The sequence below is a fragment of the Oncorhynchus keta genome, chromosome 3 (assembly GCF_023373465.1).
Source record: "Oncorhynchus keta strain PuntledgeMale-10-30-2019 chromosome 3, Oket_V2, whole genome shotgun sequence".
NCBI lineage: Eukaryota > Metazoa > Chordata > Actinopteri > Salmoniformes > Salmonidae > Oncorhynchus > Oncorhynchus keta.
Genome location: NC_068423.1, coordinates 7187294 through 7475651, shown reverse-complemented (window position 1 = coordinate 7475651; position 288358 = coordinate 7187294). Strand labels below are relative to the sequence as shown.

The following is a 288358-nucleotide window of genomic DNA, read 5'->3' as shown; positions in this document are numbered from 1 at the left end:
TGGCGGAGGAGCCCCCCCCCCACTGACGATGCCATTCTGGTAAGTTATGATTTAGCCATCAGACTCTGCGCAGGCGGCTGCGGCTTTAATGCCTCCCTCCAGGATGGTTCTTGGAAAACATCATGAAAGGTAATAACCGTCATAAAGCAGCCGCTGACAGGCTAGAAACAGAACATCTGTCTGTCCGTCTGTCTGTCTGTCTGTCTGTCTGTCTGTCCGTCCGTCCGTCTGTCTGTCTGTCTGTGAGGGTGAGAAGTCTCTTTCTGATGTAGTTAATGAAGATGAGACCGAGAGGTTGAACCCAGGTCCCCCGCATGCCACACAACAGGACTGAAATCAATTGTTTAGGCATTTACTCCAGGAGCAAACGCAACATTCAAGTCACAGTTGCGTACATGTCCGTCATTGGCCATAACAGTTAGGTTTAGGCCTGTGATTAGCGGGCAAAGCTGATCAGTTCGGTGTCACTGCAACCAGTTTGCAACCGTTTTTTGTTTTTACCACCGGGTGGTAGGGAGAGATGATCTTAAATAAGTAAAAGAGGGTAAAAAAAAAAACGTATTCTTAATCTTTGAATCTCTACCTGACTGTTCTGTCACTCTCTCCAGAGATTTGAGCTAAACACACACAACCAGACAAGAATTGAAATTGACAGGCACCAGGCCAAATTATTGCTCACCCAGCTTGGTGGATAAATTGATCAGTCACGGATGAGAAGCAGCATGGACACACATTGATCCACGTCACATGTTCCGTGACTGGGACATTTGCTCATGCATGAATTGGTGAACAACTGGGTTTGGCCAATAAAATAAAACGCATCACAGCGGGCAAAACTGGATACAATCCCGTCAGGCTGACATCTTCTGTGACATCATGGGTCAGATTGTTCACTGGACATTATGAGCCAGAAAATATGTATTTACCTGTAATCTGGTTAAGTCAGTTCAACTAGTTGTGTCAAATTTCCTCAGCCTGAAGTGTCCCCACTTGCACCATCAAATAGCTAGCATTTCGGTGGTGCCGACTGGTTAGACACTTTGGGAGAGTGGTCAAGTGTGCTAGCAAGGCAAAAGTCCTGGGTTAGAGCCATGGTGTGAGCCAAATGAGGAGGAAGCGGAACTTGCTAAGCAAGCAGTGTGACGTCTGTTACACATGCATTCGAACCATTGCTATCCAGAAGAGTGAGACGTATTCTCTGGCTCTGCTTACTCAGGGGTAGTTAGTTTGAGTTCAGTGGCAGCTCCTTGACTTTTTTTTACTCCCGAGCCAACCCTCAAAAAGCCCTGGCGTGAGTTGCAGTCTGCGAGTTGAAATAAATTGCCTTTTGAGAAACACGACTACGTCGTAAAAAAATATCTGCTCTTAAACGCTCAAAAAGACCATGCCAGGAGGCAGAAACGCAGGAGTGCTTTTTGAGCTTTAATAAACGAGTGGGCTTAAAATAAATTCTGTCTATGTGGACAGCAAGTTCAGTTCACTTCCAAACTTAGTGAGTCGATGACCCTTGGTTATTTTTAATGCAGGACTGTAAAAAGTGCTTCATAAAAGATGCAGGTGGACGCTCTGCCGCTGTGCGCGCTTTTTTACGTTGTTCCTGGACTGGTGTTAGTGTACCACTGGGCTCGCTTTTACGCAGTGTTACTGGACTGGGGTTATTGTAGCTCATACTGAAGAGAATGTGAAGATGGATGCCTATCAATGCATGTTTTTCATCATTCAAATACATATAGTAGGCCAGAATCACTCAATACGGCTATGAAACCACATTCAACCAGCAATGCTTGCATTTTATTCCCAAATTTGAACCTAACAATATCTATTCCCCTGTTAATTGTTGTCTTGACTACACATCCAATGAATACAGAGGAGACAGGATAGCATTCTGTTTACTCTCCCTCCCTTATCCTTCCACACAGGTCCATGTCCATTCTTATAGGATACCAGGGATTGCAGATCAAGGTTGGACATGTGTTTGAGGGGTGGTGGAGTGTGACTGGTCCCTTATTTCCATATCCCAGGTAGGTAGCGCCCCCCTTTCCCATTTGCACATGTCATGAAGTTGGCCCGGGGTGTAGGTTTATGACAGTCATAAATACCTCTTCCCCCCTTTTTCCTCTCTCTACCCTACTGATGTGACATTTGAAAACCCCTTGGTTAACATAGAACATCATCAGAAGGTGGGGGTAAATGAACTATATTCTGGTAATCCGACCAATTGAACATATGGGGTGGTACTTAATGAATATGATGTCAGTTCGGTTGTCATCTGAGACATTCTCATCAATGACAGGATGACATAAACTCTACAGTGGAAAGTCTGCACGTTGTAGTTATCAGAGTCACATGGAATTGTTGTTCAATTTAAATGTTTGAATATAAAATTATTGGTGAAGAGATTAAATGTAATTTTAGCTTCCAAATGAGAGATTTGGGTTTTCATAGGGTTAGGGCTCTGCTCAATCAGTGGCCCGCCCCTGTGAAGAGACATGGGTTATAAAACTTTTCAGACACACCCTTCTCGCTCCACTATATAAAGCCTTGACGAAAATGTAGGTCTGCAGCCTCTGCGTGAAAAGGACTAACATGTCAAATACAGAACTAAGCCAACCTCAGCGTGAGCTTTGGTTGCGAATGGTATGAACTTTGAACTCTTATTCACTACAGAAGTGATACCTCCTAGCCGTTGAGTTAGCCACAGCAATTGCAAACGCGGGCTAGGAAAGAACAGACAGAGTATCCCATCTAGAAGAAAAAGAAACACACACCTATTAAGACAAGGTGCTGGCTAGCGGAATAGAAACTTGAAAATAAAAGAGAGCCGCACACTCTAGGAGCTCAGATGTAAACGTAGACTTTGATCTTAAGCCATTCTTGTGATTATTGTAACATTGCCATTGTAATTGTTTGTAAAGTTGTGTAGTCAAATTAATCTATGATCGTATGCTATCCATTTGTTGTTTGTATGCTGTTCGTTGTATGACATTTTAATATTTGATTATTAACCAATGATATTAGGCCACTCTTGGCCATGATTACAGACACCTGTGTCTTTTGACACTAAATAAACAAGTCATCCCGCAGTGTTTGAGAGTATCCCATCTACCACACAACGACGTTGCTACAACGTATCCAATTGACCACCAGAGACATTCTTCAAAGGACAAAGGAATTAATGGAATGGTCTGCCTACCATGGAATGGTCTGCCTACCCATGTGAGAGACGCAGACTCGGTCTCAACCTTTAAGTCTTTACTGATGAATCATCTCTTCAGTGGGTCATATGATTGAGCGTAGTCTGGCCCAGGAGTGTGAAGGTGAACGGAAAGGCTCTGGAGCAAAGACCCGCCCTTGCTGTCTCTGCCTGGCCGGTTCCCCTCTCTCCACTGGGATTCTCTGCCTCTAACACTATTACAGGGGCTGAGTCACTGGCTTACTGGTGCTCTTTCATGTCATCCCTAGGAGGGGTGCGTCACTTGAGTGGGTTGAGACACTGACGTGATCTTCCTGTCTGGGTTGGCGCCCCCCCCTTGGGTTGTGCCGTGGCGGAGATCTTTGTGGGCTATACTCGGCCTTGTCTCAGAATGGTAAGTTGGTGGTTGAAGATATCCCTCTAGTGGTGTGGGGGCTGTGCTTTGGCAAAGTGGGTGGGGTTACATCCTTCCTGTTTGGCCCTGTCCGGGGGTATCATCGGATGGGGCCACAGTGTCTCCTGACCCTTCATGTCTCAGCCTCCAGTATTTATGCTGCAGTAGTTTATGTGTCGGGGGGCTAGGGTCAGTCTGTTATATCTGGAGTACTTCTCCTGTCTTATCCGGTGTCCTGTGTGAATTTAAGTATGCTCTCTCTAATTATCTTGGAGGACCTGAGCCCTAGGACCATGCCTCAGGACTACCTGACATGATCACCTGGCTGTGCTGCTGCTCCAGTTTCAACTGTTCTGCCTGCGGCTATGGAATCCTGACTTGTTCACCGGACGTGCTACCTGTCCCAGACCTGCTGTTTTCAACTCTCTAGAGACAGCAGGAGTGGTAGAGATACTCTTAATGATCGGCTGTGAAAAGCCAACTGACATTTCCACCTGAGGTGCTAACTTGCTGCACCCTCGACAACTACTGTGATTATTATTATTATTACCTTGCTGGTCATTTATGAACATTTGAACATCTTGGCCATGTTCTGTGATAATCTCCACCCGGCACAGCCAGAAGAGGACTAGCCACGCCTCATAGCCTGGTTCCTCTCGAGGTTTCTTCCTAGGTTTTGGCCTTTCTAGGGAATTTTTCCTAGCCACAGTGCTTCTACACCTGCATTGCTTGCTGTTTGGGGTTTTAGGCTGGGTTTCTGTACAGCACTTTGAGATGTCAGCTGATGTACGAAGGGCTATATAAATAAATGTGATATCTGTTCCGCCCGCTAGGGACGTTTTCCTTTATGACGTAATTTGGTATGATTCATTCTTTGTATATGTAATTCTGTGTGATTAGTTAGGTATTTAGTAAATAAATAATTAAACACAATTTTGTATTGCTGATTCAACTTGTTAGCCAGGGTTCGTGAAGATAACCAAGAATTTACAACTTTCAGATGAGACTGAATTAAGGTGACGATTAATATTGACAGCTATTGATGTAAAATATTACTAGGTCTTTAAGAGTTTATTCGGAAGATAACAGCTCTATAAATATTATTTTGTGGTGCCCCGACTCTCGAGTTAATTACATTTACATGATTAGCTCAATCAGGTAATATTAATTACGGAGAAAGGATTTTATAGAACAGCATGTCATATCACTTAATCCGGCATAGCCAAAGACACGACACACACATTGACCCAAGGTAGAGTCAACATACCAATTCTACACTACCCTGCATTCCCCCATGCCAGCTACTTTTTTAAATTGGCTACTTCACATTTTTTTTGAACACCGATTCCCACCATATACCAACAAGCCTTTGACCGACTACCTTGTGGTGTAAACTGGGTGGCCACGTGGAAAGCTGACCACAAACCCAGGATGCTCCACTTTCACTGGTTTCCTGGTCATGTGACGGGTCACCGCACAGTTCAGTCAAATAGAACCCACTCGGTCTTTGACCAGCTGATTGGCTGAGCAATGAATATGAGTATGACACATATAACTCTAATAAATCAATCAATCAAGGAACCATGAGCGGGTGCACTGGTGGACTTACCATCAGGCAGAAGAGACGATTGCCTCAGGCCTCACATTATCCAGGGGCCTCATGAGATAAAACATAGATAGAAGTATGCTCCACTCAAGGCATAATAATAAATCAAAAAAATTCCCCTTCAATATCTGTCTGTTTAAACAAGATAGATGTTTTGTTGTTGTTGCTTGGGCTGCGTCTCTATCCACCGCATCCGCCGATATCACCCTTCCTCATCTGCGGTGGAATGGTGGCATCGCTTCAGCGGTGTTTGTCAGACCAGGAGACATCTCAAAAATGTATCTTTCACAAAAACGTCTGTAGCGTCCAAACAGTTTGGAGAGATGAGACTCTCGTGAACATAATGGTGTTCTCTGTTTTTTTCTCTACGACCCCCACAAGACTCGCCTGAAGATAACCCTGTACCGGAAAGAAATAGGGCATTTCCACATAAAAGGTATACAGGCAATTCCACGTTTCTTTCCAACCTGAGCTTTCTTACACTATTTACAGTGGGGGGGAAAAGTATTTAGTCAGCCACCAATTGTGCAAGTTCTCCCACTTAAAAAGATGAGAGAGGCCTGTAATTTTCATCATAGGTACACTTCAACTATGAGAACAAAATGAGAAAAAAAATCCAGAAAATCACATTGTAGGATTTTTAATGAATTTATTTGCAAATTATGGTGGAGAATAAGTATTTGGTCAATAACAAAAAGTTTATCTCAATACTTTGTTAAATACCCTTTGTTGACAATGACAGAGGTCAACCGTTTTCTGTAAGTCTTCACAAGGTTTTCACACACTGTTGCTGGTATTTTGGCCCATTCCTCCATGCAGATCTCCTCGAGAGCAGTGATGTTTGGGGGCTGTTGCTGGGCAACACGGACTTTCAACTCCCTCCAAAGATTTTCTATGGGGTTGAGATCCAGAGACTGGCTAGGCCACTCCAGGACCTTGAAATGCTTCTTACAAAGCCACTCCTTCGTTGCCCAGGCGGTGTGTTTGGGATCATTGTCATGCTAAAAGACCCAGCCACATTCCATCTTCAATGCCCTTGCTGATGGAAGGAGGTTTTCACTCAAAATCTCACGATACATGGCCCCATTCATTCTTTCCTTTACACGGATCAGTCGTCCTGGTCCCTTTGCAGAAAAACAGCCCCAAAGCATGATGTTTTCACCCCCATGCTTCACAGTAGGTATGGTGTTTTTTGGATGCAACTCAGCATTCTTTGTCCTCCAAACACGACAAGTTGAGTTTTTACCAAAAAGTTATATTTTGGTTTGATCTGACATTGTCCCAATGTTCTTCTGGATCATCCAAATGCTCTCTAGCAAACTTCAGACGGGCCTGGACATGTACTGGCTTAAGCAGGGGGACACGTCTGGCACTGCAGGATTTTAGTCCCTGGCGGCGTAGTGTTACATCAGTTACTGATGGTAGGCTTTGTTACTTTGGTCCCAGCTCTCTGCAGGTCATTCACTCGGTCCCCCCTTGTGGTTCTGGGATTTTTGCTCAGCGTTCTTGTGATCATTTTGACCCCAAGGGGTGAGATCTTGCGTGGAGTTCCAGATCGAGGGAGATGATCAGTGGTCTTGTATGTCTTCCATTTCCTAATAATTGCTCCCACAGTTTATTTCTTCAAACCAAGCTGCTTACCTATTGCAGATTCAGTCTTCTCAGCCTGGTGCAGGTCTACAATTTTGTTTCTAGTGTCCTTTGACAGCTCTTTGGTCTTGGCCATAGTGGAGTTTGGAGTGTGACTGTTTGAGGTTGTGGACAGGTGTCTTTTATACTGATAACAAGCTCAAACATGTGCCATTAATACAGGTAACGAGTGGAGGACAGAGGAGCCTCTTAAAGAAGAAGTTACAGGTCTGTGAGAGCCAGAAATCTTGCTTGTTTGTAGGTGACCAAATACTTATTTTCCACCATAATTTGCAAATAAATTCATTAAAAATCCTACAATGTGATTTTCTGGATTTTTTGTTTCCCATTTTGTCTGTCATAGTTGAAGTGTACCTATGATGAAAATGACAGGCCTCTCTCATCTTTTTAAGTAGGAGAACTTGCACAATTGGTGGCTGACTAAATACTTTTTTGCCCCACTGTACATATACAAAAGTACAGTGCCTTGCGAAAGTATTCGGCCCCCTTGAACTTTGCGACGATTTGCCACATTTCAGGCTTCAAACATAAAGATATAAAACTGTATTTTTTTGTGAAGAATCAACAACAAGTGGGACACAATCATGAAGTGGAACGACATTTATTGGATATTTCAAACTTTTTTAACAAATCAAAAACTGAAAAATTAAATTAGGCGTGCAAAATTAGTCAGCCCCCTTAAGTTAATACTTTGTAGCGCCACCTTTTGCTGCGATTACAGCTGTAAGTTGCTTGGGGTATGTCTCTATCAGTTTTGCACATCGAGAGACTGACATTTTTTCCCATTCCTCCTTGCAAAACAGCTCGATCTCAGTGAGGTTGTATGGAGAGCTTCTTTTCACAGATTCTCGATTGGATTCAGGTCTGGCCTTTGACTTGGCCATTCTAACACCTGGATATGTTTATTTTTGAACCATTCCATTGTAGATTTTGCTTTATGTTTTGGATCATTGTCTTGTTGGAAGACAAATCTCCGTCCCAGTCTCAGGTCTTTTGCAGACTCCATCAGGTTTTCTTCCAGAATGGTCCTGTATTTGGCTCCATCCATCTTCCCATCAATTTTAACCATCTTCCCTGTCCCTGCTGAAGAAAAGCAGGCCCAAACCATGATGCTGCCACCACCATGTTTGACAGTGGGGATGGTGTGTTCAGAGTGATGAGCTGTGTTGGTTTACGCCAAACATAACGTTTTGCATTGTTGCCAAAAAGTTCAATTTTGGTTTCATCTGACCAGAACACCTTCTTCCACATGTTTGGTGTGTCTCCCAGGTGGCTTGTGGCAAACTTTAAACAACACTTTTTATGGATATCTTTAAGAAATGGCTTTCTTCTTGCCACTCTTCCATAAAGGCCAGATTTGTGCAATATACAACTGATTGTTGTCCTATAGACAGAGTCTCCCACCTCAGCTGTAGATCTCTGCAGTTCATCCAGAGTGATCATGGGCCTCTTGGCTGCATCTCTGATCAGTCTTCTCCTTGTATGAACTGAAAGTTTAGAGGGATGGCCAGGTCTTGGTAGATTTGCAGTGGTCTGATACTCCTTCCATTTCAATATTATCGCTTGCACAGTGCTCCAAATCCGGCTTTAAACTTCTTCACAACAGTATCTCGGACCTGCCTGGTGTGTTCCTTGTTCTTCATGATGCTCTCTGCGCTTTTAACGGACCTCTGAGACTATCACAGTGCAGGTGCATTTATACGGAGACTTGATTACACACAGGTGGATTGTATTTATCATCATTAGTCATTTAGGTCAATATTGGATCATTCAGAGATCCTCACTGAACTTCTGGAGAGAGCTTGCTGCACTGAAAGTAAAGGGGCTGAATAATTTTGCACGCCCAATTTTTCAGTTTTTGATTTGTTAAAAAAGTTTGAAATATCCAATAAATGTTGTTCCACTTCATGATTGTGTCCCACTTGTTGTTGATTCTTCACAAAAAAAAAACAGTTTTATATCTTTATGTTTGAAGCCTGAAATGTGGCAAAAGGTCGCAAAGTTCAAGGGGGCCGAATACTTTCGCAAGGCACTGTATGTGAACATCCCTTCAAATTAGTGGAATCGGCTATTTCAGTCACACCCATTGCTGACAGGTCTATAAAACCGAGCACACATTCATGCCATCTCCATACAGAAACATTGGCAGTAGAATGGTCTTACTGAAGAGCTCAATGACTTTCAACGTGACACCTTCATAGGATGCCACCTTTCCAACAAGTCAGTTTGTCAAATTTCTGCCCTGCTAGAGCTTCTCCGGTCAACTGTAAATGCTGTTATTGTGAAGTGGAAACGTCGAGGAGCAACAACAGCTCAGCTGCGAATTGGTAGGCCACACAAGCTCCCTGAAGTGCATAGTCCTCAGTTGCAACACTCACTACTGAGTTCCAAATAGCCAACGGAAGCAACGTCAGCACAAGAACTGTTCGTCGGGAGCTAAGATCACCATGCGCAATACCAAGGGTCGGCTCGAGTGATGTAAAGTTCGCCGCCATTGGACTCTGGAACAGTGGAAATGTATTCTCTGGAGTGATGAATCACACTTCACCATCAGAAAGTCCAACCGACAAATCTGAGTTCGGCATGTGCCAGGAAAACGCAACCTGCCTGAATGCATAGTGCCAACTGTAAAGTTTGGTGTAGGAGGTCCACTGTCTCCCATCGGCAATATTTTTATTGGATGCTACGTTTCAAGAACCCTTCCCCACATGCCTGTTGGTGCTACTTGTTATATTTGTCACTGTTTTCAAACCAAGAAGGACACATTTTGCAGAGTGTGGTTCCTGGAGGAAAATCTTAATTCTGTTTGTCAGAAGTGTGCTCTATACACAAAATCGACATACATCAACATATTTTGATGGGGTTTTAATCAGATATTTCCCAGCCATCCTCACCATAGACTGTAAAAATAATCATCATGCACTGTTGCACCTATGACATAATCTAGTGTGCACAATTTGAGCTCCGCCCAAGCAAGGCATTTGATCGGTTTGACGTGTAGCAAGGCATCACTGATCCCCACACCGATTTAGCTATTTTTCTGTCATGAACTTCCCCACGCTTACTCGTATTAGGGAAGTCTGGTCCTCGGCGAGGCTAGCTTAGTAGAAACAAATCCCCGGGGCAGTTAAGTAAAAAGACAGGTGCTGATGATAATACTGCCATCGTTGCTGAGACAGAGTCAGAGGACATGTATGTGTTGCCCATTTATCTGATGCTGTCTGGACAAAAAGAGTATGGCATGTCATACATTTTTTGGGGCCAGACAGCATCAGATAAATGGGCTACATACACTGAGTGTACAAAACATTAAGAATACCTTCTTAATATTGAGTTGACTCCCGATGCTTCCCACAGTTTTGTCAAGTTGGCTGAATGTCAATCAGGTGGTGGACCATTCTTGATAAGCGAGGGAAAATGTTGAGCGTTAAAAAAAACAGCAACGTTGCATTTATTGACACAAACCGGTGTGCCTGGCACCTAACTACCTTACCCCCCGTTCAAAGTCACTTAAATATTTTGTCTTGCCCATTCACCCTCTTAATGGCACATACATCCATTTCTCAATTGTCTCAAGGCTTAAAAATCCTTCTTTAACCTGTCTCCTCCCCTTCACCTACACCGATTGAAGTGGATTTAACAAGTGACATCAATAAGGCATTATTGCTTTCACCTGGATTCACCTGGTCAGTCCATGTCATGGAAAGAGCAGGTGTTCTTAATGTTTTGTACACTCAGTGTATAGTAAGACAGAGGGGCGCTGTTTCGCTCACTCGGATGCTTTGTTCGGTGAGATATTTTCAGCCAATTGCGAATTAAAGAAAATTTGGCGGGATGCTGGAATTATTTTGGATGAACGTGTGAAGGTAACCTACTTTTTGAAGTGATTTGTTTGGCAATCAGATGAAAACATCTGGACTAGTTGTGTTCATGGCACATTAAAAGGTCATTCATTTTTACAGATAAATTATGTCTTTACTATAAAACCCATGAAAAAATGTGTTTGCATGCGTTTGGGGCCTTCAAACCACTAGGTCTGCCCTCGGGCGGGTGGTTGAGAGAGAAATCGCTAATGAAATGACATGTTGTTGGAACCTGGATCGCGTTCATCAGGGCACACCATAGCAAAAAGTTTTGCAACAGTAAACTAGAACTCCCCATTTCACTCTGCTTCATACTTTATTCTTCAGTTTCCTGCCTTGAGAACATGACCCTTGTGTAGCTGCTAGTTCCTGGCTCCTTTGTGGTTTTTGCTTGCATTGTTCTCCACAATTGTAATAAAGTACACAATACATTTTATCCGTAACTGACTATATACAGGTTGTTCTGGGGCACTCATTCAAACAAGACCACAGTGTTGCCAGGTTCATGATTCTCACGTACAATAGGGATGCTCTTTCTTTGGGCAGCTGGCAGACTATTATTCTTTATGGTGTTTGAAAATACAATTTCAGAAATTGGCGAGTGGAAATAATTAATTGTATGCAGAGCAAGTGTTGGCAACAAAGTAGATTATTATTCCAATAGCTTTAGGGTTACCTTAGGGTAGGTTTAGATGAACAATTAGGGGAGGCTAAGTGTGTATTTTAGAGTTATTCCATCTGTACTGCAATGTCATTTCCCCCTTCTCGTCATTAGACAGTTTATGGGATTGAAATTGCATAGTTTGGCCATTCCCATTCCAATGATATTCAATGACAATGTCTTGGAGAGGAGAAACTTCGGGGTATGTCAGTTTTAATATTGTTAACAACTGATAAAACACAAACATTCTGAGTAATCCCGCAGTGTGGTTTTCGTTTAGCTGCAATCGAGTTGGGGCCTTCCGTCCTCCCCCACCCTTCCGATAGATTATCAGAAGGACATGGCGTCCCCACAGCCCAGTTTGGACGCACCTACTCATTCAAGGGTTTTTCTTTATTGTTACTATTTTCTACATTGTAGAATAATAGTGAAGATGTCAAAACTATGAAATGACACATATGGAAACATGTAGTAACCAAAAAAAGAGCTACGCAAATCAAAATAGATTTTAGATTCTTCAAAGTAGCCACCCATGTTGACAGCTGCTTTTCCTTCATTTTGCGGTCCAACTCATCCCAAAACATCTCAATTGGTTTGAGGTCAGGTGATAATGGAGGCCAGCGGTTGGATCCAAAAATCTCAGACCAAACAACTGATTTTCACCGGTACAATGTCCAGTGCTCGTGTTTCTTGGCCCAAGCAATTCGACCATGAAAGCCTGATTCATGCAGTCTCCTCTGAACAGTTGATGTTGAGATGTGTCTGTTACTTGAACTCTGAGAAGCATTTATTTGGGCTGCAATTTCTGAGGCTGGTACCTCTAATGAACTTATCTTCTGCAGCAGAGGTAACTCTGGGTCTTCCTTTCCTGTGGCGGTCCTCATGAGAGCCAGTTTCATCTTATCGCTTGATGGTTTTTGCAACTGTACTTGAAGAAACTTTCAAAGTTCTTGAAATGTTCCACATTGACTGACCTTCATGTCTTATAGTAATGATGGACTGTTGCCTCTCTTTGCTTATTTGAGCTGTTCTTGCCATAATATGGGCATGGTTTTTTAGCAAATAGAGCCGTCTTCTGTATACCACTCCTACCTTGTCACAACAGGACTGATTGGCTCAAACACCTTAAGAAGGAAATAAATTCCACAAATGAACTTTTAACTAGGCACGCCTGTTAATTGAAATGCATTCCAGGTGACTACCTCATGAAGCTAGTTGAGAAAATGTCAAGAGTGTGAAAATGTGTCATCAAGGCAAAGGGTGGCTACTTTGAAGAATCTCAAATATGAAATATTTGGTTACTACACGATTCCATGTGTTATTTCATAGTTTTGATGTCTTCACTATTATTTTACGTTGTAGATTTTTTTTATTTTAAATGTAAGATAAACCCTGGAATGAGTAGGTGTGTCCAAACTTTTGACTGGTACTGTATATGTCACAGGCATATGTGCATACTGTATACTTTTGATGGTCTCGAAGTACTCGAGAGCACATCATAAATCGATCAACTCCAAGAAATTGGTGTACGATACACTACATGGACAGACTAAATGTGCATGCAGTGCTTTCTGACTGACAACCATACTGTAATTGAACTAATAATCTGCTTGCACACAACTCAGATTCAGTGCAACATTCCAAGGTATGTTGGTAAGGACTGGCTTTAAACCATTGGGAGAGAACGGTAGAATGAAAATGTTGGCGCCACAATGACCACATCCTTTGTCTGGCCTGTTGTAAATGGTAAGAGTACGCTCTCTTGTGTACTAAGCATGTATTGCAATGAAAAGCAAACAACTGAACATGGCCTACAGTCCACAAATAGGTAAAGGGAAAGGAAAAGGGGTTACCTAGTCAGTTGTACAACTGAATGCATTCAACCTAAATGTATCTTCCGCCGCATTTAAAACAACCCGTCTGAATCAGAGATGTGCGGGGGGCTGCCTTAATCCTGAGTGGCGCAGTGGTCTAAGGCACTGCATCTCAGTGCTAGAGGCGTCACTACAGACCCTGGTTCGATCCCGGGTTGTATCACAACCGATCGGGAGTCCCACAGGGCGGCCCACAATTGGCCCAGCGTCATCCGGGTTAGTGGAGGGTTTTGCCGGGGTAGGCTGTCATTGTAAATAAGAATTTGTTCATGACTTGCCTAGTTAAATCAAAATAAAATAGAATGACATCCATGTCTTAGGTGCCCGGGGAACAGTCGGTTAACTGCCTTGCTCAGGAGCAGAACGACAGATTTTTACCTTGTCAGCTCAGGGATTCGATCCAGCAACCTTTTGGTTACTGGCCCAACTCTCCTACCCACCATTTTACAAATAGCTTTAAGAGCATTGTTTTAACCGTCATATAGGCAATATGAAGTCCACAAACCCCAAACAAGCCTCAATCCCGTTTATTGAGTATTGAACTGTAATACAAAAGGGATAAACCAAACAATACACATTGGTTTAATCATCTGGTCTCTGAGATGCTTACCTTTGCAATGCAGAGTACATGCCAACAACTGGAATTGTATGAACACATACCAGGCCAAATATAGAGACACATATGGCCCTGACACAGACATAACTTCATCAGGAAGCAAAAGGTGCTGGTGAGGCCAGGTCAGGACCTAGGCTATAGATAACCAGGTCCTCATCTCACGACAGGATAGGGACCAGCTCACAAGGTGCCTTCGGATGGAGATGGGGACAGGGCCAGAGGGAGAAAGGAGACCTCCTGGGAAGGGAGGGAGGGAGAAGGCCCATCATTGGTTCATATGTCCTATCACATCTAATAACAAATGTTCAGTAATGAGAGCTCTTCTCTTCTACACTGTGATGGTCCAAGACTCCTCGCCTCTCTTTTGAAATCACTTCAGGCGTGGCTGCGAACACGACTACTTCTTCTGTTTGTTTTTTTTAACCATGTAAGATCTTATTTAGCCTAGATTTACAGGCTTCCTCCAGAGACTTGGAAGGATGCCATCGCAAGACTATGTCTTCGTAAATAACCGGTCATTTCTGAATCGTCAAATAAAAGTCTATCCATAAGTACTGGGCTCTGTAGGGCACTCATCCAGGTGCATCCTCAGCAACCCTCGCCTTTGGCGACCCATGAGTTTCTGCTGGCCAGGTTTCGGACGTGTACAGAAGGGCCAGAACCCGTAAAGATACACCTCGGCAAACAGTTCCTGCTCACCTTCAGGCCCTTGGCATCCCAAAATGTTGGCAACCTCTACAGGTATTCCGGGTTTCAGGGACACAGGCCGGACTAGGTCGTGGTTCTCCTGGAGAGTGTAAACGGAAAGCACAGAGATGGCATGTTGCGCTGGTAGGAGAATGCGGGGAGGAGGAGCATCGCCGTACACGTTTAAGAGATTCCACGAAAGGGAGCAGAAGATCCATCAGTGAGGCAAACCTATCAGAATGGTGACCAAGTTTCAGACCACTCAACACAGAGGAACCTACAAGGATGCTGGGATTGGCAGTCACAATGTTCGGTCCTGTTGCCAAAATCTCTCTCATAGCCTTGGTTCAAAGGGGGAGAGAGAGAGTGGGGAGAGAGACTGGGGTGGGGAGAGATGGGGAAGAGATAGAGAGGGTGGGGTAAAGAGAAGAGGGAGAGATGAGGAAGAGAGAGGAGATATTGAAAGAGGGGGGAGAGAGAGAGTGGGCCCACCATGTAATTTCAACATGAACAATTGGGAAATATTTGGTTGAGAGGAAGTCTTCAGACGTGCCCCCAACATCAGTCAAATGGTGGTGAGATCTGATCGTCCAACAGTGCCACGTAGTACTTTTCTAGACAATGTGCCGGACGGCAACTTCACGAACAAACGCACAATGTTCAATCACCTTATTACAGGCAAGGCCATTTACGATTAAGGGCATCATTACATGTTCCACAAAAAAATGTGATATACCTGATCAAGTGTATTTGTGGTCGATGCTATTGTAGGAAAAAATGAAACGAGCTCTGAAAACAAGGACAGCAGAACACAGGAGTAATATCAGGACCCTTGACCAGAGAAACCCTGTGGCTGCGCATTTCATGGAGGCTCGTCACAACATTAGCTCTTTGAGACACATTGGCATTGAACATGTTAAGACTCCTAGGAGGGGCAGAGATACTGATAAACTATTATTGAGAAGAGAATTGTGTTAGATTCACCGTTTGTGTACCATGTCTCATAGAGGTATGAACCAAGAGTTTGACATCAGACCATTTCTTACAGGAATATGTCTCTTTGATTTGTGTTGCCTTCCAGGTCACCTACTTGGTCATTTTAGTTTTAGTTCCTTCCTCCACTGTTCCTTCTCACTTCATTTGACCTGACCTTGGGCCGAATTCCTCGCTCCTCCCTAGTCCATGGCTGTCCTACCTTATCAGTGACTGAAACCAGACTGTTGCCTTTTGCCTAACCTCCTTAAGAGCCATGCTATTTAACAATAACATGTTTGACAGAATGTAACATTTCTGCACTCCCTCTTGTCTCAGTCAGTAATTTTCCGTACACCTCGTTCTTATCCACCCTCCATTGACCCCAACATATACAGTAGCAGTCAAATGTTTGGACACACCTACTCATTCAAGGGTTTTTCTTTAGTTTTACCATTTCTACATTGTAGAATAATAATGAAGACATCAAAACTATGAAATAACACATGGAATCATGAGGTAACCAAAAAAAATCGAAATATTTTTTATATTTGAGATTCTTCAAAGTACCCAATGTGTGCCTTGATGACAGCTCTGCACACTCTTGGCATTCTCTCAACCAGCTTCACCTGTAATGCTTTCCCAACTAGAGGTTGACCGATTAATCGGAATGGCCGTTTAATTAGGGCCGATTTCATGTTTTCATAACATTTTTTTGTTGTAATTATTATTTTAAGATTTTTTATACCTTTATTTAACTAGGCAAGTCAGTTAAGAACACATTCTTATTTTCAATGACGGCCTGGGAACGGTGGGTTAACTGCCTTGTTCAGGAGCAGAACGACAGATTTTCACCTTGTCAGCTCGGGGGATTCAATCTTGCAACCTTACAGTTAACTAGTGCAACGCAATAATGACCTGCCTCTCTCTCGTTGCACTCCACAAGGAGACTGCCTGTTACGCAAATGCAGTAAGCCAAGGTAAGTTGCTAGCTAGCATTAAACTTATCTTATAAAAAACAATCAATCATAATCACTAGTTAACTACACATGGTTGATATTACTAGATATTATCTAGCGTGTCCTGCATTGCATATAATCTGACTGAGCATACAAGCAAGTATCGAAGTATCTGACTGAGCGGTGGTAGGCAGAAGCAGGTGCATAAACATTCATTCAAACAGCACTTTCATGCGTTTTGCCAGCAGCTCTTCGTTGTGCGTCAAGCATTGCGCTGTTTATGACATTCAAGCCTATCAACTCCCGAGATGAGGCTGGTGTAACCGAAGTGAAATGGCTGGCTAGTTAGCGTGTGCTAATAGCGTTTCAAATGTCTCCCATTCTCTGCATGGGTAACGCTGCTTCGATGGTGGCTGTTGTCGTTGTGTTGCTGGTTCGAGCCCAGGGAGGAGCGAGGAGAGGGACGGAGGTTAATGAATAAGAACATCTAATAGTCAAAGGTTAATGAAATACAAATTGTATAGGGGGAAATAGTCCTATAATTCCTTTAATAACTACAACCTAAAACTTCTTACCTGGAAATATTGAAGGCTCATGTTAAAAGGAACCACCAGCTTTCATATGTTCTCATGTTCTGAGCAAGGAACTGAAATGTTAGCTTTCTTACATAGCATTCTAGCACATATTGCACTTTTACTTTCTTCTCCAACACTTTGTTTTTGCATTATTTAAACCAAATTGAACTTATTTATTTACTTGAGGCTAAATTGATTTTATTGATGTATTATATTAAGTTAAAATAACTGTTCATTCAGTATTGTTGTAATTGTCATTATTACAAATACATTTTGTTTTAAATCGGCCGATTAATCGGTATCGGCCTTTTTGGTACTCCAATAATCGGTATCGGCGTTGAAAAATCACAATTGGTCGACCTCTATTCCCAACAGTCTTGAGGGAGTTCCCACATATGCTGAGCACTTGTTGGCTGCTTTTCCTTCACTCTGCGGTCCAACTCATCCCAAACCATCTCAACTGGGTTGAGGTTGGGTGATTGTAGAGTCCAGGTCATGTGATGCAGCACTCCATCACTCGCCTACTTTGTCAAATAGCCCTTACACAGCCTGGAGGTGTGTTTCGGGTCATTGTCCTGTTGAAAAACAAATGATAGTCCCACTAAGCGCAAACCAGATGGGATGGTGTATCGCTGCAGAATGCTGTGGTAGCCATGCTGGTTAAGTATGCCTTGAATTCACAGTGTCACCAGCAAAGCACCCCCACACCATCTATTAATATTCATTATTTGTTTCTAAACCGGTATCTCTTTGTTCTCAATTTTTTTATTTTATTTAACTTGACAAGTCCGTTACAATGCCGGCCAACCAAAAGGCAAAAGGCCTCCTGCGGGGACGGGGATTATTTTTTATTTTATTAAATAAATACAATATAAATATAGGACAAAACACACATCACAACAAGAGAGTCACAACACTACATAAAGAGAGACCTAAGACAACAACATAACAAGGCAGCAACACAGCATGGTAGCAACACAACATGACAACAACATGGTAGCAACACAACAACATGGTACAAAGATTATTGAGCAAAGTCAACAGCACAAAGGTCAAGAAGGTAGAGACAACAATACATCATACAAAGCAGCCACAACTGTCAGTAAGAGTGTCCATGATCGAGTCTTCGAATGAAGAGATTGAGATAAAACTGTCCAGTTTGAGTGTTTGTTGCAGCTCGTTCCAGTCGCTTGCTGCAGCGGACTGAAAAGACGAGCGACCCAGGGATGTGTTTGCTTTGGGGACCTTTAACAGAACGTGACTGGCAGAATGGGTGTTGTATGTGGATGTACGTCATCACTGCGAAACATTTTGCAATGCGTAGCTTCAAAGATGTTGGTTTCTTTTGAGCTCATCTGTTTGAGGGCGCTGTTCACGTCAGTGAATGGGAGAACACTGTGCAGGTGCAGCCCTTTCGGAATCTGACCGCAAAGACATGTACAGCTGTGGGCAATGGAGGGTTTCTAACCAACAGCAGCAGTGATCTGGAAATGTAATTGATATTCTATATTCCCCGTGAGCCACCTGCAGATACAAACCACTTTTACATATTGGACACAAAACACTCTGTAATTATAACTAAGCATGTGCTGACAATTCATAAGCCATGCTAGGCCCTACATTAATTCATTAATTACACGCATAAATCATGTGTACATATGAACACAAATCTCCTTATGATTCATACCAGTTTGTTTATTATCTGGACAAACATGTTGAACAGTTTGGAGGTGAACAGGAGATTTTTCTTGTCGCAGTCATAAGTGACGTTTGACCACAACGAGATGTTGGCTTGGGTCACAACAGCCCTGGAGCGCCCGTGACATGTCTTGGCCAACAGACCTGGGAAGTTAGCCATAACGCACTAATAGTTGCCTAATTGATGTCGTATCAACCGGGGGGTGCATGTGTTAACTCAATTTCCTAAAGTTACTGATGTTTCTATCATGTCTCTCCCAGGGTTTCCCTACCTGCTCCTGGTTACTGTATTTGACGCTTGCAGTTCTTTGTCAGGATATAAGGTCAATGTCCTTTTGGTTCTATTAATCCTTTCACACCTGGGTATAAAGATAAGTCTATCCTTGCATTCGGTACAGTCAATCACTACGGTTCTCGGCCATTAGCTTCGCCCACGGCCGCCTTGTGAACTACAATCCCGACGCAGTGTTTTAACGTTTAGAAAGGTCAATAATCATCGCTCGCGATACAGCTTTCAATACGTATGGCCCTTATCTTGCATCAGCGAGAAAGAATCCTTCAAATAAAAAATATACACTTACTGTAGCAATCTTGCCCATTATCTACACAGCTGTGGGTGCCTCCATCCAACGTGTGCTTTCACACAGGTATTTGGAGCATTCTAGACAGATAATCAATTTAACAGTTTTTACAATTATTATTATTGTTTCTCACTGATATGACAGATAAGAGCATTATGCTTCCAAAATCGTACAGCAAGCGATGCATGTTAATGTTCGGTCTGAGGGTTGGTAATCTTAACAAAACTCCCCCCTTCGGAAAGTATTCAGACCCCTTGACTTTTTCCACATTTTGTTAGGTTACAGCCTTATTCTAAAATTGGTTGAATTGTTTTCCCCCTCATCAATCTACACACAATACCCAATAACGACAAAGCAATACGTTTTTATTTTTTTGCTAATTTATCAAATAAAATAAATAGGAAATCACATTTACATAAGTATTCAGACCCTTTAATCAGTACTTTGTTGAAGCACCTTTGGCAGCGATTACAGCCTCGATTCTTCTTGGGTATGACCCTACAAGCTTAGCACACCTGTTTTGGGGGAGTTTCTCTCATTCTTCTCTGCAGATACTCTTATGCTCTGTCAAGTTGAATGGGGGAGCGTTGCTGCACAGCTATTTTCAGGTCTCTCCAGAGATGTTCGATCGGGTTCAAGCCCAGTCATGGGAAAGCCATAGATTAGGGCCTAATGAATTGATTTCAATTGACTGATTTCCTGATGTGAACTGTAACTCAGTAAAATTGTTGCATGTTTTATATTTTTGTTCTGCTATGACAGCAATTACAGCTGAGTCTTTCTGGATAAGTCTTAAAGAGCTTTGCACACCTGAATTGTACAATATTTGCACATTATTCTATTTAAAATTCTTCAAGCTCTGTCAAGTTAATTGATCATTGCTAGACAGACATTTTCTAGTCTTGCCATAGAATGTCAAGCCGATTTAAGTCAAAGCTGTATCTAATCCACTCAATAACATTCAATGCTGTCTTGGTTAGCAACTCCAGTGTATATTTGGCCTTGTGTTTTGGGTTATTGTCCTGCTGAACAATTACAAGCATTCCCATAACAATGCAGCCACCAGGATCCTTGGAAATATGGAGTTGTACTCAGTAATATGTTGTATTGCCCATTTTGCGAGGCATTGGAAAACCTCCCAGGTCTTTGTGGTTGAATCGGTGTTTGAAATTCATAGTTTGACTGAGAGACCTTACAGATAATCGTATGTGTGCGGTACAAAGATGAGGTAGTCATTCAAAAATCATGTTAAACACTATCATTGTAAAGTGAGTCCATGCAACTTACGTGACTTAATTTATCTAACTTATTCAGGCTTGCCATAACAAAGGGGTTGAGCACTTAAACGAAAAGCTGAAACATCAGTCTATCAATGTACAAATTCCTAAAAACAGTCTCTGGCCTACACAAAATACCACAGTAGAACTATCTCAATGTAATAAATGTTTATTTAATTCAACCTGTAAGACAACAAAAGGTGGGAAAAGTAAAGGGTTGTGAGAATACATTCTGAAGGCACTGAACAAGTTGTGGTATTTTTTCAATTGGTATTGGTGGCAATAGCAAAAAACTTCAGAACACAGTATAACGTCACAGACGGAGACTGAACCTTGACCGTTTTGGGTCCATTTAAAAAAAAAAAAACATTGAAAAGGGGGAAGGGGGTGGATGGGCGACTCATTTCTTGGTCGTCTCCTCCTCCTTTGACAAAGTCTTGATGAACTCTTCCTTCTTGGCCGCTATGCGCTCCTCTCTGCGCTTGCGGGCCTCCTTGGTCTTCGAGCGACGAGCCTCGGCCTGGTCACTGGTGTGCAAGAAACAGATGAGAGGTTACAGAACGCAAATGAATTACAGCCCAGGTTCTAAAGGACTCCTATTCAATTAATACGGGGCTAGGTTTAAATTTGGGTTAGTTAGTGAAGAACTAAACATTTGATTTCATTGATAAACCTCATCTGAAGAGAAAATTAACCATAGTCCAGGAATTATGAGAGCCATATTATCATTTGTTTTGGCTAGGTAACAAGCAGAGGTTGATGGGAGTTGTAGTGTCGACTTACGACAGGAGCTTCTTGCGAGCCTTGTCTGCCTTCAGCTTGTGAATGTGTTCCATTAGGATGCGCTTGTTCTTGAAGACATTGCCCTTCACCTTCAAGTAGAGACTGTGGTACCTGGAGAGGAAAAAGTGTACTGGGAGTTGCGGACAAGCCAATGTTCCCACTCAAATCACAAACATTCCAGACACATTCTGTGCATAATACAAAATCAGTATGTCCTATTGAGATGGTTCATTAGACGTTCAACACTTCACCAGGGTTACACAATGTTCCCAAGGACAAAACTACAGTTCACCGATTACAAGTATCATTCTCAAGAACAGATAATGGACTTCACTACAATCTTGACTTTAAGATACTTTTGTGGTTTGAATACTAATTTCAGGGTCATTGTTGTATTTTGCACCACATTTCATTACAAAGCGATACATTTGTTGAAAAACTATAACATTTCCCAGTCTTTTCCAGGATAACATTCTTCCTCAATTGCAACCAGATGACTCAGACATCTAAGTGTAGACTAACATGTGCCTGTCAATTTTCTTGGACTCCCTATAACGCCGCAGTAGGCGCCGCAGGATCCTCATGCGTCGCATCCACGAGAGCTTCTCTGGCATACGGGCGTTGGCTGTACCCTTCCTCTTACCTGGGCAGGGGGAGAATCATCATCATATAGTAACACAGCCCAGCAATGGGTCAACACCCTGAACAGGTCATTTGTTAATTAAAACCTTGTCATCGTTGGATTTATAGATTTCTGATTCCCTCCCCCTTTTTTTAGCACTGGTGATATATGAAAATAATATACAAAGAGGTCTACAGGACCCAGACATTTTCTATCAACTGTCCAGATATTTCAATAAGTACATTTGTTTTAGCTAGCCCGGTGCACCAATTGGGTAGAGATTGAACATTACAACCAATGGAATGATCTTGAATGTGCAAACTCACCCCCCTGGCGAGCTAAAACAAATGCACCTTCTCAATTCAAATGAGGGAGAGAAGGGGACAGGGAGCCACTTTGAACAATGTTATCACGGCCATGATGTTGGCTATATGATGGGATGACCGTGTTGAGAACCTCTCTGTACCCACCTATGCCCGTGTGGCGTCCCTTGCGGCGTGCCAGCGTGTTCTTGCGGCAGCGGGCACGGGAATGCACCGTCACAGGCTTCCTGATGATCAGACCATCCTTCACCAGCTTGCGAATTTGCTGGCCTGCAGAGGTAGACAAGTTGATTAACTTGTATGTGGTCATCCTTGTCCCATGGTCTATTTCAGTATATGCATCTTACAAAAACACAACTATTGGTACCTTGGAACATTTCCCTGCTGCACAACACATGAACTTTCCAGAATGTCAAAGACAGACACAGGCAGTTTTTTTGAGAGCCCCAATGCTTGTTTTATATGTTAACATGCATCGCTTGCCGTACGGTTTTGGAAACATAAGGAACTAATCTTTCATATCAGCGAGAAATCATTTTCTGAAAACAAAAGGTTGAATTACTACACACTTGTGTGGCTAGGGTTCTGTGAGGGTTAAACATATGCTTGGTCTATCATGAGGGTATCTGTGTGAGTTAAAAGTAACATAAGCGGAAAATGGCTAACCTTGGGTGTAGGCAGTTATAATGAGTTGCGGGGGACACATACAGAACGTAGTGTAGAGGACAAACGGTATTTTGTTAGATAACTGGAGCCAGGTGTGTGATAACTGTATTGAGAGTATGAGCGCATAGATATTCTACACAGCTACAACACCTGACCGCTGAAGCGCCTAGGGGCTGGGACCAGTTAGTGCGCCAACAATCAACGATAGGCTGAGTGAGTTTAAACCACACCCAGTCTCTACTCTGACAAGCCGGCTCGGAAGCAGGAACTACTTCTGTCAGAGTATATTATAATAACTTTGTCAGGAACAAGTCAGTTCTCTGTACTGCCCTGTGTGGTATTACAGCGGACCCATATATACGAAAATTGCATTTATCACTTATTGCTTAGCTAATAAAAAGTACATTGTATACAATCGGTGGCTCAGTGTCATACTTGTTCTGATACCAGATTCGAATTGACGCAACCCTTAACAGTTCCCACACGGCCATATTTCCATGTTACAGCACTTGTTTTAGAGAAAAATGACTGAAGACAGAGTCGACTGTCTGTGCTAACTAGCTACTTAACCTCTGAACAACTGTGTGTAAACGGAAGATGGACGGCAGAAATGTGTTGTCACTGAAAAATACTATTGGCTGCAACTGTGTTAAAACAGTGTAAAGTAAGTGTATATTTTGCATTTGTGAAATAATTTAGATGTGATATGAAAGTAGAGGGTTTTATGTTTCTAGAGCAGTGCGTCAAACGCGATTAGATTATATATTTTTGCTGCAAGGTCCAATTCACCTCTAAACAGGCTTCTTTGGTACATTATTGGGCTAGTCTCCCTAGCATGGAGGTGTAAAGAGGAGTGTCTTACGGGAGTTAGCGTTGGCAATCTCATTGGTTTCATTGGGGTCCAGCCATACCTTCTTCTTGCCACAGCGCAAGACGCTGGACGCCAATCGCTTCTGAAGCCTGAGCATGCTGGGTAAAGCAAAAAAAACTTGATTACCATCCAAATGAATAGCCTTCAATTGCAGCAGACATAAATAAGCGTTACAATACTAACTAATAGCAATGGGTAGTTTGCATCACAGCAAGGCTTCATACCCTGATGTATTTGCTAGTCTTACAGTATAATAACAACAAACTGATTCAGAGTGGTTGGGTTAAATCGGGAATACCCATTTTGGTTGAACGCATTTAATTGTGCAACTCCCTTTCCTTAACCAGCTAGCTGGCTTTGTAGTCTGGTCTCATAGACCTGTTGTAACATAGTAAATGTAAACCCGGGAAACTCAAATGAATATGATGTTATGTTTGGCATGGTTACATAAGACAGAATATTACTTAATTTAATGCAAAAACCAATCGAGGCTGGTTGATCAGGTGGATGGTTGGACATATATGACGAACTTATAGTATGTTCGAATCTCATCATGGACAACTTTAGAATTTGAGAAACTACTTTTTAACTACTTACAAAGTTAGCAAACCCTAGCCTAGCTAACATTAGCTATCACAAATTGTAATTCGTAACATATCGCATGCATTGTAATTCTTAAAATAACATACTAATTGTAATTATTAATATATCACACAGAATGGATGGACATCCACAAATATTTAATGGCATACCACATGAAAACATTTAACAAATTAGTATTTTGGCTTTACATACAGAATACAAAATGCTCTGAGACCAGGTTGGGCTTTGTACAACCATAAGATCACACTCTGCTTCTCTTTTAATGTGACTACTGACATGGTGGAGAGTGCAGGGAGCTATTGCTAATGTCAGTTAGCTAGTTAGCCAACCACAAGTATAAGAGCCACAAATGAAGCATGCTGATCGCTACCTAGAGATAAAGTTAGTAACCGGCTGGCTATCAAGTTAATAGTAGTTAACACTACTATTGCATTAGCTACCAACTTTGCATAGCTAGGTTCGAGTACGAGACATGTCTCGACATGTTATCTTAGATTACATTTCCGACCGTGTACAAGCCAGCGTACAGCAACATCAACTGTTTTAGCTAGCTATCATGTGATTAGTTCAATGCATTTGTGCCACATTCATTGCCTTCATGTTACCCCAAAACAGAAATACACAGGTAATTTAAACGAGTAAAGTCATGACATATGTCAAGACCCTTACCTCATGACTGCGACCCTTCGAGAGAAAGGAATGACGTGTGAAGTATGGGGGCCCTACCATTATAACAGAGATAAGATTGTTATCCATTATCGAGATGTGCACGGGGCTTAAACTTAATTCGTGTTAATTAAGCAAATAATATGCGTCTGGTAGAATTTAAAGGAGTGTTTCAACATGGTTAAACATTTTAAATCCTGTGTTACGATTATACAATAATATGATTAAGTACAGTCTCACTATCCTTTGTCACAGTGGTACATTCCAAATAATACAAATTGCATTATGGGATAATCGTACTAGAGGGATCACACCACCAGATGGCACTGTTTATCTAATGATTGGTTGAGCGTCAACATTCCAATATCTCTTGTGCCATTCATTCTCTTTTATGTACTATCTCAGTTACAAACTGTACGTTTTCCAGTAAATTCAACTAATTAAATAAACCCTTAGATTTTAAAGAATGTGACACAAGCACAAAAAGTTGTTATTTTGGATGATAATGATGGTCGAGTTTGTTTTGCATGGTCCTGTGCCCCAGGTGGGTTGAAATTTCACTTGCTAATGTAATGGTCTAAAATTAGCATACTTCGACCATCTCGTCGCCATGGAAAATTATACAATGGGTGGGTTAAAATCGCATTCCAGCCGGTGTCTTATTGCACAAGTTCCACCGGCTAAATCTATGACATTAAAATTACTATCATGACATTAACTGTGGAAGATACAACATTCAGACAAACAGTAAGAAATAGCTAATATTAACCTAATCATAAACACATGACAAACTACCAGCATTGATACTGTATGTTCAATTCTTGGAATGCTACGATCAGTGTATAATAAAAAGTAGAGTTTCATGTTGACAAACTGTCATACATACTTTCATCTTTATACTTAAGAACATCATTTTTTACACATTCTACAGCAACTCACCTGGGTATTCTTAACAATTGGAAACGTCAGAAAATAAAAAGTAATAGGACAAACACTAACTAAATAATTTGGTAAAAATTCTAAGCATTTGCAATCACCATATCAACAATGTAGCATGGAGTAAACAATTAACAAGTCAATAACACAGTAGAAAAAAAAGAGAGTCTATATACATTGTGTGCAAAAGGCATGAAGAGGTAGGCGAATAATTACAATTTTGCAGATTAACACTGGAGTGATAAATGATCAGATGGTCATGTACAGGTAGAGATACTGGTGTGCAAAAGAGCAGAAAAGTAAATAAATATAAACAGTATGGGAATGAGGTAGGTAAATTGGGTGGGCTATTTACCGATAGACTATGTACAGCTGCAGCGATCAGTTAGCTGCTCAGATAGCAGATGTTTGAAGTTGGTGAGGGGGATAAAAGTCTAGGTGAGGGGGATAAAAGCGAGGGCCAGCCAACTAGAGCATACAGGTCGCAGTGGTGGGTGGTATAAAGTGCTTTAGTAACAAAACGGATGGCACTGTGATAAACTGCATCCAGTTTGCTGAGTAGAGTATTGGAAGCTATTTTGTAGATGACATCGCCGAAGTCGAGGATCGGTAGGATAGTCAGTTTTACTAGGGTAAGTTTGGCGGCGTGAGTGAAGGAGGCTTTGTTGCGGAATATAAAGCCGACTCTAGATTTGATTTTGGATTGGAGATGTTTGATATGAGTCTGGAAGGAGAGTTTACAGTCTAGCCAGACACCTAGGTACTTATAGATGTCCACATATTCTAGGTCGGAACCATCCAGGGTGGTGATGCTAGTCGGGCGTGCGGGTGCAGGCAGCGAACGGTTGAAAAGCATGCATTTGGTTTTACTAGCGTTTAAGAGCAGTTGGAGGCCACGGAAGGAGTGTTGTATGGCATTGAAGCTCGTTTGGAGGTTAGATAGCACAGTGTCCAAGGAAGGGCCGGAAGTATACAGAATGGTGTCGTCTGCGTAGAGGTGGATCAGGGAATCGCCCGCAGCAAGAGCAACATCATTGATATATACAGAGAAAAGAGTCGGCCCGAGAATTGAACCCTGTGGCACCCCCATAGAGACTGCCAGAGGACCGGACAACATGCCCTCCGATTTGAAACACTGAACTCTGTCTGCAAAGTAGTTGGTGAAGCAGGCAAGGCAGTCATTAGAAAAACCGAGGCTACTGAGTAGATCTCCAGCTGCCCCATAGTAAGGAACGGGATGAGACAGACAAGCAGGCAGTGTTTCTCAGCCAGACGAAACCATGAATCAGTTGGCATCATTTTTATGGATATATACAAAGAAATGCCAATTGAAAAAAGGTCAAACGAAATTAAGTGCAAATAGTTTACAGTCTTTCCAGCTTCAGTTTGAAGTGATTGTGTTGGTTGTGTTGTTGGCTACCTCCTCTGAACCACATTGTCCTGGCAAGAGAGCACATTTTCTATGCCAGGAGCAATCGTGCCTAATTGGATCATTGTTATGGATGTAGCCAATAAATGTCACTAGAAAGCAGCTTAAACAAATGCAAATGCTGCTACTTTGCTGTTATTCTGGCTGCACGTTTTTGACGTGACTGTAAGTTAGCCATAGTTGGCTAGCTAGCAAGCAAGGGAAAAGAACGTTGCCAGCCAGTATGGCAATGGAACATTTAGAACAAATGATTGGGTCACGTCAATAGATACAGAACAAAAAGACTTAACAACTGGTTCGCGTCTCTAACAACCAGCCGGCTCGGGTAGCAACCCTAGATTTGAGTTGGGACTAATATCTTGTGGATGGATGAAATAGTTAGAATAAATTAATAAAAATAACGTTTTTATTGAAAATATGTCAATCATTATTTGAATATGTTGGTAACCTGTTGTATAAAAGAGATAATGCCCTCAAAGCCGGTGTTTGGGGATATATTGGCACAGTTTGCCGGCCCTCGACTTCGTATCGGGCCTAACAACACCTGCGCCAATAAATCCTCCAAACACCGGCTTCGAGGGCATTATCACTTAACTAACTTATCCAATGATGCTGTAGACGGGTTGGCCAACAACATCACGAAAAGTATGCACATCGATGAAGCAGAAGGCCTTGTTGTGTTATGATTTTGAACGGTCAGATTGCTAACAAGAATAGCAATAATTTGCCATGTGGGCAATCGTAGGTTTTATTGTATATTGTTATTGACACCATGTCTTGTTTTGAGGTGTTTCACTCCTGTCATGTCTATGCTAATTTAGCAAAAATAAATATTAACAAGCTAACCTACAACTGTAAAGATGTATTTGAGAGAGAAGTGCTCACTGTGCAAACGTATTTATGTTTTCAATAAACATTTGGATACAATATATAATTTACATGTTGTCAACAATCTAAGGCAACCCCATCTTCTTTGCCCCTTAGTTGTGCACACGTCGGTTTTGTTCAGTGTTGGAAAAAGTACACAACATTCATCCTTGAGTAAAAGTGAAGATATGAATAGAAAATGATTCAAGTGAAAGTCATCCAGTAAGATATTACTTGAGTAAAAGTCTAAAAGCACTTGGTTTTAAATATACAGTTGAAGTCTGAAGTTTACATACACTTAGGTTGGAGTCATTAAAACTCATTTTTCAACCACTCCACAAATTGCTTGTTAACAAACTATAGTTTTGGCAAGTCGGTTAGGACATATACCTTGTGCATGACACAAGTAATTTTCCCAACAATTGTTCACAGACAGATTATTTCACTTATAATTCGCTGTATCACAATTCCAGTGGGTCAGAAGTTTACATACACTAAGTTGACTGTGCCTTTAAACAGCTTGGAAAATTCAAAAAAAATGATGTCATGGCTTTAGAAGCTTCTGATAGGCTAATTAACATAAATTGAGTCCATTGGAGGTGTACCTGTGGATTTATTTTAAGGCCTACCTTCAAACTCAGTGCCTCTTTGCTTAATGTCATGGGAAAATCTAAAGAAATCACCCAAGACCTCAAAAACTAATGTGTAGACCTCCACAAGTCTGGTTCATCCTTGGGAGCAATTTCCAAACGCCTGAAGGTACCACGTTCAACTGTACAAACAATAGTACGCAAGTATAAACACCATGGGACCACGCAGCCGTCATACCGCTCAGGAAGGAGACGCGTTCTGTCTCCTAGAGATGAATGCACTTTGGTGCGAAAAGTCCAACTCAATCCCAGAACAGCACAGACCGTGTGAAGATGCTGGAGGAAACAGGTACAAAAGTATCTATATCCACAGTAAAACGAGTCCTATATCGACATAACCTGAAAGGCCGCTCAGCAAGGAAGAAGCCACTGCTCCAAAACAGCCATAAAAAAGACTACGGTTTGCAACTGAACGTGGGACAAAGATCGTACTTTTTGGAGAAATGTCCACTGGTCTGATGAAACAAAAAAATAACTGTTTGGCCATAATGACCATTGTTATGTTTGGAGGAAAAAGGGGAACGCTTGCAAGCCAAAGAACACCATCCCAACCGTGAAGCACGGGGGTGGCAGCATCATGATGTGGGGTGCTTTGCTGCAGGAGCGATTGGTGCACTTTACAAAATAGATGGCATCATGAGGTAGGAAAATTACGTGGATATATTAAAGCAACATCTCAAGACATCAGTCAGGAAGTTAAAGCTTGGTCACAAATTGGTCTTCCAAATGGACAATGATGAGCAAGGAGGCCTACAAACCTTACTCAGTTACATCAGCTCTGTCAGGAGGACTGGGCCAAAATTCACCCAACTTTTTGTGGGAAGCTTATGGAAGGCTACCAGACAGGTTTGTCCCAAGTTAAATCATTTAAAGGCAATGCTACCAAATACTAATTGAGTGTATGTAAACTTCTGACCCACTGGGAATGTGATGAAAGAAATCAAATATTAAATAAATCATTCTCTCTACCATTATTCTGACATTTCACATTCTTAAAATAAAGTGGTGATCCTAACTCACCTAACGCAGTGAATTTTTACTAGGATTAAATGTCAGGAATTGTGAAAAACTGTGTTTAAATGTATTTGGCTAAGGTGTATGTAAACTTCTGACTTCAACTGTACATAAGTATCAAAAGTACATGTAATTGCTAAAATATACTCAAGTATCAAAAGTAAAAATATAAATAATTTCACATTCCTTATATTAAGCCATCTGTATTTTTGTTACGGATAGCAAGCAGCACACTCCAACACTCAGACATAATTTACAAACATTTGTGTTTAGTGAGTCCTCCAGATCAAAAGCAGCAGGGATGACCAGGAACGTTCTCTTGATAAGTCTGTGAATTGGACCATTTTCCTGTCCTGCTAAAATTCCTGCGAAATGTAAAGAGTACTTTTGGGTGTCAGGGAAAAATGCATGGAGTAAAAAGTACATTATTTTCTTTAGGAATGTATTGGGGTAAAAGTTGTCAAAAATATAAATAAAGTAGAGCTACTTTAAATTATTTTTACTTAGGGACTTTATAGCACTGGTTTTGTTGCTAAACAACCAACCTGTCTATGCTATCACATCCGCAGCATCATACACATGGCATGCTGCTGCTACCTCTCTCACTCCGACTGTACCATGACCAAATTCATAATTGACCATGACTCATGACAGTCTACTCAGGTGCTGTTCTGGTCAATGATGTATACAAACACTAGATCGGTTATGCTACTGTATGTATTGACCAATGTGAGGCTTTGAAACCACTGTCCGCCATATTGGTACGACTCACACGGAGCAGTCCTGCATACGAATTAATGACATTCTGCAGTATTTCAATGTAATGTTTCAAGCACAAAATGACATGTATTTAAATATTACTTCTACTTCTGTTAAAGTTCTACTTTAAGGAGCATTTTCATATATATATATTTTTATATATGTATATCTTTTGTTTTGTTCACATAATGTAGGTTAGTTTAAAAGTATACTTTAAGGTGTTTGTAATAGAATATACTTGACAAAAATGAATGAAGACATTAACAAATCCATTTCTAAAACTTTCAAAACCTTATTTACGAATGCCAAGAGTGTGCAAAGCTGTCATCATTGGAAAGGGTGGACACTTTGATTTGTTTAACACTTTTTTGGGTTACTATATGATTCAAAATGTGTTATTTCATAGTTTTGATGTCTTCAGTATTATTCTACAATGTAGAAAATAGAAAAAAAATAAAGAAAAACCCTTGAATGAGTAGGTGTGTCCAAACTTTTGACAGGTGCTGTAAGTCATGTCAAAATGGGTACAATTAGGAAAAAATAGTCAGCTAGAGTCACCAGGAGTGGTATGGTGATGATTTATTGTGTCAGAAGAACAAAAGGAACGTGTATTGTGGCTCGGAAAAGGATGGGAGCATCAAGTGAAAAGCTTTGAGCAGGGCAGCGGTAAAAGGTGTCATCTTTTGGCGTCTCGTGGAAATTGAGGCTCAATGTCTTATACACCACATACGAGGAGTAGTAGAGGCACTTCGCCTGAACCGTATGGTGGAAGGAGGAGGAAGGAAAGCTTATCAGTTGTATTACTTTCTGATGAAGAGTTTCTCCCACACATGAATAGCTGGGACATATGAGATACGCGGTGAGAGCTTTTCTGAACAGGCCGTTGCGATGTCCGAATTGTAAGTATGTTTGGCCGTGCGTCAGACTGAAATAAATAAGGCATATTGCTGGATGCACAGTGCCGCAATTGTGGTGGGAGCCACATTCCCGAGTTCAATTAGTGCCGTGTAAGAGTGAAGGAGGTCGAAGTATGAAGAATCTAGGCTGTCCAGCAGGTCTCCTATGCAAAGGCATTGGAAATTGCTGAAGGAGCAAGTTGAAATGAGGAATGTCAATAGATGTTTTGCTGCCTGCGGAGAATTTTGTTTCTCAATTGAGGGATCCTGAAACTCTGATAGTAAAAAAAAGGTGGATTTTGTTGTGTTAATTATGCAGCCGATAAATTGCACAGGAAAAACCAACAAGAAATCAAAGTAGTTAGACATCATTGTGAATGCGACAAAAAGGTTTTGGGATCTACAGGACATTGCAGGTAATACTGTCTGAAGATGTTCCCACCTTGCAGGCCCCAGAGCTTGTGTAGACATTTGAATCTGACTGAAGGAGAAAGGCGAGCAGTTTTTATTCAATTTGTTTTAACAGTTTTCAGTTTTTGCCCCGCCTAGTTTTTAGCGGCAACGCACCTTTTTGATTGTAGTACGCCATAAAACCTAAGAGAAGAAGAAGAAAGGCGAGCATTTTTGCGAGCTTGGAAGCCAAACATTGTGCCAGGAAAGAAAGAGAGCAGAACTGAATATTCTGTTCAAAACTGATGGCACATCAAGTGGAGATGCGAGTGAGAAGAAATGGATTACAGTAGCGAACAAAAATGAGACGAGAAGTAAAGACTAGTAAATCTAGTTCTGACTTTTTTTGTTGGAGTGAGGGTTTTGGAACAATGGAGTTACCTGGGAGATTAGTTTTGAGTCATATTTTGGGGTTATGTGATATAGCCTGTAAGACTTTGTGCCCAAACCTATGCAGTCTGACAAATGCAGAATATTTGGACATGTGTCAAGTGTATATAGACGGGAGGAGTATCGTATTCCAGCTGAGGTTAAATGCTGCAATTGTGGTGGTGAAACATGTGCCCGAAGTCCTGAACTGCCCTGTTAGGGTGAAGGAGACAAAGGTGGCAAGAATAAGGCCTGTCCAGTGCGTCTCCTATCTGGAGGAGTTGAGAAGAGGGAAAAGAAGGAAGTGACGTTGAAAAAACAGTGGTAGTTGGATTTGACAGACAGGAAGGATCCTGACATGTTGCATGTTAAAAATGTGTACTTTGTAACATTTATTGCAATGGTTATAAACTGCACAGCGCAAAGAGAGAGAAAATATGCAGTTAGTTGGGCCAACAGGATTGAGGGTATTTCATGTAATTTTGTATTATCAGGGAACAATCTTCTCAAACTAAGGCAATTTGATATGTTATTAATTTCATAATAAATCAAATCAAACTTTATTTGTCACATGCACCAAATACAAAAAGTGTAGACTTTGCCGTGAAATGCTTACTTACAATCCTTTAACCAATAGTGCAATTGAAGAAGAAAATTTTACAACACATACTAAGGTTTGCAAAAATAGGAATGGGAATGTCTATGGGGTTCAAAGGTCATACATGTATGCATTTTGGGTTATATTGAGCCAGAATGGACAGTATTGGGATGTGTTCTATTATCACATGGTACCCTAGTTTAGTGTTTCCAAAACTGTTGGGCACGAGGGAAGTCCAGATCAAATGTTCAGATCAACTTTCCCATGTCAGCTAACAATTTTTAGCTAAGTTTTTTAGCCCATAGATTTTGTTGTAATGTTTGAGTCACTCAAATATCACAAGAATAAACATTAGACATGGCAAAATGCATAGAATTGCAAGAAAATTTGCATTAAAACTGCAGAATTCTGTGAATTCCTGCCCTAGATGATGACTACACCAAATTTCACACAGAACAAGGAGACCCATTGGGGAAGTTCTTAATAAGTAATAATAGATTGTCAATAATCAGTATCATAAGCCTACCTTTTTTCAAAATGTATGTCATTCATTTCAATGGGGAGGAACTGCATTGATTTTGCATGGCCCAAACTGAATTTATATTTGGTGTAAAATACCAATAATGTCTTAAAATGTGTTACAATGAAGATAAACCAAAATGATGACCAAAGTATGTCAGAATGTATTCACACCTATTGTAACAGCTTTCTTCCTGGGAAGGAGAGGAGGACCAAAATGCAGCGTGGTTAAAGTTCATGGTTCTTTAATAAGAGAAACTAAACATGAACCGAATACAAAACAATAAACATGGCAAAACCAAAACAGCCCTAACTGGTGCAGAAAACACAAAGACAGGAAACAACCACCCACAAATCCAACACAAAACAGGCTACCTAAATATGGTTCCCAATCAGAGACTAACACCTGCCTCTGATTGAGAACCATATCAGGCCAAACATAGAAATAGACAAACTAGACACACAACATAGAATGCCCACCCAGCTCACGTCCTGACCAACACTAAAACAAGGAAAACACACAATAACTATGGTCAGGACGTGACACCTATTGATTTTTCTATTGTGTTACAAGGTGGGATTAAAATGGATTTAATTGTAATAAATTATCTCAAACACAACCAAAACAAATTGAAAATGCATCCAACTAATTTGTAGAGTTACAACGCTGATGTCGTCATTGCGTGCCTTGAATAGGGGACCAAATACTTAACTTTTGACTACTTTAATACACATACGACACCATTCTGTATACTTCTGGCCCTTCTTTGGACACTGTGTTAACTAACCTCCAGATGAGTTTCAATGCCATACAACTCTCCTTCCGTGGCCTCCAACTGCTCTTAAATGCAAGTAAAACTAAATGCATGCTCTTCAACCGATCACTGCCCGCACCTGCCTGCCCGTCCAGCATCACTACTCTGGACGGTTCTGACTTAGAATACGTGGACAACTACAAATACCTAGGTGTCTGGCTAGACTGTAAACTCTCCTTCCAGACTCACATTAAGCATCTCCAATCCAAAATTAAATCGAGAATCGACTTCTTATTTCGCAAAAAAGCATCCTTCACTCATGCTGCCAAACATACCCTCGTAAAACTGACCATCCTACCGATCCACGACTTCGGCAATGTCATTTATAAAATAGCCTCCAACACTCTACTCAACAAATTGGATGCAGTCTATCACAGTGCCATCCGTTTTGTCACCAAAGCCCCATACACTACCCACCACTGCGACCTGTAAGCTCTTGTTGGCTGGCCCTTGCTTCATACTCGTCGCCAAACCCACTGGCTCCAGGTCATCTACAAGTCTCTGCTAGGTAAAGCCCCACCTTATCTCAGCTCACTGGTCACCATAGCAACACCCACTCGTAGCACGCGCTCCAGCAGGTATATCTCACTGGTCATCCCCAAAGCCAATTCCTCCTTTGGCCGCCTTTCTTTCCAGTTCTCTGCTGCCAATGACTGGAACGAACTACAAAAACCACTGAAGCTGGAGACTCATATCTCCCTCGCTAGCTTTAAGCACCAGCTGTCAGAGCAGCTCACAGATCACTGCACCTGTACATAGCCCATCTGTAAACAGCCCATCCAACTACCTCATCCCCATACTGCATTTATTTATTTATCTTGCTCCTTTGCACCCCAGTATCTCTACTTGCACATTCATCTTCTGCACATCAACCATTCCAGTGTTTAATTGTTATATTGTAATTTACTTCGCCACCATGGCATATTTATTGCCTTACCTCCCTTATCTTACCTCATTTGCACTCGCTGTATATAGACTTTTTGTTTTCTGTATTATTTACTGTATGTTTTGTTTATTCCATGTGTAACTCTGTGTTGTTGTATGTGTCGAACTGCTATGCTTTATATTGGCCAGGTCGCAGTTGTAAATGAGAACTTGTTCTCAACTAGCCTACCTGGTTAAATAAAGGTGAAATTAAAAAATTAAAAAATATATATATAAGTGAATTTGTCCCAATACTTTTGGTCCCCTAAAATGGGGGGACGATGTACAAAAAGTGCTGTAGATTTCTAAACGGTTCACCAGATATGGATGAAAATACTCTCAAATGAAAGCTGAAATTCAACACTTTAACCGCATAGTCATTGTATCATTTCAAATCCAAATTGTTGAAGTACAGAGCCAAAACAACAACAAAATTATCACTGTCCCAATACTTTTGGGGCTCACTGTAACATGTAAGGTTAAAGAGCATAATATTAAGATCATGATGGTCAGGGGCATAATAGATTACAATCACCAATGTTCCTTTTTAGAGATCATTTGTGTTTACCTACATTTTTCTGGGGAGAACTCAACAAATGACAAGAGCACACCTTTCATTTTAGCATGATGAGTATTGCTATACAACAGACTATTACAGGTGGCAACTACTTTAGAAAACCAAGATACTACTGTATTTGCATCTTATGGACTATTATTTGCCAGTATGACCAATTTCCATAAAACAAATATATAGTTCTGTTATTTGTAACACTGTTGTTTCAATGATGAGTCAGTCTAGGTAAATCATTAGATCTGATGGCAAACATTTACCAAATCCCATGGTTTTGAAGACGAGATCCACTCAATAGAATGTTCCATTGTTGTTTGATACAATCATTTTAAATGAGGATGTGAACGTGCCAACTTTTCTCCTTTATCCACAGAGATCCTAATAAATTACTATTAAGTATAGAAAGCTTCCGCTATCATATATCAATTTGATCAGGGGTTTGTTTGTAGGGAACAATTTAGCACCGTTAATAAACCACACCAAAGGGAACATTTTCAAACTCTCGCGGGAGCCATCTTTCCTGCAATGGATTGCTTTTTCTTGTTGTTCACCCGGTACAGTAGGTGGCGGCAATACACCAGGATGAAATGGATTTCTAAACTAACCTCCTTTGTTCAATAGATTGTAGCACAGAAAGAACAATGAGCTAGATATTTCACCGGATGTAAAAATGTGAAGCAACCGGTTCCCGTTTCCACTCACTACCAAATATGGTGATGAACGGAAGCCCAGTGGCCAGCAGTGGGAGAAGATGGGGCGAGACGGATTTTGTCTGCCATTCTGCATATTCTCTCATATATTAAACATTTGATCTCCTTACAGTTTTCTGATTCCGAAACTAGAATTTGTAACAGACCGAGTGGACTGAGTTTGGAAGACTTTGCCAAAGTAAAAAAAAAGGCGTTTAGAAGGAGTGCATGGGCGAATTGAATGGTTGCTTTGCACACGCTCACTTTACATAGTAGGCGTTTCCTAATGAAATATGCAAATACATGCTAGAACGCGCCAATAGGATCTCACCACTCGTGTTTGTCACTGCCCACCTCTTTGCTTGATCGGCCAACTAGGATTAATTTGCTCCCATTGGAAACGACAGGCTCTGGTCTATCTTTAAAAAAATCTTTGGTGATAGTCTGCCATTAACTCTCGAAGAAGAACATTGCGCCAACGGGGGTATATTCACAAGACATGGTGGTGCAGCTAGAGGTCGTATACAAGGTAAGGCTGAGAATGTTTTAAAATGTAATATTAACGCTAGCTAACATTGTGTTGATTTGTCCCACGACGTTGGTGAAACGGGTCGGTGCGATTGCCTGCGGGTTTCTGTATAGTCGTACTAGCCTTTATGCTAGCTAACTAAACTAACGGTAGCTAGCTAGCCTGAGTGAATGGTGTGAATTAGGTTGACCATTGAATGAAATAGCGTCATAGTACTAGCTTATGTTAGCTTAGCGTCAACTGGTTTTGTCTAGAATGGATACAGATTTGGTCAAAATTGACTTTAATAACCGGTTTAGGAGGATTTCCATGCACAATCGGCTGCCTAGGCAACTTCTATTTTACGCAGCAGGTTATAATAATTAACGTATTATGTTAGGATAATTAGGATAACAAGGTCAGGAAAAAGGTTAGGGTTAGCTCAAATGCAAAAACTATTTTCGGCGTAATTTGACAAAAGCTCTATCCCATCTAAACAACCGATCCAACTGTGATTTGATGATCAGGCAACAATATGAGCTAGCCTGTGCTGTGTAGCTAAACACTGCACCTGTCCTTGCCTATGCAGTTTACTCAGCCATGAAGCTACTTCACACGTCACCTTTATGTTCACTACAATGACAAATTGCGAAATTATTTTCGTTAAGATTTCATTATCATCATCCCCCACAATGGCATCTGTCTTGTCCGGCTTAATTTGACCCGTTTTTAATGAAGATTAACAGGCAGTTTGTGAGTCGGATTAACCTAGCTAGTAGCCACCCACGCGTGGATAAGATGTTTTGGCATGCAAACGACCTACTCAGCGTTTCATTTCTAGGAAGAAAACATCAATGTATGTATAACTGCTAATGAGTCCAATAAGCGATGTGTGCAGTAGCTATACCTTTCATATGTATGCCTAGCTTGCAAGATGTGTGAAAGGTCAATGTACCACATCTATCGTTTTACCTTTTTATTTAACTTGGCAAGTCAGTTAAGAACCAATTCTTATTTTCAATGACGGCCTGGGAACAGTGGGTTAACTGCTTTGTTCAGTGGCAGAACGACAGATTTTTACCTTGTCAGCTCGGGGATTTGATCTTGCAACCTTTCGGGTTACTAGTCCAACGCTAGGCTACCTGCCGCCCCATATGTCCGTTCAATTGAAGCATTCTTAATAGGACTAATGATAATAGCTCTCTTAGATTGTTTTGTAAATATTGATGGCCACAGGCAATTCATATGCCTGTACCAGGATCAGTGAAGCGTCCATACGTGTTAAGATTTCTATGAGCTAAGTCCCAAACCCCTATTTGCCTTGCTTTTTTGGGGCAGAAGTAGTGAAGCCAGTATTATAAAATAATAATAATTATAATACCTTCAAAAATGTTATGAAGCCGGTGTTTGGTGTTATGATGGTAGTCCTACCATCAATAATTTCCTCACTACCCCTGTTTGAACACGGCAGGTCATTGACCTTTGCAAATCCAGCAGAATTCTAGTCACACTTCTGTCATCAATGTGCGGGTCACCTACTACAAGAACACAAAGGGACAATGCAGCAAAGCTCAGTATGTCATTCATTGCTTGCTTGAGCTGGGCAGGAGCAGTTTGGCTTAGTTTATGTCCTATTCAGTGATTAGCCACACACACATATATTTATACATACATACTCACACACTTAAACATGCACCCTTGTTGGTGTAGCTATCCATTTATAAAGAGATTCTCTCAGCGTCTGATGGTGACCTAGTTCTAAACTGGAAGGCACTACCCATGGCGTGATTTTCCGATTAATTACATTAGGAATTTCTCCCCAAGCTATCTGTCCACAAATTAAGTTGTGTGTGTGTATACTCGTTTTCCTGTTTGTCAATGCACAGTGATTAGCATAAGCCTACCACAGTGAATGTTGAGCTATTATATTGGCCATGGATTTATACTGTAGCCAGATTAATTTTAGTAATAGGTTTGATGAACTGTAGTAGGCTTTCTGCTTCGGTATCATAAACGTATTTCAAGCCAATGAATCAGCCTCATTGAAACTGTTTTTATATTGACTTGGGCATGAACTGCCAAACATAAGAAATGGAATGATCAGAAGAATAGTCTACATGTCACTCAGCCCGACTGAGACTTGCCATTGACCTACATCAAAAACAGGGGGACAAAGGGAGCGACGGAGTGAAAGGAAAAGCGAAGGAAGGAGAGGGGGAAAAGAAAGGTTCACTTGACTTCAATTCCACCCGGTCCCATAGCTTTGTGCCAGACCTACGTTTCTGAGTAACGATAAATCATTGTAAATAGGTTGGTAGCCACGAACCTAATGCTTGTTATACCTAATGCTTGTCTTCCAGAAAGTTAAGCTTCCGGCTTACGTACAGCAATAAGGGCTTTTGTGAGGACAAACACTGTTCCGTTGATGACTCCAGCTAAAAGTCCTGACGATGGGCTTTTATGATACTGCATCTCATGTCACCCCAAGGTTGGCTTGCTGCTATGTTACAGTGAGTGGGTTCATTTGACTGCAGGACTACAGGGAAAGGCAATAGTACAGAATATGTTGCTCTTTGTTTAGTGGAAAGTTTCTCTTTCCAGGCTGCCTGGGCAATGTGATAACAAGAACTTTGGGTACAGACGCGTATAAGATTGGAGGAGACTGTATTCTCATTGTGCGCTATTGTATTTTCGCTGAGCTCACTTGGAATAGGCAAACTCCCTTTTTTGCTCAATTTTAGAGGAAAAGACGAGCTAGATTTTCTGTCCATATTTTCTTTTAAACAAAGAGCCATTTTTGAACGTAAACACAACAGGGTTCCCGGGGTTTGGGTTAAGTAAATAACATTTTCTGTGCAGCAAGAAAACAACACATTTATTGCAACGCAGCTGCAAGACCAATTGTGTTTTGGGGTTAACCAAAACACAGGGTTAGGCGATTCCATATCGAAGCAATCGCCTGTTCTCACCCATTTATGACCTTGGATCAGATGAGACATCCCACTGAATTTGAACTCAAAGCAGAGTGAAATTTAAATAAATAAAAAATCTCATGTTTACCCGGTAGAGAAATGGTTAGAATGTGATTTCTGGACCTGCCATGTGTATTTATTGATTAGATAATGTCATGTCGAGTCATAGGGAAGACCTTGCCTAACAGCTGTAGACTGCCAAGTCATCATCCCAGTATTGTAGAGATTTGGAAGGGGATATTTCAAGGGTCAACAAAGGATATTCTCATTATGGCTAGTAGGGCATGGAATTGCCAGGGACCTCATGATACTTAGGTGCTGGTACAGTGCATTTGAAAAGTATAATATACAGACCCCTTTACTTTTTCCATGTTTTGTTACAGCCGTAGTCTAAAATTGATAAGGGAAAAATAAATGTTATCAATCTACACACAATACCCCATAATGGCAAAGCAAAAGCAGGTTTTTAGAAATGTTTGCAAATATATTGAAAATACAAAACAGAACTAGAACTACCTTATTTAGTTGCGAATGCTCTCGCTGTGTGTCTGTAAAAGTTTGAGGATTTTAGGGAGAGGTCGACCGATTAATCGGAATGGCCGATTTCAAGTTTTCATAACAATCGGAAACTGGTAATTTTGGACGCAGATTTTGCCGAAATATATATATATTTTTTTAAAGATTTTTTTTTTAATCCTTTCTTTAACAAGGCAAGTCAGTTAAGAACACATTCTTATTTTCAATGACGGCCTAGGAACGGTGGGTTAACTGCCTTGTTCAGGGGCAGAACGACAGATTTTTACCTTGTCAGCTCAGGGATTCAACCTTACAAGTCCAATGCTCGAACCACCTGCCTCACGAGGAGCCCGCCTGTTACGCGAATGCAGTAAGAATGCAGTAAGAAGCCAAGGTAAGTTGCTAGCTAGCATTAAACTTAATCACTAGTTATAACTACACATGGTTGATGGTATTACTAGTTTATCTAGCGTGTCCTGCGTTGCATATAATCGATGCAGTGCGCATTTGCGAAAAAGGACTGCCGTTGCTCCAACGTTTACCTAACCATAAACACCAATGCCTTTCTTAAAATCAATACACAGAAGTATACATTTTTAAACCTGCATATTTAGCTAAAAGAAATCCAGGTTAGCAGGCAATATTAACCAGGTGAAATTGTGTCACTTCTCTTGCGTTCATTGCACGCAAATTCAGGGTATATGCAACAGTTTGGGCCGCCTGGCTCATTGCGAACTAATTTGCCAGAATATTACGTAATTATGACATAACATTGAAGGTTGTGCAATATAACAGGAATATTTAGACTGATGGATGCCACCCCTTAGATTAAATACGTAACGGTTCTGTATTTCATTGAAAGAATAAACATCTTGTTTTTTCGACATTATATTTTCCGGATTCGACCATATTAATGACCTAAGGCTCGTATTTCTGTGTGTTATGTTATAACTAAGTCTATGATTTGATAGAGCAGTCTGAGCGACGGTAGGCAGCAGCAGGCTCGTAAGCATTCATTCAAACAGCACTTTAGTGCGTTTTGCCAGCAGCTCTGCTGTTTATGACTTCAAGCCTATCAACTCCTGAGATTAGGCTGGTGTAACAATGTGAAATGGCTAGCTAGTTAGCGGGGTGCGCGCTAATAGCGTTTCAAACGTCACTCGCTCTGAGACTTGGAGTAGTTGTTCCCCTTGCTCTGCATGGGTAATGCTGCTTCGAGGGTGGCTGTTGTCATTGTGTTCCTGGTTCGAGCCCAGGGAGGAGCGAGGAGAGGGACGAAAGCTATACTGTTACACTGGCAATACTAAAGTGCCTATAAGAACATCCAATAGTCAATGGTATATGAAATACAAATGGTATAGAGAGAAATAGTCCTAAAATTCCTATAACTACAACCTAAAACTTCTTACCTGGGAATATTGAAGACTCATGTTAAAAGGAACCACCAGCTTTCATATGTTCTCATGTTCTGAGCAAGGAACTTAGACGTTAGCTTTCTTACATGGCACATATTGCACTTCTCCAACACTTTGTTTTTGCATTATTTAAACCAAATTGAACTTGTTTCATTATTTACTTGAGGCTAAATTAATTTTATTGATGTATTATATTAAGTTAAAATAAGTGTTCATTCAGTATTGTTGTAATTGTCATTATTACAAATAAATTTAAAAAATTGTCCGATTTTAATCGGTATCGGCCCTTTCTGTCCTCCAATAATCGGTATCGGCGTTGAAAAATCATAATCGGTCGACCTCTAATTTTAGGTGCCATGCTAAATATCTTCAGCCTCCTGAGGTTGTTAGTGACTTGTACGCGAAATAACTTTAAGCTTTCCACCTTCTCCACTGCAGTCCTGTCAATGTGGATAGGGGGTTTCCTGAAGTCCACGATCATCTCCTTTTGCTGACGTTGAGTGTGAGGTTCTTTTCCTGGCACCACACTTCTAGTCCTCACCTCCCTGTAGGCTGTCTCATTGTTGGTAATCAAGCATACTACTGTTGTCGTCTGCAGACTTGATGATTGAGTTGGAAGCGTGCATGGCCACGCAGTCATGGGTGAACAGGGAGTACAGGAGGGGGCTGAGCACTCACCCTTGTGGGACACTTAAAGGTCTTACTCACGCTAGCCACAGAGAAGGCCCTTCTCTGGTGGCACTACTATCCTCAAAGCGGGTGAAGAAGGTATTTAGAAGCCAGACGTATGTGGCTAGCGTGATGTGGCAGGGTCTACAGACAATTACGGACGTCTCATGTCTGATCCGTTGAATTGAAACTTCTTTGTCTCTGTACTGCCGTTTTGCCTGTTTGATTGCCTTTGGAAGGGAATAACAACACTGTTTGTATTCGGCCATAATCCCAGTCACCTTACCATGGCAAATGCAGTGGTTCGTGCTTTCAGTTTTGTGTGAATGCTACCATCTATCCATGGTTTCTGGTTATGGTAGGTTGTAATAGTCAGTTGGTACAACATCTCCTATACACTCCCTGGTAAACCATTTCAGTGTAATCGTCAGTATTATTCTTTGAAGCTACCCGGAACATATCCTAGTCTGCGTGATCAAAACAATCTTGAAGCTTGAATTCTGATTGGTCAGACCAGCATCGAATGGTCCTTAGCATGGGTAATTCCTGTTTAAGTTTCTTCCTGTTTTGAGTTTCTGCATCTAGGTAGGGAGGAGCAAAATGTAGGGCGTGGGAGGGCCTTGTAGGCATCTTGCCAGTTGGAGTAGCAGTGGTTGAGTGTACTACAGTCTAGAGATTGACCGATTTTAATCGGAACGCCCAATTTTAATTAGGGCTGATTTCAAGTTTCATTAAACAATCGTTAATCAGAATTTTTGGACACCGATTATGGCTGATTACATTGCACTCCACGAGGAGACTGCGTGCCAGGCTGACTACCTGTTATGCGAGTGCAGCAAGGAGCCAAGGTGAGGTGCTAGCTAGCATTAAACTTATCTTATAAAGACAAATAATGTTAACTACACATGGTTGACGATATTACTAGTTTATCTTGCTTGTCCTGCGTTGCATATAATTGATTTGGTGCCTGTTAATTTATCATTGAATCACAGCCTACTTCGCCAAATGGGTGACTTTTAACAAGCGCATTTGCAAAAAAAGTATTGTCATTGCACCAATGTGTACTTAACCATAAACATCAATGCCTTTCTTAAAATCAATACACAAGTATATATTTTTAAACCTGCATATTTAGCTAATATTGCCTGCTAACATGAATTTCATTTTAACTAGGGGAAATGGTTTAATCTCTTGCATTCTGTGCAGCAGTTTGTATCTGCAGCAGTTTGGGCCACCTGGCTCGTTCAGAGCTGTGTGAAGACCATTTCATCCTAACAAAGACCGTCATTAATTTGCCAGAATTGTACATAAATATGACATAACATTGAAGGTTGTGCAATGTAACAGCAATATTTCTAACAGGTTTGCCACCTGTTAGATAAAATATGGAACGGTTCCGCATTTCACTGAAAGAATAAACATTTTGTTTTCGAAATGATAGTTTCCGGATTTGACCATATTAATGACCTAAGGCTCGTATTTCTGTGTTATAGTTAAGTCTGATTTGATAGAGCAGTCTGAGTGGTGGTAGGCAGCAACATGCTCGTAAGCATTCATTCAAACGGCACTTTCCTGCATTTGCCAGCAGCTCTTCGCTGTGCTTCAAGCATTGCGCTGTTTATGACTTCAAGCCTATCAACTCCCGAGATTAGGTTGTCAATACTAAAGTACCTATTAGAACATCCAATAGTCAAAGGTATATGAAATACAAATGGTATAGAGCGAAATAGTCCTATAATAACTATAACCTAAAACATTTTACCTGGGATTATTGAAGATTCATGTTAAAAGGAACCACCAGCTTTCATATGTTCTGAGCAAGGAACATGAGCTTTTTTTACATGGCACATATTGCACTTTTACTTCTCCAACACTTTTGTATGTATGTAATTAATTGGTATCAGCTTTTTTTGGTCCTCCAATCGGTATCGGCATTGAGATATCATAATCGGTCGACCTCTACTACAGTCTGTTGACAGAACTTCAGCAGAGTTTTTCCTCGCATTTGCTTTGTTAAAATCCCTAGCTAAAATAAATCCACCTCAAGACATGTGATTTCCAGTTTGTGTGATTTAAAAAAAAAAAATATTTAAAAAAAAAAATATTTTTTTTTTTGCAAATCAATACTTGGAGTCAAAGTATTGATAAATGTAACTGTTTTATTTTTTAATCACTAATGGCAAGGCTATATTCAGCGATAAGACATGCAGGGGTGTGGTACATGGCCAATATACCAAGGCTAAGGGCTGTTACTATGTACTTCGCAATGCAGAGTGCCTGGTTACAGCCCTTAATCGTGATATATTGGCCATATATCACAAACCCCTGAGGTGCCTTTATTGATATTATAATCTCGTTAACAACATAATTAGAACAGTGAAAATAAATGTTTTGTCATACCTGTGGTATATGGTCTGATACCACGGCTTTCAGCTAATCCGCATTCAGGGCTTGAACATTATAATAAAACTTGATGGGCCTAGCCTAGATAGGCCATCTCTGTCAGTGTTGTTCAAAAACACAGAGCAGCAGCGCCACATGCGTGCACACAAGCAAAACACACACACAGCCCTGTGGGTTTGGTGGACCCTGCCTCTGCCATGCCCCTCCATAAATCTGGAGTGTCGGGACCCCTCTTCCCGTTAGTTGAACAATCAGGCGCAGGTGCTACTTTATACACACACACACACACACACACACACACACACACACACACACACAGAGGCTCTGGCCCCCGTCGCTGCTTCTCCATTCCTGTTCTCTCACACCCCATGGTGATTGGAGGTCTTTGTCTGGTGTGAGACATGGTCTGTTCTGTTGTATTTTCATCAGATCAAAACTGAATCAATGTCTGCTTGCATTTTTTCTCTCGTGGCCCAAACTCAGCAGCTCATGCCATAAGGGCAAATATATGCTTTGATTGAAACAAAACATGGTGGTTGGTAATTGGCGTGCAGATGCTTTATGAACGTTTCACCGGTAAAACGTGTTAAGCTATCCAGGGATTGGCATTAGTCTGAAAGGCACTTGCCCATCAGACAAGTCAGCAGTATTTTTGGGGGGGCTGCGTGAAGATAAGTCACTTGCCTGAAAATGTGAGAAAGGGTTCTTCAGTTTTAAGACTCTTATTCATTTAAATGAAACCTGGGCGTGAGCATGCCGGCCCCACGAGAAGCCTGCGCTGCTGTAGCGTAAAATTACCTTCAGGTTTTTGTTTTCAACAAACAGTTCATCCCCGAGATCAAAAGGATGTACAGTGCACTCGGAAAGTATTCAGACCCTTTGACTTTTTCCACATTTTGTTACGTTAAAGCCTTATTCTAAAATGGATGGGGTGAAAAAATCCCCCTCAATCTGCACACAATAGCCCATAATAACGAAGCAAAAACAGTTTTTAATACATTTAAAAAAAAATCTCTCTTTACATAAATATTCAGACCCTTTACTCAGTACTTTGAAGAGGCTGTAATTGCTGAAAAAATTGTGAGTCTTTTTGGGTATGATACTACAAGCTTGGCGCACCTGTATTTGGGGAGTTTCTTCCATTCTAATCTGCACGTCCTCTCAAGCTCTGTCGGGTTGGATGGGGAGCGCTGCACAGCTATTTTCAGGTCTCTCCAGAGATGTTCGATTGGGTTCAAGTCTGGACTCTGGCTGGGCCACTCAAGGACATTCAGAGACTTGTCCCGAAGCCATTCCTTCTCTGTCTTGGCTGTGTGCTTAGGGTTGTTGTTGTTTTGGAATGTGAATCTTTGTCCAAGTCAGGTCCTGGGCACTCTGGAGCAGGTTTTCATCAAGGATTTACTCCGTTCATCTTTCCCTCAATCCTGACTAGTCTCCCAATCCCTGCCACTGAAAAACATCCCCACAGAAAGACGCTGCCACCACCATGCTCCACCGTAAGGATGGTGCCTCTAGATGTGACGCTTGGCATTCAGGCCAAAGATTTAAATCTTGGTTTCACAAGACCAGAAAATCTTGTTTCTCATGGTCTGAGTGTCCTTTAGGTGCATTTTGGCAAACTCCAAGTGTGATGTTGTGCCTTTTTACTGAGGATTGGCTTCAGTCTGGCCACTCTATCATATAGATGGTTGTCCTTCTAGATGGTTCTCCAGTCTCCACACAAACTCTGGAGCTCTGTCAGGCTGACCATCGAGTTCTTGGGCATCTCCCTGACCAAGGCCCTTCTCCCTGATTGCTCAGGTTGGCTGGGTGGCCAGCTTTAGGAAGAGTCTTGGTGGTTCCAAACTTCTTCCATTTAAGAATGGAGGCCACTGTCTTCTTGGGGACCATCAATGCTGCAGAAATGTTTTGGTACCCTTCCCCAGATGTGCTTCAACACAATCCTGTCTCGGAGCTCTATGGACAATTCCTTCAATCTCATGGCTTGGTTTTTGCTCTGACATGCACTGTCAAGTGTGGGACCTGTTTTATATAGACAGGTGTGTGCCTTTCCAAATCATGTCCAATCAATTGAATTTGTACAACTTGTAGTCTACCTGTGGTTAAATTCAATTTCTAGTCCTATAGCGAAGGGTCTGAATATTTATGTAAAAGTATTTCTGTTTTAATTGAAAACATTTGCAAACACTTCTTAACCTGTGTTTGCTTTGTATTTATGGGGTATTGTCTGTAGCTTGAGGATTCTTCTTTTTTAAATCTTTTTTAGAATAAGGCTGTAACATAGCAGGATGGAAAAAGTAAAGGTGTCTGAATACTTATCGAATGCCTAGGCCTGGTCAGAGCACTGCTCACACTGACAAGTTATGCTTCAGTGTAGCAGGTAAAATAAAACATTTGTAGCACCTATGTAAGGCTGCTAGGTGTTTTTTGTTGTTGTTGAACACCTTAACTGGTCAACCACAGAGCAGGCTCAACCTGCCCGGCTACCATAAATGCCATACATTTTCCATCTTTCACTTAAACTTTAGGGATGGGCCAGGTGTACTGGAATTCTTTGCAGTTTTGTTGATTTTATTTTTAAATTTGAGGTGTCTTTGGTGGACGGGGTGGGTTCGGTCTGATCGCACACTTCTGCCTCATATCCCTCTGAGATGGTGTGTGTGAATACTCCAAATGCCCTGTTTTCCCTTCGACTCTGAAACAGCCAGCTCGGTTGTGCTTACTAGGGCTGGGACGATACCAGTATCACTTTCTTTCTTTTTTTCCATGGCAAAAAAATAACAAAGCAAACCCAAACTATTTGGTCCTTTTTAAAATTCTGCTGTATGTCAAATATTGTATGCTATAGCATAGGAAAATTTGACTCGAAGGCAACATGTGTGATTATGTGAATGTATGAATCTATATAGAGGTTAACTTATTAGTATACATGGGTTTATCTGCGTGTATTTTTACGTGTGTGTGTGTATTTGTGTCTGTCATTTGGGGTGGGTGGGTGTGGGTAGCCTATAACCTGACACCGAAGGGGAAAAAGGCTCTCGCCCACAGGTCAGCAAATTGGTTTCTGGTGGTAATACATACGTAGGTCATGAAGGACGTGAAGGAAAGAACTCGGGCTGGGAAAAAAATATCTCCACTCATTTTGCCACGTGCCAGTGGTGATGCCCCATGATCTATTTTGAGTAGCTGGAGAGGTCACTCACACCCCCAATTCTGTCATTCCCAGTCCCAACTCTAGGGCCCTATAAAACCTGCGCCGCAGACGTAATCGCAGAAATCTGACAATAAAACAGAATTCACCAATTTTATTTAAAAAACTTAGCAGGAAATCAATTAAATGTATTCAACTTATTAGAACATTTATTTGCCCAAGTTTATCATAAGACATGAACAGAATGCATCGGTGACTTGTATTTCCTGCAACTTTCTGAAGAGGCAATGCCACAGGAGCGCCCGTCTATGTGTGCGGTGCGCGATGATAATGGTAGGATGTAAAGGCGGGTCCCAAAAACCTCCTCAATTTAATGTTAACTTATGCCTCCCCTGGCAGAATTATATCATGACAGTTTGTCTCAATCCAGTGGGGATTTGTTTCAAACTCTGCCATGATCATGTGTGGTCCAGAAAACCGTCTCCTGCTAGCTGTGCAATTGAATTAAAAAAATAACTACACTCTGAAATGGACATTTTTAATTTGACACAACCCCAATTCTATCATCTGTCACCCCAGTCCAAACCCCCTCAATTGTTTGGCCTGCTCTGTTAGGTATGTAAGCGCCATATGGCTTGGAGCTCGGTCATGGCTATGGGGACGTCTTGATGGCATTTGTGTTGATCTGTGATTGTGAGTGTCTCTCGATCCCGCAGATTCCTAGCTGGTGTGTGATCTAAAGGGAGGAGATGGAAGTGGCCGTCACGATTGGGCCAGACAGCCTGCTCCAGGTCAATGGAGCTGACCAGGGAGGCAGCCGCTGGAAGCAGCCTAACGATGACTCAGTAAGATGGAATTGAACGATGAAGTGGTGATGTGGTTCTCCGTGTTTTTTGTTTTTTTTAGTTGCTGGGATTTTTATTTTAGGTGGGTTGGCGCTAATTTAGGGAGGACTGTCTTGCTCAGTAATGGTAGAGGAAACGCTAAGAAAGACTTGACCACCGATAGCGATGAGAATTGCTGTTGGTTGAGAATTTGTGTGGGTGTGAAAGACCAACACGGTGCAAAAATCTATCTATTTCCTATATGGGATTCTTTTGTTGTTTTGAACAATGGCGCAAACTGAAGTGTCTGTGTCCAGGACCGCAGTTCCAGTCCGTCTGTCCTGCGCTGTGTGACCAGCACGTGGAAGGAGGGCCTGCTGAACAGAAAGAGGCCATTCGTGGGCCGCTGCTGCCATTCTTGCACGCCGCAAAGTCAGGTGAGCCGAGCCGTGGTCTAGTTTACTCTAGCCGTGGACTTACTCAAACCCCAGCCTGGTGATCCCGAGTATTGCTTGGTTGTGTTCATTAGAGCTTTGATTAATCAATCAAGTATTTTGTTAATGAAATAGCAATGTTCTCTACCTATATAGTACTCTTAATGCCCCCAATTCATGTTAAGTTCAAAAGAATACACAATATAAATTGCTGACACCAGGTTTTCTTCTGTTTGGTGTACAGAATATGTAGGCACCAAACATAAGAAAAAGACAAACCGGAAGGGACTAATTAATTCCACCTGGAGGATGGAAAAAGTATTCCACTGAATAGATTCTATGGCTGATTCTCCCCGATCTGCCCCATCCTCCATTTTAGGTAGAGCCAAACCGCTGTTGGTGATATTCGATTTCGTAGAACCCCAGCGCATTAACTTATGCATACGTTTCTGTGTCCCAGCTTGCAATAGATTTACCTGACAGAGCTCCTCTTTTTTTTCTTCCAGGCGAGACTCTTCAACTCGAGCATTCCTTCTCTAGGACTGCGCAACGTGATTTACATCAATGAGACCCACACCAGGTAAGCCCACCACAGCACTTTAAGTCATTGGTCGTTCGTTTCTCTTTTAATAGACCTTTTTCATGTGGCGGCGTATTCAAACGCTGTGCCAACATGTTGTGCCGACATTCAACGTTTATTTCAAGCACGCAGGTTTGACACCTGGTACAGTGTAGTAGATATGCTGTACTTCAAACGACATGTACTCGCCACTTGTCTTATGAAGCTCAGGGTGTCCCTGTGAAACAGTGGGAAACTTAAGGATGAATAATTGACTGTCAACGGACACCAGCCACTCCTATCCGGTGACTGACCTCAGTGGTCCCAAAGTTTGCGATTGGCTACCTTGTGCCTTACAAAACAACATGACAAATGCATATGTGTTCATGTCAACAAAACACTAACTTGTATATTTGACAAAAGGAGTCTTATGACAGGTGGATTTTGGTGGTGGTAGTGTTGTGAAATTGCTTTTTTAAAATTGTAAATAATGACAAGTATTTCACTGTAACCATATTACTGTACAAGATAATGTAAACATTTAAATTCCACCCAAGTTGATCCTGCGCTTTGGTGGACTACAGCTGTTAAAATGTAATCATTTTGTTTAAATTTGTTTCTGTAAGGCTACGGTAACTATCTTAATAGTATATACTTGTGATTGGGTGCACTCTGATTGTTGTGGTTACTGTGTATGCAGAGTATGTGACAAGTGTTCCCTGTGGTCTTGCAGACATCGTGGCTGGCTGGCCCGCAGGCTCAGCTATGTGCTGTTTGTTCTGGAGAGGGACGTCCAGAAGGACATGTTCGCTCGCAACGTGGTGGACAATGTACTCAACAACAGCAGGTATCAGAGCGACACAGGGGGAGGGATGGAGAGGGGAGGATGAGGGGGGGAGGGAACCAGCAGGGATTTGGAAGAAGAGATGATGTACCATGATTATTCAGTCAATTACTTCCTCATCTCCTTTTGAACTGACTTCATAGACTTGAAGACAAACCAGCCCTTGGTTTCATCTCTAATGTATTTATATCAGAGGTCGTGACGGAAAGGAGATCATGTATTGGTGCACAGCCAAAGAGACAAAGCAGACAACTCTCATGAGTTTAACAGTGCGTTTTATAACAGTAATTTCCCATGAGCGGTACCCTTGAAACTCATATCCTGAGCATAGCTCCCTTGAAACTCATATCCTGAGCATAGCTCCCTTGAAACTCATATCCTGAGCATAGCTCCCTTGAAACTCATATCCTGAGCATAGCTCCTTGAAACATAGCTCCCTTGAAACTCATATCCTGAGCATAGCTCCCTTGAAACTCATATCCTAGCTCCCTTGAAACATAGCTAGCCCTTGAAACTCATATCCTGAGCATAGCTCCCTTGAAACTCATATCCTGAGCATAGCTCCCTTGAAACTCATATCCTGAGCATAGCTCCCTTAACTCTTGAGTATAATGCCTTTCAAACCTCCATTAGCTTTTTGATTTTCCAGAAGAATGCTAGTCTCTGACGGTACTTGTCTGTCCCAGGGTGGAGAGTGCAATTGTGGAGGTGGCCACTGAGTTGGATCCTGCGGCCACCGAGGCTGGGGTGGAACATAAAGCGGTCAGCAAGGTGAGGCGGAAAGCCAGAGGGTTCCTGCAAGAGATGGTGGCCAACATCTCACCAGCCTTCATCAGGTACAGCACCTTTCAGCGAGTCCTCTACTCTCAAAGCACTTAATGTAATGTTCTTTAGCGCTGGCAGGGTTCCCACCGGGCTTTGGAAAAAATTGAAAATGGGCGATGTCGTGGTTTAGAAATCACAATGTCCTTGAAGTCTGAAAATGTGTGGTTATTTTCAAACAAATGTTTTGTTTTGTCTATGGATATTGCTGCCAATCAGATAACAACACAGATTTGTATCGATCCTCAAATGCTAGTTCTAATCATTGTAAGCAGTGCTCAAATGAAGAATGCCGTTTTGTCCCTGTTACAACGAAAGTTGCTAAAATAAATAAATAAAACACCACTTTGGCAAGTGACAATGCCACTGAAGGAGCCATACTTGTACATTTTTGTCTTTCAGGCTGACGGGATGGGCTCTTCTCAAGCTCTTCAATGGCTTCTTCTGGAGCATCCAGATCCACAAAGGCCAGCTGGAGATGGTGAAGAAAGCTGCTACGGAGGTTAGAATCACCGCTAACACTTTATACTGCTGGCATGATACTGTTGCGCCAGCGTCAAGAATGTCTTCCATGTTTTAGAATATGTAAATAACTTTTTGATTAACATTTTATGCATGATCTGTAACATTTGTCATTAAAGGTACACTATGGAATTTTGAGTCGTTTTACCTTAAATGTTAGTGTGTGTTGACTGTATGTTTCATGGAATTTATATAAATGTATTGCTTCACTAAACCATTCAAACCTTAGTCCTGGTCAATCATGGGACCCTTTCTGTCTACCCCGGGGACAGAGCTTCCGCAATGTTACCTTGACCGTTTTTTTGTGTGTGTGGATAAAGCTACGTCAGTCTTATGTCAAGACAGCTAAACCTAAGGTGACGTTTAGATGACCATTACCACCTTGAACCATCATTGATTGCCCCTATCACTTCCATTGATTGTTAGCTATTGATGGCTAGAGTTAGCTGAGGTTTGTTGTGGCTGTTTTAAAGAACCAAACCATGGATTATAATTTCTCCTGGCCAATACTGTTGACTACTTCCAGGGTTAGGAAATGTCTAACATCCTGAACTTATCCTTTTTTATAGGGCGTTCACTCACTGCTCTAACATGTAGTGAAATCTGGGTAAATTCAAGAGGGTGCTACTAAATTAATGTCTAAACCTAGTTTTCTTTAGCCTTTGTCAATATGAATCACATACAAATAATCAATAGATTGTTCTCTACAATAGTACAACCGTTAATGTGCTTGTATTTAATAGTGTTGTTTAAATAATAACTTCAGTTTGTTGTGACCGTTTAGATCGCCCTACTCTTGGTTGTATTTCTTCCATGTTTCAGCATTGGGAGGTGGTAACATTAGGCGTTTCCACGCTTTGGGTCAATCAACGTCATCTAGACACCCTCGTCATTTTAATCTCCAGATCTGCGGCGTTCTATTCCTCTAACCCAGTTCAATCAATGTTGAGGGGCTGTTTCTATGGCAATTTTAAATGGGGAGGCTCACAAAATTCACAATGCAAGCTGGAACAGATTTATTTTATTTTTTTTCAATCAGGGAGGGTAGATATGGAAATTTAGTCTGTTCGCTTTACACTGAACAAAAATATAAACCCAACAATTTAAAAGATTTTGCTGAGTTCATATAAGGAAATCTGCCAATTTTAAATAAATTCATGAAGGCCCAAATCCATGGATTTCACATGACTGGGCATAGGCCCAGGCCCACCCACTTGGGAGCCAGGACCAGTCAATCATAATGAGTTTTGCCCCACAAAAGAGCTTTTATTACAGACATTAATACTACTCAGCACCCTCCCCTCCCCTCAGATGATCCCACAGGTGAAGAAACCGCATGTGGAGGTCCTGGGCTGGCGTGGTCACACGCCAGACGGAAGCGGCACAACTTGAGACGTGGCATTTGTTTGTAATAAAACTGCACATTTTAGTGGACTTTTAATGTCCTCAGCACAAGGCGCACCTGTGTAATGATAATGCTGTTTTTTTCAACATCTTGATAATCCATCCACCTGACAGGTGTGGCATATCTTGACAAATGCTAAAATCCTCACAAATGGGGATCTAAACAAATTTTTGCACAAAATTTGAGAAAGAAGTTAACTTTGCAGATGGAAAATGTAGAATATTTTATTTCAGCTCATGAACCATGGGACCAACACTTTACATGTTGAGTTTATTTGTGTGTACACTGCATAAGGAAAGTATTCAAACCGCTTGACTTTTTCCACATTTTGTTACATCACAGCCATTCTAAAATTGATTAAATTTTTTATTTCCCCTTGTGAATCTACTCTCAATACCCCATAATGACAAAGCAAAAACAGGTTTTTAGAAATGTTTGCAAATTTATGAAATTACAAAAACAGTTATCACGTTTTCAGACCCTTTACTCAGTACTTTGTTGAAGCGTCTTTGGCAGCGATTACAGCCTTGAGTCTTCTTGGGTATGATGCTAAAATCTTGGCACACCTGTATTTGGGGAGTTTCTCCCTTCTCTGCAGATCCTCTCAAGCGCTCAGTTTGGCTGGAGAGCATCGCTGCACAGCTATTTTCAGGTCTCTAAAGAGATGTTAGATCTGGCTCAAGTCTGGGCTCTGGCTGGGCCACGAGGACGTTGAGACTTGTCCCGAAGCCACTCCTGCGCTGTCTTGGCTGTGTGTTTAGAGTTGTGGTCCTGTTGGAAGGTGAACCTTTGCCCAAGTCTGAGGTTCTGACTGCTCTGTAGCAGATATTCATCAAGGATCGTTCTGTACTTTGCTCCATCCATCTTTCCATCGATCCTGGCTAGTCTCCCAGTTCCTGTCGCTGAAAAACATCCCCACAGCAAGATGCTGTCACCACCATGCTTCACTGTAGGGATAGTGCCAGGTTTCCTCCAGGCATGACTCTTGGTTTCATCAGACCAAAGAATTTTGTTTCTCATGGTCTGAGAGTCTACAGGTGCCTGTTGGCATACTCCAGTGACAGGCACGACAGCCCGCTTGATGGGTGGCTTCCATCTGGCCACTCTACCATCAAGACCTTCTGGGAGGTTCTCCTGTCTCCACAGAGGAACTCTGTCAGTGACCCATAGGTTCTTGGTCACCACCCTGACCAAAGCCCTTCTCCCCCGATGGCTCAGTTTGGCTGGGCGGTCAGCTCTAGGAACTCTTGGTGGTTCCAAACTTCTTCCATTTAAGAATTATGGAGGCCACTGTGTTCTTGGACCTTCAATGCTGTATAAATGTTTTGATACCCTTCCCCAGATCTCTGCCTCGACACAATCCTGTCTATGAGCTCTATGGACAATTCCTTCGACATGGCTTGGTATTTGCTCTGACATGCACTGTCAACTGTGGGACCTTTATATAGACGGGTGTGTGCCCCTTTCCAAATCATGTCCAATCAATTGAATTGACCACAGGTGGACTCCAATCAGGTAGAAACATCTCAAGGATGATCAATGGAAACAGGATGTGCCTGAGCTCAATGTCTAGTCTCATAGTAAAGGGTCTGAAGACCTTTGTAAATGAGTTATTTCTGTTTTTTGTTTTTAATAAATTAGCCAACATTTCTATAAACTTTTGTTTTGTCATTATAGGGTATTGTGTGTAGATTGAGAAATGTATTTAATCAATTTTAGAATAAGGCTGTAACATAACAAAATGTGGGGAACAGGGAAGGATTCTGAGTACACTGTATATATGGTCGAGACCCAGGGTCTGGACTATTGTTTTGCCAATGCAGTTCTCTATTGAATAAAATAATCCATATAAGGGTGAACCCCATGCCCTTTTAACCATGGCCTAAATTGTTGTTGGTTTTTTTTTGTCTGTGTTTTGCAGTACAACGCTCCCCTTGTCTTCCTGCCTGTGCACAAGTCTCACATCGACTACCTGCTCATCACCTTTATCCTCTTCTGCCACAACATCAAGGCCCCCCACATCGCCGCCGGAAATAACCTCAACATCCCCATATTCAGGTGAGCCTTCAACTGGAAGAAGACCCATCTAGATGCTGATCTAGATCAGTTTTGCTGATCTTGGTCTGCCCTTCGCCTAATGATTTTGGAAAGGTAAGTTGGTCCTAAATCTGTGCCTAACTGCCTAGCACTACCTGGTCGATGCTGATCTCAGGTCTGATAAAGGATGAGGTTAGAATCAAGGTAGAAGAAACTGAACCTAGATCTGCACTTGGAAGAAAATGCATTTCAAATCACCTGTGCAATGTGGAAGTTATTGAGCTAGCCTAGCCATTAAAGTTGTTTGAAATATGTCATCCAGATGCAGGATTTGTTTAGTTTTCTTATTGGACTGTATCATTTCAGTGAATGACTGGGCTTGCTTATTTTTTTTCAGCACATTGATACGTAAACTGGGAGGATTCTTCATTCGGCGAAAACTCGACGAGACGCCAGACGGAAAGAAGGATGTCTTGTACAGATCTCTATTATATGTAGTAAGTCTACAGAGGATAATGGTATCCCCTTTACGGTACTTATTAGCCTGACAGAGCACTATGTGTATCTGTCCATGAGAGAAAAGGAATGTGTGCGTGTGTCCATCTGCCTTAGACTAAAGCCCAGAGGCACTTTACACTATTACACCATGTTTGGTGACATGTGGATATGCTCGTGTAACAGTATAGCTTCCGTCCCTCTCCTCACCCCAACCTGGGCTCGAACCAGGGACCCTCTGCACACATCAACCACAGTCACTCACGAAGCATCGTTACCCATCGCTCCACAAAATCCGCGGCTCTTGCAGAACAACTTCTTCTAGGTCACAGAGCGAGTGACGTCACTGACTGAAACACTATTAGCGCACACCACCGCTAACTAGCTAGCCATTTCACACCGGCCACACTGGCTAAACTGGCACTAGCTGTGTGTCCCTTGTGACATTGAGGTATTTATTTTAACAAACCTAACGCAATCGTAGCGCAGCCGTACAGCGCTGTCAAGTGGGTGTGTCGGAAATATTTCTGCTTTTATCACAGCGGGAATCATGTGCGCAAAAGCTGGCAGTGACGCGAAAGGTCTGTGTTTTGATGCATTAATAAATAAATTGTAGGTGTGAAGGGCTTGACCACTCACTGGCCAATAAATATTCTCAGAGGCTAAATACTGCATGTGATTTTTGTCTCAAGTTTGTGTAGGTTATTGGGGGTCTTTGTTATCATCAACTCTAATTTGGCTGGAGAGCAAGGAATGTTCTCGACCTAGGACATTGTGGTTTGATACTGTTTATTAAATGGCATACGGTGAAAAGCATCCAGATTTGCTTAATATGGTTGGCGTGTTTGCAGTCCACAATGTTCTAGTTGGCTTCAACATGTAGTAGGGCTGGACCATATGGCCTAAAAATCATCTCCATTTACAGTATGTATCGTTTAAAGAAAAAAAAAGCATTGTTTCACAATTTAAAGATCAATACACTGCATTTCAAACATCCAGGAATAATACAATAAATTGTAAAAGTATACCTAGGCTAATGATAAGCCTTCCACAACCTTAAGACCCACTAATTATTTGATTATTTTATGAAAGTAGTTTAGCTTTTTTGCAATAGTCACTGATTTTTGCTTTCAAGTCTATGAAAATGCTGTTTTTGTTACAAATTTAACCAGAACAATGCACCTCCACTAACAATGACAAACTTCTTGTAGCAGGTATTATAGAAAATGAACACGGGTCTCCCAACCACAAGCCCCACATGCTAGTGAGTAGCCAGCTAAGTCCCTCCAACTTGGATTTATTTGCTTTGCTAACAAGGTAGAACAGTTGAACTGTTAGGAATACACCCTCCTGTCTGTCTCCAACTGTTGGACAACCCTGCCTGTTATACTTATTTCAATATTGTAATCAAGTGGCCTCCCAGGATAAGGAGATACATATTTCTCAGAATGATAATGATTTACCAAATTCTTATGAATGTGTATTTTTTTTTAGTGCTTATTTCACATTTTTTGTAAACCAGACGAGACGGCTAGCACAAGTCTGTGGCAAAAATCTGGATTTTTGCGATAAGGGCATTTGGAACATCGAGCTAAAATATACATTCAAATGTATCAAATTAATTCAATACATCGCCTAGCCCTAACATGTAAGCTTAAATAGCTTTTACGTATCACATTGACACTTCTCCAGAGCTTTTATTTATTTATTTTTAATATTAGGCTCCTATAAATTGTATGTGCGAGTCATACATTGCCGTTGATATGGCTATATAGGACTGAATAATTGTAAATATCCTGGCGGATCTTGTCTTTGGTCATTGGAAGAGACATGCTCTTTAAAAATGGGGATGGATACATGAACACGTGAAACGAAGTATGGAGGTACTGTACCAGTTAAGTTTGGACACATAATCATTCCAGGGTTTTTCTTTATTTTTTACTATTTTCTACATTGTAGAATAATAGTGAAAACAAACTATGAAATAACACATGGAATCATGTAGCAACCAAAAGTGTTTAAAAAAAAAAAAATATATATATATATATATATGAGAATATTCTAAGTAGCCACCCTTTGCCTTAATGACAGCTTTGCACACTCTTGGCATTCTCTCAGGTGTGCCTCAAGTTAATTTGTGTAATTTCTTTCCTTAATGCGTTAGAGCCAATCAGTTGTGTTGTGACAAGGTAGGGGTGGTATACAGAAGATGGCCCTATTTGATAAAAGACCAAGTCCATAATATGGCAACAGCTCAACTAAGCAAAGAGAAATGACAGTCCATTACTTTGACTGACCTTCATGTCTTAATGTGGAAAATGTCAAGAACGTTTAAAGTTTCTACAAGTGAAGTTTCAAAAACCATCAAGGGCTATAATGAAACTAACTCTCAAGAGGACCGCCACAGGAAAGGAAGACCCAGAGTTACCTCTGATGCAGAGGTTCATTAGAGTTGCCAGCCTCAGAAATTGCAGCTCAAATAAATGTTTCACGGAGTTCAAGTAACAGACACATCTCAACATCAACTGTTCAGAGGAGACTGTGTGAATCAGGCCTTTGCTGAAAAGAATTGCTCGAATTGTTGGAAAGAAACCACTAAACAGTATACCAATAAGAAGAAGAGACTTGCTTGGGCCAAAGAAGGACGATCAATGGACATTATTAGACCAGTGGAAATCTGTCCTTTGGTCTGATGAATCCAAATTTGCGATTTTTGGTTCCAAACGCCGTGTCTTTGAGACACAGATTGGGTGAATGGATGATCTCTGCATGTGTGGTTCTCACCGTGAAGCATGGAGGAGATGCTGTGATGGTGTGGGGCTGCTTTGCTGGTGACAGTGATTTATTTAGAATTTAAGGCCCACTTAACCAGCATGGCTACCACAGCATTCTACAGCGATACGCTATCCCATCTGGTTTGCGCTTAGTGGGGATACAATTCGTTTTTTCAACAGGACAATGACCCGAAACACACCTCAAGGCTGTGTAAGGGCTATTTGACCAAGAAGGAGAGTGATGGAGCGCTGCATAAGATGACCTGGCCTCTACAATCACCTGACCTCAACCCAATTGAGATGGTTTGGGATGAGTTGGACTGCAGAGCGAAGGAAAAGCAGCCAACAACTGCTCAGCATGTGTGGGAACTCCTTCATGAAAAAGCATTCCTCATGAAAAAGCATTCCTCATGAAGCTGGTTGAGTGTGCAAAGCTGTCAGGGCAAAGGGTGGCTACTTTGAAGAATCTCAATAAAACATTCATTTGTATTTGTTTAAACTTTTGGGGGGTTATTATATGATTCCAAATGTGTTATTTCATAGTTTTGTCTTCACTATTGTTCTACAATATATTTAAAAAATAAAAACCCTTGAATGAGCAGGCGTGTCCAAACTTATGACTGGTACTGTATGTGAGTTATGCAAAAGCATGAGGGCAAAAGCCTCCATAGGCTACTTGGCTAAATCATAATTTTTAAAAGACACACCAACACATTGCTGTTGAATCAGACTTTGTTACAGTAGGGTAGTTTGAGGGCTTGGTTGTTTATCTAATGACCCGGGAGGAAGCAATTGTGCAGGGAAAATAACTGACTAAATACAAGGGCCACTGGCATCATTGCATCTCTTGTTTCGTGATGGGGTCTATTTCCCAGCTCTGTCAAATGTCACGGGACTATTTAAAGCCAAAGCATCGATTCCCCTAAAGCCTTTACACTGTCCCGAAGCTGTAGACCAGTTGGAACACACTGCATTTATTACAGAATGGGGACAAAAGCTCACGTACACCATAACTGTGGTCGGTTAACTGCAGCAGGGGGCTGTTGCATCTCTTGCTTTTTTTTGCCTGTTGTGTTATAGGGACCACCTGCTGGGTGCCGACGAGTGCTGGCTACTTGCACCAATTCAACACACAGAATCGTCAGAATTAACAAATGTCAGCTGGTATTCTGGTCAGATGCACTAGGTTGCACTTGGCTGTCCATTGTTCTGGTGTGTGTTGTGCACCCGGGAGTAGAAATTGGCAATTTAGTTCTAGATGAGTAGATGAAACCCATGTAAGCATGTCTCCAAAAACAGCTCATTTATCATATTGCTAATCTATCCCCCCCTAGTACACAGAGGAGTTGCTGAGGCAGCAGCAGTTCCTGGAGGTCTTCCTGGAGGGCACGCGCTCTCGCAGCGGCAAGCCCTCCCCGGCACGCGCCGGCATGCTCTCCATCGTCGTGGACGCCCTGTGCAACGGCGTCATCCCCGAAGTGATGGTGGTGCCCGTGGGCATCTCCTATGACCGCATCCTCGAGGGCAACTACAACAGTGAGCAGCTGGTACGGACGTGTGTTTGCGGGCGGGGCAGGCAAAGGAGTATGTGTGTGTGATGGGTTCTGTGTGTTGGATTTGTGTTGGTGTGTGTTTTGTAGTTGGGGGAATATCTCTGAATACCTCCCTAAATGTGTATGTATTTGCTATAAGTATATAACCATAGAGCTATGTGTGAATTATATTTCTGTCTACACCCCTCAGGGGAAGCCGAAGAAGAATGAGAGTCTGTGGGGTGTCGCGTGCGGAGTGTTACGGATGCTGCGGAAGAACTACGGCTGTGTGAGAGTGGACTTCACCCAGCCGTTCTCTCTGAAAGTGAGGACTGAGAGCGAGACCTTAACATAGGAGCTTCACGGAGGGGGCTTGTGTTAACTAGCCTACTCCCTCTTTTAACCTACCAAGAGTCAACTAACTCCCATTGTAAAGTACACCAGAGTCGTGTTAAGGGCACGATATAGAAAACGATAATTAGCGTTTGTTAGTGGATAAGTCCAGGTAGTCCCTACCTGTTTCAGTCCGTCTTTCGTGGGGTGCCTAATAACGTCCCAGTCTTATGCGCTCACAGAGGAGATGAAATTCGTTTTAAATACTTCCTAAAGAAAGTTATTGTGTAAGTGGGGTAGATTTGTGGAAAGGTTGTTGAAACACTGTGGGTGAAATTTGTCACAAGTACTAGACCCGGTTTCCTAAAGCATCTTAAGGCTAAATTCATTGTTAGAACCTTCATAGGAGCATTTTATAAATCTCCAAGCTGTTGCTCAAAACCATTGCTACTTAAGTTGCGCTGGAAACCGCTTATTCACCTACTTCCTCAGACCACTCGTAGAACAGCTAAGTACAGCATTAGATGCTCCCCCCCCACTTTCCATTGCACTTTTAACAGAAGATCTCCACTAAACATGGAATCAAGATGTTTATCTGTCTCTGAACGCTGATAACTTCAGAATGAAATTGACTACAAATAAAGTAACCAATGCTTTTGCAATTGTTTCAAACGAGGGAAGGCTTGAAAGATGCTTCAAGTGCAAACCGAGATGACTGCATTTAATAAATACAAGTATTGGCTATTTAGACCTAATATATTTAAATCATATTGAAATAATACAGTTCATGTTCTACACGGTGTACAAAACATTAGGAACAACTGCTATTTCCATGATCGCTTGTTAAGACAGACATCGATGGACTGGGACATGGATGGTTTGTGTCATTCAGAGGGTGAATGGGCAAAACAAAAGATTAAAGTGCCTTTGAACTGGGTAATGTAGTAGGTGCCAGGCGCACAGGTTTGACTGTGTCAAGAACCGCAATGCTGGTGGGATTTTCACGCTCAACATTTTCCTGTGTATCAAGAATTGGCCACCACCCATTCTTGATACAGAATGATACTGTAAGTGTATTTTGCTTATTGTAGGCTACGGTGTAATTTTTCCTTCAATACATTTGTGTGCAATGATGTGCCACATCTGTGATTTTTAGTGCATTATTATAACCAAGGGTTAGTGTTAGAATTACCTGCCCTAATATCCGCAGCCATATACAGTGCCTTCAGAATGTATTCATACTGCTTAATTTATTCCACATTTTGTTAGTTTGATTTTCCCTCACCCATCTACATATAATTCCCCATAATGACAGTGCAATTTTTTGGGGGACATGTCCAGGACGCTGGCCTAGAAGGGGACAAGTACATTCATGTCTAGTTCTTAACTGTTGACGTTGAGACGGGTGTTTTGCGGGTACTATTTAATGAAGTTGCCAGTTGAGGACTTATAAGGTGTCTGGTTCTCAAACTTGTCCTCTTGCTCAGTTGTGCACCGGGGGCTCCCACTCTTTCTATTTTGGTTAGGGCCAGTTTGTGCTGTTCTCTGAAGGGAGTAGGACACAGTATTGTCCCAGATCTTCAGTTTGTTGGCAATTTCTCACATGGAATAGCCATAATTTATTAACAAGAATAGACTGACGAGTTTCAGAAGAAAGTTCTTTGTTTCGGGCCATTTTGAGCCTGTAATTGAACCCACAAATGCTGACGCTCCAGATACTCAACTAGTCTAAACCAAGCCTTTTTTATTGCTTCTTTAATCAGGACAACAGTTTTCAGCTGTGCTAACATAATTGCAAAAGGGTTTTCTAATGATCAATTAGCCTTTTAAAATGATAAACTTGGATTAGCTAACACAACATGCTATTGGAACACAGGAGTGATGGTTGCTGATAATGGGCCTCTGTACGCCTATGTAGATATTTCATTAAAAAATCTGCCGTTTCCAGCTGCAATAGTCATTTACAACATTAACAATGTCTACACTCTTTCTGTTCAATTTGAGGTTATTTTAATGGACAAAAGCAACAGACAAAAAATCTTTCAAAAACCAGGACATTTCTAAGTGACCCCAAACTTTTGTATGTAAATGAAAAACAGAAATGTCTCATTTTCAATAAATGTGCGAACAATTGTAAAAACATGTTTTCACTGTCATTATGGGGTATTGTGTGTAGATGGCTGAACGGGGAAAAGTATCTCCTTTTGAATTCATGCTGTAACAAAACAAGATGGATTAAGTCGAGGGGTATGAATAGGTTCTGAAGGCACTGTAGGTAATTTCTCTCCCGTCAGTATTGTGAAGTAACGACGCAGTTCGGGAACGTTCTCTCCGTGGGCTTTTGGGAAATGCACGTTACATCTTCAACCGTTGTAGGAATGACGCATCGTCCAAACACTCGTTAGCCTAAGTTCCATTGCTATCGGGAAACCCAGCCCCCATCGGTGCAAAGAAATTCTGTCAATATCCTGCATGATTTCATAGGGAATTTTATCATCGGAAATGTTAATGTGTGTTACTGACAGGTGAATATTTAACAAGGAGTTGTTAAATAGTCGACTGTTGTTAAATAGTCGACTGTTGTTAAATAGTCGGCGTGACGCCATGCCTTCACCTTTTCTCAATCGATTTGAAATCTGTTTATTTTGCTCACTGCCAATTACTCATGCGAGATGTCGCCCTATCTTTTTGTGTGTCCTTAAGGAGTACCTGGACACGCAAAGAAGTCGGCATATTCCTCCCACCCTCTCCCTGGAACAGACCTTGGTGCCCACCATCATCGATGCACAGTATGTACACATACATACTGTCTTTTGGACCAGGCCTATGTGATTCCATTGGATTGAAATTAACTTTATTCCCAAGTGGGAAGTAAATATGCTCACGGCTCACATACCACCACATCATAAAACATTTAACATGCACATTATGGACATAGTGCTGATGCCATGTATTTTTACCAAGTCTTATTCTGTTTTCAAGTGAAACACAATACCTTGCTCTTGTTGAAGCTTTAAGAATTGATTTGTGTGTGTGTGTGTGTGCTGATTTTTTTTATTTTTTTATTTATTTTTTCCCCACCCCCTCCCTTTGTGTTGGTTCAGGCCGGATCAGGCCCAGTTTGAGGGCGAGCAGGAGGAGCAGCCCAACTCCAGGGACCTGTCGGACGAACCCTGGAGAAGACAGGTCATCGCCAACCTGGCCAAGCACGTACTCTTCAGTAAGTAACGATAACACCCCCTCTCATAGGCCTTAGTCCTATGTTGGTCTTGTGTGGCTCAGTCGGTAAGAGCAAGGTGCTAGCAACACCACGGTGGCAGTTTCAATTCCTGGAGGGATCACAAACGCATAAAATATATATATATATATACTTTATTATAGTCCAAACGGAGTCATTTTTTTTAAACCACTCTCCACATGCACCGTCAGTGGGGCCACCAACGAAAAGTGTAAGCAGATGATGGTTCAAATGCATCCCATGACATTTTCAGATACAGATAATTGGTTTAGAGTAGCACACCCTTCAGCCCACGACTTTGTCTAGCGTAAGGGCATTTTCTTCATCCAATTTATTTTATTTTATTAACCTAACACATGTTCCTATGTACCTGTAAATGTGTGCATTTGTAGAAAGTATATTTCCTGTGTTATTCATATAATATCCACTTATCTAGTCCCCCTCACATTTGTTCTCTTGTTATCTGCTTACTGCACTTTGACTTTCCTTATCACTCCTCTCACCAAGAGCACCCCCTTTTTTTACTAAACAAATCCTATACTGAAGGATATGACCTTAGAACTTCATTTTTCATGATCCCCGACAACAATCTGCTTTGTGCTGTGGTCTGAAAACAAACAGGTTCTCCCTAGCGTCATTCAGGGGCATTCTCCTCAGCTAGTCCTATTCGTGTCAGCCAATCAGCTGCTACGGAGCCATATGGCATGTTGTTCTCAGCCAATCCCAGCGAGGGGAGTATAGAGGATCTGGTCAGGGGTGGAATTGCAGTATCAGTGGCTGCAGTTGTAAATGTTTTACACCCAGGCTGACATTAAACCCAAGATTAGGCACTGAAGACACCCTCTCTGTGGTCAGATTGTACTGTATTGTATTATTTAAATGATGCCTTTTGTAAACCCACACACTCTCTTGCTCTTTCTCTCTTGCGTCTAGTTCTCTCCCTCACGTCTTATCTTTCGCTCTCTCTCTCTCCCTCTTTATCATGTTCAGCCTATTCCCAGTCTCATCTTGCACCCCTTTTTTTGTCCCTTTTTGTTAGAACAATATAGAAATCACAAACCCTAGGCAAATTCTAACACATTTTCCACCTTTTTATAGAGCTCCATCTCACTTCAAGAAGTGACATCTCGTCTGCTTAGTTGAGTTCAAAAGGACGAATTTCACAAGGGCCCGTAATTCAGTGTCTCAGAGTAGGAGTACTGTTCTAAGGTCAGGTCCCCCATGTCCATGAAATTGTGTTCATTATGATCTAAAAGGCCAGGCTTGATCCTAGATTAACACCCCTACTCTGAGACGCTGTAGGAATACAGGCCCTGACCTGTCTTAGCTCCAGCTGACACTCATGTTATTTAGAGACAGTCGCTCACTGTTTACTGTCCTTTCTCTCGGTCATCCATCTGGGCTTCCTGACTGTGACCCTAGTCGGATAACATGTCATCTGTTTCCCCTCCCACAGCGGCTAACAAGTCCTCAGCGGTCATGTCCACCCACATTGTAGCCTGTCTGCTCCTTTACAGACACAGACAGGTAAGCAGCCCTACTTTTCACAGGAATAAGATCCAACGGTCACGTTTTGGTTCAAGGCCTTGCATTAAAGTGATTGATCCCCATTCACGGTTTGATGCGCTTAACGCTAAACTCCCTGCTAACCGACGTCAACAACAATAATTTGAATCTGCCTTGACTGCTGTTTATTGGCTCTTCCCAATTTGAGGCCCTTGAGTCATAACCCACATCGAGATGAGCCAATCATTGCAGGTTTTAATTTAGTCTTTGTTGATTTATGTAAAAAAGGAATTACTCCTAGCTGGGTATGATAATGTCATAATGTGGATTTTACCCTTTTTAAATTGTCAATACAATTGCACATTGCTACTCAAAGTATACTTGGTATTAGTGCTTAATTATCCTCAGTTTGAATGAACATTTGGAAGTATTTTATGAATAAACATTGTGGAAGTATTATTTTTCACCAGGCCTCTGTGTGTCTCCCCTTTTGCTCCAGGGGGTTGCGCTGTCTAAGCTGGTGGAGGACTTCTTCAACATGAAGGAGGAGATCCTGTCACGGGACTTTGACCTGGGCTTCTCCGGCAACTCCGAGGACGTGGTCATGCACGCTCTCCACCTCCTGGACAACTGTGTGCACGTGACCAGCACCAACCGCAACACGGAGTTCACCATCGCCCCGAGCAAAACGGTGCCGGCGCTGTTCGAGCTCAACTTCTACAGCAACGGCCTCTTCCATGTCTTTATCTCGGACGCCATCATAGGTACTGACACCGCCGCTGTGTTTTGACATGGGGAAACCTATTGAGTGAAATAAAGTACACCAATTCATCTGTTTTTCCCAATTGTGTGTTGCAGCCAAGTCCCTATTGGATTCTGTTCAGATTTCTTTTCTCTTTTTTTTATTTTATTTTTATTTTTAGAATTTTTTGCATACATGACTTTAATATATTGAATTTCCTCCACTAATGTACATTTATTTTCATCAAGGTCTCAACTTCGGTTTAATTTTGTCATCTCACCATCCGTTCTGTCTACCCTTTTTTGTTGTAATTAAAAAAATAAAATTGTTGCCCTCTCAGCATGCAGTGCTCTGGCATTGCTACGGGAACAGGCGGCATCTGAGGTGGAGGGGGAGCAGGGCGGGCCCAGCATCCTCCTCAGTCAGGAGAGACTGATCCGGAAGGCCGCTGGCCTCTCCCACTTCCTCACCAATGAAGTGGCGGTTGCACCGGTCAGTCACTTCTTCCACCCCCCCCCAGTACACCTATCCTGTGCATTTAACAACCTTGTAACATTCTTGCGCATGTTACTTTACGCACAACCTCTTGAACAGCCACTCTGTTTTAGTTATTCTTTCAAAATGTGTACATAAGAAAATTACACCCCAAAACTATTTTGGTATTTGTTTCATTAGTCCACTGTTGATATAGTCACAATGTTTTGAATTTCAGCGATCCAACTTTTCAAGAAATATAACTTGTATGTCTTAACTTGATTGCTGACAGGAAAAATATTTTGGGACTATATCAACAATGGACTAACAAAACAAATTCAACGTTTTCCTTTAAGTGCTAAATGGAACAGATGAGACTGCTTGTGCAGTATTTCTGTTCTGCCAAACCAGTGTTTTCTACCATTTTGATATAACTATGATACAACTGCACCATCTAGCGGGGAAGATAAAGCACTGTTTCCTTGATTCAGGAGTAGGCTTTGGTGGTATATCTGGGTATTTGGAAATGGCCACAGGATGGTTTTTCAATACCATCAAAAAAAAGTATTTTTAAATATTTTTTCAAATAAAATGTGAAATATTTGTAGCTACTTTAAGTTAATACCTGTAGTCAACTTGTGTAATACCTTAGGAGATAAAGCAGATTGCATTCTTCATTTCACCTGTCACATTAGTTTACATTATGAAGCTTAACGTAGTTACCCAGGACAGTTGAGCCAGTCAAGTGTTTGTTTGTAAATGGCACAATGGGATAAAGAGGGAGCTGGTATTTGGTTTAACTTGCTTGTAAGCTAAGTAAGTGGCTGAATTAATAAGGAGACGGCACATCCTATAGTGTTAGCTTTCTGCTGTGTTTGAGAAGTCAAAGCTCTTTGCACGAGTTATCTGTACAGCTGCCACTTATTTTGATTTCCTTGCGTTTTCTCTCTCATCTCTGTTCTCGGCCCTTCTCCAAGCAGAGCAGGTTGGCCCATTGCCCTAGCGATTCAGTCTCTGCACAGACAGCGTGAACACATGCTGGTGCTGTTTTTCTGTCAGACAAGCATATGTCAACTTTGTTAATTTGCACAATGTCTCTCGTTCACGTTCGCTTGTAAAAGTCCAAACTCAACAAAAATGTGTCCCTGTGCCCAAGAACGCCAATGTAACCTGTCTATATGACTATTGCTCGGTTAGCACTCACATCTGTAACCATGAAATGTTTTGAAAGACTCCCCCTCGGGAGGCTGAAGATATCCTGCATGGGGCCACAGATCCTCAAAGTTCTAGAGCTGCACCATTGAGAGCATCTTGACTGACTGCATCACCGCTTGGTATGGCAACTGTTTGGCTTCCGGCCACAAGGCGCTACAGAGGCTAGTGCATACAGCTCAGTACATCACTGGGGCTGAGCTCCGTGCCTTCCAGGACCTCTATACCAGGCGGTGTCAGAGGAAGGATTAAAAAAACTCCAGCCACACAAGTCATACTGTTCTCTCTGATTTTGTTTTATACTGTTCAATCAAACTTCAACCAAAAATAAGGGCTGCACATATGGGCAAAACATCTTAGCCTTATTTTTAACAAAATATTGCACTTGCAATTTAGATCAACACTTGGGTGAGCTGTTGAAGTCATGGAAATAGAATGATAGTGGGCACTTAGAATATAGTTTTTGAGAACAAATAAAAAAGCCAGAGGAGTTATTGTGACAGGGTAGGGACCAAAGTGTTGGGCAGTGTTTCCTAGGGGACCCTATAATCTTTGGCTACATTAAGTGTTTTCTCTGAGTTACTTTATGTATCTAACATAGTCCATGCTTCATATTTTCCTCTTTGATTCAGATGATTGTGTTGCACAAACATGCTGATTTAGGCCTAAACCATCTCTGGTATCAGGCTGTATTGGCTAGCTATGTTTACTCAGACTCAGTACATTTACTACCTAGCCAGCAAACTAGCAATTAGCATTAGCAGCTAAAACAATTTATTTTAGCCACAACTTGCTAAGAACTTACTGTTTGCGGACTGTAAGATACACAAACTAATAGTGTCATTGTAGAACGCTTGTGGATTTATATTAAGACGCAGTGGAAATCCGCATCGTTATCATCAACATCTTGATGCATGTGCTGCATTGACCATGCAGACTGAACGCAAGTGGTCTCGTGGTTGAGCAACAACTGTGCTCCTTGAGTGGCGGGGTGGGGCTTGGTCTGTGTGGAAAGTGGCAATGCGGGAGAGGAGAGGGATGACTCGAGTACCGGAGTAAACTAATTCAAATGGATGCTACACACAACAGAGTAGCGTATCACATTTAACAAACCAAACATTGAAATACTGGTATAGAAGGTAAAGTAAAAACCCAAACTGGTCCATGCATCAATACCGGTGTATATAGTATACTCTACTACTACCTACAGGGACATCAGAAAGTATTCACACCCTTTTACTTTTTCCCAATGTCGGCACTAAAGTAATACTGCAAAACATGGCAAAGCTTAACTTTTTATCCTGAATACAAAGTTTTATGTTTGGGTAAATCCAATAGAACACATTACTGAGTACCACTCTCCATATTTTCAAACCTAGTGGTGGCTGCGTCACGTTATGGTATGCTTGTAATCGAAAAGGTCTGGGGAGTTTTTCAGGACAAAAATGGAGCAAAGCACAGGCAAAATCCTGGAGGAAAACCTGGTTGTCTGCTTTCCACCAGGCACTGGGAGATGAATTTGCCTTTCAGCAGGATAACAACCTAAAACAAGGCCGAATCTACACTATGGTTACTTAACCAAGAAGACAGTGAATGTTGCTGAGTTACTTTTGACTTCAATCTACTTAAATTGATGGCAAGACCTAAAAAATGGTTGTCTAGCAATGATCAACAACCAATTTGACAGCGCTTGAAGAATTTTGAAAATAATGATTGGCAAATGTGGCACAATCCAGGTGTGAAAAGCGCATGATTACTTAGCCAGAAAGACTCACAGCTGTAATTGCTGCCAAAGCTAGTAATACGTGTTGACTCAGGGGTGCGGTTACTTATGTAAATTAGATTTCTGTATTTCATGTTCAATACATTTGCAAAAAATGTCTAAAAACATGTTTTAAATTTGTCATTATAGGGTTTTGTGTGTAGTTTGGTGAGGGGAATAAGCATGTCTTAAATCAATTTTGAAAATGGTCTGTAAACCACAAATAAGTCGAGGGGTATGAATACTTGTGTAACTTTGAGCTGAATTGCCTGTCTTTGCCATTATCTTCATTTTTGCTCATTAGCATATTTAGCTAGCAGTCTCTGGAAATTCTCTAAAATGGGTTCAATGGGCTTTTCTTTTTTTTCATTTCTAGCTCCCCTTGTGTACTAAGACGGTAATACTGTAAATCCCGGAATGAGGACGATATGAAAATCTGGATACACCCTCGTCACTAGAGCAGAAAGGGGAAAATGTTACTTAACGGTCCCTAATATAGCATGTTCATCCAGGGTGAAAGCTGTATCAATGTGGGGTCTACACTTTATTTACCGCAATATCTGTATTGTGTGTCTCTCTCTCGATAGTGACCTTTTGTCTCCTCTCCAGCCCTGTCAGACCATCTATCAGGTGTTCCACGATGCTGTCAGCCGTTTGATCCAGTATGGAGTTCTGTATGTGGCAGAGGTGAGTTTTACATGACAAGGAATGCTTTTCCGGCTGCAAAAATGCCAAAAACAAGGTCTTCAGGCTGAAATGAAATCTTGATTTGAAAATGCTTATATTTAACTGAATTTTCTAGCAAATGTTCTGAACCGTGTGTGCAAGCACGTTTGTGTTATTGTGTGTGTCCGTGTATTCATCCAGGAGGACCAGGAGGAGCTGACCCCCAGCCCCACCGAGGAGCCATGGCCTAAGAAGTTCCCTGAGCCCCTGTCGTGGAGGAGTGATGAGGAGGACGAGGACAGCGACTTTGCAGAGGAGCAGAGGGACCGCTACCTCAAAGTAAGCCAGCCACACTGACCTTTGTTTTCCAATCACCACAGACAGTTAGCTTGGATGTCCAAAATGACACTTTTTTCCCCCTCTTTCCCCTCCCCCTATCATATGGAGTTCAATCAAAGGTAGTACAATAGATAAATGGGTAACTGACTAAATAAAGGATATACCAATATAAGTTTCTTATTAGGGTGTTGGACCACCATAAACTGCCAGAACAGCTTCAGTGCACCTTGGCATACATTCTACAAGTATCTGGAACTCTATTGGATGGATGCAACTCCTTCATTCTTCCAAGATAAAGTCCATAATTTGGTGTATTCTTGATGGTGGTAGAAAACGTTGTCTCATGCACCGTTCCAAGATCTCACGTCTTCAATTGGGTCGAGATCTGGTGACTGAGACACACATAATAAAAATAATCTGTCCTTGTTTGCAACACTCGCTACGGAGTTCCAAATTGTTTATGGGAGCAACATTGGAACAAGAACTGTTTGCCGGGAGCTTCATGAAATGGGTTTCCTTGGCTGAGCACCCGCACACATAAGATCACCATGTGCAATGCCAAGCGTCGGCTGGAGTTGTGTAAAGCTCGCCGTCATTGGCCTCTGGAGCAGTAGAAACGCGTTCGCTAATATTTGTTTGGCGAATACCAGGAGAACACTACCTGCCCCGATGCATAGTACCCAACATCAGTGCCCAACCTCACTAATGCTCTTGTGACTGAATGGATGCAATGTTCCAACATCTAGTAGAAAGCCTTCCCAGAAGAATGGAGGCTGTTATAGCAGCAAAGTCGGACCAACTTCGTATTAATGATTTTGGAATAAGACGTTTGATGAGCAGGTGTCCACATACTTATGTCCATGTGGTGTATGTGTTGCATTTTATATTTTTGATATAGCATATTTTATTTTTTACTGAGTTACAGTTCATATGAGGAAATTATTCTACGAAAGAGATTCTTTACATTTTAGTCATTTAGCAGACGCTCTTATCTAGAGCGACATACAGTAGTGAGTACATACACAATACTTTTTTGGTATTGGTCCCCCGTGGGAATCTAACCACCAACCCTGCCGCTGCAAGCGCCATGCTCTACCAACTGAGCTACACAGGATCACTAGGCTTTAATATATGGATTTTACATGACTGGAAATGGATATGCATCTGTTGGTCACGGATACCTTAAAGAAAAATGTCCCTCAGGATCTCGTCACGGTATTTTTGCGTGTTCAAATTAATATGGATAAAATGCAATTGTGTTCGTTGTCCGTAGTTTATACCTGCCCATACCATAATCCCACTGCCACCATTGGTGCACTCTGTTCACAACACTGACATAGGCAAACCGCTCGTCCACACGACACCATACACGTGGACAATTGTACATTAATCTGCTGCCGACAAAGTATCTGCCCAGTAGCTGCCGCAGTGCTAATATTTGATTTATTATTATGATTATATTTTTGTATTTTTACATGCAAAAATGTATGACTTTTCAGCCAGAAGTGATAAACAAATCTCAAGTTCAGTTCAATCAAAGCTACCGAAGAGAAGTTGTGCATTTTATCTGTGGCCAATGACCTTGAGGCTTCTTGGGTGGGGCAGTACTTATGTAACTCTATGGCAGCACCCAAGAGGGCTAAAGCTGCCAGGACCTCCCAGTATGTGCTGCAGTCGCACACTGTCCTTCACTCACCCGCCTGAAGCCCTTGAGCATGCTCCAACTCCGCGCATTCTATCACGCACAACTTGAGAAAATTGAGGGCTAGCCCCTCTGTAACAACACCAAAAGAGACCGAAATAGCTGAATACAGGAGTTGCCTTACTCAAAGAAAATGTAGCAAAACGTCAATACAACTGGGAAGCGGCCACTTGCCCTGAATGACGGGTCGGCGCAGAGCTGTCGGCTCTCACTCTATCTAGCTAATGTGTTTTTAGTTCCTACTTCTTCAGGTGGTAAATAGCCTAGGCCAATGTGCACAAAAAAAGATGCAGGCAAATTCATCTCTAAAGAGCCAAAAAGAAATCGGATCCTTCTGGATCCTATTTTGACATGTTACACATCAGTCATGCTTTCCCTGATCATGTTAGCTCAAATATCCAACTTCTTTCTTGTCTTACTACTAAATGGCACTGGAAAAAGTTAGTCTAGAGCCCTGACGATAATAGGAAGTAACTGCTGTATCGTTATCGAGCAAAATGTGTCAATTTATTGTGATATTACTTTTTATCCATATCGAATAGGATGCAGCCCTTTTCTTATTCTGCAATTATACCTAGACTTATACACCCGTACATTACAAACTCATACTACATACACCCTTACACACGCTGATATTGCCTACACCTTTATGTACCAGGTCCAGTGTTTGTGCTGCTGTTTTGTCCACAACAATCCTGAGCTGTGTCAAACTTTTTAAAAAGACATCTCTGACCAGTTGCTGTGTGTGTGTGTGTCTGTGTCCACAGGTGAGCCTGTCCCCCGAGCACCAGGAGTTCTTTGTTTTCCTGCAGCGTCTCCTCAGCCCTGTACTGGAGGCCTACAGCGGGGCGGCCATCTTTGTCCACAGCCTGAGCCAGCCCATGGCCGAGCCCGAGTACACGCAGCAGCTCTTCCGATACCTGCTCACACGCACTGAGAAGGGAGTGGCCGCCTACGGTACGAACCGTTGTTAGACATTTTTTATTTTCTGTACTGCGGCTTTTACTAGGTAAAGACTTCGAGGAGCTCTGCAAATCGTAAACTGTAATGCTGCCTAATATCACCTTTTTTATTCTAATGTTCTGACCTGGGGCCATTAGTATGAAGCTTCTCAGAGTAGGAGTGCTGATCTAGGGTCAGCTCCCAAAGTCCATGTACTCTAATTCATTTTCATCTAAAAGTCTAAACTGATCCCAAAATTGGCACTACTACGTACAGCCCCTGAGGTTGATCATCTTAGTCAGGACAAACAACCCGAAATAAGATTCTCTCTCCTCTTCTGTTCTCTTCTCTTAGGTGAAAGTGCGACACACTACCTCGTGAAGAACACCGTGAGAACGTTTAAGGAACTTGGGGTGAGAGACCGCTAAATTCTAGCATGTAGCATCCATCCTCTCTCTCTGTTTTGATAGTTCTGAAGACGGTCTTCTGTTAGTCAACTTCTGAAAAGATCTATGCACAACTCAGTGGTGGCTCACTGCAGAACGAACTGCTGATATTCTAATCTAAATTCCAAAAAGCTTTTCAAATGTATTTTTTTTGTAAAAGTCCATCTCTGGTGTTCTCTAATTTAAATGGCTGCAGGTCCTGAAGGAGAGGCGGGAGAACCGTGTGTCATTGGTGGAGCTGAGCAGCACCTTCCTACCTCAGGCGAATCGGAACAAGCTCCTGCATTACATCCTGGGCTTCACCCTCCTGTGACCTACAACCTTCCCACCGAGCTCCACCCACCCTGTCTCCCCTCCACAAGGGCTTTTACTGGCTAGTTCTAACCAATCAGAGGTGCTACTCTATGGAAAGCTTTACCAGGAAGTGCCTTTCGTGAAACCACTATTAGCCAGAAGAGACTTGAAATCAGTCTTCCTCCTCCAGTTGAGACCCTTCCACCTGTAGAACTGTGCAGCTAGATTGAAAGGGAAAAAAAAAATAATGTCCCTCATCTGACTCTATAATCGTTCTTCAGTGAAAGTCCGTTTTTAATTGGATTGGTCTTTTAACTATAGGAATACGGATTCATTAACTGTAGGATATATATATACTCATCTTCGTTGGACTAATCATATTGTTTTTCTCTCAGTCCTGTAAATGAATGTCATCTTTACAAACACAAAAAACAATGCCTTTGGTGTAAAAAAAAAAAAATAATTAGAGGTTATGGGCATTTTTTGGCACCAGAATGCATGTAGAAAATTTGCTCATTGCTAGGCCCCTATCCATACGTTAGAAACTGAAACCACATATTAGAAACGGACATAATGAAGACTATTTAAAAAATAATAATAATAATAAAGCATGCAAGTCGAACTCACTATGTACAAGTGTTACTCATCTCAAGTTTAGTCCATGGGCATATCTACAGTGAGCAGGCAGCCCATGGTTCTGTAGACCTCTAAAGACATTAACCTCATGTGTTGTTCTTTTTCTATGTTGTATGAACGAAAGGGCATTCTGGTGCAACCCACCACATGAAACTTGCCCTTTGTGCTACCTTGTACATGGGCCACTCGCTTTGATGTCTTGACTATCGGCAGACTCGTCGCGCTACCTTTTTTTTCCTGACTGAATTGGCAACTGTGGCTCAGATTCCAAGGCACTTGCCGCTGTTAAAACATGAATTCCTGGTGTTAAAACCTAGTTGTATGATTTCCATAGCCATTTGGAACAGCAATGTAGCTAGATGTAAAACGTTTTGTTAGGGTTTTACATCTGCCGAAACGGAATTATAATTTCTCAATGTGTAACTAAAGCAGAGAGCTGATATGAACAAACATTAATTGCTGCACAATATTTAAAAAAAAAAAACATTTAAAAATACTCTTCCCGAGAGTCATGAAGCATTACGATACCTTGCAAAATCCAGCACTTCCTCTTCATGCACGAGAGTATGTAGTATAGTTTAGGTATTAAAACTGTAGTCCCGCAGAGGTTACAGTACAGCCAAGTAGGACATTGCAGTGCTGGCACCCTTTTTACAAAATGATTCAAATGTAATAACTGATTATAGTGTTGCTAAAGCAACACGCGTTTGTATATTACTAAATGTACTTGGAAGCCTTAAATACCATACAAGGCTCTTGCAATGTATACTTTGACTTTGTCGTGAATCATTTTTGGGTACGGGGGGTCCGATTTGTGCGTTTACCCAACATCTACATGAATGTTCAGCATCAGAACATAAACTTCCTCAAACCTGGCATACAAGTTACAGAAGGCATAAAATCAGCATAGCAAGCCTCTTATGTTCCATGAACTTATCTATGGTCTCCCGCTTTATCTTCCTTTTAGTGGGTGGGATGGGAAACTACTCTGTCAATTGTATGTGTTCTTACTCGTAAAGAACGTACTGTAGATTAACTTTACTTAGGGCAACTTGGTTACTCACATGGTTGCCTCCACGCAGAACTTCCAGACACGGTTCTGTCGTTAGCATAGTCACAGGAGGACCTTTTTGGTTATGAACAGTAAATACCTGACGAATGTGTAATTCGGTTCATCAAACAAGCTAACTGGTCCTCCTGAAGATAGCAAGTTAGATGGGAGGTATTGACTTAGGTGTGTGTGCCCTATAGCTAGCTTTGCACGCTGGAATAGGTTATTTTTAGTCACATAAAGGAAAATATGTCTCCCTTTTTTTGTGCTTTTTAGCCTCACGTAAAGCCGCAAAGCTTTAGCTAGTTAGGATAGAGGGACTATTGATGTACCGACGCCATTTCTCCTGGTTGACTTTGGTATGGAGCGTGACCCTAATAATCCATCAGCTGCACGGCTTGTCCTTTTTACAAGTATGTGTTGACCCTTCTCGTTGTGGACTAGCCTCTCTGGCTGGGTAATAGGGCCCTGTTCTTAAGACTTTTAGAAATGCATCCCTCCTGTCTTTAACATCTCTGATCTGTGAAAGGTTTCTACTGTACTGTTACTGTCTGATCCATCCTTGCCAAGGAAGGAAAGAAGGAATGATTTATGTTCTAGATGTATATGAACAGGGCCCAACTCCCTGTCTGGTAATATTGGGTCTCTGAGGTGTTGGGGTCGTTCATGCCGATGTGCAGCACAAGCTAGTTTGAAAATGAAGGTTTGAGGTAATGGGTGCAGAGGGAAAGCAATGGGAGCAGAGGGAAAGCCAATGAAAGTGCAAGGGATGGCTATGACCACACAAACGTTGAAAAAGATGAACTAGAGGGATAACAAAACAGAACGTCTCAAGACCAGTCTCGTTTACACTTGCTACTAATTTTTGATTTGAAGAAATATACTAATTTGGTGTTGTAGGGTGTTAAGGTGGCGAAATATGGGTTTGTGTATAATCCCTATTGTGGTATTATTTATTAATTTGGCAATCATGGTCTGCAAAGGCACGTTGATATGTAACGCATCAAAATGAGTTTCAATGTATTAAGCTTAGCTTGAGTCAATGTCAAATTGTAGTAGATTCCATTTCCCTGTATTTATAGTGTAAAACTGTTTAGATTAAACACTGGAACTCTGCGCTGGTGTCGGTTGTTTAAAAATGTTGGCGCTGAATCTGAATGCAACTCTGCATTATGATATGGACTGTCATTTTCCATTTGAATTGCACGTCTTTAGTATTCATTAGGACAGAGTTGACACATTGAATAGCAGAGGCTCGCAAGGGGAGTTGAATGAGCACCGAGTATCAAATCCTCATTTTGAAATTTGGTGTTGCCAGGGCCTGGATGTTTCTTTTGGGAACCACACATGGGGAAATACACTTTTGTAGCAACTTGTTTGCTAGGTGCCACACGGTACCTATTGTATGTGTATTGAATGGGGACACCGGTGTGCAGTGCACACTATGAACATAATCACAGCTAACGATCTACTCTCTTGGTACAGACTGTCGCTCCGAGAGCCCAGTATTTAAAGCAATAATAAACCCAGATTCTGTAAGTTACTCAAACTCACCCCTGTGGCACGCCCAAGTCGAGACGAGGCTTTGTGCTTGTATCCGCTGGTCGCCATCAAATTCATAGGTACCTAAATGTGAACTCTATACTTAACCTGAGAAATGTAGACTAGTGTGTGTGCATACTTTATTTGAAGAGAATGATAGTAGTTTGAGTAGGAAACCAAGTTGGGTTTGTTACCTCTGTATCTTACCCCCCCCAAATAGTTGATGTGTTAATTGTAAGACTATCGATCGATCAGCGCACAAACATGTTTAGTTTTGGCACGTCTGGATGGTGGTTGAATGTGGGCAACATGTTGATGCCAAAAGGATGCATACAAGCGACGTTAACCTGTTGTAGACAATAAACCTTAACTGTATTCTTTGAGCATGATGCCTTTTAATACACTGTAGAGTTTGTTTAGTTTTTTTTTGGTGTATGTTGTGCATGTTAGCTGAGGCCCATGTAGCATGGCCACTAAAAGAACTCACCGTAAGAGTAGTAACTCATTAAAAAAAATAAAGTCATTATTTTCTTACACGAACACAAGTTTACCATAGTCACCAGCTACTAAAAAACAAATGTCACTCTTTATGTTCCTGCTTCCATAGAACAAAAACAATATTCAAGCACAGTTGTCAGCACATTTTGTTTTGTTTTTAAATAAATTAATGATTAACAATGCAGCTTTGTCTTGTCATTTTTTAAAGGAATGATGATCAATCACAAAAATTGTGGTGATACATTCATGCCTCTGCGTTTTGAAAATAGAAATTGCCTTTTGTCCATGACATTTGTAATCAGTTTATATTACTGTGTGGGAAAAGTCCCTTAATGAGATCCTTTTATGTGAGATGAAGACAATACTCAGACGTGCCAGACCTGTATTTTTATGAGGGGAAGTTGCTTAAATGACAATGTAACATTTGGAAAACCAATTTTTCCATAAACGTATCCTGATCAGAACCTCTCACTTCTGGATTTGTTCTATCACTCCTGGACTGTAATGCAGTACTCTTTGGACTCCGACTGCACTAGAAAGAATACAATAGTTTCTAAACTCAGCAAGGTTCCTCCTGACACGATCTCTAGAGGTTAGACCATGGAAACCATACACTTAGACAACTTCAACTTTTGTATCTGTCCTATTAGGGCGTCTGAGAGCACAGGCCGCATCATTCAAGCCATCTCCATCTCCGGTTGGTTGTTTGGCAACAAAACCGACACAGGGTTGGCTTACATCAGGGATGGCCAACGCCCAGTCCTCGGGGCACCTCACCTTGAGAGAAACATTTTAAGTTATTCTACACATTTTGCCATGGGGTGTAGAGAAATGTGTGCTTTTTTTATGCTATCTGAATGAGTGAATCATTGGGGTCCCCACAGTTGGTATTTTGACCATGATTACTAGTTTGGTAAATCTAATCTAAAAAATATATTTTTAAAGGGCTTGCAGACATTGGGTAATTGACTGACTGACATACAAAGTTTTTAAACTGCTGATGTGCAACCACATTTTGAAATTGCACCTTTGTACTCTACTTTTCAAACTCTCAACAGTAAATTATGACTAGACTCTGTTCCAAAATAGGAAATTAATCTGGACCTTCAGTACGGGAATCTTGAACCAACTATTGTATCATTTGTGGTCACTAGATGGTGATATAGTTTAACCTAAATGTTCCAGTCTGATTGAAACCAGCTGTGAATTACTGAGTCTCTGGGATAACTATCCATTGTCCTTTCATGAGAAGGTCTCCATGACAGTGGAAGTCGCGTTGGTGCACCCAATAGGGCTTCAGCAGCTGAGGCAGTTCCTCCTAACTGGGCCATCCCTTTTTGCACTGCTGCACTATCTGTTGGCAGATGGGTTCTCGTTGTTGCTGCTCTGCAATCTGCTGCAGTTTGGTCTGAGATGCAGGTAGGCTGTCCCTTATTGCATTAATGGACACCTGTACCTCACCCTCTAGACATTGCTCCTCCTCTGATAATGGATGTTTAATTGGGGCCCTGGAGAGTGCATCTGCTGTGATCAGTGCCTTCCCTGGCACATACACCATCTTGTAGGTGAACCTCAGTAATCTGAGGAGGAAGCGCAGAACTCTGGGAGGCAAGTCATCCAGTGCTTTTGTCCCTAACAGAGCCAACAGTGGTTTGTGGTCTGCTGTAAACTGCAGGCCAATAAGGTATTGGCTGAGCCTTTCACATGATAGCCAACACCTCCTTCTCCACTTGAGCATACTTTTGCTCTGTGTCGGATACGTTTCGGGAGATGTATGCTATTGGACGCCACTCCATGTTGTCCTGCATCTGTGTGAAGACCGCCCCTAGCCCAAAGGATGATGCATCTGTGCGAGGACCGCCCCTAGCCCAAAGGATGATGCATCTGTTGATACCTTTGACTTAGCTTGGGGACGGTACTGGGCCAGCACTCTGTGAGTCCAGGTCTCCTTTGATTTTGTCAAACGCCACCTGTTGCATGTGACCCCATGACCAGTCATTCTCTTTGGCTAGTAAGTATCTCGGGGGGTTGGTTGTATCTGAAAACTGTGGGAGGAACTTACCCACATATGTGGCCATGCCTAAGAAGGTCCTGACTTCAGCCACATTCTGGGGACTGGGGATATCTGTGATGGAGCTGATCTTCTCCGGGTCTGGCTCTATTCCAGCTGCACTGATTTTGCGTCCCAAGAACAATACCTCTGACTGTGCAAAAGTGCTTTTTTTATATTGAGTGTCAGGCTAGTCTCCTGGCTGGTCAGAACTGCTGTGAGCCTTACATCATGTTCTGCTCTGTCCCTTCCGCACACGAGCACATCGTCCGCGTGGACTATGACGCCACTCAGCCCATCCAACTGCTGGGACAGAAATGTGCCTCATTTCCAAATGGCAAAACATAAAACGGTCAAACTGTGTTTTAAACGTTGTGAGCCCCTTCTGACAGCTTTCTGCCAGAAACCTGGATCCAGCTTTGTGAAGACTTTGTCCTGCTCCACTGATGGTAAGATTTGTCTCTCTCTGCAGAGTGCCTCATTCAAGTTAGTCATGTCCCCATTGGCTTTTGGGACCACTAGCTTTGTCCTGCACTCATTTGAGGTCATTTCTACACTGCCATGTAGGGCTGCACAATATGGGAAAACAATCTAGGCCTAATCTTATTGTTGAGATTTGATGTGATTTAGAGCAAAACATTTGGGTGAACTGCTGGAAATAGAATGATTTTTATTATTATAATTCTATAGTATATAATAGGGGGCACTTTGGAATCGTGTTTGGCATGACAATAAATTAAAATGCCAGGGAGGAGTTATTGCCACAGTTGAATCAAAGTGTTGATATGTGTTTCCTAGGGACCCTGTAATATTATGCTACATTCAATGTTTTCTTTTCACTACCTCATGTAGCTAACATTCATGCTTCACATATTCCTCTTTGATTTAGAAGATACTGTAGCACAAAAAAACATGCAGATGTAGGTTTACACCATCACTGGTATTATCAGGTTGTATTGCTAGTTACGTTTGCTCAGACTCGGTACATTTATTAGCTAGATAACGATTAGCACCTAACAATATTTAGGCCCAATTTACAACAAAAAAAGACTAACTGTTTGAAGGTGTAAAACACAATAATAATTAAAATTATAGAATGCTATTGGATTTATATTAATTAAGAAGCAAAGTGAAAATAGCATCGTTATCAACATTGTTGCATGTGATGCATTGACCATACACACACTCAACGCAAGTGTCTGCATTATTGACGGGGGCGGGGCGGGGCTCGGTCTGTGTGGAAAGCAGTGCGGAGTGAGATGACTCAGGTAGCGAAGTAAACAATAAAAATAGACATTCCACACGGCGTATCACATTTAACAAACCAAACATTCAAAAAAAATGTTCTTAACTGACTTGCCTAGTTAAATAAAGCTTACATTTTAAAAAATGAAATAAAGATGGGGATGAATGACACTGGTAGCTAGACAGTGTCCTTTGCCCACGCTGAACACTGCTTTCCTGCAGTTCTACGTCTGTGTCCCAAGGATCCCGGATAGCAAGGACATCACATATTACGTCGCTTCCTCACAGCTTCAAAAGCCTAGGTAAATCTGTTACATCTGCTATCCAACGCACCAACAGATTACACATACATTTTGAGCTAAACAATTGCACATTCATTTTACTACAGTAACCACGTTTCCATCCAGTTTTTATTCGAAGTCTTACCGTACACAAACAACCACGACAGCTGTGATGGAAAAAGGACGTTCCAGTAAATGTGTATAAATGCGACAGACTTTGTTTGTTCAACATGGAGGTATCTTTTTATGCCTGTAAAATTAGTTATGCAAAGATGGATACAATGACCATCGTAAAGTAAACTTGGGAGTCACTCGATGATATCGTGTGTGTCAAGAGATCTTGATACTCCTTTCCTATACATTTTGAGGGTCTGATTCTGGTGACATGATGATGATCCATGCTTGACTGCCGTTTGATAAATAAAAATAATCTTATGTAGACTAGCCTACCCGCACAGCCTACGGCGCGGTATCTGCGAGCTGTTAGCTCGAACGCACGTGCCAAGACTAGAATTAGGCACGTTTCCAGATTCAGGAATGGCCACATGCAGGAACGCCCCCCGAATTGCGGGCCTCAATCAGACACTATTGGACTTCACTACAGCCAGATTTGGAAAACTGTCATACTTGAGTAAAAGTAAAGATATTTTAACAGAAAATGACTCAAGTAAAAGTCACCCAGTAAAATTATACTTGAGTAAAAGTCTGAAGGTATTTAGTTTAAAATATACTTAAGTATCAAAAGTAAAAGTATTTTAAGTTTCAAATTCCTTATATTAAGCAAACCAGGTGGCACCAATTTCTTTTATTTTACGGAAAGCCCCGGGTACACTCCAACATTCAGACATAATTTACAAACGAAGCATGTGTGTTTTTAGTCCGCCAGATCAGAGGCAGTAGGGATGACCGGGGATGTTGATTCTGTCACGCCTTGGTCTTAGTATTTTGTGTTTTCTTTATTTGTTCAGGCCAGGGTGTGACCTGGGGTTATTGTATTGTCATATTGGGGTTTTTGTAGGCATTGGGATTGTGGTTGATTAGGGGTGTGTCTAGTATCGGCTTGGCTGCCTGAGGCGGTTCTCAATCAGAGTCAGGTGATTCTTGTTGTCTCTGATGGGGAACCGTATTTAGGTAGCCTGGGTTTCACTTTGTATTTCGTGGGTGATTGTTCCTGTCTCTGTGTAGTGTTCACCAGACAGGCTGTAATTAGGTTTCACGTTCCGTTTGTTGTTTTTGTATAAGTTATGTTCATGTATCTCGATCCTTCATTAAAAGACATGAGTAACCACCACGCTGCATTTCGGTCCGACTCTCTTTTGACAAACGAAGAACGCCGTTACAGATTCGTGTGTGAATTGGACTGTTTTCCTGTCCTGCTAAGTATTACAAATGTAACAAGTACTTTTGGGTGTCAAGGAAAATGTATGGGGTAAAAAGTACAATATTTTCCTAAGGAATGTAGTGGAGTAAAAGTTAAAATTGTCAAATGTAAAGTACAGATACCTAAAAAAATAAAAACTTACTTTAAAGTATTTTTACTTAAGTACTTAACAACCCTGACTGCAGCCTCTATAAACCCATCTTTCTCGTGTGTGTAGTGCACCGACCGAGATTATATACCTGGAGATATATCATTCCAAATGGGATTTAGAGAACTGTTAGACTGCTACCCCACTCTGTCCGATCCCTGCGTTTAACATCATCAACAACCTCATTTAAGCACCCCACATAGATCATCTAATGTCCAGATTCGATCAGCACAAAAACTGGAAATGGGTCGGTAGGAATTATTTGATTTATTAAGTACAATTTATTTATTCAGTATGATAGTTATTTGACCAAGATCATTAGCTAGCTGGCTATCTTAAATTTATTATTTATTCACCTGACTAGTTTGTTAGATACTTAGCATCTCATCTGTGTATCCTTGTCTCCCAGACACATTTCTGTGATATTGCCTTGACTGAATGGCATTTCGTACCCTGTACATGTTGTGATTTTCATAATGTACATGTATAATAAATGTATGACATGATGTAGTGTATCTGACATATCTAACTCATTTTATTTAGACCCTGAGAGAGTACCAACGAGCTGAAGTAGATGTGCCTGTACCAGTTGAGAATGAGTTGGTTGTGCCTGTATCAGCGTCAGCAGTTGTGGATGAGTTGGTTGTGCCTGTATCGGCGTCAGCAGTTGTGGATGAGTTGGTTGTGCCTGTATCGGCGTCAGCATTTGTGGATGAGTTGGTTGTGCCTGTATCGGCGTCAGCAGTTGTGGATGAGTTGGTTGTGCCTGTATCGGCGTCAGCAGTTGTGGATGAGTTGGTTGTGCCTGTATCGGCGTCAGCAGTTGTGGATGAGTTGGTTGTGCCTGTATCGGCGTCAGCAGTTGTGGATGAGTTGGTTGTGCCTGTATCGGCGTCAGCATGTTGTTGGCCTGTATCGGCGTGAGTTGTGGATTTGGTTGCCTGTATCGGCGTCAGCAGTTGTGGATGAGTTGGTTGTGCCTGTATCGGCGTCAGCAGTTGTGGATGAGTTGGTTTGTGCCTGTATCGGCGTCAGCAGTTGTGGATGAGTTGGTTGTGCCTGTATCGGCGTCAGCAATTGTGGATGAGTTGGTTGTGCCTGTATCGAGTTGTTGTGCAGCAGTTGTGGATGAGTTGGTTGTGCCTGTATCGGCGTTGTGGATGAGTTGGTTGTGCCTCAGCCTGTTGTGGGATGAGTTGGTTGTGCCTGTATCGGCGTTGTGGATGAGTTGGTTGTGCAGCAGTTGTGGATGAGTTGGTTGTGCCTGTATCGGCAGTTGTGGATGAGTTGGTTGTGCCTGTAGCAGTTGTGGATGAGTTGGTTGTGCCTGTATCGGCAGCCTGTATCAGCAGTTGTGGATGAGTTGGTTGTGCCTGTATCGGCGTTGTGGATGAGTTGGTTGTGCCTGTATCGGCGTCAGCAGTTGTGGATGAGTTGGTTGTGCCTGTATCGGCGTCAGCAGTTGTGGATGAGTTGGTTGTGCCTGTATCGGCGTCAGCAGTTGTGGATGAGTTGGTTGTGCCTGTGTCGGCGTCAGCAGTTGAGGATGAGTTGGTTGCAGATTCATCACCACCATCAACAACGCTGAAGAACCGTGGAACACAGTGTAAATGGAACCTACACCGCTCAAAAGGTAGGCTATTTCATAATGTGATTATGGTCAATAAAACAGTATTGTATCTCTGTTTATTAATGCAAGACATTGTTTTAAACCCAAGCTGTAAATTCAACATTTTACCATAGCATTTACAAGTGAAGATACCAAATGCAGTGATATTGGCATCCACAAATAATCACGTTTGCGCTTTCACATTCACGGCCAAGTTGTCTCATTGAATATAATCCTCCTTTCTGTTATACAGTGGGGCAAAAAAGTATTTAGTCAGCCACCAATTGTGCAAGTACTCCCACTTAAAAACTTAAAAAGATGAGAGAGGCCTGTAATTTTCATCATAGGTACACTTCAACTATGACAGAGAAAATGAGAAAAAATCCAGAAAATCACATTGTAGGATTTTTTATGAATTTATTTGCAAATTATGGTGGAAAATAAGTATTTGGTCAATAACAAAAGTTTATCTCAATACTTTGTTATATACCCTTTGTTGGCAATGACAGAGGTCAAACGTTTTCTCTAAGTCTTCACAAGGTTTTCCCACATTGTTGCTGGTATTTTGGCCCATTCCTCCATGCAGAGCTCCTCTAGAGCAGTGATGTTTTGGGGCTGTTGCTGGACAACACAGACTTTCAACTCCCTCCAAAGATTTTCTATGGGGTTGAGATCCGGAGACTGGCTAGGCCACTCCAGGACCTTGAAATACTTCTTACGAAGCCACTCCTTCGTTGCCCAGGCGGTGTGTTTGGGATCATTGTCATGCTGAAAGACCCAGCCACGTTTCATCTTCAATGCCCTTGCTGATGGAAGGAGGTTTTCACTCAAAATCTCACGATACATGGCCCCATTCATTCTTTCCTTTACACGGATCAGTCGTCCTGGTCCCTTTGCAGAAAAACAGCCCCAAAGCATGATGTTTCCACCCCCAGGCTTCACAGTAGGTATGGTGTTCTTTGGATGCAACTCAGCATTCTTTGTCCTCCAAACACGACGAGTTGAGTTTTTACCAAAAAGTTATATTTTGGTTTCATCTGACCATATGACATTCTCCCAATCTTCTTCTGGATCATCCAAATGCTCTCTAGCAAACTTCAGACGGGCCTGGACATGTACTGGCTTAAGCAGGGGGACACGTCTGGCACTGCAGGATTTGAGTCCCTGGCAGCGTGGTGTGTTACTGATGGTAGGCTTTGTTACTTTGGTCCCAGCTCTCTGCAGGTCATTCACTAGGTCCCCCCGTGTGGTTCTGGGATTTTTGCTTACCGTTCTTGTGATCATTTTGACCCCACGGGGTGAGATCTTGCGTGGAGCCCCAGATCGAGGGAGATTATCAGTGGTCTTGTATGTCTTCCATTTCCTAATAATTGCTCCCGCAGTTGATTTCTTCAAACCAAGCTGCTTACCTACTGCAGATTCAGTCTTCTCAGCCTGGTGCAGGTCTACAATTTTGTTTCTGGTGTCCTTTGACAGCTCTTTGGTCTTGGCCATAGTGGAGTTTGTAGTGTGACTGTTTGAGGTTGTGGACAGGTGTCTTTTATACTGATAACAAGTTCAAACAGGTGCCATTTATACAGGTAACGAGTGGAGGACAGAGGAGCCTCTTAAAGAAGTTACAGGTCTGTGAGAGCCAGACATCTTGCTTGTTTGTAGGTGACCAAATACTTATTTTCCACCATAATTTGCAAATTAATTAATTAAAAATCCTACAATGTGATTTTCTGGGGGGAAAAAATCTATTTTTTTTCTGTCAAAGTTGAAGTGTACCTATGATGAAAATTACAGGCCTCTCATCTTTTTAAGTGGGAGAACTTGCACAATTGGTGGCTGACTAAATACTTTTTTTGCCCCACTGTAGCTGTCCAGGAATGTTCTATGATGATGTATGCTGGGACACAGGCGGATGCTATCCCGTCTGTACATTCAACTTCCTCATCAAGATCATTGGCGAGCAGGAAGGCTTCAAATGTCCAAATTCGACCAGTACCAACAAAACTGGGAAGTAGTAATGTTGGTTGCTTTATTTATCCAGTCCAATTACAAAGCCAAACTACTAAGACAAACTACCTTATTTATTCAATCTGGTAGTTAGGCCTAGGTTGTTATCTCGCAAGCTTAATCACCTGAGCTTGAATTGGCACGGCCTCCTCTGTATTGGGTTGTTTCACAGCTAATATGAACATTTGGCAACGTTTTCTGTAAGCAAGCCACTATGATGGGGCGGCAGGGTAGCCTAGTGGTTAGAGCGTTGGACTAGTAACCGGGAGGTTGCAAGTTCAAACCCCCGAGCTGACAAGGTACAAATCTGTCGTTCTGCCCCTGAACAGGCAGTTAACCCACTGTTCCTAGGCCGTCATTGAAAATAATAATTTGTTCTTAACTGACTTGCCTGGGTTAAACAAAAAATGATATTGCATTGACCGAATGGTATTTCATACCCTGTAAGTCAGATGTTATGGTTTTCTATATGTGCCTCAAGATCAATATTTTGCCTCCTTTTTTATCCTGAGCAACTGTCAAGAACCAGAAACGGACGTGCCCGTACCAGCACCATTAGTTTGTTGCAGATGGATCATTGACACTGAAGAACCACAGAACACAGTGTAACCTGAGGCTATTTCACAATGAGCTTTGGTTCTATTTGAAATAATTTGACATGCGGCTTACACCTGGGAACACGACATAACGTGTAGCAGCTGAAAACTGACTAACCCTGCTTTTTCTATTGCAGGTATCCAGGCATGTCCTCGAATGGTTTGTGTTGGAACACACAGATTATACCCTACATCGCCATGCCAAGATCTGTTATGGAACCCTCAAGAGGAAATAATAGAGGATGTGCTATGTGATGAAGATTACAAAAGTCACTACATGTACCAGTATACTGTATGTAGCCACACCTGAGGATGTTGTATTTTTTTGCTGTATCGTTATGTAGAGGTTGAGTAGAGCAAAGGTTGGAGAAGTTGATTTTGAGCAGTTCTAGGTTTGGGGATTCTATATTATGACATTACATTTTCAACAATTTGTTGACTGGGGTGTCTGGATACCCTTCACACCATATCTCACATTCTTCCTGTCTATGCCTCCTGCCTGTGTATTATTGCTGCTGCCACCCACCACCAGTAGGAAGTGTCACCTGCGTGGTGTGTTTTGTTACACTGCACATAATCAAACTAGTTTTTATTCAAACTTGACATTGAGTGTTTTGCCGTTGTTTTTCATTTGTGAGTTGTCTGCTTATAGTCAGACTATCTACAGTACCGGTCAAAAGTTTGGACACACCTACTGTTATGAGAATTATGTTCTCAATGTTCATAACCCAATTCAATTATACTACTCAGTCTGCGACCTAAAATTTGTAAGATACTGGTCGAATGAAACAGACGGAGGCCCAGCTAAAATAGTCAAAAAGGTTTATTCACAGGAACGTTCTGGCGCACACAGTACAAAGACCTTCATTTTATAGCGACACACATACTTCCACACAAAACATTAGGTATCCGACGCCCACACTGTCCTGCTACCCAGCCGACAGAGATTAGGGGAGTCTGTGAGAATTACTTCTTCCCGCCCTCCCCCAAGATAAGGGGAGACCCTGGGAAGTTCTCAGTGCCCCAGCCAAGGTCGGCCCCGACTCTTGCTCAGACAGTCTGTTAATCAAGATGCTAGACGTATTGTCACCAAAACATTCATTCTGACTAAGAACTACACTCCCAGATATATAATTCTACTGACTACAACCACACATAGCATTAAAAGAATCTAATGATTCTAATCTATTTCATACAATCATATGGTTTTAGAGTGTAATATTCTAATCATTTAGTAAAACATATCCCATTAACACCTACTCATTCAAGGGTTTTTGTAAAAAAATATATATTTTCTACATTGTAGAATAATATTGAAGACATCAAAACTATGAAATAACACATATGGAATCATGTAGTAACCAAAAATAAAGTGTTAAACAAAACTAAATATATTTTAGATTATTCAAAGTAGCCACCCATTGCCTTGGACAGCTTTGCACACAATTGGCTTTCTCTCAACCAGCATCACCTGGAATGCTTTTCCAACAATCTTGAAGGAGTTCCCACATATGCTAAGCACTTGGCTGCTTTTCCTTCACTCTGCGGTCCAACTAATCCCAAACCATCTCAATTAGGTTGAGGTCGGATGATTGTGCAGGCCAGGTCATGTGATGCAGCACTCTATCAGCCTCCTTCTTGGTCAAATAGCCCTTACACAGCCTGGAGGTTTGATGGGTCACTGTCCTGCTGAAAACAAATAATAGTCCCACTAAGCACAAGGGGGCTTAGTCCCACTAAGCACATGGGATGGCGTATCGCTGCAGAATGCTGTGGTAGCAATGCTGGTTAAGTGCGCCTTGAATTCAAAATAAATCACAGACAATGTCACCAGCAAAGCACCATCACACCTCCTCCTCGTCCATGCATCACGGTGGGAACCACACATGTGGAGATCTTCCGTTCACCTACTCTGTGTCTCACTAAGACACCACGGGTGGAACCAAGAATCTTAAATGTGGGCTCATCAGACCAAAGAACAGATTTCCACCGGTTTAATGTCCTTTGCTTGTGTTTCTTGACCCAAGCAAGTCTCTTCTTCTAATTGGTGTCCTTTAGTAGTGGTTTCTTTGCAGCAATTCCACCATGAAGGCAGCGGATTCATGCAGTCTCCTCTGAGTTAATGTTGCGATGTCTGTTACTTGAACTCTGAAGCATTGATTTGGGCTGCAATTTCTCAGGCTGGAAACTCTAATGAACTTATCCTCTGCAGCAGGGGTAACTCTGGCCCTCATGAGAGCCAGTTTTATCATAGCGCTTGATGGTTTTTGTGACTGCACTTGAAAAAACATTAAAAGTTCTTAATTTTCCTGATTGACTGAGCTTCATGTCTTAAAGTAATGATTGACTGTCATTTCTCTCCTTACTTGAGCTGCTCTTGCAATAATATGGACTTAGCCTTTTACCAAATAGGGCTAACGTCTGTATAACCACCCATACTTTGTCACTACACAACTGATTGGCTCAAATGCATTAATTTGTGGAATGTCTTTCCTTCGTAACTTTTAACAAGGCACACCTGTTAATTGAAATGCATTCCAGGTGACTACCTCATGAAGCTGGTTGAGAGAGTGCAACACTGTCATCAAGGCAAAGGGTGGCTCCTTTGAAGAATCTCAAATATAAAATATATTTTGATTTGATTAACAGTTGTTTTGGGTTTCTACATGATTCCATATGTGTTATTTCATAGTTTTGATTTCTTCACTATTATTCTACAATGTTGAAAATAGTAAAAATAAAGAAAAACCCTTGAATGAGTAGTTGTGTCCAAACTTTTGACTGGTACTGTATATACTGACAAGATACTGGACTGACAATGGAAATAAATGTTCGCAGAGGGCAGGTGGGGCCATTCTAGCCAACAAGAGGGCAGATACGCTTGTGAACGACAGGCACAACTCCGATATAAAATATTTGTTCTCGAAGTTGCTGGAATGCCACGTGCATCCACTAATACTGTATCAATACATTGGAAACAACCTAAACATTCCAAAATGTTTCACCAAGCACGCAAGTTATTCATTATTCTGTCCTAGATGTGTCACAGTTTTTGTTTCTTCATTGATACTCACTTTTCCATCCTTCTCTCTAGCCCCCCATCAGCTGCACTGTGAGCAGAAGGGGAGTGCAAATATGAAGCAGGAGGACCCAGAGCCCACACCGTTTAGAGAGGAACAGGTCTCTGAAACCTCAGTGTTCTTATTCACGCCTTCTAGCCTTCTAGCGTGAATCTGATAATGATCAGGACCCATCTTATGCTTCACATCTTTACCAAACCCAAAGTGAAGAAAACCCAGAGAGTGACGTCTACCCAACAACACAAGTGCAGAGATCAAAACAGAAGTTGATGGAGAGGACTACAGAGTATAGGAACCAACCGGTGACTCTCAGCAGTAAACCCAAACTGTTCTGCAGTAAAGAGTGAAAACGGGGATTGTGTTGATGGGGAGGCAAGTGAAGGACTTATCTCAAAACTAAAGCCACTCGAATCAACTCGGGCAAAGAAAGAACAAAGCTTCTAAATGTCTACCAATGGCAGGAAAACCAGTGAGCTGACAGTGCCATTAGGATCTAACACACGGGAGTGACCCTTCGTGTTATGTTTGCCAAAAAGGCTTTTGGACAGCATACACTTTACAAGCAAATGGAATTATTCACACAGAGGAGAAATCGTTTCAATGCGAAGACTGTGGGAAATGTTTCAGCAGTAAGGGAAAACTGAAGAAACATGTGAAGATTCACACTGGGGAGGTGAGATACAAATCGGAGAAAAAAATATACCTGTCCTGTATGCAGAAAAGGCATAAGCACAGCATTCGGGTTTAAAAATACATCAGAGAATTCACACAAGGGACAAATCATTTCAGTGCCTGTTGTGTGGAAATGTTACCCATCAGCAAATGATCTTTTAAAAAACACCAGCGCACTCGAACATTGAGAGAAGACATTTCGGTGCAATGATTGCAGCAAGCACGACTGCTGCAAAAGCGCCCTGAACATGCATTTAAGGATACACACGGGACAAAAATGTTATTGCGCAGAATGTGGCAAATAAAGTGCATTCAAAAAGTATTCAGACCCTTTGACTTTTTCCACATTTTGTTACGTTTCAGCCTTATTCTAAAAATGTATTGTTTTTTTTCTTCATCAATCTACACACAATAACCCATAATGACAAAGCAATAACACTTTTACGGAAGTATTCAGGCCCTTTACTCAGAACATTGTTGAAGCACCTTTGGCAACGATTACAGCCTCGATTCTTCTTTGGTGAATCTTTCCCCAATCTGAGGTCCTGAATGCTCTGGAGTAGATTTTCATCAAGGATCTCTCTACTTTGCTCGGTTCATCTTCCCTCGATCCTGACCAGTCCCTGCCACTAAAAAACATCCCCAAAGCATAATGCTGCCTCCACCATGCTTCACCGTAGGGATGGTGCCAGGTTTCCTCCAGATCATCAGGTTCTTGGTCACCTTCCTGGCCAATGCCCTTTTCTCCAATTGCTCACTTTGGCCAGGTGGCCAGCTCTAGGAAGAGTCTTGGTGGTTCCAAACTTCTTCCATTTAGGAATGATGAAGGCCACTGTGTTCTTGGAGACCTTCAGTGTTGCAGACATTTTTTGGTACCATTCCCCAGATCTGTACCTCGAAACAATCCTGTCTTTGAGCTCTACGGACATTACCTTCGACCTCATGGCTTGGTTTTTGCTCTGACATGCACTGTCAACTGTGGGACCTTATATAGACAGGTCTGTCACTTTCCAAATAATGTCCAATCAATTAAATTTACCACAGGTGGACTCCAATCAATATGTAGAAACATCTCAAGGATGATCAATGGAAACAGGATGCACCTGAGCTTAATTTCGGGTCTCATAGGTCTGAATACTTATGTAAATAAGGTATTTCTGTTTTTATAAATGTGCAAACATTTATAAACTTGTTTTTCACTTTGTCATTATGGAGTTTTATGTGTAGAATATTGAGTATTTATTTTTATTAAATCTATTTTAGAATAAGGAGTAACGTAACAAAATGTAGAAAAAGTCAAGGGGTCTGAATACTTTCTGAATGCACTGTACTTTGGTAGGAAGGCAAGGCTCATAGACCATTTGACAATTCACACAGGGTAGAAATCACACGCGTACAATATGTGGCCCATGCTTTAATGTAAAGTCAGCACTTAGAAATAATGTGAGGGTGCACACAGGAGAAATCACATAAATGCACTTGGTGTGAAAAATGATTTAAAACAGCACCTGCTCTAAAACAACACAGACAAACCACACTTGTGACTTTTGTGTGAAAAGCACTTTAGAATGACCAGTGATCTCAAATGCCACCAGAGGCGAACTCATTGAGAGAAACAATTTCCATGCCCTGGATGTGGAAAGTGCTCATGACCTCGACTAAACTTAGCGGTCATCAGGTAATTCACACTGGAGAAGAACTGTGGCAAATGCTTTAGTCAACAGGAGCACCTGGCAGGGCAAGGACTCATACAGTAAAGAAAAATACTATTTAAAGATCCTGTGCAATAGAAATCTTAATAATATAACAACAAATCATTGCCTCAGTTTTTATTGGTCTATAACAACATTAATGGTATTACTTTACAATGTGTCCCTATGACACATGCATTTAGATGGTAGTAACAGTTGCGGTCAAATATATTGGCACCTTTGCATGATTCACTATTTCTTCTAAAATAAATTGAAATTTAAAGAACGTTTGGTGTTCACACTTGTATTTGCTTGATTGACAACTTCACAGGACCAAGAAAAATGTATTGGGTTGGCAGAAAGTGATTCTTGTCAACTGTGTAACTTATCTAACCTGTGGTAAATTGCAGATGGCTACGGGGTAAAAAAAAAATAGCCATTCAATCTGTTCTGTTACACTTGGTTTGATTTACAACTCTGTACATGCAAATGAAGCAAATATTTCCTTAACTTACCTCATTTGCACTCACTTTTTGTTTTCTTTTGTTCTACTGTATTATTGACTGTATGTTTTGTTTATTCCATTTGTAACTCTGTGTTGTTGTGTCGAATTGCTAAGCTTTATCTTGGCCAGGTCACAGTTGTAAATGAGAACTTGTTCTCAACTAGCCTACCTGGTTAAATAAAGGTGAAATAAATTAAATAAAAATATATCACACAGTACTCAATGACATCAGCAATCTCAAATCAATCTTTGTCCTAAATCAGCAGTAAACCAGTAAAGTTTACAATAATACATGGATACCAGCAGACTCACAGCTTTATCAATGTAAAGCTGTCAGTATCTTCACAGATCCTTTATAGGCATGATATAAACCAGGATAGAGTGGCTGAGTGAATGTGGTCTGGACTCTGTGGAGGAGGTTTATTGTGCCAGTTACGATGTAGAACAGTGGTCGATCACGAAAAGCCAACGAATGATGAAGGCTTGTGCTCCTTTTTAAAAACCGTGTTGAGCTGCTGCGGGTAGATGCACTTGATTCAAAAGTCCTGTGCACCGGGTAAGCAAAGTGTTCCCATGAGACAAACGTCGCCTATTCGGCAGACTGGCCAATCTGTGACTGAAATCGAGTGCACCTATTGGGCTGCCCAATCGGTTAGCTCAAATCACCGTGGCTACAGAGCTTCCATGTAAGATTTAATAACTTTTAAAACCATGACCACGGAGAGACTGTCAATGAATACAGCAAAAAGCTGCGGTTTTTATGAGTGAGTTCGTGTTTAAGGTTATATTCAGCACTGCCACTATTAAACACTATCACAAAACGCGCTTCTCCGTACTTCCGCTCGGGCTGCAGCTGCAATGAACGAGTAGCCAAGTATCGATAGCACTGCTTTTTATTATTATTAGCAGCTCGTCGTGTAGATTTTAATATTAAGGAATATTTAACTTTCTCTGGTCATTGGAACAACATTAATTTGTGCATGAGGCAGATGCGTTGCGACTCGAGTTTCGCCATCAGGTGGAAGACGGTGTCCCCTCTCTCTCGTCAGTCTCCCCGGAGGAAAGGAAGGAGAGAGCGGGGACCGTGAGAGGCGATTGGGAAAAATTGTTTTGAACTATCATCCAACTCGGAATTCCAAGTTCGAAAACTCGGGCATCTTTCCAGAGCTCCGACTTTTCGACCTGAAGATCACTGACGTCGTGATTTGACCTCGTTGACCAGTAAAATAAAAAAAACAAATCATTTCAATTCATGCTCCACAGTGCCTCAACAAGTGCTAAACTACCGGATCTATTGTTATCAAAGCTCGAGTTTAGAAATATAATATGGTCTGATTAACAATATTGGCAGCCAATCATATTGCCAATATGCTGGGATAGTGTATTGGGCCTAGTGCACAAACCTAATTCCCACAAAACTGTTTGTGTGAGGTTAATGTAAGCAGTAGTTTTCAGCTTGCTTTTCGACTGCGAAAGTGATCTTGACTCAGAAAAGGTTGGTGACCACTGATGTAGAAGATGTAACATGCGTTTACCAAAACAAAAAAAACCACGCAGAGAAGATTCGCTAAGATCATCGTTGAGGCATGTGTCGATACTGATATGATAGAAAGTCAGCGCTGCAGTCTGATCCGCTTCCTCCATTCAAACTTAACAGAGTTATGCCACAATACTGACGACGGGTCAGCTCCTAGAGAGAGATTCTAATGCTTACCCTATAATAATGCACTAAATCAAGATTTGGCAAATAAATGCGCACGTTAGGCTAAACATCAGGAAATATATTGAGGCAAAACATTTCACAGTAGCCAAATGGCAAGATAAAACAACTGAATGAACATGAAATTGATTAACATATCATCGAACTATATAGGCCTATACTGTAGGTAGGCTATTTATCTTTTAATGCAGTCATCTCGGTTTTCATTTGAAGTGTGTTTTTATCCTTTGCTTGTTTGTAACAATTACAAAGACATTGGCAGCTTTATTTGTAGTCAACTTTGGTGTGAAGTAATCAGTGTGTAACGCCCGGAGTGTTGTGGAGGAAGAAGTCAGGCGCGGGAAGCAGAGCGTTCAGGGTAGCGCTACTTTTAATACACCACAACCGTGAAACGACGCCAACCCAAACCAACGCCCCAAACACGGGGAATTTAACAGTCCAGCAAAATACACGGACAACCGTAACCTACAGCCGTGTACACACATCCACTGAAAATAATCCCGCACAACCAGCAAGCGGGCCGGCTGGTAAATAACGCCCAACCATTTATCCTAAACTAAACACAGGTGCAACTAATAAACAGAAAAGGGGGAAAAGGGATCAGTGGCAGCTAGTAGGCAGGTGACGACGACCGCCGAGCGCCACCCGAACAGGAAGGGGAGCCACCTTCGGTAGGAGTCATGACACAGTGGTCATGGAGAGAAGGATAAACACTGTGATTCTATGTTTAGCGGAAATCTTCTGTGTATAAAGTGACGTGGCAGGGCACACTCCTTTTCCTTATATAACTTAGACCATCCCATAATACCCTCAGGATTTCATCCAGCTTCAACCACAAGTTTCCCCCCCTGATATGTTGTGCTGTTCGGCCTGGCTATCAGTCGACGTTCCAATTCATCCCAAAGGTGTTAGTGGGGTTGAGTTCAGGGTTCTGCAGGCCAGTCAAGTTCTTCCACACCAATCAACAAACCATTTCAGTGTGGACCTCGCTTTATGCACGGGGGCATTGTCATGCTGAAACAGGAAAGGGCCTTCCCCAGATTTCCCTCCACTGGAACGAAAGGGTCTAGCCCGAACCATGAAAAACAGCCCCAGATCATTTTTTATCATCCACCAAACTTTACAGTTGGCACTATGCATTGGAGCAGGTAGCGTTATCCTGGCATTGGCCAAACCCATATTTGTCCATCGGACTGCAAGATGATGAAGCGTGATTCACCACTCTAGAGAACACATTTCCACTGCTCCAGAGTCCAATGGCGCCGAGCTTTACACCACTCCAGCCAAAGCTTGGTATTGCGCATGGTAATCTTAGGCTTCTGTGCGGCTAGTCAAGCATGGAAATCCATTTCATAAAGCTCCCGGCAAACAGTTATTGTGCTGACGTTGCTTCCAGAGGCACTTTGGAACTCGGTAGTGAGTGTTGCAACCCGAGGACAGACCATTTTTACGCGCTTCACTCGGCGGTTCCATTCTGTGAGATTATGTGGCCTACCACTTCGCTGCTGAGCCGTTGTTGCTCATAGACCTTTCCACTTCACAATAACAGAACTTACATTTGACCGGGGCAACTCGAGCAGGGCAGAACTTTGACTAATTTACTTTTTGGAAAGGTGGCATCCTATGATGGTGCCACATTGAAAGTCACTGAGCTGTTCAGGAAGGACATTCTACTGCCAATGTTGTGAAGAAGCAGGATGTGGAGGTGCTGGGCTGGCATGGTTACACGCAGAGGTGTAAAGTATTTAAGTAAAAATAATTGAAAGTTATACTTTAGTCGTTTTTGGGGGTTACTATTACTATTTATATTTTTTGACAACTTTCACTTCTCTACTTTTCTGAAGAAAATTATGTACTTTTTACTTACATTTTTCCTGACACCCAAAAGTACTTGTTACATTTTGAATGCTTAGCAGGACAGGAAAAGTGTAATTCACACACTTATCAAGAAGACATTCCTGGTCATCCCTACTTCCTCTGATCTGGCAGACTCACTAAACACATGCTTAATTTGTAAATTATATGTGAGTGTTGGAGTGTCCCCCTGGCTATCCGTAAATTTAAAAAACAAGAAAATAGTGCCGTCTGGAATTTATATTTCAGCAATTACATTTTATTTTTAATACTTAACTATATTTAAAACCAAATCCTTTTAGTCAAGTACGATTTTACTGGGTGACTTTCACTTTTACTTGAGTCATTTTCTATTAAGGTATCTTTACTTTTACTGAAGTATGACAAATGGGTACTTTTCAAATCAAATCAAATGCGGCTGTGTTAAATGCGAGGCCTTGGTTGTTCCGACAATGCAGTGATAACCAACAAGTAATCTGCCAAAAAACTTCTCTAAAACGACGTTAAAGAAATTAACATTAAATTCTCTGCCAACAGCTCCGGTGGACATTCTTGCAGACATCATGCCAATTGCACGCTCCCTCAACTTGAGACATCTGTGGCATTGTGTTGTATGACAAAATGCTCATTTTAAAGTGGCCTTTTATTATCCCCAGCACAAGGTCATCTTAAGGGCATTGAGCCAGTAACTGAAAATTCACTGGTTCGAATCCCAGAGCCAGCAAGGTGGAAAATCTGCCATCTGTCGTTATGTCCTTGAGTAAGGCAGTTAAGCCCCAACAGCAACTGTTCCCCGGGCACCAATGACGTGGACATTAAGGCAGCCCCCCACCACACCTCCCTGGTTCAGCGAGGTTGGGTTAAATGCTGAGGACACATTTCAGTTGAATGCATTCAGTTGTGCAACGGACTCTTTCCCTTCCTGATCTGAGCAGCCCTAAATACAGCCCAGTAGGTATACAAAAGGTATGTCAGTTGGTATTCGCATGATATTATGCAGATCACATTTACCATCCTCCTCCCTTACCTCTTCAATTAATATCCCATAGGCCTCTACATTATGGACAAGTTATGTGTATGAAAACTATTATCAAAGCAGTTTTTTTCATTCACATTTACCACAAAAACCAAGGCATGAATACTGTTGTATATTTTGTTAATCTGTATAATTCAAATGTTTTGGGGATTCAGACTTCACCCTCCCTACACCTCTATGAATATAACAGGAAACCTGTTCGATCACCATGACTGCAAAATCATTCTGGCTATGGATACGGAGAGCATCAACACGTTAGCATGAAAACTCCAGAGGACATACCCATTGGACTTGGGGCTCTGCTGGGAGTTTACCTCATATTTGGATTTTTTTTCAATTCTGCTTTGTCAACAAAATCATAATAAACACTGAGAACTAAAATAAATATTATGTTGGTATTATTAATAATACCTATAACAAAAACAATAACGGGGGTGTAGCCCAAAAGGTTATTCAAAAGGTTCTTCGAGGATCCATTTTAGGGGTCACCGCACAGTTTCAATTGGAATAACCCCTAAAGGATACTCCAGGAACCTTCTCTTTTTAGAGTGGATCTGACATCTGAGCCAGGAAGCCACCGTCGACGGAATACAAGCCAGTCCTACTCCTCAGAAAACGACATTTACTGTATCTCTGGCTCTCACGCTACATTTGTTAGTGTGTGCATCAAAATGGCAGAGGCCATGGATTTGATCAGTTGCTCGATCTGTCTGGAGCTACTGAAGGATCTAGTGACAATTCACTGTGAAAACAGGTCCTTGTCTGTATACCTGCAGACACAGATGCTAAAGTGAGCAGTCATCTGCACCCAATACAGCTAGCCTTCAACATATTCTCATAGCCGACACATTCTTACCTCTTCATTGCTTGATATCCATTGACTTGTGTCCATTCTCTGTTTTCAAAAGATTTGCACAAATATGAAAAGATACATGGTATCATTATGAAACAATATCGATGTACAAGGGACAAACCTTACCTTAAGTTGAGGAGATATTTACATTTTTCAGTTAAGTGCCTCTCCCTTGCTGTCCTTTCAAATTCTAATCCAAATGTTTCAGTTGGGCAGTTAGTTTCCTGCAAGAAACCCCACCAACTAAGGATGTTCCTCGATGAACCCCACCTCCTATGGGGTTCTTGGAAGAACGTTTTTGGGTGCCATTTTCAGTGCCAAGAACCCTAAGTTTCTTCTGAGAACTTTGAGGATCTTAGAAGAACCCTTGTTGAACCCCTAATTTTTAGAGTATGGCAGGTCTGTCCAGCAGAGGGCATGAGTGGTCTGTCACAGCCAGAGAGAGTGAACATTCTCACAGTGGTCTATGATGTTCAAGATCAATAGCTCCGGATCATCATTTCTCCCTATTCCGTAACAGCCACTGAATGCAGAGAGGGAATACAGGTGAAACAAATAGAGCACTCCCAATCTTCACTATAACTTTCTCTGTTTAATGGGACCGTGGCAGGGCCTTCGATGGGTTACAATGACCTGAGCAAGGTAAGATGGAGGTCCAGTTTTTTTTTTTATCATAGAAAACACAATTGCTTGTTCTGAACTTAAATTATACTAATGACGACATGAACCATCATCATCAATAACTTTAGTTACAATGTCTAGAAACCTATGGAGGACTCTGTCCATAACCTACACAGCCACTTTACTGCTGACGGGGGTGTAGTTTATACACACCTCCCCTCAGGTTACAGGCTCACTGAAGGGATTCAATTAAGCTGCCAGGGTTTTTAAAATTGAACTAGGCAAGTCAGTTAAGAACAAATTCTTATTTACAATGACGGCCTACCCTGGCCAAACCTGGACAATGCTGGGCCAATTGTGCGCCGCCCAATGGGACTCCCAATCACAGCCAGATGTGATGCAGCCTGGATTTGAACCAGGGACTACAGTGACGCCTCTTGTACTGAGATGCAGTGGGAAAGTTAATTTAGCATGGCCTGGTGTCCTCGGATTGGGGGAGCTTGTACATTTTAGTCCATTCCATTGGTCATTAAGTGAAATCTCCACCCACTCACGGCACCGGACCATGCAAAACTAACTTGCCCATTCATTTTATGCTGTATTCATAGCCAAGTGTTTCAAGCTGACCACCATTGTCCCAGTTTCCCAAGAAATCCAAGGTAACCTGCCTATATGATTATCACCCTGTAGCACTCCGATATGTAATTATGAAGTGCTTTGAAAGGCTGGTCATAACACACATCATCATCCCAGACATCCTGGACCCACTTCAATTCGCATTCCATTTGCAACAGATCCATAAGATACTGCCCTCTCCCACCTGGACAAGAGGGGAAATAACTATGTGAGAATGCTGTTCATAGACTTCAGCTCAGAGTTCAACGTCATAGTCCCCTCCAGGCTCATCACCAAGCTCGGGACCCTGAGACTGAACACCTCCTTCTGCAACTGCATCCTAGACTTTCTGACGGGCTAGCCCCAAGTGGGGAGGGTAGGCAACATCACCTCTGCCACACTTACTCTCAACACGAGGGCCCTTCAGAGGTGCGTGTTTCATCCCCTCCTACACTCCCTGTTTACCCACGACTGCGTGGCCAAACACGACTCCAACACCATCATAAAGTTTGCTGATGGGAACTGGCGGTAGGCCTGTTGACCGATGGCGAGGAGGTCAGAGGCTTGGCAGTGTGGTGCCAGGACAGCAACCTCTCCCTCAACATCAATAAGACCAAGGAGCTGATCATGAACTACAGGAGAAAGAGGGGAGAGCACGCCTCATTTACATCAACAGGGCTGTAGTGGAGCAGGTTCCTTGGCATCCACATCACTAAGGACCTAACATGGTCCACACACACCTGCACAGTCGTGAAGAGGGCATGACTTCGCCTCTTCCCCCTCAGGAGGCTGAAAAGATTTGGTATGGGCCCTCGGCTCCTCAAAAGGTTCTACAGTTGCACCATCGAGAGCATCTTGACTGGCTGCATTATCACTTCGAATGGCAAATGCGCCACCCCGGACCGCAAAGCACTACAGAGGATGGTGCGGATGGCCCAGTACATCACAGGGGCTGTACTCCCTGCAGGACTTCTATATCAGGCGGTATCAGAGGAAGTCCCGAATAATTTACAAAGACTTCAGCCTTCCAAGACATACAGTGGGGAGAACAAGTATTTGATACACTGCCGATTTTGCAGGTTTTCCTACTTACAAAGCATGTAGAGGTCTGTCATTTTTTATCATAGGTACACTTCAACTGTGAGAGACGGAATCTAAAACAAAAATCCAGAAAATCACATTGTATGATTAATTAATTAATTAATTTGCAGTTCAATCCCTGGCTGAGTCATAACCAAAGTCTGTAGAAATGGGACCCAATGCGTCTCTGCTTGGTACTCAGCATTAAGGAGTTAGATTGGGGGTAAGGCCCATGGGTTGTACACAGCTACTTCTTATAGTGAATAGAACCACAACACCTTCAGTGGCTTAATGTAGTGGTGGAAAAAGTATGCAATTGCCATACTTGAGTAAAAGTAAAGATACCTTAATAGAAAATGACTCAAGTAAAAGTTAGTCACCCAGTAAAATACTACTTGAGTAAAAGTCTAAAAGTATTTGGTTTTAATGAAACATAAGTATCAAAAGTAAATGTAATTGCTAAAATATACTTGAGTATCAAAAGTATACATAATGTCAAATTCTTTATATTAAGCAAAGCAGATGGCATAATTGTATTTTTATTTATTTGTGGCTAGCGAACACACAATATTTGACAAACCAAGCATTTGTGTTTAGTGAGTCTGCCAGATCAGAGGCAGTAGGGTTGACAAGGGATGTTCTCTTGTTAAGTGTCTGATTGGACCAAATGTAACAAGTACTTTTGGGTGTCAGGGAAAATCTATGGGGTAAAAGGTGCATTATTTTCTTTAGTAATGTAGTGAAGTAAAAGTAGTAAATAGTAAAGTACAGATACCCCAAAAAACGACTGAAGTAGCATTTTAAAGTATTTTATCTTAAGTATTTTAAAGTTTTACACCACTGTCCCCATGTGAGGGGGAACTGTAAACGAAGCCAAGTGAAGAGTCTGGAGGCTATTCGAGTACCTTCCCGCGAAATAGTGATGAGCAGACCGAGTCGTATCAGTGAGCCGGCTCATTTGGCTACCAAACGGCTCTTCGTTCAAAATGCTTAAAAATCGACCTTGAACAAAAAAAATGAAATGCGAAACTACGTTTTTTTTTCACGCACTGCAAACATCCGCGTGAACCAGATTGATGCGCTCTCCCCACTATGTATTGCTTCTGTAGTGAGGATTCATCCTCTGTAGATAATTATTGTCTCTTATCTGCAGAAAAACTTTGCCTTGAGCTCATAAAGCAGTAGTAGTAGGATGCAAATCAGGGAGCCAACTGAATGGCCTTCACCGATGCGATTCGCTCCCCGAAAAAAGATCCGTTCATTCGCGAACGACTCATTATTACCACGTAGGAGAAACCAGAGCTGCGTCTTTAGGATATGCTTCTGATGAAGCTGGACCAATAATAACAACAGAACAAAGAATTGTCTGAGTTTTATTAGACTAGAGCGGAAATACATTACAATATGCCCCCACCCGTACCAATGTATTTAGGGTCTACATTGTAGTTGGTGTTACACTTGCATGGCTTTGTGTTAACAAGCTTATATAAATAACGTTAGCATATTTTAGCTAGCTATAACCAAAACGAGAATTCTCCCCGGAAGTGGGTGGTGCATGCAAATAGTTTTATGCTAACGTTAGTTAGTTAGCTATATAGTAGCAGCAACAGCTGGTTGCTAGTTGATTTTCTTGCCAAGCAAATTGAAAACTGGCCATTACGATACCGGTAATGGTTCGATATGACAAACCGCAACATTCTGGGTAACATTAAACACAAAACGTTTTGAAGGGCTTAGTTTTGGTGTTTCCTGTGCCCTATGATCTAAATCAGAATTGCTGTCTGGATATAGGTAAGCGACTGATTGCACTCATGTTTTTCTTTACATTTCGAAATATTTGTAAACTAACTTGACTGACGTTAGCTAGCCTGCAACCTAATGCACGATTTGCATTTTATTTCTAAGGTCCTAACTAACTATCTAGTTGGTTAAATGTGTCGTCCAACTAACGTAATCAGATAGCTAGCGTTAGTTAGCTACAGTAGCTGCTATCAACACGCATGTTTTCACTGGCAAACAGGCTAGGTAACGTTAGCTAGTTCATCTATGTACTTTAACAATACTCACTTAGCTAAATAGTTAGCTGGCTAACTGAGTTAGTTAGCTACCTAGCTTCGAATCAAATACAAATATCACACATGTGCCGGATACAACGCATGTAGACTTAACCGTGAAACGCTTGCCTTGAGCATTCCCTAACGGTGCTAGCAGTAAAGTTAGTTAAAGCAAAGACACTAGTTACAGTAGGCAACTAAGTTAGTTGGCCAGATCACAAACTATATTGTGCCTAGTTATAGCTAGCTAAACTGTTTATCACAACAGAAGTATAACTGTCAATCAGCTGGCTAAACCCGAAAGCGAAATCAAATGCTCGCAAAATGGACATTCCATGATGTGGTGCTATGAAGCTACATGTCCAACGCTGTCTCACACACATTCGTATTATATTATACATCAGTGTCAGTACATTGTAAACATGGCAAACACGCCATTCATACAGCTACCTATCCATACAAGTAATAGTTTTTGGACAGCTAATGATTATACATGGAACGGTTTTTAGACTGGCCAAAAACCCTTACTTGTGTTGATGGCTAGCTTCATGAATTGCGTGTTAAAATCAAATTGTATTGATCACATGCAGATGTTATTGCGGGTGTAGCGAAATGCTTGTGGATGAATGTGCTGTTTGATTTTTATGAGACAACATGCAAACAATATTTTTCTGCTAAAGGGTTTGAAGAATTCTTGTTGGGCTCAAAGCATACTACTAACTAGTCTCTCAAGCTTTTGCATTCATGTCAGCAGTTTAAGGCAAATTACTGGACCGAGAATAGTGTTCCTTGATCATACATTTGAGTATGCCAATATGGTTTTGCAAACTTTGAGGAATGGCAGCATCCATATCCCAGTTGACACTGCAAACCTGGAAAAAGATGTGTGTATCTTCTATCCATGCAAAAGACTGGGCTGCATCGCTAGAGCCTACTCTGGGTTAAGACTACTAGCTAAATTGTCATTCCACTCCTAACCCAGTGCTGGCACCAGATTTGGAAAGGAGTTTTAGGAATGGGTTTAGGCTCAGTCAATGGCACACGTCCCATCACCTGTTAAACCAATGCTTTGGCAATGGCTTGGCTGGAGTAAGGTTTTTGCATGTCCAGATTTAATGAGGTTGTTGGTCAACAACATCCTGAGTCTGTCAGCTGCTGGTCCTTCTCATTCTGCCGGTGACAGCCCGGAGCATAGAGTTTCTCCAGGATAGGACACACAGCCTATTTATTTTATTGTCACCCCACACACAATTTAAACTTTTCCCGTCTGTCTCCCCGTTACTCTTTACTTTTCCTTCATGCATCTCGGACACTATCCTTTCCTCTACTCTCCATCCTCACTTGTTTCCTCTGCTCTCCCTCATTTATTTGTCCCATCTTTTCTTCTCCTCTACCCACTCACACCCTACTTCCTCCTCTCCCCTTTCCTTCACTCACCATTTCCTTCACTCACCCTATCTCTTCTGCTCTTGCTCTGCTCTACCAACTCTAACATTCTCTCATCCCTCTGCCTCTGCCTCTCCCCTCCACTCTCCCTCTTTTCTCCACTTCACTGCATCTACCCCTTTCTCTCACCTCCTTCCTGTGTCTTTGTGTGCTCGGGGCAAGGGGCTGAAGGAGGATGGCGGTGTGGATCCAGGCCCAGCAGTTGCAGGGGGATGCGCTGCACCAGATGCAGTCTCTCTACGGACAGCACTTCCCCATAGAGGTGCGTCACTACCTGGCCCAGTGGATCGAGGGGCAGCTCTGGTGAGTTTACACCACTTTTCTCATGGCTTTTATCCATTTTCCCCTCTTTTATTTATCCAGGTTAGTCTTATTGATCATATTGATGGCTGCAGTCCTAATGCATGTCTTAATATAGGCTTCAGTTTATTTATATTTATACAAATCATGCACACACTCAAATAGGTGCTTAAATGTCCCACACACAGGTATTTTACTTGAGACTTGAATTTGCATTGGCCTTGCTTTAACAAGGGCATGATATGCACTGCTCATGCAGAGTATCATTTTTCATTTGACAAGCTTCAACTGAATGACGCTTTGACTTAGCCACAAAACAGTTGTTGCAAAGTGCACTGACTGAGAAAAGGGTGAAATATGTATTGCATGCGGGTGTGTGCACAAGAGCGGTAGCAATGGCATTTGTTAGTTATTTTTCCGCTTATTCTCTGTAGTCTTGAGTGGGTCTTGACAGTTTTAGTTCACTTCCAAACAGTGGAGAATTTAAGGTTAAACATTAGTGTGTGTGTGTGACTGTACAAGAAAAGGAGTCTGTCTTGTTTGCACATCTGATTGTTGATCATGTAAAAAAAATTAGGGTCTCTTAGGGACCTGGAAACCCAGAGAATTTTAGGCTAAGTGTGTGCGTGTGTGTTTCTAAGGAATTGAGTCTAATTTGACAGGGACAGTAGCACATTTTAAGATTTCACATCAATGTGTATGTGCTGGAAATGGCTATGGAGCTAGTCTACATCTGTAGTACTTGTGTGCACGTGAGAAAACAATGTTGTGCGAAATGCACAGAAGGTTACACAGGACAAAAGAGAGCCTGTGTGTGCTACATTTAGAGAGCTGGAGATGAAGGCATGGATAATGAGTATATAAACCCATGTCACGCAACTTAGTACTTCTGATGTTGTCTGTTTGACCCCTGATTCCAGGGATTCTGTGGAGCTGGAGAACCCCCAGGATGAGCTGAAGGCCAAGCGTCTGCTGGACAGCCTGGTGCAGGAGCTGCAGAGGAAGGCCGAGCACCAAGTGGGGGAGGACGGCTTCCTGCTCAAGATCAAACTGGGACACTACGCCAGCCAGCTCAAGGTTAGAGACCAAAGGGGCTAGAGTGTGCACCCCAAGTAGTAGCGGATGTCTGGTGTAACGCAGCTTGAATTACATGTCTTCTGGTTCTCCAGCACAGGAGACTATGCCTACCCCCAAAAAAAAAAGACTTGTAGCATCTCGAAGCGAACCTAACGTCTCTGTTTTAGGTTGATGCACCATTGAGCAGGTTCCATAGAAATGCCTGTCTGTAGTTATAACACTACCTTTATGGGAGAGACACCTACACTAGTTTGTGTTCATTAACCTCTCTGGGATATTTGGGACGGTAGCGTCCCACCCCACCAACAGCCAGTGAAAGTGCAGGGTGCCAAATTCAAAACAACAAAAATCTCATAATTAAAATTCCTCAACCATAGAAGTATTTTACACCATTTTAAAGATACAATTCTCATTATTCCAACCACAGTGCCTGATTTAAGAGAGGCTTTACAGTGAAAGCACCACAAACGATTGTTCGGTCACCACCAAGTCACAGAAAAACACAGCCACTTTTACAGCCAAAGAGGAGTCACAAAAAGCAGAAATATAGATAACATTAATCACTAACCTTTGATCTTCATCAGATGACTCTAATGACTTCATGTTACACAATACATGTTTTGTTCGATAAAGTGCATATTTATATCAAAAAATCTCATTTTACATTGGCGTGTTATGTTCAGTAGTTCCAAAACATGCGCTGATTTTGCAGAGAGCCACATCAATTCACAGAAATACTCATAATAAACATTGATAAAAGATACAACTATTATACATGGAACTTTACATTAACTTCTCCTTAATGCAACCGCTGTCAGATTTTTTATTTTTTTTTACTTACGGAAAAAGCACACCATGCAATAATCTATGAGTACGGCGCTCAAAGCCCAAACCAGCCAAAGAGATATCCGCCATGTTAAGTAGTCAACATTAGGCAGAAATAGCATTATAAATATTCACTTACCTTTGATGATCTTCATCAGAATGCACTCCCATGAATCCCAGTTCCACAATAAATGTTTGATTAAGTTCATAATTTATGTCCAAATACCTTCCTTTGTTAGGGCGTTTGGTGAGCAAATCCAAACGCGTGCAAGTCCAGACGAAAGGTCGGACGAAAAGTCCAAAAAGTTCTGTTACAGTCCGTAGAAACATGTCAAACTAAGTATAGAATCAATCTTTAGGATGTTTTTAACAAATCTTTAATAATATTTCAACCGGAGAATTCCTTTGTCTGTAGAAAAGCAATGGAACGCGAGCTAACTCTCACATGACCGCGTGTCATGAGCTCAAAGCATTCTGCCAGACCTCTGACTCATTCCCCTCTCATTCGGACCCACTTCACAGTAGAAGCCTCAAAGTTCTAAAGACTTGACATCTAGTGGAAGCCTTAGGAAGTGCAACATGACCAATATCCCACTGTATCTTCAATAGGGAATGAGATGGAAAAACAACCAACATCAGATTTCCCACTTCCCGGCTGGATTTTTTTCTCAGTTTTTCGCCTGCCAAATGAGTTCTGTTATACTCGGACATCATTCAAACAGTTTTAGAAACTTCAGTGTTTTCTATCCAAATATGCATATTCTAGCTTTTATGGCTGAGTAGCAGGCAGTTTACTCTGGGCACTGTATTCATCCAAGCTACTCAATTACGCCCCCCCAGTCACCAAGAAGTTAAGGGACGCAGCGTTTCTGCACTGAAAGATGAAAACAAGCTTCTCTAAATGGTCAGGTCTGGGTTTTCTTCCGTTTGGTGCCTAATTATGGCCCAGCTCTGTTACAGCAGGAGGTGGCTAATCCGGCGTTGGCTCACACTGAATTTTTGGCACCTTGAAATGAAGCAGAGGATTAGGAAAATTCCAAAGGCGTTTCTCTGTAGCACTCACTAACTTCACAACGTGGTATGAAATTGTCACTGCTTCGAGGGTCAAGTGGTAGTGTTACAAATGCCTGGCGTCAATACTGATGTTAGCCCACAAAACCCATTTCAGTTGATTGATCTGAGTGAGTTACCTCCTTTAGCGAAGGGTACTGAAGTGCATCCTCGGCGTGTCCTCTGTGGAAGAGTATTGAAATCTTGTGGCTGTGCGCCTTTTTGGTTTTGTGTCTGCAGCTGTTTCTGTGTGTACACTTGTGTGTGTGTTTGTATGACAAATGCATCCTTTCCTTTCTCAGAGCACTTATGACCGCTGTCCTCTTGAGCTGGTGCGCTGCATCAAGCACATCCTTCACTCGGAGCAGAGGCTGGTGCAGGAGGCCAACAACGTGAGACTTACGCACACAGAGTTTATTGAGCTGGAATGACTCCCTATTCTACAAGACAGCAAATCATATCAATTGTACAAAATTCTTTGTTCTATGATGTCGCTCTCTGTTGAACGGGCCCCTGGCGGCCTTGACTATACTTCATCCTGCTGGAGCTCTGTCATCCAATTGGACTGCTCTCTCACGGCCTCTCTCCCCATTGGCAGGCCGTCGGGAGTGGCGGTGGGGGTGGGACCATGGACAGCCTGTCCCAGAGGCACCAGCAGATCAACCAGACGTTTGAGGAGCTGCGCGTGTCCACGCAGGAGACTGAGAACGAGCTGCGCAAGCTGCAGCACAACCAGGAGTATTTCATCATCCAGTACCAGGAGAACCTGCGCATCCAGGGTGAGACGCTGACTGCCTATATTACAGCAGCGCTTCTCAATGCATTCCTGGAGCGATTAACCCACTTGGGCACACTGTAGCAAAACGTTTCGCAACCAAAACAAGCATTTCTTGTTGGACAAGTTCAGGTAGTTCCTCTCCATTTCACGCTGTTTTCTTCCATGTTGTGCCTAATGAATACGACCCAGATTCAACTAATCGACCGTGCCTCAGGGCCTTGATGAGCTGAATCATGTTAGCGGATCAACCCTGTTAGTGGTTAGAGTAAAAGCCTGCATACTCTGTATAGTAGCTCTCCGGGTGGGTGTATGTAACGGGGAAATTAGATGTATTTACCCATGCCACCACCTCCCCTTCTCCTTCAACCTCCCTCCTCTCATCTTCTTCTTCCATTCATCACCCCCCCTCTCCTTCTCCTCCTCCTTCCCCCCTTTCCCTCCACTCTGTAGCCCAGTTGAGCAGTCTGTCAGCCGTGCCGGCAGAAGAGCGAACCCAGAGGGAGACCAGCCTGCAGGCCAAGAGAGCCACTGTGGAGGCTTGGCTCACCAGGGAGGCCAACACACTACAGAAATACAGACTGGTACGCTACTAAACACACACACACACACACACACTGCAGAAACAGACTGGCAGATATACAGTGCATACACAAGCAAGACATTCAATACTACGAGATTGGATTGGCTTTACTTGGCTCATCGCGCTCTAGCTATTCCTTGTGGCGGGCTTGACGCCTGCAGACTGACCTCGGTCCTCAGTTGAACGGTTTTTCCTCCGACAGATTGGTGCGACTGGCTCCCATGTTAAGTGGGGTTCGGCGGGGGATGTTTCGGAGGACGTATTGATCAAAATTGGGGAGAAAAGGGTGGTAAAATACAAAAAATAAGTTCTACACAGGGTGGTGGAAGTGCATGGTTATGAGCTTGATGCTCCTTTCCAATAAATATGCAGGGTCTTATTCTGGTGACATGATGATCGATGCCGTTAGACAAGTAAACTCTTCTTTCTCTTATCCATAATAATGTCATCATGTAGACTAGCCTACCCACACTGTATCTGCCAGCTGTTGGCTAGAGTGCACATGCCAAGACCAGAGTAGGCACATTTGCTATTTAACGCAACAGTTTTTGTGACAGAACTATCGGTAGATTTGAAAATGTGCCGGAAACATGTTGAACTTCAGATTTTTATTCGGTACATGAAAACTTAAGCAATAAAGTACTTTTTGTGTGTACTTGAGCTGACTGTTTTTTTTATTTTATCCACAAAAAAAACATGCCACTGGTGGGAACATGCACATATTTTCTTTAAGCATATTCTAGAATATTCGCATGAAAATCTGTCGCCAATTGGATGGAAACCTAGCTTGCGTGTGTGTCTCTCCATTTGTGTGCGTTTGCAATTTTAAAAAGTAACATTTTATTTTAAATTATTATTTTTATTTATTTTGTGTGTGTGTAGGACCTGGCGGAGAAGCACCAGAAGACTCTGGGCCAGCTGAGGAAGCAGCAGACACTGATCCTGGATGAGGAGCTGATCCAGTGGAAAAGACGTCAGCAGCTGGCCGGCAACGGGGGACCCACTGAGGGGGGACTGGATGTCTTGCAGTCCTGGTGAGTCCCACCACACACACTCCCAGCTGTCCATTGCAGTCGATGCTGGCGACCCTCCTCTTGGGTTGCGGGGTGGGGTGCTTTAGCGCTCCTGGCGCTGGTGTGCCACTTAGTCTCTCTCTCTAGCCACTCTCCTTTACAAATTGAACACAAACCGCTTTCCCATCCCTCACTCTGATTCTGTTTTTGTGTGTGTGTGTGTGCGCATCTCTGCTTATGTGTGTGTTTTCTTGGGGGCTTGTTCTTGTTTCCCTCTCCAGGTGTGAAAAGCTAGCGGACCTGATCTGGCAGAACCGGCAGCAGATCCGGCGGGCCGAACACCTGACCCAGCAGCTACCTCTGCCTGGCCCAATGGAGGAGCTGCTCACCAAGCTCAACTCTGACATCACCGACATCATCTCCGCTCTCGTCACCAGGTAGGGGTGGGTGTGTGGGGGAGGCATGTGGTGTTTGTTTTCCAGGTTATCCACAATAATGCAAAGAGTACAGGTTTGTTAATGTGCTGATCATGATGTGAGTGTGTATGTGCTTCTGTACTAGTTTGCAGAACTGCATGCTCAGGGCAGTATAGCCTGATAGTTCTGTGTGTTTGTATTTGTAATCATTTGCCTCCAATTCCAGTCTAATGGAACTCATTTTTGATTATTTAAGAAAATACAAAGTGTTGGTCCAGATTCTATATATACTGAACAAAAATATAAACGCAACATGCAGATATTCTCAAAGATTTTACTGAGTTACAGTCCATATAAGGAAATCAGTCGATCGGGATAAATACATTCATTTCAAATCTATGACGGGGAATATAGATATGAATTTGTTGGTCACATATACCTTTAAAAAAAAAGGTGTGGACGTGGATAGGGTTGCAAAGGGTCGGGAGCTTTCCATGGGAAGTTAAGCCTTTGAATTTGGGAGATTTTGCTTAAAAATATTAGCTTATAACAGTGAACCTTTTTTGTGGGATACAAATTAGGCAATTCTAGGTTTTGTGGCATATTACGGTTAAACTATCCCCAATGGAATTGCAACCCTCTGCATGCACAGTGCATTCTTCCATCACATGTACAGCTGTTTCTCAAGTTCTTGCACACTAATGATATGCTATTGAGCCCACACTACTAAACTGTCTGAGCCAAGGACTACATGCTTTCTGGTAAGTTTTGATTACAATACTGGGTGGGGTGAATATATTTTATGACATTATTTTTTGTTAATTAGTAAATAGTAGCATACAGCAAAGTGTTTAAAGTAATTTCTAACTTAACCATTTCTGCTAGTTAGTTTTTTTGTGATCATGTGGGTTTTATCTTGCTTGAGCCTGCTGAGGAGTGTTAATTCACCTTTTTCCATACATTTTTCATTTTACAACATTTATCTTACAAAGGAGTTGTTTAATCTAACTGCCTAACTTTATCTACATGGAATATTATTATAATTTTTTTTTTTTTTTTACAATTGTTTTTCTAATCTTTACAGGATAATGCCACTGGCACTATCTGATGGGTGGAGACATTTCACCGTAGCTCATGTAGAAGGAAAAGCTGTGTACATTTGCAAATACTGTGCCAAATCATATGTGAAGAATGCAACAAAGATGCAGAATCATCTGGCCAAGTGCATTCAGTTCCCTCAGCGCTCACAACAAGCAACCTCTGACAAAAGTCCCTCTACTTCTATTCGAGGTGAAAATGATTAATCGGACACCTTATCGATAGCAACAGCTCATGGTCCTCCTGGAATCAGAAGTTATTTTTGACTCAATGGAGGAATGTAGTCAGATGCATACATAGCTCGAGCAAGACATTCAACTGGTTCACCGCTGCTCACAGGCAATGTGTATTGGAAGAGATTTCTGAATGTTCTTCGCTCAGCATACACCCCTCCAACCAGAAATGCTTGATCTACTAATTTGCTGGATGCGGAGTTCAACAGAGTTTAGTGAAGGTCAAGCAAATCATAGAGAAATCAATCATCTCTGATGGGTGGTCGAATGTTCGTGGGCAAGGAATAATTAACTACATCATCTCCACCCCTCTACCAGTATTCTACAAGAGCACAGACACAAGGGACAACAGACACAAGGGACAACAGACACCGGTCTCTACATTGCAGATGAGCTGAAGGCAGTCATCAATGACCTTGAACCACAGAAGGTATTTGCACTGGTGACAGACAATGCTGCTAACATGAAGGCTGCTGTGCTACTCATGCATTGAATCCGCTCCTCAAGGATATCATGGCACTGAAAACAATGGATACACTCTACAGGAGAGCCATGGAAATGGTTAGGTATGTAAAGCGTCTTCAAGTTATAGCAGCAATCTACCTCACAAAGCAAAGTGAGAAGAATAAGAGCACCACATGGAAGCTGCCCAGCAACACTCATTGGGGTGGAGTTGTCATCATGTTTGACAGTCTCCTGGAGGGGAAGGAGTCTCCAAGAATTGGCCCTATCAGTCTGCCGATATGGACAGCCGCATCAAGAGGATCCTCCTGGATGATGTTTTTTGGGAGAGAGTGGTAAGCAGCCTGAAAATCTTGAAACTTATAGCAGTAGCCATTGCACAGATTGAGGGAGACAATGCCATTCTGTTTGATGTTCAGACTCTGCTTGCAGATGTAAGACAAGAAATCCGTACCACCCTGCCCACTTCAATGCCCTGCGAACTCCAAGCAGAGGAAACTGCAGTTCTGAATTGCATCAAAAAGCGTGAAGACTTCTGCCTGCAGCCCATACACACCGCAGCGTATATTTTAGACCCCAAGTATGCTGGCAAGAGTATCCTGTCTGGTGCAGAGATCAACAAGGCCTATAGTGTCATCACTACCTTATCTCACCACCATGGCCTGGATGAGGGCAAGGTTCTTGGAGGTCTGGTAAAGTACGCTTCCAAGCAAGGGCTTTGGGATGGAGATGCAATATGGCAGTTGTGCCAACATGTCTCATCTGGTGGAAGGGACTTTGTGGATCTGAGGCTCTTTCCCCTGTTGCCTCCACCGTCTTCCAAATCCCACCAACATCAGCCGCTTCAGAGGGCAACTGGTCCTTGTTTGGGAACACACACACCAAAGCACGCAACAGGCTAACCAATACAAGGGTTGAAAATTTGGTCCAGGGAAATTTGAGTCTTTTTGCGCCCGACAACGAGCTATCTTCAACAAGGTAGGAAAGTAACTGTGAAGATGAGGCCTCAGAGTCTGATGTTCAAAAATTGGACATTGAGGAGGTCCAGGGAGAAGACATGGAAGCCTGAGAGGAAGACAACCAAAGCTTTAGTTTCTAGACTATCATCTTACAGATGTATGTTGAAAATGTTATTGGGAGATGCGATGGGTCAATCAATATTCCCTTTTGTCCAATGAAATCATCCCATGTGACTCATTTGAAGTTCAATTCGTAACTAAATGTTTTTATTTTTATTGGAAGGATTTAATAATTTCCAATTATGTCTACTTATGATAAGGTAAACTATTTGTTTCTGTATGGTAAATATATCCAATGCAAAAAACATCTACATTTAATTGGTATTAACCTTGTTGAGGATGGCTATTCAGTCTGTCTACAAACAGGCTCTCAAAGTGCTTGATAGGAAGCTCAATAGCCATCATCACTGTTACATCCTCAGAAAGCATGAGCTCCTGAGTTTGGAAAATCTTGTGCAATACACCGCCACATGTCTTGTATTCACGATCCTAAATGGCCTGGCTCCCCCTCCACTCAGTATTGTTGTTAAACAGAAAACCCAAACATGTGGATCTGCTGCCATAAGGTCTGCGATGAGAGTTGACTATAGTTCCCTTAAGGAAAAGCACCTTTAGTAAATACGCTTTCTCTGTGAGAGCTTCCCATGTCTGGAATACACTGCCATCAGACACACACACACACACACACACACACACAACTGCACCACCTATCACACTTTAACAAAATGTATGAATACATGGCTAAAGGTCAATCAGATTTGTGATCATAATCCCTAGCGGTGTATTGCCGCTTTCCATGTCTGTAGCATGTGAGGTGTGGAAACACTTTGTTGCTTTTATGAATTTTATCTGGCTGCTTTTTGTTCTGTCTGTATACTACGTCTTGCTTGTCCTATGTTGCGCTGCGTGTGCTCACTGCTCAATGATTGTCTATATTGGAATTGTTTTTAATAACCTGCCCAGGGACTGCGGTTGAAAAGTAGCTGGCTGGCTAAAACCGGCACTTTTACTGAAACGTTGATTAATGTGCACTGTCCCTGTAAAAATAAACTCAATATTAATTTGCTTTATATTCCCACGGAAAGTTTCCACCTCACAATTATCCCCAAAATGTGTATCAGAAAACCAGTCAGTATCAGGTGTAACCACCATTTGCCTCGCACTTCTCCTTTGTAATGAGTTGATCTGACTGTTGATTGTGGAATGTTGTCCCACTCCTCTTCAATGGCTGTGCGAAGTTGCTGGATATTGGTGCAAACTGGAACATGCTGTCTTACTGAGCATCCCAAACATGCTCAATGGGTGACATGGCTGAGTATGCAGGCCACTGGGACATTTTCATCTATCCGGAATTGTGTACAGGTCCTTTCAACATGTTTCATCTGCCTGGTACAGTTGAAACTGGGATTCATCCATGAAGAGCACACTTCTCCAGTGTGTTAGTTGCCATCGAAGTTGAGCATTTGCCCAATGAAGTTGGCTATGATGCCGAACTGCAGTCAGGTCAAGACCATGGGAAGGACGACGAGCACGGAGATGCGCTTCCCCGAGACGCTTTCTGACCGTTTGTGCAGACATTCTTTGGTTGTGCAAACCCAGTTTCCTTAGCTGTGCCAATGGCTGGTGTCAGACGATCCCGCAGGGGAAGAAGCCGGATGTGGAGTTCCTGGGCTGGTATGGTTACACGTGTTCTGCTGTTGTCAGGCTGGTTGGACATACAGCCAAATTCTCTGGTACAGAAATGAACATTCAGTTCTCTGGCAACCGCTCTGGTGGACATTCCTGCAGTCGGCATGCAAATTGCATACAACTTCAATCTTGAGACATCTGTGGACATTGCGTTGTGTAACAAACCGCTCATTTTTAAAGTGGTCTGTGTAATGATCATGTGTGGTGATCATGCTGTTTAATTAGCTTCTTGATAAGCCACACCTGTCAGGTGGAAGGAGAAATGCTCACTAACATGGATGTAAACTCATTTCTGGGGTCTTTTATTTCAGGTCATGAAACATTGGACCAACACTTTACATGTTTTATATTTTTATTCAGTATATGATCATAAGTCATGTAATGCCTGATAAGAGCACAATCAGGAAAACCAACACTTTGTAGTTTCTTAAATTAACACAAAAATAAAGTACAATATTGGTTTGAAATCAATATGTAAACATGGCTGACATTGCGTAGACCTATGCTATAAGGTTCTCTTACAAAGAGAGAAATGCACTTGTGTGACTCATAAAGGTGGCGTGTCTGTAGCACGTACTTCTCATTTCACCCTCCGGGGTAATGTGATGGGCTGTCACTGTTAAGAAGCCCTGGAGGTCCATCCACCTGTAATGAGCACAACACCGGGTGCATTGGCCAATTCACTGACGACTTCTGCTTCAGCTTGCTTGTAGAGCGGGTACTGCTTGTTTGCTGAAGTCAGTGCGAGAGAGCCAAGTTCGTAACGTGGCAAAAGCACTTTCACAAGGTCCTGAAACCCCCTATTCTTCTCAACCACCGAGAATGGGTGCATATCAGTGGCTATAAACATACCTATTTCTCTCTTGATTTTCTTAGGCCCGATCAGAATCTGCTGCGAAGGGCTGCTTGAATGCAGAGGGGAGGTGTAGTTATTTGTTTTGCTATGGTGCACGGAATACTGGGGTGATGGGCTCTAGTTGCTTTAACGGAATAGTCAGATGAGAGATTCTGCTCCGATTTTCCTCGAGGCGTACAACAGTGTAGGCAGCCTGTAGGCCTAGTGTGTTAGATCTATTATGTATTCATTCAGCTTCAAACTGAGATCCCAAAACGGTTTGGTGTGAATCCGTGTACCGTTACACCCCTACAATCTGTAGGTCATGTCATTTTATCTTGTACGCAGCCTCTAATCTTTTTAAATGCAGTATTTACCCACTTTCTCTCACTTTCTTTTTCTACCCAACCATCTTTCCTCCCTTGCTACATCCATCCCCCCCTCCCCCCTCCACCTCCCTCAATCCCTCACCTATCAGTACGTTTATCATCGAGAAGCAGCCCCCCCAGGTGCTGAAGACCCAGACTAAGTTTGCGGCGACTGTGCGCCTACTGGTGGGCGGGAAGCTCAACGTGCACATGAACCCCCCGCAGGTCAAGGCAGTCATCGTCAGCGAGCAGCAGGCCAAGGCCCTTCTCAAGAATGAGAGCACCCGCAAGTGAGAAGCCACACATACACACCCTCTGACAGGCATACACACTTACAGACACACACACGGCCATAGCCAGGGTCTGTGTTTTGGTGAGGTCCGGATGGGGGTGGGGAGAAATGTTTGCCGTTTTAAAGCTTATTTCCTGCAATTTTACACTTCCATGACTTATGCCATGTTAATATATCAGAGTGATGGAAAAAAGTGCCCTGCATGCCCGGTCTATAATTCAGCCATGATTATTACAGGTGTAGATAGTCTAGGTCGTCAAGCTAATTTACCAATTACATTTTGTTTGTCTTTTACAGACGGGCTAATTCAGTGACTGTCAGTGATTTTGTTTAGAATCGCGCTGCAATGGATAACTGCCGTTTTACGGTCTCCTGACCAATTATTTTTTTTTTGTTGCACAGATCTTAACTTTTTTGTACATAATGTTTCCGCCATTGTTTCCTATGACCGAAAAAAACTTCTGGACATCAACATCGATCACTAACCTCGATTTGCATCACAGGAGGTTGGATTATAATTGGTCACATGGACAGAGAGAAACAGATTACACAGTGTACAAAATATTAGGAACACCTGCTTGTTCCTGTACACACTGACTAGGTGAATCCAGGTGAAAGCTGTCATACCTTTGTGGATGTCGCCTGTTAAAAACCACTTCAGTCAGTGTAGACCGGTTAAAGAAGGATTTTCAAGCCTTGAGACATTGTTTATGTGCCATTCAGAGGGTGAATGGGCAAGACAAAATATTTAAGTGCCTTTGAACGTTGTATGGTAGTAGGTGTCAGGTGCACCAGTTTTAGTGTGTTAAGAACTCAAACGCTGCTGGGTTTTTCACACTCAATGAACCTGATTGTGGAAAATTTATGCTCAGTTAGTTGTGTACCGTATTGCGTTACCGCTAGCAACATTTTAGCAACAGACTTATGGGCTAGCTGTCTCGTCTGTGTTTTATAAATGTGCAATGAGCATAAAATAGATGCATAAGGAATTGGCAAATTGTTCTCATTTTGAGAAATTAGCATATTGTTCTCATTTTGAGAAATTAGCATCTTATCCAGGTAGGCCATTTGATTTCAACATCTAAACAAAGTGAACGGCCTATCGTTCAAACGGTTGGAGACAGACAAGGGTGTATTCATAACAGTTCAACTGTTCTACCTTGTTAGCAAAGCAAATAGATCCAAGTTGGCTGCACTTTAAATATAAAGATTAGCTGGCTACTCACTAGCACTGGGCTTGTGCTTGAGAGATTGTTTGAGACCTGTGTTAACTTTCTATAATGCCCGCTACCAGAGTTGGTCATTATTGCTGGATGTGCATTGTACATGGATGGTTCTGGTTAGTTTTTTTTAAACAAATGGGGCATATTTATAGACATGAAAGCCAGATCTGTGAATATAACTATTTTGTTTAAATGATTAACTTATTTGTGGGTCTTATGGTTGAAGGATCATATTTACTCTAGGTTTAATTTTTACAAGGCCTGAATTCATGAATCATTCCTGGATGTTTGAAATGCAGTGTTGACTTTTTATTAATTTTTAAAAAATTGTCCAACAAAAACAGCTGGTCTCTATTTACCACCACTAACCGATGCTGGCACTAAGACCAACCTCAATGAGCTGTATAGGGCCAGAAGCGAACAGGAAAATGCTCTTTCTAGCATGTCACCTGTGCAACTAGAGGATACAAAAGTCCATCGCCTTTATTCATTAGTCAGTGTGGAGCTGCTGGACGAATGGCAAGTCATTTTGTTTGGCTTGTCAGTTAGCCAGCTAGCTAACTAGCCAAACAAAATGCTATGCGATCATTTGAATGATACATCAATTCAGCACTCCCCCATCCCCCCCACCTGCCCTGGTTGGATGAGCTATGTGGACTGCGGTGTGAGGGGTTGAGAGATGCCCGCCTCCATAGGGGACTATTACTGACTACTGCCGAGGTGTTGTGGTCTTTCTGGCGCTTATAGCTACCAAAGCATCGCCTAGATGGGTGCTACACTTTAGTAGTGGACTATCCAGCCTAGTAGTGGACTATCCAGGAGGAGTCAACAAACAAGGTGCGTGATGAAGAGCTACAACCCTGTCTAAGTAACTGATTGATGCTGCTCCCTTTCTGTGCCATCAAAGCTCCTTTAGCTTAAGCTACTGCCAAGCCTTTTTGAATTGCCTTGCTGAACAACAACTTATCATCGGAAGTTGTGGAAGACCATCGCTCAAGACCTGCCAGATCTCTACATTTGTTTTTTGTTTTTACAGCGTCTTTGAGATTCTCTTTAATGAAAATCACTACATAAAATAAATGTATTATTACTCCACACACAGAATCAGATACAAAGTTCTCCCTCGCCCTCCATTTGGCAAATCTGACCATAACACTCTATCCTGATTCCTGCTTACAAGCAAAAACTCAAACAGGAAGTACGGAAGTTGTCCGATTTTAAGCAGATGCTAAGCTACACGACTGTTTTGCTAGCACAGACTTTAACATGTTCTGGGATTCATCCGATGGAATTGGCATCATTAAGTAAGTGCATCGATGCCGTCGTCCCCAGAGTGACCGTACGCACATATCCCACCCAGAAGCCAGGGATTACAGGCAACAGCCGCACTGAGCTAAAGGCTAGAGCTGCTCCTTTCAAGGAGCGGGATACTAATCTGGACATAAATCCTGCTACGACCTCCAAGCCATCAAACAGGCAAAGCATCACAACAGGACTAAGATCAAACCCTACTACGCCGGCTCTGATGCTCGTCGGATGTAGCAGGGCTTGCAAACTGTCATGGATTACAAAGGGAAACGCAGCCACGAGCTGACCTGTGATGCGAGCCTACCAGACGAGCTAAATGCTTTCAAAGCTCGCTTCGATGCAAGCAACACTGAACCATGCATGAGAGTGCCAGCTGTTCCAAATGGCTGATCACGCTCTCCGTAGCTGATGTAAGACTTTTTTAAACAGGTTAACATTTACAAGGTCACAGGGCCAAGCCGGTAATCAGGATGCATGCTCTGGAAAGTGTCTTCACTGACATTTTACAAAATTTCTCTGACCCGGTCTGTATTACCTACATGTTTCAAGCAGACCACCATTGTCCCTATGCCCAACAATGCCATGGTAACCTGTCTACATGACTATCGCCCCGTAGCACTCACATCTGTAGCCATGCAATGCTTTGAAGGCTGGTCATGGCTCACATCAAGGCCATCATCCCAGACACCCTGGACCCACTCCAATTTGCTTACTTCCTCCACAGATGACACAATCTCTATTTCACTCCACACTGCCCACTCCCATCCTGACAAGAGGTACACCTATGTGAAAATACTCATTGACTACAGCTCAATGTTTAACATCTTAGTGCCCTCAACTCATCACTACGCAAAGGACCCTGGGACTGAACACCTGACGGGCTGCCCCCAGGTGGTGAGGGTAGGCAACAACGCAACACATACAGCTGCACCGCACCATTGAAAGTATCTTGACTGGCTTCATCACCGCTTGGTATGGCAACTGCTTGGCATCCGACCGCAAGGCGCTACAGAGGGTACACCAGGTGGTGTCAGAGAAACGCCCTAGAAATGGTCAGACTCCAGCCACCCAAGTCAAGCTCTTCTCTCTGCTACCGCACGGCAAGCGGTACCAATGCACCAAGTCTGGAACCAACAGGACCCTGGTCAGTTTCTATCCCAAAGCCATAAGACTACTAAATAGTTGGTCCGGGTAGCTATTTGCTTAGTTAAATAGTTATCTGCATTGACTGTTTTAGAGGTAACGTTTTTGACTCTTCACATATGCTGCTGCTACGGTTTTATCTATCAAATCCAATTTGTCACGTGCTGAATACTACAGGTGTAGACCTTACCGTGAAATGCATACTTACAAGACCTTAACCACTGTATTCGTAGTAATATGTACATGCAGTTTAAGTCGGAAGTTTACATACACCTTAGCCAAATACATTTAAACTCAGTTTTTCACAATTCCTGACATTTAATCCTAGTAAGAATTCCCTGTCTTAGGTCAGTTAGGTTCACCACTTTATTTTAAGAATGTGAAATGTCAGAATAATAGTAGATATAATGATTTATTTCAGCTTTTATTTCATTAATCACATTATCAGTGGGTCAGAAGTTTACATACACTCAATTAGTATTTGGTAGCGTTTGCCTCTAAATTGTTTAACTTGGGTCAAACATTTTGGGTAGCCTTCCACAAGCTTCCCACAATAAGTTGGGTGAATTTTGGCCCATTTCCTCCTGACAGAGCTGGTGTAACTGAGTCAGGTTTTTAGGCCTCCTTGCTTGTGCACGCTTTCTCTGTTCTTCCCACACATTTTCTATAGGATTGAGTTCAGGGCTTTGTGATGGCCACTCCAATACCTTGACTTTGTTGTCCTGAAGCCATTTTGCCACAACTTTGGAAGTATGCTTGGACTCATTGTTCATTTGGAAGACCCATTTGCGACCAAGCTTTAACTTCCCGACTGATGTCTTGAGATGTTGCTTCAATATATCCATAGAATTTTCCTCCCTCATGATGCCATCTATTTTGTGAAGTGCACCAGTCCCTCCTGCAGCAAAGCACCCCCACAACAATATGCTGCCACCCCGTGCTTCACGGTTGGGATGGTGTTCTTCGGCTTGCAAGCATCCCCCTTTTTCCTCCAAACATAACAATGGTTATTTTGGCCAAACATAACGATGGTAATTTTGGCCAAACAGTTATACTTTTGTTTCATCAGACCAGAGGATATTTCTCCAGAAAGTACGATCTTTTACCCCATGTGCAGTTGCAAACCGTAGCCTGGATTTTTTTAATGGCGGTTTTGGAGCAGTGGCTTCCTCCTTGCTGAGCGGCCTTTCAGGTTATGTCGATTATAGGACTCGTTTTACTGTGGAAATGGATACTTTTGTACCTGTTTCCTCCAGAATCTTCATCAAGGTCCTTTGCTGTTGTTCTGGGATTGATTTTCACACCAAAGTGCATTCATCTCTAGGAGACACAACGTGTGTCCTTCCTGAGTGGTATGATGGCTGCGTGGTCCCATGGTGTTTATACTTGCGTACTATTGTTTGTACAGATGAACGTGGTACCTTCAGGCGTTTGGAAATCGCTCCCAAGGATGAACCAGACTTGTGGTCTACAATTTAAAAAAATAATAAAAAATAAAAAAAATCCTGAGGTCTTGGCTGATTTATTTTGATTTTCCCATGATGTCAAGTAAAGAGGCACTGAGTTTGAAGGTAGGCCTTGAAATGCATCCTAACTGACTTGTCAAAACTATAGTTTGTTAACAAGAAATGTGTGGAGAGGTTAAAAAAGGAGTTTTAATGACTCCAACCTAAGTGTATGTAAACTTCCGACTTCAACTGTATCTGCCTCAGGTACCTTGTACCTCTGCACATCAACTCGGTACTGGTACCCGTGTGTATATAGCCACGTTCTACTTTGTGTATTAATTATTACTTTTGTTATTGTGTTATTACATTACTATTATTTCTCTATTTTCTTTCTTTCTGCATGGTCAGGAAGGGCCTGGCGGTAACAGGTACAAAAGTATCTAAGCATTTCACTGTTAGTCTACACCTGTTGTTTACGAATGTGACGTAGAAGATTTGATATATAATGAGGAAAACTGCTAATGCGCAACTAAGTTTCGAAATTGCACCTTGTGTATTCAAACTTTCAGCAGTAAGTTAAAGCCCTGATTGAGTTCCAAAAAAAAAAAGTTTTTTTTTTAAAACTGAGGTCCGGACCACTTGTCTTTGTTGGCTACGGCCCTAAACACACACACACACACAAAATGTGAAACTTCTACTCCGTCCAATTCTAGGGCCACTACTGTCACCCGCAACCAAAAGTTGACAAATATACACATTTGTACATGTACGCACACAACAGTTTGACGGATTTATGTCTCTTGTCTGTGTTGCAGTGACAGCAGTGGAGAAATTCTCAACAACAACTGTGTGATGGAATACCACCGGACCACAGGAACCCTGAGTGCTCACTTCAGGAACATGGTGAGTGAGGATAAATAAGCAACCAACGCGCAGTTATTTTTTATGTCAAACATGTACAGGTGTATTAACCCTTTACACCGTTGGGAATTGGCCAGAAGAAATATGAAAAGCACATGCATAAGCTTGGTAGCAATTGAAAGGGAACAATTTGGAGATTACGGGAGCATTATTAGACCAAAGTTGAGGATACAACGGTTCACCTGACACAAGACTGAATCCAAACATTACAGAGTTGATCTTATGTGCATTTTACATTTACTGTACTTTTTGCTGCATTTGTTGATAACAACATCTGAAAATACATTCAGTAACATGATAAGAATATTCCTGCAAAATGTGGGGTAGGTGCAACATAAGTCAAAAGAAAAATGACGACAAGAGCTCCTCTATGTGCTGTTGAGGAACTAGAGCAAGCACACTTGTAGTTTTGTTTGGAACACAGCCCCGCATCACACAATTACTGTTTACGGTGTATCCAAAAAACGGGTCATTTTATAAATCGCGATCTAAGGTGGGCATCATTTGAAAGCTTGTTTTTATTGCCAACATGACCAGCTAAATTTCTAAAATATGATCTTAGTGTTTGGGCTTTCACAGGGCAATTCAGGTAGAAATGAGTCATGTGAGCGTTTAGTCGTGTGTCCCGCAGCTCATTTTATGGACAAACCGGTTCATTCTGTTCAGAACATCACAGGGTTGTGATGCCATGTCATCTTGTGACTGTACATCAGACGTGGTGATCATAAACGTTGAAACTATGTTATGGAAAGGTGAAGTACACATTTTGGTGTTTAATGTAATCCTCAATGTCTAATCTTTCACAATACATAGGCCTCTTAATTTACATTGTTTCCATCTCTGACAACAAATGTGCAAAGGTTGTCCAATTTAGCGGGAGGGGTTTGGGGTAATTTCTTGTTGCGAGCGGTGCTCAAGTTCAGAACGGCTGTCAGTCAAAACCCATAAAGTGCTTTGAAGCTCAGAGCCTAAGTTTAACTGTACAGCCAGCTTGTTCCAATTTAGGGGCTTATCAGTGCTCAAATCTGCCATTTTCAACCTATATACGGGTACGAGTGTAAAGGGTTGATACGCATGTGTGAATTGGAAATGTGTTTTTTGCATATCCCAACTCCCCCTGAGACACCCTCGGAGAGTGGGGTCACGGCCTTATCAACGCCGACCCTGGAGCTATTAGGTTTAAGTGCTTTGTTCAAGGGCACGTCGGCAGATTTTTCACCTTGTCAGCTCGGGGATTCGTTACTGGCCAAACACTCTAACCGCTAGGTTAGAATGGGTTATATTTATAAATACAATTACATTACTGATTTATTTTAATTGGCGTTTTACTCAAACCTTTTGTGGTTTTGCCAAATTGTGATACATGTATGTACATGTGGTCAAAATGTTGCAGTATTTTTGTAGTTGTGGTCGATAAGCAGAGATTGTGTTGTGGTCTCTCCTGTGCTGTGTAGTCCCTGAAGCGGATCAAGCGGTCGGACCGTCGCGGGGCAGAGTCGGTCACAGAGGAGAAGTTCACTGTCATGTTTGAGTCTCAGTTCAGCGTGGGGGGCAACGAGCTGGTCTTCCACGTCAAGGTAACAGGAAAATCCACTTCTAGAAACACCAGAGACCAGTTTGTCTAAACTTTTAATCCAGATCGAAATAATCCTGTGTTCAATTCTGTGTAGTCTGTGGGCCCTCTTTTAAAAAAAAAAAAAATTTAATGCAGTTAAGGCAAAGAGAAGCAAATCTCTAACATACCTCATCATAATGCTATTACAAAGATCATGTTCTATGATACCATGATATTTGGTTTAAATATTGTCCGCATCCTTAAATGAAAGGGGAATTGAATGGGGCAACAAGATTGAGACAATACAGGATCATTTTGATCAGATTGGATGTCTTTCATTTCATTGACATCCATTCTTTAGTGAACTTTGAGTAGGATGACTTAAATTAGTCTATTTAATCACTTAATGCAGTCAGTGTAACTTTTATTTTGTATTCCCCCCCAGACATTATCTCTCCCCGTCGTGGTGATAGTTCACGGTAGTCAAGACAATAACGCCACGGCAACGGTCCTGTGGGACAACGCTTTTGCAGAGCCGGTGAGTTTATTGGCCTTTACTGGAAGACACTTTGCATACACCCCTGTCTCTTATCTGCCACTGTAGTTTATCTAAGCGTTGGAAAGGTTCGGAACAACTCCTGTATATATCTTTCTTATCTCTTCCCCTGATTTCCCTTTTTTTTTTGCTGTTCCAACCCTCTTTTCCTCTCCCTCATACACACACACACACTCTGCTTTCCTCCTCCATCCCCCCTCCCCCAGGGCAGGGTGCCATTCGTCGTTCCTGACAAGGTGCTGTGGCCCCAGCTGTGTGAAGCCCTAGACATGAAATACAAGGCAGAGATGCACAGTGCCCGCGGCCTCTGCGACGACAACCTGGTCTTCCTGGCCCAGAAGGCATTCAGCAGCGCCAGCATAAACCCAGAAGACTACCGCAACATGACCATGTCCTGGGCCCAGTTCAACCGGGTACATCCGTTTTTGATTAAGACTTTCAGATTGCTTTACCACAGCAGTGACTATTATTACCGCCACATGATCATGTCTTGGCCCCAGTACAAACAAGTTCTAACCGTTTCACCACTGACTACTACTGCGACATGACCATTAAACCACTGGAATAGGGATTGTTACCTCACAGATTTAAAGCTGGAATCCACGATGACGAAACGGCCACGTCCGTTTGCGGTATTACAACAAAAAAGTAATTTTACTGCAAACAACAGTATTTTTTTCTGTCCCTTGGACTTAATTTCACACACAATGAAAGAGCACTATGTATTGTAATTTAGTTGACCATTCTCAACAACGCTCCTCAGCTCGGCAACAATAACAATGGTGGTGGGGAGGCCAGTGGCACTGTTTGACCCTACTGCAGATTGCATCTTTAAGACTTTAACAGCAATGCCAGTGTCAAAGTATTTGCAATAGAAAGAAAACCAATGGTATTGTGAACCAGGTTTGATTATCTATGCTATCCACAGGAGAGCTTGCCAGGGAGGAACTTCACTTTCTGGCAGTGGTTTGACGGAGTCATGGAGCTCATGAAGAAACACCTGAAGCCCCACTGGAATGACGGGTAAGAGAGGAGTGCTTCAATTCAGAGCTTTTCCATTAGTGGATGTGTGGCCAAATTTTCTGGACGCTTCTTCCCTATATCTTAACAACCGTACCTTTTGCGCTCGTGCGGGATTATCTACTTTACACAACAGCAAAAAGTACGTGCCTGCTGCTCGCTCTGCTTCCGCTTCCGCCTCCTTCCTGTTCTCTCACACCCCCACACGTGATCGGCCGTCTTTGTCTGGTGTTCAAACTTTGACAAACTGCAACTGTAAAGTGTCTTCCTCTGTTGTAAGCTGTCTGTAAAAACGACAATCGAATTTACTGCTCGCACACATTGTAACATCTGTGGGGCGGGGCGGTTCATTTCGCTCCTGTCGCCTCAGCCCTTCCATTAACCCTGTTATTAGACAATTTTTGATGAAAGGAATGAGTTGAATAAGCAGCCTTTTGACCATGCTCTTATTGTGAAAATATGTCTTTAGAATTGTGCAATGAAATAGGGCAACGTGTGTGTGTGCTCGTTTATTTATTTTTTTATTTTTTTTACATATTGTGTGTGAATTTGTGAGTGCTTGCGAGACGTTAAATTCCATACTGTGTGTGTGTGTACTGCATACGCATGTGTGTGTTTACGTACTGCGTATTCGTGTTACGCAGGGCGATCTTGGGCTTTGTGAATAAACAGCAGGCCCAGGACATGCTGATGTCCAAGCCCAACGGGACCTTCCTGCTTCGCTTCAGTGACTCTGAGATTGGGGGCATCACCATCGCCTGGGTGGCAGAGAACCCTAACAAAGCGGGTACTGTACTTTACTACCCACCTAGGAGTAAGCAGAGTGTTTTCGGGCCAATACATGAGCCTATGCATGGTTCTCCACATCGTGTGATGGGAGTGTAGGTAATTGAGGCAGGAAAAACGTTGTTGCCGATTTATTCAGTTTGTTGACAAACGGCTAACATAACGTCGATACATATGATCTTAATATGTGACTTGTACACAAAGCTACTTAATGGACCTTTTTAGATGTTCTCTGTCGCCTTAGTCCAGGTCTCTTCCTCAACAAAAATGTGATGTCAATGAGCCTAATCTGGCTAAATTGAGGTTGAAAGGATATTTTTCTATGATATTGTTCTCCAGGGGAGAGGCTGGTGTGGAACCTCATGCCGTACACCACCAAAGACTTTTCCATCCGCTCACTAGCCGACCGCATCAGTGACCTCAACCACCTTATGTTCCTCTATCCCGACCGGCCCAAGGACGAGGTGTTCTCCAAGTACTACACCCCTCCCCTCTGTACGTACCCTTCTCCTCATCCTTGACTTTATTTTTGTTTCTTAAATAAGTTAAGGTGTTCTCAAATTTGTCTGTTCTCATTTTCTCTCAGCAAAAGCAGTGGATGGCTACGTCAAACCACAGATCAAGCAGGTTGTGCCAGAGTACGTATACTGTCATGCATATAACAATTTTTTACTATTTCTAAACCCACATACTGAACCAATAATACCCCATTCCAAATCTGCCGCTAGCCTCTACCCTATCATATGGCGATTTGTAATTGGGCAATTGTGTGTAAATTACTTTTTGTTTTTCTTTTGGTTTATGATAGACTCATGAAGCATTTCTAAGTTATATTCTTCAATAATCAATGGGTAAATACCCAAAATGTAAACAGTTTCCCAAATCCCAGACTGTAGCTTTAATGTGATTGTGCTTCCTGTCCTCCCTGTAGATTCACTACTCCCAACCCTGAGCCGTCCAGTGGGAACCCCACCTACATGGACCAGGCACCCTCCCCGTCAGTGGCTCACCCCATCAACTTTGCAATTTTCCCTCCCATGTAAGTACACTACAGATGGGGAAAGTATCAATGTACAGCAGTGACTAGTCATTAGATGACATGCAGTTCCCTCTAAGCTGCGTGCTTGCCCGGCTACCCACCTCCCCCCACGACTGCGGCGCAGAAGAAATACCAGCTCATGCAGAGATGCACAAGTATACTCCGTTAGTTTACACTATATATTTATATCAGTGTTTCCCTCTAATATATGGGACTTGTGATTGAATCAACATATCACCAACCCTTTGAAAGCATCAAAACTAGCATTGCAAGATTGAGTCAGGGATTTTGTTGTAGGTAGAGCGCACTAGAGGAGAATTCTGACAGGTAACCTACGAGCGGTATTTTTCTTTATCCCACCATCGCGAGTGGGTGCGCTTATCAGATCAAAGTGCAGATTCGCGTGTGCACAGTTGTTGATATTTACAAGTTATTAGCACATAATCTATATATGTGTGTGTGTGTATATATCTGTAGATACATATATATATATATATATATGTGTGTGTGTATATATCTGTAGATATATTTATATATATATATGTGTGTGTGTATATATCTGTAGATATATTTATATATATATATGTGTGTGTATATATCTGTAGATATATTTATATATATATGTGTGTGTGTATATATCTGTCGATATATTTATATGTATGTGTGTGTAGATATATTTATATATATATGTGTGTATATATCTGTAGATATATTTATATATATCTGTCGATATATTTATATGTATGCATGTATGTGTGTGTATATATCTGTCGATATATTTATATGTATGTGTGTGTGTGTAGATATATTTATATATATATGTGTGTATATATCTGTAGATATATTTATATATATATATGTGTGTATATATCTGTAGATATATTTATATATATATATGTGTGTATATATCTGTAGATATATTTATATATATATATATATATGTGTGTATATATCTGTAGATATATTTATATATATATATATGTGTGTATATATCTGTAGATATATTTATATATATATATATATGTGTGTATATATCTGTAGATATATTTATATATATATATATATGTGTGTATATATCTGTAGATATATTTATATATATATATATATATATGTGTGTATATATCTGTAGATATATTTATATATATATATATATATATGTGTGTATATATCTGTAGATATATTTATATATATATATATATGTGTGTATATATCTGTAGATATATTTATATATATATATATATGTGTGTATATATCTGTAGATATATTTATATATATATATATATATGTGTGTATATATCTGTAGATATATTTATATATATATATATATATGTGTGTATATATCTGTAGATATATTTATATATATATATATGTGTGTATATATCTGTAGATATATTTATATATATATATGTGTGTATATATCTGTAGATATATTTATATATATATATATGTGTGTATATATCTGTAGATATATTTATATATATATATGTGTGTATATATAATATAATAATAATATATGCCATTTATCTGTAGATATATTTATTTATCCAATATGTGTGTATTACAGTCATATTTATACATTCTACGTATGTGTGTATATATCTGGTATATTTATATATATATATATATGTGTGTATATATCTGTAGATATATTTACTACCCTGGCATTACAAGCGCCATGCTCTACCAACTGAGCTACAGAAGGACCTATCTGTAGATATATTTATATATATATATGTGTGTATATATCTGTAGATATATGTGTGTGTATATATCTGTAGATATATTTATATATATATATATATGTGTGTATATATCTGTAGATATATTTATATATATATGTGTGTATATATCTGTAGATATATTTATATATATATATGTGTGTGTATATATCTGTAGATATATTTATATATATATATGTGTGTGTATATATCTGTAGATATTTATATATATATATATGTGTGTGTATATATCTGTAGATATATTTATATATATATGTGTGTGTGTATATATCTGTAGATATTTATATATATGTGTGTGTGTGTGTGTGTGTGTGTGTGTGTGTGTGTATATTTATATATATGTGTGTATATATATTTGTATATATATATATGTGTGTGTATATATATTTATATATGTGTGTGTGTGTATATATATGTGTGTGTGTGTATATATATGTGTGTGTATATATTTATATATATGTGTGTATATATATTTATATATATATATATGTGTGTGTATATATATTTATATATGTGTGTGTGTATATATCTGTAGATATATTTATGTGTATGTATAATTAAAAACTACAAATTGTGTTTTATATAGGAATTGGTTTGAATCTGAAGAATAAAATTAATTCACATGAGCACCCAATATGCGTATTTCACTCATGCGCTATTTTACTTCCAACAATGTGTAGGCAGGTTGCTTAGGATTCAAACATTCTCAAACAGCCTAATTCATACTCTTCAGCGGCATAATGGACTTTACAGTGACCTGCTATTAAAATAATGTTTATCATTAGGCTATAGTAGGCCAAAGCTGTGTGCTACAAAACCTGGGTAGCGCATGGGTGAAGTACGCATGTGGATTTTGCTACACGTTTGAATCATCAAAAACAAGAAAGCAACATTTGTCCGGTGAAGTCCACAAAACATTTCATGTAACAATCAGATACTTGACTTACAACATGGTCAAGCAAGTTAATTTAACAACCTCTACAGGATCGGTGTCCCTCACGCGTTACGGTTGAGCTAACGTAGGCTAATGTGATTAGCATGAGGTTGTAAGTAACAAGAACATTTCCCAGGACATAGACATATCTGATATGGGCAGAAGTCTTAAATTCTTGTTGATCTAACTGCACTGTCCAATTTACAGTAGCTATTATAGTGATAGAATACCTTGCTATTGTTTGAGGAGTGCACTGAAATTGTATTAATAAACCAATTAGGCACATTTGGGCAGTCTTGTATAACAGTTTGAACAGAAATGCAATGGTTAATTGAATCCGTCTAATACTTTGCCTAAAAAATCTAAATTGCACCTGGGCTGGAATAATACATCTTGGCCTTTCTCTTGTATTTCAAAACGTTTTTTTTTTTTTTTTTTTTTTTTTGTGTGTTCTATTACCAGATCTGTAAAATGTTTTATATTTTCCTACATTCATTTCACATTTCCACAAACTTCAAAGTGTTTCCTTTCAAATGGTCGCAAGAATATGCATATCCTTGCTTCAGGTTCTGAGCTGCAGGCAGTTAGATTTGGGTATATAATTTTAGGCAAAAAAAAATTCAGATTACCTAACAGCTGTTGATTTAAAATCAGAGTTACCGCAAGTTGCAAAGAAAACAGGAGCTGCCTCCACTATTCCAGCACCATTTCAACACCAAATCACCTATGCTTAGTCTAATACAGTGACAACTTAAAAATACCAAAAGTTTTTGTCCAATCAACTGTAAGCTAAATATGTTGTGGCTGTACATGGCACTGATTTGTGTGTGTCGACTCACTCTACTTGTAGAGGAACGCCAATGTCATCCTCTTTCATGTTGCTGAAACGGTCTATGACTCCATCATATAGTACACACTTATTCGATTTTTTGTTGTCCTCGGCTACCTGGCTAAATTGCTTGCTCGCTAGCCTAACTTATTTCATGGGCAACTATGAGCCAGCATGTTAACATTTAGCCTACTACATATTGAACTTCAATCATCTAAGGCCAGGTGTACAATGTATGAGTTTATGGCTAGATCAGAATTGCCATTATAATCATTAGCCGGTACGGAGATTTAAGTAAAACCACAAGTCCAAATCCCGATCTTCATCCATGGCTAATTTGGGAAATGGACGATTTTAGCCACTGGAGGACAATGACACTTTCTGTCAATTACATTTTACTTTTATTGTTATTGGTGTGAAGCCAAATCCAAGCTGGCTTCCCTTGACACTTCTTTTTTTTCTATTTTCTTTCTACTCCAGGACCATTCAAAGTTGAGCTCACTCAGTTTAGCTCAACCCTGATTTACTATTATTTTCTTACCAAAGGAGGCCAAATGCTCGCCGGCTTTCCTTACTATTCAATTCAATGCTATTGGGGGGAGGTCCTAAGCTGACATTTGGAATTGTCTGATGGTGACAGTAAGCTTTTATTGCACAGTGTTTTGTTGTTCATTCACTCTGTACTGATTTTAAAGATTTATTTCTCTGGCTTGGTTAAAAAAAAACGTCTAAAACAGTTGCTGTATTGAAACCGGTAACATAGCTAACCAAGTTGGCAAGCGCAATGTTTTATACAGTACATTTTAGTACGTTACAGCCTTATTCTAAAATGTGTTAAATAAAAATACAAAATCCTCATCAATCTACACACAATACCCCATAATGACAAAGCAAAAACAGGTTTTTAGAAATGTTTGCAAATGTATTTATAAAAATACAAAAAATGAACGGTGACTTCCCAAGTGGTGCAGCATTCTAAGGCACTGATCAGTGCTAGATACGTCACTACAGATCCTGGTTTGATCCTGGGCTGTGTCGGAACTGCCCGCGAACAATTGGCCAAGCGTCGTCCGGGCTAAGGGAGGGTTTGGCCAGTTGGGATGTCCCATCGTGCTCTAGCTACTCCTCCTGGCGGCCGGGCTCATGCATGCTGGCTTCAGTTGCCAGCTGTATGGTGTTTCCTTCCACACATTGGTACGACTGGCTTCCGGGTTAAGCGAGAAGTGTGTCTTGAAGCAGTGCGGCTTGGCGGGGTCTTGTTTCAGAGGACACATTTCTCTCGACCTTCACCTCTCCCGAGTCCGCATGGGAGTTGCAGCGATGGGACAAGACTGTAACTACCAATTTGAATATCACAAAAAGGGGATAAAAAGTACATTAAATATATATTAAACATAATTTACATAGGTATTCAGACCCTTTGCTAAGAGACTCAATGTAGCTCCTGTTTCCATTGATCATCCTTGATGTTTGGAGTCTACCTGTGGTAAATTCAATTGATTGGACAGGATTTGGTAAGGCACACACCTGTCTATATAAGGTCCCACAGTTGACAGTGCATGGCAGAACAAAAACCAAGCCATGTGGTCAAAGGACTTGTCCGTAGAGCTCCGAGACAAGATTGTGTCGAGGTACAGATCTGGGGAAGGGTACCAAAACATTGCTGCAGAATTGAATGTCCCTAAGAACACACTGGCTTCCATCATTCTTAAATGGAAGAAATTTGGAAAAACCAATAGACTTCGTAGAGCTGGCCGCTGAGCCAAACTGAGCAATCGGGGAGAAAGTGCATTGGTCAGGAAGGTGACCAAGAACCCGATGCTCACTCTGATAGAGCTCCAGTGTTCCTCTGTGGAGATGGTTGTCCTCCTGGAACATTCTCCCATCTCCACAGCACTCCACCTATCAGGCCTTTATGGTAGTGGCCAGACAGAAGCCACCCCTCAGTAAAAGGCATATTACAGCCCGCTTGGAGTTTGCCAAAAAGCATCTAAAGGACTCTCAGACCATGAGAAACAAGATTATCTGGTTTGATGAAACCAAGATTGAAGTCTTTGACCTGAATGCCAAGCGTCACATCTGGAGGAAACCAGGCACCATCCCTACGGTGAAGCATGGTGGCGGCAGCATCATGCTGTGAGGTTGTTTTTCAGCTCCAGGGACTTGTAGACTAGGACAACAGGACAACGACCCGAAGCACACAGCCAAGACAACGCAGGAGTGGCTTCAGGACAAGTCTCAATGTCCTTCAGTGGCCCAGCCAGCGCCCGGACTAGAACCCGGTAGAATATCTCTGGAGAGACCTGAAAATAGCTGTGCAGAGACGCTCCCCATTCAACCTGACAGAGCTCGAGAGGAACTGCAGAGAAGAATGGGAGAAACTCCCCAAATACAGGTGTGCCAAGCTTGTAGCGTCATACTCAAGAAGACTCAAGGCTGTAATTGACGCCAAAGGTGCTTCAACAAAGTACTGAGTAAGGGGCTTGAATACTTATGTAAATGTGATATTTCAGTTTTTGCTTTGTCATTATGGGGTATTGTGTGTAGATTGAAGGTTAAAAACAATTGAATCCATTTTAGAATCAGGCTGTAATGTGGAAAAAGTCTATGTTTTTGAATACTTTCCGTAAATGGCTATTTCCATGTGCAAATGTTATGGAATGCATTTGGTTTTACTGGTAGACCACTCTGATAGGCTACTGTGGCTATTTGAGCATAATGTAGGCCTATTTGGCCACTGTATAAAACTAACCTCTGTGTTTATGGTGGACACACGCTGGAAGTTTCTGCTCACAAGACCTGAAATTGACTTCGAGCTGATTATTGTTAATGTATTTAATGTTTTGGATGATTTTATACCTATATTTGGCTCCAAGTATCGATTTATTTTTTCTAATAATACAATTTTTATCTACACACACACACACACACACACACACACACACACTTACTTATATCTATCTAAAGGTTTGGACACCTACTCACTCAAGGGTTTTTCTTTATTTGTACCATTTTTTACACTGTAGAATAATAGTGAAGACCTCAACTATGAAATAACACATGGAATAATGTAGTAACCAAAAAAGTGTTAAACAAACCAACATATATTCTAGATTCTTCAAAGTAGCCACCCTTTGCCTTTGACAGCTTTGCACACTATTTGCTTTCTCTCAACCAGCTTCACCTGGAATGCTTTTCCAACAGTCTTGAAGGAGTTCCCACATATGCTGAGCACTTATTGGCTGCTTTTCCTTCACTTTGTGGTCCAACTCATCCCAAACCATCTCAGTTGGGTTGAGGTCAGGTGATTGTGGAGGCCAGGTCATCTGAAGCTGGTTAAGAGAATTCCAAGAGTGTGCAAAGCTGTCAAGGGAAAAGGTGGCTACTTTGAAGCATCACACAGAAACGGCAATATAAATCGTTATTATTCTCTCTTGATATCGGAAAAGGTCCGATTGGAATCAAAATCCCTACCCTTGGCTTTCAAGGCTAGCACACTACAAACTGTACCAGAAGCCCAGTCAAGGCTTGCTTAGTCAAGGGTTTCCTAATATGGTAGCTTTCGGAAGGTTGCAACATACAAAGCATTGCGGATTGAAATGCCCTTAAAAGAGCTGACGTGATTTCTAGGGCTGGGAATTGCCAGGGACAATAAAATATTATCACTGTACTTCTGTGCCGATACCATATGTTTTAGAGATTCTATATGTATTTTGATTCGATACTGCAATTTTTGTGAGTCAATGTTCCAAACATTGCTCACTATACATCTGCTGCAGAGGGACAATTAGAGAGCCATGACGAAACCAAGTTTTGATCAGTTGTGGAGATAAGGTAATGGGTTATACTTGTTGGCTCACCTTTTAAAAAAAAAGAAGAGAACGAGATAAAATGATGAGAAATACTGCCTAGCAAATCAATACTTGGAGTCATAGTATCTATATAAAACCGGAAAACAATTTATATTGCGACACAATACTACCCTCAAATTCAACTCTGGACTTCAAATTGCATTTTTTCATTGTTCCTCTCTAATCAGGGACTGATTTAGATGTGGGACACCAGGTGGGTGCAATTAATTATCAGGGAGAACAGAAAACCATCAGGCTTCGGACCTCGTAGGGTAAGAGTTCAATACCCCTGCCCTACTATATAGATTCTTTCCCCCATCACTAATGATTCCTTTTCTCTACATGTCCGGCTTTTGGTACAGATATTCTATCAGATATCACACAACGTTATGCCTTACTGATTGCGGTCTGTATGTCTCCCTTCCCACCCCAGCAGAAGTGACCCCATGATGGACGCAGATGGAGAGTTTGACCTGGAAGACACCATGGATGTGGCCCGACACGTGGAGGAGCTTCTGCGGCGGCCCATGGCCAACCAGTGGGACGGCCAACAGTCCTGAACTTTCACCTTTGACCCCTGACCCTGCACCCAACAAGAGCAAGCACCCAGAAAACATCCAATGGTTTTGTTGGTCCCATTGGTTTATATTGTCTATTTTTTTTGGCAATTCTCAAAGGTGAAATGTAATATTTGACAGTTCTTGGATTCTTTTCTGATCTTCTTGACGTGGCAATTGATTATTTAAAAGAAATAACTAATTGTACCTGAAGAAAAAGCACAGTTGAAAAGGTTTGTTTGGAAGTAAGTACTAAGAAAAATGTAGAAATGTGTGTTACTACAATATACAGCAATATTTTTACAAAAATATTTAGCTATGCTGCTTATGGCCATCCTCTGAAAATGTTTAAAGAGCAGGAAGGCCTGCACACTGTTTTTATGCTCCCAATTCACAGCTTTATTGACAAGGTTTCGATCCGAACCGGATCTTTGTCAGGTCAAACAAATGGAGTGCTCACATCCGAAAATGTACACGTTTCACCTCACTTGACACATGGTGGGTGTGGAAACAATTCAATTAACTTTCTCAGTTTATCCGAGGTACATGTGGTCCTAAAGGATTATAGTCATACAAATAGGGCTGAGTTAACCTCGGCAACTTCATTTTTTTAAAGGCCATAGATATAATTACAGTGTTCCTTTTCAAAAACCAACTTGTGTACCTCTAATAATTTAGATATCAATGAGATGGGCACGTGTAGTAGTCTTTGGATATATAATATGTACAAAATGACCAAGTGGAGACCTAGCCGTCAAGACAAATCAACGTAACATATTTATGTAAAAAATAGTCTATCAAATTCTTTGTTCATAGCTTTAGGAGACATGGTGGACAAACGAGGAATCCAATGAGATTCTCTTCTCAGTAATAGATTAACAGTACCCCCCCCACCCCCCTCAAGTAGCCTTAACACGTTCAATACCCGTGTATCTCAGAGAGCTGTTGTGACGAGCCTCTGTAATGTGCAGCCACAGTTTCTCTGATCAAGAGTCCTGATATTTCTCTTGTGTTCTCTGTTTTCACAGCTCGTTTCGTTTTTCCTTCATGGCATAGACCACAAATGCACTTGATCAGGTATACCATTTTATTTTTTTTTTGTATAACACGTGATACACTTAATCATAATGGCCTTGCCTGTGAGATGGGTTGATTTGAACGTTGTGCATTTGTTCTTAAAGTCACACTGGGTACATCGGCCACATCTGTAATTACTGTCCGGCACGTTATCTAGGAAGGTGCTACGTGGCATCGGTGGGAAGGGATGGTTTGGGAGTGAGGCTAGGTCATGTTTTTCTAACGGTCCCGTGCGTCATACAACCAATCCTCTGGTAACGGTAACGGCAGGAAGCCTAGTGGTTAGAGCGTTGAGCCAGTTACCAAAAGGTTGTTAGATCGAATCTCCCCGCCGGCAAGGTAAAAATCTGTCGTTCTACCACTGAGAAAGGCAGTTAACCCACTGTTCCCCGAGTTCCGAAGACCTGGATGTTGATTAAAGTGATTTTTAAATGCGGGAGACTCATTTCAGTTGAAGGCATTCAGTTGTACAACTGACTAGGGATCCCCTTTCCATGTTTGAAGCGTTCATCCAGACAGTGCACTTGATTGTACTACAGATCCTGCTTATACAACTGTATTGGGTGATAGGGAGGCTCTTTTTCAGGGAAACGGTACTTTTACTCTTCAGGTTGGTATCGTCAAAGAGAGGCGCTATAGTCAAAGTACACCGCATTTCTTTAAATGCTCAGTGCTCTATTTGTTTCCAAAGGTTTGGAATGTAACTATTAAATTATTTGAATCTTGCGTCTCTACACCGTTTAAATTCAAAATCAACATAACAAAATTGCCATTCAGAATGAATTCTGTTTGAAGTAGATTCCACCGTTGAGTATTTGAAATACGATAGTACAGTATTTTGACCCTTTGCATCCTCAAAATGGGGCCCTTGGTTTGAAACGCCATGTGCTGTGTACATTCTGACTCACATTACATGAGTAATAATACATGTACAGTATCTTCTGCCTTTGAATGTCAAGTTTAATAGCCTTAATTCAAACTCCTCTTGCTTCTTATTACACTGAACTAGTTTCACTTAGTGTATCAGTTTATTTTTCTAAACAAATTAACTGTTAACTAGTAACTAAACTATTGAATTGCTACTCAAATTAATCAGACTACATTGTAAACTCAGCGATAACCAATGACCCGCTCTCTTTTTGCTTGATTTAATTTAGTATGAATTAAAAACAAAACAAAAAATTGACCTTTTGCCCAGATCATACCTTGTTGTTTAAGATGTTAAGTGTTACCCATTCACTGAAAATATCAATTTTGAATGGGCTGTGTGATCATGTATTGATATTTCTTTTGACTGTATGCAAACATGTTTTTTGTTACCTATATTTGCAGGCACGCCACCCCTGTTCCTGACACTTAGCTACCCACTCTTTTTATCTCAAGTACCGCATACAGCTACTACCTTATTTGCCTATTCAGAAGTACTTGCGCAGTATCGTACCTTCTCTCCTTCTCTTTCTGTGCCTTAAGACACTGACCACGATTGTGAAGTGGCAACATCAATGTCCAGGCAAGAGATTGTATAAACACCTACCTTTAGTATGCTCTCCCTTGCTTTTACAGCACTGCGTTCAGCAGGGCATGGGCAATGTTGTGGAGTGTAGATTAAAAAAAAAATATATATATATATATATATACAGTGCCTTGCAAAAGTAGACATCCCCCTTGGCGTTATGCCTATTTTGTTGCATTACAACCTGTATTTTAAATGGGTATTTATTTGAATTTCATGTAATGGACGTACACAAAATAGTCTAAATTGGTGAATTTAGGCCCCTAAATAAAATCTGATGCAACCAATTACCTTCAGAAGTCACATAATTAAATGTATATATATATATACACACACCTTTTCTGAAAGACCCCAGAGTCTGCAACACCACTAAGCAAGCGGCACCATGAAAACCTCAATCCAAACCGGTCAAGAACAAAGTTGTGAAGTACAGATCAGGGTTCAGTTATAATTTAAAAAAAATCTAACTTTGAACATCCCACGGAGCACCATTTAAATCCATTATTAAAATATGGAAATAATATAGCACTATAACAAACCTGCCAAGAGCGGTCCACCCACAAACTCACAGACCAGGCAAGGAGGGCATTAATCAGAGGCAACAAAGAGCACAAAGATAACCCTGAAGGAGCTGCAAATCTACACAACGGAGATTGGAGTATCTGTCCATAGGACCACTTTAAGCCGTACACTCTACAGAGCTGTTCTTTACGGGAGAGTGGCCAGAAAAATAAGCAAACATGTTTGATGTTCGCCAAAAGGCATGTGGGAGACTCCCCAAACATATGGAAGAAGGTACTCTGGTCAGATGAGACTCAAATTTAGCTTTTTGGCCATCAAGAGAAACGCTGTCTGGCGCAAACCCAACACCCGTCATCACCCCGAGAACACCATCCCCACAGTGAAGCATGGTGGTTGCAGCATCATGCTGTGGGGATGCTTTTCACCGGCAGGGACTGGGAAACTGGTCATAATTGAAGGAATAATGGATGATGCTAAATACAGGGAAATTCTTGAGAGAAACCTGTTTAAGTCTTCCAGAGATTTGAGACTGGGACAGATCTCCACCTTCCAGCAGGACCCTGAGCATACGCTAAAGCAACACTCAAGTGGTTTAAGGGGAAACATTTAAATGTCTTTGAATGGCCTAGTCAAAGCCCAGACATCAATCCAATTGGGAATCTGTGGTATGACTTAATGATTGCTGTACACCAGCGGAACCCATCAAACTTGAAGGAGCTGAAGCAGTTTTGCGTAGAAAATTGGGCAAAAATCCCAGTGGCTACATGTGCCAAGCTTATTGAGACATACCAGAAGAGACTTCCAGCTGTAGTTGCTACAAAAGGTGGCTCTTGACTGGGGGGTGAATAGTTGTCGTCTTTTTCTTATTTCTTGTTTGTTTCACAATAAAAACACATTTTGCATTTTTAAGGTGGTAGGCATGTTGTGGAAATCAAATGATACAAACTGCCCAAAAATCTGTTTTAATTCCAGGTTCTAAGGCAAAAAATATGAAAAATGCCAAGGGGGTGAATACTTTTGCAAACCACTATGTTATGAAGAACACCCAAGCCTCTGACATGGTAGAATTACGTAATAAGGCCCGGGGGTGTATTGCCAATATACCACAGCTAAGTGCTATTCTTGTGTACGACGCAATGCAGAGTGCCTGGATACAGCCCTTAGCCTTGGCATATTGGCCATATACCACAAACCCCTGAGGTGCCTTATTGCTTTTATAAACGGGTTACCAATGTGATTAGAGAACTAAAAAATGTTTTTCCATACCCGTGGTATACGGTCTAATATACCACGGCTGTCTGCTATCAGCATTCAGGGCTCGAACCACCCAGGTTATAATAATTAATCACGTGAACTCTGACATTTCTGTCTGTGACGTACCACGTTTGCCTACTGAACGTAGCCCAGGTTTAACCCCTTATTACCCTCCCCATTGATCATAGTAGTGAATTATGTTGCTTGTCTCAGGAAAAGATACTTTGATGTAGGGTTCATCCCAGAGAATTCGAGGTGACCACACCTTAGGAAGAAATTAAATAGTGCCTACCTGTCTAAATTTACTGCATGTATTCAGAGCTAGCTATTTTCTTGTGCTATTTTACCACCATAATGCTATTTTACTACCAATATGTGGCATGCAAATTTGTATGTGAATTAAAGTTAACTAACAAATGTCAAATGGGCAAAGTGGATATGAGCTTTTCCACTCACGACACCATTTGTTTTGTTGCTTTGCTTAAGTCTATTTTCTCAGCATTTGTTTTTTTTCTTGTTCAAGTCCAGACGTATATGGGAAAGTACTGTACAAATTGTCCTTTTTATTTGTAATTCACCTGTATTTCTTAACTGTGTGGGTTTTAGTCTTGAATATCTGGGTTGTATTACACAAAGCAGAACCAAGAAATCAGAAGGCTAATAACTTTTCTTGTTAAGGTAAATTTCACTATGGGTTCTTGAAAATCATTGCCGTTATACCATACCTTTTTGAAGAGAAAATATTTGTGCAACCGGAGATTAAATGCTTTCAATGGAGAAGCATTATTTTTAAGTCTATGCTTAATCTGTTTCTGGGAAACCGGGCCATAGAGTATTTCCAGGTGCATGGAATAAACTGTATACAGTATAAAATGAAAAACTCAAGCACATAAATTTTGAATACTCCACAAACAAGATATACCTTCAAGTTCAGTTGATGAACATTGATCCTGCTTTGTGAAATGGATTTTAAACTGTCCTGTGTTTTTATCTTCCTGTGTTTTGCTTAAAAATATAGTATAGTGCCCTGAGTTTTCCCCATGTAACAAGACCAGGAAGAATTCTGGGCCCTGCATTGAAGTTGGGCGGGGGGAGCTGGAAATAAAAGTTTTATAAATAATTTAAAATCAAGTTTGAGTGACAATTTTGTGTGTGAATGTAATAATTTTTAAAATAAGGGACGCAGCTAACTAAACTCAACAAAGACTGGATCTCGGTTACATTAAGTTATCAAACTTATTTCAGCACCCAAAGAATAGCCATTAATTACACAGAACAGTGTTGTGTGTAATTGCAGGCTATTCTTTGGGTGCTGAAATCGGTCTCTTTTTTTTTCTATAAAAATGGAGCTCTAGTCGCCGCTCAACTTTTGTAAATCATGGAGTTGAATCAGCTATAAGGCACGATGCAAATCAACCAGATCAACTTGTATAACCCTTTTCATAAGTGCAAGTGCAACTATGATTCTGAACTGAGCAGGCCTGCGGGGCACTGTTCTGTAAACTACATTGTGTATGTATTTATGTCATGTGTTTGTTGTGAGAGCAAAATTGCAAGATTGGAGTACTTTTATTGTATCAAATGGTGGTTTTATGCAACAGAATAAGGGGTTGTTAGAGCGCTCCTCTGTGTGTGTTCTACTGAGGATGGGCCTCTGTGAGATTTACGATGTCTTTGGGTGATAACTCATACTCTGGAATGCAGTCATTTTTGTTTTCTATAGGGTACTAGGGAGAGATTACCCCAGGGCTAGACCTTGGTCTCTAAGAGAACTGTTTGTACAGCAGATACTGTCTTCTCTGAGTTATAAGTATCTTTCATACAAATCTTAACCTTGTGACCCATTCCATACATTTGTTCATCATGTTGACTGAAAGGAGTGTATCTTGGCTATAAAAGACCTTTGTACTTTAGTCTTGGGGCTCTCAAAGAAACATCTGAGGGTGATTCGTCGACCAGCCATCATTATCGTAGAGCACTCAATCGATTAACTTTATATGTGTGTGTTGTATTGACCTGCTCCCTTATTAATAAGTAAATAAAGATTTAGTTTAAGTAGATTCCGTCTTCCCAGCCTGGTGCAGGTCTACAATTTTGTTTCTGGTGTCCTTTGACAGCTCTTTGGTCTTGGCCATAGTGGAGTTTGGAGTGTGACTGTTTGAGGTTGTGGACAGGTGTCTTTTATACTGATAACAAGTTTAAACAGGTGCCATTAATACATGTAACAAGTAGAGGACAGAGGAGCCTCTTAAAGAAGAAGTTACAGGTCTGTGAGAGCCAGAAATCTTATTTTTGTTGGTAGGTGACTAAATACTTATTTTCCACCATAATTTGCAAATAAATTCATTAAAAATCCTACAATGTGATTTTCTGGATTTTTTTCTTTCTCATTTTGTCTGTCATAGTTGTAGTGTACCTATGATGAAAATTACAGGCCTCATCTTTTTAAGTGGGAGAACTTGCACAATTGGTGGCTGACTAAATACTTTTCTGCCCCACTGTAGGTTTCATGACGCTTGTATCTAAACCAAAGAAGATTGTTTTATACATCAGTTGGTGTCTATAAGCTACGACGTGACTATATCCTACACCTAGCATAAAAGTGTATCCTTGTAGTTGTGTGGGCAAATATAGCCCAAAGTTTGCCATTAGAGTAAGTTGAGGCAATGGCCACCATACCCCAAATGTATGTTTTATGCATTTGCAATGTATCATGCATATGAACTCACAGGCCCACCCTCTTGGGAGCCAAGCACACCCACTGGGAAGCCAGGCCCAGCCAATCAGAATTATTTATTTTTTCCCCCACAAAAGGATTTTATTACAGATAGGAATACTCCTCTGTTTCATCAGCAGTCTGGGTGGCTGGTCTCAGATGATCCCGCAGGTGAAAAGCCGGATGTGGAGGTCCTGGGCTAGCGTGGTTACACGTGGTCTGTGGTTGTGAGGCCAGTTGGACGTACTGCCAAATTCTCTAAAATGACGGAGGCGGCTTATGGTAGAGAAATGAACCATTTCTATGGCAACAGCTCTGGTTGACATTCCTTCAGTCAGCATCCCAATCGCACACTCCTTTAAAACTTGTCATCGTGTTGTGTGACACAACCGCACATTTTAAAGTGGTCTTCTATTGTCCCCAGCACAGGGTACACCTGTGTAATCATGTTTTTTTTTTATCAGCTTCTTGATATGCCACACCTGTCAGGTGGATGAATTATCTTGACAAAGGAGAAATGCTCACTAACAGGGATTTAAACAAATGTGTGTACAACATTTGAGAGAAATAAGCTTTTTGTGTGTGTGGATAATTTCTGGGATTTTTTATTTCAGCTCATGAAAAATGGAACCAACACTACATGTTGCTTTTATCATCACCAAATGTGAACTTTTAGGCCTATAGGCTTACATTTGTGCACAGGTCAGGTAGGCAACTTCTATGTTTACTCAGGCAAAATATATATATAAAAATAAACCTGAACAAAAAGGGTAGGCCTAAACAACTAACACAATTAAATAATGAATGCGCATGAATTTGCTGGAGAGATAAGAACAGGAGAATGTAATCAAGCATACTATATACAGGGTCGATCAGTTACAGTACCATATTAAGTAAAAATCAATCAAATGTTTTTATGAAGCCCTTTTTACATCAGCAGATGTCACAAAGTGCTATACAGAAACCCAGCCTAAAACGCCAAACGGCAAGCAATGTAGATGTAGAAGCACGGTGCCTAGGAAAAACTCCCAGAAAGGCTGGAACCGAGGAAGAAACCTAGAGATGAACCAGGCTCTGATGGGGAACCAGTCCTCTTCTGGCTGTGCCGGGTGGAGATTATAAGAGTACGTGGTCATTTAAGGCCAGATTGTTCTTCAAGATGTTCAAACGTTCAGAGATGACCACCAGGTTCAAATAATAATCAGTGATTGTAGAGGGTGCAACAGGTCAGTAACTCAGGAGTAAATGTCAGTTGGCTTTTCATAGCCAAGCATTCAGCGGTTGAGACAGCAGGTGTGGTAGAAAGAGAGAGTCGATAACAGCAGGTCCGGAACAAGGTAGCAAGCACGTCTGGTGAACAGTTCAGGATTCCCTAGCCACAGGCAGAACAGTTGAAACTGGAGCAGCAGCACGACCAGGTGGACTGGGGACAGCCAGGAGTCGTCAGCCCAGGTTGTTCTGAAGCATGATCCTAGGACGCAGGTCCTCCAGGAGGGGAGGGGAGAGAGAGAATTAGAGGGAGAATACTTAAATTCACAAAGGACACCAGATAAGACAGGAGAATTACACCAGATATAACAGACTGACCCTAGACTCCCGGCACATAGACTATTGCAGCATAGATACTGCAGCCTGAGATGGGTGGGTCGTGGGACACTGTGGCACTGTGCACCCCTCCTAGGGACGGCATGGAAGAGCACTAGTAAGCCAGTGACTCAGCACCCGTAATAGGGTCAGAGGCAGAGAATCCCAGTGGAGAGGGTAGCCGTCCAGGCAAGGACAGCAAGGGCGGTTCGTTGCTCCAATGCCTTGCCGTTCACCTTCGCCTTGCAGTTCACCTTCACCTTGCCGTTCACCTTCAAGGCACCTGTTTTGAGCCCCACCTGTTAAACCTGTTTTCAGGCAAGCTAGACAAGCAGTTATCATCATGAATCACATCTACAATCTACTGGCAAATCCTTTTTATTCCTTGTCATATGAAGATAAATTATAGAAAAAACCTACTGCTGCTCATCGGCAATTGGACATAAACATTACACAACAAGTCGAGAAATCGCAAATTCAACAATAAGTGGTTTGGAAGGAATGAGTGCCTAACTGCAAGTGTTGCAAAGCAATCACTATTTTGCTTCCCTGTGCCTGCTATTCGGTGGAGAGGGTGTGTGGTCCAAGTCTGGGTTTAAGGATTTAAAATATCTGTCTGAAAAAGTATATTTTCCAAGCTTAAAAGGATAAACATTCAGCACCAACACCATAGGCCAGAAAAGTTTAAATACATTGCCCAAGCTGTTAATCCAGCATGACTTCTGCTGCATTCAAAAAACAGGAAACTCAGAAACTGGGAAATCTAGGAATTCAGTGAGTTCAAGACAATTGGGAACTCCGACTGAAAATACGAGCTCCGACTGGGAAAATAGGTTTTGAAAAGTCGGGAACTTGTGCGTCTTTCTAGAGCTCCAACCTGAAGATCACTGACATCATGATTCAACCTTGTTTTTTTCCGAGTTCCCAGTTGTCTAGAAAGCACTATAAATCCAGAGAATGCCAGATTTTGATGACAACATTTGCCCACAAGACGGACCACCGCGCCATCTTCCTGTTCAAGGGAGGACAGCACAACAACGGTGAGTCCAAAAATGTATTGTATGCTGCTGCATAAATTATGTAATATGCCAGGGAGATATGTATACTGTAGCTAAGAAAGTTATACAAAGTGTATGTTATGTAGTAAACTGTTAGAAGCCCATGTGCCTCACCCTAATAATTTGATCCCCAGAACTTAGCCTACTGTTCTGACTTGGTGGTGCACATTTAGCCTATAGCCTGTTTTAGAGAAATGTCATCATCGAATATTGTAAGAGCTTTCTGTGTCTGCTTACATGCCCCATTTTTTATCCTAAGGTTCTGACTTGGTTTACAGGGAGAATACTGTAAGAACGGCCCATGTTCTGAATTATGTCATTAAATTTTAAAAGTGCTGAACAAATAGTTATATTGACCATGTCCATCTTAGCTTGCTCGTTAATGTCTTCATCGCAATTACGGATTGCCTCTTATCTGCTCATCGTTCCCTTATGCTTGTACATCTCAATTGTTATATTATTATATTGCTCAATTGCTTATATAGGTCTATCTTATTAGTATCTTATTCATCATTTTAGGCAATGTTGGAATTTATTTATTGTTTTGCTTACTTTGTGTACTATAATTAGCTCATGTGCTTTTCTTGACAAGGAGGAGATACTATATAATGTTGTTGAGTCGGGAACCATGTTTGCCATTGACAGTCTATTCCCGTTCAAATATATATATATTTTTTTAAAGTTCAGTAATAAACCCATGTAATTTCAGTTGATATTGCAAGGGTTGTTGTGTTTGTACTATCTGTGCCTTGGTATATTGTACATAAAAGTGGATCCTCATGATTGTATTTTCCTTCCTTTTTAGACCACATAGGCCTAATAAAATACTTCAAATGGTAGGCTAACCGAGTCTCTCTCTCTCTTACTCTTTCTCTCGCTCTCTCTGTGGTGACTTAATTAAAGAAGAGTAAAGTTAAGGCCTCAACATCTTGCTGAATTTATCCAAACTACATCTATCTGAATTTCTGTCGGTGTCCATTTTGAAAGTGCTGAACGAATAGGCCTATCTCGTCACAGCTCATTTGCTTATACTTGCTTTTACTTAGCGCTAAGTGTTAATGATATAAGAATAAACATTATGAATTTACTGAACATAAATGTAATAATGTTTGTGTATGGTTCAAAAGTCCAAACTAATTTTGGTGTTCGTTATTATTGAAGAGACAGAAGTTCTTATCCACAAGGAGTCAGGAGTAACCACATTTGTTGAAGCAAGTCAGCCATGTCAGCTATGGTTTTAAAAAAAGCAGGAAATGTGGCTGAATTAACTGTTTTGCTGCCATACTAAGCTCCGCTGATAGCCAGGTGTAGAAGTGGTAAGGATTCACCCCATGGTGCTGAAAGGAAAGCTCTGCTATTGGCACAGCTTTATGTAGGCCCTAACAGTTTGTGGGCACTATTATAGTGCAATTAATGCAGGCATGCATGTAAAAAATATATATATGTTGATTGCCCCACCAAGATTTACATGCTAAAATTGCCACTGGGATCTGGTATACCTCAGATCTAAATCGGATCGGTATTGATTTTGGGGTGAAATTACTGGTTGCTGTCAGTCTCGGATGGGAATTTTACCACTACTTGAAGGTCTCAGAGCAAGTGACGTCACCGATCGAAACGCTATTTAGCGCGCACCACCGCTAACTAGCTAGCTATTTCACATCCGTTACATTCGGATCTCAATTTTGGGATACGAAAAGACCTCTACCTCCAATTCCTATGATATCGTACGACCACTAATCCAGTTGTAATGTAATATAACGTAACATATCATACTAAATGGGGGGGGTCAAGTTTACATCTCAAATCCCTGAGGCCAGGTTTCCTGCTGACACGACGGAGGAGGTGAATGTCAGGAACCCAGAAGTTCCTGCTGTGACTGCTGGGCTTGGGGTCCGATGTCTCTCCAGGTGCCTTTGTCTCGTCATTTAACCTTCAAACAGCCATGTTCTTGCTACTTAGAATCCAACCAACAAGAACACTGCAAGCACTGGTTGAAAAGCAGCCATAAGTAGTAAGACAGAGTAAGTGGAGAGACATTTGCTGCCGTTCAGATGTAGATTGGATTGGACTGTGACTGAAGGAGTGGGATGTGTCTATGTTTGTATTTGCATGAGGTTTTCTCCGCCTTTTACCAGCAATGGATTGTTTTATTTTTTCGTTCACTACCCAGTACAGTAGGTGGCGGCAAAACAGTTTATATGTTGTAGTCTGCCAATAAACTTCAAAGAAGAAGAAGAAGAATCAGCAGAGAGGAAGAGGCGAAGCGAGAGGGGCATGAAGTGAGGATTTTTTTTATGGAGGTCAACAAAAAATGTCATTACTAATTTGCTATGTGAGGCTTATTTTATCTAATTTAAGTGTCGTAAATGTTAGGTTGTTACGAATGCACTGATATACGTGGACGACCGTGGCATTTCGGCAACTTAAAAAAACGACTATATTGCAGTTGTGCATGACATGCGTATCTGCCCTCTCATTGGCTAGAATCACAGATCGTTTAGATATCTTTGCTAGAATGGTCCCATCTGATCTCGCCTCCCTTCTATCTTTGACGAAATGTATATCCATTGTTAGTGGCCACTCGACCATCTTGTCTATATAATATAACATCTTTGGTGACCGGTCGAAACAAGGAAGTGAAATTCTTGCTTTAAAACATCTTGCAAAGTGAAGAATCCTCATGTTTTAAACTTAGTTAACGGACTGGACAATGCTTTTCGTTAAAGTTAACAAATTGACAGCTTTAACGTGAACGAAAACCTTTTTTATCTTATTTTGAAATTATTTATGAGTTGATCAGTTCGATGGCTATATTAGGGCGCTCGAAATGTATTCGTTGTGCATTAGTCATTACAATTCTCTCCATTATTATAGCCACTGGACAAAGTCTTGGTAAGCTACATTATGAATATTTGAAGTGAACCATTGCTTTGACTACTGAACTGATAGCCTAGCGGTGATGTATGTGCGCTTCCATGGTTAATAGCCCATTTTAAAGATTTGTTCATTAAACTTCCCGTTCTTGGTGGGAAAATAACTTCTTAGTTTATGTTCAAAAACAACTTAATGGAATACGAACAGCCTATTGCTATTTCTGATGTATGTAGATTGATCATGTTTATCGACTGGTTGTTATGGATGTGTGTAGACCAACAGCGCTCTCGCGTGACCGATTCTGTGCTTTCCACCTTGTGTAACAGAGCTACTCGGGATGCTGCGTCCTTTGCCCAGTGTGCTTGGAGTCCTGTCTCTGGGTGGAATGGCGCTGCTTTGGAAGGACATAAGCTCGAAAGTGAAAGGAGAGAACCGGACTTTGAGCAGTCTGCTAAGCCAGTATTTTGCCGTGAAGGTTGTGGGTTGGCTGGGTAAGCGGCAAAGAGGGAAACTGGAAGCCGATACGCTGAATATACGTCAAGTTCAAGAGGAAACTCTTCTAAAGCGCCTGCGCAAGAACGCTGACACATGTTATGGAAAGCAGTATGATTTTAGCTCAATCAAAGGTAATCATTCCACGTTATTATAAGACACTTGTATAATAATGCACGTTTGTTCACTTGCACAATATACCACCAATGACCGTGCACGTTCTGCTCTCAGCATATTCGACCTCAGCAAAAGCTTGTGATGTAAGGTCATTGTGCCAGTGATGTAACTTTTTGCTAAGTGATTGACTGCCTCTACGTTCTGATGACATGCTTGCGATAACTCACATCACGTTTCCTCAAATTGCAATAAAGTGTATGATGTAGGCTAACCCAAGAATTTAGTCTTTTAAAAGTAGTTTAGATGAGCCTAACATTACTAAAGCCTTTTCAGACAGTAAATCGGATTCAGTCTTTTACGATTACGTCTTGATGTTACCAGATAGTACGATTTGCGTCAGTTCTGCCATCTGGCCAGGTTGGTTGACGGCAGAACTGACGCAAATCGTACTAGCAACCAACCTGGCCAGGTAGTATGATTTGTGTCAGTTCTGCAGTCACATTCTGCGATTGGTTTGCGAGACTGGTCAGCCGATATAGGCTACGTCAACTGAAGCAGTGTATTTGATTTGTGCATGTGCCAGCAGCTCAGAAAAGGGTACATTTGCACCGCAATTCTGGGCATTCCTGCATCTGCCCTCTTTTATACTTCTAAATGGTCCATTTTTAACTTGGGACAGGCGTGAGACAGGGGCGCTCAAGTACAGTAGGTGGCGTTAATGCACAACGTTGGTTGCCAGCTGCGGATGAGCCCCTCAGATGAAGGGGTGGGGCAACGGATACTGTCCATCGGTGTATGGCTAGCTAGCTGCCACAGCCCCTTCTTCAATGATGTTCATCTGTGGCATCCAACGTTACATTATTGTGCATTAACGCCACCTACTGTACGGGAGCATCCCAGCCTCCTGCTTTGCCCTAATTTAAAAATATACCCCGTCTGTCGGCACTGTTTTCCCGCAGTTCTGTTAACAACGGCGAGAGAAGGTGTTTGGCAGGCTTGTAGCAAACGTCACTGTGTATTAGCTTTGTCAGCTAGTCCTAAAGAGGACTCCAGTTCACAGCAGGCAGGTGGCGGGATTGACTCTGTTTGTTAGCTAGCTAACTATCAAGCTAGTTAGCACACAGTGTTGCACCAGCCTCCCGCCTGCTGTGCTAGCGGGAGGTGGGGGTGACCGGTAGGCTTGCACATTTTGGGAAATACTCAGAGTTGGAAATCTTCCGTGGGAATTATTGGAAATAAATGCAAATGAATATTAATACCATTTAAATGTAGATGTTTTTTGCATTGGATATATTTACCATTTCATATGGAGACAGAAACATTTTACCTTATCATAAGTAGACATAATTGGAAATGATTAAATCCTTCCAATAGAAATAAAAACATTTAGTTACAAATTGAACTTTAATTAAATGAGGTGACTCTTCACATGGGATGATTTCACTGAACAACAAAAGAACGGGAATATTGAATGATCCCCCATTATCCATCGCATCTCCCAATAACGTTTTCAACATACATCTGTGAAATGATGTCTAGAAACTAAAGCTTTGGTTGTCTTCCTCTCAGGCTTCCATGTCTTCTCCCTTGACTTCCTCAATGTCCAATTTTTGAACATCAGACTCTGAGGCCTCATCTTCACAGTTACTTTCCTACCTTGTTGAGGATAGCTCGTTGTCAGGCGCAAAAAGACTCAAATTTGCCTGGATGGCCACCAATTTTTCATCCGTAAGGGGTGTGATGCTGCTGGGGGTGGTAGGGGGATGGCAGCTCGCTTGTCCTCCAGGGCGGACGCAAGGTTTTTAAGGACTTGGTTGTGACGCCAAGTGTAGCGTCCCTGTGTGAAGCTTGTTTTACACCCTGTGAGAATGTGCCTGAGGTTGGCTGGCATGGAACAGAGGGCACAGTCCGGATCTTCACCATACCATTGGTGAAGATTAACTGGTGTTGGAAGGATGTCATATGTTGCTCTGATGGAAAAGCTCAACCGCCTCGCTTCCATGGCCCACAGATCCTTCCAGCTGATCTTCCTCTTCTCCACACTGTCCCATCGAGTCCACTGTCCCTGTTTGGCAAGAGAGACTGCCTTGGCCCACCTTGCAGCCTCCTCCTGATGGCGTACTTCCTGCACTGCCATCTTCTGCCGCTCTGGTGCAGTGGCCATACTCCAAGCAGCATGGCTAGTTAGCCCAAGGCCTCCTCTCCCTTGCTGAACATGACCCACAATGACAGCATGTCTGAGGGCTGCTGTTGCCTCCTGGACTGCTTTTCCTGGCCTCCATTTGCGCCCAGTTGCCAAGATCAGCGTGTTGTTGCTCACCACTGGGTCTCGAGATTCATTCAGTGTCATCTGGAGCCTGGTTTTTGCACACTTGAATTCCTCTGTTAGACTGGTGAAGGGCAGCTTGAGGACACCATCTCCATAGAGGCCTATAGTGGTAAGGCATCGTGGGACTCCGAGCCACTTCTTTAAGTAGCTTGTGACTCCTATTTCCATCTTCTCCACTGTTGTGATTGGAACCTCATACACTGCTAGGGGCCACAACACCCGGGGTAGGAGACCAAACTGCATTAATATGGTCGAAACTATCATTTCGAAAACAAACCGTTTATTCTTTTAGTCAAATACGGAACCGTTCGGTATTTTATCTAACGGGTGGCATCCCTAAGTCTAAATATTCTTGTTACATTGCACAACCTTCAATGTTATGTCATAATTACGTAAAATTCTGGTAAATTAGTTCGCAATGAGCCAGGCTGCCCAAACCGTTGCATATACCCTGACTCTGCGTGCAATGAACACAAGAGAAGTGACACAATTTCACCTGGTTAATATTGCCTGCTAACCTGGATTTATTTTAGCTAAATATGCAGGTTTAAAAATATATACTTCTGTGTATTGATTTTAAGAAAGGCATTGGTGTTTATGGTTAGGTACAGTCGTCCAACTATTGTGCTTTTTTCGCAAATGCGCTTTTGTTAAATCATCCCCCAGCGTTGCATCGATTATATGCAACTCAGGACACGCTAGATAAACTAGTAATATCATCAACCATGTGTAGTTATAACTAGTCATTATGATTGATTGATTTTTATAAGATAAGTTTAATTCTAGCTAGCAACTTACCTTGGCTTGTACTGCATTCGCGTAACAGGCAGGCTACTCGTGGAGTGCAATGAGAGGCAGGTGGTTAGAGCGTTGGACTAGTTAACTGTAAGGTTGCAAGATTGGGTCCCCGGAGCTGACAAGGTGATAATCTGTCATTCTGTCCCTGAACAAGGCAGTTAACCCACCGTTCCTAGGCCGTCATTGAAAATAAGAATGTGTTCTTAACTGACTTGCCTAGTTAAATAAAGGTTTAACAAATGGTGTGGCCCTAGCCCCTGCCTGTCAGGCACAGTTTTCGCCCTAGCCCCCACCTTCCACCTGCTGTGTACCGTACTAGCTGGCTAAGCTAGCACACATGTTCCTTTGCTCCCGCATGCCGAACACCTGCCCTCGCTGTCGTTAACAGAAAACAGTGCCTGAGAGGCGGAGGCGAAGGACACTGTCTACCGGTGTATGGCTAGCTAGCTACCATTGTCGCCCCGCCCATTCTTCTGTGGAATTCATCAGCAGCTGGCCCCTATCGTTATTGTGGATTAACACCACCTACTCTACTGGAGTGGCAATGGCTTCTTCCTGTCCTAGCATAAAAATCGACCAATCGAAGTATAAAGAGAGGTTCCTGCAAGAATGCCCACATGCAGGAGTGCCCTGAATTGCAAGCCGCAATTTCACCCTTCTCGGATCGACTCGCAACACCAACACCATTACACAACAAAGGAATAAAGGTTCTGACACTTTGTCGGAGCCTACGACCGCATGTACCGGTACTTAATTTGCAGACTTCGACCATATCACAGTGAACGAGCCAAGACGTCTGACAATTGTTTACAACCTAAGAATTTGTCTACGACGTGTAAATTTGGTCGGGGAAGGCAAAATCGCGGCATAAGTAGGCTAAAATCGTACAGCCTGCAAAGGCATTTGTTTTTCCAGAGGTAGACTTCTTTTGGCTGCCAGAGCCATTCAAATACTCCATCTAAACGTTAATGGATTCTCGATTGCTATACGATTCTAGAAATAAAGCCCCTTTTATATCACATCAAAATGAAATAATTTCACAAATGCAAAACATACTCTTAGTGTAGACTGTTTTAACCCGCTTTCAAGTGACAGTATTTTTCAGTTACAATATATTTTGGGCGGCCTCCTTCTGTTACACACAGGTGTTCGGAGCATGCTAGATGGTAATGCTAGATAGTTAATTAGCATAAGTGGTCGGCTCGGTCTTCCCTTTGTCTTCCATAAACACGTGCTGCAACATGGAGCTAACCCTAAAGGCAAAGACTGCTAAAGGTGTGTAGTAATTTAACCTTTTATTATTAATTCTCGTTGATATGGAAGATACCTTCATCAATAGGCATTAAAGGTACACAACCGTTTAAGTTTGGGGTCACTTAGAAATGTCCTTGTTTTTGAAAGAAATGCAATTTTTTTCTGTCCATTTTTTAAAATAACCTCAAATTGATCGGAAATACAGTATACACATTGTTAATGTTGTAAATGACTATTGTAGCTGGAAACAGCAGATTTTTTATGGAATATCTACATAGGCGTACAGAGGCCCATAATCAGCAACCATCACTCCTGTGTTCCAATGGCACATTGTGTTAGCCAATCCAAGTTTATAATTTTAAAAGGCTAATTGATCATTAGAAAACCCTTTTGCAATTATGTTAGCACAGCTGAAAACTGTTGTCTTGATTAAAGAAGCAATACAACTGGCTTTCTTTAGACCTAGTTGAGTATCTGGAGCATCAGCATTTGTGGATTCAATTACAGGCTCAAAATGGCCAGAAACAAATAACCTTCTTCTGAAACGTGTCAGTCTATCCTTGTTCTGAGAAATGAAGGCTATTCCATGCGAGAAGTTGCCAAAAAACTGAATATCTCGTACAACACTGTACTACTCCCTTCACAGAACAGCGCAAACTGGCCCTAACCAGAATAGAAAGAGTGGGAGGCCCCGGTGCACAACTGAGCAATAGGACAAGTACATTAGTGTCTAGTTTGAGAAACAGATGCCTCACAAGTCCTCAACTGGAAGTTTCATTAAATAGTAACCGCAAAACACCAGTCTCAACATCAACAGTGAAGATACAACTCTGGGATGCTGGCCTTCTAGGTAGAGTTGCAAAGAAAAAGCCATATCTCTGTCTGTGTCTGTGTTCTTCTTCCCATCTTAATATTTTATTTTTATTGGCCAGTCTGAGATATGGCTTTTTTTTGTGTTGTATTACTCGAGACCAAGCGGTATTGGGTGTCATATTGGGAGTCTTGGTCTTGTCTCTGTGTTGGATACATTTGTACTCTTATCTTTCGCGGACAGTGAGGACTCATAGTTTCTTGCCCAGAACATCTAGAGTTTAAAAAAACGTATAATTCTCAGCTTCCATTCAGTCAGCGCATAAAACCGATTCGCCAGGCCAAATATATAAACTCCTTTCTTGAAACATTAATATTGTTAGCAGTTGTTACTCTTCAATAACACAGACCCCAAAGCAAATCAGGGGGAAGAAAATAGGTTTATTCAAAGAGGACAAATCATAGATGTTATGCTGAGAGGTAGATGTTCATTCTCCCCTGTCCTTAGTGATTCTCTCCACAGAACTAAGGCACGGGATGTAGTTTTATAACCCAGCCCTAGCCTGTGGTTGATCAATTACAATTCCTTGCAATACAACTGGGCCTATGGCCAAATAACAAGTATCCTATTTCAGGCTCAATGTATAAACAATTTGGACGAATGAGAACTTGCAATGTAGCTATGAGTCCCTGAGTGAAACTCCTCCCATGTCTCTGACCCATTGAACATTAACCCCCATTACAGAAAAAACACTATTTCCATGGATCATTAGTACTCTATTGACTTTTAGTCCTCTTGACCTTTAGTACTCTATTGAACTCTCGTCCTGTGTGTTGTGTATTATCTTCTCTTTTTATAAAACACAAAGGGCCAGTGGTGTAGTGGCCATTTTTTTTCCCCCAGTGGGCATTGCTTATACTCACTTCTTAATCCCTACTGATGCGTATCAAAGTAGTGTAGTGGATGTATATGACTTATCAATTATGTAGTACAATAGAGAAATCATGCACAAAGTACCCTACACAGTCGTAAAGCACGTGAAATATATTCACATGGGCACCGCACACACAGCCTAGTTTCAGCAGAATATCATCTGCAGGCAGCAAGCGTGTGCAGCGCTCAACTGGTTTTGGGATGGAGCAGCTCACAGAAGAATGACATCGGTCATTCGGCTTGCTCCAGTCTTGGTCTTGAATCGGTCTCGATTGAAGTGGTCTCGAACATAACACGGGGTTATAGTATGGTCAGGCGTACGGTACGGACGACGAACACCAATTGCATTTTATCGATGGCAATTTGAATGCACCGAGATACTGCGACGAAATCCTGAAGCCCATTCTGGTGCCATCACCTCATGTTTCATGATAATGCGCGGCATAAATGTATTCCCAGTCGTGAAATCCATAGATTAGCGCCTAATGAATTTATTTACATTTACTGATTTCCTTATATGAACTAACTGAACTGTAAAATCTTTTAAATTGTTGCTTTTTTATATTTTTTGTTCAGTGTACAATTCAGACAATGTTCTGTGTCCTCAGACTGTGAGGCCTTTCGTACACGTCACCCGGTGACGACGTATGAGCACTATCGTGAGCTGGTGACGAGAGTGGCGGCTGGAGAAGAGAAGGTCCTCATAGCTGAGAAACCCCTTATCTTAGCCATGACATCGGGTACATCTGGGGCCAGCGCCATGCTGCTGAGCACCAAGGACACCAACACAGAGTTCTTCCTACAGGTCAGTCAGTGGAAATGCTCCCTATTAGCCCCAATGACAATTTTCCTTAGGTACCATTACTTGTTGGCATATCTAGTGGTGAAATCAAAGCATTCACCTATCCAATTGTAAATACTGTGCTTATAGGAAGAGAGGATGACCATTTTATTTTGGTCATGACTATGTTTGTGTGTTCTTGACACTCTCACTGTGTGTGTGTGTGTGTGTGTTCCTCCACCCCAGGGCGTGGCTGTGTGTCTGGATGCCATGCGGCGTGCGTTCCCGGCCAGCGACAGCCTCCAGCGCACCACCAAGCTCTTCTACTCGCCCACCTTTCGCCAGTCTGAGGCAGGCATCCCCATTGGGCCTAACTCCTCCACCCCGGCTTCATCCCGCCACATGCTCAACCTATACACCACACCCGCACCCGCCTTCCAGGTAGGGTTGGCACCAGGGTTGTGTTCATAAGGGCACGCTGCAGCAAAACGTTTTGCAATGGAAAGGGAAACTCTTTCGTTATCGGAGTTCATGTTGTGTGTATTTTCCGTTTTCTTCCGTTTCATTTCTAATAAACAAGAGGTCCGTGCCTTGCTCAAGGGCATAACGGGGGAAGAAACAGAATGCTGTTGTCACTGAACATGTTTTTCAAATTGTAAAGTGTAAATATGCTACTACGATTAACAGGGAAACAAAAGTTATCATTGTGTCTTTTTGAACTTGAACACACTTCTATATTACTGTAATTATGGTGCCAACCTTCCTTCCAGGTGCCCAGTGAGAGAGACACCCTCTACCTGCACCTCCTCTTTGCCCTCAAAGACCCCAGCGTGGGCACCCTGGAGTCCAACTTCGCCTCCACTGTCTTTTATGCCTTCAGTGCCCTCCAGGTACTGTAGCTAGAGATGAACACACATACCAGGATTGGGAAAGCTGGTTTACTGTATTGTGTAAATACTGTATAGTTATACTCTTATGTAAAGAGCACATAGGATAACCCTCCATTGCAGCACTCTTATTACTGTGTAATTATTTATATTTGATAATGCCATCTTCTGTCCGCCCCCCTCCCCCAGGAGCGTTGGCAGGAGCTGGTGGAGGACATCAAGCTGGGTCGAGTCAGCCCTGCTCTGACCCTGGAGCCAGCGGTGAGGGCCAGCCTGGAGGGCCAGATGAAGCCAGACCCGGAGCGCGCCACCCAGCTCCGGACCCACTTCCAGCAGGGCTTTGTGGGCATCGTGCGGCGCCTCTGGCCCCAGCTCAACCTGGTGCTGGCTGTGGACTCTGGATCTAATCAGATCTATGGGGAGATGCTGCGGGAGCGCTACTGCCAGGGGATTCCCTTCTACTCACCCTTCTACGCCGCCACCGAGGGTGAGTGCACAGGAGACTCATCACCTTGTGACATCAAGAGTATACAGGCTTCATCTATTGAGAATGACAATGTAACAGTGGCCCTGTCTGTGTGTCTGCCTCTTCCATGTGCATGTGTATTCATGCGAGTGTGGTAGTTGGTTGAAGCCAAAATTATAGCAAAGACCGCAAGATAATCAGTGCTTGATTTAGACTAAAATAGGTGCCGGTACTCATTTTGGATGCCGGTACTGTTTTATAGTATTCTCTTGTGTATGCAATCTGGTTTCCACTCAGGTTATGGATGTTTCACTGCAACCTTAAAGGTAATCAATGATGTCACCATTACCCATGATTCTAAGCAATATTGTGCTGCTATTTTTATTGACGTGGCCAAAGCTTTTGATATCGGTAGACCATTCTGTTCTTGTGGGCCAGCTAAGGAGTATTGGTGTCTCTGAGGGGTTTTCCGCCTGGTTTGCTAACTACCTCTCTCAAAAAGTGCAGTGTATAAAGTCAGATAATCTGCTATCTCGGCCACTGCCTGTCACCAAGTGAGTACCCCAAGGCTCGATCCTAGGCACCACGCTCTTCTCAATTTACATCAACAACATATCTCAGGCCGTAGGAAGCTCTGCCATCCATTTATATGCAGATGATACAGTCTTAATAAACTCAGCTGGCCCCTCCCCGGATTTTGTGTTAAATTGCTCTACAACAAAACTTTCTTAGTGTCCAACAAGCTTTCTCTACCCTTAACCTTGTTTTGAACAACTCCAAAACAAAGGTCACGTGGTTTGGTAAGAAGAATGCCCCTCTCCCCACAGGTGTGAGTACTATCTCTGAGGGTTTAGAGCTTGAGGTAGTCATCTCATACAAGTACATGGGAGTATGGCTAGACGGTACACTCCTTCTCTGAGCACATATCAAAGCTGCAGGCTAAAGTTAAATCTAGACTCTTTCAGCCCAGCTGCCAAACTAACCCTAATTCAGATGACCATCCTACCCATGCTAAATTACGGAGACATAATTTATAGATTGGCAGGTAAGGGTGCTCTCGAGCAGATAGATGTTCTTTACCATTCGGCCATTAGATTTGCTCCTTATAGGACACATCACTGCACTCTATACTCCTCTGTAAACTGGTCACCTCTGTATACCCGTCGCAAGACTGGTTGATTACCAGCATGGTGCCGACAGAGATGGTTGCCTCGCTTCGAGTTCTTAAAAAACTATGCAGTATTTTTTTTTTTTATGTATTTCTTCTTACATAGTTACCCCAGGAAATCGTAAGTCTTATTACATACAGATGGGAAGATCTATTGGATATAAGAGCAACGTCAATTTACCAACATTACGACCAAGAATACGATTTTCCCAAAGCGGTTCCTCTGTTCGGACCACCACCCAGGACAATGGAGCGAAGTCCAGTAGGCGATCCAAAACAATGATGCCGCAAACAAAGCAGCCACCTGGCCAGGCTCCATAGACATACACATCGCACACCGCTCCCGAGTATATATCCAATGTCCAGTCTCTTGACAACAAGGTAGATGAAATTTGAGCATGGGTTGCCTTCCAGAGACATCAGAGATTGTAACATTCTCTGTTTCACGAAAACATGGCTCTCGGGATATGTTGTTAGAATCGGTTCAGCTACCGGGCTTCTCCATGCATCGCACTGACAGAGATAAACACCTCTCTGGGAAAAGGAAGGGTGGGGGTATATGCTTTATGATTAACGGCTCATGGTGTAATCATAACAACATACAGGAACTCAAAGTCCTTCTGCTCACCTGATCTAGAATTCCTTAAAATCAAGTGCCAGCCATTTTATCTACCAAGAGAATTCTCGTCAGTTATAGCCACAGCTGTGTACATACCCCTCAAGCGGACACCAAGACGGCCATTAAGGAACTTCACTGGACTATATGCAAACTGGAAACCATACATCCTGAGGATGCATTTATTGTAGCTGGGGATTTTAACGAAGCAAATTTGAGAACAAGTCTACCTAAATTCTACCAGCATATTGATTGCGCTACATGCATGCGTAATACCCTCGACCACTGCTACTCTAACTTCCGCGATGCATACAAAGCCCTCCCTCGCCATCCCTTTTACACATTCGATCATGACGCCATTTTGCTCTTTCTGTCTTATAGGCAGAAACTCAAACAGGATCTATCAGTGACAAGAACCATTCAACACTGGTCTGACCAATTGGAAGCCACGCTTCAAGATTGTTTTGATCACGTGGACTGGAATATGTTCCGGTCAGCCTCAGAGAATAACATTAACTTATACGCTGACTCGGTGAGTGCGTTTTATAAAGTGCATTGGAGATGTTGTGACTGTTTAAACCTACCCTAACCAGAAACCTTGGATGGATGGCGGCATTCGCGCAAAACTGAAAGTGCGGTCCACCACATTTAACCATGGAAAGAGGTCTGGGAATATGTCTCAATATAGCTATTCCCTCCGCAAGGCAATCAAACAAGTGAAATGCCAGTACAGGGACAAGGTGGAGTCGCAAATTCAATGACTCAGGCTCGAGACATATGTGGCAGGGTCTACAGGAAATCATGGACTACATAAAGAAATCCAGCCACGTCACGGACACCGACATCACGCTTCCAGACAAACTAAAGCCAGTGCCACCGTCGCGGCCCGCTAACAAGTACTGCCCCCCCCCCGGGCTGCTTGCCCAGACTAGCTGCATCCTCAAAGCATGCGCAGACCAGCTGGCTGGTGTGTTTACAGACATATTCAATTGCTCCCTATCCCAGTCTGTTGTCCCCACATGCTCCAAGATGGCTACCATTGTTCCTGTACCCAAGAAGTCAAAGATAACTGAACTAAATGACTACCGCCCCGTAGCAGTCACTTCTGTCATCATGAAGTGCTTTGAGAGGCTAGTTAAGAATCTTATCACCTCCACCTTTCCGGCCATCCTAGACCCACTTCAGTTTGCACAACGCCCCAACACGTCCACAGACGACGCAATTGCCATCACACTGCACACTGCCCTATCCCATCTGGACATAAGGAATACCTATGTAAGAATGCTGTTCATTGACTACAGCTCAGCATTCAACACCATAGTACCCTCCAAGCTCATCAACAAGCTGGAGGCCCTGGGTCTCAACCCGCCGTGTACAATTGGATCCTGGACTTCCTGACGGGCCGACCTAGTTGGTGAACGTAGGAAACATCTCCACTTCGCTGATCCTCAACACTGGGGCCCCTCAAGGGTGTGTGCTCAGCCCCCCTGTACTCCCTGTTCACCCACGACTGTGTGGCCATGCACGCCTCCACCTCAATCATCAAGTTTGCAGACAACACAACAGTCGTGGGCTTGATTACCAACAATGACGAGACAGCCTACAGGGAGGAGGTGAGGGCACTCGGAGTGTGTTGTCAGGAAAACAACCTCTCGCTCAACCTCAACAAAACAGAGGTGGGATCGTGGACTTCAGGAAAAAGCAGAGGGAGCACTCCCCTATCCACATCGAAGGGACAGCAGTGGAGAAGGTGGAAAGTTCCTCAGCATGCACATCGCAGACAACAAACTGAAATGGTCCACTCACACAGACAGTGTGGTGAAGAAAGTTTGTCATCCAAAACCCTGACAAACTTTCACAGATGCACAATCGAGAGCATCCTGTCGGGCTGTATCACAGCCTGGTACGGCAACTGCACCGCCATCAACCACAAGGCTCTCCAGAGGGTGGTGGTCTGCACAATGCATCACCAGGGGCAAACTACCTGCCCTCCATGACACCTACAGCACACAATGTCACAGGAAGGCCATAAAGATAATCAAGGACATCAACCACCCGAGCCACTGCCTGTTCACACCGCTACCATCCAGAAGGTGAGGTCAGTACAGGTGCATCAAAGCTGGGACCGAGAGACTGAAAAAGCTTCTATCTCAAGGCCATCAGACTGCTAAACAGCAATCACTAACTCTGAGCGCCTGCTGCCTACATTGAGACCCAATCACTGGCCAGTTTTAATAAATTGATCACGAGTCACTTTATACAATGCACTATAAAAAAAGGCACTTTAATAATTTTACATATCTTACATGACTCATATCACATGCATATACTGTATTTTATACCATCTACTGCACCTTGCCTATGCCGCTTGGCCATTGCTCATCCATATACTTACATGTACATATTCTCATTCACCCTTCTAGATTTGTGTGTATTAGGTAGTTGTTGGGGAATTGTTAGATTACTTGTTAGTGCAGTAATACCTATCAGAACTAGAAGCACAAGCATTTTGCTACACTCGCATTAACATCTGCTAACCATGTGTATGTGACAAATAAAATTCAATTTGATTTTATGCTTATTTATAAAACCCTCTCACTCCCCCCTACCTGGGCCTCACTCCCCCCTATCTGAGATATCTACTGCAGCCCTCATCCGCCACATACAACACCCGTTCAGCCAGTCACATTCCAAAAGCACACATATCCCTGAGTCGCTCCTCTTTTCAGTCCGCTGCAGCTAGCGACTGGAACGAGCTGCAACAAACACTCAAACTGGACAGTTTTATCTCAATCTCTTCATTCGAAGACTCGATCACGGACACTCTTACTGACAGTTGTGGCTGCTTTGTATGATGTATTGTTGTCTCTACCTTCTTGACCTTTGTGCTGTTGACTGTGCCCAATAATGTTTGTACCATGTGTTGTATTGCTACCATGTTGTTTTTTATGTTGTGTTGCTGCCCTGCTGTGTTGTTGTCTTAAGTCTCTCTTTATGTAGTGTTGTCTCTGTTGTAGTGATTTGTGTTTTGTCATATATATTTTATTTCTATTTTTTTTTTATCTCAGAACCCGTCCCCGCACGAGGCCTTTTGGTAGGCCGGCATTGTAAATAAGAATTTGTTCTTAACTGACTTGCCTTGTTAAATGGATAAAATAATATATTTAGTTGCAGGAATTCCACAATACTTTTGAGCTAATCGGCTAAAGAGGTGCAGGGGCTCAAGCAGTAGTGAATCTGAGGTGCCAGTGCTCGGCTCCCGTGAGCACCAAGTCAAGTACTGAACATAATTTAGATGTTACTACATGTGTGTATCTGTGTCTCTTTTATATGTCTCTGTGTTCCTGCACTCTTACGCTACGTCTCTGTGTTAACATTCCTGTGCCCATGCAGGTCTGATTGGGGTGAACCTGTGGCCTGAGGAGGAGCGGAGGAGGTACTTGCTGTGTCCTCGCTCCATGTTCTGTGAGTTCCTCCCAGAGGCCAGTTTGGACCAGGAGGCGCCTGAGAAACACACACTTCTCATGGAGGAAGTGCAGGAGGGACACAGCTATGAGCTGGTCGTCACCAACGCATCCGGACTCTTCAGGTAAAACATCATTGTACTTTAAAACATGCTAATATCAGGTATTTTGACTTCCATTGGTTTTTGGTTGGGAAAATCATTACGTTTTATGAAGAATCAGACTTTAATGTAACTTCAAACCAAGTTACTGAGCAAAGTCACAATCCCTTTCAGAGACCTTTAAAACTTGTCATTATTCGGTACATTGACTTCCATTGGTTTTTGGTTTGAAAAATACTAAAACATGGCAGTGGCTAAGTGTAAAAAAACAACGTGTGGATTCCACTCTGTCCTTGTCCATAGACTGTTTACAAGGTAGGGAAACAAATATAACATTTTGTAATTTGAGTGAACTATCCCTTTAACTGAAGCTCCTCCTGTTGTTTTCCAAGCACTGCATTTGTGTTGACTGATATGTGATTTGACAGGGATATCTCTTTTGTCTCATAGATATCGTATGGGAGATATAGTAAAAGTGGTTGGCTTCCACAATCAGTGTCCAGTTGTCGAATTTCAATACAGGTACAGTACTGCATCCGGTGTGTACCTCATCTGTACGTACTTGGGTTGGTGAGAATACCTGTGTTCTGATGGGGATAGATGCTGAGGGGATGGTTTTTTGTGCCTGTGTGTGGGACTGTTCTAAAGTACTCGTGTGTGTTGTTGTGTGTGTTCGTTTATGTGCATGACCTGTGTGTGTAGGCGGGGTCAGATGCTGAGCGTGCGGGGGGAGAAGGTGTCTGAGGTGATGTTTCTGGGGGCTCTGAAGCGAGCCATCAGCCAGTGGCCCGGGGCTCAGCTAGTTGACTACTGCTGCGCAGAGAGCGCCATAATGGGTAAGACGGTTCTCTACTTGCTTTTGTAGTAGTGCCAATTGGTGTAGGGTGAAGTTGTTCCTAGACACTGATCTTAGGTCAGTATTGCTTTTCCCCCCTCTAATGGTTAAAGTTAGGATTGGGGGAGGGAATTCTGATCCTAGATCTGTACCTAGGGGAAACTTCACCCCAGAGTGATGCTGGGGTGAAGTTTTACTGGAAGCATATGATTGGATGTTCACTCATAGGGGGATTAGACCATTGAAGATATGGCATATTGTATGTTGGCTCCAGCTTGATTTGTGCAGTGGTTGATCATCATGTATCTGTTGCAGGAGAGTCTTGTGGAGGTTCTGATCCTCACTATCAAGTGTTTGTGGAGCTAAAGGGGGTGAGGAACCTGACAGAGGAGCAACGCTACAAGGTAGGGAAACATTTTGTGTTCAGTTTCACTTGTTTCATTTCAGTACCTGTCAACATGAGTTCGCGTACATTTCTTTCTGTTTTATGCCAATTCCTGGAGAACGTATTCCATAACTTGTTTCGGTTGTGTGCTTACGATGGAAAATAATATATTGCTCCTGAAATATCTTCTATTTTGCCCCTCTTCTCTTTCTCAATCTCTAACTCCCTCTCTTTCACACACTCTAAAATACCCTCTCGCTTGCTCGCACACACATACAAACAAAAATATACACACACCCCACCTGCACCTGTTCACCAGTTGGACCAGTGTGTCCAGGAGGACTCGGCTGTCTACAAGTCGTTCCGGTTCAAAGGCAGCATCGGACCAATGAGAGTGCAGATGGTGGCAGAGGGTGCATTCAAGGAACTGCGTAAACAAATGATGGCCTTCTCCAACACCTCGCCCAACACGTTCAAAATGCACCGCGTACTACGCAGAAAGGAGTACGCTGACTTCTTGTTAGGGAAGACCATCTGAATGGCATTATGGGACGTGAACTCAACCGGAAAGTGGAGACGTGTGTGTTGTGCACTGCAACCGTGGAGAGGAATATTATTCTCTATGAAAGTGAATGTAATTTGTTGGCATAGTCATTTTAGGAGACAGGCAATCTGTGAAAATGACAAATGACAACTATCGTTTGGTAACCCACTGAACAGCTACAGCGACAAGGGTATTTAAAATCATATAAGGACTTCTGCTTTTTTATAATGGACATCTATGTGTTAGAAACGAAGTTCAACTGGTTGTCTTGTCAACATTCTCTACCCCTGACATGGTGGAAATCAGTATCTTTCCCTCCAGACTTAGACAAAAAATCACTCAAGTCTTTTGACAATAATGGAACAACTGATTGTAAATCCACAGGCATCTAATGCCCACTCCTTCAGTGAAGACGATTTTCTTACTCTTTTGGACAGTTTTAAACCTGTGCTGGATAAACTTTACACACAATGTTTATGGACATTATAATATGTTACATTTTGTTTGCCCCTATCTTGTCCAACTTCATGGACTGACTTTGCCCTTTGAACCTTGACATTCACAGACAAAATTCAGTCTTGTACAACAATGATTTTTATTTGCAAATAAAAGTGGTAATAGTGTATTCTGTTCTTACTCTGTCTTACACCTCCACAACGAGGGCAAAGAGTAGTGAGAGTGGAGCTGCCCCTTGGCCATCTTGCTAGAGGCCAGGGGTGTCTCAATTCCTGAAGGGCTGTTTGTCTGCTGGTTTTTGGTAATTTCCTTTCAATTTGTGTCTAATTAAGACCTAGACATAGGAACTCCCCTCTAACTAATGAATGACCTTAATTGACCAATCAAGCAGCAGGAAAAGTGAAAACCTGCATACACTCAACGCTCCAGGACTGGGGTTTGACATATGCTCCAGACCAGGGCCCAGTTTCCCAAAAGCATCTTAAGGCTCACTTCATCATTGGAACCTCCGTAGGAGCAGTGTTTAATCTCCAAACTGTTTACCAAAACCATTGTTCGTAAAGTTGCACTTGAAAACGCTGGTTATTTGCCGACTGCTTCAGACCACTGGTGGAACAGCTCAACCTGTTCTAGTAGCATTTCGCATGATTCTGTACGTAAATCAGAGACACTCCACTTAGTAGGATATTACTAAGTTACCTTACGTATGAGATGTATTCATTTGTGGATGTCCATCACCCATTTTGTATGATGTTACAAATTACAATTTGCTAAATGTACAATATGTTAAGAATTTGCTGAACTTATATGTTATGAGTTCTAGCTAGCTGGCTAATGTCAGCTAGGCTAGGGTTAAGGTTAGGTGAAGGGTTAGCTAAAAGGATTAGGTTTAGAGGAGGGGTTAGCTAAAAGCATTAGGTTTAGAGGAGGGGTTAGCTAAAAGAATTAGGTTTAGAGGAGGGGTTAGCTAAAAGCATTAGGGGAAAGGTTAGCTAACATGCTAAGTAGTTGCAAAGTAGCTAATAAGTAGTAAGTAGATGAAAGTTGCTAAAATGCTGAAGCCGTCTGTGATTCGAAACCTTTGGGTTGCTAGACGTTTGCGTTATACCACCCTTCTTCTGTTTTTTTCTTCTTCAAGTAACCACCTGGCTTATGTAACAAAATAACTGATTTAATTTTACTATGTTATGCCCAGTCTATGAGACCAGGCTCAACAGCTAAGTGCTTTGTTAGATTTTTTTTTTTTGCCCTTACTCATCACATTATACACAGAAGAGCTCCACTAAAGATATAATCAAGCTTTTTATCGGTCTCTCTGTGACCCTCGTTAACTTGGGAAAGAAGTTGACTACAAATACAGTTGCCAAGTCTTTGCAATTGAACAAGCGAATGATAAACAGATGCTTAAAATGAAAACCAAGATGACTGCATTAAAAAAGTAATATAGTAGGCCTATACTCTACCTAGGCCTATACAGTATTTAAATCATATTGAAATAAATGTCATGTTTGGTCAATTGAGTTCTATTTGTATGTTATATATATATAAATATACTGCCAGTCAAAAGTTTGGACACACCTACTCATTTAAGGGTTGAGCACATGTTGGCTGCTTTTCCTTCACTCTGCGGTCCAACTCATCCCATACCATCCCAATTGGGTTAAGGTCAGGTGATTGTGGAGGCCAGGTCATCTGATGCAGCACTCCATCACTCTCCTTCTTGTTCAAATAGGCTGTGTAAGGTCCTGGAGGTGTGTTTTGGATCATTGTCCTGTTGAAAAACAAATGATAGTCCCACTAAGCACAAACCAGATGGGATGGAGTATTGCTGCAGAATGCTGTGGTATGCATGCTGGTTAAATGTGCCTTGAATTGTAAATATATCAGTGACCCCAGCAATACAGCCACCCACCATCACACCTCCTCCTCCATGCTTCACGGTGGGAACCACACATGCGGAGATCATCCGTTCACCTACTCTGCGTCTCACAAAGACATGGTGGTTGGATCCAAGAATCTCAAATTTGGACTCATCAGCCCAAAGGACAGATTTTCATCGGTCTAATGTTCATTGCTCGTGTTTCTTGGCCCAAGCAAGTCTTTTTTTCTTATTGGTGTTCTTTTAGTAGTGGTTTCTTTGCAGCAATTTGACTTTGGAGGCCTGATTCACGCAGTCTCCTCTGAACAGTTGATGTTGAGATGTGTCTGTTACTTGAACTCTGTGAAGTATGTATTTGGGTTGCAATCTGAGGTGCAGTTAACTCTAATGAACTTATCCTCTGCAGCAGAGGTAACTCTGGGTCTTCCTTTCCTGTGGAGGTCCTCATGAGAGCCAGTTTCATCATAGCTCTTGATGGTTTTTGCGACTGCACTTGAAGGAACTTTAAAAGTTATTGACATGTTCTACATTGACTGACCTTCATGTCTTAAAGTAATGATGGACCGTCGTTTCTCTTTGCTTATTTGAGCTGTTCTTTCCATAATATGTACTTGGTCTTTTATCAAATTGGGCTATATTCTGTATACCCCCCTACCTTGTCACAACACAATGGATTGTCTCAAATTCATTAAGAAGGAAAGAAATTCCACAAATGAACGTTTAACAAGGCACACCTGTTAATTGAAATGCATTCCAGGTGACTACCTCATGAAGCTGGTTGAGAGAATGCCAAGAGCATGCAAAGCTGTGATCAAGGCAAAGGGTGGCTATTTGAAGAATCTCAAATCTCCTCAAATATATTTTGGATTCATTTAACACTTTTTTTGGTTACTACATGATTCCATATGTGTTATTTCATAGTTTTGTTGTCTTCACTATTATTCTACAATGTAGAAAGAAGAAGAAGAAAAAAACTTAAATGAGTAAGTGTTCTAAAACGTTTGACTGGTAGTGTGTACATATTATATATAATTTATGCCTCAATATCGAGATGTGTAACATGCGCAATGACGTGCCAAATTGATCTGAGTGCATTGCTATAGGGTAAGCATTAGAATAATACACCTCAATATTTACAGCCATATCTATATAATAATATAATAATAATAATATATAATATATCTCTCTAGGATCTGATCCTCATCAGTATTGTGTAATAATTATAATGATAAGGTAAGATTTGAATGGAGAAAGCTTATCAGAGCGCAATGCTGCCTTTCTTTCAATCCGATCAGTATTGACACATGCTCCAACGATGCACTTAGCTAACATTCTTTCTGCCTGGTGTTTTGGGAAATGCATGTTACATCTTAGGCCATTGTAGGAAAGATGTATCATTACAACACTCGTAAGCCTAATATCCTTCGTTATAAGGAAACCAGGCCAGGGGCTGTTCAATTAAATTCTCTCACCGGTGGCCGAGAACAGGGTTTCCCAAACTCGGTCCTGGGGCCCACCCTGGGTACACGTTTTGTTTTGCCCTAGTGCTGCACAGCTGGTTCAAATAATCAAAGCTTGATGAGTTGGTTATTTGAATCAGCTGTGTAGTGCTATGGCAAAAACCAAAACGTGCACCCGGGGGTCCCCAGGACCGAGTTTGGGAAACCCTGCCCTAGAGTCTAGAGCAGGGCTGTTCAATGTCAGTCCCGGAAGGCCAAACCACTTATGTTTTTTGTTTCTGCCTGTTAGTTAATTGCACTCACCTGGTGTCTCAGGTCTAAATTAGTCCATTATTAGAAGGAAAGGATGAAAAACAGAAGCGTTTTCACTCCAGGTCAACATTGAACATCCCTTCTCTAGACTCTAGAGGGCACTAGTGCCCATTGTGAGAATGGCGAGTGGAATTGAACAACCCTGGGCCGGTTTCCCGATAACAATGGAACTTGAAAGCTCTGCAATGTATTGGGTTCTGAATGAAGAGTATGTTGTTAATTTTGTTCTCATGCCCTGCATGTCCTCTGTGCTGAAAGTGGGCTAGTATTTTTAGAAACGTCCCAATTTGCCAGAGATTTGACACTGCTCTCAATCTGGTCAGGCTTCTTTCTGTGATTAGACAAACCAAGAGAAAATGACGTGAGCTAAATTTACCTCATCAAGACCTCATCACTCCTACCCTTCCAAGTTGGCGATCTGAAAGTGTCCAAAAATCTTTTCTGAAGCATAAGGGGGAGGGAGAGTACGAAGCGAGAGTCTCATCTTGTTAGCTTTTTTAAAAAATCATAATTTGGTTTTGTTGTTAAAATCCATATCATGTCCATGTGATGGTTGTTCCCTTTTCCTTTTTCATTGGCCAAAACTCTTCATTATGCTCTCTTTTGTCATTTAGCCACTTGGGGGTAAATCACATTTTCACATAGTCATGTATTGACCTCAATGGGATATTACAGTAACTGAAATTTGGCTTCAGTGGAGATTTGCCCTTTGTTATGATTACCGGCGGTGACCTCAGTGAAAGTTAGCTCACCAGCTTGACGGCGTGGCATCTTTTAATTAAAAAAATATACAGCACTGCAATGGCATATTTTTAGATTAGGTCTTTAGATTAGGTTCAAACACCACTACAGTAGGATGTAGGATCGTTGCCTTAGACGGCTTCAAGAAAGCATAAATACGCCAGTGTTTATCACATAGAGTATAAGAATATCAGCCATAGCGGATCAAGATATTCAACCCCTGCTTAACTTTCTAACACGTTTAATCTGATAGCGGCTGCTGGTATAAAATGTGTGTGTGTGTGTGTGCGTGTGTGTGTGTGTGCGTGTGTGCGTGCGTGTGTGTGTGTCTATAGAGCCCTCACATGCCCAGAGGATTCAAACACAGCTCAGCTCACCACATCTGCTCAGATTACTGGGTTATTCAACATGAACAACCGCGGGTAGTTTTACGAATGGTGGCCTGAAAGATTTCTCAATGGCTTATGTAGAGACCACAGGATCCAGTAGGGATGACTCGATGTGTAGGAAGCATGCGTGCTATGATTTATGTAGTAGCAGCTATACAACTGAAAGACCTAGCCACAGCTGAGATCCTAACTGAAACAGACCTATAGGTGAGCCTGGGACCAAAGAGCAACAGCATACAGTTAACTCCACGTTTACCTGAGTTAACCCATCCCCCCTCCTGCTACAGGGCTATAGGAGTAGGGCACTACAGCTCCAGTGTCGTGGAAAGGGAAACTGCATGGGCAATCGTTATAGTCTCACCTCCGGCTCTATTCTACCCCGCTGCGTTAGCCTTTGTGGGTAGGAAGGAACAGATAGGTGTGGGGTGGTGGTGGTGGGGCATCTATAATGGATTGGTCTCTTTATTTGTGACAAGAGGAGATGGATGCACTACAAGGAGGCAGGACAATGAAGCCCCATTAAAAATGGATTACAGCGAATAGCTCGGAGGGGGTTGTTATTTTCCTACTTATCCGAGCTGTATTTATATATCTACAACTAGTACAGTACAGCTGTTTCTCTCTGGATTAGTCCCTCATCGTGCTCTCACGCTCTCTTTCTTTCTTTCCCCACTCATCTCTTTCTCTCTCTCTGTATTTTCTGTCTTTCGCTTTCCGTTCCTGCTGTCTCGTTCCAGCGCGCTGACTTCTTACCACGAGGATGAACACTTCTATCCATCATCACCCTGCCAGCACTGTGCCCTTTCTCTCTCTCTCTGCTCTCTCCAGTCTCTCCCCTTTCTCTCTCCGGTCTCTCCCCATGCCCCTACTGCTCAGCCCATCTGTCTGACATGAGTTAGTGCTGTGCCCTGCGCTTCCAGGCTCCCGTGTCTGTCCGTCTTTGTCTTCCTCGACCAGCCCGGCTCTGAACATGGTGCCACAGAGAAATACTGTAGAGCTGAGGAGGAGGAGGAGCATATTGGGGTGTATTCAAACGGATATTGATTTCCATATGATGCTCAGAGGCTGAGCAACACAGATATGAAGGCAATTTGACCATGACCTTTGCACTAGAGATATGGCTCTCTGTGCAGTAAAGATCCACGATGATCACAGGGAAATAAGTATGTTTTCCCTGTGATGTTCAGAGGCCTAGGGACAGTGGTCTGAAGTTTGGCTAAAAATGTCATAATTAGATGTACGACTTTGGTACAGTAATCAAACATTTGGCTCTAAATGTTGAAGAGTTGGGTCTATCATCTCAGGGAGGAGAGCATATGAAAGAGGACATTCTCAGCTACTGGAAAAAAATACATGTTTGGATATTAAAATAATATATTTATGATCTTGATATTCTTTGTGTACGGGTGAACATAAACGGTGTTCGAATTGAACATAAAGGGTTCATGTAAATTCATTTAACTGTATAAAGCAGTACACACCTGTAAACCAGTGTTTTTTGTCGTTGTGCCTCACAAGATGAAAATGGTAAAGTGTTGGTCCCATGTTTCATGAGCTGAAGTAAAAGGTCCCCAAAATGTTCCATACACACATCCCTTTTAGTGAGCGTTTATCCTTTGCCAAGATGATCCACCTGACAGGTGGCATATCAAGAGGTTGATTAAACAGTGTGATCATTACACAGGTGCACCTTGTGCTGGGGACAATAAAAGCACACTCTAAAATGTGCAGTTTTATCAAACAACACAATGCCACAGATGTCTCAAGTTTTAAGGGAGCATGCAGTTGGCATGCTAACGGCAGGAATGTTCACCAGAGGTATTGCAAGAGAATGTAATGTTCACTTCTCTACCACAAGACGATTTTAGAGAATTTGGCAGTACGTCCAACCAGCCTCACAACCGCAGACCAAGTGTAACCACGCTAGCCCGGGACCTCCACATCCGACTTCTTCACCTGCGGTGTCGTCTGAGACCAGACACCCGGACAGCTGATGGAGGAGGAGTATTTCTGAGGAGTATTTTTGTTTGTAGAAAAAAAACTCATTCTGATTGGCTGGGCCTGGCTCCCCAGTGGGTGGGCCTTTGCCCTCCCAGGCCCACCCATGGCTGTGCACATCCCAGTCATGTGAAATCCATAGATTAGAGCCTAATGGATTTATTTCAATTGACTGATTCCCTTATATGAACTGTAACTCAGTAAAATCATTGAAATTGTTACATGTTGCGTATCTATTTTTGTACAGTATACTTTTCCATTTCCCTTCATTCATATGAGATGCCATAATAACACCCCTAGACTCTAGTTTAATACAACAACAAAAATGATGCTACAGGGAAAAATATCCGTTTTGGTATTCTTTTCAGAATGCATCCTCTTCAGAAGCTATTATACTTTCTAGCGGGAATTCTGTTTGACCAATGAGTCAGAGTGAATTAAGATCTGCGGTTAGGTATGTGCTTAGCTTCAAGTCTTCATTATAAAACATCTCCCGGTTTATCCTTTTAATACCTTTCCAGCGGCTTTCCTTCCGGTAATTTCCTTGGAAGGACAGGGTGGGTGCAAGAGAGAACAGATGAGATTATCATACAAGTGATGATGAGGCATACAAGGAACAGGTATTCTAGGAATGGCATTCTGAACTGCACTCACTGATGATACACTAATAAATTGAGGAACCATGGTTACGGTTAAATAAAGTTTTTTTTTCCGAAAAGCCCCCTCCAAAACGATTTACTTGTTTACGCTGCCTCATAAAAGATGCAATATAATACAGTAATTCCCATAACTGCACTTCGCATATTCATAAAATCTTGAAAGGCATAAAAATGATTTTTTTTCATCGATTCCAAAATGTGTCGAAGAGCAGCCTCTCATCACTATAGGAGAATATAGGAGAATAGTCCAATAAAATATGGTGAAATAGAATACAATAGCCTTTTATTGATCTCCCAGCAGGTAATCTATCTTTCCCCAGGCGTCAGACACGTAGACAACACCTGAGGGTTGATAGAAGAAGTACAGGCTGGAATTGTCCTGTCAACACCCACTCCTAGAGGAGTCCCCACCCCCCTCTTCATCCCCCCCAAACGAGCCCAGGTTTCTATAGAGAATGCCAGCCGTGTGAAACCTAAGAATATCATTGGCTGAGCCACCACAGGAGTGGATGAAAGAGGGAGTGCAGAGAGAAAGAGAGTGTCGGGGGGGGGGGCAGAGTGAGAAGGCTTACGAAGATGTAACTGCTCTGCCTGCCACAGCAACTCGGCAGAACAGAGAGAGAGGGGGGGAACAAGGGAGGGACACACAAAGAAAGAGAGAGGTAGAAAGATGCCTTGCCGTGTTGTGGATTCTCTCTCCCGTGGTAAAACAGAAGCCCCATTGGATTGAACAGGAAGACTTAGGCTACAACTTCTGGACTGGTGCTTGGGAGAGGGCGAGCAGCAGCACCTGGAGAGACGCACCGGAGCAAGTACAGCAGATCTCTTTTGGATCTCGACAACACCTGAACATCCAACTGGATCCCTTTTCTGATCTACCGTTCTACGTACCTTCGCTGCTCACTAAAAGCGCCAGGACCCGGCTGAACTTCTACACTGATTCTGATCACCGACTCCACCCTAAGACCAGAGTGGAGCGACCCAACTGGGACTCTGCGTGGATGGACTCCACCACGGTGGCCTCTTTTAGATGTGCTTCTCTCCCCTTGCTATACTGCCGGACTGGCCCCGCACCCACCTGTGCTCCCTGAGAGGCCTCAGCGGACCCCCCCCCTCCCACCACCACCCTGGTGCCTCTGGGATGGTGTGATCATTGCGGGACCCATCGCTGACCTTAGATCAGGGCCAACATGCCGGTGATGAAGGGCCTCCTGGCCCCCCAGAATACCTTTCTGGACACCATCGCCACCCGCTTCGATGGCACCCGTGAGTACACCCTAATATACCGTAGTATGTCCTAGTATACCATAGTACTGTAGTGTAATGAAACATACCGTAGTGTACTCTAGTACTGTAGCGCTACTGAAAACATACCTGTCCACTTTTGGAAGACAATCATAAGTGACAATAATGATAATAACAATAGATGTTTTGGCATAGTGCTTTTTATTACATGGTGTCTCTCAAAGTGCTTTACTGTGGCTCTGCAAACAAGTTCAAACACAAGCAAGTTGCTGCAACAATCAATGCAAAAATCATAGATTCACAAGTGAATATTTATTCAGTCCAAAACAAAAATGATGCAAACACACCACGTTTTGATCTTGGAGGGCCGAAACAATGTGTATGACGAGTTTCTCTCTCTGTCTTATAAAATACGTTTTGGGATCTTCCATGTGTAATATTTTGAATTTGTTTTTTTTCAAAGCACAGTGTATAAACACGAATGGATGAACTGTTTCGCTGTGCTTCCACTGCCGCCCATATAACCTGTGTAGACCTCTGTGCCTAAATGATGCTTTAAACACCATGTCGCATGGAAGAAAAACATTGTAGGTGTAGTATTGTCACACTTTATTTAAAGTCATCATGTGCTTAGAGTATTCACACCCCTTGACTTTTTCCACATGTTGTTGTGTTACAACCTACATTTTAAATGGATTAAATATACCCCATAAAGTTAAAGTGGAATTATGTTTTTTTGCTACTTTTACAAATTAATTAAAAATGAAAAGCTGAAATGTCTTGAGTCAATAAGTATTCAAACTCTTTTCCATGGCAAACCTAAACACGTTCAGCAGTAAAAATGTGCTTAACAAGTCACATAATAAGTTGCATGGACTCATTCTGTGTGCGAAAAGAGTGTTAAAGATGATTTTTGAATGACTACCCCATCTCTGTACCCCACACATACAATTATCTGTAAGGTCCCTCAGTCGAGTAGTGAATTTCAAACACCGATTCAACCACAAAGACCAGGGAGGTTTTCCAAAGGTTTGCAAAGAAGTGCACCTATTGGTAGATGGGTAAAAAAAAGCAGACATTGAATATCCCTTTGAGCATGGGGAAATTATTAATTACACTTTGGATGGTGTAGCAATCCAGTCACTACAAATATACAGGCATCTTTCCTAATTCAGTTGCTGGAGAGGAAGGAAACCACTCAGGGATTTCTCCATGAATCCTATGGTTACAGATTATAACAGCTGTGATAGGAGATATACAAAGTGTTATGTTTGGGGAAAATCCAATACAACACATTACTGAGTACCACTCTCCACATTTTCAAGCATAGTGGTGGCTGCATCATGTTGTGTTTATGCTTGTAATTGTTAAGGACTGGGGAGTTTTTCAGGATAACAAAATAAATGGAATAGAGTGAAGCACAGCGTCCAGAAAATAGTATCTTTCAAACTAGAGATTTCATGACTAATTGAGGTAAGACAGTAATTCTGCTCATAGATTATGCATGTATGAATTGCACATTGACACATCCAGCCCCCAAAAAAGGAGGTTTAAAAAATACAGTCGTGGCCAAAAGTTTTAAGAATGACACAAATATAAATGTTGACAAAGTCTGCTGCCTCAGTTTGTATGATGGCAATTTGCATATACTCCAGAAAGTTATGAAGAATGATCAGATGAATTGCAATTAATTGCAAAGTCCCTCTTTGCCATGCAAATTAACTGAATCCCGCAAAACATTTCCACTGCATTTCAGCCATGCCATAAAAGCTGACAGCATGTCAGTGATTCTCTCATTAACACAGGTGTGAGTGTTGACGAGGACAGGGCTGGAGATCAGTCTGTCATGCTGATTGAGTTCGAATAACAGACTGGAAGCTTCAAAAGGAGGGTGGTGCTTGGAATCATTGTTCTTCCTCTGTCAATCATGGTTACCTGCAAGGAAACACGTGCCGTCATCGTTGCTTTGCACAAAAAGGGCTTTACAGTCAACACAATCAACCATTTATCAGATCATCAAGAACTTCAAGGAGAGCGGTTCAATTGTTGTGAAGAAGGTTTCAGGGCGCCCAAGAAAGTCCAGCAACCGCCAGGACCGTCTCCTAAAGTTTATTCAGCTGCGGGATTGGGGAACCACCAGTACAGAGCTTGCTCAGGAATGGCAGTAGGCAGGTGTGAGTGCATCTGCACGCACAGTGAGGCGAAGACCTTTGCAGGATGGCCTGGTGTCAAGAAGGGCAGCAAAGAAGCCACTTCTGTCCAGGAAAAACATCAGGGACAGACTGATATTATGCAAAAGGTACAGGGATTGGACTGCTGAGGACTGGGGTAAAGTCATTTTCTCTGATGAATCCCCTTTCCGATTGTTTGGGGCATCTGGAAAAAAGCTTGTCCGGAGAAGACAAGATGAGCGCTACCATCAGTCCTGTGCCATGCCAACAGTAAAGCATCCTGAGACCATTCATGTGTGGGGTTGCTTCTCAGCCAAGAGAGTGGGCTCACTCAAGAACAGAACCATGAATAAAGAATGGTACCAACACATCATCCAAGAGCAACTTCTCCCAAACATCCAGGAACAGTTTTGTGACGAACAATGCCTTTTCCAGCATGATGGAGCACCTTGCCAATAGGCAAAGGTGATAACTAAGTGGCTCAGGGAACAAAACATCGATATTTTAGGCCCATGGCCAGGAAACTCCCCAGACCTTAATCCCATTGAGAACTTGTCGTCAATCTTCAAGAGGCGGGTGGACCAACAAAAACCCACATATTCTGACAAACTCCAAGCATTGATTATTCAAGAATGGGCTGCCATCAGTCAGGAGGTGGCCCAGAAGTTCATTGACAGCATGCCAGGGCGGATTGCAGAGGTCTTGAAAAAAAGGGTTAACACTGCAAATATTGACTCTTTGCATCAACTTCATGTAATTGTCAATAAAAGCCTTTGACACTTATGAAATGCTTGTAATTATACTTCAGTATTCCATAGTAACATTTGACAAAAATATCTAAAGACACTGAGGCAGCAGACTTTGTGAAAATGAATATTTGTGTCATTCTCAAAACTTTTGGCCACGACTGTACTTAGTAGTCTCCAAAGTTCCAGTGCATGTCATTAAATATCTGCTCCGAAATAAGATTAAAAGATGTCTGCAGAAAGAATGGGGTATCAGCTATGACTTGACAGCTTGACCTTGAAAAAAATCTATCTTGGTTATTGAACTACAGTAAGTGAAGTGGATTTACACCTGGTAACGGAATTACATCATAGGTCCCTGATCTGTACTATACAGAAATGCATAATTATGGATATGAATATCACTCTCTTCATGGTGATATAGCCTGAATAGGTACACAAAGGTTGAAATATGCAATATCCTTTGCATGTTTGGGTATTATTCTAATCTACACACTTGTTATTGTTTTAATGAGCTCCACCCCTAAACAAGACCAAATTTGGTTGGACCGGTCCAAATCTGAACCAATCACATCTGTTTCACAAGTTTGTAGAGTACAGTACAGCACAAAACAGTACAGTAGAGTTCAGTACACTAGAGTACAGTAAGGTATAGTTCAGTACATTATACTGTCCTCAACTCTAGTATGCTCTACCGTATTAAACTATATTCTACTGTACAGTGCAGCACAGGACTGTACTGAACAATACTCTACTCAATTTGATTTAACTTTAATTTACTTTACTGTACTCTACTGTGGTCTAATGTACTGCACTGTGCTCTCCAAACTGTGAAGCATAGACGGCTATGATTGGTTAAAATTTGGTACGGTCTGGACTGGACCAAATCTGAAACAATCATCCATGTCTATGTTTGTGAACTAAAACCAGTCCGGACCATGTCAAAAGGTCCGGACCATATCAAAAAACAACGCCTGTGGATGTTGAAATCAAGGCCGGGGGGATCTGACCAAATTTAAACTACTTCTCAATTTCCATGGACATCCAGTGTCGGTCGGTGCTCAGTGGGTAAGGATGCTGGTTACAGTACATGGAAAGAGAAGGGGCTTATGGGTAGGTGTCAGTAAAAGCTGGGAGAGGTGACATTAAATAGAGAGAGAGAGAGGCAGAGGGAGAGAGGGAGGGGTTGTTTTCACACTTGCTTTGACCACCAGATGACAGAATAAGAAAGGAAACAGTTATGAGCTGAACATAGTAGTATGCAAGTGGAAGGGGGGTCTGTAACAGGTGACACAACTGTGGTTTTTGACCACGATAAATTCCCATTGTAGCAGTAATTGCAATTGCAGTAATTCTGTTACTGGTTTTTGGGAAATATCGGGCAATGTTTCTTAAACTTACAGTGCATTTGGAAAGTTTTCAGACCTTTTTCCACGTTTTGTTACGTTACAGCCTTATTCTAAAATTGGTTATATATATTTTTTACCTCATCAATCTACACACAATACCCCATAATGACAAAGCGAAAATAGATTTTTAGACATTTTTGCAAAAAAAAAATATATACAAAAAACAGAAATATCTTATTTACTTAAGCATTCAAACACTCTGCTATGAGACTTGAAATTGGGCTCAGGTGCATCCTGTTAACATTGATCATCCTTGTGCTGTTTCTACAACTTGATTGGAGTGCACCTGTGGTAAATTCAATTGATTGGACATGATTTGGAAAGGCACACACCTGTCTATGTAAGGTCCCACAGTTGACAGTGCATATCAGAGCAAAAACCAAGCCATGCGGTCAAAGGAATTATCCAGGATTGTGTCAAGGAATAGGTCTGGGGAAGGGTACCAAAACATTTCTGCAGCATTGAAGGTCCCCAAGAACACAGTGGTCACAGCATTGAAGGTCCCCAAGCACATGACAGCCTGCTTGGAGTATGCCAAAAGGCAACTATAAAGGCCTCTCAGACCTTGAGAAACAAGATTCTTTGTTCTGATAAAACCAAGATTGAACTCTTTGGTCTGAATGCCAAGCGTCTCAACTGGAGGAAACCTGGCACCATCCCTACTGGGAAGCATGGTGGTGGCAGCATCATGCTGTGGAGAGGTGTTTCAGTGGCAGGGACTGGGAGACTTGTTAGGATCGAGGAAAAGATGAACGGAGCAAAGTACAGAGCAATCATTGATGAAAACCCGTTCTAGAAAACTCAGGATCACCTTCCATCGGGACAACAACTCTAACCACACAGCCCAGAGCTTGAGAGGATCTGCAGAGAAGAATGGGAGAAACTCCCCACATACAGGTGTGCCAAGCTTGTAGCGTCATACTCAAGGCTGTAATCACTGCCAAAGGTGCTTCAACAAAGCACTGAGTAAATGGTCTGAATACTTATATAAATGTGATATTTAAGTTTCTTCTTTTTATAAATGTGCTAATTTTTTAAAAACCGTTTTGCTTTGTCATTATGGGGTATTGTGTGTAGAATAAGGTCGTAACGTAACAAAATGTGGAAAAAGTCAAGTGGTCGGAATACTTTCTAAATGCACTGTACACAAGGCAAATAATTTCTACAAAACACAATATGTGTTGATATTGGGTTGCAGGGGTCTTTACTCCAATATTATTGTGTTTTGATGTATTTCTAAAACCCTTTAAGACTTTTTCTGGTAGATGTTTTCTAAGACCCTCTTTTCATATGTTTGCCTTAAATATGCCCCAAAAATATATTCAAATGGACTCTTAGCTTTCATTTGACACCCAATTCTGCTCCTATGCTCCTATGAACTCCACATGTTGGTGCTCACATGAGTCCTTTTACCTGGAAATGCCCATATATTAATTTGACACATATACTGAACAAAAATATAAACACAACATGTAAAGTGTTGGTCTTATGTTTCATGAGCTGAAATTAAAGATCCCAGATTTTTTTCATTTTTCATTTCATTTTTTTTTCAAAAAGCTTTTCTCTCAACTTTTGTGCACAATTTTGTTAACGTCCCTGTAAGTGAATATTTCACCTTTGCCAAGATAATCCATCCACCTGACAGGTGTGGCATATCGAGATGCTGATTAAACAGCATGATCATTACACAGTGCACCAATAAAATGCCACTCTAAAATGTGCAGTTTTGTCACACTACACAATGCCACAGATGTCTCACGTTTTGAGGGAGAGTGCAATTGGCACGCTGACTGCAGGAATGTCCACCAGAGCGGTTGCCAGATAATTTAATGTTCATTTCTCTACCATAAGCCGCCTCCGACTTTGTTTTAGAGAATTTGGCAGTATGTCCACGTGTAACCACGCCAGCCCAGGACCGCCACATCCAGCTTCTTTGCCTGTGAGATCGTCTGAGACCAGCCACCCGGACAGCTGATGAAACTGATTATTTCTGTCTGTATTAAAACCCTTTGTGGGGAAAAACTGATTCTGATTTGCTGGGCCTGGCTCCCCAGTGGGTGGGCTTGGCTCCCAAGGGCAGCGCCCCTGCCCAGTCATGTGAAATCCATGGATTAGGGCCTGATGTGAAAAGGGCCTGATTTGACTGATTTCCTTATATGAACTGTAACTCAGTAAAATCGTTGAAATTGTTGCATGTTGCATTTAGAATTTTGTTCTTTATATTTTATTTGGGTTAAGAGAGCTTTCTGTTTGTCTGAAGAGGCTTAGAAATATATTTTCCTTTTACTACTTTGTGCTTGCCTTGATGATAGATGCAATAAGCCAGTAAATATTAAATGAATTATTATGTTACCATAAATAAGCTTGATCGTCGGACTTGACAAACACTCTTCCCAGGCAGTTGCAACATCTCAGTGGAGCTGTATACTGTAACAGTTCTTGTGCTCTGAGCTGCTATGCCACACAGTGTAATTTCTGCATGGGCTGTCTTCCTTGTTTTGTACCTAGTGGAGAGACTCCAGGGACAGGGAGGCTGTGTCTCATTGTAAACTAATACCAAGGGGACAGGAGTGTTGCTGCTTGTTGTCGATTCATCCCATCTTCCCCCAGTCACCCTTTGTAACACTGAACTGTTGTGGTGCCTGACAACGCCTCTGTTCTACATACTGTATCAGAGGGACGGTATATAACTGGAAACTTTTTGTTTACCAGTAAACTACCCGAATTTTGGATTTTATTATTTTATCATGAGACATCTAGTGGCCATTTTGGGTACTACAGATTATCACAGGTGACTGTAATTATCTTTGACTTTATGTTCTAAATATAAATAAAATAATAAAATATGATTATTTTAAAATAACAAATGTAACGAAAATGCTGAAAAACAAAATCCTATACATAAACCATCAACTTAGTGAATAGCATTGGTATAATATATGAGGATTTCAGCATGAAATACTGTATTCTTTTATATTCATTTTTTTTTACTATGTCATTATGTCTTTGTTGTTTTGGTGCCAAATTGGTGGCAGTTGTGAAAAAACACAATAGTTCGAAGAGTTGCAGAGTTAATTGAAAATAATGCCATTGTTGATTAGATGCTTTTTTCATTAATTAGGCTATTTTCTCATTCATTAATTAGGCTATCAACTAGAAACTATATGAACAATATGGACACAGATATATATATATAAAAATCATACTATATATGAATACATGTTTAAAAAGTTATTCAAGTGAGGTGGTAGGTAGCCTAGTGGTTAGAGTGTTGGACTAGTAACCGGAAGGTTACAAGATTGAATCCCTGAGCTGACAAGGTAAAACTCTATCATTCTACCCCAGAGCAAGGCACTGTTCCTAGACTGTCATTGAAAATAAGAATTGACTTAAATAAAAAATGAATTGCCAAAGTTACCACAGATTACCTGTTAAATACAAAAATGACCCAAGATTCGGGTACCATTGGAAAATGACTGATAACCCTAATCAGACCATTGACTACAAATAAGTTGGAGCTTTAATATTTCTAAAATAATTCATGGTGAGATGAATGTAATTGTAGTACGAGAGAGTTGATGTTAATGTGTGTAATTGGCATAGTTGTTAAATAGAAGGACATAATTGTATTTTTCTCAGCAGTGAGTCAACCACTATAATGAAGGCTCAGAAGCTGTCTTCTGAGCATGGAGCACAAATCCAATAACGTTGATTAGGGATTGTGATTGTGAGCCTTGGATAATGAAACAGTATATTGTAAATACTTAATTGACAGGAAGAAAATGTCTTAACCCATTAATATGATCATTTCATGATGATTACATATCTTCTGTTATTTTCATTACAATCTGGGACGAGCCCCCAAGTCCCCACCCCCCAAAAAACGTTGACCGAGCACATGAACAATTGATGCAAAAGCAGCCTTGCATTGGAGAGGTTGTAAAATCAACCCAAGGAAGAAGTTACCACAGTAAATACACGTGTTCGTTATCTTATCAAATATTAGGTGTGTCCACATTTACCATTTTCAAGCTTCCTTCCCCTCTCGAATGAATGACATAAATGTATGATAGAATTATCTCTATTCATTGAAGGGAACAAGTCCCGTGACGGAGCCCTATATTCCACAAGCAATGTAGGTGGATGAGTAGTCTAAAGTAAGAAGGCTGATGTCTCTGGAGACGCCCTAAGCTTTGATTGATGGTTCTATTGCCTGTCCGCTACTGTATTACAACTGGAAGTGACTGGAAGGAGATACCAGATGCTCTATGTCATTTATTTCAAGTTCAGATGAAGCCGTAACACTAAAGGTTATCATAAAAGCACTGTACTCCTTTCCTTCGCTTTCATTTTCTTATCTTGTAGCTTTGATGTGCGATTCCTGTCCAGTCGTGAATACGCTTATGATGTCTATCTCCAAACGACAGTATCAGCGTGTTAGGCTGCCTGGAGCAGGGGAGGCCCTCACTTCCTCTCTATGCTCCAAAGGGTCAAGGCATGAACCTCAAAGCCACTTCCAGAGGGGCCAAACAAACACACAAGCCAAACTTTCTTCATTCCCAACCACAACACAGAGGGCAACTGAGTTCATTTCTCAATGCCTTTTTGGTATTTAGAATACATTTTTATGAGTGAGTCACTTGTTCACATGATCCAGATTGTCTGTATAGTTCAGAATTTGTGTAGGCCTGTTGCAATACCCTCACTGTAAAAGTTGTTCATTTTTGTTGTTGTCAGAGATGGCTTTTAATTTCTTCCTTTGAGTGGTCTTCCCTTAGAATTTTGTTTGCTTCATTATGGGCAGAAGCACAATAAAATAGATGAGTAGGCTACCGCAGGCAATCGATGTTGGAAGCGCTTGCCACCGGACGCCAGAGCTTTCAAAGGCTCCGCGAACTGCTACTTGACAGAAACCCTCTGGGTGGCACAGTGCCCACGGCTGAAAGTGTCTGCGTATCTGCAGCTGTGAGTGTGTATTTCAATATGTGGGTGTGTGTATATGTTTGTGTGTGTTTATTTGTTCATGTGTGTATTTCCACAGTGTCAACTCTCCAGTCTGACCTCCCCAGTAGCTTTAGGCAGGGAGGCAGCAGTCACCCTGTGGGTAGCATGGTTATGGGGCAGCTGTGAGCTGAGATAAGAGCTTGGTTCATTTCTCCCCGCACACTTTTCCTTGAAAGGCGGTAGGCAGATAAACCAAGAGGGGACAAGGCGAGCGGCGTCAGTAGATTGAACCAGGTGGCGTCATTGTTAACTGGGTGATGAATGGGGTCTGAGGGCCAGCACTAAGGGTTGAATAGAAGAGCTGCCTATGACAGCTAGTGGACAGTTGAAGTGATTGGGTTAGCTACTTCTGTCTCTTTCTGTGTGTGTGTGTGTGTGTGTGTGTGTGTGTGTGTGTGTGTGTGTGTGTGTGTGTGTGCGTGCGTGCGTGCGTGCGTGCGTGCGTGCGTGCGTGCGTGTGTCTTTGAAGCTGAGGAATGGGATAATAGATACACACACCATCCTCTGTGGCTTTCTGCTTTAAGGATGAAGAATGTGTTGTAATACCAGGTTAGCTCCAGAGCAGACAGTCTGTTTTAGATGAAATACATTTAGCTAGATATGGTCATTTTGATTGGTTAATTGATTTTACATTGAATGATCAATTGATCCTGGCATTGAGTTAACTCTGTGTTGGCCAATTGTGCTGGTCATTGCTTGCGGTGCAAATATGTTCATTCTGAACGAGACAATAACATTAACATCAGCTAATGACAAGGGAGAATGCTACATACCCAGCTAAGCAGCGTAATTACGTGCATCACAATGCTGCTCTGAGCCTGCTCATTTTTTACTAAGGGTTGAAATTAGCTTTTGTGACATGGCCCTCGATCTGTGTGCTTTGAGTATCACATTCACATTGGCTGACTCTACATAGTCTAGCATCTCGTATGTATAAGGTGAATAGCAGTCTCTTGCTCTAAGCATAGCTCCAGCCTGTTGTTAGCTTAGCTACAGTCTGTTGTTGTTAGCATTAGCATCTAGCTCCAGTCTGTTGCTGTTAGCATTAGCACCATGCTCCAGTTTGTTAATATAATAATAATAACAACATATGACAATTATCAAACACTTTAATCCAAAGCGACTTTCAGTCATGCCTGCATGCAATTTTGTATGGGTGGCTCCAGCAGTAATCAAACCCATGATCCTGGCACTGAAAGTGCCGTGCTCTACCAACTGAGTTACACAGGACATGTTGCTAGCATTAGCAGCTAGCTCCAGTCTGTTGCTGTAACCATTAGAATCTAGCTCCAATCTACAGTTCTGTGCCTTATAGATGTGTAATTAAATTATATAGAGGCAAGATCCTTGGAAGGAAGATCTTTAAAGCTGCAATATGTAACTTTTTGGGTAACCCTGACCAAATTCACATAGAAATGTGTGTTATAGATATGTCATTCTCGTTGAAAGCAAGTCTAACAAGCAGCAGATCACTTCTATGTACATTATTTATATTTTTCCCAATCTTACACTTAATTTTTTCATCTTTTATTTTCGGTTTTGTACACCAGCTTCAAACAGCTGAAAATATTTTATTTTCGTACATGGAAAAATATTTCACTACGGTTTAGATGGTATAATGATTCTCTACACTATACTTGCTTGTTGTGTTACATAAACTATTAAAAGTTTAGCAACCAGGAAATTGAGGAGTGATTTCTGCATAGTGTATCTTTAAGAGGATTATGGCCAAGGACTGAGGCACTGCAGAACACACACAAAAACACTCACCCACACAGTCACGCTCTCTCACACACACACACACACACACACACACACACACACACACACACACACACACACACACACACACACACACACACATTCCACCTTACACTCAATAACTGGTTGTGCCAAATTTAGCTACGATGACTCCAACCAAACGCTTCCTGTAGTTGTTGATCAGTCTCTCATGTCGCTGCGGACAAATTTTGTCCCACTCTGGCTTGCAGAACTGCTTTAGCACAGCGACATTTGTGGGTTTTCAAGCATGAACTGGTCCTCTCAGTTGGGATTAAGTCTGGACTTTGACCAGGCCATTCCAAAGTTTTGACTCGTATGTCCATAGAACATTCTTCCAAGAGTCTTGTTGATGATCCAGGTGCTTCCAGGTTGCTTTTTGGCAAACTTTAGTTAACTTTCTGGATGAGATGGGTCCCATTATGTCTGGCGAAATCCAAACACTGCATTCCACAGTAAGAACCTCATACCAACGGTCAGGCATGGTGGTGATAGTGTGATGGTTTGGGGATGCTTTGCTGCTTCAGGACCTGGACGACTTGCCTTAATAGAAGGAACCATGAATTCTGCTCTGTATCAGAGAATTCTACAGGAGAATGTCAGGCCATCTGTCTGTAAGCTGAAGCTGAAGCGTTGCTGGGTCATGCAGCAAGACAATGATCCAAAACACATAATCAAGTATACATGAAAATGGTTAAAAAGCAACAAACTTGTTTTGGAACGACCTAGTCAAAGTTCAGGCCTAATCCCTATTGAGATGTTGTGGCAGGACTTGAAACGAACAGTTCATGCTTGAAAACCCACAAATGTTGCTGAGTTTAAGTTCTGCGTGGAAGACTGGGCCAAAATTCCTCCACAGTGATGTGAGAGACTGATCAACAACTACAGGAATCATTTGGTTGCAGTCCTTGCAGCTAAAGGTGGCACAAACAGTTATTTAGTGTAATGGGGCAACTACTTTTTCACACAATGGAATTGGGTGTTGCATAACTTTGTTAATTAAAAAAATGAAGTAAGTGTATATATTTGTGTGTTATTTGTAAACACAGGTTCCCTTTACTTAACATTAGGTTTTGGTTGAAGATCTGATTTAAGTATAAAGAATATGCAAAAATTGAGAGAACCAGAAATGGGGCAAATACTTTTTCACAACACTGTATAAACACAAACACGCTCACCCTTACACACACACACATGTTTTTGACAGTTGATGATGCACATTGTGCACTTACAGTTGAAGTCGAAAGTTTACATACACTTAGGTTGGAGTCATTAAAACTCGATTTTCAACCACCCCACACATTTCTTGTTAACAAACTATAGTTTTGGCAAGTCGGTTAGGACATCTACTTTGTGCATGACAAGTCATTTTTCCAACCATTGTTTACAGACAGATTATTTCACATATAATTCACTGTGTCACAATTCCAGTGGGTCAGACGTTTACATATGCTAAGTTGACTGTGCCTTTAAACAGCTTGGAAAATTCCAGAAAATGATGTCATGGCTTTAGAAGCTTCTGATGGGCTAATTGACATCATTTGAGTCAATTGGAGGTGTACCTGTGGATGTATTTCAAGGGCTACCTTCAAACTCAATGCCTCTTTGCTTGACATCATGGGAAAATCAAAAGAAATCAGCCAAGACCTCAGAAAATAACTTGTTGACCTCCACAAGTCTGGTTCATCCTTGGGAGCAATTTCCAAACGCCTAAAGGTACCACGTTCATCTGTACAAACAATAGTACGCAAGTATAAACACAATGGAACCACGCAGCCATCATATCGCTCAGGAAGGAGACGCTTTCTGTCTCCTAGTGTAAGGGTTTTCCTGTGGTGAAGTAGAGGCAGACCAAAACGCAGCGTGGTTATATTGATTCATGTTTAATAAAAACAGATAAACATGAACACTACAAAACAATAAACGTGGAAAACCAAAAACAGCCCTATCTGGTGCAAAACACAGAGACAGGAACAATCACCCACAAACACACAGTGAAACCCAAGCTACCTAAGTATGATTCTCAATCAGAGACAACTAATGACACCTGCCTCTGATTGAGAACCATACTAGGCCGAAACATAGAAATACCCCAAAACATAGAAAAACAAACATAGACTGCCCACCCAACTCACGCCCTGACCATACTAAATAAATACAAAACAAAGGAAATAAAGGTCAGAACGTGACACCTAGAGATGGTGCGAGAAGTGCAAATCAATCCCAGAACAACAGCAAAGGACCTTGTGAAGATGCTGGAGAAAACAGGTACAAAAGTATCTATATCCACAGTAAAACGAGTCCTATATCGACATAACCTGAAAGGCCGCTCAGCAAGGACTACGGTTTGCAACTGCACATGGGGACAAAGATCGTTCTTTTTGTAGAAATGTCCTCTGGTCTGATGAAACAGTGGTCCTTCTGTAGCACAGTTGGTAGAGCATGGCGCTTGTAATGCCAGGGTAGTGGGTTCGATTCCCGGGACCACCCATACGTAGAATGTATGCACACATGACTGTAAGTCGCTTTGGATAAAAGTGTCTGCTAAATGGCATATATTATTATATTATTATTATTATTATTATTATTATATTATATTAAACAAAAATAGAACTGTTCGGCCATAATGACCATTGCTATATTTGGAGGAAAAAGGGGGAGGCTTGTAAGCCGGTAAACACCATCCCAACCGTGAAGCACAGGGGTGGCAGCATCATGTTGTGGGGGTGCTTTGCTGCAGGAGGGACTGGTGCACTTCACAAAATAGATGGCATCATGAGGGAGGAAAATGATGTGGACATATTGAAGCAACATCTCAAGACATCAGTCAGGAAGTTAAAGCTTGGTCGCAAATGGGTCTTCCGACTGGACAATGACCCCAAGCATACTTCCAAAGTTGTGGCTTAAGGACAACAAATTCAAGGTATTGGAGTGGCCATCACAAAGCCCTGACCTCAGTCCCATAGAAAAGTTGTGGACAGAACTGAAAAAGCGTGTGCGAGCAAGGAGGCCGACAAACCTGACTCCGTTACATCAGCTCTGTCAGGAGGAATGGGCCAAAATTCACCCAATTTATTGTGGGAAGCTTGTGGAAGGCTACCCAAAATGTTTGACCCAAGTTAAACAATTTAAAGGCAATGCTACCAAATACTGATTGAGTGTATGTAAACGTCTGTCCCACTGGGAATGTGATGAAAGTAATAAAAGCTTAAATAAATCACTCTCTACTATTATTCTGACATTTCACATTCTTAAAATAAAGTGGTGATCCTAACTGACTAAAGACAGGGAATTTTTACTAGGATTAAATGTCAGGAATTGTGAAAAACGGAGTTTAAATGTATTTGGCTAAGGTGTATGTAAACTTCTGACTTCGACTGAATGCTGTACTCCACTATGTTTTGGGTGCTTTGTCAGTGTGCTTCTATCAGACTTCTATGGCCCCTCTCTGTTGTGAGGCAACTACTGCCTCTTTTCCTAGAGTTGGCAGTGATCTTTATATTTTCAGACATGAGACACTGTCATACACTGTCATACACTGTCAGGCTTAACACATTTTAAGCTTGAGACACAAAGCCTTTATTGACAACAATTGACCCTATGCCTTACTGTTGCAAACTCTGAAAATATTTTTCCGGGCAGCCTAATTCCTCATTCAAACCACTGAAGAAAACCCCTTAAAATGATCTCAAACTTGTTTTTAATACATAATTAAATTAAACACATACTACACCTTGCTGATAATGAGACTCGGGTATGTTGTGGTGGACTGTCAATAAAATTGCTTCACAGGAAACTGGTAAAATAGTTTTTGTAGTGTGGCTCGCCACTGGATGGCTCTACATGCACTGTCAGCATGCAGTCAAAGCTACAAACTACCTTTGGAGCTAACAAGTGCTCTCAAATCTGATGTCGACAGCAGATTAGTTATATTCATAATATAACTTAACTAGCTAACATACATTTGGAGAAAAACAGTTATATTAACTAGCTAGCTAGCTTTAGCAACATTGGTAGTCAATGAGAGCCAGCTAGCAAACAATACAACAAAAATGATTCTGAAAATACTCCAACAGGCTCAATTCAATCTATCACAGCTAAAGGGCAACCACAATGCGGGTTCACTCAATCTTTATTCCGTGCTGTGATTTTAAGGATAGGTGTGTTCAGGTCAATATCTGTGTCAATACCCAATGACAACATCCACAAGAGGAACTTGTGGTGTGTGTTGGTTTTAACAGCATTGACATTCGGAGTGAAGCAGCGGTGTGGTTTTCCTGTATTTACAGTTGATTCAATTGGGGCAGTTGCATCAATGAAGAAAGTTGCAAATCCGACACTAAAGATGACAGCGCACGTGAGCATGGTTAGTCAGTATCAGAGAATGAAAAATACATTCAAGTACAGAATAGCTCAACATTTTGGTGCCAAGATATTCTTACACTGTGATTTATGGGGTACCCTTGACCCACTTGGGAGACAATATAGAGATACTGCTGACTAGAGTTAGTGAATGTATTCTTAGACCATATTGCATAAGCTGAAGATGTAAAGGGTTGAGTTTAGCAAAAACAAACTAGCAAAACAAACTGTAGTCTATAGGCCTACTCTGCTACATGTATATAGTGTTTGATGGTTAGGACTACAAGGTAGCATGTAAAGAGTACATGGAGGCCTATAGTATTTGCTACGTTGTCAGTGTTTCTCTCTAGACCTCAGGAGTTATTGGCATTGCTTCAGTAGATGCTCATTGTTTGACACTCTTTGAACTTGTTTGGTGAGGTGCAGTTTTCTGACATTTTGTAGCTACAAAACGATAAAACATTGACAGTCAGCGTGTCCTCATAATGAACCACTTTAATCCACCAATTCAGACTCTTTCACAAAGGGCCATAAATAGCCAATCAAGTCTCAGGTTCTCAAGACACAGCTTGCCAGGAACCGTTCACCACGAAACTTCCATTGACTGCCGGTGTCGAGGCGGTGGATCCGGTGGTTGCTGCCTGCTTCTCTTTATGTAATTCCTCTGTGGCGGGTTTGTTGTCACTCGCTGCACGCCCGTGAAGGCTGTCACCACTTTGAAAAATCCCCAGCGGATGGCTTCCTGACTGTCGAGAACGGGCAATTAAAGCGCTAGTTTGTCTAAAGCGTGTCGTCAGCTGCTTAGCTCTCCTTGGTCGTGCTCTTGCACTCCTCCTCCGAGTGTAGCCTACTCCCTCTGGAATTTTGAGTTGCTGGTGGTGTGTGTCAAGCTTGCCTTGATTCAGTCTTTGACTGGAATGTTTTTACATTGGAAACATTGTCGCCTTCCTCCTCAAGGAACCTAGGTTACATACCTAATGGACATGTAGACCTAAAGTGTAAATCCAAATCCCGGCCCTTACTTCAACACCGAGATGTTTAAATGATGTAACTGCCAGTTATGCCAGACACAGTCAGGTGTACTTGACTGTTGCTTTTCGGCGCCACAAACTGCTTATGGTGCACAGTTATTTTATTCTGTGGAATATGGGAGGAGAGCATGTCTGTTGCCACTGGGCATATGTGAACATATTGTTATGTGATCCCTACATGTACAGGAATGGGTTGATCCCCTGGGTAGAGGTATTGGTGTTTGGTAATCTGTGGTGGTAGAGCCTGCAGGCATAGCTAAATTAATAGAGGTTGTGATCCCAATAAATCTCTACTTTCTCCCAAAATGTGCACTTGCTCACTTCCCTGAATGGATTTTAAGACTGGTCCCTCTTGCCCATACATACAACAATCGAAAGCGTTTGCAGTGAACAAGAGATTATTGGAATTTTGCCATAATGTGTGAATACAGCACCAATGCTCTGCGAGACTACTATTGTACTGTTTAGGCTGACACTGTCCATGGTGCTGATGAGATGGAGAGAAAAAAAGGGGAAAAGAAAGGAGGTAGATGGAGCCCGAGGTGTGGATATGTAACAGTATAATTTTAAACCGTCCCCTCGCCCATACCCGGGCGCGAACCAGGGACCTTCTGCACACATCAACAACAGTCACCCACGAAGCATCGTTACCCATCGCTCCACAAAAGCCGCGGTCCTTGCAGAGCAAGGGGAACTATTACTTCAAGGTCTCAGAGCAAGTGACGTAACCTATTGAAACGCTATTTAGCGCACACCGCTAACTAAGCTAGCCGTTTCACATCCGTTACACTCACCCCCCTTTTGACCTTCCTCCTTTTTCCGCAGCAACCAGTAATCCGGGTCACGGCACCAATGTAACAGTATAATTTTAAACCGTCCCCTCGCCCATACCCGGGCGCGAACCAGGGACCAGGGACCTTCTGCACACATCAACAACAGTCACCCATCACTCCACAAAAGCCGCGGCCCTTGCAGAGCAAGGGGAACTACTACTTCAAGGTCTCAGAGCAAGTGACGTAACCGATTGAAACGCTATTTAGCGCACACCGCTAACTAAGCTAGCCGTTTCACATCCGTTACAGATAGAATGAAAGGGCAAGAAGAGCATTGTTTTATGTCAGGCGGGCTGGTGCTTGGTGGTCTGCCAGGAATTGCTACCTATTAGCCAGGCATAGGCCTACCTATTACTGTAAGTCTACATAGCCCATGCAAGAACCAAACAGTTCTTTCCAAACACTCCTGATTGACAAACATTCTCGTTCTCTTCCTCGACCCCACAGACAGCAACTTCCTGCTGGGCAACGCGCAGGGCCACCGCGGCTACCCAATCGTCTACTGCTCGGACGGCTTCTGCGAGCTGACGGGCTTTGCGCGCACCGAGGTGATGCAGAAGAAGTGCAGCTGCCGCTTCCTGTACGGCCACGACACCAGCGAGCACGTGGCCCAGCAGATGGAGAAGGCCCTGGAGGGACGAGAGGAGTTCCAGACTGAGGTCCACTTCTACAAGAAGAACGGTGAGAGTGAGACCTTAGAAATAGAATTATATTCTATTTAATGGGGATGTCTGTTCTAGAGATTCTATTGTGATGATTGAGTGTGCCCCACGAGCATAGACGCAGACCTGGCTTCAGCTACTATTTGAAATCTTTCAAATACTTTGAGCATTTGCTTGGAGCGTTTGCCTGGAGTGCCATATGGGTGGGGTTTGCAGTTTGGGACTACTCTATTAGTCCATTAAACCAGGCACACTCATTCAAGCACCGATAAAGTATTTGAAATCAGCACCATACTACAACATGTACCATGCTATTGTTCAATCTGAGCAGTTTGACCCGAGTGAAGAGTTTGGACATGGTCTGGTCTGAATTTGGAGAGCTCAAGCTGTGACAGAGGTGAGCCTGTAACCCATGAGCGATGGAAGGAGCTATTAGCAAGCAGAGACGGAAATATGGACGAGAATCTATGCAGTAGGTTTAACAGGGCTGCCGTGTTTAACTCAAGGAATTAGTGTGTGTGTGTGTCCATGTGTGAACATACACTCGCCTCTGAATGACTGAATTTTAAGTAGGATTCTAAACTAATTGCCAGTATTGTCCTGTGGCCCACAATAAGATGTAACGCTTGCATACAGAACACAGCGCTAAGAGCTTCTCCCACCTCCGAAACAGGCTTACTATAAGCTTTGTTCCCTCAACAGAGACCCAAACCGTACACAGGAAATTATGTGAACCACTGTGTTTGTTGATAGTCTGGGTGTCTACAGATCTAAATAAAGCAAGAGACCCTGAATTGCTACTGAATTGCTGCTGAATTGCTACTTTGGCTAAACTCAGCCTTAACATTATACATCTATTGCATGGTCCAAGGAGACCAAGAGAGCTTAGCTAGCCAACGTGAGCAATCGGTTGCAAGAGTTTTTTTCTTCTCTTATCTGCTTTATCACTGTTATTAATGAGATGCCAGCAGTACCATTTTAAATCTGAGCAACGTCATTTTTTTTTGCGGTATCATTTTCCATTCATTTATTTATTCATTACATGTAATGATGCAAGGAAGCTCATGGATCATGTCCTACATTGCTTCTTTTTGTTCTCAAAAAAATCTTTGTTTGTTTGCTTTGTTCAGGGACCTCTTTCTGGTGCCTACTGGACGTTGTGCCCATAAAGAACGAGAAGGGGGAGATGGTCCTATTCCTCTTCTCGTTCAAGGACATCACTGACACACATGGCAAAGTGCATCACAAGAAAGAAGGTAGGCCACACTTCAAAATCGCTCTCACCAAAAACTATTTTCCTTTGGTTTGGATGTGGTTTATGATGTACCACCTTTTTTTCCCCTCCGCAATGTTCTCCTGTTTTGTCATTATTATTATCTATTTATTATGCCGTTGGGCAGCCATTTGTGTTAACTTCAAAGATATTATTTGAGTAGTTAACTCATATAGACACCGAGCTGTAGACCTGTATTGTCTTGTGACATGAAACAAGCATGTTAAAAAACAGATGGAAGTCGTCATGGAGGTGACTGTGTGATTGAACGTTTCAGAGGACAAGAGGCGGAGCAGGAAGAGTGGCAGCTCTCACTTCAGCGAAGCCAGGAAGCGGGGGCGGACCATGATCTACCATCTGACCAGCCAGTTCTCCAGAGGCGGCAAGAGAGAGGTCAACCTGGGCAGTGTGAGTACTGGTACCCCCTCTATTATAATTATTCTCTTGGTACATTGGGTTGATTAGCTGATTCCTGATTGGTTAATTGGTTTACATATGTGCGTTATGCTTTCAACTGTTAAACTGTTTGGATAATTATTGAGCAAGGAACAACAATCATTCAAACTTGAACCAAATTCATAATGGTCATCTTTAAGTTCATACACTCAAACTTATCCCAAAGATAAATGGGTATTTCAAATACCCAATAAAACTAATATGGGTGAAGTTCAAAGCCTCTTAATAACTGTTTGGGCTTGTCAATAAATAACTAACAAAAGACAGGTTCTACATCATACAGTTCCACTGGTGTGGTCTAACATCCATTTCCACTGGTGTGGTCTAACATCCATTTCCACTGGTGTGGTCTAACATCCATTTCCACTGGTGTGGTCTAACATCCATTTCCACTGGTGTGGTCTAACATCCATTTCCACTGGTGTGGTCTAACATCCATTTCCACTGGTGTGGTCTAACATCCATTTCCACTGGTGTGGTCTAACATCCATTTCCACTGGTGTGGTCTAACATCCATTTCCACTGGTGTGGTCTAACATCCATTTCCACTGGTGTGGTTTAACATCCATTTCCACTGGTGTGGTTTAACATCCATTTCCACTGGTGTGGTCTAACATGAAACTCCATTTCTCCCTCCTCTGCAGGTTGAAACTAGAGTCACAGCATTAAAATGGCAAAATCTTAGCATCCCAGCCATGGTTTCCGGGAGACTCAAGGCAGTTTCTAAGGAATAGAGTCACTGGCATTGTGGATTAGGGGTCAGAGTGGAAACTGATTACATTATCCCCCTGGGTGTTGCTGGGTTTCAACTAGACAGCCACAAAGTCAGATTCTACAGCCACAAAGTCAAAATTGGCTATACCAATTAGCTGTTTGGGCTTAATTTAAGGCTAGGCATAAGGTTAGTAGTGTGGTTAAGGTTAGTGTTAGGTTTTCAAATCAGATTATATGAAGATACATTTTAGAAATAGGCGGGGTTTATCCATAATTCTACCTTTGTGGCTTTATTAACGAGTGATAACCGTGTTACTGTGGCTGTCTTGAGCATGGCAATGCTGCACTAGCAGCAGCTGCATTATATAGGTCATCATATATGTCCCTGATGGTTTCTTACTCCCCTGGGTGTTGGGATGTCTATAGGTCCTCCAGAGAGATTTTTCATACTGAAAATTAGGGGCTGAGGGGGTGTTTTTCAGGCCCTCCTCTCCCCTTCTTGGGCATCTGTGTGGTACGACCTCCCCCTCGTCTGCCAGAGGCCTGGTGCCACGCTTCCGATCCCACCTACTCGCAGATGGCACTGTTTACGCCGCCATACAGGCTCACTCACACCTGCTCGGAATGAATCACACTCGGACACACAGGCGCATAGCTCACGTACCTACACACTGGCACACACAGCAGTACCCATGTACACTCCGCTTCCCACAAAATGCTACACACGCATGCACATGCCAGGTCATTTTCAATGTCAGACTCATCTCTTGGGGGGCTGCTGAAAAATCCCTAATTAGAGGGTTAGTAGCAAACCTACAACTCTGTTATTTTTTTTATTACCGGTTAAGTTGACTGAGAACACATTCTCATTTACAATAACCACCTGGGGAATAGTTACAGGGGAGTGGAGATGAATGATCCAATCGGGAGCAGGGGATGATTAGGTGGCAAATGATGGTATGACGGCCAGATTGAGAATGTAGCCAGGACACCGGGGTTAATGCCCCGACTCTTACGATAAGTGCCATGGGATCTTTAGTGACCACAGAGAGTCAGGACAGGTTTCCCATCCGAAAGACAGCACCCAAACACAGGGTGTCCTTGGACCAAAGGAAAGAGTGCCTCCTACTGGCCCTCCAACAGCATCTGGTCTCCCATCAGGGCCAACCCTGATTAGCTTCAGAGGCAAGCCAGCGGTGGCATGCAGGGTGGTATGCTGCTGGCATGTCAATATATGGCATTAAAGCTGGAATCCATACTTGGAGAAACTGCCGCGTCAGTTTGCAATATTACAAAAACAAAGACGTTTCTTCAAACTGCGAACACTGTTTTGTTCCCTCTGACATCATTGGATATCATTGCACATCGATGCATGCGCGATAAAACAGCAGAGTATACTGCAAGAAATGTTTTCATGGTGCTGGATGCTCCTCTCCTCCATTTCAACAAAAACAATAACACATTTTTTAAAATATTTTTTACATTTTTTATTTAACCTTTATTTAACCAGGTAGGCTAGTTGAGAACAAGTTCTCAGTTGCAACTGCGACCTGGCCAAGATAAAACATAGCAGTGTGAACAGACAACACAGAGTTACACATGGAGTAAACAATAAACAATAAACAAGTCAATAACATAGTAGAAAAAAAAGAATCTATATACATTGTGTGGAAAAGGCATGAGGAGGTAGGCAATAAATAGGCCATAGGAGTGAATAATTACAATTTAGCAGATTAACACTGGAGTGATAAATGATCAGATGAACATGTGGAGGTAGAGATACTGGTGTGCAAAGGAGCAGAAAAGTTAATAAAATAAAAACAATCTGGGGTTGAGGTAGGTAAATTGGATGAGCTATATACCGATGGACTATGTACAGCTGCAGGGATCGGTTAGCTGCTCAGATAGCAGATCTTTAAAGTTGGTGAGGGAGGTAAAAGTCTCCAACTTCAGAGATTTTTGCAATTCGTTCCAGTCGCAGGCAGCAGAGAACTGGAAGGAAAGGCGGCCAAATGAGGTGTTGGCTTTTGGGATGGTCAGTGAGATACACCTGCTGGAGCGCGTGCTACAGGTGGGTGTTGCCATCGTGACCAGTGAACTGAGATAAGGCGGAGCTTTACCTAGCATAGACTTGTAGATGACCTGGAGCCAGTGGGTCTGGCGACGAACATGTAGCGAGGGCCAGCCGACTAGTGCATACAGGTCGCAGTGGTGGGTGGTATAAAGTGCTTTAGTAACAAAACGGATGGCACTGTGATAAACTGCATCCAGTTTGCTGAGTAGAGTATTGGAAGCTATTTTGTAGATGACATCGCCGATGTCGAGGATCGGTAGGATAGTCAGTTTTACGAGGGTAAGTTTTGCAGCGTGAGTGAAGGAGGCTTTGTTGCGAAATAGAAAGCCGACTCTAGATTTGATTTTGGATTGGAGATGTTTGATATGAGTCTGGAAGGAGAGTTTGCAGTCTAGCCAGACACCTAGGTACTTATAGATGTCCACATAATCTAGGTCGGAACCATCCAGGGTGGTGATGCTAGTCGGGCGTGCGGGTGCAGGCAGTGAACGGTTGAAAAGCATGGATTTGGTTTTACTAGCGTTTAAGAGCAGTTGGAGGCCATGGAAGGAGTGTTGTATGGCATTGAAACTCGTTTGGAGGTAAGATAGCACAGTGCGCTGGGGCGGACAGTGGCGCTGTTTCAAATGATGCGCATTTCATCTTTAAGATTATGTTTACCTGCTATAGATAAAATATATTAAAAGATAGATTGTCCCTTACACACTGCAGGTTGATACATCTAAATTATATTATTATAACATAATTATAACACAATGTCATTAACATATTATTATGAACATCTATTATTACAGTATATTTTGGGAACATGCCAGTATATTGTAACATATATTGCAGTACCATAGGGATATGGTAATTGTAGCCGTTTCTCTTGGCATTTTCATCTACCTAGAGACCCAGAACGAGGATCATGTTTCCTCTCCAAGTGTGAGTGTGCGACAGAGGGGGAAGCCAACTATAAATCCAACACAGAGGGAGGTGGAGAGATGACACTCACTCTGTCATGTGTGTACGCTCGTGTGTGTGCGTGTGCACGTGTGTAGAGAGAGTGTGTGGGTATGGTCAAAAGGCTTGTGGTGTGTGTGTGTATGGTCATGTATGCGCACAAGTATGAGTTTACTCTTCTCTCTATATTACACACACATTGGGATTTCTATAATCGTTGCTGCCTAAGTTACATGACTTATTCATTTACATTCTAGGAATGCTCATGGGATCACAGAGAATCTCTCTCTCTATCTCTCTCTCTCTCTCTCTCTCTCTCTCTCTCTCTCTCTCTCTCTCTCTCTCTCTCTCTCTCTCTCTCTCTCTCTCTCTCTCTCTCTCTCTCTCTCTCTCTCTCTCTCTCTCTCTCTCTCTCTCTCTCTCTCTCTCCAGTTAACAGCGCATTCGGAAAGTATCCAAACCCATTCCCCTTTTCCACATTTTGTTACGTTACAGCCTTATTCTAAATTGGATTAAATCCATCAATCTACACCCAATACCCCAATAGAAAAAATAAATACATTATTTACATAAGTATTCAGACCCTTTGCTATGAGACTCTAAAATTGAGCTCAGTTGTATCCTGTTTCCAATGATTAAATGGTAAATTCAATTGGCCATGACGTCAAAGGAATTGTCCCGTAGAGCTCCGAGACAGGATTGTGTCGAGGCACAGATCAGCGGAAGGGTACTCCAAAATTTCTGCAGCATTGAAGGTCCTCAAGAACACAGTGGCCTCCATAATTCTTAAATTGATGAAGTTTGAAACCACCAAGACTCTTCATAGAGCTGGCCGCCCGACCAACCTGAGCAATCGGGGGTGAAGGACGTTGGTCAGGGAGGTGACCAAGAACCCAATGGTCACTCTGACAGAGCTCAAGAGGTCCTCTGTAGAGATGAGAGAAACTTCCAGAAGGACAACCATCTCTGCAGCACTCCACCAATTAGGCCTTGATGGTAGAGTAGCCATACGGAAGCCACTCCTCAGTAAAAGGCACACGACAGCCCTCTTGGAGTTTGCCAAAAGGCATCTAAAGGACTCTCAGACTTTGAGAAACAAGATTCTCTGGTCTGATGAATCCAAGACTGGCAAAGGGAAAGGTGAAACCTAGTCAGTTGTACAACTTAATGCATTCAACTCTGAATGCCAATCGTCACGTCTTGAGGAAACTTGGCACCATCCCTACGGTGAAACATCATGCTGTTGGGATGTTTTTCAGTGGCAGGGACTGGGAGACTAGTCAGGATTGAGGGAAAGATGAACGGAGCAAAGTACGGAGACATCCTTGATGAAAACCTGCTCCAGAGCGCTCAGGACCTCAGACTGGGGCGAAGGTTCACCTTCCAACAGGACAATGACCCTAAGCACACAGCCAAGACAACGCAGGAGTGGCTTGTGGACAAGTCTCTGAATGTCCTTGAGTGGCCCAGCCAGAGCCTGGACATGAACCTGATTGAAAAATTGCTGTGCAGCGACCCTCCCCATCCACTCCCCATACACTTAAGTTGGAGTCATTAAAACTTATTTTTCAACCACTCCACAAATTTCTTGTTAACAAACTATAGTTTTGGCAAGTCAGTTAAGACATCTACTTTGTGCATGACACAAGTCGTTTTTCCAACCATTGTTTACAGACAGATTATTTCACTTATAATTCACTGTATCACAACTCCAGTGGTTCAGAAGTTTACATACACTAAGTTGACTGTGCCTTTAAACAGCTTGGAAAAGCTGTTTAAAGTCATGGCTTTAGAAGCTTCTGATAGGCTAATTGACATAATTTGAGTCAATTGGAGGTGTACCTGTGGATGTATTTCAAGGCCTACCTTCAAACTCAGTGCCTCTTTGCTTGACATCATGGGAAAATCAAAAGAAATCAGCCAAGACCTCAGAAAATAATTGTAGACACAAACAAGTCACAAACAAGATTCACCCTTGGGAGCAATTTCCAAACGCCTGAAGGTACCACGTTCATCTGTACAAACAATAGTGCGCAAGTATAAACACCATGGGACCACGCAGCCGTCATACCGCTCAGGAAGGAGACGCTTTCTGTCTCCTAGAGATGAATGCACTTTGGTGCCAAAAGTGCAAATCAATCCCAGAACAACAGCAAAGGACCTTGTGAAGATGCTGGAGGAAACCAAAGTGTCTATATCCACAGTAAAAACGAGTCCTATATCGACATAACCTGAAAGGCCGCTCAGCAAGGAAGAAGCCACTGCTCCAAAACCGCCATCGTTATGTGACCATTGTTATGTTAGGAGGGAAAAGGGGGAGGCTTGCAAGCCGAAGAACACCATCCCAACCGTGAAGCACGGGGTTGGCAGCATCATGTTGTGGGGGTGCTTTGCTGCAGGAGGGACTGGTGCACTTCACAAATTAGATGGCGTCATGAGGTAGGAAAATTACGTGGATATATTGAAGCAACATCACAAGAAAACAGTCAGGAAGTTAAAGTACTAGTCTCTACTATTATTCTGACATTTCACATTCTTAAAACAAAGTGGTGATCCTAACTGACCTAAGACAGGGAATTTTTACTAGGATTAAATGTCAGGAATTGTGAAAAACTGAGTTTAAATGTATTTGGCAAAGGTGTATGTAAACTTCCGACTTCAACTGTACATGCATACTGGTGGACCATTCTTGATACACACGGGAAACTGCTGAGCGTGAAAAACACAGCAGTGTTGCAGTTCTTCACACAAACTCCTACTACCAGGGGCGCAACTTTGGTTTTAGAAGTGGGCGGGGGACATAACCTGGTGGGGGGTCTGGGTATTTTAAGCTAACTTCCTGCATTTCTACACAATCTAATATGACCCATGGCCCGTCGAACCGTCTCTATTTAGAACAACATAAAGTACACATAAATGCCCAGTCAACAAGTAAGAGATCATTTAAAAATATGTTTTAGCGATTGATAAGACTGAACTAGATCAATGATAATTCAATAATATTTTGTTGCACCTTCAACCAATAGCCTAACAAATGAACAACTCTTACAAATGTCTTACAAAGACTTTTGATTGTCTTTGTCTTTATCAAATCTTAACCAGACTAAATATTCATTATTGGTTTCATGTGTGTTAGGCAAAGGCCAGAGTTACAACGACAGTACGGCAGACCCCCAGGGCCAGGACTGAGCAGCCCAGGAGCTAGGGATTTCCTAAATAGGAACTGTATCTCCCCTGGTGTGGGCATGTTTTCAATACAGACTCCTTTTGCTGTACTGTATTCCATATAAGACATCACAACCTTATGAAAGGTGCACAGTATACCCTTAATCTTATAGTAAATCAAATCTAGTGACACATACCTTGACATTTCTTCCATCTATTGTGGAAGGATTAGAAGAAATTGTAATGCATTTCTTTACCACTTTACCTATCAGAATAAACTGTAACCTAATAAGTCTCCACTATCAACTTTTCCAAGCAAACAAAAACAGGGAGAAGGAAGAATCTGCAGACATGCTAAGATAGAAGAACATACTCTTTGTTAGAATTCAGCTCGCCTTCACAAGACCATAGCATATGCAAATATGTCCCTGTTTATGTTTTACACCTCCAGCAGAAGAATAACATTTCTGTGTGCATGATATTCAGTTTCACTGGCATATAGTATGTTCTATGGATGGTCTTAAACTGCAGAAATTTATGTCTGAGATTATATGAACATGAATGGGCATTCTAACATATCTGTATCCATTCATCATCGTCAATAGCGTCTCCTAGGTTTTGTGTCGGGCAAAGCCTCTATCAACCCTTGATACAGTTTGGAAATCGACTTTAGAGGTTTATCAGACTTCCTTTAAAAAGTTTCAATCTTTAAAGCTTCTTGCTTGTCCTATAAATGTCAGAATATCAGTCTTCAATCGTTTGGTCGCTGATTTCATCGTTTCATTCAGGTCTAGTGTGATTGAGGCAAAAATAATAGCTACATTTAGGGAGCTAGCTAGAATTAGCCAACATTTGGATAGCTCTACTTTCTAATGATACAATGGTGCATCATCAAATTGACTGAAACAGGACAAAACAAAGGCAATAAAACATTTCCAACAGCTGTTAGATACTGTAACATAGACGCTGGGAGATGAGAAGAAGGTAGTAAGTTTAATATAACATGGAATGGTACAACATAAGAGTAGGGTCTAGACATGAAAACAGAAACAATACTGCATGGGGAAAGAACCTAAAGGAGTGCCAGATAAAGGGGAGGTAATGAGTGAGGTAATGGAGTCCAGGTGTGCTTAATGATGAAGCACAGGTTCACGTAATGATGAAAGCCAGGTGTACGTAATGATGATTCCCAGGACCAGTGGTCAGTAAACCCGCGACGTCAAACACCGGAGGGGAGGAGCAGGAGTAGACGTGACAGATGCTGCTACCTGACAGATAGCTAGAGGCTAGCTAGAGCTGAACTGGCTGTGGTAGCTGCTAGCTAGCTAACTAGCTGCTAGGTGTTCATTCACTTCAGTCGAGAGGGGATGAAACATTAGCTAACATAGAATGTCAGTTACACTACTAGCTCAGCACTGGGAATAAACATTTATTTTTCTGTCAAAAAACAGTTATCTTGCCAGCTAGATCAGTCAACTAAGGAGAAGCCAGCTTCTGCTCTCCTTGCTTTTACAACTCTGAGAAAAATAACAACACAGACAGCAGCTGCCTCGGTTCATCTCTCCCATGCTGGTCCAATACGCCAGCCTTTCAGAAGCTTTGGCTTCACACAGCCTGTCCGCACGCTGTGGTGGTGTCTGTGAGGTCCTAAAATCCAGCCGGTTGAAACTGGAAAACAGCCTACCCGATCGCTCTGAGGCTTCTACGCGGTCTTAAAGTACACCCAGAGCTGCGTTTTGCATCAGAGTGCAATGATACAACTGGGCGGGACAAAAATGCACAATCAATACACAATACACAATCAATGTCTCAATTATTTAACCTGTCTCTTCCACTTCATCTACACTGATTGAAGTGGATTTAACAAGTGGCATAAATAAGGTATCATAGCTTTCACCTGGATTCACCTGGTCAGTCTATGTCATGGAAAGAGCATGTGTTCTTAACGTTTTGTGTACTCTACATGACCAAAAGTATGGGCACACATGCTTGTCGAACATCTCATTCCAAAATCATGGGCATTAATATGGAGTTGGTTCCCCCCTTTGCTGCTATACTACTCTTCTGGGAATGCTTTCCAGTACATGTTGGAACACTGGAAGAAAGTCCCTCGCAATCAGTGTTCGAACTCAGCCCAAAGGTGTTTGATGGGGTTGCGGTCAGCGCTCTTTGCAGGCCAGTCAAGTTCATCCACACAGATCTCGACAAACCATTTATGTATGGACCTCGCTTTGTGCACAGGGGTATTGTCATGCTGAAACAGGAAAGGACCTTTCCCAAACCGTTGCCACAAAGTTGGAAGCACAGAATCATCTAGAATGTCTTGTATGCTGTAGCGTTATTTGCCTTCACTGGAACTAAGGGCCCTAGCCCAAACCATTAAAAAAACAGCCCCAGACCATTATTATGGAATCATGTAGTAACCAAAGAAGTGTGAAACAAATCTAAATATATTTAATATTTGAGATTCTTCAAAGTAGCCACCCTTGATGACAGCTTTGCACACTCTTGGCATTCTCTCAACCAGCTTCACCTGGAATGCTTCTCCAACAGTCTTGAAGGAGTTCCCACATATGTTGAGAACTTGTTGGCTGCTTTTCCTTCACTCTGCGGTCCAACTCATCCCAAACCACCTCAATTGGGCTGATGTCGGGTGATTATGGAGGCCAGGTCATCTGATACAGCACTCCATCACTCTCCTTCTTGGTCAAATAGTCATTACACAGCCTGTATGTGTGTTTTGGATCATTGTCCTGTTGAAAAACAAATGATAGTCCCACCAAACCCAAATCAGATGGGATGTCGTTGCAGAATGCTGTGGTAGCCATGCTTGTTTAGTGTGCCTTGAATTCTAAATAAATCACTGACAGTGTTACCAGCAAAGCACCCCCACACCATCACACCTCTATGCTTCAAGGTGGGAACCACATATGCGGAGATCATCTGTTCACCTACTCTGTGTCTCACAAAGACAGCGGTTGGTAGCAGAAATCTCAAATTTGGACTCATCAGACCAAAGGACAGATTTCCACCGGTCTAATATCCATTGATCATGTTTCTTGGCCCAAGCAAGTCTCTTCTTCTTATTGATGTCCTTTAGTAGTGGTTTCTTTGCAGCAATTCGACCACGAAGGCCTGATTCACACAGTCTCCTCTGAACAGTTGATGCTGAGATGTCTGTTACTTGAAATCTGAAGCATTTATTTGCTCTGCAATTTCTGAGTCTGGTAACTCTAATGAACTTTTTCTCCCCAGCAGGTGTAACGCTTGGTCTTCCTTTCCTGTATCTGTCCTCATGAGAGCAAGTTTCATCATAGCGCTTGATGGTTTTTGCGACTGTACTTGAAGAAACTTTAAAAGTTCTTGAAATGTTCCGTATTGACTGACCTTCATGTCTTAATTAAAGTAATGATGGACAGTTTTTTCTCTTTGCTTATTTGAGCTGTTCTGGCCATCATATGGACTTCGTATTTTACCAAATAGGCTATCGTCTGTATACCAACCCTACCTTGTCACAGCACAACTGATTGGCTCAAAAGCATTAAGGAGGTAAGAAATTCCACAAATTTACTTTTAACAAGGTACACCTGTTAATTGAAATGCATTCCAGGTGACTACCTCATGAAGCTGGTTGAGAGAATGCCAAGAGTGTGCAAGCTGTCCTCAAGGCAAAGGGTGGCTACTTTGAAGAATCTCAAATATAAAAAATGTTTTTGTTACTACATGATTCCGTATGTATTATATCATAGTTTTGATGTCTCCACTACTATTCCACAATGTAGAAAATAGTAAAAACAAAGAAACCCCTGGAATGAGTAGGTGTGTCCAAGACTGGTACTGTATATACAGTGCCTTCGGAAAGTATTCAGATCCCTTGACTTTTCCCACATTTTGTTATGCTATTGCCTTATTCTAAAATGGATTAAATAAATAAAAATCCTCAGCAATCTACACACAATACCCCGTAATGACAAAGGGAAAAGAGGTCGGTTGAGATGGTTGCAAATGTATTAAAAACAAAAAACCTTATTAACATAAGTATTCAGACTCTTTGCTATGAGACACGAAATTGAGCAAGGTGCATCCTGTTTCCATTGATCATCCTTGGGATGTTTTTGCAATTTGATTGGAGTCCCCCTGTGGTAAATTAAATTGATTGGACATGATTTGGAAACACACACCCATCTATATAAGGTTCCACAGTTGACAGTGCATGTCAGAGCAAAAACCATGCCATGAGGTTGAAGGAATTGTCCGTAGAGCTCCAAGACAGGATCGTGTCAAGGCATTGAAGGTCCCCAAAGAACACATTGGTCTCAAGTTTGAAACCACCAAGACTCCTCCTAGAGCTAGCCTAGCCGCCTGGCCAAAATGAGACACCGGGGAGAAGGGCCTTGGTCAGGGAGGTGACCAAGAACCCATGGTCACTCTAACAGAGCTCTAGAGTTGATGGACAACCATCTCTGCAGCACTCCACCAATCTGGCCTTTATGGTAGAGTGGCCAGACGGAAGCCACTCCTCAGTAAAAAGCACATAACAGCCTGCTTGGGGTTTGCCAAAAGGAACCTAAAGCCGCTCATGAGTAACAAGATTCTCTGGTCTGATGAAACCAAGATTGAACTTTGAATGCCAAGCGTCACGACTGAAGGAAACCTGGCACTGTCTATACGGTGAAGCATGCTGGAGGCAACATCATTCTGTGGGGATGTTTTTCAGTGACAGAGACTGAGAGACAAGTCAGGATCGAGGCAAAGTACGGAGAGATCCTTGATTAAAACCTGCTCCAGAGCGCTCAGGACCTCTGACTGGGGGGCGAAGGTTCACCTTCCAACAGGACAACAACCTTAAGCACACAGACAAGACAACACAGGAGCTCAGCTTAGCTCAGTTGGTAGAGCATGGCGCTTGTAATGCCAGGGTAGTGGGTTCGATTCCCGGGACCACCCATACGTAGAATGTATGCACACATGACTGTAAGTCGCTTTGGATAAAAGCGTCTGCTAAATGGCATATATATTATTATATATATTAGGAGTGGCTTTGGGACAAGTGGCTCAGCCAAAGCCCGGACTTGAACCCAAATGAACATCTATGGAAAGACCTGAATTAGCTGTGCAGCAACGCTCCCCATCCAACTTGAGAGGATCTGCAGAGAAGAATGGGAGGAACTCCCCAAATACAGGTGTGCTAAACTTGTAGCATCATACCTAACAAGACTCGAGGCTGTAATAGCTGCCAAAGATGCTTCAACAAAGTACTGAGTGAAGGGTCTGAATGCTTATGTGAATGTGATACAGTGGGGCAAAAAAAGTATTTAGTCAGCCACAAATTGTGCAAGTTCTCCCACTTAAAAAAGACGAGGCCTGTAATTTCCATCATAGGTACACTTCAACTATGACAGACAAAATGAGAAGAAAAAAATCCAGAAAATCACATTGTAGGATTTTTAATGAATTTATTTGCAAATTATTGTGGAAAATAAGTATTTGGTCAATAACAAAAGTTTATCTCAATACTGTGTTATATACCCTTTGTTGGCAATGACAGAGGTGAAACATTTTCTGTAAGTCTTCACAAGGTTTTCACACACTGTTGCTGGTATTTTGGCCCATTCCTCCATGCAGATCTCCTCTAGAGCAGTGATGTTTTGGGGCTGTTGCTGGGCAACACGGACTTTCAACTCCCTCCAAAGATTTTCTATGGGGTTGAGATCTGGAGACTGGCTAGGCCACTCAACTATTTTTTTTATATCACCTTTATTTAACCAGGTAAGCTAGTTGAGAACAAGTTCTCATTTGCAACTGCGACCTAGCCAAGATAAAGAGTAGCAATTCGACACATACAACAACACAGAGTTACACATGGAATAAACAAAACATACAGTCAATAATACAGTAGAACAAAAGAAAACAAAAAGTCTATATACAGTGAGTGCAAATTAGGTAAGTTAAGGAAATAAATAGGCCATGGTGGTGAAGTAATTACAATATAGCAATTAAACACTGGAATGGTAGATCGACTGAAGATGAATGTGCAGGTAGAGATACTGGGGTGCAAAGGAGCAAAATAAATAAATACCAGTATGGGGATGAGGTAGGTAGATAGATGGGCTGTTTACAGATAGGCTAAGTACAGGTGCAGTGATCTGTAAACTGCTCTGACAGCTGGTGCTTAAAGCTCGTGAGGGAGATGTGAGTCTCCAGCTTCAGAGATTTTTGCAATTCGTTCCAGTAATGGGCAGCAGAGAACTGGAAGGAAAGACGACCAAAGGAGGAATTGGCTTTGGGGGTGACCAGTGAGATATACCTGCTGGAGCGCGTGCTACGAGTGGGTGCTGCTATGGTGACCAGTGAGCTGAGATGAGGCGGGGCTTTACCTAGCAGAGACTTGTAGATAGATAACCTGTAGCCAGTGGGTTTGGCGACGAGTAATAAATTAGTCTAAAGAAGGACAGTTTTATTGCTTCTTTAATCAGAATAACACTTTTCAGCTGTGCTAACATAATTGCAAAAGGGTTTACTAATGATCAATTAGCCTTTTAAAATTATAAACTTGGATTAACTAACACAGCGTGCCATTGGAATACATGAGTGATGGTTGCTGATAATGGGCCTCAGTACACCTATGTAGATATCCCATAACAAAATCCACCGTTTCCAGCTACAATAGTCATTTACAACATTAACAAAGGCTACACTGTATTTCTGATCAACTTGATGTTATTTTAATGGACAAAAAAAGTGCTTTTCTTTCAAAAACAAGGACATTTCTAAGTGACCCCAAACTTTTGAACGGTAGTGTATATCAGTACCCCCCCCCCTCCACCCTTTCATTTCTTCCCTGTTAGCAGTTGGTCGTGCTGTGAATAGCTCACTATTTGTAGCACCAGTCCAGGAAGGCAGGAACACCTATGTGTGAGAGAAGAGAGAACAGGCTGTTGAAGGATTGACGCTGTAACTTCAGAGAAAAGTGTGGGATAACTGCAAAGCATCTCAGTGCCCTAAAATACACAATGATTACCCCCAATTCCTATATTTAGGCTGTTTGTTCAGGGGAGTTGGGAATAACTATCTATCTCAATTCGTCTTTCTGTGGGTTTTAAGGAGGCAAGGAATCGATTGTGTCAGGGTTGGCTAACCCTCCTCCTGGAGAGTTACTGGGTGTTCAGGGTTTTGTTCCAGAACTACTCTATAAAACACCTGATTCAGCTAAGTATTTCTCATTTCTGTCCTCTCGTTGCCTCTTCCACTCTCTTTTTCTATCTCCCTATGGGGTTGGGAGTGTGTAATTCTAGTCCCCCCTGGTTTATATAATCTACTGTAACCCAGTTTCCAATGAGTCCACCAGTCTTGACCTGCTTTTTATATGTGAGCAGGTTGTTGTGGAATGTTCAAGAGGGAGATGATGAAGCAACAATGTGGAGTTGGTCGTTGTACGTCCGTCTACTGTGGTCAAATCTAACAGTAACCATGCTGTTATTTCAGCAATTTCAGCTGGTTGGACCTTTACTCTGTGCTGTATTCTGCTCGAGAGAAAGTCTGTCTTTCTGTGTTACAAGCGAGATATAACGAGAGAAACAAACGGGCTGACACTGATTTTGAAGTCACAGACAGGGCTACCTGATCAAGAAAAGATGGGAGACCATGATCTGTCTGTGTCATGGTTTGTTTTTCTCAGCTCAAAGCATGCTGGGGGATATACGCGTTAAGGTTGCCTGGGTGAAGCTTGATGAAGTACAAAGATCAGCTGTTGCTGCAGGGAGATTTAGCAACACTTGGTGCCCGCAGCGGGCTTTGTCGCCTCTCATCAACACGAGGACGTGCTCTGTTGGCTGTCGGAAGGATGGATTGACCCGACCTCGGTGATGTAATGTGAGCCAAATTAAAAAAGAAGTCCCAGCGTTCGCTGACGTCCCTGACTCATTCGCTAAAAAAAAAACATTAAATCAGCTTGGCTTTTCTTTGGATTTGCCTCAGTGCCATTCAGCTTCTTAATTGAAGTGGGGGAAACATCCCAGCAGTCGAAACAAGTGGGAAATAACACATGGTCATTGTAACTGTACAGTGTCCCCTTTTTCTTCTTCCCTTTATATTGCACATTTTCACAATCGAGAGGAGCCTGTCATTATGGGTCAAGAGGTGATGGTTTGGGGACAATTACGACATTTACAACGCACGCACTCACCAGGGTTGGGGTCAATTCTGAATGGACTTGCGAAGTGTCCTTTAATTTCAATTGAATTCTTGAATTTGAATTGACTACACCTCACAGGAAACAGAATTTTAATTAAAGAATTTTAATTTTAATTAACTTCTATTCAATGAAAATGAAATGGGTAATGGCTATTCAAATGGCTATTATGTACTGTATGTAGACACATCCCTATACAAATGTAGATGTTGACATTTACATTACATTTAAGTCATTTAGCAGACGCTCTTATCCAGAGCGACTTACATCATGTATAACCATGTATATGTATAACATATGGTTGAAATATTACATTTTTTTAAACTCATTTGCCTAAAATTATAAATATTATTGTATAATTTTGTAGGTTGTCTATAATAATTCAAATTTCACTTACATATTAGAAAAAATACATTTCCCAGAATGCATTAGATCAAATCAAAGACTCCAGAATGGAAGAGAACAATCTAACATCTCATCACAAAAAAATGTTTGACAGCTGAGTTATAATCAAGTTCATATTTGAAATGGTATCTGTATATTTTTTTGAATTATGTGACATACGTTTTTTGTAAAATATATGTCAAAGGAATGACTTTATTTCACATCTGTTGAATTTCTTTGAATTGCTGTGAATGAAATTATATACAAATTCTGCTGCCTCTGAGGTGTGTCCAATGCAAATTTAAATTCTTGGGTTGAATTGAATTTAGATGAAGAAATTCCTAATTGATCCCAATTTTGGCACACACACACACACACACACACACACACACACACACACACACGGTTTTGTATAACGAACCTTGTGGGGACACACAATTCAGTCCCATTCACAATCCTATTTTACCTAACCCTAAAACTAACCTTAGCTCCTAACCCTAACCTAATTATAACCCTAACACTAGTTCTAAGCTTAACCCTAAACCCCCTAGAAATAGCATTTGACCTTGTGGGGACTAGCAAAATGTTTGTTTCGTTTACTATTCCCCACACACATACAAAATTGAGAATGTTATAATTACACCTCTCTCCTCCTCTCCCTCCTTTTTTTGTGTGACCACAATTCCCTCACTCCCCCAATTATTTCCCCACGTAAGGGCTATCCATCCCGAGGAGCCTCATTAAGAAGATTACACAGCAGCACAACGGTGCTCGCCGCCTCCCGGACACATACTAGGGAAATTACATCTCATACTTAATTACCCAGGCTGACACCCCCCCCCCCCCAAAAAAAAAACAATACGCACATATTCCAGAAAGTAACAAATAAATGAAATTATACGAAATATCTGAACAAGCAATGAAGTCATTGAACACTGGTCACTATAATAATGTATACATACTGTTTTACCCACTTTATAGGTATACACTGTTCTAGTCATGTTTCATCCTATATAACTACTGCTGTACACACATTTTCCATTTATATACTGACCATACTGTCTACACACACGCTATATATATAAATATTATACTGTATGAATTGAATATATATAGTGTGTGTAGACAGTATGGACAGTATATAAATGGAAAAGGTGTGTACACACACTATATATATATTATACTGTATATACTGAATACATTATTATAGTGACCAGTGTTCAATGACTTTATGTACATAGGGCAAGAGGTCTCTAGGGTATAGGGGTATAGGGTATAGTAGGCCAGCTAGTGATGACGGTTTAACAGTCGGATGGCCTGGAGATAGAAGCATTTCTCGGTCCCAGCTTGGATGCACCTGTACTGTCTCCGCCTTCTAGATGATAGTGAGGTGAACAGGCTGTGGGTTGGGTGGTTGGAGTCCTTGATCCATTTAGCCTTTTCTGTTTCCCTTCACCCCTCTTTCATTTCTGTCCAAAGTAATAGCTTTACTTAATGTCTCCTCAACATTGTTATGGCTATAACGTCCAATAGTCAGATCTGCGCTGTCATTATGCCAACCCCGGATGGACACTCTGATTCGCTATGGTATTATAATATATCTCACCCATGATTAGCTTTCTCAATCAAAAATTCTAACGAGGGGGGAATGAATAAGTGCTATTTCAAATTTTTATGGCGAAGTTCAGTCGAATCGGCACTTCTCTCATTTGTCTTTAATGAGACGAGATGAGAAAAGTTGAGAAATACACTTGGGCGAGAAATAGCTGATGACTTTTGGATGGGGGGGATGTTGAAGGAAGAGTTGAAATCATGCATGTCATTCTGATGCTGTGTGGCGTAGTTGGTCGTTTCCCCTTCATCGTCGCCTCACTTCCTCCCTCACAGGAAGTCATCTTGATCGGAGGACCTCGTTTTTTGATAGGGCACTGATGGACAAATGTGATACTTTTTGCATTCATGATGTGTAGCAGAAACAATGAGAAACGGAGGAACTTGAGAAACTGGCCCAAGTGGGTGACTGTTTTGGTCAAGAACTTATTCAGCACCTCCCTTCACACACAATCCCATTCATCCTTTAATCATTCTACCAACACATCTCTCTCTCCCGCTCTCTCGCTCTCTCTCTCCCCCTCAGAACATGTTTGAGAAGCCCTCGTCCCTCCCGGAGTATAAGGTAGCGGCGGTGCAGAAGTCCCGCTTCATCCTGCTTCACTACAGCATATCCAAGGCATTATGGGACTGGATGATCCTCCTGGCCACCTTCTATGTGGCGGTCACCGTGCCCTACAACGTCTGCTTCACGCCTTACGACGAGCTGGACACGGCCGCCCGCGCCACCATCGTCAGCGACATCGCCGTGGAGATGCTCTTCATCCTGGGTGAGGAGATGGGCGGAGTAAGGGAATAGGAGGTAGGAGGTAGGAGGTAGGTTGAAGGATGTAGGAAGTAAGGAATATGAAATGGGACGTGCCATCGCTGTTAACGACATTGTTGAGGAAATGCTCTTCCATCCTGGATGGGAGAGTAAGGAAGAAAACGAAAGGAAAGGTATAGGAGATGGAAAGGTTGTAGGAGATAAGGAATAGGACGTTGGATGCTTCTCCATCAAAAACCACACAGTCATTGAGATGTTCTTATGAAATAAGGGGATAAGATCAAAGGATAGGAGGAGATAGGAGGTTTAGTTGTAGGAGATAAGGGATAGGAAATAGGAGCTGAAAGCAGCCACCTGCTCCACCAACATCAACGACATCACCATGGAGATACTCTATAGGCTGTAGGATATCTGGGATCTAGGGAATAGGAGGCAAGAGATTGGAAATAATCACGTCAGGATTTGGCTTAATTATGGTTTGCTGTTCTCTTAGTCTTAACTGTATTAACTGTTATGTCCAGTATATTCATCTGATCCAGTGTTTCTCCTGTAGTAGATACATTTCCAAGATAGATAGTATGTGTCCTGGTCAGACTAAGACCTTGGTTCAAATACATTCTTATTTAAGTATTTGTATTTTAAATACGTATTTTCTCTGTATTTAATTATTTTCAAATTATTTGGCTGGATTACTTCTATTTTAATTTTTTTAAAGTATTTTCAAATGATTTCCTATAAATAATATTTTAAACTATTTTCAACAATTGTTTCCAAGTATATTTCAAATACCATAGGACCAAACAGACCTGGGTTCAAATGCATGGAATATTGAAATATGCGTATTTGGAAATACCCTTGTCTCTGTATTTTAGTATTTTCAAATACATACAAATACTTTCCAAGTGTATTTCCAATATTCAACTATTTTTAAGAAAAATATCCAAATACTTACTTTGAAATGAATGTGAAATGAATTGAAATACTTGAGTAGTATTTGAACCCAGGTCGGATGCTGGTCCTGAAAAACTTGGGTGTGCAGTCTTTTGCTCCAGCCAGAAACGACAACACCTCTTGGTGAGATATACGTTGAATTAGGTGCTGTCGTGCAGGACTGGAGCAAAAGCATGCACAGGGTTTTCCCCAAGGGTTGGGTGACCACTATGCTACCATGACTGAAACATTTCTGTGACCACTAAGCAAACATTTAGCTATCTTGGAACCTCATCACTTATTTCATACCCACTCCATTCACAGACATCATCCTGAACTTCCGAACATCCTTTGTGAGCACGTCGGGTCAGGTGGTGTACGAGGCACGCTCCATTTGCATCCACTACGCCACCACCTGGTTCTTTGTTGATCTGGTGGCTGCACTGCCCTTTGACCTGCTCTATGCCTTCAACATCACCGTGGTGGGTATATGAGGTCGTATATTCACGTACACTATACTGTACCTATACACATACAAATTCACTTCAAATAATAAAATAAAATGGCCTGGATAAATTCTAATTAATTTGGTTGGAGGCAAGTGAATTTCAGCAAGTGTAATTTATAATACCTTTGGTAAGTTGAAGGTGCCTACAGGGCAGTGGCGATTTTAGCATGTAAATCTTGGTGGGGTAAACTCCCCCCAATTTTTTTAGATGCATGCCAGCAAAGACACTACACAACACTAAACAATACATTAATTGCACTATTACGGCGACAAGTGGTGCCCACAAACCGTGCCCCCATACTGGCCTACATAAAGCGGTCTCAACAGCAGAGCTTTCTTTCCAGCACAATGGAGTGAATCCTTACCACTGCTACACCTGGCTATCAGCGGAGCCTTGTCTGGCAGCGAAACAGTTCATTCAGCCTCGTATACTGCCTTTTTCAAAAACATAGCTGATATGGCTTAAACAAATGTGGTTGCTACTGATAATTGAGATGTACAAACTATGGCATAAGGGAACGATGAGCAGAGAAGAGGCATTCCGTAATTTCGATGAAGACATTAATGAACGAGCGTGGAGTAAGACGGACGTAGTCAATATAACAGTGTTCAGCACTTTTGAAATGTACAGCAACAGAATGCAGAACATGGTCTGCTCTTACAGTATTTTCCCTGTACACTAAGTCAGAACCCGTAGGATAAATAAAGGGGGCATATAAGCAGACAATGAAACCTCTTACAACATTAGATTATGAGATTTCTCATAAACAGGTTATAGGCTACATATGCAGCACCACCGAGTCAGAACAGTAACGTTAGGTGAAATTAAGAGGTGAAAATAGACCAAATCATTAGGCTTTCTTAGCTACAGTATACATATCTCCCTGGCATATTACATCATTTATGCAGCAGCATACAATACATTTTTGGATTCACCTTGTGATGTGCTCACTGAAGTTGGCGCAGCAGTCCTTTGTGGGCAATTTTTTAAATCAAACTTTGTCATCAAAGTCTGGCATTCTCTGGATTTATAGTGGGAACTCAGGGAAAAAAATACACAGCCACTCCATTGAATAGCAGGCTACTGGTTGCTTTGCAATGCTTGCAGTTAGCCACTGATTCCTTCCAAACTACTCATTGTTGAGTTTGCGATTTTCAACTTGTTGTGTAATCTTTATGTTCAATGGCCGATGAGCACCGATAGTATATACACAGCTATTCTGAGTGATCACCTTCAACCTATGGTGGATAATTTTCTACCTTAATGGGAGTGGTCTCCTCCAAGACGACAATGTCCCCATCCACAGGGCATGAGTGGTCACTCAATGGTTTGATGAGCATGAAAACGATGTGAACCATATGCCATGGCCATCTCAGTCACCAGATATCAACCCAATTGAACACTTATGGGAGATTCTGGAGAGGCGTCTGAGACGGCGTTTTCCATCAACAAAACACCAAATTATGGAATTTCCCATGGAAGAATGGTGTCGCATCCCTCAAATAGAGTTCCAGACACTTGTAGAAGCTATTCCAAGGCTCATTGGAGCTGTTCTGGCAGCTCGTTTTCATAGTTTCCACATTTTGTTGTCATGAATGTTGCCTTAAATGTAAAAAATACATTTAATTTGGATTTCATTTCAATTATCTTCAACCTACTCCACACCAAGTGAATGTGGAAAACAATTCTAATTAAAACAATTTAAATTACTTTTTCATTTCAATGATCTACACAACCTACTCCACTCTCTCAAAATTAATCCCCCCCCCAAAAAAGAAGAAAAATCTGTTCTTATCTTTGTCCTCTCTTTCCTCTTGGTCCCAGACCTCCCTGGTCCACCTGCTGAAGACGGTTCGTTTGCTGCGGCTGTTGAGGCTTCTCCAGAAGCTGGACCGTTACTCCCAGTACAGTGCCATGGTGCTCACCCTGCTCATGTCCATGTTCGCCCTGCTGGCCCACTGGATGGCCTGCATCTGGTACATCATCGGACGCAAGGAGATGGAGAACAACGACCCTGACACCTGGGACATAGGTGAGTCTGGCTGGCTGAGTGAGGAAGGTGAGGGCCGAGTGGGTGGGTGGGTGAGATGGGTGACACACACAAATACCAGGGCCTGGGATGTACAGACATATTCACTTGTGTGCATGCACGCAATGCGCACCCACACATTGATCATACTCATCGATAGATGCACCAAATTTAAGTCTCCAACCCCATATGCGTGTGTGTGCGTGTAGGCATGCGTAAGTGTGTGTCCACGTGTGTGAACAAGTGTGTGTCAAAGGAAAGCAATACTGGGCCTTATTTATCCCTGGAGGACACAACCTCATTCCACCAGCTCCCTTAAGTCCATGCCAGCTTCCTGACTCTTAGTGTGCCCTGGCAGGGGTGGCAACCAGCGAGTGCCTTGCCAACGCCCCCATCACTCTAAGTCTTTGATGACAGACCACCTGAACAGTGACATAGGCAGTGTACCGCAACAGAAGATGTTCACGCTTGCTCTGTAATACGATACAAACAGCATTTATTTTACATTATTAGAGTAGAAGTGTCTCCTCTTGCGCATCCAGAACATCGCTCTTAAAGGCATGATCCATCCCCAAGAAATAAAAATCATGAAACTCCTATCAATTTCTTGTAAACCTATGTTCAGTGGTTAAAATAAAAATGCTCCCTGTGATTTAACTTCTAAGTGGTCCGTATGTGAAATCCGGAACTTGTGTCGGAAAGGGTACATGGTTCTCGTCACTGGCGATAGGGGATAACACACTATCACATTACATAACGCTTTTATAACAATTACCTGCACTCCCGATTGCCAAATCAGCCAATAGATGGTATGGGCATACTTCTCTAGAACACATCCATCCGTTTATATCGTCATGACAAAGTAGATATTTCACTTAGATGTGCTCAATTTAAAACATTGTACCAAATTATTCAACTCAGCTTCTCCCTCAAGTACAATCTCACAATGTGCTGTGTGTCTTTGGGAAATGTGGGAAAGGGCCATTGTTGCATACTCTGCACTCGCTCTGACAAGTTGAACTCAGTGAGATATACCCTGAAATTGATAGTGCAGTTTGTTTAGGCAATTTTACAGCTTGCTAGATACTCCACATGCTGATTTTAACTTTAGTATTATTGTGTGTAGCTAAGTTTGCTAGCTAACTAGCTAGCTAGCCAGCCAAGAGAGAGAGCATTGCATTGTGGGTTTTGTAGTCGACCTGAGCTGCAACAGATTTCCACAACAATTTGTTTTATTATGTCGACAAAATGAAATATTTGTTCACAAAAAATAAAGTTTTCTTTCTCCCCAGCCCAGTTTTCTTCCAGCACGACTTGTCTGAATTCTCAATGTTGATTCATATTTTATTTTAACCCTAAATTATACAAGTAAGCGTGGCTTGGAGTTATATGAATGCTGACCTTCAGACCTGGTCTCACCCCTACACCCCCTACCCTCCAGGTTGGCTCCATGAGCTGGGCAAGCGTTTGGAGACTCCATACGCCAACAGCACACTGGGTGGACCCTCAGTACGCAGCTCCTATATCGCTGCCCTCTACTTCACCCTCAGTAGCCTCACCAGCGTGGGCTTCGGCAATGTGTGTGCCAACACTGACGCTGAGAAGATCTTCTCTATCTGCACTATGCTCATAGGGGGTGAGTGTGGCACCCTGGTTTGGCGCTGCCACCCGGGCAAGCGGGCATGCCAGGTCCAGGCCCAAAGTTTGGATGCAGTTTGGCGTCTTTTCATGTGTAAGTCGCACTGTGGTTATGGGGATTTAAAATGTGTGCCTTGTTCCTCTGCATCTCCTCTCCTTTCCTCTCCTCTTCTCTTCTGTTCTCTCCCCCCAGCCCTGATGCATGCGGTGGTATTTGGTAACGTGACGGCCATTATCCAGCGGATGTACTCGCGGCGCTCCCTCTACCACACGCGCATGAAGGACTTGAAGGACTTCATCAGGGTTCACCGTCTTCCCCAGCAGCTCAAACAGCGAATGCTGGAGTACTTCCAGACCACCTGGTCTGTTAACAATGGCATCGATGCCAACGAGGTAAGGTCATACGACCATAATGCAACCACAATACAACAACAGAACGATGCATAAAACACACTGATCCAGCTCAGAATTATGCTATCTTATTGCATTGTGTATTTATTATGGATCCCCATTAGCTCATGCCAAGGCAGCAGCTACACTTCCTGGGGTGCAGCAAAAATTAAGACAGTAATATACATTATAATATGATTTTTTTTTAACATTAAAATACATTTTACAACTTTAAGTGAGTGTCCTCCAGCCACTACTCTATTACAACACACTATATGGTAGCCACATTGATAAGTTGACATGGTCCTTTTTACATTGGTCAAGTGCTCTCTCTCTCTTTTTCTCTCTTTCTTGCTGGCTTTCCCTCTCTCTCCCTCACCGCTCCCTCTCTCTATATCTCTCTCTTCCTCTTTCTCTCCGTTCCAGCTCTTGCACGACTTCCCAGACGAGCTGCGGGCCGACATCGCCATGCACCTGAACAAGGACATCCTGCAGCTGCCCGTGTTCGAGGGGGCCAGTCGTGGCTGTCTGCGCTCGCTCTCCCTCCACATCAAGACCTCGTTCTGCGCCCCTGGCGAGTACTTGATCCGGCAGGGCGACGCGCTCCACGCTAACTACTTTGTCTGCTCGGGTTCCCTGGAGGTGCTCAAGGACAGCATGGTGCTGGCCATCCTAGGTTAGTATAGGGGTCAAAGGTCATTGTCATCTGTAGGTCATATGTGGGACCGAAGAGAGAGGGTGAAGTTCCCCTTAGGTACAGATCTAGGATCAGCTTCCCTTCCCCCAATTCAAACCTTAACCATTAGTGGGGAAAATGCTAAACTGACCAAAGATCAGTGTCTAGGGGCAACTTCACCCTACTCTGAAGAGAGACTAGCGGGGATGGAATATGATAAACATTTGATGGGCTTGATAGGACTTTCACCACCTTGCTTATACCAGAGTTCCCTTAACCTCTCCTCGAGTACCCAGATCCACTCAATTGATCTATTATTCTTTTAGCACAGCTGATTTGACTGTTTAACTGCTCATCAAGTCCTTTATTAGTTGAATAACGTGTGCTAGTACTGGATTTGTTCAAAAGAGTAGAACTGGCTGGGGGTACTAGAACTGGCTGGAGGAACTAGAACTGGCTGGGGGTACTAGATCTGGCTGGGGGTGCTAGAACTTGTTGGGGGTACTAGAACTGGCTGGAGGAACTAGAACTGTCTGGAGGAACTAGAACTGGCTGGGGGTACTAGAACTGGCTGGAGGAACTAGAACTGGCTGGGGGTACTAGAACTGGCTGGAGGAACTAGAACTGGCTGGGGGTACTAGAACTGGCTGGAGGAACTAGAACTGGCTGGAGGAACTAGAACTGGCTGGAGGAACTAGAACTGTCTGGAGGAACTAGAACTGTCTGGAGGAACTAGAACTGGCTGGGGGTACTAGAACTGGCTGGAGGAACTAGAACTGGCTGGGGGTACTAGAACTGGCTGGGGGTGCTAGAACTTGTTGGGGGTACTAGAACTGGCTGGAGGAACTAGAACTGTCTGGAGGAACTAGAACTGGCTGGGGGTACTAGAACTGGCTGGAGGAACTAGAACTGGCTGGGGGTACTAGAACTGGCTGGAGGAACTAGAACTAGCTGGAGGAACTAGAACTGGCTGGGGGTACTAGAACTGGCTGGAGGAACTAGAACTAGCTGGAGGAACTAGAACTAGCTGGAGGAACTAGAACTGGCTGGGGGTACTAGAACTGGCTGGGGGTACTAGAACTGGCTGGGGGTACTAGAACTGGCTGGAGGAACTAGAACTGGCTGGAGGTACTAGAACTGGCTGGAGGAACTAGAACTGGCTGGGGGTACTAGAACTGGCAGGGGGTACTAGAACTGGCTGGGGGTACTAGAACTGGCAGGGGGTACTAGAACTGGCAGGGGGTACTAGAACTGGCTGGAGGAACTAGAACTAGCTGGGGTACTAGAACTGGCTGGGGGTACTAGAACTGGCTGGGGGTACTAGAACTGGCTGGAGGAACTAGAACTGGCTGGAGGAACTAGAACTGGCTGGAGGAACTAGAACTGTCTGGGGGTACTAGAACTGTCTGGAGGAACTAGAACTGGCTGGGGGTACTAGAACTGGCTGGAGGAACTAGAACTGGCTGGGGGTACTAGAACTGGCTGGAGGAACTAGAACTAGCTGGAGGAACTAGAACTGGCTGGGGGTACTAGAACTGGCTGGAGGAACTAGAACTAGCTGGAGGAACTAGAACTAGCTGGAGGAACTAGAACTGGCTGGGGGTACTAGAACTGGCTGGAGGAACTAGAACTGGCTGGAGGAACTAGAACTGGCTGGGGGTACTAGAACTGGCTGGAGGAACTAGAACTGGCTGGAGGAACTAGAACTGGCTGGGGGTACTAGAACTGGCTGGGGGTACTAGAACTGGCAGGGGGTACTAGAACTGGCAGGGGGTACTAGAACTGGCAGGGGGTACTAGAACTGGCTGGGGGTACTAGAACTGGCTGGAGGAACTAGAACTAGCTGGGTGTACTAGAACTGGCAGGGGGTACTTGAACTGGCTGGGGGTACTAGAACTGGCTGGGGGTACTAGAACTGGCTGGAGGAACTAGAACTGTCTGGGGGTACCTATGGGGTAGAGGCTAGGGGGTTTCTGGACAGGGCCAATGATTCCTCAGCAGCACCAACATGTGCCGTACTATATGTTGCTGACTGGTTGGTTACAGGGAAGGGAGATCTGATTGGCTCCGACCTGCCGGGGACGGATCACGTGATCAAGACGAATGCGGACGTGAAGGCGCTGACCTACTGCGACCTGCAGTACATCAGTGTGCGGGCTCTAAGGGAGGTGCTGGAGTTCTACCCGGAGTACGCCAGCCTGTTCACTGCAGATATCCTCCACAACCTCACATACAACCTGAGAGAAGGCAGCGAGGCAGAGGTGAGATATACACACCTCCACTGCAACCTCTACCAAAACTCTAAAAACATTTGAATGAAAGAAGTTGATGCTATACTCATTTAAAATCGCAAATATACAACATTTTTAGAGGTGAATAAAGCAAACCATTACATAGGCTGTTTTTACACTAAAATGTCTCATGTCATTGTCACTCTCCTTGACGTTCCTTCTGCACAATTGATCAATCCTCTCTTGATCAATCAAACTCGGTGACTTTATTGTCATGGCAATTCTATTTGTCAGTGCTACTGTTACGCATATCCTAGCCCCGCTCTACACATAACAGAGTGGGATAAACTTGTCCCTAGAAGCTAATCTAACATCAGGTTTGTGGTTTTCGCCCCTAATGGATAAGGTTAGGGGTTGGGGAGAGAAGCTGATCCAAGATCTGTGCATAAGGGCATGTTCTACCCACAGCGGTCATTACCCCAGAACAAGTGACAGTTGCTTAATTCACACAAAGCAACAACAACAAAACATTTATTTAATGTGTGATTACTTTGGAAAGGCTGTAAACAGAGGAAAGTCTGGTGCTTTACTTGAAGGTGACCTACATAAGGACTTCATAACACATTCATAACACATTCATAACCCATACATGCCACCTTCATAAACTGTTCATAAGAATTTCAGAAATGCTTTATATTTTTAGTATGTCTTGCAGTTGTTAACAGAAGTATTTACTAAATGTGTCTGTACAACATAAATGCAGTAGGTTTGAGTTATGACTGCTGGCATCAGCTCACAGACTCCCCTCAACCTCTTCCAAACAATAGAAGGGAATGGAGTTTTGTAAATCCCTTGTGGTTTGACAACATGGCGAATCAATTGACAGACGTGAAGAAATAGCTACTAGCTAAGCTTTTATCAGTCAAAGGCGTGTAATTATTTTTTTTTTTGTATCGCCGCCTTGTCATCTTTTGGATTATTTGAGCGTTTTTTTTCTTCTAGTCACGTTGCCGGCATTTCATCTCATTTCCTTTCATGTCTTCAGAAACGACATTTGAGCGACGCTGATATTACATTTGTTCAAGCGTTCGGTTTAGATTCAAATGTATTCTTAACGTGTTTTTTTTTCGGGGGGGGAGGGCAATTTAAGCATGGCGCACAAGAAGAAATTAAATGAAGGCATTTGGTTGAAATTAAATGATATTTGTTTCCCATTCATTTGGCAGCCTTGCACTGTCTGTCTTCAAACTGTGCGTCGAATTGCGGGCCCGCAAAGTGGTTTGTAATCAGGTTTTGGGTCTGAGCAATGCTCTAGTTCCCTCTCACCATCTGTTCGAAGTGGGCTCTGGCACGAGGCCAGGGGTGCAGGCTTCAACCTCGCACACGCTGAAGGAGAACTCAGTGCTGAAAATCTGGATAACACTTTAATGAAGGGTATCATGCTTATTACAATGTCCTTTACAATGCCTTATAATAGTACTACACTGACCATAAGAGTCCATAATAGCTCCATAATAGCTCCATAATAAAAACTCTGTTATAGATACTTAACTTCCACACTGGTAGCCAGGCCCCTATCCACTGTCCACACACACAAACACTCACAGACAATAGCCCCTATCACTTGCTCATAGCACTTTTTTTGACATACGCACGGCATGCGCAGACACAAACAAACACACACACACACACACACACACACACGTGCGCACACGCACACACAGCCTACAGAGAGTCACCACACTCTCTTTTGAGTTAAGAGATAACAATATTTGATTGAACTCTCTCTAAATCTATTTGCTATGTGGGCCACTGGCAGGACTTGAAATGCATAAGTTTCCCCATTAATTGATAACAATTAATGTCAGTAATGACATTCCCATTAGCTTCAGGGAGGCTGTCTCCCTTTGGAAAACTTTTCCCCCAGTGTGAAAGATGAGCCCTTCTTTTTCCAGTAATAGCTCACCTATATTATACACATTGTTCAATATTGTTACCAAAGACTCAATATTGTCACTGAAAAAACTCTAAGAAAGGAAGCCTGTTTATTGCATTTATTTTTATTGGCAGTAAGGGAGATCCTTGTATTTTCTCTAAGGAGGCTTACTGTCACTATCCTGAGCTCCCTGTGCCGTGTGTTATGATCAAAGAGAAAGCAAGGATTATGGTACATACAAGAAACCGTACTGTCAGAGAGAAAACATACAAGAAACCGTACTGTCAGAGAGAAAACATACAAGAAACCGTACTGTCAGAGAGAAAACATGTATTCAGAATATGTGAAGATAGGCTTCGACAAAAAATAAGTTTCACGGTGTAAAGTTCATAGTTGAAGCCCGTAATTGCGATACATTGCTGGCAATTTCCCTCCATGGCAGCAGAGAGAAGAACTCTCTCTGGAATCCAGCTGCCATCCAATGCAGGACCAATTAACAGATTCAGTCTGCGTGGCAAAGATGCCATCCCTAGCAACATTTAGATAATGATCAAAGAAATAACATGGGGGCGGCTTAGGAAACAGGTTCATGTGATTTTATAAGACATAATATACTCCCAAAAGGAGGATTCGGAAAAGTGGACTTACCTGAATGCATAAAGGATGTGTTAAAGTGCGTGTGTGCAAATAGCTAAAAATGTCATACTATGAAAAAAATCGAATTTTGTCTTCCTTATTTACAATCATTCCTCTTGTATTACTCTTTTCACAGGGCCTGACAAGGTTCTCAAGGTCGCCCAGGCTTCCACACGTGAGTGCCGTCCATGCAACTTCAATAATATTGCCTCCATGTAGTCTAACGGACCATTCTTTTCCCCATTCCACTCGCCAAAGTTCCCCATTCCACATAAACCTGCCTGCCACATGCCATTTCAAATGCACCCTTACTAGTTCATCCCACGACAGTTGAAGTCGGAAGTTCACATACACTTAGGTTGGAGTCATTAAAACTCGTTTTTCAACCACTCCACACATTTCTTGTTAACAAACTATAGTTTTGGCAAGTCGGTTAGGACATCTACTTTGTGCATGACACAAGTCATTTTTCCAACAATTGTTTAGAGAAAGATTATTTCACTTGTAATTCACTGTATCACAATTCCAGTGGGTCAGAAGTTTACATACACTAAGTTGACTGTGCCTTTAAACAGCTTGGAAAATTCCAGAAAATTATGTCATGGCTTTAGAAGCTTCCGATAGGCTAATTGACATCATTTGAGTCAATTGGAGGTGTACCTGTGGATGTATTTAAAGGCCTAATTCAGTGCATCTTTGCTTGACATCATGGGAAAATCAAAAGAAATCAGCCAAAACCTCTGGTTCATCCTTGGGAGCAGTTTCCAAACGCCTGAAGGTATCATATTCATCTGTACAAACAATAGTGCGCAAGTATAAACACCATGGGACCATGCAGCCGTCTTACCACTCAGGAAGATTAACTTACTTTGGTGCGAAAAGTGCAAATCAATCCCAGAACAACAGCAAAGGACCTTTTGAAGATGCTGGGGGTAACAGGTACAAAATTGTCTATATCCACAGTAAAATGAGTCCTATATCGACATAACCTGAAAGGCCGCTGAGCAAGGAAGAAGCCAGTGCTTCAAAACCGCCATAAAAAAGCCAGACTACAGTTTGCAACTGCACATGGGGACAAAGATCGTAATTTTTGGAGAAATGTCCTCTGGTCTGATGAAACAAAAATAGAACTGTTTGGCCATAATGACCATCGTTATGTTGGGAGGAAAAAGGGAAAGCTTGCAGGCCGAAGAACACCATCCCAACTGTGAAGCACGGGGGTGGCAGCATCATGTTGTGAGGGTGCTTTGCTGCAGGAGGGATTGGTGCGCTTCACAAAACAGATGGCATCATGAGATAGGAAAATGATGTGGATATATTGAAGGTATCAGTCAGAAAGTTAAAGTTTGGTTGCAAATGGGTCTTCCAAATGGACAATGACCCCCAAGCATACTTCCAAAGTTGTGGCAAAATATCTTAAGTACAACAAAGTCAAGGTATTGGAGTGGCCATCACAAAACACTGACCTCAATCCTATAGAAAATTTGTGGGCAGAACTGAAAAAGTGTGTGCCAGCAAGGAGGCCTACAAACCTGACTCAGTTACACCAGCTCTGCTAGGAGGAATGGGCCAAAATTCACCCAACTTATTGTGGGAAGCTTGTGGAAGGCTACCCAAGTTAAACAATTTAAAGGCAATGCTGCCAAATACTAATTGAGTGTATGTAAACTTCTGATCCACTGGGAATGTGATGAAAGAAATAAAAGCTGAAAGAAATAATTCTCTCTACTATTATTCTGACATTTCACATTCTTAAAATAAAGTGGTGATCCTAACTGACATAAAACAGGGAATTTTTACTTGGATTAAATGTCAGGAATTGTGAAAAACTGAGTTTAAAATGTATTTGGCTAAGGTGTATGTAAACTTCCGACTTCAACTGGATCTGTATAACATGGGTTTCTGTCACGACTTGATGATTGTAATCTTAACACACGTTTTCTGAAGTGTGTTTGGATTTGTAAAAAAAAAATCAGGGTCATGTTGCTATAACTTCTCTGTAGGGGTTAGCGCCAGCCCGTCGCCAGGGTCAGGTTCATTAGGCACCAAATGGAAGAAAGCGGACTGGAACAGAGAGGGACAACTTGGACACATTTTTTGTTTCACGTTTTCAAATGTTTCCCATTATGCCCTAATGAATAAGACCCAGGACTTCCCCTGAAGGTTGGAACTCATTTGGAGCAGAGAAAACGGTTCACTCCCTGGAGTCAGATCGCTAACTGGGTCAATATCTCTGTTAATAATAAGCCTTATGGGCTTATGAATGTAGGTTTGGCTAATGTTTTTTTGACACCTCGCTTGCCCAATTGAATTCTCCTTCAGTGTCACATGTTTTTGTTTTATCATATAAAGATTCAGCAACAGCATCAACCTTGCAATTTCTCCTATCCACCCGTAGCTTGATAAAAATACATATGAATTCAATATAAAGAACTTGAATCATATCATATAATCCCCAGCTTCCAATTGGTTTATTCAATTCCACTCATCCCTCTGTAAATGAGAACATGTTCTCAGCTTGTTCATTAGGTGTGAAACGAAAGAAAAAGGACTACAACAGCGAAAGGACTTTCTAGACTAATCCAATAAGCAACAGTATTATTTCCCCCCCTTTGCAAAATATATATATTTTAAAAAATCCATGTTGTATTCTAATGAACCCTGCTCAAATAAGGTTGAAATAAATATGAGAAATTGAAACATTTTCTTTTTTTCCCTGCCGCCCAGAACCGCCGAGGTTCCACAGAGCACAAGCTCCCGTCCATCATTGAGACAAAAGGAGGTCTCCATGACGACTCAGATGAGTACTACCACCTATCACCAGCGTCCCGCACCCGCCGCGCAAACCTCCTCTTACCCAGCCTGAGCAGCCCCGTGCGACGCACCTCCCTGGGCAACCTGCTGGGTGACGAGCTAAGGCAGTTCAATGCCCTGCGGCGCTGCCGTTCGCCCAATCTGGGCCGGGGAGGCCTACCCCGGGGCCACAGCCTGTCTTCCCCACTGCCGCTGCCGAAAAAGGAGCACAGTGTCCCAGTGGCAGCCCCTGCTAGTCCCCCTACCTCAGGGGAGTTGGGGGCAGGGAGTCAGGGCCGCAAGCCCTCCAAGCTGCTGATTCCCACTGTCAGCTATTTTGTACCGCCGGACCTCAGTCCAAGGTAAACCACACACACAGAGGCCCAAGTTTTGTTGGACTTTCACTTTATCGCTGTCTGAATATCCAAACTTGTGCACTAGGTAATATTAAGTGATGTACAGCATTGGCAAAGTGTATTAAGTAGTGTGCTAGTGTGGATACTGTGATATAGTCATTTTGTTTTGTAAAGAGTCATTCGCCAAGGCTAAACTGGACAAATTGCAGTAAAACATTTTAAACTTCAACCACATTTCCATTGTGCAATTGTAACTAAATAGCAATGTATACACTGTGTAATGATATGGGATTGCATTTACAAGCTTCTACAATAGCATTTAATGACAATTTAATATCTCACCAGATCTCAAACCACTTTAGTAAAGCAATAAGATTATCTAATTTCATCCAACCCCTACCACACACCATCCATATTCATAATGTATTGTCCGGTGTCTAGTGAGCCCCACATGAAGGCAATACTGTAATGTGGCCCATAAGGCTCCGATGTCCTCCGGCCCAGAGAGTTTCAGCTCTACTCAGGTTAATCCTGCATGGGCAGCTGCCAGTGGGGCTCCCATTGCGGCTCCTTGGGTCGTGTGGCGATGGATGATAATTTGATAATTGAAAGGGGCTCTACTGTTACTGTTGCCCCCCCCTCTCCCTGCCAGGGTTGTCGACGGCATCGAGGACAATGGTCGCACGTTCCTCTTCAACATGGAGCACAGTGGGCCCAAGGCCAGCACCACGGGACGTCCCAGTGAAGGTAACGCTAAACCCGTCTTAAACCCTGCGTTGACCGCACCCTGACCGCACCCGCTGCGGGAGTCTCACCGGGGAGCCAGATGGCTTGAAGGTGAACGTGGGGTTCAAACTGGGGCAGACATCATGCTGTCCCATATGCAGAATATAAGTTAGAGAAATTAATATGACATCTCAGGTGTCTACAGAGGTGAGACAAGGCAGTAAAGGACATATTGGGCAATGTAATTCAATCAAAACTAGTTTGGGCTTGTTACGGTTGATAGGTAAAATATATCCCCTATTTTCCCCTAATGCTGAACAAGGGTGAGTAGCCAAAAGCATGTCTTGTTTACGAACACACTAAGTAGCGTCACGTTAATAACATATATATTAGCTGAGGATTAATGACACATTGACAACGGGGCGACAGAAGGGCGTATCAAGGGGAGGATTCATGATATGCAAGCATGACCGATTTAGTTTTCACTTGTAATTAACCGATGTGTATAAGCGACGAAATAGGCGCCCTTATTATTTTCGGTTCCACCAGGTCTTGTTTGTGACTATGTCACGCATTTTCACATCTGAGCGAAGGGCCCATCCTGCGGACAGACTCATCCCCTCAAACCCCAGAGGCAAGAGACAGTCCTCTGACATGGGAGTCCAAATACCAAACTATTTCCCCACTTTGTTTTACTCTATTATCGTTCTTGATTTCTCGTTCATTTTTAGGTTCATGATAAGCAGGCAGATATGGTTCACAGTTTTTTCAAATTTATATCGATGCATCATGGGGAATTTAAGGTCATAAGTCTCAATGTAAACGGACTGGGGAGTGACATCAAGAGAAGTAAGGTCATAGCAAAGATGAAACGGGAGAGAGTTGACATACTATTCTGGCAGGAAACTCACTTATCCACACCTGAACACGAGAAACTCAAGAAAATGGGATATAGAAACACTTTTTTTTTCTTACAAAATGGGTAGAAGGGGAGTTGCAATCTTGATCCCACATTCAGTTAATTTTGAGTTTATGTCAGAAATAAAAGACAAGGAGGGTAGATTTATACTGGATAAAAAGGAAGTTACATTATTTAATGTATACGCACCCCCAGGGAGTGACATGGTCTTCCACAGGAAGGTGTTTGATTTAATTGCCACAGAAGCCTCTGACACTCTTATCTGTGGAGGGGACTTTAACACAATTCTAAACTCAAAATTGGACAGCACAAACCAAAATAGGAAAATGAGCCTAGTTGCCAAAAAGATCAATAGGATACCTCAGGATCTAGGACTGCTCAATGTATGGTGTGACACCCACAAGACCGATAAGGAATATACTTTTTACTCAGCCCGCCACACTGAATACTCCAGGTTAGACTACTTTTTTAAATGTACAGTGCAGATACACAGGCTTAAGGATTGTTGGATTGGGCAGAGAGACTTATCAGATCATAATGGAGTTTACCTAACTCTACACCTTGATAGCAAACCAATAAATACTATATGGAGACTTAATACAAGCATGCTGAATGATTCAGCATTCAAGGAATCAATAAAGACAGAATTGAACATCTATCTGGAGAATAATGATAATGGGGAAGTATCTCCTGCTATATTGTGGGATGCAGCTAAGGAGGTTATTAGAGGGAAGATCATAGCCACATCATCTCTCAAGAAAAAGAGTAAAGCACAGAAACTGCTGAAATTACAGGAAACCCGAAGAAACTTAGAACGATCTCATAGTCAATACAAAGAACCTCTTATATTACGAGAGATTCAAAAGGTAAAATAGGAAATTTACCAGATTTATAGAGAAGAAGTAGAGAAAAAGCTTAGGTTCCTGAAACAACGATATTATGAAGCAGGCTCAAAGGCAACCAAATTACTAGCATGGTAACTCAGGAAACAACAAGCATAGAATATCATTTAAAAAATAAAAAAGACCCTGTCACGCCCTGACCGTAGAGAGCGTTTTATGTCTCTATTTTAGTTTGGTACGGGTGTGATTTGGGTGGGCAGTCTATGTTCTATGATTTTCTATTTCTATGTGTTTGGCCGGGTGTGGTTCTCAATCAGAGGCAGCTGTCTATCGTTGTCTCTGATTGAGAACCATACTTAGGTACCCTTTCCCCCCACCTGTTTTGTGGGAAGTTAACGTTGTCTTTGTTCAGGGCACATGGCCCAAAGCTTCACGGTTTGTCTTTGTTCAGGGCACATGGCCCAAAGCTTCACGGTTTGTCTTTGTTCAGGGCACATGGCCCAAAGCTTCACGGTTTGTCTTTGTTCAGGGCACATGGCCCAAAGCTTCACGGTTTGTCTTTGTTCAGGGCACATAGCCCAAAGCTTCACGGTTTGGTTTTTGTTCTTCGTTTTGTCAGCGTCATTTTTTAATAAATAGAAAATGTACGCTTACCATGCTGCACCTTGGTCCAGTCCTTCAGCCAGCCGTGACAGCCTCCAAAACAAAAAAGATCACATGCAAATTAGATGAAATACAGAATGCATTTGAATCATATTACACAAATCTGTACAAGCAATCAGAGAAGGCAGATGCACAGACAATAGAGCACTTTTTGAACTCACTTGATCTCCCCTCAATTGGGACAGAGCAAAATGATAGACTAACTTTAGAAATATCCACTGGAGAAATTAAAAAAGCAATATCTCAACAACAAGTCTCCAGACACTGATGGCTTCCCTTCAGAATGGTTCAAGACCTTCAGAGAACAATTAGCACCTCTACTTAAGGCCTGTTTTAACTGGACTCTGAGGGAGGGGGGGTCTCCCACCGTCATGGAGAGAGGCCATCATATCAGTAATCCCAAAAGAGGGTAAAGATAAGAAAGAATGCAGTTCATATAGACCTATCGCAATTCTTAACACAGATTATACACTATATGCATCAATAATAGCCAAAAGAATGGAGAACATAATCCCAGAATTGATTGACGGAGATCAAACTGGTTTCATACAAAATAGGCAGACACAGGACAATATAAGGAGAACACTACATGTCATGGACCACATTACTCAGAATAAGACAAGTGCAATATTAATCAGCCTCGATGCAGAAAAGCCATTTGATTCAGTGGGATGGGATTATTTATTCCAAGTTATGGAAAGATTTGGTTTCAACAAAGAAGTGATACAGTGCATCAAAACACTGTATTCATGTCCGACCGCTAGAATAAAGATAAATGGACATTTGACACGAACGATAAAATTAGAGCGAGGGGCAAGACAAGGCTGTAACCTTTCACCCACGCTCTTCTCCTTGTGTACCTAGAACCATTAGCACAGGCAATAAGACAGGACCCAACCTTAGAGGGAATAACAATAAGAGGCAGTGAACATAAGATATGCATGTATGCTGATGATGTTCTGTTATTCCTTAAAGACCCAGGCTCAAGTGGACCTAGATTGATGGATGTTTTACAAACGTTTTTACAAACATTTGGAACATATTCAGGGTGTGTGCTTAACGTACACAAGATCTAAGCCCTAGTATATAAATCTACCCCACAGGAAGAGCTGAAGAGTAGGTATAACTTCCACTGGACCTCTTCATCCATTAAATCTCTGGGAGAAAATTTACCAAAAGATACACCCAAACTTTATTGCATGAATTACGATCACATTAACAAGAAAATATATGCTGACCTAGACAGGTGGAATTCACTTCCCTTAGTAGTAGTAGAATTGTAGAATTGAAACAATCAAAATGAACATCCTGCCGAGGTTTCTGTATTTGTTCCGATCACTGCCCATAGAAATCCTGCCTAAATTGTTTAGGGATAAACGGATATCAAGGTTCATCTGGAACAGTAAGAGACCAAGAATTAGATATGCAACATTACAGTTACCAAAAAACTGTGGGGGTGTGGCCTTACCAAACCTAAAATATTATTTTTGTGTCAGCCCAAATGAGACCTCTGGTGTGTTGGTGCAATTCAGAATACGAATCCAAATGGAAAGACATTGAGACTACTTTGACAGAGATACCCATACAGTCAGTTTTGGGAAACAAGGACATGGTAAAAGAAATATACAATAGACAACATCAGTGGATTAATTTCTCTCTGAAGACATGGTTTAGGGTAGTTAAGCAAAATCATTTAGACAGAGAGATCAAACTGCTGAGTTGGCCCGCATACGACCCCAGCTTCATCCCTGCAACTCAGGACAGCAGGTTTAAACAATGGACGCAGAAAGGCATCACATCATTCAGTACAATTATAAGGAACGGGAACCTAGATAACTTCCAGGACCTAAGTAAAAAACAAGTGTTTTTCCAAGTGTTAACTGAACTAAAAATTACTAGTTGGCCCAAACTTAGCTCCAACTTGAGAAAATGTAAGCGAAAATGTGCTATTAACATACAATGTTTTCAACGTACATACAGTGCCTTACATATTATTGTGTTACAGAGTAGGATTGAAATGGATTTGTCATTTTTTTTCCTCAAAAAACTACACTAAATACTCTGTCAAAGTGAAAAATGTATATATTGTTTTTATAAGTCAAAAATCCATAACTAAAATATAGTTGCATAAGTGTAATGGATTCAGGACTTTGGTTTAGGCAAGCCGGGCTTAGTTTGAGCTTAACAAATCACATAACTGAAGACTACAACTGAACTACAACTGAAGATCTCGTACAACGCTGTGTACTTCTCCCTTCACAGAATAGTGCAAACTGGCCCTAACCAGAATAGAAAGAGGAGTGGGCGGCCCCGGTGCACAACTGAGCAAGAGGACAAGTACATTAGAGTGTCTAGTTTGAGAAACAGACGCCTCACAAGTCCTCAACTGGCAGCTTCATTAAATAGTAGTTTCTTGTCATGGAATAGATTTCATTTCTCAGAACAAGAATAGACTGACGTGTTTCAGAAGACAGTTCTTTGTGTCTGGCCATTTTGAGCCTGTAATCGAACCCACAAAGACTGATGTTCAACTAGTCTAAAGAAGGCCAGTTTTATTGCTTCTTTAATCAGAACAACAGTTTTCAGCTGTGCTAAAATAATTGCAAAAGGGTTTAGGTTTTCTTTTTCCTTTTAAAATGATAATCTTGGATTAGCTAACGCAACGTGACATTGGAACACTGGAGTGATGGTTGCTGATAATACGTCTATGTAGATATTCCATTAAAAATCAGCTGTTTCCTGCTACAATAGTCATTTACAACATTAACAATGTCTACACTGTATTTCTGATCAATATGAGGTTAATGACAAAAAAAAATTTGCTTTCCTTTGAAAAACAAGGACATTTCTAAGTGACCCTAACATTTTGAACGGTAGTAAACTCATCAAAAAAAGCAATGTCCCTTTTTCAGGACCCTTTCAAAGATAATGAATAAAAATCCAAATAACTTCACAGATCTTCATTGTAAACGGTCTAAACACTGTTTCCCATGCTTGTTCAGTGAACCATGAACAATTAATGAACATGCACCTGTGGAACGGTCGTTAAGACACTAACAGCTTACAGACGGTAGGCAATTAAGGTCACAGTTATTAAAACTTAGGAGGCCAGTCTACTGACTGAAAAACACCAAAAGAAAGATGTCCAGGGTCCCTGCTCATCTGCGTGAACGTGCCTTAGGCATGCTCCAAGTAGGCATGAGGACTGCAGATGTGGCCAGGGAAATAAATTGCAATGTCCATACTGTGAGACACCAGCACTACAAGGATACAGGACGGACATCTGATCGTCCTCACAGTGGCAGACCACGTGTAACAACACCTGCACAGGATCGGTACATCCGAAAATCACAATTGCGGGACAGGTACAGAATGACAACAACTGCCCGAGTTACACCAGGAACGCACAATCCCTCCATCAGTGCTCAGATTGTCCACAATAGGCTGAGTGAGGCTGGACTGAGGGCTTGTAGGCCTGTTGTAAGGCAAGTCCTCACCAGACATCACCTGCAACAACGTCACCTATGGGCACAAAACCACCGTCGCTGGACCAGACAGGACAGGCAAAAAGTGCTCTTCACTGACGAGTCACGTTTTTGTCTCACCAGGGGGTATGGTCGGATTCACGTTTATCCCCGAAGGAATGAGCGTTACACCCAGGCCTGTACTCTGAAGCGGGATCGATTTGGAAGTGGAGGGTCCGTCATGGTCTGGGGCGGTGTGTCACAGCATCATCGGACTGAGCTTGTTGTCATTGCAGAGTTTATATATTAAACCACCTGGACACATCAAAGATACAGCCGTCCTTCTGAACTGAGCTGTAGGAATGCAACTGCTTAGTTATGCTAGCATTGGTGGTTTTAAAACAGCTAGAGTTCAATGCCTGTGATGGTAGAAAACTAAGGATGGATCAACAACATTGTACTCACTCCACAATAATGACCTAAATGAAAAGAAGAATACAAATATACAGAATAAAAATATCCCAAAACGTGCATTTGTATGCAACAAGGCACAATATCCTTGAGGAAAACCTCCTTCAGTCTGCTTTACACCAGAGACTGGGAGAGGATGAATACACCTTTCAGCAGGACAATGGCCTACAACACAAGGCCAAATCTACACTGGAGTTGCTTACCAAGAAGACAGTGAATGTTCCTGAGTGGCCAAGTTACATTTTTGTCTTAAAGGTCCCGAACAGTCATTCTGATTCCCATGTAAAATAGCCTTTTGAGTTACTAAAGCTAGCCATGAACTAGCTAACACCAGACACAGATGAAGACCTAGCTAGCCATGAACTAGCTAACACCAGACACAGATGAAGACCTAGCTAGCCATGAACTAGCTAACACCAGACACAGATGAAGACCTAGCTAGCCATGAACTAGCTAACACCAGACACAGATGAAGACCTAGCTAGCCATGAACTTAGCTACCAGACACAGATGCAAGGGGAAACATATACGTATCAATGCCATAGATGAAGTGTAAACTTTTAATTATATTCGCTAGCACACTCCAGTATTGTAAATCAATCAATCACACACAGCCACTCAACATATCAATTACACCAAACAACAAATGAAGCCTATTCCTTGTTTTATGAGCCTAAGAGGTATTTGTCTTCTTCTGTTTCTTCCTCCACAGATACGAGGCAGGTGAACGCCACTTTGCTTCTGGAGTCGGAAGAGGTTAGACAGAGCATCAGTCAGCTCAACCAGAAGGTACACTACATTACAGTAGAGTAAGCCTCAGTGCAGCCTAACTGCTGAGTGAGAAAGAGAACACTAGTCCTATATTTCTTGCTGAGACTACTCCTATGTTTCTTGCTGAGTCTACTAGTACTTTCTTTCTGAGACTACTCCTATGTTTCTTGCTGAGACTACTAGTACTTTCTTTCTGAGACTACTCCTATGTTTCTTGCTGAGACTACTAGAACTTTCTTTCTGAGACTACTCCTATGTTTCTTGCTGAGACTACTAGTACTTTCTTTCTGAGACTACTCCTATGTTTCTTGCTGAGACTACTAGTACTTTCTTTCTGAGACTACTCCTATGTTTCTTGCTGAGACTACTAGTACTTTCTTTCTGAGACTACTCCTATGTTTCTTGTTGAGACTTCTAGTACTTTCTTTGAGACTACTCCTATGTTTCTTGCTGAGACTACTAGTACTTTCTTTCTGAGACTACTCCTATGTTTCTTGCTGAGACTACTACTACTTTCTTTCTGAGACTACTTCTATGTTTCTTGCTGAAACATGCAATTAGTGAAAATATCTATAGCATTAGGAATGAGCATATTTGCACATTCAACGCCACATCTTGGATTATATGTGAACCACTTGGTGATACTACAAAGAACGACCGAAAGTACAAATCATAGCTTGAACGGTTAACCTTCTTTGTGATTTAACAAACGTGTTACCTAGGCTCATAAATTCCCTCTGAAGAAAATGTATTAACCCTTAATAAATGCATATAAATGCATATTGGCAACCACCACAATCTCTGGATTTCGATTCTATTCCAACTCTATTGTATTTTATTATATTCCTATTCTATTCTATCCAAATTCTATTCAACTCAAATTGACTTTATTCAATTACATTCTATGCAATTTCCACCTTTATGTAGCACAATGTGTTCTCCCAATCCCTAATGTGGATGCAAATGTGTGGCAGGTGGTGCTGGAGTATACAGATGGTTCTAGGTAGGCCTTGTCTGAAGTGGGTATTAATTAATCAGCAGGGTGCTTCTGCATTGCAGAGAAAAACCTGCAAGCGCTGACTCGACAATACCAAAAATACCTGATGATGACAACCCAACCCGCCCTAACATTCTCCTCGGATTCCTTCTACCCCCTCCCTAGTCCCATGTGCCCTTCCACTTTCCCCCCTTTTTGAATCGTTACAGTCTCTCCCTCCCTCTCTCTTGGGAGTTTTTTGGGTGCATGTGTAAACAGGTCATTTCTTAGTCACAGAGAACAGAAGCTCGTCCGTGTTGTATAGGCGTACTTTGTGCAAGCTTCAGAGAGAGTAAGAGTCACGCTGTGAGGGCTGGAAATGAGTTGCAAAGATATGCTTGAGAGAACAAAAGTCGCTGCCGTTTGGGTCGGGCTATTTTGTAAGTGGCGGTCGTGCTATGAAAAGTGGCTCCTGTGCCATGTTCATTTCAGACATATGTAAAGTATATATATATTTACATATTGAGATATTCAGACTTGAGATCCTCGCACTAAACTATGACTTTCGCGTGAATCATTTAGTGACGTCAGTGGGAGACTTGCATGAATATTCGCCTTCAAGGTGCAGATCAAAAGGTCTGAATACATTCATATGTTGCCGCTTTCCCCTCCCCAATCTAACCCCTGAGTATGTTCTCTCTTCCTAGATGGGTAACTTGAACAACGAAGTGTCTCAGCTGACCAAGGACCTCCATCACATGATGCACCTTCTCCAGGCCCAGGTGGCTATGCACCACTACACAGCCTCCCTGTCCTCCTCCTATCCCTATGCCGTCCAAATGGTCTCCAACCCCAACCCCAACCCCACCGCCAGCACTGGCACAGCCTACAACCTGGCCCCCAGCAGCCTGCACCTCCATCAGGACCCTGGGAGCATGGAGGGGGGACACACGGACATACTCCACCCTTGCTGGGGCTACAGTGAGGCTCCAGGGGGGAGCTGCCAGGCTAGGGCCACAGGCGGTGGACAGCCAGAGGGCCACTACCAGACCCAACCTCAGTCTTCCAGCCCAGGGCCCCCTAGCTTCTACCATGTGACAGACTCGTCGGCCGTGCCAGGACCCTGCCGGGGATCTGGTAGAACCTCACCCAATCCCTGGACTGGCTCTTCCTTGCTTAGCATTAGCCCAACCTTACAGAGTGGTGGTAGCCCAGGCACGGCTACCACTGCTGGGCATGAGGACTTTGGCGAGAGTCGCCCTGGCCTTGACACTAGCCCAGTTAGCATCAGCCAGTCCCAACCCAGCTTGTGTCTGCAGCCGCCTAGCAGCGGTTTGTACAGCTGTCTGCTGTCTAGTGCTCCCACGTCTACGCACAGCCTCCTGGATGCCTACCCCAGCACCTACCCGCACATCTACCTAGCCTCAGAACCCCTTTTACACCCTGCAAGGCCTACCCTGGGGGAACCTGCTGCAGTCCTGGGGATTGACGGGGTTCCAAGCCATGACTTCCCCCAGCAATACACATCCACCTCCAGCCTCCTTGACGAGGACCTGCACAGTCTGTCTGTCCACTCCAGCCCTGGAACTGCCCCCTCCTTCCCCAGGCCATCGTCCGTCTGTTCCCAGGACTCAGAGTCTCCTCCTAGGCAGGACAACTGCGCTCCTCCCCACATCCCCTTGGGAGACTCAGCAGCGGTGGGACACACCAGTCTGGAGTGCCTGCTGGGGAATGGGGGCTCCACAGAGAGCAGGGACAGCGAGAGCCCCGGGACCAGGTCGAGGAGATCCAGCCTGGGAGCTCAGACTCAGTGCACAGAGCAGTCCTGGTGCCTGGACCTGACGGACTAGTGCCCTTTCCACACAAGAGAGAATAAAATATCTGGGCCAGCACACTAGGGTCTGCGCTGGCACGATAGTGTGACAAGGTTACGCTTGGCCCTACAATTTGGCCCCAACAACTCAACCCCAACCACCATCACGGGGAACTAAAAACTGGACAGGGAACTGAATCTTTACAAAGACAAGAAATGTGGGCATGATACAGAGCATTATAGGGACTGTGGTACATTGTGCAACACTACGGACGTGCACTTTTGAGTGTTCTTAACGTGTGGCGTGTTTTCCCCCTTTTTGGGGAGGGGGGAGGGGGGGTCACTTGTTAGTCCGCGTTCAAGCGACTTACAGCTTTTACTATGCAAACGCATGTCATTGTGTGCGTTGTCTTGGATTTGATCAAGTGTGTCCTTTTTTTAGACGTAGCTCATTTTTGAGGAGTTCCTCTCTTTCGATTGAAAGATCAACCTGAACATGTGTATTATTGAAGTTGAAATCCCGTTCGAGGTTAGAAGTGATTGTGACCCAGGTAGAGGTTCTTGACTGTAACACCTCGATCAAATGTTAGCGCGGAACAGGGGTCATTGTTACGTTCCGACACAAGTCCTCTAAAAGGGGAATTAATCAAATACAAACCATGGTTATATTATTAATATATCAAATGTTTCATTCCGTTCAATGAAACAACAATACACTTGGTTGAAATGGCTACCTTTACAAAAGGAATCAAAGAATGCAACCAAAACGTATTAAGGCCTCAAGAACATAGGTTCAAAATCCAGAAAGCAGTTACTGTTTTCTAATTGACGAACAGTCGTTATTTAAAAAACGCTTTCAATTTTTTTCAGATTAACAAGGTTGGAGGCTGCTTACCATAGCCATACTATGGCTGTGTTTACACAGCCACAAGAACCCAAATCTGATTTTCATTCTATATCTGATCTTTTTTTGTCTACACTCAAGTTTTACATGTGACCCATATCAGATTTGCCCATTCACATATATATGTATAACGCTCATGTCTCCGTCATAACAATGGGAGTCGTTGTCCCAAAGGCGGGAAGGCAGGCGACTAACCTTAGGTCCAAAATAAGCCCATAGAAACGCTTCGGGCTTATTTTGGATAGATTTTTGGCAAGAGTGAAACCTCTCATTTTACCTCCTCTCTGCTCACACTGATGTAGCCTCTGAAGTAGCACACATATGCAATTCTCATTTCCTGTCACTGTTCCTTTAAATATTAGGGTGGTTGTCATGGTCAAGGCAAATCATGGTAAAAAAAAAAGAAGTAACATTTCAGAGCAAAGAAATCTGATCTGAGCGTCCAGAGAGAGGTCACATATGGAGGATCGGGTTTGTATCAGGATTCAGCTCCACATATGGAGATGGTATAAATTGGAAGTCAACAGATCTGATTCCATGTGGTCTTTTGCTGTTTACACGTTAGGGAAGAAGATCAGATAGGTATCAGATATGCAAATAATTGGCAAAAGATCTGAATTGGGCTGCTTCTGTAAACGCAGCATAAAGGTGTCCAATTATGAACATCATGAATAAATCTCTATACTACACATAGGGGCATTTGCTTGTTTAACCAAAAGATGACTATTTACACATTAATTTGTCAAGCAGTACTACAAGCAGTAAGCTAGTGATAGAGTGCGTCCAAAATGGCACCCTATTCCCTATATAGTACACAACTTTGGACCAGGGCCCATAGGGGTCTGGTCGAAAGTAGTCACTATACAGGGAATAAGGTGCCTTTTTGGGACGGAGCCATACACACCTGTGAATTAGTGGATTCCCGTAAGATATTCAGTCGAGATGAAGCCAATCGATATTGCGTAACCACAAAACACGAATTTACCTTAACCTGTTCCCCCACAGCTGGTTATTGAGCACAAGACGAGTTTCATAAGAATTTCGAAAAGATCAAATGTCGACCTTGGAGTCAGCCATAGAGTATATCATTTGAATGATGTGTTCTGAATAGAGCTGTGTCACTGCACTCTGAACCAGACTAGAGCTCACCTGGAAAGAGAGGTCTAACAACTTCTGCACTCACACAGAGAGAACTCCTCCAAGTAAGAATACATGTTAAGAGTATACATTTAGGCTTCCTCACAGAGGAATTGGCTGTTATGACCTGTTACCTCATTGCATGCTGAAGTGGTTTAGTCTTTTTCCTAAGGAAAAGGTATCGACAATATGTTAACATTCTATTCGAGATACTGTAGATTGTATAGACACATACTGTACTTGCATGACAGGTCGAGGCCGACTGATTCACACGCACGGTTGGATGTTTTGACTTACTATTACATACTGGGCATATTACGTTTTCAGATAAAATAATATATCTATTAATTGTTTTTGGTTGACGTGGTGTTTTTTTCTCCCAAGTTCAGGCATGTTTATGTTGGAAGATAAATCGTTTTGTGTATTTTCAACCTCAATCAATTCATTATTCGCAACCAAATAACATCTTGAGATAATTTAAAAAGGAGTAAAAAAAAAAAAAAAAAAATCCTAACACCTATTAAGGGCTAGATTCAATAAGTGTCATGGAAGATCTGCATTATAGCACAATTGAAATTGAAAGGGCATTTCTTATTGAGCCAACATATGCAGTGTTTAGCATGAATTTGCGGACGCAGAAACATTGCCTTTAAATATCAATTGAGCTAGTGCGGATCTTCCTCTATAAGGATAGGCTTAAGTGTACAATTTAACACCCTTATACAAAGCACACATACAGTATAGTAGGAATATTCAAATAAAGCTGCAAAAAACAGTGTACCCCCATTTTGAAAGTTAATACTATTCATTCCTCGCTAGGAAAAGTTCCCTGAGGAAATATACTTAATATATTCTATAACTTCCAAACTATTTATGCCCGAGGGAGAAAAAAACATAATCTCACGTCAATATTCAGAGTATACCATCATTTTGTTTGAGATGATTTCTCCTTGACTGACATAATAAAATATGCTGACAAATCCTACTGTGTATTTTACTCAACTTTCTCTAAACTAGGGCTGTCAAACTTAACTCCCAAGAGAGAGCGCATGTTCCCTTAATCCATGAGAAACAATATTTCATAATCCATCTGTTTGTCATTAGTGGCAGGCTCATGCCTTTCTGTCAGAGCAGGCTGGTTGAGGAATAAATGCCATCCTCATTTCTCCCTACACCAGCCACCACTGCTTTCTGAATAGCACGACAGCATGAGTGACACACACCAGGGAGGGGCTGTCACCGAAGAATGCCACTAAATATCCAGTAATTAACAGCTTACAAAGTTTCAGTCGTTCTAGTGGCTACATTACCACAAATAAATGAGGAGCTTAGGAATTACCCAGAGTTACCCGCTCTCGTCAGGTTGGCCAGCTCTCATCAGGTCACACAGTAAGTGACGTTCAGTTTAAGATCACTGTGGAGCTCAGTTTGGCCATTCACACATGCAAACACACCCGACCTGGGATCATATACATGCATGATTTAACTCTTTGTGTGTTAAATACTTATTTTCTCTGTATTTGAGTATTTTCTAATCATTTTGCCGAATCAACGACTTCTACTCAAAGTCGGAACTACTTTGCTTTATTATTATGAACTCAGTCGGTGTCTCAACTGTAGAATAGTATATTACACAACGTGACATTTCTAAATCCTCTTGTGTAGGTCAGTCACTGACAGTCACTCAATGTCAGCTATTTTTATTTTCAGATGGTTAGGTAAATTGGGGCTCTATTCAATTTGTAAAGCTGAAGCGCTACAGTTTCGCAATAGAAATGTAAAGCATGTGCCCAACAGTCCTGACCACCAGGGGGCGCCCCATTGATTTTGTAATTCGCCCAGATATCATATGAACATGTTGTAGAATTGCAGGAAATTAGCTTTGAAACTGCAACATTTGCACAATACTTTGTTTAACCTTGTGCATCTTTATTTAACCTCCCTGATTGAACTTTGTTACTTATTATCAAGGACAGATCAGCAGCATCCATGTTTCTCTTATGTATTTTGAATCAGAAATGACTTCACATGGATTCAATTTTCTCAGGGGCACTCTATAAACAACTTGATCCCTCGAGGCTGCCGCCTGCCTGCCTACCTACGTACATTCGTTCCCCCGCGCAGCGTCTGCCATTGTGTCAGTGCGGCACGAGAACCTGCCGCCTAAATGACCCGTCACTTTTTTCACCTGCCGAGTCACTTGGCTGCCTTCCGCTCATACTGTACGCTTGTCGCTGTCACCCCGACCTGCTTTTGGGATCTAATGTCTTTACCGCAGATCGTGTTCCCCCCCAGGTGGGCACTGCCCCCCCTGGCATCTGCCACTTTGCCACTATTAGTTTTGGTAGGTGGTGATGGTGAGGGCTGTGGCAGGTGGTACTGGGTTGTGTGCCCATAACTCTCAACACAACAGCCCTGGGAGGGTGAAAAGGTTCAGCTGAAGGATGGCTTATAGTCTGGCTGTACGGTGCCGTCTTGTTATTAGATACCTGTACCTGCTTGACTTTCACTACCTTTAAATTGCCCGATCAATACTAATGGCTTGTTAATGAAAGTGCTTTTTTATGGGTCCCTTGGCATGCAGAGGAAGCAGTCAAGGACAGCATCTCTTGAAAGGTCTGCCAGGTGGCTCAACCAAAATCCAGGGTTATGTTCACTCGGCACGAAATGGAAGAAAGCAGAACGGAACCGAGAGGTACCATCTGAGCTGTAAGAAAGGCTGGTTCTCGTTTTCCTTTGCAAAACGTTTCGCTATGATGCACCCTATGAACACAAACCAGTAAATACGGTTCTCTTATATTACTTATACTGAGCAAAAATATAACACGCAACACGCAAGAATTTCAAAGATTTTACTGAGTTATAGTTCATAGATGGAAATCAGTCAATATCAATAAATCCATTAGGCCCTAATTTACAGATTTCAAATGACTGGGCAAAGGGTGGGCCTGGCTCCCAAGTGGATGGGCCTGTTGGAGTCAGTTTATGGTAGAGAAATTAACATTAAATAATCTGGCAACAGCTCTGGTGGACATACCTGTAGTCAGCATGCCAATTGCAGGCTCCCTCAAAGTTTGAGACATCTGTGGCATTGTGTTGTGTGACATTAACTGCACATTTTGGAGTGGCCTTTTATCGTCCCCAGTACAAGGTGCACCTGGGTAATGATCATGCTGTTTAATCAGCTTCTTGATATGCCACACCTGTCAGATGGATGAATTATCTTGGCAAAGGGGAACTGCTTGCTAACAGGGATGCAAACAAATTTGTGCACAACATTTGAGAGGAATACGCTTTTTGTGCGTATGGAACATTTCTGGGATGTTTTATTTCCAGGTCATGAAACATGGGACCAACACTTTACATGTTGCATTTATATTTTTGTTCAGTATACACTAAAAAGTAACATGTTTGAGATTGTAATATTGTAGCAACATTAGGAACGTCCTTACCGTGTCATGTTGTCAGGAGCAGTACACGGTCACTGATAGGCCAATAACTGTGGCAGACAGACAGGTATCTGGCAGCGGGAAAAGATAAGGTTGTCCTGGAGAATACCCTCGGTGCAAAAAAACTAGGGGGATAGCTAAAAAAAAAGTGAACAGTGGAGGGAGGGAGAAAAAGGACGAGTGATTCGGAAAAAGCCCAACTGGCTCATATGTAATAAATTGGTGAAGTCCCTAAGAGAGTATCTAATTCAGTTTGTCAGGCCCTCAAAATATCTAGTTACCGTCACAAATAAAGCCAGTGAGTTTTTAGGCCCCAAAATATCAAGATACCGTAACAATTAAAGCCAGGGAGTCTTTCCTTACCAACAGACAAGGAAATACCTCAAGTCAGGTCAAGTGAAGGGAAAAACTCCCTTACCTGGTAGAAATGCAGAGGCTCAAAAGGGATGTGTTGTTGAGCCTGGTGAGAGGTGAGATTTGGATGTTCCTTCTTGTTCGTTATCGTGTAGCTCCCCCCTCTGGAGTGGGAAAACGTAGACGTTGAGTGTGCATCCAAGGCAGCAATCGTCGCATCGGACTATGTAGTGTTTGCGGTCAGCAGAGCACACATCCTATCCATTTCACTGAACGTTTCACCTTTTTCCTCTGAACTCAGTTATGTTTTGTGGTACTACGATTGATCCGAGCCGTGTGCAAATGTGTATGGCACATTGAAGTTGAATATGGGGGTAATTCCCCTTTAAAACAACTGTTAATTCTGCAGCTGTGCGGGGTCATGTAAGTGTCAGGCACGTAACGGAAAATAAAAGTGTTTCACTATACGAGTGACAAGTTCTTCCTCGTTTCAATCATTTCGTTTTTTTATTTCGGTGTGGTGTTTAAATAACACGACCCATACTTTCTGTGACCATTCATTACTGGATAGTATATCGACACATTGGGGCATTGTGAGACATTTTTTAGAGAAAGGGCATTGGCAAAATTAGAGCCTGTGTCCTTCTGGTCCATAAACCAGTGCTTGGACCACTGCGCCAGCTGTTGAGTTAGTGATTTAGAGTAGAAAACAATGGTGATTCGTTAATACTGTTGAAAAAAAAAAAGCTGCATTGGAATTCAAAATGACAACCTTGCGTGTCACAAACCGCGTCCAACGCCCACCATCTACGCTGAGCAAAAAAATATAAACCAAACATGCAAAAATTTCAAAGATTTTACTACAGTTCATGTAAAGAAATCAGTCAATAGAAATAAATTCATTAGGCCCGAAATGATGGATTTCACATAACTGGGCATATAGATATGCATCTGATGATAACAAATACCATAATAATAAAATAAAAAAGATAGGGACGTGGATCAGAAAACGAGTCAGTGCCTGGTGTGATCACTATTTGCCTCATGCAGAGCAACATATTTCCTTCGCATAGAGTCGATCAGGCTGTTGTTGTTTGTGGCCTGTGGAATGTTGTCCCACTCCTCTTCAATGGGTATGCTAGATATTGGCCGACACTGGAACACGCTGTCGTACATGTCTCTCTCGAGCATCCCAAACATGCTCAATGGGTGACGTGTCTGGTGAGTATGCAGGCCATGGAAGAACTGCAACATTTTTAGATTCCAGGAAGTGTGTACAGATCCTTGCGACAATGGGGCTGTGCATTATCATGCTGAAAAATTAGGTGATGGCGGCGGATGACTGGCACGACAATTGGACTCAGGATCTTGTCACGGTACCACTCTGTGCATTCAAATTGCCATCGATAAAATGCTGTTGTGTTTGTTGTCTGTAGTTTATGCCTGCCCCATACCATAACCCCACCAGCAACATGGGGCACACTGTTCACAATGATGACATCGGGAAACTGCTCGCCCACATGACGTCATACACGTGGGTCTGCCATCTGCCATCATTACGGTTGAAACAGGGATTCATCCGTGAAGAGCACAGCGTGCAGCGAATTAATGGTGAGCATTTGCCCACTGAATTCGGTTACAACGCCAAACTGCAGTCATGTCAAGACCCTGGTGAGGACGATAAGCACCACAGTTTGTGCAGAAATCCTTCGGTTGTGCAAACCCAAAGTTTCATCAGCTGTCCGGGTGGCTGGTCTCAGACGATCCCGCAGGTGATGAAGCCGGATGTAGAGGTCCTGGGCTGGCGTGGTTACACATGGTCTGCGGTTACGAGGCCGGTTGGACGTACTGCCTAATTCTCTAAAACGACGTTGGAAGCAGCTTATGGTAGAGAAATTAACATTAAATTCTCTGGCAACAGCTCTGGGGGACATTCCTGAACATAGGTAATAGACCCATTTCCCGGCCGGGTCGTGAAGTTGCAGTACGCAGTTCTTCCTCAGATCGGGGATTGACAATACAACAACATCCAACTTCAGATGCAGCTTATGCAAGTTAACAAACATGTAGTCCGATGGTAATCGTCTACAACGTCACAGATGTCTTCCGAGGATGAATTACCTAGCAAGCTACCAAGCCAGCAAGGTGAAATATCACAAATAGAGCTCGATAAAGCCAGAAGAATAATACTCTCCTTGAACATAGTTATAGCCACCAGTCTTGTGTTTTCCTATTCATCGCTATTACGTTTGTCGACATCTGCGTGTAAATATTCTGCTAGAGGGCTTTTTTTTTTTTAAACACGAGAATGCGTGTGCATCACTCAAAGGTGACGTTTGTTTGTAAACCAAAAATGTCTCTATTCAAAGAGAATAAAATAAGAAGCAAAATCACAAGTGAAATGGTGAAGGTCGGGAATTACAATTACTCAATCTTCAAGCAAACTTGTTCTCGTATATATTTTTATTCAGCTGACCATGCCTAAATTGTTGATGTCTGCTCCAACCTTGTTTCGAAAGTCTTCCTTCCCACAAGCTTAATACTGAAAAGGCTTCTCCTTTGAGTGAGTAAACGTATGTCCTTGTAGCTGTTTATTCGTGATAAAGCGTTCTTGGCACAAAGTGCACGCAAATGGCTGCTCTTCTGTATGAAGGAGTTGGTGGGTTTTCAAACTACCCTTCAAAGGAAAGTGTTTGCTACAATCCGTGCAAGGATTCTGCTCTCCAGCGTGTACTCGCTAATGTCTTTTCAGAGTGGGGCATTTTTTCTTATGCTTCTTCAAATTAAACTTCAGCTTAAAAAAATGTCCACAGTCGCGGCACTGGTAAGGGAGTTGATCATGTTGGGACTTGAGGTGCTTTCTCATTAAATATGGACTGTTGAAAGTCTTGTTACACAAACAGCATTTTCTGGCTTTGGAGGAAGGCGTAAAATGGCACTTTGCCTTGTGTTCCCTCAAATTGAACTTCCTCTTGAAATGTTCTCCACAGTCGAGGCACTGGTAAGGGAGCTGGTCATGTTTGGAATTCAGGTGCTTTCTCATTAAATATGCACTATGGAAGATTTCAGGACACACGTGGCACGTCCTGGCTTTGGAGGACTGTCTTGGGGTAGGACGAACATTAGAAGTGTCTGGGCTCTGGGCTGAAGTGCCATGGGCCTGGGATGTTGTAGACATGTTATCCTCTCCTGGTTGAGCTGCGTCCTCGCGCCCAATCTGCTGATGTTTTTGTAAGTCCTTCTGATTGCCCAGAAAACTTGCTCTAGTATGTTTTTCCAGGTAACAACGCCTAAATTGTTGATGTCTGCTCCAGCCTTGTTTCGTTTTGAAGGTTTTCCCACAAGCTGAACACTGAAAAGGCTTTTCCCTTGTGTGAGTAAACACATGTCTTTTTAGGTGTTTATTTGTGATAAAGCGTTGTTGGCACAAAGTGCACGCAAATGGCCGCTCTCCTGTATGAAGGCGTTGATGGATTTTCAGACTACCCTTGCAAGTAAAACATTTGCCACAATCCGTGCAAGGAAAAGGCTGCTCTCCTGTATGTACCTGCAAATGTCTTTTCAATCGGCACAGAGATGGGAAGTCTTTACCACATGTATCACATAGATAGGTTGAAGGCTGGGGGATATTTGTCTCATGTTCCCTTGGTGCCAGCGAGCTGCTGCCATCTGCTGGATCAACATCCCTTTGGGGCTGGTTTGGGTTGACTCCCTCACTTGACACCCTCGAGTCTTGCTGTTGTCTCTGAACGTGCTGCAGCATTGATTGAGAAGTATTCTTAACACACAAAGGACACTTTCTGGAGCCCAAATGAATGTCAGAATGTTTCTGTAGTTCAGATTTGCTTTGGAATGTCTCCCCGCAAACAAGGCACACGTACGTACGTACATCATGTTGGAATTTCATATGTTTTCTCAGATTCTCTCCATTTTCAAACGTTTCATTACACAAAAGACATGTTTCATAATGGTTGGCTATTGTGGAGGATTGCCCTTGAATTGTGAGAGCATTGGAGGTTGTTGGGTTCTGGGGTGTTGTGCTGAAGGACTGGGGTATCTCCATCCCATTTTCCACTATTAGAGTCGTGTTGGTCTCTTGGTGACCCCCCCTAGGTGCCTGCTGTTGGTTCACCTGGTTACACCTCTTAAGCTGAGAGAGCTTAAAAGTCTTACCACACTCACAACAAGTGAGAAGCCTCTTTGCCGCTGAGCAAACTTTTTCATGTTTCAGCAAGTGAGAATTTTTGTAGAAATGGTCTCCACAGCCGAGACACTGGTAAGGGAGCAGATCATGTTTGGATTTGAGGTGCTTTCTCATTAAATGTACACTAACAAAAGTCTTGTGACACACACGGCATGTTCTGGCCTTGGACAACTGTGTTGGAGTGGGTTTATGGCACTCTTTCTGATGTTCTTTCAAATTAAACTTCTTCCTGAAGTTTTCTCCACAGTGGAGGCATTGGTAAGGGAGCTGAGCATGTTTGGAATTCAGGTGCTTTTTCATGAAATGTATAGTGTCAAACGTTTTGTGACACAAACGGCACGTTCTGGCTCTGGAAGACTCCTTTCGAGTGGGAAGGACATTGGAAGTGTCGTCGGGCTGGGATGTCTCTGTCCCATCCTCAAAAGATGGCATCGACGTGTTGTCCTCTTCAAATTGAGCTGGCTCTTCAAACACATTCTGCAGATGTTTCTGTAAGTCTTCCTGGCGTTCAAAGCTTTGCAAACACTTGGTGCACTGGTAAGTGTGAGATCTCACGTGTTTTGTCAAATTGCTTGCTTCAATGAAAGTTTTGTCACACAGAGAGCAAGAGAGGAGACTCTTCACCACCAAGCACTCTTTTTTATGCTCCTTCAAATGAAAGTTCCTTTGGAAATTTCCTCCACAGCCCGGGCACTGGTAAGGGAGTTGATCATGTTTGGATTTGAGGTGCTTTCTCATTAAATATGCACTGTCAAAAGTCTTGTTACACAAACTGCAATTTCTGGCTTTGGAAGACTGATCTGGAGTGGGACAAATGTTGGAAGTTGTTGAGCTCGCCACCAAGCACAATTTCTTATGTTCCTTTAAATTAAACTTCCTCTTGAAATGTTCTCCACAGTTGCAGCACTGGTAAGGGAGCTGATCGTGTTTGGAATTCAGGTGCTTTCTCATTAAATATGCACTTTGGAAAGTTTCCTGACACACATGGCAAGTTCTGGCTTTGGAAAACTCTTTTGGATTGGGACGAACGTTAGAAGTTGTTGGGCTCAGGGGCGAAGTGCCATTGGGCTGGGATGTCTCGATCGCATCCTCAAAAGATGTTGCAGACATGTTATCCTCTTCAAAAGATGCCGTAGACATGTTGTCCTCTTCTGGTTGAGTTGCCACCTCACACCCAATCTGTTGATGTTTGTGTAAGTCCTCATGATGTTCAAAGCCTTGCAAACACTGGGTACACTGGTAAGGACTCTGCTCAGTATGAGATCTCATGTGTGCCGTCAAATCCTTTGCTCCAATGAAGGTCTTCCTACAAAAGGAGCACATTTTGACCCGCTTGCTTCTAGTAGACTGCCCAATTACATGGGATAGGTCAGGGGCCAAAGAATACTGAGGCACACTGTCAAAAGGTTCTCTGTTCTGTCCACTGCACTCCTCTGAGTGAACGTCCTTGACGTGGTGGTGCAGTGTCTCCTCCTCTAGGCCTCTACCTAGAGTTGAAAATAAAAAAATAGTGATCTCAAAACATGGCAAAATCTGGGAGAACAAGTAAGGGTCAAACGGTTATAGATACACTGTCTGGCTAAGACATGCAAATTGCTTTAACTTTAGCAGCCATAGGTTTTATGCTATTAACAAAATTGCCAAATGTGTGACTTTTTGAACGTGCATTCCAAGGCAAGTGATTGAAGGGGAAGTACTTTAAAACTTAATGTCAGATGGTTTCTCCCCCTGATAGTCGTCTATGGGCCGGGATAAACTGTAATCCATGGTTTGGTTCTTTAAACAGCCACTACAATCTCCAGGTAACCGTAGCCACCCTAGCTAAAACTCAATGGGAGGGGTATCTGGTGCCTGATATACATGAGTTGGCCATTCTTTTCAACAGGCACCACATACCCCTACCACTCCCATTCATTGTTGGCAAGCGGTGACTGAAATTAGCTGAATTTTGTAGAAAACTGAACCATGGATTACAGTTTCTCCTGGCCTATAGTATACTTTCAGGGTGAGAAACCATCCGGCATCACGTTGTAAAATACTGAGCTTACCATTAACGTATTATAAACGTTGAGCCAAATATCACTTTAAGAAGCAGATTCTGTATAAAATTGAGAGCCTGAATCATAGCTAGGATGATGATTTTCCTACCAGCTTTCCTTTTCTTGGGAGCATCATCGTCTGAGGTTACACTGTCTTGTCTGAAAAAGACCAAATTGAAGGAGCGTTAGGATTGTAATGGAAGATTACCAGTAGCAAGAATTGTTTCCAGTATAATAAATTCTTACTCAGTCTCTGGTGGTGGCTGTCCATTGGCATTGCTCTTACTTTCTGGTGATATGACCCATCCTGCTCTCTGTCCTTGGGATCGCCCTTTTTTCATTTGAAGCCTCTTTCTCCTCAATGTTGGACTCAATGTTGGAGATGACACAGGTAACGGCATATCAGTCATGTCAAGTCGGTGCAGCAGCACCGTGGGCTGACGGAGCAGACAGGAAGTTGACAAACTAGAACTGTCCTGCACTTTCTGTTGGTTGCTGTGAGGTTTTTGTATTGATAGCCCACTGTCAGTTTGAGGTTGGTGAAAAGCTCCATCTAGTTCTCTCTCTCTTGCTGACTCTTTGTCAACTGTCTCGTGTTTAAGGTCTCCCTCAGTAGTTTCCTTGTGTATACACACCTCTTCTGAACCTTGAATTTGTAAAGACAAAATCTCAACATTCAAATATCCGTCTGAATGCACCCCTTCTACGCTCTTCACGTAATCTGACTCCAACAAAGGAAGCATTTCTGAATCGTTGTCAGATGAGGCTAGGCTATGAATGTTCATATGTTCATATGGCAAAGGTTCCTCCATGGGTTCTGATTTGATCTCTGGGTCAGTTTGATCTGGAAAGATCACAACTGTCTTTAGTGGAGAGAGCGACAGCGATGAGAGGATGTAGTCGACCGAAGATAGAGCTGAGACAGGAAGACAAGGAAGACAAGGAAAGTCCATGTCAAACAAACCCTGGTTCATCTTCTTTAGTTTTAGGAACACAAACCGATGTCTTTTTATGGCATTGATAATAAACAACCAGCATTTATATGATACTAGAGGTTGACTGATTAATCGGAATGGCCGATTTAATTAGGGCCGATTTCAAGTTTTCATAACAATCGGAAATCGGTATTTTTGGACACCAATGTGGCCGTCGAATTTTTTTTTACACCTTTATTTAATCTTTATTTAACTAGGAAAGTCAGCAAAGAAAAACATCTTATTTTCAATTGAAGGACTAGGAATGGTGGGTTAACTGCCTCGTTCAGGGGCAGAACGACAGAATTTCACCTCGTCAGCTCAGGGGATTCAATTTTGCAACCTTACAGTTAACTAGTCCAACGCTCTAACCACCTGCCTCCCATTGCACATCCCACGAGGACACCGCCTGTTACGCGAATGCAGTAAGCCAAGGTAAGTTGCTAGCTAGCATTAAACTTATCTTATAAAAAACAATCAATCAATCATAATCACATGGTTGATGATATTACTAGTTTATCTAGCGTGTCCTGCGTTGCATATAATTGATGCGGTGCGTATCCTTGCTACAAGGTGTACCTAACCATGAACATCAATGCCTTTCTTAAAATCAATACACAGAAGTATATATTTTTAAACCTGCATATTTAGCTGAAAGAAATCCAGGTTAGCAGGCAATTTAAACAGGTGAAATTGTGTCACTTCTCTTGCGTTCATTGCACGCAGTCAGTGTATATGCAACAGTTTGGCCCGCCTAATTTGCCAGAATTTTACGTAATTATGACATAACATTGAAGGTTGTGCAATGTAACAGGAATATTTAGACTAATGGATGCCACCCCTTAGATAAAATACAGAACGGTTCCGTATTTCACTGAAAGAATAAACGTCTTGTTTTCGAGATGATAGTTTCCGGATTCGACCATATTAATGACCTAAGGCTCGTATTTCTGTGTGTTATTATGTTATAACTAAGTCTATGATTTGATAGAGCACTCTGACTGAGCGGTGGAAGGCAGCAGCAGGCTCGTAAGCATTCATTCAAACAGCACTTTAGTGCATTTTGCCAGCAGCTCTTCGTTGTGCGTCAAGCATTTGCGCTGTTTATGACTTCAAGCCTATCAAGTCCCGAGATGAGGCTGGTGTAACCAATGTGAAATGGCTATCTATTTAGCGGTGTGCGAGCTAATAGTGTTTCAAACGTCACTCGCTCTGAGACTTGGAGTGGTTGTTCCCCTTGCTCTGCATGGGTAACGCTGCTTCGAGGGTGGCTGTTGTCGTTATGTTCCTGGTTCGAGCCCAGGGAGGAGCGAGGAGAGGGACGGAATCTATACTGTTACACTGGCAATACTAAAGTGCCTATAAGAACATCCAATAGTCAAAGGTTAATGAAATACAAATGGTATAGAGAGAAATAGTCCTATAATTCCTATAATAACTACAACCTAAAACTTCTTACCTGGGAATATTGAAGACTCATGTTAAAAGGAACCACCAGCTTTCATATGTTCTGCGCAAGGAACTTAAACGTTAGCTTTCTTACATGGCACATATTGCACTTTTACTTTCTTCTCCAACACTTTGTTTTTGCATTACTTAAATCAAATTGAACATGTTTCATTATTTATTTGAGGCTAAATTTATTTTATTTATGTATTACATTAAGTTAAAATAAGTGTTCATTGTTCATTCAGTGTTGTAATTGTCATTATTAATTAATTGGTATCGGCTTTTTACGTCCTCCAATAATCGGTATCAGCGTTGAAAAATCATAATCGGTTGACCTCTATATGATATAGTAGTGAACGATAGTTACCGGAGTTGTAACTCCAATTCTATGAGTGGGGCGGAGCCCCATGAGGGAGCTCTGCTCCTAGTGGTTTGAATAGCCTGAGAGAAAATTATGCACACACCTGCAGCCAATGGGAGCACAGGTGTCCCTATATAAGGGGACGCTTCCCCTCAAATCAGCCTCCCCAAAAATTATCTTCCGCAAGACTGGGGGTCGGCAGGGCCTTAAGTCCTATGGGGCTCTGCTCCACTCATAGAACTGGAGATACCACTCCGGTAACTATCGTTCTATATCGTAGAGCGGAGCCCCATAGGGGAGCTCTGCTCCTAGAGGTTTAAGGTGGAGCGCAAACGCTCCGTAATGTACTTTCCGCCGAGCCTAAGACTTCCAACTTAATGAAAAGGTCGGGCCCAGCAATGGCTGCGACCACACTGTGTCACAATATACTGTGTCCTCAGTACAATCCGCCCCACTCAGTCCAGAGACATAGTCAATGGCTAGTGGGCAGATAAACAGAATATGAGCCTTACTAATCTGAACCAGCAGATGGATGATACTTCAATATCCTGTCAATATTCAATAGATTGGTCTAATAGGACTGTAATACTAGTTACAGGAACTATTTCCCTCATCCTTCCGCCCAAACATAGTCATAGACCTGTGGGCAGGTTAGAATACATGACCTCTATTGTATTGATCTCTCAGTCAGGAGTCATGTCACATAGTCACCCTAACAGGTAAAAGCGGACCTGAAGGAAACCAGTCCATCGGTCCGGCAGTTTTTCCACTTAGTTTAAGTCCTCCAATCCGCTTTGCTGAGTACAGACTGGACCATGGTTAGAAGACATATCATACTGATTTCTCAGACGACATGACGACATGAGACCCAAGAGTGTCATGACCGAATGCGCCATCACTGTGTGATTCGGATGAAACCTTCGTAGGGCTAGCAACAGGGCAGCCCGACAAGGATCCGAAGTTCGAGCCTTCATAGTCACATAGTCTAGCTGCAATCCCAGATAGACAATCCGATGACTGGGCCAAGGTGCACTCTTTCCCTAATTCACAGCAAACCCCCACACGCGTGCGATGAATCACAGTCTGTGTCGTGTGTGCGATCGCCAGCTCTGCTGATGAGGCGAGACCAGTAGGTCGTCTAGGTAGGCCACATCCCTTATCCGCTGACGACGCAACGGTTCTATTGCCGCCTCCACGCATTTGGAAAAGGTGCCAGGTGCCAGGGTGAACCCGAATGGCATTCTCACATACTCGTACCCCTTGGGAGGCGAAACACAGAAACTTCCTGTGACGTGGATGTACCGGCACATGGAAGTACATGTCCTTTAGGTCTACTTTTATACAAAAGTCTGTTGTGGACACATTCCAGCAGATGCTTTGTCATAAGCATTCGAAAGGGCCCTTTGTGGCTACACTCTCGTTGAGAATGTGTAGATCCAGTATTGCCCCCCGTCTATTTTGGCACTAGGAAGTAGGGCGAATATAGCCCGTTGTTCCTTTGCTTGCGGGAATGTACTGTGACTGCGCCTCCTTCGCCAAAAGTTCCATAATCTCTGCAGTGAGAGCGACGACTTTCTCTGGCGATTTCCTCACTGTTTCCACCACGCCCAAAAACGGGGGAGGAGTCACCCTTCACCAACGTCCCAGGCTGCTCTTTAACACCTCAGCCACATTACTCTTTGGTTGTCATGGAAAAGAGGTTCTCTTGTGACAAAAGTCAATTGGAACAGTCTTTATTATACAAACAACATGTTGGCTACTCAATCCCTATACAGTGGTGGGGAGGGGGGGGGATAGTGGGCACAATCGAACAGGGCGATGTACTCTCCTCTATCCTCTCCCCCTCGTCTCATCATGGCCGACGTCTCTTCTGGCCACCAGAAGAGGGGCCCACTCTCGTAGCGCTGTTGTCGTCTGTCGCCGGGCTCGCTGTCTGGCACTAGACCCAGGTCTACATGTGACGGTAGAACTGGGTGGGTCTCTGGGTAGCAATCTAGCTCGTCCTGCACCTTTATTAAAGCCAAATCCAGCCATTTCCCAGGAAACCAACAGGAAAAAAATTATCTGAGAGGCTTCAATAAAAAGTTTGATTTACTGACGGTGCACACGTATTGCTATTTTCATGTACATCTCTACCTTGGCAGCCATTCCTCGGATCCATCTTGAGAACACAATGTAAACCAGTCCAAAAGCCTGTCCTCTCCTAATCCAGCTTCCCAACACGCTCCTTTGCTTCTTTGGCGGTGACTCCGAAGAGGCCGTCGTTAGAGATGGGGGAGTTCAACAGCATGGCTTTGTCGGTCTCCTTCATGGCTGTCAGAGACAGCCAGCGGTGTCGTTCCGCGACCACCATAGTGACCATGGACCTCCCCGCGCACACAGCCGACACTTGGGTGACGCTTCTTCTGTCTCTTCCTCCGACAGCCCAGTCTTACCCGTAGTGAGACGGGACAGAGAGGCTGCCAGGAGGGCAATATTATTTGCTGCTGCTACAGCCTGGGCCCAGAGTACAAAGGACTTCTCAACCGGCTGCGTTGTTGAGTCGGTCCTTTGATGTGGGTAGAGAAGCCTTCTTGGACGAGGGTCAGGAGCTCGAACCCGGGACGAGATACGCAGCCATGGCGCTCTCGAGCCTGGGGATCCCCTGAGAAATTCCCACTCGTCTGCTGTCCACTCTTGTGAATGGGATATAAGCTTTGGCCGGCGCGAGTGCCATCAAAGGTGACTCTCATACTCCACGTACTTTCTGAGCGAGGGCATGGCAGGAGCCAATGGCTCCGCCACCCTTCTTGGCCGAGAATAGGGGCCGCCTCCATCATATCCACCTCCGGGTTGGGGGGAATGGGGGGGCAGCTGGAGCTCTAGCCGGCTCGCAGCCCTCTCAATGAGCCCTGGAAACTAAGAGCGCAGAGAGGCCATGACGTGAAGGGGCTGCTGAGTAGTCAGAGTCCACCTTGTCCTCGCACAAGGATGAGAAAAATCTTGCACTCTCCTGAGGGAGTTTTTCCCCCAAATTCGGTCAGTGGAATGGAATGGAGTGTTCCGGAGAAACATCCATGCACCTACCAACATCCTTGTCATCTCCAGAAGCGGTGCAATCATATGATGCCTCAGAAACTGAGGCTGACATTGCTTCCTCTAGAGGAAAATCCTCCCTAAAAAATGCCCACTGATGCTTCTTTCCTTTAAAGAAAGGAGGGCTCAGCTAGGGCATTGTGGGAGATTTGTGAGGATGCTCCTAGCGTGCTGTGACCCTAAGCACACGAAACACAGGTCATGTGAGTCCACAGAGGAGCAGTGACACTGAGCTCTTCAAAGAGCTTTTGGGTTGGGTGTAAATACCAGTGTGCTCATTTAGATGGACAACGTTGAGACTTCGAAATCGACGGCGGGTTCATCCTGAGACTTCTCGGCTTCTTCAGTCCGGTTCAAGTCACTGAAGATAATGGGAGGCTGATTGAGGGGAAGCGTCCCTTTTATATAGGGACACCTGTGCTCCCATTGGTTGCAGGTGTGTGCATAATCTTCTCTCAGGCTATTCTCAGGCTATTCAGGCTATTACCCCGCTGCCCAGAACTCCCCTATGGGGCGGAGCTCCACAATATAGAACAGTGAGTTCAAGTTTGCTTATTTTTATGTCATACATTAAAGCTCAGAGTAACGTAGCTCTTACCGTTGGTGTCCACATATTCATATGTGTTGTTTTGGTACTGGAGTAGGGTCTTCAAAGGTTCGGGGTGACACACAAACTGCACACAGTCCTCCAGGATAGAAGGGTCAGATAGAAACCAAGATGCAGTCTAATGGAAAGAGGAATGGCAATGATCCCCATTTCTATAATATCATCTGAATTAATATTTTATATGAAACCAGTTAATAGAAACATCTCTCTATGGATGTTGCATTCTACCATAATTGGATCCAATGAATAGACATTTGGCATTTATATAATTTAAACATTTGGTTTAACCCATAGAGTTGGATAGAGGGCACATCTTTGCAGTGGCGGCATTGAGGGCTATCTCCATTTTAAAGTAGCCAATTTATTCTTCTACTTCTATTAGTGTATTGACAGTCTGTAAACAAACTGAAAGGGTGTGTACTGCCACCTGGAGTATGTTTTCTGAATAGGTATAAAGCCTACTTACCCAAAGTGGAACACTGTCACCTTTGGTCCAACCACTACCAACCGATTCGTATAGGATCCCTTTGTACAGTGATTGTTGTATGAAAGTAGACTGATGATGGCAATAACATCTTAGCATGGTACCTGTTGAAGGGTTGGTGTTGGAAGTAACTTCTCCAGCCTAGACAGGAACTCCCACACCAGACTCTGCAGTGCGGAGTCATACTTGAGGCCGAATTCCTCTGAATAAACATTCTAGAAAACAAACAAGAACATTATGTCCATGCTTTTGAATTAAAACAATGATCTACAACGCATGTGAAAGTTATTCATACCTTTCACATTTTGGTAACCTTAAAGAAAAATGTCACAAATAATTGATCAGCTACACAGTCAGTGACAACACTGACCTGGAAGAAGTGTTCTCTCTCAATTGGGTCTTCTAGCAGGCTTTGAATCAGCTTCAGGAAGTTGGATTCTGATGCCTCCACCTCTGGATCAGGAATCTACAGCAAGCATTGAACAGTCAGTCAATTTAACTAGCCAACGTTAAACAACAGCAAAGTTATCAGTCTTGATATTTCACTGAGTAGCAGCACTCACCTCCTTTTCCCTATGAGTGATGACACAGGATCTAAGCCTGTTCAGGTGTGGCTGGATGGTGTCGGGGTCAGCTAGGTGATCTGTGCGACACAACTCCAGAACCAGCTGATGGAGTAAAAAAATACAATTCATTATTATTTACACCAACCTGCAAGTAAGAGACTATGGGATGTGTTAATTTGTTAAACAAATCCAAATATATTTTATATATTAGATTCTTCAAAGTAGCCACCCTTTGCCTTGAAGACAGCCTTGCACACTTTTGGCATTCTCTCAACCATTTTCACCTGGAATACTTTTCCAACAGTCTTGAAGGAGATCCCACATATGCTGAGCACTTGCTGGCTGCTTTTCCTTCACTCTGTGGTCCAACTCATCCCAAACCATCTCAATTGGGTTGAGGTCAGGTGATTGTGGAAGCCAGGTCATCTGATGCAGCTCTCCATCACTCTCCTTCTTTGTCAAATAGGCCTTACACAGCCTAGAGGTGCGTTTTGGGTCATTGTCGTGTTGAAAAACAAATTATAGTCCCACTAAGCCCAAAACCAGATGGGATGACGTATCGCTGCAGAATGTGTCCTGAATTCAAAATAAGTGTGCCTTGAATTCTAAATCAATCACAGACAGTGTCACCAGCAAAGCTCCCCCACACCATTACACCTCCTCCTCCATGCTTCACGGTGGGAACCACACATGCGGAGATCATCTGTTCACCTACTCTGCGTCTCACATCGACAAGGAGGTTGGAATCAAAAATCTCAAATTTGAACTCATCAGACCAAAGGACAGATTTCCACCAGTCTAATGTCCATTTCTCGTGTTTCTCGGCCCAAGCAAGTCTCTTCTTCTCATTGGTGTCCTTTAGTAGTGGTTTCTTTGCAGCAATTCGACCATGAAGGCCTGATTCATGCAGTCTCCCCTAAACAGTTGATGTTGAGATGTGTCTGTTACTTGAACTCTGTGAAGTATTTATTTGGGCTGCAATCTGAGGTGCAGTCAACTCTAATGAATTTGTCCTCTGCAGCAGAGGTAACTCTGGGTCTTCCTTTCCTGTGCCGGTTCTCATGAGAGCCAGTTTCATAATAGCGCTTGATGGTTTTTGCAATTGCACTTGAAGAACCATTCAAAGTTCTTGACATTTTCCGTATTGACTGACATGTCTAAAAGTCATGAGGGACTGTCATTTCTTTTTGCATATTTGAGCTGTTCTTGCCATAATATGGACTTGGGCTTTTACCAAATAGAGCTATCTTCTGTATACCATCCTTACCTTGTCACAACACAAATGATTGGCTCAAATGCATTAAGGAGAAAAGAAATTCCACAAATTAACGTTTAACAAGGCACACCTGTTAATTTAAATGCATTCCAGGTGACTACCTCATGAAGCTGGTTGAGAGAATGCCAAGAGTGTGCAAAGCTGAATCTCAAATATAAAATAAATACTGTTTAACACTTTATTTGTTACTACAATATTCCATATGTTATTTCACCCCGTCTTCACTATTATTCTACAATGTAGAAAATAGTACAAATAAAGAAACACCCTGGAATGAGTAGGTGTGTCCAAACATTTGACTGGTACTGTATATATGTATAACTTTAAGAGCTGGATTGCCTGTCATTGCAATTTGTTTATTTTCTTTTGAGCTTGTTAGCATATTTAGCTAGCAGCCTCCCAGGAAATTCGCTATTACTTGTGCTCATTCTGTTAGCATTCTGGTAATAGACTCCAAATGTTTTTTTTTGCGTTTTTGGAGCCCCCTTGTGTACTAAACCAGTAATACTGTAAATCCCAGGGTGAGATTTATTTATTTAACAAATGTATTTTAGCTTTATTTAACTAGGCAAGTCAGTTAAGAACAAATTCCTATTTTCAATGACGGCCTAGGAACAGTGGGTTAACGGCCTTGTTCAGGGGCAGAATGACACATTTATACCTTGTCAGCTTGGGGATTCGATCTTTCAACCTTTCGGTTACTAGTCCAACGCTCTAACCACTAGGCTACCTGGCGCCAATATGAGCATCTGAATACCTTCCAACCTTAATGTGTAGATGGGTGAGAAAAAAATATATTTAATCCATTTTGAATTCAGGCTGTAACAACAAAATGTGGAGTAAGTTAAGAGGAATGAATACTTTCTGAAGGCCCTGTATGTAGTTTGTGACCTCACCCCCTGTACATGAACAAGTGTCCCCCTGTACTTGAACAAGTGTCCCATCCCTCCTCTCCTTTTCCATCAATGCCATCTCTCACCTGTGCCCGCAGCCCCATGATGAGTTGGACTCGCTCTCTGTAACTCATCAGATCAGGAACTACCTCCAACACAGTGGTGACAAACTCCTCCACCAAGCCATAGTCCATTATGTCTCTCCGCTGAACAACTTGCCACAGAGCTGCAGACGCCAGACGCAGTGGAGGAACAAAAAGACGCAAAGACGACAGTGGAAGAGGTCCATCTACACAAAGCACAAATTCAGAAAGTTAGCTAGATGACAAATACCTTAGAAAATACTTATATGAAGATCATTTCATAATAATAAGCCATCTTTGATCGATTTTCTTGTTGTCAAACAAGAAAGAATTATGTAAAATAATATTTATTGTATTTTTCTAGAGGCAATCTGCAGTCACCCCACTACTGGAGAAATGTAAACACTCTCAAATTCATGAACAGAGCTATGGATACAAGGCCTGACCATCCATGACAAAATAAGTTTTAACCATGTGTTGCAGCTATACAGTATTTGTTTACAATTACATTGTTTACAAACAAACTAGTAAAACAAGCTTTTATTTTGGGTTCTGATGGAGTACGACAGTTGAACTAAGCTCATGAGGAATACATTATATTCTTCAAGAAGTCGGTTCAATTATTTTAATTCCATTTCGTTCGTTTTTTTGGTGCGCTCTAAACGCACACTTCAGTTTCTTTACAGATAAATCAGATACAGCCCCAACTGTGATGTCGTAGGGAGTTGTAGTTTCCAACATAACAATTTTCAACATAGTTTAAAACGTGGTAATTAACTACAATGAAAATAAAAGAGCCGCACACAGGTATCTCTACCTGAAAATACATGATCAAAGTGATTGACAGTTGGTATTCAACACTCATTAAAGTGTCTTATTTACTTTGAAGAACTAAAAAATAGTTATTTTGTCAGACTGCATAGGGAGCGGCTCTATAGAGATCACTTAGAATTAAATTATAGTCGTCAAATAATATGCACAACTGAAATACTTTAGTACAGTAATGTGAATAAATGATGGTTAATAAGTGATATGCAGTAATGGGCAGTCACTACCATCATGGGACTTTTATTCATTGTTTATTCTGTGTTGTTACAGCATTCAACCCAAATCAAAAACCATGATTTCCTTAAAAAATAATCGAACCGCACTAATCACTCAGCACTATTCCATTTAAAGTAAAAAAAATTGATATAGAAATCACAGATTGCCCCTTAAATACTCTTTGATGTAAAGTCCCCTGTTTAGGGAACCTGAGTGGTTCTGGAACCGTTTCCGACCTACATTTTCGCTTATAAATCTATCTGTGGACACCGTAGATCAAAATGTCTCACATTGAGCGGTAGCCCTGCGTCTCATGGACACAGGAGTTTGTCTCTTCTGCCTGTATGAAGCGGGATGTGAAATCTGACACCACTTGAAGCTGGGATGTCCCTCGCACCATTTAATTTGCTCTTTCGACTATCCAACTCCTGGCTGAACCCTACGTCACAGCTACTAACAACGCATATGCCTGGAATCCTTACACCATAACGCAGCAGGAGAATGGTTTCGTCACTGTAGCATATTCAGAGGTCGATTTACTAAGGCTGTCCCTGACTAAAAAAAATATTGTGTCAACCGAAAGTCGTATGTTCTTTCGACCAATTGATTGCTCTAAATGTTTATACATGTATTTTTCCATATGTAGACACACCCTATGTGTTTTAATCAAATCAACAATATGCATTGAGTTTGTATGATGCTTTAAGCTTACGGTTTGATGCCTCAAGAGGGCACCAGAGATCCAGATAACCAGAAGAAGAAAAAATACCTGACTCAACTATTCTCCTCCCGCTCCTGCTGGCTTTCGCAGATTCGGCCATTACTCTCCTGAAGTTGACGGTAATAGGCTACACGAGGAGTCGGCAACCTTTCTCATGTGGAATGCCAATTTATCTTACCGTTTCTACCAATCTGTGTGCCAGTTATGGTTTTGATATGCACATTTTCGTGACACAGTTTAATTTAATTTATAATGATGTCTTCATACCACAAAACATTGTCATGTGGTTAATCAAAATTCTATCCAAATCTAAATGAAAAAGATACAAACGTAAAACATTACTTCTCATGCCATTGACAACTATGTAAAAAATATCCCACATAAAGCCAACAAATAAAAACATTGCAGCCTGCAGGTAGAAAATATCCTGATTAAAATAAATGTCCTATAAATCACATTGGCTACACATGGCCTGTCTGTAACAAACTTGAAACATTGTATCAACTATTAACTTGGGTCAGGCCCGAAGCTTGTGCTAGCAAACTTGCAACATAGTATAAACTATTCTGTGCTCTCAGAGTTTCCCATGCCAGTGAGCTCTGGACAGACACAGCTGTAGGCTATTTGCGCGAGGGATAAGAAGCCGTGCTTGACTTGGGCAGGAGCTCACTGGAGCTGAGTATCGGCATTTCAAATGTTCTACTGCTTGAGCTCCTGTTCCTCTTTAAGAATAGTATCTCAAAAGTATCGTGGAGCTCATGCACCTAAATATAAACAGTACCAGCACCCAAAATGAGTACCAGAACCTATTTCATTCCAAGTCAAGCATTGATTCCACTGGATCAGAGCATGACGGTTCATTAGTGGTGGTGTGTTAAGCCAATCAGAAATACTATCAGATCCCCAAATGGTTACATTTATATGCCTACATTTGCACGCAGGCCAGGTAGCCTATAGACCTACATCTATGCATGCGTGTATTTACTTAACACTGGCAGGAGCACTCCAAAACAAAAGGCAATGTATGTATACATTTACATTACTCATAAATGGAATGAAATAAACCAAAACCTGTTTCTCACAAGTATACCATAGGCTGTGCACTCTGCAAACAACGTGTTCACTCTGACAGTGAGAATGGGAAGGCTGAAATAATAATATTTGATGCATTAAAAGAAATGACCATAACCAAAGTAACAAACATTGTATTAGAAATGATAGGAATTAACAGTAAATGTACTACTGGTGATATATGGAATGGGGAATTGATATACACTAACAATCAAATGCAAACAATTCACACAATAAAGTTATGAAACGATAAATATGCACAATTTGGATAGAGAAGTGCATCTGGGCGAATAGTCAACACAGCGTCTACATTGGCCATGCAGAAGTCAGGGCATTCATACTTATTGCGCTTCGCGGAGCAGTGGAGAGCTGTTGTCAAGGAAGTGAGTCTGTGTATTATACAGGATGAACCACTCCCACCTACTGTCAACCAATCAGATCAATGCGGAGCTGTACAGAGCCCTCCGTATTGTTACAAAATTTGGGAGGTGCACGGCGATGCAGTACAGAGCTTGATTTGGCCTCTGCATGCCTCCACAATTATGGAGCCTCCGACCACATTTTCGAATCAAGCATAAATTGGCTTTTAGTCTAGGTCTCCGCAATGCATTAGTTCACTGAGATGGGCGCAACTATATGAATTTGTTTTAGTCGAGCATTAACAATCTTGGGCGACCAACAGCCTAACGACCAATACAATCGCCCAGTCGACTAATTGGGGTCAGCCCTACGATTTATAGACAGTAATCTAAAATAATTAATAGATTTGAAACAAAAAACACTTTGTCATTGACAGACAATATTAATATGAGATGAAAGTCGAGTTCCTAACTAGTTCAGGAAGCCAAGCTAGGGCTCTGTGAGAAGTTCACAGCAGTGGGGGCAAATGTAATCAAAATAGACCTTTCAAAACTAGGCACATTTCAAGCCATATTCATACAGAAATATAAAATGTCTTATTTTCATATTTGTACTGTGTACTTGAGCGTGTGTCTTCACAAGTGACTACACCTCAGCAATTTTGTTTTTTAAATTTACCAGAAAGGTGAGATTTTTACCTTTCTTGGAGTACGCAGCATTACTAGTAATCGTTTATGGCCCTCATGACAAATCATGACTTTCGGCGATTACGTAAATTACATTTTTGATTACATTCAAGAGGTTTTAATAATATTGTACTACAGATCATTCATGGAAATAAAGCGCTAGCTATTTGCATCTGCAATTTTGCTCTATTGTTTTGTGTTTTATTTACCTTCTTCCTTAAGATGTTTTTGCATGTCGAGCTTCCAGTGTTAACTGTAGTGTATTACTTAACTGGCTTTTTTTTGGAAACAAAATGTGCTATCGCCACTCCAGAGTTTACCAATAAAACCAGGAAGAAACAACGTTACTTCTTCTTCGAGATTTGGTTGGCGGGTCGCATCTAAATGTTAAAGTGCATACACCGCCACCTACTGTACTGGAGTGTGAGGCTAGTCACTGCCTACCTAACTACATCAAATGATCTTCATTAGTCCTGTTCTTCTAAGAAAGTGAAATAGAGCCCTAGACACCAACTTCCCTCTCCCCACCCCAACCCTGTCCATCCTTCTTACCCTTTCACACAATCTCTCCCTAAATATGTTATACAGTTCACAAAATATCAACACATGCGCCACTGTTTCCGCCACTAAACACTCATCACACAGACCTGTTTCATGTCTCCCTATCATCCATAACGTGGCATTCGTAGTTTACCTCACACAACTTCCTCTCTCCTACATCCCATACTCCCCACCTCTTCCTTAATTGACTGGTGTACGCAGTACAATTGCCTCCCCTTACTACTGGCATCGCACAACCTTTGCCAAAGGTCGAGCCCTTTTACCCAGATCAAGGACTTCCCTGCGGTACCTGAATATCTACCACCTCTCTCCTCACCGCACTCTTAGCCACCACATCAGCTTTCTCATTACCCTCCATGGGCGGGAAACCAGCAAAAGCTTACCACCACTCCCATCCTCTCCAATCCCATTAACAGCACCATCATCTCCACAAACAAGTCTCCCCTATCCGACCTGCTCGTCTTCACACTGCTCAACACTGCAGCTGAATCAGAGCAGATCACCACTGAGTGGATTCACCTCCTCCACCCATCTCAAACCTATAATCATGGCCAACAACTCGGCCGGCATACACTGACACATAATAAGTTAACCGCTTACAAACTCTAACATTGAAATCTTTGATATACACCCCTGACCCCACCCCAGCCTGGATCCTTTGAACCATCTCTATATATCCTTAAAAACAAATAAAACTGATGATCTATGTACAGTATCTCTCCACACACCGTCTCCCGTCCTCACCTCATTCTATCCTACGCTCAATCATATCCACACGTGGTTTCGGAAACAGCCACGGAGGAACATTCCCCAATGTAATTCCCGACCTTATCTCTCTCTCCCCCAGTCCATATTCTACCACTTTCTGCCCAATTGTCTTCCCGTACTCCCTCTGAATACCCACTCCTTGCTCCCAGCATTCCCCAGTAGCTGTGACTGCAGGATGTCCCTCTGAACTCCCTTTCAACCTCGCCCAGCAAGATTGTCCGCCTTATCCTTAGTGGCAGTTCCCCACTATCCACCTGCAATGCCTCAACAGAGGTCGTCCTGAAGGCACCCACACACAATCACAGGGCCCTTAACTTTATCCTATACAGGCGCTATAGTGCCGTTTTGGCTGCCGATCCATATACAAACCACCCATAACCCAAATATGGAACCTGCAGGTTATTTTTGTCTTTTTATTTAAATTTGTTTAGCGGATCGCAACCAACCTGAAGGTGCTTACATCGCCAGCTAGTGGAGTGTGAGGTTGGTCACGGCCTACCTACATTAAATTCTCTTCATTATTCCTGTTACAAATGTTTTATTATTTTTTATTATTTGGACCACAGACTAACCCTACACCTATATACCACTATTTCATTAAAACAATTACAAATCACCACGCCATTACATTTTCTGCAGTAAAATGTTGTACACCAAGTTACTTCTCCGCAGCTGCCACGTACACTCATTAAAAACCCACTACCACATTCCACTACTTTGACACTATCTGCTCCTGCACCATGCCAACAGCCTGGGAGGACAGGACACCATCCTTCAACACACCATGTAACTCAAATCTGGTATACCCAAATACTTCTCTACAGCTGCCACCACATCTATGTTCTGTGATTTACATTCCATTTCTGCAGTACAGTTGATAACCATTGCTATGAATGCTAAGAAGCAAACCTTACTGAAGCATAAATAACTCCCTCAGTCCTGACACAAATATACTGCTCACTGGGATCCTCTAAGTTGTAAATGGGAACTTGTTCTCAACTAGCCTACCTGGTTAAATAAAGGTGAAAAAATATATTTAAAAAATAAAAAGCATCCCTCACCCTTGACCCATCCTCCTCTACTTTCTTCATTGCCTCAGCATACGAAACCAGCACTACTCTGACTCTGGCCACTTCAACCTGCCTCTATCGCCCTGGACACTTCCGATCCCCAGCAACATGGGCGCCCCTACAGTTGACACACAACTTTATCCACCGAAACTACACAATCCTCTGTTCCATGCCTTCCTGCACACTTCCCAAATCTTGGAATCACCCTCCTACACACTGCTGCGCCATGACCATAAACGCTGCACTTGAAACAGCGCGGTGAATTCTACACAAAAGCTCAAAAAGGATAACTGATATATCCTAACATGACTGTCGTGGAGACTCTGACTCAAAACTCAAAAGGACTGACAATGACTCCTATGAACCCCCGGAATTCTCAACTTCAGTTGCTCCACCTCTACAATTAACCCTACCCTAGAAATCACTTAATGGTACCCCGTTCCTAAAAGCAAAGCAAGAAAAAGATCGAACAGATCACCCAAGTTGTGTGACACGGAGCGACTTCTCCCTCTGGTCAGAAGAAACACAAAACAAATATCACAAGTCCACTACAGGTTACCGTCACTGATTCAACTGCACCAAACTCCTTTCTCATCCACCCTGAAACCACAAATGGTTCCACCAAAAGGTACCTTAATAGAAAATGACTCAAGTAAAAGTGAAAGTCACCCAATAAAATACTACTTGGGTAAAAGTCTAAAAGTATTTGGTTTTAAATATACTTAAGTGTCAAAGGTAAAATGTAATTGCTAAAATATAATTAAGTATCAAGAAAGTAAAAATCATTTAAAATTCCTTATGTTAACAAACTAGGCGGCACGAATTTCTTGGATATTTATTTGACGCATAGGCAGGGGCACAGTCAAACATAATTTACAAATGAAGCATTTGTGTTTAGTGAGTCCGCCAGTTCATAGACAGGTGGGATGTTCTCTAGATAAGTGTGTGAATTGGGGCAATTTCCTGTCCTGTTAAGCATTTAAAATGTAACGAGTGCTTTTGGGTGTCAGGGCAAATGTATGGAGTAAAAAGTACATTATTTTATTTTGGAATGTAGTGACGTAAAAGTGGTAAAAAATATAAATAGTAAAGTACAGATACCCAAAAAAGTAAAAAGTAAAAGTAAAAATACTTTAAAGTAATACTTAAGTACTTTACACCACTAAAAATTACATGTGGCATGACTAATAAAACACAGAAGATGCGTAATTGATTTGTAGGACAGGATGAACACATATACACCTGAGGCAGTAATGTTATCAATTCTCCACGAGGAATACAATCTAAAATGACACATTCATCATAATAATGAGTCAAAGTAAAAGTCATTTGCAGTACTAAAAGTAAATTCAGTAGAAAAATTTGGTGAGAAGGGGTTGCTGGTGTTACTTACTGGATTTGAGACCAGGTCTCCTGTGCACCACAAGACTGTGTTAGCCTGCTGAGCTTAAGCCTGCCCATCACCTTGTAAAACCAAGTCTTCAGGCTGGGTTACTTAAATAGGAAAATGTACACACAACAGCTGGACTCAACTGACTACTCACTGTAAAAAAAAAAGCTTTTGCACATCATACACACCGTCAAAATGTTTTGTTTTAAAACAATGTTTTTTCATATGTCTTTGCAGGTGTTTTTTTGTGAGATAGCTCAACTTGCATAAAGTGCATGCAAATGGCCATTCTCCAGTATGAATCAATCGATGCGATTTCAGACTGGCCTCTGTAGAAAAACGTTTGCCGCAGTCTGTGCAAAGGAATGGCCGACCTTCTGTATGAATCAATCGATGGCGTTTCAGACTCCGCCTTCTGCTAAAACCTTTGCCACAGTCTCGGCAAGGGAAAGGGCGCTCTCCTGTGTGTGCTCTCATATGTTCTTTCATTTCGAAACAGCATCAGGAAATCCTTACCACATATTTCACAAAGATAGGGTTTCTGAGTGGGGGGTGTATCGGAGGTTATAAGGTTTAAAGAGCTGTGGGACTGTGGAATCTCCCTTGTTGCCAGAGAGCTGCTGCTATCTGCTGGATCAACATCCCTTTGGTGCTGGTTTGGATCGACTCCCTCATTTGACTCCCTCAAGTCTTGCTGTGGTCTCTGAAAGCACTCTTTTTTTGTGCTCCCTCAAATGAGAGTTCTTTATGAAATTTCCTCCACAGCCCAGGCACTGGTAAGGGAGCTGGCCATGTTGGGATTGAGGTGCTTTCTCATAAAAATGTACTGTCAAAAGTATTGTGACACAAGCGGCATGTTCTGGCTTTGACGGACTCCTTGGGTTGGAGACTTGGAGTGGGATAGCGCTCTTTCCTATGTGCTTTGAAATTAATCTTCCTCTTGAAATTCTCTCCACAGCAGAGGCACTGGTAAGGGAGCTGAGCATGTTTGAAATTCAGGTGCGTTCGCATTAAAGCTATACTGTTGAATGTCTTGTGACACAGACGGCATGTTCTGGCTCTGAAAGAGTATCTTTGATTGCGACGAACATTGTAAGTGTTGTGGGGCATCTCCTCCTCAAAAGATGGTGTAAACGTGTTAACCTCTTCCAGTTGAGCTGCTCCTCACGAGCATACTGCAGATGTTTCTGTAAGTTCTCCTGATGTTCAAAGCTTTGCAAACACTGGGTGCACTGGTAAGTGCATGATCTCCAGTGTGCTTTCAAATCGTGTCCTTTAATGAATGTTTTATTACACATCGAGCAAAAGTGGCGCCTCTTTGCAGCTAAGCACACTTCAGGTTCTTTCAAATTAGACCTTTTCTCGTGAGATCTCATGTGTGCGGTCAACCCCCTTGCTCCAATGAAGGTCTTCTTGCACAGAGAGCAAGAGAAGAGCTTTCTCACTGCCAAGCACACTTATTTTATGCTCCTTCAAATGACACCTTTCCTCAAACTTTTCTCCACAGCTGAGGCAGGAAAACATTGTGGGGCAGTTTTTCTTATGTTCCTTCAAATGACATTTCCTCTTAAAATGTTCTCCACAATCACGGCACTGGTAAGGGAGCTGATCATGTTGGGATTTTAGGTGCTTTCTCATTAAATATGGGCTGCCGAAAGTCTTGTTACACAAATGGCATGTTCTGGCTTTGGATGACAGAGTGGGATGGCACTCTGCCTTATGTTCCCTCAAATGAAACTTTCTCTCCAAATTGTTCTCCACAGTCAAGGCACTGGTAAATGAGCTGATCATGTTTGAAAATCATGTGCTTTCTCATTGAATATACAGTATAGAAAGTCGTGTGACACACGTGACATGTTCTGGATTTGGAGGACTGTCTGGATTTGGAGGACAGTCTTGGAGTGGGACAAACTTCGGAGGTTGTTGGGCTCAGGGGTGAAGTGTTATGGGGCTGGGATATCTCTATCCCATCCTCAAAAGATGTAGACATGTTAAGCTCTTCAAAAGACTGGTAAGGACTCTGCTCAGTGTGAGATCTCATGTGTGCCATCAAATCTTCTGCTTCAATAAAAGTCTTCCCACATAAAGAGCACATTTTGACACGCTTGCTTCTGTTAGATTTCCCCATTGTATAGGATGGGTCAGGCGTCAAAGAATACTGAGGTACACTCTTTATCCTCAATGTTGGAGAGGACACAGGTAATGGCATATCAGCAAGGTCAAGTCTGTGCAGCAGCACTGTGGGCTGAAGGAACAGACAGGAAGTAGACAAACTAGAACTCTCCTGTACTTCCGGTTGGCTGCTGTGAGGGTTTCTTTGGATTTTCAGCCTACTGTCAGTTTGAGGTTGGTGAAAATGGCTGTTCATTTCTGACTCGTTGACAGATGAGGCAGAGCTTAGAATGTTCATAAACCCCTGCATAGGATCTGATTTGATCTCTGTTTCAAAGATCTCAACTGTTTCTAGGAGCGAGAGTGACAGCGAGCTTTGGTTGTCACCCGAAGATAGAGCTGAGGACAAGAAAACACAAGTCTATATCAAAACATGCAAGTCAAACATTAGAAATGTTATATATCAAACCCAGATCCTACTTTTGTAGTTTTAGGACACAAATCAATGTCTTGACATTCACAAGGATGAAAACCTTAACTCCCTTTTTACATGTATTGAAAGCAGTAACTCCCTTCTATGTACTCTGAACATTTCATGACTCTAGGACTAAGAACATTTATTCTAAAAAGCTTCTGAAGATTCATAATTTTATGTTCGTTAATGGTAAATTATGGCATTTTCTTCAATTTTCTGAAATAATCTGTTTTGGAGATAGAGGTTTCCTTCCGACAGTGACAAAAAAGCTCCACGTAACATAAATACAATGGATAGCGTTCTTTTAATTTTCTAAGTCTACCTCTTACCATTGTTGTCCAGATGTCTATATGGCTTGTGGTACTGGAGAAGGGTCTTCAATGGCTCAGGGTGACACACTGACTGCACGCACTCCTCTAGAACAGAGTGGTCCGGTAGGAACCATGCTGCAGTCTATTGGAAAGAGGAATGACTTTAAAAGAGCATTAGATAAAAGTTATCATATGCATGCATTTTTTTTTTTTGTATAAAAACATGCATGAAAGTAGGCTGATGGTAATAACATGTTAGTATGGTACCTGATGAAGGGTTGGTGTCGGAAGCAGCTTCTCCAGCCTAGAAAGGAAGTCCCACACCAGACTCTGCAGTGTGGACTCATACTTGGGTCAAAATTCCTCTAGAAAAACAGTCTAAGAAGTAAACAAGAAGAAAATGGTCCATGCTTTGAGTAATATTTTATGTTAACCTACTCCAAGTGAAAGAAAGAGAACGCCACGTCTTTCTGAATAACTTGTCAGCTACACAGTCAGTGACAACACTGACCTGGAAAAAGTGTTCCCTCTTAACTGGGTCTTCCAGCAGGCTTTGAATCAGCTTCAGGAAGTTGGATTTTGATGCCTCCACCACTGGATCAGGAGTCTTCAGCGAGCATTACACACAGTCTGTCAATTTAACTAGCCAATGTATACCACCAGCAGAGTTATCAGTCATGATTGTACACTGAGTAGCAGCACTCACCTCATTTTTACTAAAAGTGATGATACAGGTCCTCATCCTGTTCAGGTGTGGCTGGATGGTCTCGGGGTCGACTAGCTGATCTGTACGACACAACTCCAGAACCAGCTGATAGAGTGAAAACTCAATTAAGTTACACATGCAAGTTAAGAGACTGTATGCAATATATGCCCTGTGCTACCCCATCCCTCCTCTCCCATCCGTCCCATCTCTCACCTGTGCCCGCAGCCCCATGATGATTTGGACTCGCTCTCTGTAACTCATCAGATCAGGAACTACCTCCAACACAGTGGTGACAAACTCCTCCACCAAGCCATAGTCCATTATGTCTCTCCGCTGAACAACTTGCCACAGAGCTGCAGACGCCAGACGCAGTGGAGGAACAAAAAGACGCAAAGACGACAGTGGAAGAGGTCCATCTACACAAAGCACAAATTCAGAAAGTTAGCTTGATGACAAAGACAACGTTAAGTAGATCCTAACAATGTCAACAATATTAGGTGGCCCTAACAACGTTAACAATGTTCGGTGTACAAGCAGTTATAGGACTATTTGAGCTATGTGTGAAAAATGTAATTACTATGAAGTGACATATTGTTGTTGTTTGTACTATGGCCTTGGACGAAAAAAAACACATTTAACCTAGACTATAGCTAGTGTATAATAAGTGGTACTACACAGTAGAGGTCGACCGATTATGATTTTCCAGCGCTGATACTGATACCGATTATTGGAGGACAAAAAAAGCCGATACCGATTAATCGGCCAATTTTTATATATATGTAATAACGACAATTACAACAAGACTGAATGAACAATGAACACTTATTTTAACTTAACTTACTAAATAAAATAAATGTAGTCTCAAATAAATAATGAAACATGTTCAATATGGTTTAAATAATGCAAAAACAAAGTGTTGGAGAAGAAAGTAAAAGTGCAATATGTGCCATGTAAAAAAGCTAACATTTAAGTTCCTTGCTCAGAACATGAGAATATATGAAAGCTGGTGGTTCCTTTTAACATGAGTCTTCAATATTCCCAGGTAAGAAGTTTTAGGTTGTAGTTATTATAGGAATTATAGGACTATTTCTCTCTATACCATTTGTATTTCATTAACCTTTGACTATTGGAAGTTCTTATAGGCACTTTAGTATTGCCAGTGTAACTTCCGTCCCACTCCTCGCTCCTCCCCGGGCTCGAACCAGGAACACAACGACAACAGCCACCCTCAAAGCAGCGTTACCCATGCAGAGCAAGGGGAACAACCACTCCAAGTCTCAGAGCGAGTGACGTTTGAAACGCTATTAGCGCACACCCCGCTAACTAAATAGCCATTTCACATTGGTTACACCAGCCTCATCTCGGGAGTTGATAGGCTTGAAGTCATAAACAGCGCAATGCTTGACGCACAACGAAGAGCTGCTGGCAAAGCACACGAAAGTGCTGTTTGAATGAATGCTTACGAGCCTGCTGCTGCCTACCACCGCTCAGTAAGACTGCTCTATCAAATCATAGTCTTAGTTATAGCATAAAAACACATAGAAATACGAGCCTTAGGCCATTAATATGGTCGAATCCGGAAACTATCATCTCGAAAACGAGACGTTTATTCTTTCAGTGAAATATGGAACCGTTCCGTATTTTATCTAAGGGGTGGCATCCATTAGTCTAAATATTGCCTGCTGTTGTGGATTTCTTTTAGCTAAATATGCAGGTTTAAAAATATACTTCTGTGTATTGATTTTAAGAAAGGCATTGATGTTCATGGCTAGGTACACATTGGAGCAACGATACGCACCACATCGATTAAGCAGAACACGCTAGATAAACTAGTAATATCAATGTGTAGTTAACTAGTGATTATAATTGATTGATTGTTTTTTATAAGATAAGTTTAATGCTAGCTAGCAACTTAACTTGGCTTACTGCATTCGCGTAACAGGCAGTCTCCTCGTGGAGTGCAATGAGAGGCAGGTGGTTAGAGCGTTAGTCTAGTTAACTGTAAGGTTGCAAGATTGAATCCTCTGAGTTGACAAGGTGAAAATCTGTCGTTCTGCCCCTGAACGAGGCAGTTATCCCACCGTTCCTAGGCCGTCATTGAAAATAAGAATGTGTTCTTAACTGACTTGCCTAGTTAAATAAAGATTAAATAAAGGTGTAAAAAAATCAAATAATAATTGGCCAAATCGGTGTCCAAAAACACCGATTTCTGATTGTTATGAAAATTTGAAATCGGCCCTAATTCATCGGCCATTCCGATTAATCGGTCGACCTCTAGTTTGAATGAATGATTATGAACCTGCTGGTGCCTACCACCGCTCAGTCAGACTGCTCTATCAAATATCAAATCATAGACTTAATGATAATATAAGAAACACAGAAATACGAGCCTTTGGTCATTAATATGGTAAAATCCGGAAACTATCATTTCGAAAACAAAACGTTTATTCTTTCAGTGAAATACGGAACTGTTACGTATTTTATCGAACGGGTGGCAACCCTAAGTCTAAATATTGCTGTTACATTGCACAGCCTTCAACACTAAATATGTTTAGAACTACAAATGAACTTTCTTCTGTCGATTCTTGTTTTTTTTATGTCACAATTCCAACCCTCCTCATTTATCCGGGCTTGGGACCGGCAAAAGTGACCAAAATATTATTTTTTTAGTTTAGTTTTCTTAATTTGGTTTGGTTTTTAACCTTGTGGTAAACTTAGGAGCCTACAACAAGTCACAGTAAAACATGAACATTTTTAACCATAACATGTTTTACATTTGTTTTATAACAATCTAAATGGACCAAAAAGTGACAATAGAAAAAACTGTCAATGACAATGTGAGAAAATTATAGTAACTTGTCTGGCCCTAATTCAGGTTATTTTTTCCCCTCCACACACACACACACACACACACACACACACACACACACACACACACACACACACACACACACACACACACACACACACACACACACACACACACACACACACACACACACACACACACAGGCTGTGCTGGCTCACAGAAAGAGTGGGTCATCATCATTTTGGTCAAGGCTCTCTATGGCAGGTTCAGCAACTGAGGTTCAGCAAGGAGCTTGGCTATTTTTTCTATTTCTCCAGGGCTCTTATTGTGCTTTAGTGTCCTCCACATTAAAAACTGACATATCCTGCAATTCTTCAATGTTGTCAGGCAGTCTCATCCTCAACTCATTAGTGAGGGAAATGGTGAAGGCTACACACCGCTTTCGGGCATTGTTTCCATCCTCAGGGGCAAGGTGGAGCTCAGCTGCCTTTGACTCAAAAAGGTAAACAAGGTACGGTTTGGGACTGATGTATCCATCTATTGGCCCTTTGAGTACATCAACATTTGCCAGTGGATTCAGCACTCTGCTGCTCACAAACTTGATCAGGCTAACCAAGCTGTCAAGTAGCTTAAGAGGATCTACTTGCTCTCCCTCAAAAGCCTTGATGGCTAACTGTTCCTCAACCAGCATTGACTTCAAAAAAGTCAGATACAATTTTTGAGGATCACTTTACATGGGAGTATAAAACCTCCTCATCTCCTGCTCTGACTGCAGCTGGGAGGGACTGCTGCGGGAGGACTGGGCCGCCTGCGAGTGCTTTGGGACAGCGTGGGGCCCACGGAGTAAGAACGATACGTGCTATCACATCAGAGTCTCCAATAACACCAGAAAAAGTTGCCAGATTTGTCACTAGTCAATTTTTTTGCGACAAATGCTTATGCTTATGCTTCCAAAACCGTACCGCAAGCGACGAGTGTTAATGTGCAGATTGAACTTCCGGACTCTTCACAAAATTCCCCCTTAGCAGAAGACGCTTCGTCCAATGAGTCATTGTGTAATGTAACATTAATGGAACAGAGTCATGGACTAGTGCATAGCTAGCTAACTTAGGCAACGTTAGTTTGTTTTTTGGAAAATATCTGCAGAGGTGGCCACTGCAACAACTGATACCGACAGGCTACCTATCCATTGACCTTCTTCCTCCGGGGGCTGGTTTTGCATTTTGAGGTTCCGGTGTCAGTGTGCGGTAGTCTAGCCTAGAGTCAATACTACCTGGGCAGCGTGTTTTGCAAATAAAAACCTGAGCTTTCTCATCCCACTACTCAAGATTCGAGAGCCTCGTTTCAGGAAGGTGTGTGTAACCCGGATGTTCAGTTACACAACGCGGAAATACAGGATATCATTCGCCACACTGATAAGTGAAACAAACATCAAAAACAGTCAATTGAAAATTAAGGGCAAATACTTCGACTGGAATCTAAATCGGTAAGAAAGAACACATTTCCCCTCTAAATAATAGTTGATCATATTTGTGTACCGTACTTGTATGTGTTCTCTTTTTGTTATATTGTTTAAACAATATTTTTTTAACTGCATCGTTGGGTACGAGATCGTAAGTAAGCATTTCACGGTAAAGTCTACACCTGTTGTATTCGGCGCATGTGACAAATACGTTTTGACACCTAGCTAGAGTAGTCAGCTAGCTAACTCGAAATGCTAGCGTAGTAGCGAGTAAGCTACTAAAATGCACCAGCCATTGCTGCTAGTCAACTATCTATGCATTTTCCACTTACTTACTGACTGTTGTTTTGTCATCTAAGTTAGCTAGCTAACGTATGACCTGTCTGTCATATGGTTGTTGAACTGTAGACTTTGTTGTACTCTTAACTTAGGCAGTGCACTGAAACTCAACGTCCTAGTTGTTAGTTAGCTAGCGAACGTTACGCCGGTGATAGCTTTTGGACAGACAGTTCGTGAACATAAATATAAACGCAACAATTTCAAAGATGTTGCTGAGTTAGTTAATTTAAGGAAATCAGTCAAATTAAAGAAATTCATTAGGCCCCATGTTGGTCACAGATACCTTTAAAGGTAGATGCGTGGATCAGAAAACCAGTCAGTATCTGGTGAGACCACCATTTGCTTCATGCAGCACCACATATCTCCTTTGCAGAAAGTTGATCAGGCTTTGGAATATTGTCCCCACTCTAATGGCTGTGCGAAGTTGCTGGGTATTGGCGGGACCTGGAACAAACTGTCATACACGTCGATCCAGAGCATCCCACACATGGTCAATCGGTGACATGTCTGGTGAGTATGCAGGCAATGGAAGAACTGGGACATTTTCAGCTTCCAAGAATTGTGTACAGATCCTTGTGACATGGGGCCGTGCATTATATGGCGGAGGATGAATGGCACGAGAATGGGTCTCAGGATCTTGCCACGGTATCTCAGTGCATTCGAATTGCCATCGATAAAATGTGTTCGTTGTCCATATTTTATGCCTGCCCATACCATAACCCCCCGGGCTACCATGGGTCACTCTGTTACAACGTTGACATCAGCAAACTAATCTGCCAGGGACTGCGGTTGAAAATGAGCTGGTTGGCTAAAACCGGCACTTTTTTACTGAAACGTTGATTAATGTGCACTGTCCCTGTAAAAATAAACTCAAACCGCTCGCCCACACAACACCATACACATGGTCTGTGGTTGTGAGGCCGGTTAGACATACTGCCAAATTTTCTAAAATGACATTGGAGGTGACCTTTTTCTCTGACAACAGCGCTGGTGGACATATGTTTGCAGTTAGCATGCCAATTGCACGCCCCCTCAACTTGAGACATCTGTGGCATTGTGTTTTGACAAAACTGCACATTTTAGTGGCCTTTTATTGTCCCCAGCACAAGATGTACCTGTGTAATGATCATGCTGTTTAATCAGCTTCTTGATATGCAACACTCGTCCGGTGGATGGATTATCTTAGCAAAGCAAATGCTCACTAACAGGTGTGTAAACACATTTGTGTGCGAAATCTGAGCGAAATAAGCTTTTGTCCGTATGGAGCACTTCTGGTATCTTTTTATTTGAGCTTTTGGAACATTGGACCAACACTTTACATGTTGCGTTTTTATATTTTTGTTCAGTGTACATAGATGGCATCAAACAGTAAAGTAAAGAGCAATGATGTAAATAAACCCTGGTTGCTGAAGCTATGTATTGGACATTGAGAGCCTTTGGAAGCCACCTGTCAGCCATATTGGCACTCTCCAGTAGGAGCAGTCCTCCATAGGAAATAATGGAATTCTATTCTACAAAATTAAATGTATTTTTGTTGTTGTAGTGGTGAACATAGCATTAGTAATCCCCCAAAAATATAATTTAAGGAAGAACTGACAGAATATAATTTAAAAGTATGCATTAAGGTGTCTGTAATAGAATACACATGGAAAAAACAAATGTGTAGACACTAGTAAATTCATTTTTATAGCTTCCTAAATATATTTTACAATGGTGTAGGAGTGCCAAGATGGAGGTGCGGTGGCGTGAACACAGTGCCCCGGCTCTATCAGTCATCTAAATCATTGATAAAAGAGTGCACATTATAGGGACATAGTTTGTAAATGGTTTTTAGCCAGCCATGCAAAATCAGACTGACAAGATGCACCCCGTGGAGGTATTTCTGGACATAGTTTATAACGCTTTGGTTGAAATTGAATAGTCCAACTGCCTACCAACACATTAACTGAAGAGGCTCTACTTCATATCTGCCAGTGTTTGAGTTATCAATATTGACACATCATGCCAGGAAGATAAGGTGGCCAATAGCAAGACTGCTCTCACATGAGGACCGGTGTGGTTTGCCTAACTTCCACTTCCACCTATACCTGCAGGGACTTTCCAGCCAGACTAACTGGTATTTTTGTAATGCTTCTACTTCTTGTCAGTAATCGTTTATCTTTTCTCTACACCAACACCCCAGTTTCTGAACTTCTTCTCTTTACTTTGTCTGGTTTCCGGCGCCGATCAGCTCAGCCCTTCTAACCTAATCCCCATCTGTGCCCGTGTTATACGGATCCCAATCGCTGCCCCCACGTATCGGAATTCCACTGCTGCTCCAGACCCCCCCGCTGTCTCTCTTGGCGTGGCCAAGCCCCTCTCATTCAGGATAGCCTCTGCACAGCTCCATGGCGGGTCGTGGAGGACCGGCGCGACCCAACGGCCCGGCAGCAGGCAACAAGATCTGCCAGTTCAAGCTGGTGCTGCTGGGGGAATCGGCGGTGGGCAAGTCCAGCCTGGTGCTGCGCTTCGTCAAGGGCCAGTTTCAGGAGTACCAAGAGAGCACCATCGGAGGTGAGTTATTCACTGTGTGTGTGTGTGTGTATATGTATATGTATATATATATATACTATTGTTTGTGCAGGCTATTTCTGGTGGTTTGATCTGATCCACAGCAGGTTTCTCTATTCCATCAAGTGGTATTTTATATCTGTGATATTTGGATTTACTAGATCTCATTGCAAGAATGGCATCACCATATCATGGATATTTAAAAACAAAGCAAATGAGGTCAGACAAAAGGAAAAAGTGTAGGGTTGACACAAATTGCATTTATTTAACCATTATTTGACCTTTTGTAATCAACGCAATGTATGCACAAGCAAGTCAATGTAGAGGACGATGCTACCGTAGTGGAGATGCCATTAACCTCCAAAAATGAAATGGATTAACACTGTAGAACAGCATTTCTGCCGGATATAAGCCTATCGTATGCAATTCACAATAGTAAGCTCCAGTCAACGATAGAGGGCACAGGAAATGACCGCAATGTTAGAATTGTTAGAGGGGTCAAAGATTGACATGCCTTATGGGTCCTCTTCACTGCTGGAGAAATGGGCCTTGTTCAAAAATGCTATCTTTCTTCCTCCCTTCTAGTAAGTAATCAATGATTTTATGACCCAGTCATGTCAGTGATTGGGCTCAATAAAGGGAGGTAGGAAGGAAGGATTGGAACGAGGCCATGGACTCTCTGCGCTTTCATGTGATTGTGGAATTCTAGTGTTTGTAGTTTACAGACATGGGATTAGCATTTCTCTTTGCAGTTCTGATCTGTAGAAGCAGCAGTGCTGTGCTCATTACGAACTTAATCCTCCAACCTGTTTGGCAGGACATGGTTAAAAATCCCAAATGATACCAAAAATACATGTTTTTTTTCAAATGACCTTGCATAACATTATGAGCCTATTACAAAGTCCCTATTTGTTGATAGTATCCCATTTTATTATTATTTTATTAGTCACTTAGTCACTGTGGACTATCAATAGAAGTCACGTTGACACTCATAGAATAAAAATGAATTTTTTACAACTTCCTAAGTCTGAGGGTGGTATCAATTTGCCACCCAGGGCTTTTACTTGCGACATAGTTAAATGCGCTAAAGAGGAACAATGGGTACATATTGAAGATGTGCATGCTCGTCCCAATCTTTTCACGTGTCTATTTTCGAAGGATAAAGCAAAGAAAATGAACAACTTCATAGTTAAGAACACTTCAACCATATTGATGAAGATTTGAACGTATTCTACAAGAACTAATATCACCCCCTAAAAAACACAACCCTATGGAACAATCCCTGGATAGCTTTTCAGAATTCACAGATAAATTGTTTATGTGTATGTTTTGTATTATAAAAAATAGAACCGTATCAAAGTTACTTTTTTTTTAACGTCTCTGTTTTTTTTTTTTTTTTACCTGTGCGTGTACGATTCAGTTCGTAGGCCTCCGCTAGCGTAGAGCAAATTGAGGAACTGCAACTGAAACCTTTCCCTACGCTGGATACGTTTTAAGTGCCCGTAATGACAAAACAAATGTTGACATTGAAGCGAGTGGGAGAGATTGACATGTCAACCCCGTGTCATGGCCCACTCAATTGCGGTGCAACGTTACTGATAGACGTGCAGGTATAAATGTATTAAGTGGAATAGACCTGCTTCTCTGTCATGTAGGAATAAAGTCTGCGCTATATAAGACACCTCTGAGAGTCATAAACACCGCTCTTTTTCCTCCTCTGACATATCCTCTTTAACTCTTCTTCCCTCCCTTCTTCCATCTTACTATTTTCCAGCTGCCTTCCTCACACAGACTGTCTGCCTGGACGACACGACAGTCAAGTTTGAGATTTGGGACACGGCAGGCCAGGAGCGATACCACAGCCTGGCGCCCATGTACTACAGAGGAGCCCAGGCGGCAATTGTGGTCTACGACATCACCAACAGAGTGCGTAAAGGCTCTTTATCTGTTACACCTTACAACTGTGTAGGCAGGGCATCCAATTGAATTTTAATGACCAGTGAAACCAATAGTTTGGTTGTTTAAGAATATCAATTCTCAATGCTTTATGAGCTTAGTTCAACTCTCTTACCCTGTCATAACCTTAATGTAAATGATGCATTCTGTGCCTTTTGCGTGTTTCATCAGGACACTTTTACGCGGGCAAAGAACTGGGTGAAGGAGCTGCAGAGACAAGCCAGCCCCAACATCGTCATCGCTCTGGCTGGGAACAAGGCCGACGTCGCTAACAAGAGAGCCGTTGATCTCCAGGTGAGAATAATTCCCACGCTGTGTGTGTTTCATTGATTGACAACATAACAAAACAGTTAGCATGATAATAACAACAAAATCAGATGCTGATGAATGAATTGTTACAATATATATATTTTTTTGTCATAGTCCAAATGGTCTTCTACTATTTGGTGTGGTACTATGATAGTGTACATAAAAATAAAAAATAAATGTATATATATATATATATATGTATGTATGTATGTATGTACGTACAGTTGAAGTCGAAGTTTACATACACCGTAGCCAAATACATATAAACTCACAATTCCTGACATTTAATCCCAGTAAAAATGTCCTGTCTTAGGTCAGTCAGGATCACCACTTTATTTTAAGAATGTGAAATATCAGAATAATAGTAGAGTGATTTATTTCAGCTTTTATTTCTTTCATCACATTCCCAGTGGGTCAGAGGTTTACGAACACACAATTATTATTTGGTAGCATTGCCTTTCAAATTGTTTAACGTGGGTCAAAAGTTTTGGGTAGCCTTCCACAAGCTTCCCACAATAAATTGGGTGAATTTCGGCCCATTCCTCCTGACAGAGCTTGTGTAACTGAGTCAGGTTTGTAGGCCTCCTTGCTCGCACACGCTTTTTTAGTTCTGCCAACAGATTTTATTATAGGGTTGAGGTCAGGGCTTTGTGATGGTCACTCCAATACCTTGACTTTGTTGTCCTTAAGCCATTTTGCCACAACTTTGGAAGTATGCTTGGGGTCATTGTCCGTTTGGAAGACCCATTTGCGACCAAGCTTCAACTTCCTGACTGATGTCCAGAGATGTTGCATCAATATATCCACATAATTTTCCTCCCTCACCCAAGCCTCCCCCTTTTTCCTCCAAACATAACGACGGTTATTATGTTCAAATGGTTCCATTTTTGTTTCATCAGACCAGAGGACATTTCTCCAAAAAGTATGATCTTTGTCCCTATGTGCAGTTGCAAACCATCGTCTGGCTTTTTTATGGCGGTTTTGGGCTTCTTCCTTGCTGAGCGGCCTTTCAGGTTATGTCGATATAGGACTTGTTTTACTGTGGATATAGACACTTTGGTACTCGTTTCCTCCAGAATCTTCACAAGGTTCTTTGCTGTTGTTCATCTCTAGGAGACAGAACGCAGTCTCCTTCCTGAGCACTATGACGGCTGTGTGGTCCTATGGTGTTTATACTTGCGTAGTATTGTTTGTACAAATGAACGTTGTACTGTCAGGCGTTTGGAAATTGCTCCCAAGGATGAATCAGACTTGTGTAGGTCTACAATTTTTTTTCTGAGGACTTGGCTGATTTCTTTTGATTTTCCCCTGATGTCAAGCAAAGAGGCACTGAGTTTGAAGGTAGGCCTTGAAATACATCCAGAGGTACACCTCCAACGGACTCAGGCTAATTGACATAATTTATCAGAAGCTTCTAAAGCCATGACCTCATTTTCTGAAATTTTCCGAGCTGTTTAAAGGCCCAGTCAACTTAGTGTATGTAAACTTCTGACCCACTGGAATTGTGATACAGTGAAATCATCTGTCTGGAAACAATTGTTGGAAAAATTACATGTCATGCATAAAGTAGATGTCCTAAGTGACTTGCCAAAACTATAGTTTGTTAACAAGAAATTGGTGGAGTGGTTGAAAAACGAGTTATAATGACTCCAACCTAAGTGTATGTATACTTCATACTTCAACTGTATACACATACAGTGCTGTCGGAAAGTATTCAGACCTCTTAACTTTTTCCACATGTTGCTACATTACAGCCTTATTCTAAAATGGATTAAATAGTTTTCTCCTCTCATCAATCTACACACTTACCCCATAATAACAAAGCAACAACTGTTTAAAAAAATAAGTTTAACATTTATAAACTGAAATCGCATTTACAAAAGTATTCAGACCCTTTACTTAGTACTTTGTTGAAGCACCTCTGGCAGCGATACAGCCTTGAGTCTTCTTGGGTATGACGCTACAAACTTGGCACACCTGTATTTTTCTCTGCATGTCATCTCAAGCTCAGTCAGGTTGGATGCGGAGCGTCGCTGCACAGTTATTTTCAGGTCTCTCCTGTTCAATCGGGTTCAAGTCCGGACTCTGACTGGGTCACTCAAGGTCATTCAGAGACTTGTCCCGAAGCCACTGTGTCGTTCTCCCCAGTCTGAAGTCCTGAGCAGATTTTCTGTACTTTGCTCCGTCAATATTTTCCTCGATCCTGACTCGTCTCCCAGTCCCTGCTGCTGAAAAACATCCCCACAGCATGGTGCTGCCACCACCATGCTTCACCGTAGGGATGGTATTAGCAAGATGATGAGCGGTACCTGGTTTCCTCCAGACGTGAAGCTTGGCATTCAGGCCAAAGAGTTCAAGCTTGGTTTCATCAGACCACAGAATCTTGTTTCTCACAGTCAGAGTTCTTTAGGTTCCTTTTGGGGAAACTACAAGTGGGCTTTCATGTACATTTTACTGAGAAGCTGTCTGCCCACTCTACCATACAGGCATCTAAGAAGAGTCTGGGTGGTTCCAAACTTCTTCAATTGAAGAATGATTGAGGCCACTGTGTTATTGGGAACCTTCAATGCTGCAGACATTTTTTGGTACCCTTCCCCAGATCTGTGCCTTGACCAATCCTGTCTCTGAGCTCTACGGACCTCATGGCTTGTTTTTTTTTTCTTTCTCTGACATGCACTGTCAACTGTGGGACTCATATATGCACACACACACACAGGGGTCTCATGCACCCCAAAAATGGACTCCCAAGTTGAAGAAACATCTCAAGGATGCTCAATGGAAACAGGATGCACCAGAGCTCAATTTTGAGTCTAATAGCAAAGGGTCTGAATACTTATGTAAATGAGGTATTTCTGTTTTTTTATTTAATACATTTGCAAAACATTTCTAAAAACCTGTTTTCCCTTTGTCATTATAGTGTATTGTGTGTGGCTTGAGGAGGAGAAATATTAATTTAATCCGTTTTAGAAAATGGCTGTCACAAAATGTGGAAAAAGTGAAAGTATGAATACTTTCCGAATGCACAGTATGTAAAACAAAAAATACTTGTCGTCCACATATTGTCATTTAGGGCCAGTTTCCTGGACACAGATTATGCCTTGTCCTGGGCTAAATAGCTTTTTTAGTCCAGGTCTAAACTCAATCTGTGTCTGGGATACCCCCCCTTAGTGCTTAAGAACCTGTTATAGACCTGAATAATCCTCGCAAATTCTGTAATAATAATATGATTGTCCTGTCTTTACAGGAAGCACAGGCCTATGCCGATGACAACAGTCTACTGTTCATGGAGACTTCAGCTAAGACTGCTATGAATGTCAACGAAATCTTCATGGCCATAGGTAAGGGCAACCATCTACCCAGTGAGTCCCAACTTACTCACTCCAAGCACTATTGGCCTATAGTCCTCATTTAGTGATCACACAGAATGTATGATTACTATTCTATGGGTTTATCTCAATAGCCTAAATAGACCTCCACCCTTACATTGTTGCTACTTTGAAAACCCAGGTATAGGATGAATTCAAATTGGTGGATTCCTACTACATTTTACTTTTAATTTTTGTTATATAGAAAACGCTCTTATCCAGAGTGACTTACCGTCAATAACTACCAATACAATGCAAACAGGATAGGAATTGGCTTTCACTAGTCCAGATGGTGAGATCCACATTTAGGATGTTCTGTGTATCTGTTACTTCTGGGAGCACATGAACGCAGCATTAATGGCCCACTCTACTCTTCTCTACTCTCTTTGTAGCAAAGAAGCTGCCCAAGAACGAGGCTCAGGGCGCAGCCGGGGCAGGGGGCCGGGCCCGGGCAGGAGTGGACCTTCAGGAGCCCGCCCCCCAGGGCCGCAGCGGCCAATGCTGTGGCGGGAGCACTTAGCCAATATCCAATGAACTGACTGAACGAGCCCAGAACACAAATATTATCAAGACAACCAATCACGGCCTAGAGAGTAACGATGTGGGAACCGTTCTCACCCCCCCCTCCCCCCCCAATCAAAAGGAGACCCTTTATAAAATTATAAGCTAGAGAACTTCAGTGTGACCCTCTCACATACTCTCTTTTACCCTCTATCTATCCCTCTGCTGTACCTCCCATCTTCCCCCCTCTCTCACTTTCATCTAATACTAACTGGATTATGTCTTAACATTTTCTGTCCTTTTAAAAAAACATTTTGTCGATGGATCATACCAACTCCTATTAGCCTTTTTGTCCAGGTGGCAGGTGCATGTCGCAAAGGTTAAGTTGTCTTTTCCTCTTAAAATCATTTTCTTCCTTCCATGTTGGTCTTCCACATCTGGAAGAGGGAAAATATGCTCCAAGGGGACAATGTGTCTTACGCTCTTTCTCCGGATCTGTCCATTTTGTAAATTAATATTAGCATTTGTTTATTATTACCGCTGTTCTTTTGGCACGAGTGGGGGATGATTATATAGGACACACCTAATGTGGTTTCCGACACGTGTGACAAATTAAACCGTAACGCAGTGTGCATTTTTATCACCTAGTACACCAGACAGTCATTTTTAGCATCATGTTTTTGAATCTGTAAGATGAATGTAAGAATACATTGTAAGACCTGGGGGGGAAAAAACATGGCAAGATTTTCTTGGCCAAAATGTACATTGTTAAAATGTTTATTCCCATTAACATAGTATAACAATCATTTGTTCACCACCAATCAAACACAAATGTTCTGTTGGGGGGGCAGCATGTGGTAGGCCAGCCTCCGACATGAGATTTAAATCATGTATATTGTTATCAAATAAACTTATCTTGTAGTTTGAGGTAAAAAAATACACTATTTGCTGAGTTGAAAGAGTAAGGAACCATGGTCCTTTATTAGGGGAGAATTTAACATCGCCCACAGCACCCCATTCAACACAGCCAACTGACGAACCTGTGAAAAAGACGATAAGTAAATGGAACCCTCTTCTACATCACATGAAGACTGGACTATTACAGTATGTCTTGCGCAAACCCCTGCTTTCCTTCCTTGAAGCCTTTTTTTACTGGGTTAACACCTAGTACTGAATCCTGACGACTTCAACTTTTGCACAGACCTGCCATTGACATCAATGAAACATTTTGTACAAACAAAATTATTGCAAAAAAAGTAAGAATGCATCCCTTAAAACATTCCTCCGTACTATCTACAATGAACAAAAATATAAAGTTGCTGGATATTGGTGGGAACTTGGAAAACGCTGTTTACACATCGATCCAGAGCATCCCAAACATGCTCAATGGGTGGTGTAACGGATGTGAAACGGCTAGCTAGTTAGCGGTGGTGTGTGCTAAATAGCGTTTCAATCGGTGACGTCACATGCTCTGAGACCCTGAAGTTGTGGCTCTGCAAGTGGAGCGATGGGTAACGATGCTTCGTGGGTGACTGTTGTTGATGTGTGCAGAGGGTCCCTGGTTCGCTCCCGGGTATGGGCGAGGGGACGGTCTAAAGTTATACTGTTACAGTGGCATGTCTGAGTACATTTACAGCTTCCAGGAATTGTGTACAGAACCTTGCGACATGGAGCCGTACATTATCATGCTAAAAGATGAGGTGATGGTGGCAGATGAATCGCATGACTTTGGGCTTAAAAAAAAAAAACAGGCCTCACAATGGTCCTCGGGATCTCGTCACTGTATCTCTGAGCATTAAAATTGCCATTGATAAAATCTGTGGCATTGGGTTCTGTGACAAAACTGCAACAAAATAATAGTCCCCAGTGTCATGTATTGGTGTGACGTACTGATATGACATCACCACGTAAGTAAAGGCATGCAGGGCTTGTTACACAGACAGTGATGGAGTAAAGACATGTTGAAGTTTACCTCTTATTTTTTTCACCTTTATTTAACCAGGTAGGCAAGTTGAGAACAAGTTCTCATTTACAATTGCAAAGCATTTCGACACATACAACAACAGACTTACACATGGAGTAAAACAAACATACAGTCAATAATACAGTAGAAAAATAAGTCTGGTTGGTGAAATTCAGTATAATATCCTAACTTAGCTGAAAGTTGAAGCATAGGATGAACAATGGCGACGAGGATGATGTTTAAAAACGATAGTTAAATCTGAATTGATTCTGGGACCACGAGTAACATAGTAGATGACAGTACATTGAACATTTTGAAAGCCAAGGAAATCCGGTGCCGTTCTTCACTGACAGATAAAAAGGGATTTTCATCCAGTGGAAGCCGCTGAGGGGAGAACGGCTCATAATAGTGGCTGGAACAGAGCGAATGGAATGGCGGCAAATCATGAGTATGATGTATTTGATACCATTCCACCTATTTCACTCCAGCCATTACCATGAGCCCGTCCTCCCCAATTAAGGTGCCACCTACCTCCTGTGGTTTTCACACGCCAAATAAACATAGGCAAGCGCAGGAAACAGGCTGAATTCACTGTGATATGTGAACGGGGAGAGCCGTTTCTAAGGAAAGACATTGCCATTAAATTGGGTGTGCTAAAAGTGGGTGTTACCATATCAGCAGTGAGCGAGTGACAGGTATTTAAACAAAGCAAAGGTAAAACAACAGTAGATCAACCTACATAATAAAATATGACACCAGTAGCACAGGCCCTTAGGCGTGTACCTTTCCACCTGAGAGAAGCAGTAGAGGAAAAAGATTGAGGAACTACAAAACATGGACTTAATCGAGAGAGTGGATGGTGAATCTGGTAGTGCCAAAACTGGACGGCGACATAAAACTGTTTCTGGAAATGAGACACGTGAACACAGCAATCATACGTGGCAGGTGCATGATCCTTACAGTAGACTAACTTGCAAGGAATAAATGTGTCTGTCATGTTCAGAAACTAGATCTTAAATGGAGCTAACATCAACTAGAGTCAAGAGGCATAATGAAGTTTGCAGTGCCAAATGGGATATACTGATATAAAAGACTCATATTTTGAGTTTCATCGGCGAGTGAGTAGTATCAACGTGAAATCACAACAGCACTGGCAGGCATCGAGGGGGTGGAGAACATATCAGATGACACCATTGTCCATGACCAGTGGCTACCTGCTGCTCTCAACAGGCTGGAGAACTGTGGGCTGACTCTCAACTCAGTTTTTGGGCAGACTGGTGTTTAGGGGCATGTTACTCTCACAGAAGGGCATTGGGCCCACAGCTGAAAGGGAGCCTGAGACTGCATCAGAGGTTCGTTGCTTTCTAGGGTTAGTGAGCTACAGCAGTAGGTTCCTTCCCAGGTTCTCTACACTCTCGGAGCCTCTGTGGAAGTTGACCAAGAAGGACACACCACTTTGGACCGGAATAGAATGCATTTCAGACAAAGCAAAACTAGCTGAAGCCGCGACATTCGTTTACTTTGACAAAGATTGCAAATACAAAAGTAATAGCAGACGCAGGACCAGAGGGCCTAGGAGCTGTGCACTTGTCTGTCAGAGTGTGAACACAGATATTCACAAACTGAGTGTGAGTCCCTTGCATTGGTTGGGGCTGGTGAAAGGTCTAGTGCCTGATCACAAGGCGTTGGAGGCTATTTTACAATCCTCGCTCAAAGCCATGCGCTCGCATCGAACGATGGGTGCTGAGACTCCATCCCTATGACTTTCGCCTTACCAGGGAAAATCGGCATCGCTAACCCTCTGTCTTGTCTAATTGGAGGGACTGCAGTGAAAGACACACACATGGAGCAGAGGATTATGTAAGATTTGTGGCTGTGAACGCAACTCGAAATGCAATGACCTCAAGGGAAGTGGAGGAAGCATCGACTGCAGATGAAGAGCTAAGAGAGGTGAGAAATGCTATTCAGCGTGGGTGTTCTGAGACATGCCAGGCATATGCACCTATAGCAATTGAACTGTGTGTAATTGGACAATTAGTCCTAAGGGGAACCTGCATTGTTTTGCCGCATGCACTTTATGTGAGGGCTCTAGCCTTAGCTCACGAGGGACATTTGGGCATTGTAGGCATAAAACAACATCAGGAGTAAAGTATGGTGGCCTGCCATGGACAAGGCTGCAGAGAGACATGTCAAGTCATGCCATGGTTGCCAGATTGTATGAAGACCAGATGTGCCAGATCCACAGTGCTACCTGGCAGGACGTCGCCACGGACCTATTGGGTCCACTACGAGGGACATTTGGGCATTGTAGGCATAAAACAACATCAGGAGTAAAGTATGGTGGCCTGCCATGGACAAGGCTACTAATACTAGTAGTTGTAGAGTATTACAGCAGATATTATGAATATGATGTCATACAATCGACCAATGCAGAAAAGGTGATTGATGGTCTGGAGAAGATTTTCAGTCGTCATGGTCTACCATTAACCATTCGATCTGATTGCGACCCACGGTACATATCATCCCAGTTCCAGAACTTCTTACAGGAAAATGGGGTATAGCATGTTAAGAAAAATGACACAAAATGGGCATAGGCAAATGGTGAAGTGGAGCGGCAAAATGCTTCCCTCATGAAACGGATTCACATTGCACAAGCTGAGGGGCTGGACTGAAAGCGGAAGCTACGCGAGTACATCACAGTCTACAGGTCCATTGATCACCATGATGCTGAGCAGAAAGGGAAATCCAAGATCTATGCAGAGACGGGCACTCTGACGTGGACATTGGAGACCAGGTTCCCCTAAAATGGGACAAAACGGACAAGTTCACAACCTTCAGCGAGGTCCCTCACACTGTGATCAATAAAGAGGGAAACAACGTGGTTGTTCAATCTCCAACCGGAGCCAGGTATTCCAGGAATACAACATTCGTGAAGAGGTATACAATTGAGGAGCCAGATCCACAACCAAAGGACACCACACAACTGAAAGAGACTGGAACAGAGTCCTACTCTGAGACATTACGTGGTCTCTGGTTTGGACTCTGTCTGTGAGGGATCACCAGAAAGACCACGGAGACCCATGCCAGTCAGGCCTCACAGACTAATTAAACTGCCACATAAGTTAACAGACTTTGTCATTAAATAATGATCCTGTACGGTAAAGAAAAATCTGAAGAAACTGAAAAATGACAAGTACAAAGGACTAATGCGAAGACTCATTGTTTGAGTTGTGTTGTGAAAAAGATGCAGAATGTTTTGTTAGTTAAACATTTTTTATACCGTTTTGCTTAGAAGTAAGCTAAAAAGGAAAGTCCATTAGGAGAACAGAAATGATAAGACATTAAACATATTCGAGTTGTTTATTAGTAACACAAAGGTTGCTTTACAGGTAAAGAATGAGTGTTGTTGTGTAAGTCAGGTTGACATTGAAGTTCATATCCAAGTAAAGGGGGATGTTGTGTATTGATACCCCATAATGATAATGCAAAAACAGTTATTTTATTTTATATTTTTTTACATGAAATATCACATTTACATAAGAATTCAGACCCTTTACTCAGTACTTTGTTGAAGCACTTTTGGCAGCGATTTCAGCCTTGAGGCTTCTTGGGTATGATGATGCAAGCTTGGCACACCTGTATTTGGGGAGTTTCTCCCATTCTTCTATGCAGATCCTCTCAAGTTCTGTCAGGCACAGCTATTTTTGAACCCGATCTTAGATCGGGTTCAAGTCCGGGTTCTGGCTGGGCCACTCAAGGACATTCAGAGACTTGTCCCGAAGCCACATCTGTGTTGTTTTGGTTGTGTGCTTAGGGTTGTTGTCCTGTTGGAAGGTGAACCTTCGCCCCAGTCTGAAGTCCTTAGTGCTCTAGAGCAGGTTTTCATCAAGGGTCTCTCTGTACTTTGCTCTGTTCATCTTTCCCTCAATCCTGACTAGTCTCCCAGTCCCTGCCGCTAAAAAATATCCCCACAGCATGATGCTGCCACCACCATGCTTCACCTTAGGGATGGTGCCAGGTTTCCACCAGACGCTTGGCATTCAGGCCAAAGAGTTCAATCTTGGTTTCATCAGACCAGAGAATCTTGTTTCTCATGGTCTGAGACTCCTTTAGGTGCCTTTTGGCAAACTCCAAGCGGACTATCATGTGCCTTTTTCTGAGAATTGGCTTCTGTCTGGCCTGATCGTGTGTGCATATGCCTGATTGTGTATGCATAGATGGAGAACCTTCCAGAAGGACAATCATCTCCACAGAGGAACTCTGTCAGAGTGACCATCGGGTTCTTGGTCACCTCCCTGACCAAGGCCCTTCTCCCCCGATTGCTCAGTTTAGCAGGGCAGCCAGCTTTATGAAAAGTCTAGGTGGTTCCAAACTTCTTCCATTTAAGAATGATTGAGGCCACTGTGTTCTTGGGGACATTCAATGCTGCAGAAATATTTTTGTACCCTTCCCCAGGTCTGTGCCTCGACACAATCCTGTCTTGGAGCTCTATGGACAATTCCTTCGACCTCATGGTTTGGTTTTTGCTCTGACAT

The 288358-nt window shown here is 42.2% G+C and overlaps 8 protein-coding genes across 18 annotated transcripts; 6 read left to right on the top strand and 2 right to left on the bottom strand.

Moving 5' to 3' along the window:
• Positions 1-20759: 20759 nt before the first annotated feature.
• Positions 20760-25209, bottom strand: LOC118364698 (60S ribosomal protein L19). Its single transcript, XM_035746398.1, has 6 exons — positions 25144-25209; positions 23863-23969; positions 22482-22604; positions 21912-22032; positions 21390-21500; positions 20760-21133 (listed from the first exon to the last, which is right to left on the bottom strand). The coding sequence occupies exons 1-6, from the start codon at positions 25146-25148 to the stop codon at positions 21007-21009; spliced, it is 594 nt and encodes a 197-aa protein (XP_035602291.1). The 5' UTR covers positions 25149-25209; the 3' UTR covers positions 20760-21006.
• An 11777-nt stretch (positions 25210-36986) lies between these two features.
• Positions 36987-78073, top strand: gpam (glycerol-3-phosphate acyltransferase, mitochondrial). The gene is made up of 21 exons (XM_035746388.2): positions 36987-37155; positions 48977-49105; positions 49402-49521; positions 50025-50098; positions 50811-50924; positions 51608-51757; positions 52146-52245; positions 55592-55728; positions 56105-56204; positions 60311-60523; positions 60720-60833; positions 63545-63630; positions 63946-64061; positions 65536-65606; positions 66085-66349; positions 66668-66819; positions 70385-70462; positions 70643-70780; positions 73250-73439; positions 73779-73837; positions 74067-78073. Exons 2-21 carry the CDS (start codon positions 49010-49012, stop codon positions 74181-74183), a joined length of 2490 nt encoding a protein of 829 aa, XP_035602281.1. The 5' UTR covers positions 36987-37155; positions 48977-49009; the 3' UTR covers positions 74184-78073.
• A 3624-nt stretch (positions 78074-81697) lies between these two features.
• LOC118364676 (uncharacterized) lies at positions 81698-93368 on the top strand. Its single transcript, XM_052485804.1, has 5 exons — positions 81698-81703; positions 83540-83897; positions 84420-84629; positions 87340-87494; positions 90297-93368. The coding sequence occupies exons 1-5, from the start codon at positions 81698-81700 to the stop codon at positions 90339-90341; spliced, it is 774 nt and encodes a 257-aa protein (XP_052341764.1). The 3' UTR covers positions 90342-93368.
• Positions 93369-102006: 8638 nt separating this feature from the next.
• Positions 102007-135509, top strand: LOC118364650 (signal transducer and activator of transcription 5B-like). 4 transcript variants are annotated; one of them, XR_004821631.2, is made up of 20 exons: positions 102009-102720; positions 104592-104732; positions 105650-105806; positions 107984-108073; positions 108280-108460; positions 108910-109040; positions 109922-110073; positions 110334-110489; positions 116283-116462; positions 122402-122489; positions 123962-124084; positions 124508-124600; positions 124825-125031; positions 125547-125641; positions 126283-126425; positions 126764-126919; positions 127011-127062; positions 127356-127463; positions 135005-135088; positions 135253-135400. XR_004821631.2 is itself a non-coding variant. In XM_035746367.2 (19 exons), exons 2-19 carry the CDS (start codon positions 104605-104607, stop codon positions 135374-135376), a joined length of 2367 nt encoding a protein of 788 aa, XP_035602260.1. In that variant the 5' UTR covers positions 102007-102720; positions 104601-104604; the 3' UTR covers positions 135377-135509. The 4 variants fall into 4 exon arrangements, 3 of the variants coding, with proteins under 3 accessions (XP_035602260.1, XP_035602252.1, XP_035602267.1); XM_035746367.2 differs by lacking the exon at positions 135005-135088 and having other exon boundaries at positions 102007-102720; positions 104601-104732; positions 135250-135509; XM_035746359.2 differs by lacking the exon at positions 135005-135088 and having other exon boundaries at positions 102008-102720; positions 135250-135509.
• Positions 135510-147271: 11762 nt separating this feature from the next.
• ghdc (GH3 domain containing) lies at positions 147272-164578 on the top strand. Of its 3 annotated transcripts, none has more exons than XM_035746351.2 (11): positions 147272-147379; positions 148301-148600; positions 155317-155513; positions 155736-155930; positions 156260-156379; positions 156566-156863; positions 162020-162215; positions 162642-162713; positions 162894-163027; positions 163342-163430; positions 163731-164578. In XM_035746351.2, the coding sequence occupies exons 2-11, from the start codon at positions 148312-148314 to the stop codon at positions 163947-163949; spliced, it is 1809 nt and encodes a 602-aa protein (XP_035602244.1). In that variant the 5' UTR covers positions 147272-147379; positions 148301-148311; the 3' UTR covers positions 163950-164578. The 3 variants fall into 3 exon arrangements, with proteins under 3 accessions (XP_035602244.1, XP_035602238.1, XP_035602229.1); XM_035746345.2 differs by having other exon boundaries at positions 147285-147413; XM_035746336.2 differs by lacking the exon at positions 147272-147379 and adding an exon at positions 147645-147992.
• Positions 164579-172494: 7916 nt separating this feature from the next.
• LOC118364619 (potassium voltage-gated channel subfamily H member 4-like) lies at positions 172495-238462 on the top strand. Its single transcript, XM_035746324.2, has 16 exons — positions 172495-173115; positions 190877-191110; positions 192222-192347; positions 192642-192772; positions 210431-210674; positions 211925-212082; positions 213934-214141; positions 215580-215774; positions 215970-216169; positions 216593-216842; positions 218889-219103; positions 221782-221820; positions 224373-224800; positions 225447-225541; positions 232592-232668; positions 234334-238462. The coding sequence occupies exons 1-16, from the start codon at positions 173040-173042 to the stop codon at positions 235474-235476; spliced, it is 3819 nt and encodes a 1272-aa protein (XP_035602217.2). The 5' UTR covers positions 172495-173039; the 3' UTR covers positions 235477-238462.
• On the bottom strand, positions 226709-272634 carry LOC118364609 (zinc finger protein 26-like). Of its 3 annotated transcripts, none has more exons than XM_052487674.1 (9): positions 272561-272634; positions 257298-257500; positions 255040-255144; positions 254847-254942; positions 254581-254691; positions 253984-254110; positions 247773-248442; positions 247636-247685; positions 242126-246974 (listed from the first exon to the last, which is right to left on the bottom strand). In XM_052487674.1, exons 1-9 carry the CDS (start codon positions 272598-272600, stop codon positions 244021-244023), a joined length of 4356 nt encoding a protein of 1451 aa, XP_052343634.1. In that variant the 5' UTR covers positions 272601-272634; the 3' UTR covers positions 242126-244020. The 3 variants fall into 3 exon arrangements, with proteins under 3 accessions (XP_052343637.1, XP_052343634.1, XP_035602196.1); XM_035746303.2 differs by lacking the exon at positions 272561-272634 and adding an exon at positions 261386-261533; XM_052487677.1 differs by lacking the exons at positions 242126-246974; positions 247636-247685; positions 247773-248442 and adding an exon at positions 226709-227977.
• On the top strand, positions 272077-282797 carry LOC118364587 (ras-related protein Rab-5C). Of its 4 annotated transcripts, none has more exons than XM_035746260.2 (7): positions 272077-272221; positions 272707-272864; positions 275563-275732; positions 277504-277655; positions 277857-277979; positions 281239-281332; positions 281752-282797. In XM_035746260.2, exons 2-7 carry the CDS (start codon positions 272746-272748, stop codon positions 281877-281879), a joined length of 786 nt encoding a protein of 261 aa, XP_035602153.1. In that variant the 5' UTR covers positions 272077-272221; positions 272707-272745; the 3' UTR covers positions 281880-282797. The 4 variants fall into 4 exon arrangements, with proteins under 4 accessions (XP_035602153.1, XP_035602160.1, XP_035602170.1 ...); XM_035746277.2 differs by lacking the exon at positions 272077-272221 and adding an exon at positions 273553-273689 and having other exon boundaries at positions 272698-272864; positions 275362-275732; XM_035746267.2 differs by lacking the exon at positions 272077-272221 and having other exon boundaries at positions 272696-272864; positions 275362-275732.
• Positions 282798-288358: the final 5561 nt, after the last annotated feature.

Excerpts from the sequence above, each read along its gene's own strand:
- LOC118364609 (XM_052487674.1), bottom strand. The coding sequence starts at position 272,600 with ATGCAAAACCAGCCCCCGGAGGAAGAAGGTCAATGGATAG. Across the intron at positions 254,943-255,039 it reads TCACTCATAGGGAAAAGGAG|ATTCCTGATCCAGAGGTGGA; the intron begins GTGAGTGCTGCT and ends TGCTTGCTGTAG. Across the intron at positions 254,111-254,580 it reads CAACACCAACCCTTCAACAG|ACTGCATCTTGGTTTCTATC; the intron begins GTACCATGCTAA and ends TCTTTCCATTAG.
- gpam (XM_035746388.2), top strand. The coding sequence starts at position 49,010 with ATGGAAGTGGCCGTCACGATTGGGCCAGACAGCCTGCTCCAGGTCAAT. Across the intron at positions 70,463-70,642 it reads GAGTTCTGTATGTGGCAGAG|GAGGACCAGGAGGAGCTGAC; the intron begins GTGAGTTTTACA and ends GTATTCATCCAG. Across the intron at positions 73,838-74,066 it reads GAACGTTTAAGGAACTTGGG|GTCCTGAAGGAGAGGCGGGA; the intron begins GTGAGAGACCGC and ends AAATGGCTGCAG.
- ghdc (XM_035746336.2), top strand. The coding sequence starts at position 147,905 with ATGGCTATATTAGGGCGCTCGAAATGTATTCGTTGTGCATTAGTCATT. Across the intron at positions 147,993-148,300 it reads AGCCACTGGACAAAGTCTTG|AGCTACTCGGGATGCTGCGT; the intron begins GTAAGCTACATT and ends CTTGTGTAACAG. Across the intron at positions 162,216-162,641 it reads AACGCATCCGGACTCTTCAG|ATATCGTATGGGAGATATAG; the intron begins GTAAAACATCAT and ends TTTGTCTCATAG.
- LOC118364650 (XM_035746367.2), top strand. The coding sequence starts at position 104,605 with ATGGCGGTGTGGATCCAGGCCCAGCAGTTGCAGGGGGATGCGCTGCAC. Across the intron at positions 124,601-124,824 it reads ACAACGCTTTTGCAGAGCCG|GGCAGGGTGCCATTCGTCGT; the intron begins GTGAGTTTATTG and ends CCCCTCCCCCAG. Across the intron at positions 125,032-125,546 it reads CCTGGGCCCAGTTCAACCGG|GAGAGCTTGCCAGGGAGGAA; the intron begins GTACATCCGTTT and ends TGCTATCCACAG.
- LOC118364587 (XM_035746260.2), top strand. The coding sequence starts at position 272,746 with ATGTTCAGTTACACAACGCGGAAATACAGGATATCATTCGCCACACTG. Across the intron at positions 272,865-275,562 it reads TTCGACTGGAATCTAAATCG|CTCCATGGCGGGTCGTGGAG; the intron begins GTAAGAAAGAAC and ends GCCTCTGCACAG. Across the intron at positions 277,980-281,238 it reads AGAGAGCCGTTGATCTCCAG|GAAGCACAGGCCTATGCCGA; the intron begins GTGAGAATAATT and ends CTGTCTTTACAG.
- LOC118364676 (XM_052485804.1), top strand. Across the intron at positions 83,898-84,419 it reads GCCTGTATCGGCGTCAGCAT|TTGTGGATGAGTTGGTTGTG; the intron begins GTTGTTGGCCTG and ends CGGCGTCAGCAG. Across the intron at positions 84,630-87,339 it reads GAACCTACACCGCTCAAAAG|GTATCCAGGCATGTCCTCGA; the intron begins GTAGGCTATTTC and ends TTTCTATTGCAG.
- LOC118364698 (XM_035746398.1), bottom strand. Across the intron at positions 22,605-23,862 it reads GATTGCCAACGCTAACTCCC|GCCAGCAAATTCGCAAGCTG; the intron begins GTAAGACACTCC and ends CTACCTCTGCAG. Across the intron at positions 21,134-21,389 it reads GCTCGCAAGAAGCTCCTGTC|TGACCAGGCCGAGGCTCGTC; the intron begins GTAAGTCGACAC and ends CTTGCACACCAG.
- LOC118364619 (XM_035746324.2), top strand. The coding sequence starts at position 173,040 with ATGCCGGTGATGAAGGGCCTCCTGGCCCCCCAGAATACCTTTCTGGAC. Across the intron at positions 192,348-192,641 it reads AGTGCATCACAAGAAAGAAG|AGGACAAGAGGCGGAGCAGG; the intron begins GTAGGCCACACT and ends TGAACGTTTCAG. Across the intron at positions 192,773-210,430 it reads GAGAGGTCAACCTGGGCAGT|AACATGTTTGAGAAGCCCTC; the intron begins GTGAGTACTGGT and ends TCTCCCCCTCAG.